Source organism: Limanda limanda, chromosome 14 (assembly GCF_963576545.1).
Source record: "Limanda limanda chromosome 14, fLimLim1.1, whole genome shotgun sequence".
Taxonomy (NCBI): Eukaryota; Metazoa; Chordata; class Actinopteri; order Pleuronectiformes; family Pleuronectidae; genus Limanda; species Limanda limanda.
The window spans coordinates 10376146-10608645 of NC_083649.1; the positions used below are offsets into that span (position 1 = coordinate 10376146).

Consider the following 232500-nt stretch of genomic DNA (forward strand, 5'->3'; position numbering starts at 1 on the left):
TTAAAAGTACATTATAGATATTTGATAGATTTGACACTGTCCCTGTTTGTACATATTGTCATGTTTAGTAGGACACTGTTTATGTAATGTTATAATCCAGGACCACTTCATATGAATTAAGGTGCACCACCAAGACCAGCATTTTAAAGGTTTATAAACTTCAACTAATTACATCACCACTGGTAATCGAATCATTTAATTACATAGTGAAATAATTCACAATTGCAACTTCAAAGACAAAGTCTGTTTGAATGCGCTGGCGGGTTTAGACGGGTCGAGCCGGGTTTGTACAGAAAGTTTGAAATGATTTTAGGGTTCGGGTCGAGTTAGGTCACGTTGGCTGGGCTGCTTGATTTATCACACTGCACATGCTTGTAATTGGAGGAAACGTTTGGCTCGGCTCGGCTCAGTTGGTTTTCTCTCTGGCTCGGATGGAAAATTGTGGCCTAGCTGGAGAGTTGGTGATTTCTTTTTTTTAACTGAAGGTTTATTTGTATTTATAACTGCTTATGTTCTGTTTATATATGTCCTATAAATCTCTAAAGGTTAACAGTGGATTTATTATCCTGAACTCTAGCCGTTAGTTGAAGCTTAACAAGTCCTTCATAAAGGAATCCTCATTAGAAAGTGGAACCAATAAAGATCAGTTATTTCTGCACGTTGCTTCGGTTTGATGTTTACTTTCGTGGCGCAACATTCACTTGTTGGGGCTTTTATTGCTACTTTGCAGAAAGTGCAGCCGCCAATCGACTGTCTCACTGGTGTATGGGTGAGCAGGCAGTTCACTTCTACATGTGGAAATGTTTTCTTTATCTGCAGCATGAGTGTGATTCAGGGTTTCTAATGTGTTTCAACAGAGAAAGACACGTCTGACACTTTAAATCCATCAACAGGAAATCAAAAAACAAACAACAACGATCATTTAAGTCACACGGGAAAAACCTGTTGCTACCATCTCATGAACTCACTTATCGTCCCCACGATAACACATATTTGACTTCATCTTTATGTACAACATGTGTTTATAAAATCCTCTCCCCTCTTCCTCCTCCTCCTCTCGGCGTGTGAAAAGAAGATACCAGGGTAGCAACAGAGGAAACATAGCAACCACATAATTGGTGGCCAGGATCAAACTTCAGTCACGCCGTCCTATCGGCAAGGATCTGGTCCGTGTTCTTTTCCCATATATCTTAATGACTACGACACAGCTCCGCTACTAGAGGCTTGGGTTGAGTTGGAATGTATGTAATTGGTTTACAGAAGTTGCATTTAAGGACAAAAAAGATCTGCAAGGTTGCAATCACTGACATGTACTCCCTGTTGTAGTGGAAGCTGAGCTCACCAGAAATCTGTTTATCTGCCTCTTAGGGTGACTTCGTAACATAAATCATCCGTTTGAATTTAGTGTTTATTGAGTTTAACGTCACAGTGAATCGATTTGTGATTTTTGAGTGGAAACATGTATTCGGTCAAAGTTTAGCCTCGTTCCCTCAAAGGCCGTGTCTGTTTTTGATATAAATAGTTAGATTATGCGAAACCGTTTGCAAACTTTAACTCTGGAGGATGTGCGGACACGGGGGTCTGGACCGCCTCTCGCATGTGAAGGACGCAGCAGGAGAATCTCCGGTCAAACATGTTCTCAATAACAGGAAAATATCCGGAGCGTTCCAGCGAGGGAAGGTGCAGTAAATTCTGAGATCACACGTTTTTTGTTTACAGTTTCAACCATTATAACCAAAAGCTCTCGAATCTCCTCCTTCAAAGTTAACCTCTTCTACGTGTATTACACCTCCTTTTCATTCTCAGATACTTACATTCTTTTATTTTTTAATTTACTTGAAATACAACCTGAAGTAATTAGGAGGTCAAATCTCATGTTTGAATTGATTATTTATTAAACTCGTAACCAGCAAACCAGTTAACACTAAAGGTTTGAAGATTTCCAAATAATAGGATTTAAAGCCCCAGCTGCAGCAGCTCGAAAAACTCAAATAGATTTAGTTTCTAAATCTGTTTGCAGGAAAAGGAGGTCAGACATTTTTTTAGGCCCTGATTTCCTTGAACTGTGCAGCTAAAAAAAAAGAAAGAATCACGGTTTGTTGATTATAAATTTTGAGTTTCCTTCCTGTTGTCAAAGACACAGACATCGAGACACAGCATGTTGTGGACTTGTTGCTGAGCTGAGTTAAAAAAAGATCTTCTTCTCTCTCTCTTTCCTTCTTACTTCCTATTTGGTAACTACAGTATTTGAGAGACGCTACCTACATTTCTTCCATGGCCGTTGAGCTGTTTCCATGGCGATGGGAGTCTCACGTTTAGCATCCGAAATTTATCCCTGAAGGAGGAGGACGGCCAACTTTAGCGGCTCATAATAAGTCAAGTTTCTATCGCTTCTTTTTTTACGTCTTGTAAACTAAATACAAACTCTGGTAAATCATGATCAATAAACTTGGAATCTTAAATCTAAAAGGAAAGAACCTGAAAGGACAAGAAGCAAGTTGATCACAAACATTTCAAGTTTAAAATGTTAAAGATTGATATAAAGACCAATATGCTCTGATTTCATAGTGGAGAAAAATGTGAAAACATTTGGGTTTGATAACTGCCCACCAGTGCGTGTGTGTGTGTGTGTGTGTGTGTGTGTGTGTGCGCGTGTGTGTGTGTGTGTGTGTGTGTGTGTGTGTGAGGGTGAGAGAGAATAGCTCCAGCTCACACTAACAGCCAGCTTGCTGTGCTGTTTGGTCGTCCCACCAGACACAGGAAGTCACAGTGTCCCGGACGTCATTGTACTGTGGGACAGAGGTGTCTTTGTCTGGGCTGCGGTCGCTGAACAGGTGCTCTGTCTTTGTTCCCTCGGTGCCTCTCAGTCACTCTCTCTTTTCTCTCCCTCCGTCTCCTTCCTACTCTCACTCACTCCTCACATCTCTCGCTGCGTTTACCCCCTCAAAGTATTAAACACCTGAAATTACCAACAATTGAAGATTATCTGTGGAACCTATTAGGTGAAACCTTAAACTACAGGAAATGGAGCATCGTCTGTGTTGTCATGTTTGTTCAGCTCCATCTTTTTTTCTAGTTTGAGATAAAAAAAAAAACAACTTTACTGACTCCGGGCATGTGAATATGAACTAGACCACCTGGCCACTCGGCCCACAAAGGAAGATGCCCTTTTGGGCCACGTAAGACCGCGAAGGCCGAACTCAAATGAGACGGTCTGGTCTTTGGAGTATTTCCATGATCTGCGTCTCCCGCTTGTCCTTGCTTTACTGTTGTTCCCTAGCAACAGAGCTGGTGTTGGACACGAGAACGGTTTAATGCCCTTTGGTTTTTTAACATGTGCACAGCTGTTTGATGAGTTGAAGCCTGATAGTTACATTTAAAAGTGTAAGCACATTGGCACCATTATCTCTTTGAATAACAGTTTGTCACCAATTGCTGATGAACCCTGGCTTAGGTTGGACAGAAAATAATCCACTTGTTGGAGTCTTTGTTGCTCCAGAATGGAAGGACACATTTCTGGGCTGTATTTAGAGGAGCCTTCGAAATGGGACAACCTAGTCATACCTCTGTGATGCAGTCGGTCTTCAAATGCAGCATCTGAAACACACTAATGAATTTAAAAGTAAATTCTGGTTTATTGGGAGCAGAATTCATAACCTCACGCTAGGATCTGTTGCATCACTCGTTCAGCAAAATATGTAACATGCTCCTTAGGTTTACTTTGCACAATCTAACACTAAACAGCGTCCACAGCAGCAGTTGCTATCAGTTGAAACCTTTAACAACAACATCGACTCTCTCATGGACGTCCCTCTTCTGTTGATGTTTAGCCATAAGCCATTAAGGGATTCTTTTTGTGTAAGCCTGCAAAAACACGCAAACATTAAAAAAAAAGAAATTATATTACATAATTTCTTTGAGAGAACAGTTACCATCCTCTTCTAGGCACATTAGGCAGAGCCACAGACTATTATTGTTAGTTATTAGCGTATAAACGTCAGTGGTTTCCTGAAAGAGGTTTTCTTACTTTTGGACGAGAATTCGGAAGTTCTGGTTTCACTTTGGCTCTTTATCACAACTTCAGTCTTATTTGTAGTTCTGGCTGAAGCTTTGGCTCTTTCCTATTGGTCATGATATAATTGTGCTCCTCAAGGTAATTGTCGGGATCTCAAACCCACTTACATCAAGTCCGATGTTGCGATAAAAACGAGGAGTTAGAAGAACGAACAGGCTTTAAACAAACCTTGAGGTGAGTCATACTTTAAAGGTCATATATTCAAGATTTTAATCATCATTAAAGCAGCCAACAACTGTTTTCCACCGAAAGATATCGTGGAGTAACGATGCCCTCAGCAAAGAACAAAGACTCGGACTGTGTGTGATCCCAGCCTTTGTTCTTTGGTTTCGTTGTTGGTCCAGCATTGCGTTCATGTTGTGTTCAGTGTGTGTTTGTGTTTGAGACTCCCTGTCTTTGATTGGGCCTCCCCATCGTGAGGTGGCTTGAGCAACAATTAGCAGTGACGTACACGTGTCACCATGGTCGTCTCTTTTCTGCACTTTGACGTATTTCGTGCTAACCATGCTAATTCACCTCTGGCCCACCATGCAGAACCATTGAGCTTGCTGCACTCTGGGCTTCAAGAGAGTGTGTAACCTCGAAATAAGTCTCAGAAACACAAATTCACTGACACTGTTGTTGTTCGGCATCCCATAGGATAGATTTAAGTTATGCTTATGGTTTTGTGTTGAGGTGCGACTTCCATCGGGCTTCACAACATCTTTCTTTGTTTTGCCCGAGATGCTGTTATCCCTGTATGTTCAGATGCCTCTAGTTTTCTAAAAAATTTAATATCGGCTTACGTGTTGAATCATTATTGTAAGACATTGTAAGATCTACCGATACATAAAAATAAAACGACTTTAGAAGTTTTTAGTTTAGATCTGTGTCATGTCTGTTGTCTTTACAAGTACAAAGCACATGTATTTGTGGCTGTTTCCTCACCTCTGAACCGTAATAAGGAGACCTCTTGTTTAACGCCAGCGTACTTAGCTTAGCTGGACCAACTCTTATTGCAGTACCACCACCGACATCAGCAACAACGCAACATCTAAGTCCCCGTACCTCAAACACATGATACCCACAAGGCCACCTTCTTAAAGGGCCAGGCTTGTGACATGTGTCTGTGAGGGGTAAAATCTTTGGCTAAAAGCCTTAAATCAGAGCAATCACTGCTTTCTTTATCGCCGGTATAAGTTATTATTTATAGTTAACAGGAATTTATAATTAAATTTAGTTATCAGTCATTACCAGGTAAGGAGGATGGACCGGGAATTTGAGGAAGGGTTAAAGTTTGCTGCAACACACACACACACACACACACACACACACACACACACACACACACACACACACACACACACACACACTGGAAAGAGGAACGTGAGAAAAGAATGAGGGGAAGATTAACACTAATCCAATATCCGATGCTCCTGGATGGAGGAGCGGCTGTTGAGCGATGCTCCTCTCTCTCTATTTCTCTCTCTCTCTCTCTCTCTCTCTCTCTCTCTCTCTCTCTCTCTCTCTCTCTCTCTCTCTCTCTCTCTCTCTCTCTCATATGTACATGGGGGGGTCTTGAGGATCTGTCCCGTAAGCATTTCAGTTTGACCACATCCTTGCCTAACCCACACACACACCCCACCGGAAAAGTATTGTGGGCCAGAGGGCTTCACAGGCCAGACCACTTCTCACAGACAACACTACAACCACAACATGTACCATACTTACAGCTAATATATGTTACACTTGTGTGTCTGTGCACAAACCTGTGTGTGTGTGTGTGTGTGTGCAGATGTGTGGTTCAGCTCAACTATAGTTCCTGAAGTTCCTAGAGATTCCTTTTCTTGGAAACCATTAACTAAATCACTTTTCACAATGGCTGGCAGGAAGTGTGTCCAGAGGGTTTATAATTCATTCCCTCTCTCCGTGTTTTCTGAGCTTCAGTCCTGTGAGGCCTATTGATTGGCAGCTGGATACAGCGCTTTGTTGAGTCACATTAAAAGAGCATTTCTCAGGTTGGGGGACTCACAATCACAAACTGGAAAACTAAGAAAGAATCTGCAAGATTAAAGCAATAGAACATCTTAGGTCTTAGATGCACTGTAGTTTAGAAACTCACAGAAGAAATATCTCATCATTTTAGCTGTCATTTTTGCAGATTCAATGTAATAATACAAGAAGCCATGTTCACACTACACCACTTTTCAAAATCGTCAGATGGTTGTTCAGTTCACACATCTTCTGTGTCATATTGCTCACAGAATCACATCAGCTGGAGGAGAGGTGAAGCAGTGCAGGGGATGGACATCATGGTTTTAGAATGACTTATCACAAGAAAGCACAAACGATGGCGTAATTCATTGTATTGTCAGTTGCTGGATATGTCATTCATGGATTTGACTGCATGATGAAGAAATCACTGCTTTTCCGACTCAGGAGTGTGAGTAACTTCAACTACACTCCAGCTTTACTGTCTTAATATTTCAAATAGTCATCTCTGTTATCTGGGTTACCTCTTTCTAAGCATCAGCACAACTAGCGCCGGGTAAGAGATCCGTGACCTTCGAGAACAGAGAACGCATGACAGGAACTTCACAGGAAGTGAAAAGGTCAGCCAACAGGAACACGACAGTGCCAGCGGAGCTAAAAGGAAACATTGAACCACAGTGAGACATGCCAAGATACCCCACCCTGAGGTCCTCAACGTGCACACGCAAACACACATACACATGGAACCACACACGTGCACCGACACACTCAAATCCCACATATCTGAGAGAACATGACTTGACCTCTTCTCTTTTTCTCTTACAGGTGAGCCAGTGTGAGAGGCGGTGAGTTGGTGGCTGTTTCTGAAGGGTTGCCGTGGTGATTTTCCTTGTTGCTCATGATATTGGCTAAACAGACGTATGTTAACAGGAAGGAAGGAGGGCATCCCGGGGTAGAGCTGTGTTAGCGAGCGACTGAAGAAGTGGATGAGACCGTGTGAAATTTACAAGAGGAACGTTTCGCAAATGTCTCCTCTTCTCTTAGATTTGTAACACAAAGCACATCACAACCCTTCAATTCTCCCAGAGTAAGTGGGATGAGAGCATTTGTATTTTTGTTGTATGCATTCACAGTTTTTCCACAGTATGATGAAGCAGTTCAGTCCAACATTTGTGCAGATCCACATGATAAAGTTCACATGACCTGCTGTGTCCAGTTTGATCTGTAAGCTGGATTCATATCCTTGTGGTTTTTGTCTCAGTCACAAAAGTAGTTTACCAAGACTAAATGTCAACTGTCCATCAGATTACCTCATGTCTTATTTCCTTATTTGCTTGCTGACTTCAATGCTGCTTTCCCCTCTAACTTTATAATATTGTATTTTACAATTAAATGTAGATAGCCTGTTATATATTTGAAGACCAATGTCATCTGTATGAATATGAGAATGAAAGAACAAGGAAATGTTTGGACAATCTGAAATGGTACATAGCTGTTAATATTGAGGTGATATAATATATAGTAATTGTTGATTTTCAATCATGAATACTGACGTCTGTAAATACTCTTAAATATATTTCCCATATTATAACACTCATTCTTGCCAGAAGTGCCTTTTGAGTACTTAATGCTTTATGTACTAATTTCTAAATTTCTGTATTGTTCAGTTGTTCTACTACTTACTATTTATTTGCTTATTTGACTGTTTACTTTTTCTTTTTACTCATTGTTGTTTTTGTTTCTTACTTTGTTGTTTTGCTCTTTCTTTTGTTCTTGTTCCGCTGTGCCTGCGCTGCTGATGTAAAACCCTCAAATTTCCCCACTGTGGGACTAATAAAGGATTCTATCTATCTATCTTGCTGTCAATTTAGTTAGACAGCGTTTTCATTCACAAGCTGATGGAAACCCTCATCCCACCATCACTGAGTAAATATCAAAAACATGCTAAAAACCAAACAACAGCATTTTCTACATATTTAGGGATTTGGACCGGAATGTTTTTCTCTTGTCCTCTCTGTGCGGTGACTCATACATGGAGCCACGTGTCAAACTGGACATTGATTTGTCCTCATGTCTCTTCTGCCGCTGAGTCCATCAACAAAGCTGCATTGTGGGAGCTGATACACACACACACACACACACACACACAAGGTCAAACTCACACATGCACACATGTTTCAGCCCTGAGCAACCTGCCCACATATGCACTCACACACAAACATGCATATACACACTATTAACATCCCATCGCATGCATATATGAACGTGTATACTCACCCACAGAGGATGTACACAAGTGGAGGAGCAAACAAACACACAACAGAGCCAACTGGCTGAGAAGTCATTCCTTTTGCATGAGTCACTCTCTCTTTTTCTCTGTGTTCGGCTGATTTTCTGTTTGTGAATGAAGCAGAGCTGAGAGAAGAAGCGTTTGATGGTGACTTTGAAACTTTTTCTCAATCTAGGAAACACTGATCTTCTGGAGCCAATCAGTCATGTTTACATTTGGCTCAACATTTGATATCAGACAGATAGAAAGAGCATGAGAATAATACAAGGTCAATATAAGCTATCATTGTAAAAAAAAGTATGTGCTAATTGAGATATTGACGATACAATATTTTAAGTATGAGGTGATTGAAAGACACAAGTAACCGAGGCAGAGTATTGAAGCCAAATGTAAATACAGATTTAAAGATATATAACTGAAGCTGTACAAAGTTGTGCCCCAGACCACCTTATATAACTCTGAAAGATGAATGCTTCATATTGCATGACCCATACTGACCTTATACATATGACATGATTTCTGTTGCATTCATTATCATTCAATCTAACATTTTTACTCATGAGAACTTTTCGAGGATTTTGTAAATTCCTCACAGTGAAAAGGTTTTCCTGAAGGTCCAAGTAAAGAGGCCCATGGGGCGGAGGAGGTTAGGATATCATCGGAGTCCCGTAGCAAGTGGAGGTCAGGTTCTTTACTGTCTGGTTAAATCGTGAGAGAGAGAAAAGGGTCAGCTCCACTTCAGACGAGAGAAAACCAGATTAGAGAAAGAACAGAGAGGAGGGGAGATATGAGAGCAAAGACGGGAGTCGAAACAGTGTTTTGCAATACTGTGTTCTGTATGTTTGTGCATGCACGTACACGCGACTTTGTGTGTGCACGCGTGTGTCTTCAGAGTTTGTGTCAGTACTGAGTGTAAGAGACTCAAGCCAAGAGATAAATGTATGAAATGTTATTGTGGTGGGGCTGGCCCTGCTCCAGAGGAAGTGCTTGGCTTTGACAATGCTCTCACCAGGAATGCACTGCAGGCCGCCGCCAAGTGGGCGTGTCGCTGCTCCGGGGTCGGAAGCCAAGTTTGGTCGGTTCAGTTTTTGGCCCCTCCGATGCCTCGGGGGACCGTCCCGCTCCGCTGTTGTTCAGAAAAGAGAGAGAGAGAGAGGGAAAAGAGGGAGAAAGAGGCGAGAGAGGGTGTACGTTTGTGTGTTCTTGTAAGCTTAGTTTGTATAGATTTGAATGAATGTGTGTGTGTTTGTGTGTGTGTGTGTTTTCCCTTTGAGAGGAGGATCTGAAAGGAATGCAACTGTTCCTTTACACATGTCCACCCCCCTTCGGCAGCCACAGGGCCTGTTGAAAACAGACACGCATCCATGACACACGCACACACACACACACACACGTACACACGTACACACACACACACACACACACACACACACACACACACACACACACACACACACACACACACACACACACACACACACACACATACACACACACACAGTGAGAGAGAGAGACTCAGAGGTTGTGGAATGGAAGGAAGTATCAAACTACACCGGCAGAATACTTATCAAGGAGCAAAAGCTGCCCATTAAGATTCCAGGCTTTCACTGCTTAACTTCTGCAATAAGAAAATAATAGGATCACAGTAGAATCGAAGAAAAAAATATGTGAAATATCCTATTTTTATATTCGAAATAAGTAAAGGAAAAAAGTTCAGCTGTAAATCCAAGAACGTAGACGTGCGGTCTCTGACCATAAAGGGGAGAACTGATAAGTGCATTCCTAAACTCTAAATGCATATTGGAGGGACATTATGTAACATCACATGCACAAAAATGTTCATATCTTATAAAAAAAACTGTTGTATGATTGGAGGTCAGATGACATCCGATTGAAAAATGCTGTTTGATTCAATTTATTTGGTCTTTTTATGCGCTGCCCCTTTTGTTGACATACAGCCCTCCCCCTGGGTACAGGCTGAGTATAATGGTGGTATAATGGGAGAGGGCTGTAAAGAGGCCGGTGTGGTGGAGGCCTCGGTGCGCTGCAGACTGGCAGTGCCTGGTGATAAGAGGCTGCGGCCTGGATGGCCTCTCTGAGGGGAAGTGATGCAAGACAGTAGCTCTTTGTTTGGTGGCATGACTTGGTCCCGTGCCAGTGGCCTTGCTGAATGAAACGGACCGGTTGGCTTGTTTGCTGGCTGGGTGACTGGCTTCATGGTGGACAGGCTGACTTACCGGTAGGCAGGCAACTGTGGCACTAGAAATCGTGGCTAATCTCTCTTTTCTCCTCTTCTTCCCGTCTTTCTTCCTCTCTCGCCTCCTTGGACTCAAAGGAACTCTTAAGCCGTGAACTGAGTAATATTTTTTCTCCAAGAAATGAAAAAAATAAAACATTACCACAGGGTCTGGTTTTCGACTGGAAATGAAAACTATTTGGATATTTTACATTAAATGATTTAAATTGAACACTTATAGCTGTCATTGACCATTTTATCACACATAGCTTTGTATAAGACCAACTTCCTCCTGAACTACCGCTCCTCCTTCGCTCCCTGTTCTCCTCCTCCTCCTCCTTCTCCTCCTCCTCCTCCTCCTCCTCCTCCTCCTCCTCCTCCTCCTCCTCCTCCTCCTCCTCCTCCTCCTCCTCCTCCTCCTCCTCCTCCTCCTCCTCCTCCTCTCTCCCGTGAGCTCCTGCTCCTCTCCTCGCTGCTTTCCCTGCCACTTCCTGAGTGTTGAAATGTGTGTTTTTCCTGCAGCTGAAGCCGTCCTGTCACACTTAGGTTCATTTTACTTTTGAATTCCACAGAGGAAAGAGGAGGAGGGGAAAGGGAGGGGGGGGGCAGAGGAGGAGATACTGTGTGTGTTTCTACATCTGTTGCCTGCATGCAGTGTGTGTGTGTGTGTGTGTGTGTGGTGAAGCATTCTGCAGGTCTAAATGTCAGGGGTTCCATTTTCAAAAACCGTGCACTTGCCATTTCTGCCTCATATACAGTGTGAGCTACATTACAGAGGAGCATTTTGATCACTCTCCAAATCAAGCGAGCACACGCACACATTCAAACATGCACATGCGCTTACATAACACACAAACTACCTTCCACAAACCTGCCCTCATCATCACCCTGATCCAGAGTCAACCATGTTTCTAAATGCATTTCCATCCACCTGCAGGAGGAAGTAAAGACATGTTGTCCATCTTCATACACAGTCTACTGCCTCTGCTTTTGTTTTCCACACAATAATAAAAAGACAAAATGTCCCGTCCGGTGCTGATCTGAGTTCCCATTGCTAAATGTCTACTGGTTTGGGTCAGTTACCTGGTCTGACATTTTGGAGTTTGATCCTAAAAAAGCCACGATTTGTCGCGTTTTGTTTTCTAATTCTATCAAAGACCAACGAACAGTGTTACACTGTGAATTAAACAAATCAAAAATGTGGTAAAAAGGAAAAGAAAGAGAGAAAAGTGTGTGTGTGAGCATATATATGTGTGTGTGTGTCTGGGGGTTGTCGCTGGTGCAAGGGGGTTCGGTTGAGCGCTACACCAGATGTGAAAATGACTTTTGCAATATGTCATCTAAACAGCAAACTGCGGGGGATTTACTTGAGCTAACTTGATGCACATAAGTGCTGGAAAGTCAAAACTACAGTTAGCTTCTCGAAAACTCTCAGATGGATTCCGAGACCAGCTGAGGGGAAACATTATTCATTGCAGGAAACGGGCATGTGGTTTTCCCCCGCGGCCGCTGAGCATTAGTCTAACACATGTTGCCTTTAACGCGAGATTCTCGCTGCAAAAAAAAAAAAAAAAAAGTGGTGGCCTGCCCCTTTAAGTGGTATCTGGGAACACATCGTTTCACAGCGATACGGTGACTGAGCAACTTCGCAAGACAAGTTCTGCCAGTTGTGAAACGTGGCAGATAAGAAACCAAACATGAGATGGGTCAAGTCAGATTGTGTCGCTCAGAGGACGCACCTGATGATCCTTCCTGTCCAAGGTTCTCACAACGCAATGCAAAGGGCACTCATATGTAGTGCACACACAAACACAAACGCACACACACACACACTCACAGACACATACACACACTTGTTACATGTGTCCTAACCGGAACAAAGTCCCATCCAGCCTGAGGGCCGCTGACACACTTTTGCCGAGCGAGATGACCTCTCTGTTGCTCTCTGCTCTTCTTTCTCTTTCTATCCCATCCCCTCTCTGCTTTACTTTTCACTTTATCAACAACCTGTTTACAGATAATTAAAGTTTTTGTTTTCTCATGTGCATTTCGCGTAAACACTTGGATTTGCAAGAAATTACCAGCAAAATGGAGACTTGTTGTTAGGCCATAACAACAGCTGATGTGTGTGTGTGTGTACTGGGTGTGACGACCTTATTTTTGACATTGCACAATAATACTGCAAATGCAACAGAGCACAACCGTCGTCCGCCTAACATCGTTTGGCATATTAAAAAAAAAAATTATAAACTATGAAATGTGTTTCTTGCTGGTGTGTGTTGCGTTGTCTCCTGTGGTGAAGTCATCTCGTTTCCAAACCACAGCACAAATATTTATTTGCATACACAGGCTTTGACCCAGCACTTGTTCCTCAGTGAATCCAGCCTGCAATAATAGCAGCTGATAATAAATGGTTTCCTCCTCACCTGCCTGAGCCGAAGCTTCCTGTGTTGATGATATACTGTATATGTGGCGGAGTGGGGTGGAGATGACAATGAAGGCGTGGAGGAAGTCTAATGCAGGTGTGTGTTTGTGTGTGTGTGTGTGTGTGTGTGTGTGTGTGTGTGTGTGTGTGTGCGCGTGTGTGTGTGTGTGTGTGTGTCCCAGGTGGGTGCTGACAGACCGGCAGGTAAACAGGCAGGTTGGTCTGTGATCTCACCTGTTGGAGCAGACACAGCAGCGCCTGCAGGGCCTCTGCAGAGGAAACATGTTCTTTATGTGATGCTGGAAAAGCCAGATCAGCTCTTCTCTTCTCTTGTCTTAACCTCTCTACTGTTCTGTTCTCTTCTTCTCTTTTTTATTTTCTTGTCTTCACTTCTTTTCTGTTCTTCCTCTATCTCGTCTCTATCTTTTCTCCATCTTGTCTCTCTATCTTGTCTAGCCTTTACCCGTTCATTTGTTCTCCTCTTCTCTCCAGGTGCAGGGAAGGGGCTGGGAATGAGGGGAGGAAGAATGCCTCAGGGCAACGGCTGCACAGGTGGGCTGGGATTTTGGGGGGGGTGGGACGACAGTGTGTGTACGTGTGTGTGTGGTCTAGGTTTTACGCATGTTGTGGGGACATAAATCCGTTTGCACACCTTGTCGTCCTTATCAATTTTAAGGTGAAGACATGATTTAGGTTAGGGTGGGGTTAGGTTTAGAATAGTTATGGTCAAAGTTACAGTAAGTCTCCAAAAAAAATGTATAAGTCAGTGTAATGTCTCAGAAATATGTCTCTCTCCTTCTGTGTGTGTGTGTGTGTGTGTGTGTGTGAGAGAGAGAGAGAGAGAGAGAGAGAGAGAGAGAGAGAGAGAGAGAGAGAGAGAGAGAGAGAGAGAGAGAGACAGCAGGGTGATTCTGTGCTTGTTCCAGTTTCACAAGAGGTACTTTGGAGAGACAGGAATGTTACACATCCAGATTAAAACAGACCACCCCTATAAAGGAGGAGGAAGTCAGTTTAACCTGCTAGTCAAACACCAACACACACACAGCAGCCGGGGGCACGGTCCCTGATATGAAGTCACCAGCATCTCACCACCTCGCGTCTCGCCTTACATCTCCAGAGGAAGTCTATGAATTATTTCCTGTTACTTATGTAATGTTTTCTTTTGGGTTTAAGGTCAGGCGGCTTTATTTGGCTGTTGCCTTGTTTTATAGAGCGCTGATCTATTCACACACACAGGAAGGAGCCGGGGGACCTCAGGAAGTGGAAGTGTTGATGTAAAACAACTAAAGCCCGGGAATGTTGATTTAGAGAGCGATTAATAGATAAATTAATCAGCATCTAGTGACTGAAGTACAGTCATGTGACATAAATTAGCAGCTTCACAGATGTTTATAGTAGCTTCACGTGCATTTTCTGTAAAAATCTAACTTTGCACAGCTGGATGTGATTTGTGCCATTTCAGGAATAAATAATGGAAATCTTGTTTAATGTAGGTGTGGGTATATTTATCATTACATAACTAATCCTATAAATGACAATTTTATTGTGCCCAGATATGCATGGTCATTCTGAAAGAAATGTGTCTTTGTGTGTGTGTGTAAAAACTCAAGAGTAATGACACGACAGCCCAATATATTTAACAATATATATTTCCATTGTCAATGTACATTCCATTTCGACATAAGCTTTCTTCACAAACAAAAAGTTGGCATCTAAATAAATACTATATAAAATAGAACTTCAAAATAAATATATCTATAAAGGGAACCTTTTATATGAGAGATTTTTTTTTTCTCTTTTTGTTATATCTAAACAAAACAAATGCACAGATCTCGTTTCTTAATCCCCAACGTTGACATTGCAAAGGCAGAAAGGAATGGAGTAGCATCACCCAGCTGTATGAGACTTTTCCTCTTGTTCAGGATGAGAAAAAAAAACAAAACATCTGTGCTCACAAATGAGCGAAACAAAGGAGTTTGAGAGTGTAAAAATCACAGCGTTGTAGCAGAGAAATAAAGAACAAAAAGTTTTTTCTATCATTGAGTTGTCGTTGTCTGTGATTCGTCCAAACCCCAAACAGGCTAGCGAGCACATGTAAAAAGTAAAAATCTAACATGAAGTGAAAAACATTACTCTTTAGCGGTGACAGATCTGAGGAGTTAAAAGAAAAAGAAAAAGCAGCGACTGTCGAGAAAAGAGGTGCACTGGTTAAAAAAAAAGAAGATGGCACTAAACACAAGAGAGTGAGAGAGAGAGAAAGAAAAAACAAGAGGCAGAAACAAGCCAGAAAGGGAGAGAGAGACAGACTTGTCTTTCTCTCCCGTCTCTGTGGTATGACAAGTTTATGCACAGCAGCTGTGTTTGTCAATCAAGGCCAGGGGTGTTTGTTGGACAATTTCTCAGGGAGGAAGGAGAGGGACCCGAGGAAAAGAGAGGGGGGGGGAGGAAGAAAAGCAAGGGAGAGAAAGAGAGGGGGAGAGAGCTGAGACACTGAGCAGTAACAGCAGGAAATGGGTTGATCCGGATAGGGGTAGATTGTGTTCCCTGTGTGGATTCAATGAGTCCACAGTCTTTGGGACTCGGAGAGGAACCAGGGAATTAGCTTAGCCTCTCGACTGCTAATGAGCCGTGGATAGCATAAACAGCAGGATTTTTTTATTTTTGTTTTTTTATTATTGCCGGGTACACTTTCCTAAATCAAGTGCTAGTGATAGAAAGACTTGTCATTTTTGTTCCCCCTCCCCGAACCATCCTCTCTCCACCCTCCCTCTTTTTCTTTTTTTCGCGACCTCGAAAAACATCTTTATCTTACCCTCAAAATATATATATCTAATATATTCTCTACATATTTTGTACTGAATTGTAGTTATAATGTACCATGCAATCTTTCAAGGACATTTAAAAGTCTCTTCTAAAGAACACAAATGTTGTGAAACTATTTACAGCAAATAACATTTCACCTGCATAGCTCTATTACTAAATATATTGTCAAAACATTTGTGATTTTTGCTGCCCACCTACAAACCGGGCCTTTGCCCAGTCACACAATCATTCTCAGATTTGGCACCTTACTCTCAGACTGAATTGCTAGGTTTTGAAAATATTGCCTCATACATTCAAGACTAAGGACAGTTTTTCTTTCCTTTTTTAAAAATCCTGTGTAATATCGACTTTGTGCAACAAGACAAATGTGGGTGTGAGCAACGTTCGGTGCCCGAATGGAAGTTTAGGGTCCAACGTGAAAGAGGGGTGTGTTACAGAGCACAAAAAGGCAGTATGCCTTTATGCCAAACAGAAAAGGCCATCCGTATTAAAGGGCAGCGTGCCTTTAAGAACCAACTGCCGTCATCTCCCATTTGGCAAGAGTGCATAACAACTGTGATCACTCAGACAGCGAAAACATGCTACTGTACGCTAGCTTTCCTTTGGCAAAGTCCTCAGACCGTCATGCAAGCCACAAAAATAGACTTTGAGAATAAAAGATAGACTATCTGACTAATGCAGCTAGGCAGCATAATGATTAGAATTGAATGAAGACACTGTGTGTGTAAGGGGAGGCTGGGGTGTGTGGGCTAAATGTAGTGCACGCCAATGTAATGTGAGATAGCTGAGGTGGTTAATACTGTGCTTTAGAACATCCTTTAAGGGGTTTGCGTCGTCCTTAAAAGGTTGTGCAAGTGGCAGGTTTGATTTTGACATAGGCTGAATAGATACAAACACAACAACAACAACTTTTGCTATGCCTTCTCTCCTCCTTGTCACTCTCTATACCTTGCATCCCACCCCCCACCCCCCCCTCTCCTCCGGAAACACAATTTTCTGGCCAGTTTGTCTCTCACTTAGCTTACTTGTTTTAAATTATTCAGTATTGCCTTTTTGCCCCTAAATGTTTCTTTGCCGTCTTGTGCAAAGAGGAAGCAGACCAGGCTCTTAGGCAGTTTAGAAATCAACATGCAGTAGGCCAAGTTCTAGAGAGGATTACCGTAACAGTCCCTGAGAAGGTTGGGTGTACTTTTTTTTCACACGTTTCTCTACGACACATCGACTTCTAGCACGGTGGGTAACCATTACACTAGAGCATGCAGGTCATGACATGCATTACCTCTGAGGTGATTGGTGAACTGCATTCAAAATCTTTTAGAATGTCTGTGCTTCATCCTCCCAAAGTAGGAACACACGCTGTAAAGTGATTATCTCTCCCTCACCTGCAGTGCGACTGCTTGCACACCAGTGAGAATTATGGGAAATTACTATTATTTTAAAGTCTCAAAAAGTTAGTTTTTACAGGCCCTCCGTGAAGATTAAGTGTTAGCAATACCAAGCTAGCATTTTTAAGGTGTCAGAGGAACAATAGTGACACTAAGAGACGGTGATCATCATAACAGCAGAGAGAGTAAGAGAGTAAGTGGTGGTTTGACTTCTGCAGTGGCCTATCATAAAGCCACGCTATAGGTAATCACTCTTCTTCCTGTTTGTTCAGACAGGGGGGGGCACAGGGCTGTGCTTTTTGGGGGTGGGAGGGGTTGCACAGATTATTTATCTCCGTCATATAACTTCTATGTTATCCAAGGATTCGCAACCAGCTTCTGGTTAGTCACCGATACAAAATTAGCTGAGAAAATACAGAGCAGCAGAGAAGTACAATGACTTTTGTGCCTTCAGCCATCTTTGCACAACAACACAAACACCAGTCCCACAATCTCGTCTTTTCTTCTTGTGTCCCTCTTTCAAACAAACAAAAAAAAATCGAACAAAACAACAATTAAAAAAAAAACATCTCAGAGGGGCTGGTTAGCCATTTCAACTAGCCAACTCTCTCAGACCAGGCCCGTTTTGTTCACCACCCTATCAAACAAAAAGCCATTTAAGTACCTTTGTTTTACATAAGTCATCTTCCAGCAGATTAATGGGGTAGTTTAAGGGGTTGGTGTTGGATTGTCCTATCCTTAGAGAGCTAGCAAGTACTGTGTGGTCCTGTCTATTTTTAGCACGGCCGATGCCAGCCAGTTAGGTCCAGTATCATGACCCCTGCTGTGGCTGCTGCTTCTCTAAAGTCCCAACTTTCGCTTCCACGCCTCCGTTTTTACACACAGGTGCGCTCACGCCACCCTGCAAGTTCTTGCAGCGGCAGCCGGGCCTACTAACATTGTCGTAACACTTCTGTCCCAGTTTGGCCAGGCCCGTGGCTGGAAGATAGCAGACCAGGCAAGGCAGGACGAGGGAAATGGCAGCCATAAAGGACCAGCGCGCGCAGCAGTTGGCCTGGGAGCACGAGCAGGGCTTGTCGGAACAGGAGCCCTCGTCATCCTCATCTTCAGTACAGTGGTAGAAGATCCCTTTGACCAGGCACATGCAGGTGGCTGTATCTACCAGGCTCTGGGCAGAGCACAGGCACTCCTGGTTGCAGACCCAGCAAGAGGGTAGGGTTCTGGGAAGCGTACACTCTGTGCAGCGGCATTTCCCACAGTGCTCGCAGAGATTGAGGTGCTTCTTCTCGGCTGGGGAGGAAGGAATCAGCGCCAACACCTGCTGGCCACCAGTGGAGCACACACCTCCTGCAGGCATCTTTGCAGGCTTGAGGTCCAGCGATTTTGAGGAGGAGGTGCAGGACGAAGCAGAGGAGGAGGAGGAGGTCAGGACCTTAGATTCAGAGGAAGAGAAGCAGCCTGGAGATCGGGCAGTGGCTGTGTTGAAGGGGCCCTGGTGGGGGTGCAGGTTTGGGTTGTGGTCCACCATTGGGGTGGGTGCAGCGTGGTCCAGCAGCCTCTGATCAGACGAGGTGCTGCTGCTGCTGCTGATGGAGCTGGGCCTCCCGCTGAAGGAAATCCACGGGTGGGTGGTGGTGTCCGGTTGAGGGTGAGGTTCGCACCTGCCCTGCTGCTGCTGCTGGTGCTGGTGATTGTGATGATGGTTGTGATTCGCCCCCAGGAAGCCCTCCTGATTCTGACCGAGCCAGGTGATTCTTCGGTTTGCGGACTTCTGGCTCGGGGGCTGCTGGGAGACAACAGCGGGGCTGTCAATGTAGTCATTCTCCACATGTGAGGACTTTATCTGGTCAATGGGGTAGATGGTGAGGGGGTGCTGAAGGCGGCCGTAGGGCACTCGACTGTCCAGCAGGGGCTGGGATATGAGGGAGGAGGACACTCCGGGGATGTGGTGGGGAACCCTGGACTCCATGTGTAGGCTGGTGCCTTGCACGTCCTCACTCTATAGCAGCATTTAGCAAAACTGCAAAGACAGATACAAAAGACACAGTTACGACCAGCAGCAACTAATATTGTTCTTTACCCTTCTGATTCTCTTTTTCCGGCTTTATCATAAGGATCAAATAACAAGTTTATCATGTGTTTGACAGTGAGAAAATAACGTGATCATTACTGAATGACAGCCAGGTTAGTGAATGAGAACAACGTGTGCAGTACATGAACACATTCTGAATTTGTCTTTTATCTAACCAGGGTAGGTCAAGGTTGAAACCCTCAGTCTTTAAATAAAGCTCGGTGGATCGTTGAATTTTAAAGTGTCCCTTTCAATTTCCTGCTACGTTGAATTACCGCTGCTGATGAATTAACATTTATCTCGTGACTAAAATTGACACATGATTGAGACTTTTCTCTGCATAAATCCTACGACTATCCCAGAACTAGAGGGGACAAATGATTTCAACACATCAGGCAGCATGTTAAACTGAATGTATTTATATTTATATGTGATTTACAACAGCCAAAAAAAATCTTAATCTTTTTTTTCCTTTTTTTTTTAACCAAAGCATTTGAGTCTCTCAACAGAAATCGTTTCTCTTTTCTTTTCCAGGCCGGATCTCGGGCAATAATCTGAGTTTCCAACCGATCTTGATTTTTAGACTGAATACCAACAGGGTTTCAGACCTCCTCCATTCTAACTTTGACATTAGAACAATAGAAGTTGGGCTCTCATCGCCTCCCTTCTAAAGTGCAGGGAGCACCAGAGAGCAGGGCTTGCATGCAAAAGACTCAAAGATGCAAAACAAGGCAGAGCAAAGAGAGGCTGCCTGAAAGGGGAGTTTGACAAAGACGAAATGAACACAAGAGGCGAGAGGAGACGAGGTCTTTGCACAGAATCACACAGGAACATGAGAATAAGTATGCACTGGATGGTATAATTTGCCTTTAACTATAGCTTTTGCACATTTTCTCCTTCAACACGCCAGGCCTGTACAGTTGAATCGCTGTAGTAACGGACCAATCTGGAAAATTGTGAATGAAGCTGATTTTATGAACTGCAGCTTTTTTTGTGAATGGACGCTTCTGGCTGCACTCGGCTTTGCAAGCATGAATCACTGCGCCCCGGTCGTGATGAGCCTCAATGAAATGGGTTTCGTGCATTTCGTCAACGAACGCTCGGCAGCCGTCACAAATACAGATCCTTCTTTACAGAATAAGAAAAAATACGATTGAAGACAAAGGACATAGAACATCTGACAGATCCGCTGGCTCCCTACAATCACCTTATTGCCAAATATACGCCACAAAACCAGGTTCGCTGGGATCATCGGATGTGATATATTCTTGGTTATTCTTTCCATTCAACGTGGGCATTTTACGCAAACATACCATACATAGTGAGGGTCTATTTCTATATTTGAGTCGGTGGTCGTCACCCCTTCCCTCTGCCTGACACCCTCTCTGCTCGTGTTCACCTCTTTCTCTTTATTCCCCCCCGATTTTCAGCAAACGCCTGATCTGGAAACCTGTTGCGACACCGAGCTGGCACCGACACAGACACTTGTGATCGTCCAAAGCGCGACCATTATGAGCGTGTGCGTCCCTCCCTTCAATGTGTGAATGAACTGAGTCATAAAAAAAACCGGAGGCGGCCGCTCGACATACTCGAATTGCGTGTTTATATAGGCTAAGGGCGCTTGGAACTCGTCGGTATATCCAGAACATGACAAACATATAACGTTGGACCTAGAACACTGTGAACCACCGACGGACACACGGGTTGTGGACTGGGTTTTAAGCGGCGGCCGGTGAAGTGCGTAATTCCATGCGTAAAGCTGGAGCCTTGCAGCGAAAAATGGGCCAATTTAAGAATAAGAAAAAACATAATAACGATTGTAATAGAAAGAGGTGAGGAGGATAGAGATAGAGTGAATAGAGAGAAACACCTGACTCAACCTATACACGCTGCAGAGCCACCAGGAGACACGCAACCACACCACCCGGGGGTGAAACAGGTTGGAGCTTCGGGGATGTGGAACCACTCGCCTGCTTCCGCTGCCTCTTTAACGTGACACTGACATTCAAATCAACCCCCCCCCCCCCTCGGCGTGTTCACATCCACATCTGCTGCCAAAAGAATCGGTTGTTTCGATCATCTCTCTCTCTCTCTCTCGCAGCCCTGCTCTGCTCCTGGTGGTTAAATATTGACTCTGTGGTGCAAACACGGTCCGAGAAGCAGCTTGTTGCAGAATAGACATTTTAACCAGCGCAGTGTTTTTTGGTGCCTGCGAATCCAGTGCATTGGGCACAAGGAGAGAGAGAGAGAGAGAGGGAGTGGGTTGAAGCGGACAGACAGAGAAGAGACGGAGCAGTCGTGTCTGTGCAGCCACACGCACACAAGTTACTGGGAGACATACAGTGAGAGAGAGGGGACAGGGGGACAGGGGGGCAGGGGGACAGGGGAGGACAACTTACAGTGCTTTCAGGATAAAAATCTCATCTCTTCGTTGCGCACGACGTCTGCGCGCAGCTTTATTATAGTCCAGTCCCAGCGAGCGACACAGAGAGAGAGAGAGAGAGGGAGAGAGAGAGTAGCTCAACAGACTCCGAAGCGAGGATTAGTCCAAATGTGGTGGTGCCGGATGATGGGAGGAAGGAGCAGGCGATGGGAGAGCGAGTCTCCGCCAGGAAGCTCCACACGCTGGTGCGTAAAAATGCGACTGCGGTTGTGGACGCGGAGCTTTGGGTCTGATGTTGCAACCACCGAGGGGGAGGGAAGTGAGTTTTTATGAATGGGAGGGTAGAGGAGAGGAAGTGAGGGACGGGAACTGCGCAGATGCCTCGGCCCCCTCCCTCCCTCTCTCCCCCTCCCTCTCTATCTCCTCCCTCTCTCTCTTTTTTTTGTGAATGGGAGGGCAGAGAGACTCGGGAGGGCCGAAATGCGGAGGTTACATTTTTATGAATGGGGAGGACTCGGGTATGGCATTTGCGCATGCGCCGTGCCGAGATTTTTATGAATGGGAAGAAATGGCGAATGTGTGTGTGTGTGTGTGTGTGTGAGAGAGAGGGAGCCATAGAGGGGGGGCTGAGGGAATGAGGAAATGGGGGCTTTTATTGGTCACAAGGGCAATGTCAGGCCTGATTTACATAAGGAGTCGGTGCCACTCTCGCTTTATTTGAGCCTGTTAATTCATCCACGCAGCTTCCTGCTCCGAGGAGACACTCTGGATGTGAGTGGGCTGAACCTGCGATTCATTCATTTATTCCTTCATCGCTGGCAAATCTCAAATATCCACTATTCTCTGATTCTGGAGTCTTTCAGCGAAGCTCATGTGGAGGAACACAGGGTCTATTTCTCATCATATAACCTAGAATCAGTGTGTTCTCATCTACATGCGCAGGGTAAATTAGATCCTTCCTGTTTCTATCTAAAGCCGTTTATTGCGAACAAGGACGTGTCCTTCCTTCCTTCCTTCCTTCTGCAACAATGTGAGGTATGACTATACAGCTTCTATGGCAATGTAAAAAAAAAAAAAAAAACACAGAGGAGGAGGAGAGAGAGGGGGGATGGAGGTGGGGGGTGTCGGGAGGGGGGGGGGCAATAACGCCTCCTCTGAAACGCAAACCAGCGTGAGGGCAGGCAGGATTCACAAAGGGACAGGATGTTGTTGATTTGTACCGAAACCACACGGAGGAAATGAGTGTGAATTTCCTTTCTCTCTGACATCCCAGTGTGCGTGTGTGCGTGTGTGCGTGTGTGTGTGTGTGTGTGTGTGTGTGTGTGTGTGTGTGTGTGTGTGTGCGTGTGTGTGTGTGTGTGTGCGTGTTTCCCAGCTACCCCCCTCCCTCAGCTCGGGGCTTTTAACCAGTCAAAGGTTAACAGTTGCCCCATTATCCATTTGCACACATCACCATGGCGACCACTACACCTCCAATTGGGATTACTGTTTTGGAGAAAGCTCCAGACAGAGAAGAGACAAAGGCGAAGAAATACATTAATTAAATTATTGACACACATAAAATATAAACCATATTAAAAATTAAATCATGTTTCATATACTGAACTGGAAATATCTCCTGATCGATAGCAGAAGATCAGTGGCCACAAGGTCATTGGTTGCATAATTGGGAGTTTTGTGTTATTTTTATGGTACTCCAATAATATTCTTTACATTATTATTATTATTATAACTGGGATATTCATCTTGGGATTTAAAGTGTGACCTTATGCAAGTGGCACTTTTCTTGTTTTTTCTCTGTCAGCCTAAGTTTTTGTATCTTATTGTTATTGTAGTAACACAACTGTGAAATAAGTTGGTGAATAAATAACCAGTAAGTAAGTGCAACTAATGGTAGAGGATGTGGTATATTGATTTTAATGGCTTTCGGGGCCGATTTGTGACCTACTTTCAATTTTATCATTTTAATAACATACAGTTTTGAACATGTAGTCAAAAATAAGTATTATATAACATAATTATAACAAAATACATAGTACAACTATATGTAGGTAAAAGTGAAGCTAGTCCTTTGAGTTGTATTCATTAATTTGACTTAATTGTATAAATATATTATATAACCCCTTTCACACAGTTAATATGAATTTAAAAACATTTAAATAAATTTGAATGACTATGTAACTGTAATGTTTTTTTATATTAATAGTCCAAATCTACCGTGGAGTGTAGGGTACGAAACAGCAGAGTAAAAAAAGAGAGACTCTGTGACTTTGGGCTTTTGCTTCATGGGATTGTCTCAGTCAAAAGTGAGTGAAAGTAGCTATTTTAAAGATATATTTTATGATATAAAAGAGTAAAATCTTTCTTTACAGACCCACAAATATATAAATCTTATATGTCAGCCACCCTTTCCTTTTTCTAACATCTCTCTCTCTCACACACACACACACACACATGCAGAGATGCACAACTGGACAGACTCGCAGATTTCTGTCTGCAGCTGCGTGGCTTTCTGGCACGGCTTACACCAAGTGCTTGTTGAATTGTAGATTTCTGGTCGGTGTGATCATCCAGGCATACATGCACGGAAGGGAAGGCCTAGATTTCTCTCCAGAGTCTCCTCTCCCGGCCTTCCTTCCTGCCACATCTGCTGGCTGCTGCTGCGAGAATGGGATCATAATGGACAGCCCCATCTGCTTCCAGAGCAGTTTCACATACTAGATGTGAAAAGTTATTTATTTTCATTCCCTCGAACAAACTTAACAAAACTTCATTATTTGTACTTTTAGAAAATTGCCTTTTCCTCTTTAGACCCAGACTAGTCATGTCAGTGAAAATCAAATTACAATGTCAACGGCCCTTTTAGTTTATCACTTAAGTCTATCACTTGATGTATTTCACTAATCTGCAATTGTTTGTCGGCCTTGTATTTCCTGACCGATCCCAAGACACAATAACTTGATAACGGTCGTAATTGTGCGTCAATGTGTGAGTGTTGGCAGAGCTTAAATGCAAATGCCTAGCGATGGCTCTGCATAGTGCTCTCAGCTTTACATCAAAAAGCTTCCTGTTGCAGGTAAACCAACCAACCAAATCCCCCCCCCCCCCCCCCCGACTCCTGACACGTCACAATACGCATCTCTCACCTATTAGCAGCTGTGTTGGCCTGTATAGATGCAGTGTGATCAGTTGAGAGTGTCTTCAGAGGGAGTTTCACACAAGGTCAACATGTTTCTCTGCTTCCTCTCCCAAAAACTGATCCTCAGAGAAACCATTGGATTCTGGTTCATTGTATTTGATGCACTTAAATAACACATCATATACACATGGTCAGATTATCCTCCTGAGGGGTCACAGAATATTTGTTGTTTGGCCCCTGAAGATGGCAGCGTCTTTACTTTATTACTTTACTTTATTTAGAAGACTGACGGAACATAAGTTACAAATTATTTTGTAACTTTTGAAGCAAAAATAAAATATTGTTTTAAAAGTATTTATTCCACTTCAGTTCCCAAGCACTGCATCACAACAACTGGATCCGGAAACAATGAAGGGGGTGACTCAGGCCTCAACCATACTGGGATTAGATAGATAGATAAAAAGATAGATAGATAGATAGATAGATAGATAGATAGATAGATAGATAGATAGATAGATAGATAGATAGATAGATAGATAGATAGATAGATAGATAGATAGATAGATAGATAGATAGATAGATAGATAGATAGATAGATATATAGATAGATAGATAGATAGATAGATAGATAGATAGATAGATAGATAAAATGATAGATAGATAGATAGATAGATAGATAGATAGATAGATAAAAAGATAGATATATAGATAGATAGATAGATAGATAGATAGATAGATAGATAGATAGATAGATAGATAGATAGATAGATAGATAGATAGATAGATAGATAGATAGATAGATAGATAGATAGATAGATAAAAAGATAGATAGATAGATAGATAGATAGATAGATAGATAGATAGATAGATAGATAGATAGATAGATAGATAGATAGATAGATAGATAGATAGATAGATAGATAGATAGATAGATAGATAGATACAATGATAGATAGATAGATAGATAGATAGATAGATAGATAGATAGATAGATAGATAGATAGATAGATAGATAGATAGATAGATAGATAGATAGATAGATAGATAGATAGATAGATAGATAGATAGATAGATAGATAGACAGACAGACAGACAGACAGACAGACAGAAAGATAGATAGATAGATAGATAGATAGATAGATAGATAGATAGATAGATAGATAGATAGATAGATAGATAGATAGATAGATAGATAGATAGATAGATAGATAGATAGATAGATAGATAGATAGATAGATAGATAGAAGACTCAAACTGAGCAGCGTGTGAGAGGTGCGTTGTAGAAACAGTTTGCCCGCAGCACGAGGCGGAGCTTGACCATGAGGCCGCAGGTAGCTGCAGCTCCTCAAATATTGACTTCCTTCCTCGCCGCCTGCCTGGTCAGGAGGTGTGCTTGTGTGCTCTGGAGCCAGGAAAGGTGTGTGGTGAGAGAGGTAGGAAGGGGTAGGCGGGGGTGCATGTACATGTGGTTGTGCGAGTCTGTGTGTCCACATCCATCAAAATAAAGAGTTTGATGACTTTGGCCTGCCCTCATTGCACCATAATAGGATACATTAGGCCTAATTCACTTAGAGCCATTAGAGAGCATGAAAATTCCTCTACAGGAGTAAAAACACAGCGGCCCAATGAGCCGCGCTGGATCTGCAGCTGCTGCCGTAGTTTCACGACAAGTAACAGGAGCCGAACTATTATATTACTTATCGTCGAATATTTCTTTTGCGTACTTTGGAAAATCCAATTTCCCTGTAAAATTCTTGTTGCTAAACCCAACACTTGGACTCTGACTTTATCTACTCACACTGTAAGTCACTTTAAATCCGCTTTAAATGCCTCCAAGTTTAGATTTCATGTTTTCAAAGATTTTAAACTCTCTCTTTGGATAATGAATTACATTTAACCAGAGTAGACACAAGGAATACATTCACACAAATTAGTGTCATCTCCAGGGTTAAAGTATTTCCCGGCCATAAGAAAGTGTTTCAGCTCTTACATGACTTTATTCCACTTCAGTCAATAATCGCTGCATGATTTTAAAAAGGAAAATCTTCTGACCAATAATTTGACATGGTTATGCAGGAGGAAATGGGTTTTGTGGCTTGAGAGTCACACCCATTGTGAGAAAGGCCCTCGTCAGTTTTCTTGTTTTTTTACTGGGCAGCCATCCCAGGAAATGTGGCCTCACCTGGTTCAGGTTGGTCAAACTTGAGACAACATCAAGTAACATGTGCCATTTAGCAGAAGCTTTTTTCCACAGTACGGCCTGTGGAGGCACGTTGAGCCCTCAAATTACTGACATCAAAATAACTGCAAATAGTCTGCAGGCCCCCATTAGGAAGAGTTTCAGAGCACGTCGACTGAAAAGGTTTAAGTGGAAAGAAAACTAAAATGTATGTGGCGAGATAAGCAACAATCGAGTGATTCATGCTTTTACACGTGAAGTCCACCAGCTTCATTTTGCTGTGACTCTCAGGGACAGCTGAGGGTCTCTCATTAGGAAAACACTAACCCCGAGGTCAGGAGGACCATATTTCCACTGGATGACCTGGGCTTGTTGTTCGTGTTGACAAGCATCTGCTCTGCCAACGTGCTCTCGAGCGAGACCCCGAATCCATGTCAGCGGCAGGGGTGCTGCTCTGTCACTGACCCTGACCTCTGAACTTCCTGAGTTTGTGGAAAAGCCATAAAAGTGTTGTGCCTGTAGTGATCAATAAAACCAGCTGGATGATACAGTTTAATATCAGAGATACCAGGGACGTAAAGATAATGAGGCCTGGACTTATTATTATCTGCTCATATATATTTATTTTTCTATTCATTCTTTCTTTGGCACCTGATGTAAGAATAAGAACACAACAATAGACAACAAAACAATTTGAATGTGAGGTCTGACTCTGCTGTTTTCACATGTGACTCCTGATTCCCATGAGTATAAACACACGTTAACAGAAAGACATCCATGAATGTACACACACACACACACACACACACACACACACACACACACACACACACACACACACTCACCCCTAACTTGGCCTTCCATCACTGTTTCCATAGTCAAGCGGCTGGCTGATATTATGTCTAATTTCAGGCATGTAATTAGTGTGTAGCCTGTCTGGTTCTGTCTGGGTCAGTGTGGAGAATGTGTGTGTGTGTGTGTGAGGATAATGTGTGTATGACTGGTGTATGTTTGTTGACGTGTGTATGAGTGATGTGTATGTGTGTTGAGTATGAAGTTAGCCAGCACCACAGGATGGGACTGCATCAGCCCAAGCCGAATGGAGGGCAAAAATGAAAATGACATTAGTGCGCTGACACACACACACACACACACACACACACACACACACACACACACACACACACACACACACACACACACACACACACACACACACACACACACACACACACACACTCTGAGTAGGTCTTTCCTCGGTAAGAGATGTGCTCATGCACAGATGCGGAATGTGGAGCAATGGGCGGCCGCAAAGCACACACACATCGGTCATATTAAGACTCATGAATGTGCCAAACTAAGCAGACGCACAGACGAGTGATAATGTTTTCACTTTCAAATTTAGATGAAACGCTAATGACCCACATCCCACTGAGTAGTAATGGAGATAATCAAAGATAAAATAGTAGCCTACATAAATGAAAACAGCATGTGTGGCCCTGAATGTTTCATGGATGAAACTAAGTCTGACACTTTTGACATAATTGAGACAAATGAAAATCTTTCAACTTCCACGTCAAGTACAGAGGAGAGGAAGACGCCCAGAGAGAAAATCTTCATCTCCTTGTTGCGTCAGTGGTGCAGAGCTGGTTTTGTGAAAGCCTTTAATTCACAGTCTTCAGTCTTTGGACTTTTACGCTCCTCTTGAAGTCTATTGTAAGTCTTCAACCGTTCAGTAACATGCAGCACTTTGTTGTGGTACAAGTATTAGGTGGCATGAAATGGAAATACGTAAGTGAGGTACATCAAATGTGAATAAAGGTACCATTGAATCAGTGTGCAGTACATGCATGTATGTAGGTTTGTGTGTGTGTGTGTGTGTGTGTGTGTGTGTGTGTGTGTGTGTATGTGTGTGTTCATCCCTGGGGTACCTGGATGATATGTGCCGCAGCGACACTTGGAATGCCCAGAATGCGAGAGGAGCCGAGGAGAAGCGAGGGTCTTCGGGGCCACACCCCTGAAGGCTGGTCACACTTCAGTGATTGGTTCGTCCCTGGAGGTCGGAGTGCAATTGGGATCCAGTCATTCCTGTGAAGAAAGGTCAAAGGTCAGCTTCCACCGGAGCTCTCCTTTCCTCTCCTTGCCCAGCGGGGTTCTTCCAGCTTAGACCGAGCAGAGCCATGAAGTTAAAAAACATTTTCTGTCAGGAATGGAAAAAGAACCCCTTAAAGGTAGAATCGTTCTATGATCAGCCAATAACATGTTGGTTAACTATGAATCATCTGTCCTTAATATCTCACCATTGTTCGGATTTATAGTTTTTAAAAGTATAATCTTGATGTTTTATCCACGGAGTCATTTAAAGCCTCTTTGTTTCAAATCTGACTTTTTACGATCAACTAATTCTATATCTGTACATCTGCTCAGTTTTAAGTGTTGTTGTGTAAAGCTTTGTATCCTGAAGGAAAAGTGAAATTACAAATAACACAAGACATGTGCTTCTTTCCAAGTCCTTTTCCTGACCTGGGTCTGCATGTGAAAATGTAAATGGAACATTTCTTGGAAGTTTTCCTACCAGCCCCTGGTAAAATGTCTGGAAAATGCACAGTGAGCTTATGGATGCGTCGATGACGTTTCTAAGTTCATAACATCATAAAATAAGCGAGAAATATTCATGTCCTTGTGTGAAACAGGCCAAAATCGAGGCAAACAGTATTGCAGGCAAGTTATCAGCGTCCCAGAAGCTGTGATGGCTGCAGCATCATCAGCAGTTTCCAACTTCAGCTCACAGTCACTCTGATGACAAGCTTAAATTAAACCTTCAGAGGAGGAAAGGGAGGACGAGGGAAGAGGAGTGGACGAAAGGAGCAAACACAAGAGGATCAGATGAGTGGAAAAAAGAAGGTAAATGAGAGGACCGTCAGATGAGAGGGGCGAGAAGATCAAAGGAAAGGAAGAAGGAGGTGAGAGGAAGACGAGGAGGAGATAAGTATAAAAGGATGATGGGGAAGGAGAGGGAAGGAGGACTGGAGGAGCAGAGGAAGGAATCGTGGGCAGTGGAAGGAAAGGAGGAGAGGAGAAGGGGAGGGATGGATGTGAGTTACAGTCACTTCCTATGAGACATGAGTCTGCAGAGGAACATGCGGAGGATTGAGGAGGTGGGTTAGGAATCTACCCGTCATTTGATTTCCTGATTAGGTCGGATGTGAACTGGCCAAATATAAAGAGAAACAAACTCATGAACCTGACCCTGAATCTGGAAACGTTAACAGCCCAGAAACAACTCCCATGATTCTCAGCTCTACAGGTTCTTGTTCATTCTTACGTTTTTCATTAGTATAATTTTATCATTGTAACAAAAGAATGTTTAAAACCAAGTAGTCATGTGATATGTTTGCTAGCATGGATCAAGTATTCAAACAGTTTGCTTATATACAAGTACAAATAAATGGTCAAATATCGCATCATACGGTGGAGAATGAAATACAAATATTTCCAGGCATATGCTGTGGAGCCAAAGTGAAATGTACCTTCAAATAAATCCACTTAAGTAAATTAAAGATACATTAAAAGTATACTTAAGTACAGTATCAAAGTAAATGTACAACTGTAGTTTTGTACACTTACTGTGCACGGCTCAAGGTTAATGATCCCAAACATTTAGATAAACTCAGATGTTTTAAACTGTAAGATTATAAGAGAAATTTATGTTTACGATCCGTGAAGGTGTATGTAAATCAGATGTATCCGATACGAGTTGGTGTGTGTTGGTGTGTGTTTGTGTCCAGATGTGAGCGCAGTGACTGGGTTTCACACGCCTCTGATTAACATCAGCAGATCTCCTCCTGAGCTGAGAGGATGTGGCTCAAGAGGGATGCTTTGACTCACCGGCTCTTTTGTTGTGATGGATGAGGAGGTGGTCAGTTTCCGAGAGCGGGCTCAGTCAATACAGGATATGAATCAGGATCCGACTCAATGGGAGAGGAGAATAAACAGCATGCTTTTCACTATGGGGTCTATTTTTACACGATGGGATTCTCACTAAAATGAATCGATGTCAGGTGGAAGTGGTGTGATCACATCCAGGCAGACTGAGACAGGTGAATGGGAAAACTAGTATGTAATTATCTACTGTACAATGATGTAGTTGTGAATATTGGGTCATGGATGAACCCATTCAATTCATTTCACTTTCTTAAACACTGCACGATATTTTCCGGATGATTGTGAATTTGAGTTCTACTGAGGATCATTCTCCTTATTAATGTATCATCTTATCCTCTGGTGTATAAACTCTCTCTGTTACTGTAGTGTTAATGTTTGAAATATCATCTGTACCATGAACAACATTTAATATATGTCTGTTCTTTGTAAACGATATTAAAGTATACTATATATGTTGTATTTAAAAAACTATATATATTTATTTTCTATGTTCTATTTCCACAATTCCTTAAAAGCTTATATATGCACACACACGCACAACTTATGAGGAATTTAATTGTACTTTTGGGCAAACAAGCGCACATATAAATTTATAGAAACATTTCTTCTTTATGACCATTATTGGAAAATAAAATTACACAAATACTGTCCTGTCACCACCAAACAACCTACTGCTTATTTATTCCTTTCTTAACCAAGCACTCCGCATGTTTCTTTAACAATCCTTAACGCAACAAAAGAAGAATCTGCATAATTAACCTGGAAATGAGACATTTCTGGGCCTCACCTTTCCTACTTCCTCCTTCTCCACCCCTCCCTCCATCACCACACCTTCATTCCCTTAATTGATCCCCACATCCTGCATATCAAGCAGATTAACCTCGGATTAGCCAGGTAAACAGAGCAGTGTGTGCGTGTGTGTGTGCGTGCGTGTGGGTGTGTGTGTGTGTGTTAAACTAGAGGGGGAAGTGGAGTCTTTGATCAGGCTAATGAGCTGCCAGTCCTTCCTCCAGGGCCTGCTGCTTGGCTGGGGGTGTGTGGACACCTGAAACAACATAGAGACTTCGCATAGCCTCCAGTGGCACACACACACACGCACACACACTCTAACACACACACGCGCACACACAGCACAGCACACCCGCATCCTGCCACCATTATTGTCTGCCTGCCACCTCCTACCACCCACTGCTAGTCTCTCTATCCATGTGTCAGTCACACCCTCACTTCACCTCCAATCTCCTCTGCAGCCCCCACCCGACTAACAGTAGCCTAACCTTTCACAGCGCTCACACCACCCACCTACTGCCGTGCCCCCCCACCTCTCCTCTGTTCTGTCCCTCACACCATCTCCCACGTCCACTCACCATCCCCCGCCCACCTTCATCCACTGTTTGTCCTCTAATGAAGCTTCGAGCCAAGTGTCAAAATATCTCAGGGGAATTTATTTTCCTTCCTCTTTCTTTTTTCTTCCTGTCGTTGCAGTGAATGCACACACACACATATAGATCCACAGATAATGTGTGTACAAACATGTACAGTCACAACCTCTAACACTTCTGCTTCCTTCCTTTCCTGCAGCCTTCACATCCACCTACAATGGGACCAAATGTCCCTTCAGATGTCATTATTTCCTGACATTTTGGCCACTGGCATGAAGCTGAAAAGAGTCTTTTGAGTGTTTTTGGAGACGACCATTTTCCTCTTTTTTAACCACTTAATTCAATGCTACTTCACATAAATCTGTATTTTGTTTATGACTTATACAAGCACAGTGGAGAAGTTTAACTTATAATTGTCATTCTCTGCTCATAAAAAATAATTTCATACAAAAAATCTGTGTTTAAACTTAGAAGAAATAACAATTTTACATTTATGGCAATAATTATCAATAATTGTCTAATACGACCATTTTGTCTTGATATTGGACATCTCACTCAGCTCTATCAGGTCATAACCAGTCATCACAGAGCAAGTTTGAGAAGTTGCAACAAACAATCAAGTGTTAAAATATAAGAGGTTTGGATTTCTTGCAAAGCTTTCATATGATTAATGATAATGTGATGCAGATACAAGCTTAAAACTGAGAGGAAAAAGCTGCTATCTCCATTATTGTAATCCCATTTTATGTGAACATTCTGAATTGTTATGGTGAATCTTTTAATGCACATCCAAGAACTTTTGAGTTCTGTCTAGTAGGTGGTCTATGTTATCTTGGCCGTAGTTTCCACCGCCCACATTAAAAACCTGCTGCTGGGATATTAAATCCTAATGGCCCAGGAAACAGAAGAAGCATTTTACACTCCCACCAAGACTTTGCTTCACTTTATAATCTTAACAGACTATAACTAGAGATGAGACGCTCCTGCTCCGTTGGGTCAAACAGGCTCAAAACCTGTCCTGCAATTACCACTTTTATTGCCCCCTGTGAGGAGGTTTACAGCTCCTCACTCACACACCCACATACATCACACTTCCTCACCCCTGCTGACCCCTCAACCCCGATGCGTGTCACTCAAGGTGATGACAGTCAGGGATGGCGCTGCCGACACGAGGGCACTCAAGCGATAAGCATTTGTCCTTTCCCTCCTGCTTTTTCCCCACTTCTGTGTCTCCCTCTCCCTCTGTGGCCCTTGCAGCCTGTTGCTGTGTGACCCGGTGACCCATGACGTGATTGGTCTCTGACAGCACTTTCCTATTTCTCCCTGACAGCTACTGGACGATATGTGACCTGGATTTGTGGAGAATACGCTTTAAAAAATACGTTTCAAACAACGAGCAGTTGGTTTTAAGGTAGAACCTTAAATGTATCTGACCATCTAAAATTGGTTGTTACTCATAATATCCTCCTTTCCATGTGTTTGTTATTTTTTCTAGCTAAGGAACTTTCGTAACCTATCATAACTCAAATTACAGGTCTGAAATGATCAGGGGAGCGACTTAATATTAAGGTAGAGCCTCCAGTACAGTGAATCACATGGCTTTCTTTAAATAAAGCCACATCTCCTGAATACACTCACCATCCTGTCTCCAAGCCATCCTTAGAATAACTGAGAAATTCAAGTTTTCACAGGCCACATCTGCGCAAAACGCTTTATCTGCATGATTTCAAAAACCTTCTCACCACAGATGTCCCGGTGTTATATTTAGCTCTCTGGTGTAGCTGCACTTTCAGCTGCGGGCCTCCGACACAGGAAACCAAAGAATAAGTTTCCGAGGTGAGGAAAACAAAACACTGATATGTCTTTGGGACAGATGATGCATTGGGGTCACGGCATCAAAGGTCCAAATTCTTGGTATTTTGTTTTGAGATCGAAACGTTAAGGTTCTAAATGATGATGTGGTTTGTTGAGATGTTCCGTCAGACTCATCCTGTCGTCATCATGTTTCCAAGAGATAAAGAAAATGTTGACGTTAACTTTAAATCTCATTCCTTCGCTGCACTTCACTCTAGAAGCTGAATTATTACTCACCTCACTCGGACAGTTCTAGTGTTTGTGCGTGTGTGTGTGTGTGTGTGTGTGTGTGTGTGTGTATGTGTGTCTCACTTTGCACTCAGGATGTTTTTACAGCGCTCACTTTTGACGGGGTGATTTACCACCTCTTAGACTTTCTTATTGAAGAGGCACACGCACACACACACACACACACACACACACACACACACACACACACACACACACACACACACACACACACACACACAAAAGAACGGAAGACATGCTCAGCGAGAAAACAGGTTGCTGATCAAACTGATTTAACAGAGGCCTTATGATGTTTGTGTAGAGATCTTGTCCTAGAAATCTGTTTCACATACTCAACCCTGACAGCGCTTCCGCTGAACTCTGAATGTGAGGGTGATGGATATTTCAGAAGTTAGCGGGGTCCTGTCACACAAACATTCTGTTTCTTTAAAGGCTGGTTTCCTGGCACAGGATTAAGACGGGTCCTGAAGCAATATTTCACTCTTGGTAGCGAAGAAATACATCATAAATGCCCACCTTGACATATCATGAGTCATAAACCTCGGAGCTTTACGCATCACCATCAAGGTTATTCACAGCTGTAAAGGTTAAAGCTGAATGTGTTATTCCACCGAGGAAGCAACATGCATTTCCTCCACCGGTTTCATAATTGTTGTAAATAAATAGTGTCTAAAACACTATGAAAGCTGTAAAGTGGTCGTATTTATTCTATTTTCAAATATGAAGAAAGTTCTAAACTTACTTTATAAAACTGTACAAAAACCTCTTTCTATTGATTTTATAGAATTAATATAAAGTATAGCTGCATCAATGTGCATGATTTCATTAGTAGTCACTGCCTTGTTTATTGGTATTCAAATGAATGAGTGTTTTTGTTAAATGCCAATGAGTTAGATTTCATGGGGGATTTGTATGGTTGTTTCCAGCTGTCAGTATTATCTAACTAAATGAGACCACCCATCTTTGTCACTTTTCCAACATTGGGGATATTTCGTCTGAAAATGTTTAAAAACTAAACCATATGAGTCGCCACAACTACATTTTCATTTCATAACAGAGATTTTTAAACACCAAAAGAATCTCTCCAATCTCTTTCCATGATGTGTCCATACGAAAATTGATTGAAAAGTTTGACGATTTATACACTGGGCATGTAAAAACCAGTTTAAACTGGGAGTATATTGTCTACACCGCAGTGGTTACTTAGTTGTAGAAAATAATATGAATGAAGGACAACAACTTTGGGAGGACCAGGGATTTCTTTTCCTGGGCTGAAGATTAATCTGACAGTAAAGGCTTGATATGATTGTACATCGCAAAGTTTCTCCATGAAAAGAGTCACATGATGAGAGTGAGACGAATCTGAGGAGGATACGTTGATGGGACCCGATCAGGAAGAGAGTGTGTGTGTGTGCGTCATTGTCCATGTCAGTGACTGCTCTTCCAGACTAAAACACAACCCTACTGTATATCTGTACCGGTGTCCATTTTATTGTGTGTGTGTGTGTGTGTGTGTGTGTGTGTGGTTTTGCACTTTATTCCTGCTTTCCGTCAGCCTCTCTGTGTCACCCCTTTGTCCCCGTGCTGTTCTCCTCCTCAGGTGAAAGGGATCCTGGGAAAAAGTCATGTTCCCAAAGGCCTCTGGTTGTAATGGAACAAAGATGGTCTCAGTGTTGGGATGCTTACAGGAAACCCAACCCAGAGTGTAATGGCCTCCGTTCTGAAGACAGGATACATCCACTGAATGAGCCTGAGAGATGAGGTGAGATTTACACCCAAGTGTTTTATACAAAAATAGAAAGTCCGGTAACCTACTCAATGTTGGGCTTTTAGGATGTAAAATTTGATACAACCAATTATTACATAATAAAGAGCAATGTGAGTCCGTTGAGAAACAAAGAAGAAAGACTTTTCAGACATGAACTTTAGGAAAAATATCTGGATCATTTTTTTCAAAATATGACTTTCACATATACAAAACCCAGCAGGAGATTTTCTGTCAGACGTGGTCATAAAAACAGGGAAATACCTGGAACATTCAGATGAGGGGTCTGGGTCGAAGGCAGGAGGCAGGAGGCAGGAGGCAGGAGGCAGGAGGCAGGAGGCAGGAGGCAGGAGGCAGGAGGCAGGAGGCAGGAGGCAGGAGGCTGGAGGCTGGAGGCTGGAGGCAGGAGGCAGGAGGCAGGAGGCAGGAGGCAGGAGGCAGGAGGCAGGAGGCAGGAGGCAGGAGGCAGGAGGCAGGAGGCAGGAGGCAGGAGGCAGGAGGCAGGAGGCAGGAGGCAGGAGGCAGGACATGACGAATAGATTCCACTTTAAAATCCTACGCTTTGTTTGTTTTGTTGACACAGACAAATACCTCTTTTACTTCCTGGGATATTTGTATTCTTTTAGTTTTGCATCCGTCACTAGTAAGATTTATAAAAATAGTTGTTGATCACCGTGAAATTTCAGGTCTGTTGTATTCTCAAATGGGCTCAATCTGACATTCTGCGGACATTCTCCTCGGGGGCTGCCAGGAAAAGTCTGAGCAACTGACAGCCTGACAGACAGCGCACAGACTTCTGACACTTTACAGTGAGTTTAATGTTACAAGATGATGGGAGAGCCAGAAGAAGAAAGAAGAAAACCACAGTGTCAAACCAGGATTTTCTTTTTAACTGAAACCCTCCGATATCAAAGATCAAGTAAATCAAGACAAACCAGATGGTAAGAGTGAACAGGAGCCATGGGTGAAAAAACCCAACAGGTGACGAAAGACAGAATGCATTATTCACAGGGTGTGACACCACAACAGAGGCTCCAATGGTAAACATGTGTGGTGGTTTGGGGGCTAGCGGCGGCCCACACTTTTAACCAGGATGTCGGATTTTAGAATATATATACTGGGCCTGTCCAGAACAAATGTACAACTTGAATTGCATTTTCAAGGATATCAATGTTCAATTATCTGCAAATCAGGTCATTAGCTATCCGGATGCCAGTATATCAATATCTGAACCCAAGCTTACTTCCCTGGTTTTAGATTTTTGCCTGTTTTCGATTACGTTTGATGAACTGATTTGTGTGTGACCTGTTGAACTGAGCCTTTTCACCCACACCTGTCTCCTGTTCAACCCTGTAAATTATATATAAACTAAAATGCAAAGCAGAGACTGTTTCATTGCTTATCTAAAAACCTGAAGTGTCCATTTATGCCATATTTCCTATTTTCTTCATTGTGTTTCATCGTTTAAGTTGAAACTGGGGCTTTTGGAATTGCATCATATTGTTGCATTGTCTTCTTCTTCAGTGGTTGTAATGGCAATTGACTTTTCTTGATCATATCCCCGATTAAATATTATAATGGGATAATGTGCTTCTTAATAAAGAGGAAAAAGCCGTTGCGTTGTAAATGGCGACATTCTGCGAGACCATTAAATACATGCTGACACGTGGACGGGGAATTCTGTGATGAAATTTCTTCCTGCCCCGAACATTGGCAATTGTGAATATGTGTACCAAGTTCATGCCAAATCTACCAATATTATTATTAACATATTTCAATCTGGACCAAATTGGTCGAACTAAGCGACATGAGCAGAGATTAAATGTTCCACTCATCACATCATCAGTCGTCAAGTCATCATCAGAGTAGAGCATCCGGAGGAAAATTAAATGCTGTGACATTATGGGTGGGTGGTTCAATAAAGTGTGAATATATCCAGTCTCCCTGTCATTTAAGATAAGATACAGTATGATGGACTTTATTGATCTCATGCTGGGAACATTTACTTTCTACAGCAGCAGATATATTAATAGATAGATAGAAAGGATACTTATAGAGATATATATGCATACACCTTTCACATAATTCATTTTATGATGTTGTTTGTCCGTCCGTTTACGTGTTTGTCCGCCTGTCCGTCTGTGTGGGTGTGGCCGTGCCCGTCTGAAGTTTCGGAGGCTCAGAATGGAGCATTGTACAAAGTGACAACCCCATCAAAGAGACCGGGCCGGCATAAAAGGACGTTTTACGACTCTGCCCTTCAAAAGAACAGTTTGAGGAGTTCAAAGCGCACACACACACGGAGAGGCCGACCGTGGATGGAAAGTTCAGAGCAAAAAACCAGGGGAGAGACGGAGGATGAAGGCAGGAGAGAGGCCGAGCGAGGTGGAGACATAAAAGACGAGAAGAGGAAAAACCCTCGGATATCTCCCATCAAAGAGAGATGCTAACCTGTCTCACTTTGCCTTTCCAGCCCTGTGCTGAATCTTCAACATGAGGTTGTCGTTCTCACCACAGCCGGCGCACATCAATCCTCAGCGTTTGATCGATCTCACCGGTTCGCACGTGTGTTTGTGGAGCACACACCTTCCAACCACATGCTGGGGATTTCTTCAGAAGACAGGAAATGTCTTTTTGTGATTTACAGTGAGGTACTGATGGATGGTTTGAATAGGAAGAATGGTCAGTACTGACGGACTGCCCTTTGGTAGACCCGCCTGTTATGGTGCAAAGATTTAGAGCCCCAGTCCAACGGTCCAGCAACAAGGCAGACACCCACTGTGTTTCTAATTAATGGGTTTAAATAAAAGCTGTCAGGCTACACCTTCATTCTGAAGTGTTTTTTGAAGCAAGATGCTCATATTCTTGCAAGTGTCTGTTTCTATATCTTCTTCTTATTGAATTTTCTTGTACCTAAGTTTTCTGTGGCTCGGATTTCGTGTTGCGTGTTTGTCAAGTAAAGTTTAGATTTAATACATGATATTTTTGTTGTTGTAATACCTAAACTTTCTATAACTCCACATGTGCTGCAGGGTGCTGGGTTTATCTGTTGCACCTGCAGCGGTGAAATGGCTCAACATCCTCCAGCAGACCATTGACTTTGGTGCAGTCAGCACTCTCGTAATCACAACACTTTGAAGACAAACTTAACTAGTTAGTGTATTGTCATTTCTCACAGATGATAGCAAGTATGAACAAATAATTTCCGTTTCCCAAACGTACCGAGCCCATAAACCAATGTACATAATACACAGGGAAGAGATCAGGACATCAAAAGACATGGAGCTGTATCCATATGTTATCAGGTATCGCCAATGTTGTGTTTAGGCTTTAAAACCTAATAAGAAGCAGAATATTCTCATAATAGAAAACAAAAATAGGAGACCGAAGCACTTGGGTTCATCCTCTGTGATAAGGATTCAGCTTGTTGCAACTTAACATCACACAGTTTAAGTTCTTTTCATGGAAAATCTTGTTTGCCATGTTTTTGTTTTTCACGAATGGAACTGTCACCTAAAAGCAAGAATGTTCTTGGTTTGAATCCAGTTTCTTCCAGGGTCTTCTGGTGAGGATCTGACATGTTCTCCTTGTGTCTGTGTAGTTTTTCTCTTGATACTTCAGCTTCCTCCCACAGTCCAAACACATGCAGATTAGACACAAAAAAATTGTCCATGTGTGTGGATATGAGCGATATGGTGACCTTTCCACACCCAGGGTGCACCTCGCCTCCAGCCCATTGTCAGCTGGGATTGGCTCCAGCCCCCGTGACCCTCAAAGGATAAAGTTTTATTTATAATGGACGGAGAAACAAGGACTTTAGTTTTGCGTATGGACTCATGGTTTTTATTAGTTGGACTATAATCCAGAGGGGAGCAGGGCCACAGAGATCAACTGTATCAGTTATCCTACATTTATTTTATTTGCACATATTGAATATATTTTTTTCTACAAATATTTTCACTCAGATAAAGATCTGAGTTCTGACTGTATTTTAATAGTCTTTTTTGAGTTTCTTTTTTGCACCTTCTGACATCTGGAGCTCTGTCACCTTAAGGTGTTCCTCCGATTTCTCCAGCTCACGACAAACACTCAGCTTCTCTGCACATGAAACAAACCGTCCTCTTTTGACATCGAGCTGGGAGGTTGTACGTCTTCCATTCATGCATTTCTTATTTTTGTTTGAACCCTCTGACTGTCGACTGTCACCTTCCACCACAGCTGCAGTGTTTGCCATTATTCTCTATTTGGTAAACTTGCTTTTCCTTCAAACGGTTGTTAAACATGTACTCAGTCATTTGGTGGTAAAATGTGGAATAACACAGAATGAATCCGGAGGAAACTGTATAATTGGAGATTGGAGACAGGCAGCAGGTAATGGCTCATTCATTATTATTCATCCACAGATGCTTACTTTTCCCAAATGACTGTAACAGTAAAAGTGACTACAGAGCCATGATGTATAACTAATGCAGACACTAATACTGATTTGCACATTAATCAGCCGGAGTGGTCGTCTTTAAACCTTTTTTCTGTTTTAAAAGCCTGGAAAACATCTTAAAGCTCACCGCTCCGGAAGTTTACTTTTTTGGGGGTTAATTTTATGTGTGTGTGTAACTGGGTGTGTTGTACCGGTGGCGGTGATTATAGCGGTGGTGGTGGCGTGGGGGGTACAGCGTAGGAGGTGGCAACCCTCACCTCCTTCCACTAATCCCCCCAATAACAAAGGCCTGCTTCTCTGCTCGGCTGGACTCTGAGCCCTGCCGGACTCGGCCTCGGCCTCCAGGCCCCAAAAACCTGCCGTTTACAATTTCCCTATTCCTGCTTTAAATGTTTCTTCACTCCAACAGAGAGAGAGAGGGAGGGAGAGAGAGAGAGAGAGAGAGAGAGAGAGAGAGAGAGAGAGAGAGGTGGGGAAGAGTGACATTAGGGGAATGGAGAGAGAGAGAGAGAGAGAGAGAGAGAGAGAGAGGGAGAGAGAGGGGCAGAGAGGCCACAAAGGTGCTGTTTTGTCCGGTGGGAACAAGGGAGCTATTACACGAGAGATGGAGGGAGGAAGGAAGGAAGGAAGGAAGGGAGATCCAGGGAGGTAGGAGGGGGGGTCGGGTGGAAGAGGAGGAGGAGGAGGAGGAGAAGGCCCCCGTCGGGGATTAGCTTGGCCAGCTGCTCCCTCAGGGACCAGACATGAGAGACACTTTTATTCTGACAGGAAGAGCGACTCCAGAGAGCAGTGAAGAAGAGACAGGAAGAATAACCGAGGAAGGACAAACATTGAAAAAAGCAGAGGGGCAGCAGAGGGACGAATGTTAAAAAAAATGAAGCAAAACAAAGGAAGTATAGTAAAAAGAAGGGATGGGATGCTATTTAAGGTGCCTGCTCCTTGAGCCAGCACATGGAACCACCACGAGAGAGGTCTCCAGTCAGATGCTGCAGGAATTCAACGTCGCTTTCTTATTTCTTTAACATATCTCTAGTTCAAATGCCTTATATCCACAATATCAGAGACTAAGAGTAGATGGATTAAGTGATTAAAGTTGAAGTTAAAAGTAAAACTCAACAACTACACCAAGTCCTTGAAAGCCCAAAGGGTGTGATGGGTAAAAGACACTGACGTTTTCTCATGCAGTTATGTTTATAGTTAAAACGTTTTTTTGACATTTATTTGCCTTTATCAACAGAACAGGTTAAGAGTGAAAGTGGGAGATAGATGGAAAGACCTGTAACTGAACCTGCGGCCGCTGCAGGACTTTAGCCACATAGGTTTTTTTCATTTTTCCTCTGGGGACAACGTTTCGTTAAAATTGGCCTGTTTGATGGCATAGTTGCATCATACCTTTTCTGAAAATGGCCACACTTTGATTGGTCACATAGAACAGTAACAATGAACACATACTGGCTTTCTTAAGCTGCTTCCAATTAAGTTACGTCCTGCCGCACCAGCCCTCACCTGTATCCTGTGGAGGATTTGTTGCTGTTCTGCAGTTTAACTTTTCTCACATTATTATTAATATTCACTCCAGTCCCAAGCAGCTATAGTGTGGGAGGTCACACTAACAACTGATCTGAGTCAGATTGCACTGAAACAGCTTGGAGTGCAAAGTCCATTTCCGACCAGACCCTGACCACAGTCCGACCTGAGCATGTGGTTCCTAGAGGATGTGACTGATTAATTAAGCATCCACATCGTTGATTCATCACAGCCGGTCGGAGGAGCTGAACATTTGTTTACATAATGACTGAATTTGCCTCATCTGATCTACACGTGTCCTGTGATGTCGGGACATTGGGAAGCACAAAAATATTTGAACAGCTCAGTGTTGACATAAGCAGTTTTTCACACATGACCTGTGGGTGAAGTCCGGAGAATCGGGTGGAGATTTTCTGCAAAAGGCGCGTTCACAACAGCAACAGATCCTCCACATTATTCAGGAGAGAGATGAGCAGCCGGGGGACAGCAGGCCGCGGCAGGAAGTGACATATTGATTAGAGTAGATCATGTGATCATGTTCACAGCACCTCGACTCCGGGGTCATCACCACGAACTCTCTTGACATCTTGGTCGATGTTTTTTTCGTGTATGTCACAGCGAGAGTTATTAGATATAAGTATTACTTGGTTAATTTTTTTTTTTTTTTGCGTCTGTCACGTGTTCAAAGCATTATCAGCCCCCCCCACTTGCAAATTGTAAAATCCAGTGGGGGGGATCCCCTGCTGAGTTCAAACATTGAATTCTCCTGACTGTCTACGGACATTATACCAGGGGGCCTGGGGGAAACTGTGGCCCCCATTTCAGCTTGAAAACCATTCTGCATGTTAGCATGAATGTGCAGAAACAGACTTCTGGAGACGTGGACACTGACAATAGACTCATCTGAGTGGATTCTTCCTACATGGCCGTTATTCCTTAAGTATTATTTCGCCTGATTTGTTATGTGTGCATTCAATGCCACTACCGATTATAATGCCACCTCATCCATAAATGATGTGTCCCTGTTGACCACGGACACGGTGTGAGTGCGGTCATGGTTTACAGCCCTCCGAAGCTGTAGATCTCTTTACAGTGAGCCAGGATTGATATCTGCATCAGCTCGATGAGACGTCAGGCAGCTCACATGTTCGTGCTGCCATCCATGTGGAGGCATCAGACAGGAAATATAACAAAAGGCCCGTGAACCGTTGTCAAAAACTGATCAAGCTTCAAAAACCCTTGAAGAAAAACTCACAGGCCAAAGAGAAATAGGATGCAGAGAGTTTTTTTTTTTTTTCTTTCCTTCCTTCTCCTCTGCCTTTCTGTCTTTCTTTCTCCATATGGCAGCCATTTGTCTGGAGGAGGTCTGTCAGACATAAATAATAGGTTATGAAAAAACAGAAGGAGGGAGGGGGACTCTTGCTTTCTTCCTGAGGGACAGGATCTCCAGAGGCCTGTTGTCCTTCATGGCAAGAAAGAAAATAAAAAAAAACAGGGGGGAAAAGCGAGACAGAGAGAGAGAGACAGATTGAAGGGGAGACTGGGAGGAAATGCAAACTGTAGTGGTCAGTGTGTTGTCTAGAGAACTTGTGGCCATTGATGAAAGAAAGCTGCAGAAAACCTAAAAGCCAGCTCTGCTTTTCCTGTCATATCTAAATCTTTCTCTCTCTGGAGCTTTGACCTCCTGCACACCAGCTATCACGGCACGAAAACAGCCGGACGAAGTGCGACTGCTCAGACCGAAACGTGTCTGCATGGACGATGGAGAAAAAAAGTGAAATGGAGACAGAGAGGAGAGGAGGAGGGAACTTTACGAGAGGGAGATGGAGTGAGAGGCAGAGAACATTAAGGCCTTCTCCAGTTCGTGCGCGCTGATTTACATCTGAAACCAATTAGTTCCAAACCACGAAGACAACACCAAGCTGAGTTTTTAAAAACATCCTCTCTTCAGCCCCCCAACACACACACACACACACACACACACACACACACACACACGCACACACTCCCGTCCACTCATGTGTCAGGCTCTGCAGCTTTCTGCTCGGGCTACACTCCTATGTGCATGCATGCAAGCGTGTGTGTGTGTGTGTGTGTGTGTGTGTTTGTGTGTGTGTGTGTGTGTGTGTGTGTGTGTGTGTGTGTGTGTGTGTGTGTGCGTGCGTGCATTTAAGGCATCGTGATTAACATTCGCCCCAATTCGCTGAGGGACACACATTCTAAGCCCTTCCTTCCTGCTCCGAGTGGAATTCTCATTAGCTGATAACTACTTTTCAAGAGACTGCTGCATTCCTCTGCTGGATACCAGGGGCCTTACAGGACTCGAGAACACACACACACACACACACACACACACACACACACACACACACACACACACACACACACACACACACACACACACACACACGCATGCATGCACGAGCAAACCACAGATACAAACAAGCATTGGCACAGTGACAGGCAGACACGCAAACGGATACACTTGTCCGGCTTGTAAATCTGATATTGAGCTTTGGCATTTCTTTCTTGTTTTTATTTCAAAGTTGAAGAGGTTTCATGGAGCTTTGCTCGTGCACGAGCGTCTCTCATAAACTCAAAAGTTTCCACACACACAGGACAGGTAGAAGGGCAATAATAACGTCCGATTACTTTCCTGCCGTAATTCTGCCGTGCAGCGCCGGAGGAAGAGCACACTTCCCTTATTAGATTCTCCCCAGAAGTTTATGGTATCTGTTAGTATTGAAACCAAATGCTCTCCAACATCTCTCACTCACTTCCCAGGAGCGTGAGGCTGCCAGAGCAGACCAGGTGGGGGGGAGAGAGAGAGAGAGAGGGGGAAAGAGGAAGGAAAAAAGAGGGAGCGAGAGGTGAGGGTTTTGAAGTCAGGGCAGACAGAGGAGAGACAGGGACACCTGGTGCTTAGTTTTCTCATCATCACCACACCTCATTGGGTTTCATCTGATTCTGAACTTTAGGGGAAGCGTTCCATACGATATTGACTACATTCGGAGGAAGCTGACATTTATAATGCCTTTGGGGGGCATGAAACCTGTTGATGGCATGAAGAAATATGGTTATATGTGCTGACATGGAGTAAAAACATCACATTAGAGGGGATGTGGGGAACCGCATATGTGCAGAAAGAGGAAGAAAAGCTAGTCGGGGTCTTTACTCGGCCACGTCTTGCCGGAGTGTAAATGTGCAAAAGGTGCTCGGTGACAAATTAGTCAACAAATGACCATCTGTCTCATATTCCCTCTTCCTCTGCATATGTAAACTCACCTCCTCCACCTCGCCATCTGCCTTTTTGCTCACAGTATAACTCCTGCAAGGGCTGTTTTTTGTTTTACAACATCCAGCTCTCCAGCAAAACCTCAAATTTCTCCCGTGCTCCGAGCGAAGCACTCGCTCAATGTTTCATGTCAACACACAGGGGCTGTTGGTTTATAACGTGGAACGCAGAGCTGCTTCCACGAGACTGGAGGAGGGGGAGCTATCTGTAATAATGGAGAATCAGATGATTATGGGAGAGAATTGGACACCAGGAGGTTCTGGGTTGTTCCACTGAAAGAAATCCTAATTGAAAGCAGAGACGACATTTATCAACATGTTAACACACATAATGCAAGTGGGCAAAGTCTACAGGAGTTCACATTCGGGACAATTTGGAAACTGATTTAGTTTCTTTAGTTTTCCTTTTCACTGATTATTGCAGAAATACAATGGAAGGGATATAAATGTGATTATTTGGTCACAATGTCCTGAAGGAAAACAAGAGTGCAAGTCAAGAAACCATTTTTACACAAGCCTCCTGGGGCTGAAGTAATTGACTCTTGTCTTTCAGCGGCAATAAATAAAAACAGTGACGTTAGTTTATAGCTAAATATCAGCATATGGAGGAGGTTGGAGAGTCAATGAAAAAAAAAAGCTTTTTAATGAAAGACAGTGGTTTGTTTTCTGTTTTCTAACCAATAGGAAGCTCTGTTTCAGCCGTGACCGTTCCCTGCAATTAATGTTGGAATTTCAAACTTTTTAACTATAGGTTGTGTCTGACAGAATTCGAAACAAATAAAGATAGCATCATTTCAAATTATATTTGTACTCTTACCAAATAAAGATATGAGTAGTTTTAGCTAGATATAAGGCCTTAGTACAAATTATTTTATAATAACCCTTTCCTCTCCTAATGTTTAATCTACAAATTATAAATGTGTGCGTCACATTGATGGTCAGTCTCACAGCTGTCTTGATAGGAGGTCACACAGAGTGACGTTGTTGACTTAATTTTGTATGTTGCTTTGGTTTCGAGGAGCCGAATGTTTACAGTCAGGATTGTGTTGATGAAGCAGAAAACATAATAATCTTTTCTCCAATTGTAAACACCTTTGGCAGATATTGCATCTGCTGGTTCAAGGTCTTTTATGAAGTAAACAGGTTGCCTAGCAACTATAGCGTCATTGGGAGTGTCTTCCTTTTCACTTCCGTATACCAAATGCCAGGAGGATGGCCTACGCGTGCGCACTTCTGAGGAGGAGGAACGAAGAACTACTGCTATAAAATAGACAGACGCCGGATGTTCAAAGCGCTCTGATACAACTACTGTACTGGAAGCCCATTGCTTTGCTGTAACCTGTTCATTGTTTCCTAAATAAATACTTTGATTGACTAAACTGAGTTTGGCTCGTCTTCTCTTAAAGAAGTAAAGATCACGGTTCAACATTAACCAAAACTTATCCAAAAGCCTTGTAAGATCATTGTTTTAATACTGAAACAGCAATGTGGTCCACTGGTATCAGATTAGAATTGATTTTCTGAAGAACACAGACCGATGATATATTAAAGTCATGTTTTCTTAAGTTTGTTTGTTTCGTCAGCAGGATTACACAAAAACTAATGAACAGATTTCCATGGAACTTAAAAGCATGGAACATTGGCCAAGCAAGAAGCCGTTACATTTTGTGTTTCATGAGTGTGAGTGCAGCCTGGGCGGCAGTTTTCTATCCGGACCTGACCGATTCCGAGAGAAAATTAGCCAAGCCTGACCCCAGCCCGATAGGAATTCTGTTCTTTGTGTCCGAGCCCGGAGTTCCCCGCAATTGCAGACATGTGCAGCGTTAAAAAAAAGAAAGAGTAGACAGCCCAGCCAACGTGAATATCCCAAATATAATTGGGGTTTGGGTCGGGTATCCGCACTCTGATACACAGATACTACAAAACACGTCATCCCATTTACTCCCAAACTCAGTTGTTTGATGGCTACAGTCAGATTTTTTTGTTGATATTTCCACTTGTAATTTGCCAGTATGTCCCAGTTCCCCTCTGTAATTCCTGTTGTCTACCTGCAGGACGGGTGGAGGCCCGTAGCTTTGTAATAGGCCTGTGTTGCCACCCACTTAGATCTCATTCAGTCATTTGTCTGGCTCCTTCCCCTCTCTAGGAACACTTCCCCTCCGCCTGTAAAATGATCACCGGATGGCTACTTGATTTCCCTCTCTTTTTCTCTGTCTACTCTCTTTTCCTCCCTTCCTCTCATCTTGTCTCCTCTTATTTTCACTCTCCCAGCCCCATCTGCTGCTCCCCGGCTCACCCACCCCTCTCCCCACACCCCGACACACAGCCTCAAACCTCTCAGTCCTCCCTCTCCTATTCTCCCCCTCCATCATTTTGCCTTTCTTCCATTGCTCTTTTCCTCCCTAAAATGGATGCTGTTCCCCCGGGAGTGGTCAGCGGAGAGCAGAGGAAGGAGGAGGCTCTTACAGTGGAGCCTCTGGTGCCTCAACACTGATGCTTCCTGGAAAAGACAGCGATTAATTCACGGAGGTATTAGATGATGGTCGTTAAAGATGATGAAGAGAGGCACTGGAATGATTTCCTGTCCTTTAATCTGAACTGATTAAAAGTTTCTTATATTAATCTGCAATGCATTTTGTCTGTAGATTTCTTTTTTTTATCGGTATAATTTTCCTGGGTACACATATTTACACAAATGTACATTGTGTAACTTTGGCCACTAGGGATCTCTCAATCAACAAAAGACCTAGTTTGATGATGTTATGAAGCAGCAGGGGATCATGGGAGTCTTCACCACCATTCCCCCGATGGAAATCTACCGGACGTGACTCAGACTCAAAAGTAGTTCACAGATGAAGTGATGCATTAAAGTTTTATTCACGTTACGCAGCAATGCATAATCGTGACTCATTACAAGTGACAACGGAACTAGACGAGCACTCAGACAGCGAAAAGCTCTGCAGGGCTCATGTCCATTTATTAAGATCCACTCCAAAATGGAATGGGTCCTTCATTGGGTCGTGTCCCACTCCTCCACAAAATGTCATGGATATTGACCTGTCCGTTTCAGAGTAATCCCGCCGACCAAAAAATAAATGGCGATGAAAACTTGACATGCTTGATTAGATTATTAACCATTTTTCAATAGGTGGTTAAAAACCTGTTACTCAAAACACAACATTTCTTCAACTTGCAAACAATTTTGGCAAATTCAGGCTACAGGGAGAAATGTTTCAGTGCAACACTATAATTAAAAAACTTTCCGAAAAATTCTCGTGTTTTATTGAATTATAGTTTAATTCTGTATTTATTGTCGAAAAAGCCACAAGAAATCTCTCTGCTGTGCCGCTCCTCAGAACATCCGACCAGTCAGCTCTGCCCCCGGCCGGACCCCCGGACCCCCGGACCCCCGTGCCCCCTGCGTGATCAGACAGGCTCAGGGGCCCCCGGTCGCACTGGCTGACTCCACTTCTTTTCAATGGGGTCTTCCGCTGTCACAGTCACAGCCATGGCCCCGAATTCCCGTACTCACGCACAGACACACATTAACACACACATGAACACACATTAACACACACACACACACACAGAGCTCCTGCCCATCCACACGTGCACACACACTCACAGAAATCAGGCACGGCAGGGGCTGGCGTTGGGTGGGGGTGGGGGTGGGGGCACATGGGGATAGCCCCGACCGGAGGCACGCTTCTAGACTTGTGGATGAGGCAGAAAAGCCATTATGGATTGTTATGGTTGGCTGATCGCCCCCTTTCAGCTGCTGAGCTGCACACAAAAGCAGCAGGCAGAAGCAAAAATAATGGATCTCTTTTCCACACACCCCCTCCGGAGCGTATCTGACTTTATGTGATCACAAATGCATGTTGGGAGGTGGAGGATGTGTGTGTTTGCGTGTGTGTGTGTTTGTGTGTGTGTGTGTGTGTGTGCCTGTTTAAGTGTGAGGAATTTTACGAATCACGCGAGCGAGTGTTTTCTGAATGGGTTCAGAAATATCACAGTTTCATTGACAAAAATGTTCATGGGCTGCCGAGGCGCTCAAGGTAGGAACATCAGATGTTACCAGGGAAACAAGGCTATATTTAGTAACACCCACACACACCCACACACACACACACACACACACTAATGCATGAATGTGGACACAAACTATTGAATGAGATGTTGTACTGCCTTGCTTGACTGTAACGCTGAATATCGTCAGCATCTGTCTGTCTGTCTGTCTGTCTGTCTGTCTGTCTGTCTGTCTGTCTGTCTGTCTGTCTGTCTGTCTGTCTGTCTGTCTGTCTGTCTGTCTGTCTGTCTGTCTGTCTGTCTGTCTGTCTGTCTGTCTGTCTGTCTGTCTGTCTGTCTGTCTGTCTGTCTGTCTGTCTGTCTGTCTGTCTGTCTGTCTGTCTGTCTGTCTGTCTGTCTGTCTGTCTGTCTGTCTGTCTATCTCTCTCTCTCTCTCTCTCTCTCTCTCTCTCTCTCTCTCTCTCTCTCTCTCTTTTTCTCTCTCTCTCTCTATCTCTCTATCCATCTATCTGAGACGTTATTGTGGTTTGCTGTGGCCCACTGGCTCCTGTTATGTCACAGGCTCTAAGTGACATTGAGGGGGTCACATCCATCCATCCATCAATCTAAAAATAGACCCGGAGCTATTTTTAGACTAATGCCACATTATGATGCTGAGCCGCTGCTTGGACGACATGTCTCGGTGAACGTGAGACAATCACGTCTCAGCGTTATGTCACAGAGCCTCACCCCGGAAAAAAATATTCACGATTCACACGTTAGCATTGAAAGTATGCATTCATTTTTATCTATTTATTTGTATGGATCAGAAACATCTCTCCACTTTTCTCTCCTTCACTGTATCTCACTGCAGGTTTTCTGTCGCTCCTGTATAAAACCACGTTGTCATGGGCAAAGATAAAAGCAGCATTTTGGGTTTGCTTTGGATTCTCTGACAGACAGTAGGAGCGCTTGTTTCGATGCAGCTGACATCCCTTATTGAAATAAAGCAGAACAATGGTGTGAAGTCAGATCACACCTCTTTGTATATGACTAACTGTGCAGCCCTGTGTATGTCCCAGTTTTTTGTACATGTTGCAATACATATCACATATTTTACCTTCACTCTTGTTGGATTTTAAAGCGTTTTTTGGCCTCTGCTGCTGCTGCTGCTCCACATCTTGAGCGACCACATGTTGTCTCTAAGAAAGGTCACATTGCTCCCCATGCTGGCCGCTGCACATCGAGATGCCTGTGTGTGCCATCTGCAGAGGTGTGGTGGTGAGGGAAGTGGGGAATACTGTAAAAGTGGAACCAGTTTTTTTTTCATAGTGCTGCATTATTGGTGAAGGTCCTCACAAAGCCTGGAATTAAACTGTATAGTGTTTATCATGACTGTTGAGATTTTTGCATTATTAATCAGCTACTTTGGCTGAATAAACATGTTAATGATCTATTTCTTGTATCTGATACAACATCGGTGTTTGTTCAGTTCTACCGGTGGAAATGAACCTCCTCTGTATACGTCACTGAGGTCTTTGCACACCATGTCCTTATTTGTCATTGTCGAATAGTTTAAAAATAAATACGTTTTGTCAAGCACGTTAACACATCAGCTCTGAAACTTTTTCCCCTTTTAAGTTTTCGGAAAACAGGTTTGATTTGCTGCTTTTTTTTTGTGCATCCGTCAAAGGCGTGACAGAGAGTTGCTTTAGATGTTCGGGATCAATCGGAACACAGAAATTTGTCTCCTTTAATGTAATGTTCTGTCTCTCTGTTGCTAGCAAACTGGACCACTGGCGTCCTGAAATAGACTTGCAAGCAATGAGATTGTCCTTGTTCCTGACGGCTTCTCAGGACTGGAATCTTATTTTAAGAAGTGAGAGTACAACAAAATCCTCCTCACTGATCCTTGCTTGTACTGTGAATATTTGGAACAAACAGAAAAATAAAACTCAATGAACTCAGTGTGCAAGGTTTCTGTGACCATTTTTATTAGATAATGGATAAAAAAAAAAGAAACATGGGAAAAATACGGACCTGGTGTGCAAAGACCTTCACTTTTATCAGTTTGAGATGGAAACCAGGTTCATTTCCTAGGTTTTCTGTTTCAATGCTCTGTTTTGCACTGTCAGTGATCGTGTATTCAGTATTCACGATGATGCTCAAGCAGTTCAACTTCTCCCTGAATGGAAACATCAGGGGTTTTATCATTGCTGACGAGGCTACTTGCAGTTTATGTCACACAGTTACTCAGCATGTTATATAAACTGCTGCCATCAAACCCACAAACCTGGGTGGAATCTGGAACTGGTTTGTGTCCGGTGAGAAGGTTCTTTCCCTGCTGTTCTTTTTAACCCCGAGTGAAGATTAAGATAAAGACAAATGACCTTTATCAGGCAGATTTGACTGTACAGGCGACTGTGTTCCAGCCACTTTCCCACCCAGTTTGATAAGAAAGCTGAACTGACTCAGTGTTCAAACAGTTGTTTCCTCTCATTGTGTTTGATTCAAACACACTCACTTGGAAACAATTGACTGGAGGTGGTGAACTTGTCTATTTGCGTCTAGTTCCACTGAAATGAGATTAATGAAAGATATTTTTAGATGATTAATATGTTGTCAGCTGAGACAGAAGTTTACAAGCCTTATTATTAACAGCAAACTTTCAGCATGTACTTTATTTATCTCTATCAAACTATATGGCCAAACAAAAAATAAATAGTTTCAAAGAATCTCCATTTCCCCCATTTTCCAGACCAAGGAAGTGGTGGCAATTAACATTTTCAGGACCGAGATCGATGGCAGCTCCAGGACTGAGAAATCTGAGTTTTCCAAAGTCATCTTTTCTGTTATTCATGACTAGAAAATTCTTGTCAATAGTTGTTGTGCAGGGGAACTGCCTATTCTAAACTATAAAGACAAACAGGGGGACAAACAAATGAACACACAAACAATATGTTGTGTGTTGCCAAAGCTGTCTTCACACATGCATTCCAGATCATTTCGGCACCCGACTTTCCAGATATAGTTTGCCTTTCACATACAGAGAGCGCTGCAGGAGATTGTCAGGGTAAGACGTATCCACGACTCTCTGGAACCTTCAGTCAAAGCATGGCGACTGGGAGGAGCATGCCATATGAGTTACGTTGCAGACATCATATGTTTTTGTTTACAGCACACCGACACATCAAAAGCTCTTGAATCTCGTCTTTCATCGACGTCTCCGCGTGTGGCGCCTCTTTCTCATCAGATATTTGTCTTGTCTCACGTCTGTCATGTGTTAGAAACGTGCCCTCTCCGGCTCTATTCCCACATTCGCTCACTCTGGACATTCTACTAGTTGAGTTCTCACATGAGGCCTTTCCGGGAAATTGTCAGGAAACTGCTCGGACTTCAGTACACGTCCGAAAGCAGCTCAGGTAACGTTACGAATGCTTTCTCATAACGTTGAAGAAATATTATTAAGTTTACAAGTGGAGGTCAAACAGTATATTTGGGTTCATACTAATGCACTGATGGATAAACAACATCCCCATATGAGTAACATTTCTTATCCGGGAGATGAGGAATGGATCCCAGGGTTCTGTCAGCCTCGATCATGAGTGATTCTTGGTCATGTGTGAGTAATAAAACCCAGCACACTGTTTATTTCCTCAGCGTGACCTCTTCTCAGAGCATGCATAACGAGGATTATTACCCCGACCGCAGTGATTGTTTTCAGAGATCTCTGTTTTTAACACGTACCATGTAACGGAAGTTCCAGTGTGTGTTTGTGTGTGTGTGTGTGTGCGTGATTGACAGAAACAGATATAATGGAGCAGTGTGTGTGTATGTATGTGTGTGTGTCTGTGTGTGTGTCTGTGTGTGTGTGTGTGTGTGTGTGTGTGTGTGTGTGTGTGTGTATGTGTGTGTGTGTGTGTTTGTGTGTGTGTGTGTGTGTGTGTGTGTAGGTGTGTGTGTGTGTGTGTGTGTGTGTGTGTGTGTGTGTATGTGTGTGTGTGTGTGTTTGTGTGTGTGTGTGTGTGTGTGTGTGTGTGCGTGTGTGTGTGTGTGTGTGTGTGTGTGTGTGTGTGTGTGTGTGCGTGCGTGCGTGATCAGATTTTTGTTCTGATGCTCTTGTCACATCTGGGAACATCTCATCTCCTTCTTTCCTCTTATCACTCTGCCTTTTCTTCTTGGACTCCATTCTGTAATTTCTCTCTCTCTCTCTCTCTCTCTCTCTCTCTCTCTCTCTCTCTCTCTCTCTCTCTCTCTCTCTCTCTCTCTCTCTCTCTCTCTCTCTCTCCCTTCCTCCTTCCCTCCCTCCCTCCGTCTCACCCCCCTCCGGTCTTCCCATGGGCCCACAGAAGATAATAAGGTGATGTCATACCTCCGTTTCCTGGGGATATGAGTAACTGTACACTCTGTGCCTTGGGCCATGGCAGGGAGTGTGTGTCTGTGTGCGTGAGTGAGTGTGTGTGTGTGTGTGAGTGTGAGTGTGGGTGCGTGAGTGTGTGTTAGAAAGAGTGTGAGGAGCGAGTACTTCGTGTTTTTTGAAGAAGAGAGAGACAAATGGAGAGAAGAAGAAGAGGAGGAGGAGAGAGAAGTGGAGGAATGGTTGCAAAAGCTGTTTGGACAAAATGTTTTTCAAAATGTTTTTTGAAAAACTAACTGCTAAATGCCTTGTAACACACACACAAACACACACACACACACACACACACACATACACACACACACACACACACACACACACACACACACACACACACACAGGATCATGTTCAACATTTACTTGATGCAAAAGATGGGATGAAAAACCACAATCTTTAACTGACTTTATAATCAAAGTAATCAATCTTAATCAATAAGTTATCGCTCTTAGTGACGCACCCACAGAGAGGATCAGCCAATAAGAGCATTTTAGAAGAAGAGGGTAAACGGACTGTATTTGCAAGCTGCTTCTCTAGTGGACAACTCGAAGCACATTTCACGACAGCATTTGTATTTTGAGCGTTTGGCCAATCCGTCATGCATCTCATCCCAAAAGCCGTCTCGGCCAAGGACACTTCAGCATGGAGGCTGGACAGAATCAAACCACCAACCCGCTTGTCCCCCTGAGCCACAGCTGCCAAATGGATTCATTAATTCACAAAGAATAAGACTTTTTAAAACATGACTTGCTTTGGTGGCTCCTTTGGCAGCATGACTTTTGGATGCAGTAAGCGGCCATTTTCAAGAAAAAGGCCCTAAAAATGTCTGTAAACAAACAGACATGAAGTTAGCGGCCAGCTCGTGAACACAGTGGATTATTGAGCAGCTAAAGAGATGCACGTTTTCCTCCAGAGCTGGTAGAGAACAAAACTGAGCTAAAAGCGAGAGGGAATATTTGATTTAGCATTCACCAGAAGGCCAGAAATATTATTCCTAATGAAAGTTTATGCTTCTCCTGGCCGACACATGTGTAAATTAGCATGTTGACTACAGCTACAACTCATGTCTGCTGCCCTTAAGTGATATTGCAGGTTTAACTAGGTTTGAGTATCCCAATGTATCACAGGCTAATGTGGAAGTAACTGGTACTAATCAGCTGAAAAGACAGGAGAAGACATGTAAATCAAACTGAAATACTTTTTTACTGTTTTAATTACATGAGTAACATTTAGCACTGGACCAACAAGGAGTACAATGTACAACAAATTATAAGAAGGCAGCAGTGTGTTCTTGACAACTTCAAATAAAGTGCTGCTCGGTCGTGTTCACTGCTTTGTTGTTGAACAGATGACAAACCCTCCCACTGTTATGTTACAGTAACCGACGTGCTATTTTTTGGGCAGGATGTTCTTGGCACTCATTTTTAGTCAAATTATACAGACAAAATCGTTGGGAGTGGAGTGAAGAGAACAGCGCCAGAACAGAGGGAGACTGAAAATAACCAAAGGGGCCGGAAGAAAGAGGAGATCCCTCCCTCCTGTTGTCCCCCTCTGATCTGCCTGTGCCCCGGGCCTTGGGCAGGTAAAGCTGGACGGCAGCATGAGGCTGTAAAACAACTCTGAGAGTGTGCTCCAAGCATTTCCCTTATAAATCAAACATAAAACCGTGCTGCCGCTGCGGTCCATCTGGGGCAGCACTTTGGACGGTGCTCACGTGGCGCTTTCGCCTCAAAGGAAAGCAGAGATGCATTCAGCTTTGACGGTGCACTTAACAGGATATGTTTTTTTTAAAAGGCTTGTGCCAATCGTCTATATTTCTGATGCTGCCTAATATCTACAGGAACGATGAGGTTACCGTTGATTTTGAGCTTCCTCTGTTTAAATATGTCAGAGTTTTTCTTCTTGTTTCTTTGTGATGTGGAACTTGTTGTAACTGTGACAAATTCAATCGGGGATCGTTGGAAAATGTCTGGATTTTTCAGGAGGGTCATTTCTGGATTTTGACTTTCACATATGAAAAACGCAGCAAACACAGCAAATTAGATGTGTTCACAACAACAGGGAAATGACTGAACCATTCAGACGAAGGTTGGCACCAGGGTATAACACACAGAACTGACATATAAATTCCATGGCGGAAATCAGATTTTTTTGTAATTAGCAGGTTGGACACATACCTACGTACTTACTTTTATTGACCTAGAATCGCATCGTCTTTCCAAGTTGGCATCTTGGTCAGTGTCTTCTAAGAGTAAGTATATGTTTTCAAACTTCCGATCTTTTTGGTTTGTTTGTTTATCTTAGTTTAGCGGCTGTCGTTAGAAACTTTATCAAGTTTTCCTGCTGGATGCTCACACGGTCTCACTCACGAGCAGCTGACTCGGATATTTGAGTTCTCACATTAGCCCTCCTGAAAGATCTCAGGAAAATGTCCAGACTTCAGACTTCAAATTTCAAATTAGCATTATTTTTCTTCTTTTAAGACAACTTTCACTCATTTATCATCAATTCTCTCTCTTCTTCACTTTACTCCCGACTCCCACCACCCCCTCCATCACCTCCTCACCTATGAGGTCAACAGACAATAGGCCACTTCAAAAGCCCGGTATGTCTGAGACATTCTTTCTGGAGAGTGAGAGAACAATTATAGCTGCTCCTTTGGTCTGGGTAGGAAGTTGCCTAAAAACAGAAAGGAGAGGATGCAGGGGCAGGATAAAATGGGGGGAGTGAGCTGGATTGAAAGAAAGAGGGAGGAAGCCACGGTATCCTGCAGTGACACGGCCGCAGCCACAACAAAACAGTATGACATATCTACAGTGTGCGGAATGCAAGGTATTCACCATAAATAGGCCTGGGTTGTTTGTTCAGATATCTATTTCCCCCTCAGTTGTACAAGTTGTTTTCTTTGTCTTTTATCATTTCATGCTCTGAATGACAGGAAGGGGAGAGGAAAGAGGAAGAGATAAGAGGTTAAACTTGGACGTTTCTTTCCCAGAGTGGAGACTGGGCAGCGACGCAGAGAAGAGTGGGTGTAATGGCTTTGCTTACGCATTGACTGCCAGAAAAAGAATTATTCCATGACAACTTCCAGGAAAATGGAAAGAGGATATTTGTAATGTCTTTTGCATCATGTCCTTGACACACATGCAGCCGTGCCTACGTTTTTCTGTGTAACAGGAACTGACTCTTTGTTTTTTACATTCATTTTAAGATTTTGTTTTTTCATTGACGTAGACGCGAATGAATGAAACGTCAGAGTTATTGTTACAAATCCAAGCAGGTGCTGAGTCATGAAGACTTTTTGAGAGCTTAAAAACAATAGTATCAAAATAATTATTTTTTGTCCTTATTTGTGGTATATATAAAGGTACAAATATTCAGAGATGAGATATTTTCCTTCTTTTACTTATTTGTAGTCATGATAACCATCACTATCATTATCAAAATGGTTATCCGTGTTTCTGTGTTTGGAATCATTCCTGATGGTGTAACTGTAGGAAGGGTAAATTGTGTTTAATAGTTTAAAAGATGAGATGAGAAGAACAAGAAGAAGAAGAAGAACCAGATTTGACTTCATCCACCAAATCTTCCAGTCAGGATATTTTTGACCATCACAGGCGTCATCGCTGCTGTGTGAGAGAGGATTTGTCTATGTGAGACATCACAGCTGAGAAAACGGGCCAGTTTCCGGTCTCAACAAGCTGAGTGTGTGTGTGTGTGTGCGTGTGTGTGTGTGTGTGTGTGTGTGTGTGTGTGTGTGTGTGTCTATTAGAACAATGGAGTCATAGAGGGATGAGGGATGAGGTGTGTGACAGAGAGAGAGAGAGAGAGAGAGAGAGAGAGAGAGAGAGAGAGAGAGAGAGAGAGAGAGGAGTGTGAATGTCTATTGGAAGTGATCATTTTTGTATGATTCTTCCAACATTTTTGAAGATACCAGTCTCTCAGCAGATCAACCATCACATTATCATAAATAACATCATTACATCTATAAATATCACTAATTGCTTAAACAGAACAGTTACTCACTGCAGGAGTAACTGTCGCCTCACAGCAGGAGGTCCAGACCCAGGTTGGGCCTTCTTGTGGGAAGTTTGAATGTTAACTCCACACCTGTGTGCGTTTTCTGTGGGTTCTTTGGATTCCACCCAAAAGTGAGTTGAATTGGAGACTCCGTCCAACCTCAGCTGAACTAGGATCTGAACTGAGAACCCTCTGATTGTGAGGGCATTGTGAGTGATTTGTTGTTTGTGTGTTACTCTTACATGCATCACACCAAAGAAACATAGACTTCTCTCTCAGGACTTTTTGTTACTGCTGTACCCCGACTTCTTCTTCTTCTCTTATTTGCTGACAAACTAGAGAGTCTACTGGTTGACAAATGCCATTCGCCCTCTCTCAGTGGGGAGAGCTGCATGTTTGGAGCCCCTTCAGAATGTGTCTATCCAGCACAAATCGCGCATTAGAAAAACAGTTGCTGCAGGGCCAACCACAAGCATCCGGGCAAAATCCCTGGGTTTGTCGAAAGGCTCCGTCTCAGGCTCTCTCTGTCCCCACCACTATCTGCCTCTCTCTTCCCCTCCGTCGTCTTGGAGAGCTGTAACAGATGGGGAGACCAATGTCAGCATATCCAGTTGGATCAGCTGACGGATATGCATCCTCTGTTTCCAGTTCCTGACTGTGCGTGTGTGTTTGTGGTGTGTGTTTGTGTGTGTGTGTGTGTGTGTGTGTGTGTGTGTGTGTGTGTGTGTGTGTGTGTGTGTGTGGAGGAGAAAACTGAAGGGAATTGCATGCATACAGTAATGTTGACAAAGCATCTCTGTTTTCATGGTGAAGCCACCTGAACAGGAAGAGAGCGACAGAGTGCTGAGGGGGGGATTTCAGTCACTTCTTCATCATGGGTGATTATTTAGTACAATTTCACCCACTGGATCTTTTAATGGAGAAGAGCCTTGTGATTAAAGAAGCATTACACTCAATAAAGTTGATTTCAGACACGAGCTCCAGAACATTTCTGGACCATTTGATTTGGAGTTTACTATCTACAGCACATTGACAGCGGTGTCGACCCAAAAGCTCTCGAATCTCGTCGTCTTTCCAAGTTACCATTTTCATCTTCTACTTGTATGGCACCTCTTTATCATTTTGAGATTCTTTTTTGTTTTCAAGTACATCAATACATCCACTCATTTGCTGTGAACATTTTACGACTGTATTCTCACTTGTGTGCCTCACTTGTTACTCACAGAGAGATCAACTTGTACAAGAATTTCTGGAAAATGATCGGACCTCATTGCCATTCTGAAAGCAGCTTGATGCCTCTTTTATTGGGATAACTAATGAAGACCTGCTTCAAAATCAAACTTCAAATTGAAACTTCCCTGAAGTTGTTGAGACCTCACATTTAACAACTTATCTCTCATGAAAGTTTAAAGCGTGGAAGAAAGATGTAGAGAAACAGAAAGTTTGGGGAAATAATAAAAGGAAATATATACATATAACACATTTGTGAATGCATAGGAAAGAGAAAATACAGAAGGATAAGAGCAGAGAGGAACAAAAAACGATAGAGGGGTGGACGTTGGGGAGAAAACGATGAGGAGAAGCAATAAGACAGAGAGGGAGGTTATAGCAGGCTGGAAACTGAGAGACGGACAGGAAGGGAGAGTAAAGAAAGACGGAATTGAGGAAAGGGAGACGAGTAACAGATGAGAGAATGTGTCCCAGTTCCTGGGTGTGTGCGTGTTGTTCTGCACGTGTGTGTGTGTGTGTGTCTGTGTGTGTGTGTGTGTCTGCTAGAGTGGTTTGTGTTGCATGGATCTTGGCTGCTGTCAGGCTAGGGGACTCCCAGAGGAAGCTAGTCCTTGTTCAGTTTACAGTGAATGATTCCCTTCCTGCCCTGCACAGCCCTGCAGGCCAACGGCCAACCAGCCTTGTGTGTGTGTGTGTGTGTGTGTGTGTGTGTGTGTGTGTGTGTGTGTGTGTGTGTGTGTGTGTGTGTGTGTGTGTGTGTCCTTGTGTTGTATTGGTTCATGTGGTCTGGTGAACAGAAGGAGAGAGAACCTCCTGTAAATGAGAGGTTGTGTAATTTTTTTGTTTGTTTGACCTTTCGAACAGACCTGTACCTTTTCGAGGAAGAACTATTTCTTTTTAACGTCTCTGAGTTTTTAACAAGCAAATATTCTAAAGATGAATTTCACAACTATTCCTTCCAATGGGTTACAATTGTTCAATACCATAGGTATCAATGCCACATTGCAAAAAAGCTTATCATGCTCTGCATTTATGCGGCGAAAAAGAATGATCAGAAAATGAAAAAAAACATTGAAAGCAAAACTCATCAAACAGAATGATTTCAATATTTTTATATCCTAGTTGTTTAAAATGATCATAATTGTTTTATGTCAGAAAAAGGAACCAGGTTTAATACAATTAAATGTTGGATCATGTGTATCGGAAGAACACAGAAGAATTGCTTAATTTGTAACAGTAATTTTTCACACTCTTCTTTCTTGGAAAATAAGATCCTCCTGCACTGGTCGCTGCCAACGCTGTTTAAAATCCCACAATAATATGAAACTTTGTTGGAGCCATGAATCAGCTCCACTCCTTCCAAACATCTCAAACCACGTTCCAGAGCTTCTTCCAGGATCTTTTTCCTGGCACAGCCGCCTCTAAAACAACGTTTCAGGCGATGTTCTGTTTCAGCCGTTTGACATTAACTTTGGATTAGAAGAAGAATGTCGCTGCTTCCAAAAATGTAGTGAAAAATGCTCGATTGGGGTGAACGGAGTTCTTTCGCTGGTATCGTCTGTCACAACTTTATGGTCACAATCATTTCAGCTGGAGCGCAGGAGGTATTCACTGAAGCTGGTGGATGGAGGATGAATGAACAGCCAGGACAAAATGAACATCTGCTCAGGGGCCAAACACACACAGGCCCCCAAATGACCCCAGTGATTTTTGCAAAATGTAAAATAACAAAACTAATGAAAACTAGATTTATTTTATTTGGATTAAAGGTTCAGTAAAAGGTCTCGATTTCTATTTCTGAAGTATTTCATGTGTCGGATTTACAGGTTGAAATTGAAGGTTGTGAAAAGAGTGTCATCAACTGTGTGTCACAAGCTATAGGCTAGAGGCTTTTTATTGGGTTTTATCAAACTCCATTTCCCATAAGCCCTAGATGTTTGTCAGGTAAACGTCACAGCTCGGCCGGACCATGAACACTTAGTTCAGATGTGTGTGTACATAAGTGATATGACCTGCTGCTGCCATGCATGTAGTTTCTTACTGTGAGTTGTAGTTTTCTCTTGACTCACAAAGTGACCACGTTTAAATCATGTCTAACATCATGAAGGTTTTTACTTTGTCATGGCGACTGCCGCAGTAGGCGATGGTGGGTCAAGAAGACAGTAAGGTGAACGTTACCCAGAAGAAGACCAAACACATGTCAAATAAGTGAGGCTAATAAATCAGCCATGCTGCACATATGTTGTTCTTAAAGGATATTAGAGTCTTCAACTTGATTTATAACTTCACAAACAGTCCTGCACAAGACTTCTGAACCCTATAATAATTTGAGTGGTTGACAAACTGTGTCTCAGTATTGAAATCTGTCATGTTCAGGAAATTGACACTTACAAATTTGTTAGCTACAGAGCCTTCTCTTTAATAAATTGTTTACATTATTTAAATTGCAAATTTTATGCTTTATTTGTATTTATTTTATTTATTTGCTGATTCCGTACTTCATGACAACCCAGTTTAAGTACTTATACATTTTTGAAGATTTAATATTATATTTTATATTTCAAAAAATAATGTCAGGTTATAAACTTAACCCTAAGAATCATGTTTTGATTATTTATGTTTGTTTATTTATCTCGTATTTTTTATTAGAATGGAATGGTATAGTATAGTATTCCACATTTAACCATCATATGTGTGTCTCTCATGTAAAGAGGGTTAAACATATACACTTGATAACACATGTGTTGTTTCTTCCTTTTTCCACGTGTGATTTATTCTGAACGGGTACTGCTCAACAGTGCCAGCTTGAGCGACAACACTAGTGAACCTAAAGCAATGCTGCCATCTAGCGGTCAAACACTATTTTCAAGTTTTTGTGTCCAAAGGAGTAAAATAAACATCTGGTACACATCTGTAAGAGTGTTAATTTACTATTAGAACCAGATGTTTATATGCTCTGTCAGAAACACACAAATACATATTAATTTAATTGTATGAATGCACAATGATCAAAAAACAATAATCACAGTCTATAGGTCGAGCAAATTAAACAGTTTATTTGTTCACAGATAATAATGCATATTTAGTTTTATTAACATTGTCTTGCATAAAGGTGATTGCATTACCTTAATATATATATATATGTAAAAATTATTCTTCAAATATTCGTGGCAATGTTCAGTGAGATTAAAACTTAAATGCATGTTGCTGCAATAGCAGCAACATGTTATATATAAATATTCACAATAGTAATTCAATCCAGTATAATGTCACAGCAACATGTGTTTCCTCCATAGACTGTAAAGATGGACACAAAGCATCTCAATTTCCACCTGATGCAGTATATAGGTCATAAACCTGCTTCTCCATATTAAAGGATGGGACTAAAGTCCAAAGTACATTATTACATATTTATTATATTTAAGAAATTGACATTCTTGAAACTGATATACATTTTTCTCAAAGATGGTTTCTGGCACATAGGAACAATATAATAATATAATGTCGTCATGGCTAATGATGTTATAAATGAGTGTGGTGATGCTTTCAGGACGGTAACAGCTTGAACCCTTTGAGTGGACACTGATAATATAAATTTAAGTCCTGTTGAAGTTTCTTATATTGAGTGAAGAATCTTTTTTTGTCTGATTTCATAAATTGAGCTCTTGGAGATGCAGACGTTCCACATAGAACAGAAGTGGTTACAGAAACAGGCTCGAGCAAATTACAAGGCCAAACTGAAATAGGCCTACTGGAACGATTCTATTACTATTCCATATGCTTTGTTTACTTGAGTTTAAAGCCAGATTGTGGATATCTATTTATTTTCTGTTTTAAAGTTTCCTCTACACCAGACCCAACCAACTGTGGAACTTAGTAGAAGTGGTGCATAGCTGTCTCCCAGCAGTGGTATTTCATACCAGGGTTCAAAGTAAACACTCATCTATTAGGACTGACATGCACTGATATCACAAACATGTTCTGTCTGCTGTGAGTGAGTGTGTATGTGCTCAGAGGAAGAAAAAATGATGCATATATAACCATGTATAAACTCTTTACATGAAGCAGAATAGTCAGATCATATGTTTCCTGCATAAATGAGTGGAGAACACTAATTTATAGGTTGTTTGTATGGAAACAAACTGTAGAAACAGTATTATGTGTTTTCCTCAGGCTTCCCCAGCCTCAAATAACATTTCACTATAAATGTGCATGTTGAGCGTGTCCTTGTTTCCTGTGACGTCGTGCTTTACATGTTTGCTGCAGCCCTTGGCAGGAAGAAGATGGCCTTCTGACCTTGGTGTGTGTCCGGTCCCGCTTTGGGTCGGCCGTTTCTCTTCAGCGCGACATACCAGTTGTACTTCTGAGAGCAATACGTGTTGTAGTGGTTTTCTTCATACTTCTCCAGGAAGTAACATTCGTCGTTCACTGCTTGCTGAGACAAGACAATGAAATGGGATTTGTTTAGAAGCAAACAAACAGCAACAGGAGAGTATAGAGTAACGAACGCTGTGAAGTGCTGGATAGAAATGAGAATTTACATTAGAACATTTAGACAATACTTATTTCATTATTTAATGCAAGACATTGATCCGAATAAAATGTGGATTAAGTGGTTCTTTTTTCAACATTTAATATTAGACCAGACCACATTTTCTGACATAATGTTGAACTAGTGACTGTTGCCATCTGGTAATTGTGATATTAACAAGATATAAACAAAGATATAGAAAAAAAAAGCCACATTTCAGATGTACTGCAATAAAAATATCATTCAGTGTCTCAGATTTTGCCGGCTGAACAAAACAAAAGAATAAAATTGTTCTGCTCTCAACAAATAAATCTTCTTTCCAGCCAATGATCTTTGAGTGTTTTCACTCTTCAATTATTGAATAATGGTCATTAATATTTAAAGTTTCTGCAATTATTTTCATGGATAATTTGTTGTTCTGATGCTTTTTCTTACAAGCTGAAGGTAGAAATACAGATTTAGCTTCAACATTTGCAGAAAGCAACAATTCTACCATGATTTCTTTTAGAAATTATTTTATGGTACTGGGACTTTCCAGTGTTTTGCAAAAATACCTGAACTGTTTTAAAACTACACGGATTTGTGAGTTTAACCCTTGACTGACGAACTACAAAAATATTATATGCCTGAAACTATTAGGCATGTCATTAATGCCATTCTTGACACTAGTCTCGGTCTTTCCATCCGAACATGAGGTTTCATTTCACAAAATGTAAAAACTCACAGATCCATAGAGGTGTCCATTTTGGTTCATAGCCAGGTACCTTTCTGTCACCTCCCCCTTGATGACCACCACTCCCACACTCACAGCCTTCAGCCTGAGGATGTCTGCAACACACACGTACCACACTGCTCAATATTTAATGACACACAACAACATTAATCCATTGTAATCATTTTGATCCTGGGATAGATAGTTCAGGTCCTGAGCACAGACAGTGAGCAGCCTACTCGAGATTAAAATCACTGAGATGCTTTACCAGAACCACTGGGCTCTAATGCCTTGCTCAAGAGTATAAACAGTTCTTTAAAGTAATTTCCTGATTCAGGAGCCTTCGCTTTCTTCCATTTTTACTACCTTCATACCACCTTCTCTTTTGTTTCTCATTATTTAAACAACAATGAACTTTAAGCATAAAGTTTTGAAAGTCAAAATAATGAACAGTAGTATGACACATTATGTGGACTTAATCCTTTCGATTCCAAAGACTTGGTTACATATCCTGAACATAAACAACAAATCACAAATCAAAAAGAAGAGGTAAAGTAGACTTCTTCCTCACCATAGGTCTCATTTTCCTGCCTCCCACCACTCACGGTGCCGTCAGGTAAAATCCTCAGGTGATAGCCTCCGTTCTGGCAGTAGAGCCTGGTCAGGGTCCGGGGCTCCTGCCGGGACCGATCCAGAGACGTGGATCTGAAGGACAGCACAGTGACGTCTCCCTCAGTCATCCTTCACGGGGTTTGAGGCCTGGACGAAGCAGAGCGATGTCCCGGTGCCTGCGAGTACAGAGATCAACGGTGTTTGTGTTACCTGGACTGTGTTTGGGACTCCAGAGAGTACAGGAAGGGGAGGATGACACTGCCTTTATGAGGAGATAACTACGGGAAATGATTCCCTCCCCGGCCTCTCTCAGATACATTCCCCTCTAACCCTCTTTCTATCCCTCTGTTTTTATTTGTCGGCCTTTTAAAGCATTCTCGTTTTTTCTAAATGAAGTGATAGGATATGGATGGAGGCCGGGCAGAGCCGACACATGCCCAAACATGTTCCCTCACAGAACATCCCTTAGATTCTTTCTTTCTGGAAATAATTGCCAGATGACTTTCACCTTAAACCGGTGCAAGGTCAGACAACAGAACAAACAAATAGTTGAACTCCCTCCCGGAAATGTTGCAAGACCTGCAACAGCCTCACAACTATATTAACAGTTTAACTCATGACATTTTAATCCACCAGTGAAACAAAAGAGCCATTTTCCGGATCGTGTTTGAAGTAAAACCACTTTGTATTAACACCCTGCGTTCAGTTGGCTTCAGCCCTGCATTTTTCTAAACAGCAGCCACGTGAAATCCAGCCAGCTCCATCTTCCTTACCCCCAAACTGAATTCTTCCTCATTGAGCCTTTTCCAAAAAAAAACAAGCCCATTTTAAAGCCACAGAATCAGTGTAATCTCTCGCCTGTATCCTGCAGGGTGGAGATCCCAGAGCAACAGTAGCTGTCATCCAATCGAAAGGGAGCAGAGAAGGACGCAGTCAGCGGTGGTAATGTAAAAATTGTCTCTATTTTATCATTAGTAGCGGGAGGTAGAGTGGAGCTGTTGTAGCCAAGCTGGCCCACATCTGGAATGTCTTGGAGAGGTACGAGAAATAGAGGCAGCGAGAGGGAGGGCGAAAAACAGAGCGCTACAAAGCCACAGGAGGAATGTGAGGCCTTCCCACTCCCAGCCGGTTCTCCTGAGATCGGGACCTGGAGGTGGTTGTCGTGTTACGGGACATGAGAGCCACACTGGTCCGCAGGGACCTTTGGACAGATGTGGTGGTGAGAGTGACATCAAATGTTCGAGCGGTGGTTCAGTCAGAGTGCAGAAGCGTGGGAGGAGAGGCTGAACCTGTTTGTTGTTATTCTAGCCAACAGCTGAAAGTGATGTTGACTTACCAGAAGCATGGCTACCTTTGACCCTTAACATGTCTTAACATACAAAAACGTTCACAAAAAGCCAGATCAACTTAAGATAGGTTCATATGAGATGAGACGAGATAGACGATGAAATAAGATGAGACGAGACGAGACAAGATAGATGATAAAATGAGAAATGGACGAAATGGATGAAAGATGATAAGATAAATTGAGATGAGACAGACGATAAACGATACACGATAGATGATTATATGAGACGGGACGGACAATAGCCGATGAGAAGTGATGAGATGAAATGAGATGGGAGGAGATGAGACAAGATAGATGAAAGGCAATACAATGAGACGAGATTGGCGATAAACAATACACGGTAGATGATGAGATATGATAGACAATAGACAATAAGATGAGACCAGATGAAATGAGATTAGACTGAAGATAAAAGAAGATGAGATGAGATGAGAGGAGATGAGACGAACGAATAGAAACAAAAGTGAGTAAAACTAATAATTGAGTCTCCATGCAATATCAACACAAGGAAATATGTTAAAAAGTATATATACATCTTTACAGGATTGCACAATTGTACAAATAGAAAAAATAGCATTAGGCAGTTAAATGAAAATCAATTCCTCAACATTAAGATTGTTATCAACTTGCTTTCCTGTCATATTTTACCATCTGTTAGTAAATAAGCCAAAGTGATATTCCCCTTTACTAGATTCTCACACAAACAACACGTACCTGTGGGAAAGTCGAGGGACAGTTGTTCAGATGAATCAGCATCTCCTCCTCTACACGTCCCTAGTAACTGAGGTTTGGGTGAAACCAGTCTGTGAGGCCTTTAGAGCCACACAAGCTCTTCCTCTTGTTGCCACTAGAGAAGTGTCTGGACTCCAGGGAGTTGAGTGTGTACTCCTATATCTGCTCTCCACCCGCCCCCCCCCCCCTCACCTCACCATCCTTCCAACAACGTCAGAGGAGCCATTGTAACGGACCAACGTCAGGACCAAAATTACCGAGCTGGAATTGAGAGAGAGAGGGAGACGGAGTGACGAGCGTGTCCACGCCATGGCAGCCTGTCTGACTGAGCACTGACACATTCTGACACCGGTGTCCTCCTGGAGACACCGGTGAGCAACGCAATACAAACATTTGTCACAGACACAACAAGAACGACTTCGGTTCCCAGAAGGAATCTTACATAACGTCCACGCTATTGAAACCCAGGCCAGGTCTCAAAGGTAGAGTGAGGTCACATCGTTGGAATTGCTTCAAGTTCCTGCAAATGTAAAAAAAACCCTGAATAAATAAACATTGGACAACAAATAATCTTTGAAAAGGCAAATGTCCTCAGTGCATAAATGCAGGTAGGAATCGTGAAGTTAGGGGAAGGTGGTGCATTGACATTTAAAACATTGACAAGTGTCTCTCTGCCTCCTAGGATTCCTGCTTTGTAACCAGGGCCCTGGCAGGAGTCAGCAAACAGCAGCAGTGACACTGGTCTCCATCTGTAAACATGTACTGCCCTGGGTTATAAACTACAGGGATGTCATCTATATCTCGGTGTGTATCTGAGTGAATGAACTGGGTTGAAAACATTCATATTTAAATATGTATTGTGACATTTCAAATGTGGTGGAAAATGGTTTCTAAGAACACAGCGAGCCCAGAATCTATTTCTGCACACTCCCACTGTCTGTGTCACACTCGCATGACAATAAACAGCAGCAGTGAGGCAGGCCGGCTGGATTATTCCGAGTGGCTGCCTTGTGTCGAGCTCCTCTCCAGGCTTTGTCCTCTAAAGGACATCTGGATTTTAAAATCCTGCAGCGCGCTCTAAGTTTTACAATCACGAGACTGTGATGTAGAACGGAAAAAAGAAGAGTGAGAGCTCGGCCAGAAAATGTAGACACTGACCTACTTCTCTCTCACCTGCACTGCACTGGTGTAGACAGTGCTGCTTTACCTCAGTTTACCAGAAGATGGTAGAATAGATCAACTATCTGAAAAAAACCTGCCTCTGTGGTGTCACCTCGTAAATTCTCACTTTCAAATGTGAAAGTGTAAAATTCTCTCTAGATGGACGAATTTCTGTCCTCTCAACATGTGAAAATTAGTTATTGAGACACCCACTAACCATGTGATGAAATACATTTAAAATGTAATTTGTGGATGATGTTTAGACCTACATTTGTAAATAATTTTTCAACAAAGCTCATTTAATATTTCCTTATAAAAAATGGCATGGCCAACAGTGTCCTATTTACACATCCATGTGTGGTGATACATAATGGTTATTTAGGTTAGAGTGTTTGAATTCACATGAATAATCAATTGTAAATGTTCAGTCTCCTTTTAGCTCATAAATTACAGTTTCAGATGACCTTCATGTTGCCAGATGAGTGCAAGAATTATGTCGTCCAACTTTGTATCTTCCTACTTTCTAAATACTGTCCTCACTAAACTTTGATGTTTCCCATCACTACTTAGTCTAAATCCATCGTCCTCAAACACGATCATATTGTCACAAAGCCTTATTAGCTAAGTACATTGGACACAATAAATCTGACTCCAGTGTCCAGTGCCTCTCAGTGTACAGGAATGACCCCCCCCCCCTCCCCTACAATGGTTGTATTCATTGCCATGAAAGGATATTGTGCTCAGAAATTAGTGTCAACCAGACAGTGGGCGACCAGTGTCCTGATTTTATCACCGCTGACCAATTCTGCTTCAGTGCTTTGTGAAGAGAGACGGCCTCTGACTCTTCATGCTGGAAAAACTGGCTGAATATGACACTATAAGGCCGAGGGCTTCCGAGGACATGACATACATCATCTACAATACATGAGCTCGTACAGGAAGGGCTGTGTGTGACGGCTAAACCTGCGTTTGAGGCCTTTTGGAGAAAAGAACAGAAGTATGCTTTCTATACCTACATGCCATGTGTTCTTAAGGCTTAAGCATTTGATTTAACCCGTCATAATGTGATGTTTTACTATTGTCAAAGAGCAGTTATCACTTTTTAACGCTCATTATTGTATTTGAAATGGCACACGATGTTAAAACACAACGTGTCTTATCCTGCAAGTGTAAATCGGTTCATCCTTTTTTCTCAGCTATCAGCTTCTTAGACTACATACACCACCAACACCAGCATACTGTGACTTCCTGTTGGTCTTTGTGCACCATATGTGTCAGACGGAGAAATGAGTAAAATGTGGTGTGGCAAAGAAAGCAACATGTCCGACCCGAGCTGTTTTCACATCATAACCACAAATGCAAACTGTGCCCATGTGTAACTCACATGCAAGCAGAGTTTAAACAAGGGTGGAGGTGTCAACTTCTTAATGGTAAGAAGCAGAGACCATAGAATTACTAAGAGTCAATACAACTTACTGTAGAGTCCAAAAATTAAGGCCTACTGAGTCTAAACATGTTATAAATTACTTTAAATCCTAACCGCTGTTGGATGAATCTCAAGAAAACTCAAAAAGGACACCATTTATTTTTATGTTGCTTGGCACCATCCTACCAGCAGAGGGCGTCTGAGAGTGTGTTAAATCTTAATCCAAGGCAGATCCAGAGCTGCAGAATTTCCCCGCTCTGTCCGAAATGACGTCAGCGTCTTCTCCCACCAATCAGGCCTGCTGCGTGCAAAGATCGTCTCTGTTCAGAAGGATACACACACACACACACACACACACACACACACACACACACACACACACACACACACACACACACACACACACACACACACACACACACACACACACACACACACACACACACACACACACACACACACACACACACACACAGACGCACACACACACAAACCCTTTAAATCATAATCATTAAGGTGACATTTAATGAAATAACAGTCTTAATCTCTGCTTGACTGACACAAGGCCTGCAGTCTAACTTTCTCTCTTGTTCCACATCAGCTCCACATGCACACACATTTATGAGCTGACTATACATAATATATGTACTCATATATATGGGTAGCTGTTGTGTTTAAGAAGCTGAATCTGTATCTCTTTGCATGTGCTTCATATCTGAGCAGCTACATCCTCCTCCTATGAAAAAGGCCCTTGAAGTCTTAAATGCCAAGCAGACGCAATCTAGCCTTTAAGTGACCCAATTCAATGGACCATGCAACAAAGTGGAAAAGTGGTAAATACAATAATGACGTTAAGCAGGAAATTGTTCTAAGATCATTAAGTTTACTGGGAGGCACAACAAAAAATTAAAGCGCAGTGACTGACAATTTAAACAGACCAAACTAACAGCCTTTAGGTTTGTAGTGGGTTTTCACAGTTTCTGGTCACAGAGGTAGAAAGCCACCTGATCCTGTTGTTAAAAATGAACTGGCATTGCATGAAAGTCCCAGGTTTGTTCACAACAGATTCCAGGATAGTGAGAGCTGCAAAGGATGGATTGTCTGGTGGCAAAACACCACATAAATAACCCTGGACCTTTGTTACGTGTCATCCCTGTTGTGGTAGTGAGGGCTCGACGAATAGCATAACAACCTAATACCAAACTTACTGGGAAAATAAAAAATCGGACATACATCAGTGTGACAGACGCCGTCTTTGAGGAAACATATACTTGACATGTACTGTAACTTTTTTGTTTTGACAATGTACCATCCACTAAAGCCGCGTTACATTACACCTCGGAGCTCTGCCCTCAGAATGACATCACAGGGTTCCACTTGCACAGTAAAAATGTTTTACGTTAGCCAGCTAGCCATAGTTAGCCAAAACAGTTCATAATAACGAAACATTTCACACAAACCAACACTTAGTTAAAACGTCAACAGGCAGCAATTGGACATTACTATGTGTACGTCGCATTTAACGACAGACGTGCTACTAAAGACTTAAAACTACAGCTTCAAATACTGTTGATATACAGAACAGCCATCTTTGTTTTCGAGGTCAGGGGTGGTGAGGTTCCTCTGAGTCAAAAATCCGACTTGAGGGGGCGTTTAAATTGAAACTTCCGACTCAAGGGTCGGTAACCCCTAGTTCCGAGGTTTGATGGAACATAGAGGAGGTGGGACTTGTGAGGTGTACTGCAGCGAGTCACTAGGTGGCGATCAAGAGGCTTTGGCTTCACTTAAGAAGAGCTGTCATGTCGTCCATCATCATATAAAGTAGCCAATGAATGAGCTGAACCCAAACTCTTTTCTCGCACCGAGTGAGACATCTTCGCTTTTTCCCCCCATCTGTGCTGTGGAGCGGCTCAGCTCACGCCCCGCCCCCCGGAGGGTTCAGCTCTCCGGTGCGGCCCCCTGATTGGCTGAGAGAGCCGTCCGTCAGCGGCTTATCCGCGTCGGGGTAGGCTGGTTACGTTGTGCGGCGGCGCCGAGCTGAGCGGGGCTTGTGGTTCGGGGACGGCAGTGCGTTTAAAAACCCGCCTAGGGGAGACACCGCGTTTACGAGTCCGGAGTCCTGTGTTTGTTTTCCGCGGACTGCCTCCCTCCCTCCCGCCCCCCCTCCTCGGCCCTGGTTCGGGATGAGCTGGTCGTGAGGAGCGCGGCAGCCCCGGGTCACCTGAAGCAAGTGGACCCTTCTCCGGACCTTCTTCCATCTCCCTGGACTGGAAGCATCGTGGAGACCGTTCCTCTGGAGGACTTTAAAAACACAGGAAAGCTGCTTCTTCTCTCGCTGGGTTGTTTACATGCTGTGAGAGGATTTCCCATCATTTCCAGCAGCAGCAGCAGCTCAGGGTTTCTTCCTCTTCCTCCTCCTCCTCCTCCTCCTCCACCTCCTCCTCTTGTTCCTCTGCCGGTGCTGGTGCAGCTGGTGCAGCCGGACTGGGAAGATGGGTCTACCTGCCCTGGAGTTCAGTGACTGCTACCTGGACAGTCCTCAGTTCCGGGAGAGACTCAAGTCCCACGAACTGGAGCTGGACAAGACCAACAAGTTCATCAAGGAGCTGATCAAAGATGGGAAAGCTCTCATCCAGGCGCTGAAATGTAAGTCTCCTCTCAGTCCCCATCCTGAGGACAGTTAGCAGCGTGGACCCTGACCTTGTGGGGACCGACATGTCATGTCTGAGGTCCTGGTTCTGGTTTGGAACGAGTTGGTTCTGGTTACACTTGGAGAGACTGTTTTGAAATGGGCTGTTTGCAATGAATGAATGGAGGTCAATGAGAAATCCCAAGGAGGATAGCTGCTGATGAAGGGTGTGACTGCCAGAGGGTCCATGCTGACTGGCTGGTAAACGACCTGGTTTGTGGCTTGGATCAAACCATTAAGAATAGAAACCTGCACAGATGTTACGTTTATAAGAGGAGACCATGGCTGTGTCTCTATTAATGGGCCACATCCTTCAGAAGCTGCATTTGTGGACTGATTGTGTCACAGCAGTGGGACTGGACTGTCCCAATTCGAATGATCCTCCAATATCCGTCTATAAATGTGTCCTTCTTCCCCCCCAAGGAGGTGAATCCTTCCCAGGTCCACCTTATCCCATGATACATTGCACTTCAGTGACGAAACTGTTTTTTAAAGAGGTGACGGCGGCAGCAAGCAGGGCGTGGAGAGAATTTATGTTTAAAGGTTCAGTGTGTAGAATTTAGTGACATCTAGGGGTGAAGTTGCGTGTTGCAGCTGAATCTCCTTCACCCCACCCTCCCCTTCTAAACAGGAGAGAGAACCTGTGGTGGTCTTCAGTTGTCATAAAAACTCAAAAGGTGTTTAGTTTGTCCAGTTTGGGCCTCGGTAGACAGGACCCGGTCCCGATGTAAATATAATGTATTCAAATATTAAAAGCCTATTCTAGAGTAAAGACTTGTACAGTTTATACACCAAAGATCTTACACACTGGACCTGTAAATGTAAGTGCTCGTTCCAACAGCTGACGTTACCCAGGTTAAAAAAACATTGTTTCAGTGTTTTCGAACAACCAAATGACTTTCTGTCAATAGCTCTGTTGCTAGGCGACGGCTGTAAGGCCCGGACAAAATGCAAAAGAGTTGATATTTTTAGCTTTTTAAAATCGTGCTTTGAAGGCAACATAGACAAGTTCACACCAGACTAACTCAGAAAACAAGTAAACTGGATGCTCCCATATCAGCAGCAATTGGATCTATTATGAGATTGTCTAAAATAAAGGTGTTGATTAGAGTTAGTCCTAATATTCAATAGTATCAGCTTGATATTTGATTTCAGCTACGTGTTTAAGTGTAAAATCTCTCTCTTGATTTTGTTCAACAATTAATAATTTAAAACATTGTCTTTTGACTTTTCAGTAACACAACTTGCAGGTGTTTAAACTCTATTTGCGTAAGTGTGTGTGTGTGTCTGCGTGCAGCACTGTACATACACACCCCTGACATTGCTGATACTGTTGTGTTATGGTAGCTAATGTGTTATTTACACAGCTCGAATCCAGATAGGAACAAACTCTGGAAAGTCCAGAGCAAACCAGTATGCCAGTTCACCTGAACGTTCCACCCTGGTGTTATTGTCTGTGCCCTTTTTAAAACAAACCATCAGGCTCCGTCCTCCCTGTCACCACAAAGCTCTGTCAGCTGACGTCCAGCGATAAAGATGAGTCTCCTCTTGTTTATTGGTCGGATCCAGAAGTCACGAGTGAGCGTTTCACCGAGGTCAGGTGGAGTCACTTGCTTGTTCTGTTTTCAACGAAAAGCAAATTTCCCCAGTTAATCTTTATTTGCCCATAATCCCAGTGTTGTATTGATCAATCAGTTACAACAGGTTTTGAAAGTCAAACGGTATTTTTAACTTCTCCATTCCACTGCACCATAAATCTTGTCTGCTGCGTCTTTCGAACAACACCTTGTCCTCCTCAGCTTTTCTGTGTCTGAGGCCCTGGCGCTGTCCTGGGACGCCCCGGGAGTTTAGGTGGTGACAAATTGCTGCTGGAGGTGGTCGCTCAAAGTCGTCTCACAGCTGCCACACGTGTGCACGTAATGACCAGGTACATGAATGGTGCCACTGGAGGATAAAGTGGAAGATTTACAGTCATAGTGCGCCATGACACCTCAGAACTGACACAATATTCTGTCAACTTACTGAAGCCTGCTGTATCGTATGAGCTGCTCTCAGATGTGCTCTGAAGTCCAGACATGTTCCCTGATGTTATGTGGAGGCGCTGTAAGTGAGGACGCAAATGTCCAAGTCGGTTTCTTTAACTTATCCTGTCAGCCCCCAAGTACAGTCTGAGCATGCCAAACTGGAAGAATGTTAATCTCAAATGTATGAAAAAGAGCTGCCATATCTAAATTAATTGTTATTTTTGAAATGGAAAAAGTAAATATAACAAAGTGTGTAATCTTTTGTAAGCAGACAACTTCTGAAGTTGGTTTTGTTGAAAATCCTCATTGTACCTAAACTGACAATCAGTGACATTCCTTTCTTTTTTTTTTAGATTTTCCTCATATTTTTGCTGAGAAATTTTTGTTACACTTTTTTCTATGAGAATATAAGAATTTTGAACACATTACTCTTTAGTTCAATGGAAGGACAACTTTTGCAAACTTGCAGTCGTGTCATCCTGTACGGCGTGTCAACAATTAAAAGCCTAGACACATTTAGACACACACACATACACACACACAGACACTGTTTCAGCATAGACTTTGAAAACCACACAATTCCTTGAATATGTAGTCGTGAGACGTGCACAGAGTTAGGTGGCAAGTGCATATGCATGCCTTTTTACACACAGACGTGTGCGTGTGTGTATGAGCCAGATGTGACCTCAGGGCTGATGTAGCTTGTTATTACGGAGCCTGTAGAAATGTTTGGTTCTCTGCTCCACCTCTAACATGACACAGCTCAATCAGCCAAACTAACCCTAATTACAAGCTGTGCAGTCACTGTAGCTGTGAGGGAAACGACACACAGTGTTGGGACAGTTCGTATGACAATGAGACGTGACGTTACCATGTTTTCAGCTGGAAGTCTGCAGCTATTCTCAGAACAGTGTGTTCATTCCAGTCTCTTGAGTGTGACCTCTTACTTTACTTACTTCTCAATTTGTAATGTTGCACAGATGTACTGAGGTAATGTGTAGTTTTGCCAACCAGGTCCGTTTTGATGCCAGAATGGGTTTAAAAAAATGAAATGCTTTAACATAATTCAGTGCAACACTTTGATTAGACTCTATAGGTATTAATAGCATGTATAGGTTTTATTTTATAACTTGTATTGTGTTATTTTTTACTAGTATTATCAGAGGGAACTTTTTGGACTTGAAAATAGTGACATTTAGAACAGTGAATATCATTTAACACACGTTTTAAGAACAGTCCAAAAATAATAGTTTAAAAGTCAAGTCAAAAAGACTAGTTGTAATCTGACAGAACATCATTATTCATTTAAATCAATCTACAATACTCTTTTATTTAGTTATAAAACTAGACTGGCACCTGGTAGAGTGGGAACAGTATTTATAAATTCTTTCACTCCTTTGCCCCGTTCATGACCCGGATCTCCGCCAAAATGTAATGAATTCTTTCTTGGCCCGTGTCCGAGCCTTCCACCAGGTTTCATGGGAATCTCTGCAGTAGTTTTTGTTGAATACCGGTGAAAAACCAACAAACAAACTCGCGTAAGGTGGAGGTAACAATGCTAGAACCAGTTCATCCAATGCATATTACACTGGTTTGAAGTCCCAGGACTCAGCTGTTATTAACTAGCTTTTCACAATGAGGTCATCGTTCGCTGCTCTGACATCGCTGCTTTCTGGAGTTAGAAATGTTTTGGTCTGAGTCATCGCTGTGCCATTAAGTTTTAATAATTACATGGTCATGCACATGTGTAACAGCGAAAGCATGACATCACTTTGTCATGCAGATCATTTTACTCCACCAGTTAACTGTAGTTTCAGGGCCTGGGAGCATGAAACATGAGAGAGAGAGCAGCTCAGCTGCAGCTGGTTCGTTAAGTGTAAATTGTGGATATCATGTTATATCATACATTCCTTTAACATGTATTTTATGTGACCTCTGTGTGCTGTGTTTGTGGAGTACTGTGTGCAAACTGAGTGTGTGTGTATTGTGACGTTGAATGAGCTGTGGAGATCAGGCCTGTGGATGGAGCATTGACATGTCAGGAAGAGAGACAGAAATACTCACAGAGAACGACAAAGAAAAGAAAGGGACTCGAGAAGATAAAGCAAATGGAGGATGACATAGGAATAAATGCGTTATCTAAATTGTCAAAATCAAAATTCAAAGCCAAGGAACCATCAGAACACTAAGCTGAAAGAAGTTAAAAGGTTACTCACACTAGATCACTACTTATATCTTGGGTACAAAATTAGCTTAAAACTTTATTCAAACAATTATAGACTCAAAAGAGGGTCCACAGAATCCTCAAGAGAGGTTATTATATATTATTATGTAGGGACTAGGGAGGTAATACTAATCAAACTATGAACTTTGCAGTTATGTGCCTTTTTAGCCCACTGGAAATACTGTTGGTTTATTGATAGCTAAGCTGTGAAGAGGAAGAGGAAGTCCGTGTCTGGTGTAGTTTGGACAGAAATGGCTTGATGCTAAAATTGAATCAACTATTTAAGCCTCATATAAGTGTCCTGATGGACAGACCATTGAAATGCTGTTTGCCAGCCCTTTCGGAGAAATAGTTGATTTCTTAAATTTGCAAAAACTAAACTTACGGAACAAGTGTAATCGCTGTTTAAAATCACTCAAGTTTTATTTGTATAGCCCACATTCACAAATAACAATTCGTCTCATAGGGCTTTAACATTGTGTGACATCCTCTGTCCTTAACCCTCAACAAGAGTAAGGAAAAACTACTAAAAAAAAGGGCACATTGAACTTGAAAGGGCCTTAAATTAAATAAAAAAAGTACAGTACAGTTTATGAAGGCCGGACATTTGACAAACATTGTTCAGGTATGTGTTCTTCAAGGTGTTCGGCCTGTTACTGGATAAAAACAGCCCTTCAGCCATTATCACCGTCTTGATAATGGCTGCGCTTACTCCGTGACTTCAAATTGAACCTTTTAACTGCCCCCTAGCAACCTCACAAATGAGCTGCTGGCGAACTTGTGTGTAGTGGGAATTCCCTGCGACGGAACCGGGCAATGTCGCAATGCATCTCTTTTTCTCTCTGTCTGTTGTATTCCCTCTTTACCGTCTGTCTTTGTTTTTCCTGCAGCCACCCTCTGTGCTGTTGGTGAGTAATAAGGAAGATAATGGCAGTCATTCAGTGGCTCAACTGTCAACCGTGCTGATAGATGAGGGTCGCACACACACACACACACACACACACACGCACGCACCAAAACTAATTCTCAATTATGTCTGATAGAGGGAGTGGACCCCCCCTTTTTCAAATAGGTGCAGAGCAAAAGGAGAGTAAGTCCTGAGGGGGGGAAAGAAGGAGAGAAAGAACGTCTGTGTGTGCAGGAAAGAAAAGAAGAGCTGGGGCTGTTGTGTCTTTCACAATTGTGTCTTAAAACCTGACATGGCCTTATTTTTCTAGCCACTGACCTATAGGAGCTTGGAGCAAAGCAATCTAGGTTGTGGAGAGAAGAGGAGGAAGATGTCGGACGAGGGAAGAAGCGAGGATGGGGTGGAGGGTGGTGGGTGCTGGGGTTGGGGGCAAGGAGGGTCTCACTGTCTGAGGGCATTCCTCTGCATTCATCACATTGGAACAAAGAGCAGAGAAGGGTGTGTGTGTTTTTAATACATGCAGAATATTGTCTGCAGTCGTGAATATTTTGGGTGTAGCCAGGCATCATGCAACATGCGTGTTTCCCGTTATGCCAATGTTTTTATACACGTACACATAAGAAGCTATGTGTGTGTGTGTGTGTGTGTGTGTCTGTGTAAGTGTTTATGTTGCCACTGGCGTACAGCACAATGGGGGTTGGGGGTCTTCCTCTCGCTGTGACGTAGTGCCGAGGAGAAGGAAATTAGGGCACGACTCAGCCCAGTTCTGGTGCTATTGTTGCTTCGCTTTTGTAAGCGCAGACTCTCTAACATACACACACTCACACACACACACACAGACACACACAAACACACACAGTCACTGACTTTTAGCACGGCACTGAATAAAAATTATGTACTTTGTCGTTTAAAAGACTCCCACAACATTTTTCTGGCTTGTGTAATGTAAATTTGTTGCAATATATATACACATTTATTTAGTTACACAGCCCTGTTATAACATAGTGACTTGGCTACTTGCTTGTGTATTTCTCCATTTGAGTCCAACACGTTGCTATAATATGGGATTTATTTTGACTGAGGGATTATTTGCCAAAAGGTTTTCATATCAAATACACACTGTGTAAATAGGAACAACATTAAGAGATGCAACATGTTCGAGGTTAACACATTTTTTATTAAAGAATGTTTCAAGAAAGAGGAAACTCAAACGAGACAGGTTGTTTTTCTAATGGTTAAAAATACACTGTAGCAACAAATGAATTCAAACCCAATGTCGACAGTTAGCAGTGCATGTCACTGTAAAGAAGGAAGTGGGATTCGCACATTAACATGTGTTTAGATATGACTGTGTGAGATATGAAACTCTTACAGTGAAATGAAAGCAGAACCGTAAGTGGCGTCTGTGGTTTGCAAATGACTCCAAGTGTACATGCAAATGCCCCTTGCTGTACATCTGCTTGGCCGTAACGATCGACTTAAACTTAATTTAATTCGATTTAAAATGATTGAATGCATGACGAAAGTGCTTCCATCAAAATGCATCTACAGTTCAATCCAATGTCAACTAAATACTGAAATCCTGTTTCAATGTGGTTATAATTTGCAGTAGGTCAATTGAGAAGATGTTATTTTGCAGCAACGTGTCAACATATCTTTAACTTCTACTTAAAGTGAGCCCATAAAAACTTTCCCCCTTCAGCAGGTGAATGTGAAAACAGCGTTCAGGTGTCAAACGCTGCAGGTAAATCACTGTCACTGTGAAGGTCAAACACCCAAGTGAAACTATAATTAGAAAAAACAAATTGTAAGTGGAGGGTGGACTTGAGTGACAAGGGAAATTAAACCCTCACTTTAGTGTTTTGACATAAATATATATGATTTTTGTTTTCCAATATGCATTCAAGATAAATTAAAAAATACACTTCCATGAATGAGTAGTTGTGGAATAATAAACAGTGTGTAACGTTAGGTTACCTGCAACTTAATCCTGACATACTTTGTGTATTTTGTGCCTTTGCTGCTGCACAAAAGTCATATTGACGTGTTCCCAAACATAGCTCTATCATAACAATCTCAAGAAATGAAGCAGTTTGCCATTAGGATGACATAGTGTCACCTGTCTTCCAATAAAAACCAATTTGATTCAAGAATGTTCTTGAATTGAGCCTTGCTTTTCCTCTTGTGATCGTAAAACACTGTGAACGGAGCAGGACGAGAGCAGGAGGAGGAGGAACGGTGTGAACTCTGCAGGAATGCACCTTCAACTTTCTGCACATGGTTACCTGATCGCTGCTGTTGGGGCATAAAAGAAACAGCTGCGCTTTGCAAAACCTGCTTTCACTGCAGGTGGTAATATGGCAAATTGTTTAATTGCCACTATTTGAACAGCAGATGAATTCTAGGGAATGACTTTGCCGGACGCCGCACCCTACTGCATGAGGGCGGGGCCGTCAGCGAGACAAAGGGTTTTAAGCTTTATGCCAAGTTTGTGTTTCAATTGAAGATTAAACTCAGAATTCACGGTTGATCAGATCCATCCTGCTACGCCCAATTAGAACATCATCATGATTCTCTCTACAAGTCTGAACTCATTAAACAGAGAGTTTAAATGAAGCAGAACCTACTAACTGGCCTTCCATTCTTGTTCTACTTGATATTGTCTGAATTTTAACGAATACATTCTTGTCATTATCACCTTTTATACAGCTTGTTCATGATGGTAACATTGTATATTCTGCCTCGCGGTTCTGTATAAAATGTTCAGGCATGGAATGGGGAATTGTCGTCGTGTTTTTCACAGAGACTATGAATAAAGATGCACTCTATCAAGAGTCTGAGGTCCAATATCAGTTTCAGCCTTAAAATTACGGAAACCAGAGAAAAATGTATTTGACATGTTTTTTGGTACATGTCGCTTCCGCTTAAATGGAGGAGGCTGGGGTTATGATCTATTCTGTGGCCAGCGAGTGATTGACTGTTACGCCCCCTGGTGGCTCGTAGCTGGACATAACATAAATGCAACAGGTCTGAATAAGTGAGGGTGCAATCACACAAAACACAAGACCAGATATAAGATAAAGACAGTATTTATTTAGACAAAGCAACACAGGGATCAACAAGGACTAACAGTGGCACCAAAGAAAAAGAACACAAAGAAATCCCCCCCCCCCTTTACAGGTGCTTAGCACCCAAAAGTACAGCGGGTGGTGCTCACTCTAACCTGAGGTATTAACAAACAGTAAACCTACGTGAGTGTGATATGTAAACCCCGGAGTATCTTACCTATCCTTGTAGTCCCTGTGCGCACAACAAACAAAGTAAACAAAGACAAAAGACAAAACAAAAGTAGGCTGCTACAACTTAAACTACTGGTAAAAACTAAAGACACCAGCAAACATCAGGACCAAACAAAACAATCAGCGCTCTGACACAGCTCACCACAAACGCCTCCTCTCGCCAACAAAACAAACACAGGACTATTTAAAGAGGAAGGGTTGACGAGAGATCTGTCACAGGTGGGGTGATTGGAAGATTGGATGCAGGGGAGATGAGCGGCCATGATGCTTCTTCTTCTGGCCACTTCACTGGCGCGTCCTGCCCGAGAGCTCCCCCTTCCAGTCACTGGAGGCATCACCAGTCTATAAGGACTTGGGAACAAAACAACAACACAAGACAGAACACAACACATGTATACATACAGGACATACAGAACACTGTCCGTAACACTCCCCCCCATAAAGAGTCAGCCCAGGGCTGACGATACCTTAAACCATCCCGTAAACCCCAAAATCAATATCAATTTCCCACAGAGGTTTTGAGGACTACTGACCAACAATATTTACACGCGAGACAGAGCGTCTGCAAACACATTCTCGGTGCCCTTTTTGTGGTGGATCACCAGGTTGTAATTCTCAATAAACAAAGACCAACGCATCAGTCGTTGGTTGTGGTTGTGCATGCGATGCAGAAACACTAGCGGATTGTGGTCCGTGTAAATCACCACAGGCTCCGCACTAGACCCAACATACACCTCAAAAAATTGAAGCGCAAGCAGCAAAGCCAACGTCTCCTGTTCTATGGTAGAGTAGTGCATTTGGCTACTATTAAACTTCTTCGAAAAGAATCCTACAGGGTGGACCAAACCCTCAGAATCCATCTGAGTTAAAACTGCACCAGCACCAATACCGCTCGCATCGACTTCCATGGAAAACGGTTTACTAAAATCAGGAGCACTGAGTACTGGCGCATTACACAAGAGTGCTTTACAACACTCAAAGGCAGTTTGACACCTGTCTGACCAGACAAACTTTACCAATGGACTGATCAAGTCAGTCATTGGGGCTGCAACAGAAGAGAAGTTCCTACAGAACCCTCGGTAGTAACCAGTCATTCCGAGGAATCGGCGTAACTCTCGCCGAGTGGTGGGCACTGGGAAAGATGTGATTGCTGCGATTTTGGCCTCCAAGGGACGCACTTGGCCTCCGCCCACCTGTTTACCCAAGTAGGTCACAGTTGCCTTCCCAAACTCACACTTTGCCAGGTTCAGTGTCAGGGATGCATCAGCCAGTCGCTGAAACACAGTTCTTAGCGAGTCCACATGAGCAGTCCACTCTGATGAGTGTATTACCACATCATCCAAATATGCAGTACAGTTAGGTACACCACTAAACACAATATTCACCAACCTTTGGAAAGTGGCCGGAGCGTTTCTCATTCCGAAAGCCATCACGGAATATTGTAAAAAATTGTCAGGAGTCACAAAAGCACTGATAGCAGAAGCACGTGGTGAAAGGGGCACTTGCCAATAACCTTTCAATAGATCTAACTTTGTGACATATCGAGCTGACCCTATGGTATCCACGCAATCATCTACTCTGGGCATAGGAAACGAGTCAGGTACAGTAACATGATTTACCTTTCGATAATCTGTACAGAATCTGACAGTAGCGTCAGGCTTTGGAACCAATAAGCACGGAGAACTCCATGGACTGGAACTGGGCTGAGCTAAATTATGTTCAAGTAAATAGTCAACCTCTTTTCTCATCAAAGCTCTCTTATGTGCATTTACCCTGTATGGGTGCTGTTTAATAGGCCGGGACTCACCCACCTCTATGTCGTGCTCTAACACCGTAGTGCGGGTAGGCACATCTCCAAACAGACAGGGGAACTCTGAGATAAGGCAGAGTAGGTCAGCTTCCTGCTCCCTGCTTAAATGATGCATCAAGGATGGAAGTTTCACCAACATCTCTGAATTGGACAACCGAGGGGTCTGTTGCTGGGCATTGCGTAAACTCAGGCCATCCTCATCACTCACTGCATTAGGGCTCACTGCTAGTGACACCGCAGCCGCAACAGTGGCTACAAGAGGTGCACTGCGTGTCTCCGGCTGGACCTCGTCTCTGTTGTAATAATTTTTCAACATATTTATATGACACACTCTGGTTTTCCGTCTTCTATCAGGGGTCCTGACCACATAGTCAGTGGCACTCAACCTCCTGTCAATAGTATAAGGTCCTGAAAACCGAGCACTCATTGAATTACTTAGAATGGGCAGTAACACTAAAACCAAGTCACCTGGCTGTAGAGAACGTGGAAGTGCTTTTTTATCAAACTGCCGCTTCATACCCTGTTGTGCAGCAGAGAGACTCTCCCTAGCGATACTACAAGCCTCGTGCAGTCGTTCTCGGAAGCGACTCACGTAGGTCAGCACGTTTCGCTGGGTGGACGAACTCTTGTCCGTTAGCTGATCCTTTAACACCTGTAAAGGGCCTCTGACGGTGTGACCAAATACCAGCTCTGCTGGACTAAAACCTAGTGACTCTTGCACTATTTCCCTAACGGCAAATAGAGCCAAAGGGACGCCTTCATCCCATTCCCTACCGGTCTCCATGATATATTTGCGCAACACTGACTTAAACGTCTGATGCCATCTTTCGAGTGCCCCCTGCGACTCAGGGTGATAAGCACTCGAGATCCGATGTGATATCGAGAGGGATGTTAACACCTGTTCAAAAATACCCGAAAGGAAGTTGGTACCTTGATCGGTTTGCACGATCTTAGGAAGGCCGAAAGTAGAAAAGAACTTGATCAGGGCCCTTACTACTGACTGAGCTGTTATACTCCTAAGAGGGATAGCCTCTGGATACCGGGTAGCTACACACATGATTGTTAACAGGAACTGGTTACCGGATTTCGTTTTTGGCAGAGGACCAACACAATCAACCAACACGTGCTCAAACGGTTCCCCTATAGCCGGGATCGGGTGAAGAGGTGCAGGCTTGATAACCTGATTAGGCTTCCCCGTAATCTGACACACGTGGCACGTACGGCAAAACGAAGACACATCTCGCTTCAAACCTGGCCAGAAGAAATGTCGCAACACTCGGTCATAGGTTTTCGTAACACCTAGATGACCAGACCAGAGATGTTCATGAGCCAGAGATAACACGGACTGTCTGTACTGTGTAGGCACAACAATCTGAAAAACATTACTCCACTCATTATCAAAATCAGCGCGAGATTTCCATCTCCGCATCAGTAGATCATTTTCCATAAAATAATCAATTTCTTTATTTTTAGCGATCTCTGGAGCAAGAGCCGCAGCAAAACACTTTGCTAAAGTAACGTCCTCCTTCTGAGCAGCAATAAGACTGCTTCGTACCATAGGCAACCTAGTTGTCTCTGTGGTGGAAGTATCGCCCTGAACCTTAAGCTGGACACTCGGCTCAGCAGTAGACTGAATAATCACAGATGGGGAAAGAGTCGGGCCAGACACCTCAGTAGCGAACAGGGTATCCGACAAATCAACTGCTTCACCCAGACTACGTGCTTGAGCACGGGTGACCACACACACAGGGAACACTTCAGGGAAGTCCTGAGCCAACACATCAGGCTGCAAAATCTCAGGTCTTTCTAGAACTTCTAAAAGTGGCATAACTTTGCCACCAGCGATGTCATTCCCTAGCAGAAATGTGACGCCTCTAACGGGCAAAGACGGGCGCACGCCCACTTTAAACACTCCATTTGCTAGGTCACAGGATAAATGTATCTTATGGAGAGGCACAGACACAAAGCCCATTTCAATGCCTTGCACAAGCACGCTGGAGCCACTTAAAGTGTCATTGCAAAAAGGTAACACATCTGACAATATAAAAGACTGTGCTGCGCCAGTATCTCTTAATATGCGCACTGGATGCTGGTTCAACGCATTCGCACTAAGGGAAACCAGGCCGTCCAACACAAATGGTGTGTAACAGGGTTCCAGAGTATTGTCCTCCATCTCCGGGACTAGTGACACTTGACCCAACAATGTTTGCACCAAACCAACCTCTTTTGGTCGTTTGCTTGGCTGTGACTGCTTGCGTTTTAACCTAAAACAGTCAGCCTTTATGTGACCTGTTTCGTGACAATAGTAACACTCCCGTTCCTCGTTAGAGCGGAGAGGCAAGGGACGTGGCGGACTAGACTGCATTCTAGCCGAGGCAGAAGGAGTAAAAGACCTACTCTCATATCGGGGAATCCCAAATGTTTGCTTGTGCGATAACACAAACTCATCAGCAAGCACCGCAGCTTGCCCTACTGTCCCAACCTTTTGCTCATTGAGATACGTCACTATTCGATCAGGCAGACAATTCTTAAACTCTTCGATGAGAACCAATTGAGATAGGGTGTCAAAATCAGTCGCGTTGCTTGCCTTGCACCAGCGATTAAACAAAGTCTCTTTCTCACGGGCGAACTCCACGAAGGTTTTACTTGACAATTTCTTAAATGTCCTGAACTTTTGTCTATATGCCTCTGGCACGAGTTCGTATGCACGAAGCACAGCTGTCTTGATAGTGTCATATGACAAACTGTCTTCTAGAGAGAGGGAAGCTAAAATCTCCTGGGCTTTACCTGTGAGTTTACATTGAAGCATTATAGACCATACCTCTTTTGGCCATTGCAGGGAGGTAGCCACTCGCTCAAAGGCAGTAAAATATGAGTCTACTTCCGCCTCACGAAACTGAGGAACTAGCACGATATTTCGGCTCACTTCAAAACCTCTCGCAGGCGCGGAGGATTCAGCAGATACGGACCGAGTTTGAGCTGAACTCGCAGCAGCAGCTTCTATTTCTAGGCGCTTTAACTTCACCTCTTTATCTGCGGTTATTTCTATTCTGCGGTAATCCGCCTCTATTTCTAATCTGCGGCTATCCGCCTCTATTTCTAATTCCATTTTACGAATAGCCAACTTGTGACTATACTCTGCTTCTTTCTCTTTCTCCTGCGCCTCCATCTGCAAGCGCGCTAAGCGTAGCCTATAGCGGGCATCATCACTTGCTCTAGGTGAGGAAAATGGAGAGAGTCGGGGCAGAGTTAGAGGAGGCTTACGCTCCAGATCAGAAGGAACTGACTCATCCTTACCCAGCCCTCCCCCATCTACCTCTTCCTCCCTGCTGTCCTTCTCTGAGTTAGAAGACAAGGATAAGGCTGGACTAGCGGGCGCACGAGTAGCGGCACTGCTGCCCGTACCAAGCACTTTGTTGTGAACCAACATACGTACGACCGCTTCTTTCAATTCAGCTTTTAGCTGATTTGGGGGGACTGAAAATTCAAAATGTGCCGCAATGGCATACAAATCTTTTTTTTTACAGCGATCAATCTGTTCCACAGAAGGATCACTAAGAAAACACGCAAGATCAAACGTGTCCATGATGTTTCAACCAGCCTTAACACAAACCTTAACTAATCTAACCAATATCAACAGCCTACTTGACGTGTGCACTGCACACCAACACTCAACAAACCTGTTGCTTAATTAGGATCAAAGATCCCGGACGAGCCCCCAATTTATGTTACGCCCCCTGGTGGCTCGTAGCTGGACATAACATAAATGCAACAGGTCTGAATAAGTGAGGGTGCAATCACACAAAACACAAGACCAGATATAAGATAAAGACAGTATTTATTTAGACAAAGCAACACAGGGATCAACAAGGACTAACAGTGGCACCAAAGAAAAAGAACACAAAGAAATCCCCCCCCCCCTTTACAGGTGCTTAGCACCCAAAAGTACAGCGGGTGGTGCTCACTCTAACCTGAGGTATTAACAAACAGTAAACCTACGTGAGTGTGATATGTAAACCCCGGAGTATCTTACCTATCCTTGTAGTCCCTGTGCGCACAACAAACAAAGTAAACAAAGACAAAAGACAAAACAAAAGTAGGCTGCTACAACTTAAACTACTGGTAAAAACTAAAGACACCAGCAAACATCAGGACCAAACAAAACAATCAGCGCTCTGACACAGCTCACCACAAACGCCTCCTCTCGCCAACAAAACAAACACAGGACTATTTAAAGAGGAAGGGTTGACGAGAGATCTGTCACAGGTGGGGTGATTGGAAGATTGGATGCAGGGGAGATGAGCGGCCATGATGCTTCTTCTTCTGGCCACTTCACTGGCGCGTCCTGCCCGAGAGCTCCCCCTTCCAGTCACTGGAGGCATCACCAGTCTATAAGGACTTGGGAACAAAACAACAACACAAGACAGAACACAACACATGTATACATACAGGACATACAGAACACTGTCCGTAACATTGACCCTTTGCTTTCATTTTTGGGGACGTGTCATATTGTCCATCTTTATGTAAAGTCTATGGTTACAAGTCATACAGGCATATATCTAAAATCATGTCTGACAGCTGCACGTTGTTATTGTTACTGTCCATGAATTGTCACAAGACCTGAATGACTTTGTTTACATTGTTGTTTGAAGCCCAGATTAGTAAAACAGGATCCTCAAGCCCAAAGTTAGTTATTAATCAAAATGATTTTTTTCCTCTCTCTTATACATCAAAGAGAAATGTCACTTAAGAACAGGGTGGTTTATTTATCCCTCCGAATCTCTTCAAAGTAAATCTGTAGCTACAGGTTATTATTCAATCCTTAACCCTCAAATTCAAGACGTGTGTGGTAATGAAGTAGAAACTCTCAGCCTGCGGTGGAAAAAAGGTGTGGCCCTCAGCTGCTTTAACAAGAAACCTTAGGCCACCAGGCAAATCGCTGCCCAGACTTGCAACAGGTGTCATATTGAGCTGAGAGGTTTTTTTTTTTAATTTTTAACTCACTGGTGTCTTGAAATGTTGCAACATTTACAGAGGACGGTGATTTAGCCTGTCAGTTGTGGCTAAAATCAAGCAGAAGTACACAAATACACCCACACACACTCAAACTCTCCCACACTCGATCACATGCTTACACATGTTGTTGATAAAATCTTGCTATTTTCTATTTTTTACATCAAAGCTGTCAAAGTGAGTCGGAACAAAAGGAGAAGAGCCAGTGTTAGAAGTCCAAAGCTGGAGCAGTGTTTGAGTCTCGCCTCCTTTCAGGGAACTGAGAGTCTGCAGGTTGTGAGGTGAAAACAGGTTGTTGTGTCCAGGAGGGACGATACTGTGTTTGACACAGGAGAGAACAGTCCCTCTGTGTTATGTTTGGAAAAAGCCAGCCTGGACTTTATTTCAGCTTCCAGAGTTTCACTACACTTTCCACTCTTTGTGGGCACAAAGGAAGTGCACCTGTTTTCCACCTGTGGCCACATTACACTGCTAGAGGTGAAACATGCACGGCTCCATTTTCTACCCCCACTATGGTTCAATAACACATGCTGTACCTTACTACAGTTATTTAACAGCTACTGGTCTTTTTATAAAATAAGACACGCTTATATGATGCATTGTTTCAAATTGTAATATCTGACAATAAATAAATATATTTCAAAATATTGCAAATATATATATATATATATATTCTAACCCAATATTTTCCTCTTACATTAATCCTATTGAAATCGTAATGGAATAAATTGTTATCATGAAACTATCGTTATCTGCGCTTTCTTCGCTGCTGTTTTGAAGGGGTCCGGTTCAGACATGTTCTTTAGAAATTGTTGAGCCATTTCAATGGAGGACATACAAATAAACTCAAGGGCTACACTAGCAAGACAAACTACAAGCAGATATCCATCGCAAGCGATATCGTCTAGAGGAGAACTTCTGGATTTTCTGTCATAGCACACAAATTAAAGAGCGAGAATGTTCGGACAGAGGTCATGAACTTAATTTGATCTCGATGAGTAGTGAGATTGCCATCAGTGCTTCCAGCCCGATGAGCTAGACACTCAAACACTGTCCTTTGTTGGATTCCTCCTCATCAAGCTCGTGGTGTTTTTCATTTTTAACCTTTTTTCCGTGAACCACGAGTCCAAAGCTTTCTTTTCTGTGTTTAGCATGAAGGCGACAAGTTTAGTTTCCGTGAAGAAAGATTGGTGTAAAGGATTATCACTCTTACAATAAACTGATTCATCCAAGACTCTGTACGACTATTATAACTCTTTGTGGTGTTTTCATGGTCTTCATTTCCATTACTGTTAAATACAATCAAGAGTTTGTTTCCAAACGGGAAATGTTACGTGGGAAAATACTGTAAAAATGTTCACAATTTATGGGGCTTTAGGAGCATGATGTATGACTTCATCCATCAGGGAACACTTCATTTAAGAGGCCAGTCCTCTGGCCAAAATCTATGACTTCAAATTTATATTCTTAATATCTTGTGTGTCCTTAACTGACTCGGAAATCACATCCTCCTGCCCCTTCACCACATAGATCTTTTTATTACACATTAATGGTTTTGCTAAGGGAAGTGACACCTACTGTGTAAAGTCTTTTACTTGTAAAACGATATGTCTTCTTTCAACTCTTGACCTTGGAAAAGGCAGTTTAAGCTTAATTTTGTAGAAGGGGGGCTTTAAACAGGTCATGACTGAAGGCTCAATACGTCCTTAGGGCTTTCATTGTCAGACCAGTATTAAAGGAGACAGATGACCTTCCAAAATTGTGATTCTCTTTTCCTTTTCCGGTTCTCTTCCTCTTTCTCTTGCTTCCCACTTCCTCTTTCCTGTTAGCTGTGGTTGTGCTTATATCTTCTCATCCGCCTTCACCTTAATTTTCTCATCTCCTGTCCCTCCTCATTTCCTTTCCGTCAATCTGACATGGCACTGCCTATTACCCTTCTTCTGTCCTCCAGTCCCGCCCATCCTGCTTCCCTATCTGAAGTCACTCTGTTTTCTGTTATTAAAATAGGAAAAGGGCTTGCAGTGAAAGCTGAATCGGATGAGTGAAGGAGTGCGTATTTAATGAAGTGCAGGACGGTCTAACTCTCTCCATCACTCCCATTGTTTCATTTGGTTCCACGGCAAGCATGGCAGCGTGCCTGACCAGTCCTTATGATACTACTTGCCAGTGGTTGTGTTATATTTATAACAATGAGAGAACCCCCACTGTGGTGAAGTAATCATACTGGACATCAATCTGAGACACTTGGTTAGTGTAATACTAGATTTCTCTCTTGATCTTTCGATTGTGTCTTTCAAAAACTAGTAAATGGTTCAAGCTGTGTTACATTTTCTATTTATGTTATAGTGATATGCTGTATTTGGGAACTGTGCTCGAGGTGAATGCAAAACAGTCTAAAAAAGGAGCAGATGTACTGAATTATTGAACACGATGCAGTGATCTGAGCTGCGGCCGGCTTTCTGTGTTACTATTGTTGTCCTGTTGAGTGAAGAATCAGCTGTCTGAGAGACGGAGCTGCTATAAAAAGGGAGTGCAAGAAAATACGGAGCATTTTCAAGACTCATTACCCATTTCATGCTGGAAGACGGAGTGTGAGGTTGACCTGTCTAGTGGCTGCAGTCTTCTCCTACTTAAAGTTGAGAGTGATGGGGGGGGGGGGGGGAGCTTGAGGTGGTGCAATTGGAAGCAGAGTCGGAAAAGAGAAAAGTTTCATGTGTCAGGTTTCAGGTTTCAAGGTTGTAAAGTGGACCCAACTGAACTCACGGTATAATGTACAGATGTGCTTACTCAAGTTTTAAATAAGTCATTGAGATCTCCTGGGGAGTTCTGGTGGCCCGTTTATTATGTATCTGCAGGGGGAATGTCTTTTAAGATTTATGGAGCAAACTAAAATATATTTTTTGTTGCTGGGATTGACGTGAGAATTCTCTAGCAAAGGGCTTATTTTTAGCCTCTTTCATACCATTCCACATCTATTGCTTGGTTTCAGTAGCACTACTCCTGTGTTCCAGCAGCAGGCATCTGTTGTATCAGACATGCTCTGATAAACTTGCTGAACATTACCTGCCCAGCACCAGATGGCAGACGGACAAATGTAGAAAGCAGCTGGAGAACATACAACCCTTTTCGAGAAAGGTGAACCTGGTGCAAGTGCTGGTTCGGAGTTGGTTCAACTTTTTAAGAACCAGCTTGCTTCTCCTCAAGCTCTGTTACATTGTTGTTTTCGGTCTTACTGGTCCTGTTAGTCACAGTAATCTTAACCCCCTGACGTAAGCCTTTTTATTCTCCTAGACCAGCAAAGTGTTGGTGCCAGAGCTGAACCAGTTTTTCTTCTGCTGTTCTTAAGAACTGGTTAGAGATTAGACACTTGCTCCAAATCGGCCCTTCAAACTGCCTTGGTTTGAAAATGAGTCATAGAGAAACCTCTAGCATCTGAGGAGACAAATATTTTTTGCAGAGAGTTGGTGGAAGCCAAGTTAGTGTTAGTTAAGTGTGTTGTTGGTCACCCATAGAGACCAGACTGCAGAGGAATGCTAACGTCTGCTAGATGTGTGCAAAGAGGCACTTATCCAAAAACACATTTGACATAGGAACATCACAAGGCCATAAGAGTGTGAAATAGAGCTTTTTCAAAGTTTTTCTGTGCCCTATTGGCCCAAAACCCCCCAAATCCCTATTGATGGATTTTTCGAACCTTTACGGGACAGGACATACTTCTATTTCGCTCGAGCACTTCAGCAGTGTTTGCTGGGGGAAGGAAGCATGCTACTGTTCAACTTCCACCACCTCGATTTCCCCAGCCGGTCTTAAGGGTTTCACCTGGCAGCCCTACAGACACAACCTATTATACAGTATTTGTAATCCAATCATTTAATACATTAAATGCACGATACAGCTTTGCCTCTTATTGATGCAGTGTTCGGTTTACTGAGAGAAACCTGCACTTGAAATTCACCCGGTATCAGTGTGTTTTGAGTGGAAGAGACGGAGCACGTGCAGGGGTGGGCTGAGGGGAGGACTCGTCTCCATCGCCGGCCGGAGCCAACCCAAACAAACCACAGTCCATTGGCAGGGAGCGCCCGGGAGTGTGTGTTTGTATTTAACAGTGTGCATGCGTGTGTGTGAGTGTGTGTGTGTGTGTGTGTGTGTGTGTGTGTGTGTGTGTGTGTTCAGCTCCCATCCGTTTTGTCCCGCCTTCTCCAAAAATAACCCCCTGCTAAGAATATTTAATCCCCCAGGTTACCGCTCTCTCTTCTCTGTATGTCTTGCTCTTTATCTCACCCTCACACATTTAATGTGCATACTGTACATGCACACACACACAGACACACACACAGACACACGCTGACAAACGCATACACACACACACACACACACTTATACACACACACATATGCAGGGGTAGTATGGGGGGTGGATCTCCGGATTTAAAGCCAGCCAAAACTCAGGGGCTTAGTGGGGGTAATCTGGTAGGTGTGTGTTTGCTTTATTCTATCTGTTTTCATGTGTCTGGAGTCATTGTCGGGGGTAAAGTGGTTTTGGCTCGGCCTGCTGTCTAGCTCTGGCTTCTGCCCATGGGCTAGAGATTACGGCAGGATGGGGGGAAACTCTCATTTCACATTTAGTGCTTCTGTCTGTCAATGGATTTGAGAACTCTACTTTTATGGCAATATTTCCAATCCTTGGTCTTTTGGTTGTAATCACATCGTGCAGGGTCAGATTGTGGCGCTGATGGGACCCGTGGTCAGGAGGGCAAGCCAGGATTAATGCTGGAACATTGGGGGTTAGGGGTGGTGCAGGTGGGATAGGATTCAATTTGAGGGGAGGGGGGCAGGGATTAACTGTGCGTCTATCCCTTCGGGAAATTACACCAAACAGCTTGTGCTTGATACTGGTGGCAGTGGGTGGGGCCCTCTTCTGGAAGAACCACTTTATATTCGTTTAGCTATTTCACTCAAATTGACTATTATTCCCATTTCAGGTCATGATTTTTTAATAATAAAAGAAACACAGTGATTGCAGTGTTCCTAATTTTCACACAATCTTCAATTTGAGCACTTCTTGATTGTTTTATATTGTTACTATTCCCACCATGACTCTCAAAACCCTCCGGACTGAATGATGTGAATCATGCAGAAAAAACCTTAAATCGAATTTTATCTCCAGTCAGAGAAAATAATTTTCCATTCTAAATTTATCCCCCGACATAACCTGACATAACCTTTTTCCAAAAGTGATTTGTTTTTTTTTGGCTTCTTTTTTGAGGAGGAAAATCAGAGCACATGCAAACCAAGGCTCTGACATAATGTAAATAAACTGAATTGACTGAGTAAACAGCAGAAATTAGAAATGAATGAATCCAGTTTTATTTACATATACATGCAATCATTTAAAAGCTGCATAATTTAAACATTCTGCTAATTTTCATTTGTAGAAGTCATGAGTGGATGTAGTATTTCTTAACCATCACTCCTGCTTTGTGCCGCTAGCAGAAACAAAAAATTCATCTAACAAATTTAAGATGTCACATGTTGAGTCGTTTGGTGAAATTCAATAGTTGACCACAGGAACGCTGCGGAGGAATCACACGGTGATAAAAACAAATTTGCTGGCTCACGACTGAAACCCATAAAAAAACCACAATAATGTAAAGCTCATTTGTCTGACTGTGCGCGGGAGGTCCCCACAAAGTTAGTTTTCCATTCGCTGTCAACAGACCATCACATGTTGGATTCATTGTGCAGCGGACTCTTTAAGCAGATATTGATTACAACCCCTTTCAACTTCTCTGAACCGGTCTTCTGTCTTATTTATTGGCTTCCCAATGTCATGTCTTGAATTGAGATGGATACCAATCAATTTAAAACACTGAATTCTCCGTGGGAGTAAAACATTTTTGGCAAACGTAAACTTCGACAACGACTCTTCTGTGAAAGGCTCATATCAGTGGATAAAATCAGCCAACAGATAAATTGGTTGGCTCCAATTTGATAAGGTCAGTAATTAGGATGCCAGCTATTTTACAGTTTATGATGATGATGATGCATGAGGAATTTTAGTTACAGTGCTTCATTTTGTACACTGTGTCTTCAGTTACAATTTTTTTTATTGACTTACTCTGTTTGAAATCTCTAACCGCATCTTTTACTGTTGTATCTCTCTTAATTTTTGCTGTGTGTGTGTGTCACACTGGCCTCGGAGGACGAACTTAAACTGACAAGCCACCGAGCAGCAGCCACTCGGCCCCACATCCCTCAGGCTGCCGTAATCCACCCTGACAGAGAGAGAGAGAGAGGGAGAGAGCGGGGGGTAGAAAGAGGGAGTAATGGCTACTCAAACAAAAGACTGTAACAGACTCAGAGGGCAGAATATGTACTCACTGTCTCCCTCGTGGACACTGTAACAGCCAGTGAACAGAAAGTGAAACTGTGTGTGTGGTTGGAAGCTAATAAAGCGTATGATGGTGCCTTCAGGCTGCTTTTATTCTCCCACTGGTCGAGGAAATGAGGGTGAGAAGGGTCAGAGCCAAGAGCGAGGTTACACTCTGTAATAAATCAATTGAATAAATGAGTTAATATGGTCAGTAATGCTCTTGCCATTATTGCAAAGTGCTATAATCCAATTTATTGTAGTTTCCGGTGCTTCCTCTAATCAGTCTTCCAAAGTCCCTGTTGGACGTTGTATGTGTTGTATTCCTTAGTGTAACATTTGTGGGTTCTTAAAGCAATTTTTTTATGTGGCCCCCTCTGATAAAGAAACATGCCTCGAAACGAATAACCTACATTTCCGGACCATTTCTGGTCACAAAAAAAGACAGAACCTCTGTGTTGTGTGTCCAAACCCAAACAGAGCAATGTATTCCCTCATTTAGAGGCTTAGGGACTTTCTTATAATCAGCTGATTTGCAATGGTTCATATTAACGTCATCAAATTAGCCATAACAACATTAAAGTTGGAATACTCTCTACTGCATCATTAAATGTGCTTTTAGAGAATTCGTTGAAATAGGAGGAAGTGAACAAGGTTTTAATCAGAATATTTTGATTGAAGGTTGGAGGATGTTTGTCTATGTGGTCACAGAATGGAAAAGGATACGTATAATCCTGCTATACGAAACGGAGGCATCCATGTGCTTCCCTTAAGCAAGGCGTTAAAGTAGGATTTAGCACCCATTTTAGCCACCTTTCAATTTCCTACAGTTCAGAGGTATTGCTTGTTGGCAGCGAGACAGAGATAGAATGACAGACAGAGAGTTGGACAGAAAATGCACGAACGCTCAATAGGGTTTGTTGCATGTGTTTCAAAATTTTCCAAAATTCAGACTGGTTTTTATTTTTGCAGAATATGAATTTGAGTTTATCCATTCAAGGTTCAAGGTTGATCATCAAGTGTAAAAGCCATTTTGTAGTTAAAAGATAAGTGAAACTTTGATGTGACAAGTATGTAACACAACAGTGGCATGTTAAGTGCAGTGCGAGTACAAGGGGAAAGCCCAGCACTGCATGTCATCTCTGCACACTCACCCCTTATCCCCCAAATCTTCTGTCCTACTTCTGACACTTAAGCTGCTTTCAGGAATGCACTGAACATTTTTCTGAAGTTTTCCATGTGAGAAAGCAAATGTCCAAATCGGCTGCTTTGGAAATTTTCAGGGTTAGGGTGAAATCTCTGTAAAATGTCCGTAGGAATAGAGCAGGGAAATGTCCTAAAATCTCAGGATGGAAAAGAGGTGTCATACACGTAGAAGACGCCAACTTGGAATAACCAATGACAATCGAGAGATGATTTGCTAAAAACTCAAACTTGTGATTTCCCCAGCGGAATTTAAACATCATGTCCTGCATCCTGTGTGCACTCCTCAGGTGCCACCCCTCGCCTTATTGTTCTGGAAGTTTTCCTCTTGTTGTGAGCACTTCTGACCGGACAATCTCCTGAAGTCAAGCTCTATAAAATAACCGGACCCAATCTGGTAAACATTTTCTGGATTTCACGTCTGAAAACAGCTTTGTGGCTCAGACTTAGTAAAGTGGACTGTAATGTGAGTCATCTGTCGTCTTTGGCAGTGAAAAAACACATTTGGGTCATGTCAGTCATCATGCATAAACACCGTTATCTTCTTTTGAAAAGGTCATTCACATCCCTTCTCCAATACATGTCTCTCACACCTGATTTACACATTTCTGCTCCATAACAAGGACCCAGCAGTAACATTACCTAGAATATCATAACATTTAATGCAACACTACCCGAGCACTATATGTCGTGACTTGGCTCTCGGCCTCTACCTCAGCGCAGCTTGCCCGGGGCTGCAGCAGGTGTTAGCGACAGCTTGCTCACACATGCATGCGTACGCACAACACCATGAGCTCATGTGTGCTGAGACACACACACAGACACACATGCACCATTAGTTTGCTTCGTACCTATGGCCACACAAAAGTCAGAACACTTACACATTTGCAAATGACACTATGAGTTTTCTTCTTGCTCAAGCAAAGATGCTTGATGTGTTGGTGATGTGTGAATGTTTGGACTGGGTAAATTAATTAGATGCCCTTATAACCTGGTAACATCTTAATGGGAAAGAAGCAAATGAAAGAACAATGGATTAATGAGGGAAGGAGAGGAGAGGGAAGAGAGATTACAGCTTGGTCTGCGTTTCTTATTTTTGTTTTGTGTGCTGAAGGTCGACGTTTCCGTGTTGGGGGTTGGGTGTTGATGTGGAATGACTTCGAGGCTCATTTGTGGAACCAAAAGAATATTCATTTAAATGCATATTTCCCTGCCTCTGGGGTTAAGGAGAAAGAGGGAGGGGAGAATGACCGAGAGCGAGGTTAATTAGGAGATGTTGAGAGCCAGAAAAGTAGGCCAGTCCCCATAGAAAGATCAAAAGTGCAATTTCTTATTCCGTCTCCCAGATTCTGTTTGAAGCTTGAATGTCTGAATCCCTGCAGCAGATAATCTGCTGCCACAGCACATAAAGGGCTGTGCAGGGCTCGGAGAGAAGGGGGCGGGGTTACCAGGCCGGCTGGCGAATGTCAGGTGGCGTTGGACACACAACGAGATGACTGCTCTGTGTCTGTCTCTGGGGTTGACTGGTCTCTGGGTTAGTTAAAGGTTGCCATGTCTTCGCCTTTCAGACTGTGTGTGCTCTCTGACCCAGAAACATTAAACGATCAAAAATGTTGTCAATTTCAAACCCATGTTGCCACAGTGGTTTTCAAACTGGGGGGGCATAGAGCTGAATATGATTTTCTGTATACGGTAAATAAACAAATGAGTTTGTGGTCACGATCTTGCTCACCTTTACTAAAATTAAACATGCGTCTTTAGTTGTTGCTTCCTCTATTACTGGTGTAAAGGTACGAGTATGCAGAGTATGAGGAAATAATTCAAACTGTTTGATTCCATCTCATAAATTCAAACTTAAAGCTTTGACCCCACAATATGTGATAATATTTCCTGTGCTGTGATATGACAGAATGTTCCCATGTCAGCCATTGGGATCAGTTATTCTGGCTGGAAAATAGTCTGGATGTAGAACCTACTTCCTCTTCCTGTTTGCCCCTTCCTGTTTCGAACGACAATGAAAGTAGGAAGGGTGGCCTGAGAAGTTTCAGTGGATGTTAAAGTGTTACCCACACACGTTGTTCCTACTGTGTTTATCTCAGGTCCCGATACTTTGACACATTGTTTATGGCTTAAGCTAATGATTATTTTCATTATTAATTTATACGCAGATTAATTTCTCAATTGATGGATCAAATACTTACATGGCAAAAAACAGTAGGGTAAACTTTTAAACAGCTAGCACCAGATGGTAAACTTTTTTTTATCAGCTTTCAACCACATCTAATGATCCTCCTTAGTAAATGAAAACTGTTTAGTTGCCATAGAAATTGCTCAGGTGTCTGTTGAAAATCGTGAGATATGAAGTTTGGTTCTTACACTGATGAATCTTTTCTCTAACGGATCTTTCCCTTCACTGGTCGTCACTTCACTTCTAATTTCCACAATTATACAAGCTATTTTATTTTGGAATTTTTTAAAAAAAAGGAGAAAAAAGTACAGTTGGAAAGGAATTTCGTTCCACTTATGACTTTCTCTCCTTTTTGGCTTCTCTTATAATCCCCTTTTCCGTCTGTCTCTCAAGACTTGATGGAATGAGGTCAGGGAGGATTTCAGCCAATCCTGTTAGAGACCGCTGGTTTATTTCCTGGTTGATGTCTCGCAGAATCCGTGCTTTAAGCTGTTGCCCTGTGTCTTCTCAGATGGGGGGGAAACTGGCATTCGTACAAACAACTTCAGTACAGTCAGCACTGGCACTTGGGCGGCACGCTGGCTGCTAATTCACTGGCGTTTGTTTTCCAAGCAATCACTTGGAATTGAAGTTGGCATCCGTGGAAGGCAAGTTGCCACGCTGTAGATCTGGCATCTAAAGGATTCTCCATTAGCCATGTAATGTGTTTAAGACTGGCATGGCAGGACTAATAGCTGTAATAGGTTTTCCTATTTCCACTTATCAAGGGGTTGTCTCCGTATCAAATAGTCGACAACCTTGTCTCCTCTGATTTAAGCGATTTTAGCCTTTTTTCAAAACATTCAGTTCTTTTTATTGACCAGTGCATGGAGAAATTGAAAGGTCAGATTGTGTGGTTGGTGGTTGTGAGGTTGAGTGAGCATTTTGAACATATTCTCATGCTCTACTGAGGAATGAATAATACAGAATCTCCAGACACTTGGTAGCCCAGCTATCCTTTAACGGCTTCCCCATTGTGCTTTACCACCATGCTACATTCAAGCTTGCAACATGATATAGATGCAAGGGAATATAGGCTTAATTGCACTTTACCCCCCAAAATCCAGAATTTTGCATGACACAGGATTCATTAGAATATATTTGAATACTTTCCCAGAAGCTTTTATGGTGCCATAATTTGCCCATTACATACATATGCTTTTCCCCCATCAAGATCCATGTAATGATCTCTTGTAAAATGGTCAACATGTTAATAATAAACCAATTTAAAGAAAGTGAAAAAGAAATTCTAAAAGTATTTTGCAAGAATGCAGTTTTTTTCAACTTTTTAAGCCATGAGTAGCTTGTCAATGTAATGGAGTAATTGTTCCTGATCTGAAAGCAATACCTTGTATTAGTAGTTAATTTACCGCTCAATACCAATGTGCAAAATTCCAGTTCTGCAGCAAGTGGAATAACCAGCATGGGAGTTAGTTACAATGACTTTGGTCTAAGTGAGTTCACAAGGTCACAGCTTGGCTCTCTGAGTGGAAGGCAGGGTTTTGTTGCATGTTTGTGTTGTTCTCCTGAACAGAGGTCAGATTTCTGCTGGGCGTAGGGAGGAAGTGGACGAAGGCTATTTGCAGAATGGCACTAATCTGGTTAGTGTGGTTTCCAGCCTTTCTCTTTCTCCTAGTCCTGACACCACTCTGTGGTCTGAGCAACATAATCTATCATATGCCCAACAGCCCTTCATACTGTTGCATGGTTCAAGGAAAAATGCTGAATCCTTTCTGTATTCACGAGAGTGTAAACTACAAGCATCTATAATTTGAGAACACAGCGTTATGAAAGGACAGAGCTGATGGAAAAAGGGTGAACAAAGTTGCTGTAATATGATTTATTTGCAACCTCTTGACGTGGTGATGAGGACTAAATGTTCTTTTTCCACAAGTTTGTCTTGCACCAGCGATGACCTCATAGGACAACGGATTCTCCCCAGCAGCTCAGAACAAGTACAACAGGCCAACAACAGGAAGGAAACTCTTCTGTCATCCTCTGGCTCCTTCTCTGCATCTTCCACCTTGTTTTTCACTCCTCTGTCAGCAGGTTGCTCGGGTGCATCTCTGTGTGTTTCCATTGTCCAGTGTTGTCGCTGTCAGCAGCGAAGGCAAGGTCATATAATTCTCTTACGTTTCCTGTTTTGTAGGAGACAGCTGGGCTTCGAGTCAGGTCCTGATTGTCCTATCAGGGAATGTTAATCGCAGAGTTGTGTTGGGGAGTATTTGTTGCTTTCAGGGCGGAAGCAATAAGCGTTATTATTAATTATTTATTATTTGACAGAAGTTTAGTCTGTGAAATGTCCAGAAGTTTCAGCCTAAAATCACATCAGAGTTGTGGTTGCTAACCTTTGAATAAATAATCAGATTTTTTCTTTTTATAATTCTGTCCTTTTCAGCATCATGACTATTCTTATAAATCAAACGATATCAGGGACACATGACTCATGAGAGCATTATAAAACTGTTTTAAAACTGGGTGCTTTCCTTCTTTATATTACAAGGTCAGTTTTTTAAGACAGAGCTGGGCATTTCTGGCCCTGTGTCCTCCCTCAGATTCCAAGTCAGCTTGTCCCACATTCCTGCTGTGGATTTTTCCAGCGGCAGCGGGCGGTCCGCAGGATGATTTCACCCCACAGACGCTCTTTTTTTTTTGTAAAGAGGGAGAGTGGAAAACCTCCCCGGTTGTCTGTGTTTGCTGTGTCAGCAACAGGCGTGGCAATGCCAAAAAGAGAGTGGGAGAGAAAGAGATGTTGAAAGAAGGTTACTGTAGAGTAAAAGAGGGGGAGAGTGATGAAGGTGAAAGAGCGTTAAAGGGAGAGAAGCCGATGACGACCAAACAGAAGCAAGAACACAGACATTACACACGAGCAGGGTGAAGAAGTAGGTAAGAGCACTGTGTGAGACCAAAACAAAAAGAGACACAGAAAGTTCACTTCCTGCTCCTCGCAGTGTCCTGGCTCCTTTGTGTCCGTTGCCAGGATACGATAGCAATGTGGCCCAGGACGAGAGGAGGGAGGACGAGCGACAGTGATGTACAGTTTCCCTCTTTTTACTCCCACAGCTGCACGGATCATGCTTCAACATTTTCAGACAGGGCCATTTTCCACATTTTCATCCTTTTCTCCCAGGGAATAATTTATGGATCTAGATTAAACAAATCAGGCGCATTTAAGAGACTTATAGTTATGGGTATTTGTAATTTGGTGCAGCTTGATTGAATGTAAGGGGACTGTTGGGCCCTGGTGGAGGTGTGAGCTCTAAGAGGAGCGATTGATGGAGCATGACGAGTGACAGATTCAATTAGTTGATAAAACACAAAAAGGGCTTGATACAATTTTGATAAACCATCATCGAGGGGATTTAACAAACAAAAATGTCAAAGACTTAGTTTTTCTAGTTTGGGAAATGTGGGAATTTGCTGCTCTTTATCAATTAAGATGATTATTTAATGTAAACACATGAAAGGAAAACTTTTTAAGGGTTTTACTGTTTAGGAAAAGTAGAACACTTCACATTAATAGATTACAGCAATTCATAAAAGTAGATATTAACCTTAAAGCAAACAGAGTATACAACCTTTAATATCTGACAGTAAAGTTGAAGTTCCACCATGTTGCACGGGAGTCCCAGTAGGGTAATTGTTAAATGATTGTTAGTGTTTCTATGCAAGTGTTTAATTTGGAAATTAAATTATATTATTGTTTTTATAATTAGTTTTTCTTTTCCCCATTGCTTCTTTTCTAATTCTTCTCCCAACCCTTAAATATTTTTCTCTTCCTCTTCCTCCCTGGTACCTGAAATCTCTCCAGAAACGGCTCATGTTTCCTCCTCTCACAGCTGTTTCTCAGCTCAGTTCCTTGTTGCCCCTTCTCTAAAACTATATGACTTTCTTCCTCTTTCCCTTCTCCCTGTTTCCGTCTCTTTCCTGCCCCCCCTCTCCACCATCTCACCCTCAGTTCATTCTAGTCGGGACTGTGAGGGTCTTTGTTGAATTCCTTTTTGTTCCCAGGCTTTATTTAGCCATTGTTAATCACTTTGTTGGCCTGTGACCACCATTCAGGCAGTTTCTGATGAGCAAAGGGCTATTACAGGGCAAAGAAAAGCCACCATCAACTCGCACAGAGCTTCATTGACTTTATAATCTCTGGGAGATATGGTGGTGGTGATGGTGGTGGTGGGGTTTGTAGGAGCTTGTTTCTCCATCATTTTCTTGTTCTTTCTTGAAATTCCTTTCGCTGGGATTCCCTCCCTGCATGGGATGGGCAGTTGGATGCTCATCAGACAGGAATGAAGATGCAAGTGGGGTGTGTGCACTGCGTGTGTGTGTGTGTTTTGTGTGTGTGTGTGTGTGTGTGTGTGTGTGCGCGTGTGTGTCATTTTTAGATTGTTAAGCTTCATTAAAGATTGGCCGTAGTGCGTTCGCGAAAATTAATGGTTTCTCTCCGTTCTTGGCTTATTACAGTCAACAATACACACTTTCACACAAACACACACTTGCCGCCCCCCCCCCCCTCGGCCACTGCACTGACACATTCAGATGTGATGAAAGCCATCTGCTGAGATAGACATTGGGAGTGTTTCCATTGTGTGTGTGTGTGTGTGTGTGTGTGTGTGTTTGTGTATGTTGGGGTCTGCTTTGTCAACCCCAGTACTGTGTCATGTGTTGGCCCATGTTTGCTTGCATAAGTGATTCCAAATGTGGGCCATTGAGTGTCCATACAGTTCCTGTGTGTGTGTGTGTGTGTCTCTGTGTCTGTGTGTACTGTCATGACTCCCACATGCTAGGGAGTTCCATCTCAGTGTAGTGGTGTTTAAGGTCCACAGAGCCGCTGTTGGCAAACACACAAAGGTTTTCACAACATTATCCCAGTAAATAGGAAAACAAATGTTCGTAATGTGTTCCCGTAGAGACTCGCATCCCGGACACACTTAAACAGACTCGTTTGTCACCACGCTACAAATGCTTCAGGATTCATGAGCGTGAACTGTTTAACTTGTACAAAATACAAATTAAAGTTATCGTGTTACCGAGAAGCACAAATAATTTTTACTTTGATCCTGATTACAATAAGACATGACACGTACAGTATATTATTTATAGCAGCTGCACTGTCAGGTTCCATGCACTGAGTTAAAGATGTGGAAAACACATTTTGAACCATTGTCAAATTCAAGCTTCGTACTGTAGCTTCAATATTACCTCATATCCTTCGTCATTACACTATGTGGTCAAACATGTGTTAAATATAAAATTGACATTGATTTGCTGACGTTCGCAGGTCGCTGGGGTTTGACTGAGGTATTAGACCCCAGGTCTGTGTGTTAGCCTGTAGTTAAGCCACCGGCAGGAATATTTTTACAAGTGGTGGCAATTAGTGTGTGATTGAGAGGTATGTAGAAACCGTGTGTGTGTATTTTTTTTGTCTGTTGAAACAGCTTGATATTGTAAGTACACTTTGGATTAACCTGGAGCTCACAGTCATCTCACTGGGGGTAATAAGTAATAAGTTATGTGGCCAATTAACATTTGTTCTGTATCTTAAATCACATTAGATGTACATAAGATGTAAGTAAAAGGTTACAATAACGTGTAATTATTTTATTATGGGTATTAGATTGCAGATATTTTCTTTTTAAACCTAATGTAAGACGTGTAGATCAGCATGAAATATAAATAATAAACTCTTGAACATTGCCGGCATCTCAAATGCTTTGAATTCCCAATGAAAATCAATTACCAACATTTATTCATTGTAATTGAAAGGAGGCATATGCTCATATTTACAATTTGAATTCTTGTTAAAAGGTTTACGTGCTCTAATGCTCTCAAAACATCCCTTTCCTCACACTGTCCCATTGCAGCAGCCTCTCTCTTCAGCCTCTGTCTGAAACACTTGTTTTTAGCTCCTGTATCTTTAAGACCACCCTCCTGATAAAGCCCTGTCTGCTCTGATTGGCTAAATTCCCAAACAATGTAATAATATGAATACTTACATCCAGAGATTAATGTAACATATTTTTTACAGACTTTCATTGTCTAAAATGCATGAAGATTGCACAGTATTAAAAGAAATCTCTTATTGGCGCTATAATATGTAGACGTCCCTGCGTGCACATAAAGTGTTTGTATGCATGTGTGCGACAATGTGTGATGAGTTGTCTGCAGCCTGGAAGTTGTCCAGGCGTCTTGGCAGCAGGTTGTCCTGATGACATATTTACAGCACGGGCAGCCAGCTTAGCCCTTGGAAGGTGATGAGATAATATATAACTCTGAGCCGCGTTCCATCTCTGAAACCCCGTTTCTCTGCCAATCTCTTATTCTTTCTCTCAATCCACCAAGTGACGTTATTTCTGTTTGAGTCCAACACAAACTTTTACGCTGAAATGACCTTGGCTATGATTTCTCTTCTGCCGTAACACAACATCAACAAACGGACTTCCTGACGTTCTCACTCAGGGGGAAAAAATGCTCTCATACACGTTCATGCCACAATATATTCAGACGATGGAAGACGCCTAATGTGATCCCACAGCGATTAGTAATCCACCTTTAACCTTCAAACATTATCCCACTTTACACAGCCCGATGGGACTGTAAAACAAGGTACTAGATGGTAATATTACTGAACAGCAGTGAGCTTTTTCTCTGCCTGTTCTCCAGCTGTGTTAGAGGATCGTATTACAGGATGATGATGGACCTGAAAAGTGGGTCTGTAATGGGATCTACATTCATGGCTGCAGCTTTGACCTTAATCACCCATATATGCTCCACTTAGTCAGTACAAGAGTGATGAGACTGTATACGTCGTCCATCAATGTGCGGCGAGGCGGTCGACTTTGCGAATAGCTGACTAAGCAGAATGGACAGACGAAGGGTGACCTTTGACTCCTGCTTCCCCCCGAACCTGCACCTACCATGGCAACGCCTGAAAGAAGCCATCTCCACTTCCTTGCACTTTCTCTCGCTCTCACACACAAACACACACTTTCCCTGATTCTGTGACGTACTGTTGCCATGAAACGAGTGTTTCCTCTGCGCTAAATGTCATTGTGACCTTGTGTTCTCTGTCCAACCGGAAACAACGTCCGTGTACTGTAGTTTCCTGCTCAGTGCTTTGCAACAATCACTCACATCGGGCATATTTTTAATTTCTTAAAAGTCCTTAACCCTGTGTTTATTGAGGAAGGAAAGGGATTTTACAGTGACTCCATTACTTTTAAACACACACAGTCTCATTTCAAACGTCACTCAGTAGAGCACATTCCTCTGCCAAGGCCCAACAGTCCCCTTAAATTCTACATCAAATCTGTCATGTTCATTTGTACAAAGTTCAATGCCACAGTTCAATGTGATGAATGAAGGCCCATATAAACTGTTGATTCCATAGCTAATCCACAGTATCTCCCTGCTACACATTGGTGGTAGTTACAGATTTGTAGCTCTATTTTTTTTTTACAATTATAAAATTACAAAACCCCTTCGATACGTGTGTAGCTCAATCCCTGGGAAATCTGTGAAAATGTCAAAAATGGCCCGATCCTGCCTGTTTGTCCGTAGCCATGCCAACATTTGGTTTTGAGTTCTTTTGTGACCTATGTGACCCGTCCAAGCAACACACACAATACTGATCATACAGCAGCAACAGCATCTGGCCAAGGAACACGGAGTGTACCATTACTGAAGAAATTTTTAAGCAACAGAAACAATATCCCACCTGTACACATGGTCACAATTCTCGAATGATATCACTTTTCTCAGTGAAGCTTTAAAAAAGGCTTTTAAATAATCAATATTCTGCCTGATGGGATAAGGTTTTGTAGGTGGAATAAGAATTTTTTTTGGTAGTTGTGTAACTTTATTATAAATTCTCCTCACCGCCATGAAACATGGTGTATAGAAGTATTTCCTGGAGTATACTGTGGTATTAATTTGATAACGATTCTATATTTTAAAGTATTAGATGAGACTGAAATCTGTCTTTGTCTCTACAGATGAATAGTGGTGTGTGTGTGTGTGTGTGTGTGTGTGTGTGTGTGTGTGTGTGTGTGTGTGTGTGTGTGTGTGTGTGTGTGTGTGTGTGTGTGTGTGTGTGTGTGTGTGTGTGTGTGTGTGTGTGTGTGTGTGTGTGTGTGTGTGTGTGTGTGTGTCGTAAATGAATAGCGTTTCTATTCACATGCTTGTGGAACAAAGCTACTGCACAGTTCGAGCTACTGCTGGATATCCTGTTGATATCACACAGCCCCATTCTTTTCACTGTGTATGTGTGTTTGTGAGTTACACATTGCAGGCGTTGTACAGTGCTACTGCATGGTTGAGGTTCATTACAGATTCCTTTTGTGTAGCCTAATCTCCGTGTGTGTGTTTGTGTGTATGTGTGTGTGTGTGTAGAATGGTTCATTCCAGCAATGTCTAAACCAGTGTCCTTCAAATGTCATTGTTGAAGTGACAGGACGTCTATACACCAGTATGGCCACAAATACAATGAAACCCTCTTAATGAAATATTCACAAGACTTAAAATCTTTGCTTAACACTAATGTAATGATGACAACTATTAGTTTTCAGTCAATTAACTGTGTAATTGTTTCATCTCAAATTTGATATTTCTGTTCTGTTACAGGGTTGAAGTATCTAATTTGTGCTGTAGTGGTGATAACATCTAACTTTTGATAATGCTACATTCATCTCCAGGTTTCGACCTGACTTGCTTTTCGAATGTATGTCATAGTCCCAAGGTCATGAGTTACTCTACTGTTTCTCTGTGTAGTTTTTTTGTGTGAGTTTTCAGTGAGTGGTGTCGTGAGCTCAGGAGGAAGTGAAAGAGGGAAGAGTACTAGAGAAGAGGGTAAGAGGACAGAGAGGCGAGCGTCTGCAGGGTCACTTATTTTTAGATGTCACTGTCCTCTGTTGACCTTCTTGCCTGGACACATGCACACGCACACTTGAACTACTGATTTGACCAGCAAGACCACACTGGGCTGCTGCTGTACGAAGCCACAGTAGCAGTAACACCACGTGTAAATCAATTCTGTTTGGTGGTCTGCTCACATGGACCATGTACTCATTTAGACATACATCTATTGATGTGCAGAATTCAATATAAATATCCATTCTCATAGCAGTCTAAGGCCATATACTGCGTTAATGCCATTGTACTTCTCCTGTATAGTAGTTTTTATATGTAGTGTGTTATTTCTACTCTGGTAAAAGATTCTTAAAAACTTTACAGAATGTATTCGGTGCATCTTCTAAGTGACTTGGCACCAAAGTCTAAACATCTGGAAACCCTCAGCATCTAACCATCTGCTAACTGACAAAAAATATTTATTACTTCTAATCTTCACATACATTGGTCCAATATATTTTAATCTCGGGCTTTAACTTGTGAATGACTCAAACAGCTTCCTTACCAGTCAAGGCATCACTTCTCCCTACATCTGCAAGTTGGCATTCAAAAGTTGCTCTGGACAGTGTACCTGTTATGAGATGTAATTCTTTCTGTGTTGTGTTTTCAAGATATACCACAATTATATGGTTCAGCAATGTGGTTTTCATTTGAAGACACAGTTTGAGTGTGTGTGTGTGTGTGTGCACATAGATATATGAAGCTACATACTATACTGTATGTGCTTGTGTGTGTCTGAGTACATCGTGGTTGCCAGCATCTACTGAGAAAACACCGATATGCCAGATACGAGTTGTGTGATTTATGTGACACAAGTGATGAATTTACATATAGAAGCCAGAAAAACATAATAAAACATGTGTTGCCTCATCACAGCGCTTGCCAAAATGTACATTGAGACATCGTCCAAGGGCGAATCGAATCAAACAGGTGAAATCCATTAAACCTGTTTTTGCTTTAACGTTTTAATGCTCTACTTGGGACGCATTTGAGTTTATTTTGAAAGAAACACATGAATTTGAACTTCATGCTAAATTAAAGATTTTTTTTCCTGTTTTGACTGAAACTTGTTTAACTATGACTCAGCCCTGTGGCTCTTCTCAAAGTAAAAAGTTTAAATATAAGATACAGCATAGGTTCCATTTACACACACATTCATACAGAGCTTCTATTAGAATACCTTTTTCTGTTACACACCATTCACACACTGTGTATGAAGCCTAATTAACTCTAATTAACCCCATATGAACCCCTCATGAACCCTAAATGAACACTACATTGCCCCCCGTCGGGATCCATTGTCTTGCTCAAGGACACTTTGGCTGAGTGGAGGATCTGGGGATCGAAGCAACATGACCAATATGGCATTTTGAAAGGCGTTTTCCAGACACGTGCAATGAGTAAAGTAAGTTATGTATTTGTCGAAATGAGGATATATTTAAAATCTTTGTCAATAGTTTTTACGTTTCAGCTTTTTACCAACACTCAGGATATTTTCTAAGCTTATCATGAAACATAACAAATCAAAGCAGTGTCATCTCATGTAGTTATTATGACTAAATGTTAAACCCATTGTTGGAGTCCCTATTTAACATGCACGTGCAGCATCGGCACAAAACCCTGGTTCCTTTACAACAGTAGTGTTTTGCACCTTCACATCACAGCATGCTTTTTCTGGATACAAGTCCTGGTTCGGCCTGGGCTTTTCTGGTTGGACTTTGCATGTTCTCCCCTCGTACGTGTGGGTTTTCTCTGGGTGCTCGGCTTCCTCCAACAGTCCAAAGAGTTTTTAAGAGTCTCCAGGGATATTGGTTTGAATGTGAGCATTAAAAGTGTTTGTTTGTCAGCCCTGTGACTTGGGATTGGCTCCAGACCCCGGCAACGTTCAAAGAGTGGCATTGATAATGGATGTCTGGAACAAGGAGTGGATGAATGAGGAACTAATACGCACAAACTTCAAGGCTGTATTTTTTTAAACGGTCTTCTGCTTTTCTACTCCTGCAGTCTGTGGTTAGTTTTTGATGTGTGAGTGACCACGTGGCGTGTGGCCGGATCCAGAGCGAAGATTTTATCCACGACTGGCAGGTTTTCGCTTACTAGGTGCCGAGAGGAACTGTCAGTGGCACGATGGAGCAGTCAGATAAGAGAGGGAAGGGGAGTCGGAGGCCCAAAAAAATAAAAAGAGCAGCGAAGTCGGAGCGAGGAGGAGAGTGCAGAGAGAGTTATCGTTTTGTGTACCTCCGTGGACACGTAGCATGACATCAGTGCTGCCAGAGCCGGACTTGATTCACTGAGGCCACCCATGCAGAGTATAACACACTCATGCTACAAACAGAAAAGATACAAACAAAAAAAGGTCATTGAATAATGTGTGATAGAAAACAAGCACTGCAGTGGCTCTGAAAATATAGATCCAGTCGGTAATGCATTTTATTATGGTTTATAACAGTGTTACAGGAAAGTATGCATCGGTTTCTTAAAGATGATACTTCATTAACAGTCAGAAATGCCTCCTCTAACTCTCCTGAATCACATTATCGCTGCACGTGTGCTTTAGAACATGCAAAATACAAAATATAAAAGATTTTATTACCAAACCACTTGTTTCCGTTGACTGTAAACATGTGAGATTCTGCTGTTTCACACCACAACACCCGGACACTGGGTCTGCAGAGCTGTCACCTGGAGCCGCTCTTGTACCTCACAGATGACTTTACCAGGTGCTGGCTGACACACACACACACACACACACACATACACCAGTGACATAGACAGGAACAAACTCTGCTCTCCGTCTTGTCTCAAGCCTAAACATGAGTTTGTTTGCTCAACAGTGAAGAGCAAAACCACAACTGAGTGTCAACTGTCACTTCCCCTTTACTGTCGTGCACGCGGATATTGAGTAATCGCTGAGATGAGTAAGAGTAGCGGCCTCTTATGTTCTTATTTGGAGGAAAAAGCTTTGAAATGCTCAGTAAACAGGAAATTGTTGCTAATTTATATTAAAGGACACATTATGCTTTCAAAGTTTTTCTTTTCTCTGGTATGTTATGTGGGTTTTTTGTGTATGTAAAAGTTAAAAAGCCCAAAGTCCTCAGTACCTCTCCACATTCTCTTCTCTCCCATAAAAGACGCTGGTACTGAAGCTCCTGAAATGCCTCGTCAGTCGTCTAGTCCACACTTCTGGGGCATCGTGATACCGCATGACATCACCATTCTCTATATTTGCATAATACACACCTAGCGGCTAGTCCTGCATTCCTTCTGCGTGCATCAGAAACAGTGAGAGCAGAGGCCAACATTTCCCTTTCAAAGATCCAGGAGCTAAAACCCAGTGTTTCAGACAGAGGCTGAAAAGAGGAGCTGCAGCATTGGACAGTATGAGGAGAATAGTGTGTTTTCTGGACAACAAATAATAACACAAATTAAATTTACAAACCTGAATAAGAGCATAATATGTCTCCTTTAATTTGTTAATGATTTGATACATTTTAATTATGCAAATGTTTTGTAGCCGAGCAGCTTGAGAGTCATGTTGTTTTTCAGTCCATTTTCCATTTCTAACACATCCCATGTTGCTTGTATATCATTTATAATACTTGCCCTCCAGCTGCTATGTATTTCATTGAATGAACGTTTCTTTTTTTCTTCAATGGACACAGGCACTGTATAACCACAGTTTATCTTCAAGGTTGGAATGTGGTCTGATCATTCTTTAGTTATTTTGATGCAGCAGAGCCACCGTGACTCATTGCTAACTGACATCCTACAATGTTTTCATGAGTCAGTCGTGCGTGCGTTCATGTGTGTGTACTTGTATTTTGAGCATAGATCGTATATTTTTGGAAAATGAGGACATCCCTGTTTCATTGGGTTTTTTGAGGGTTAAGACTTGGTTTTAGGGTTAGAATTAGGTTCAGGTTGAGTTTTGGCATTTAGTTGTGATGGTTAAGGTAAGGATAAGGGTTTGGCAAATGCAGTATGCCTATGACTGTCCTCACGGAGATAGAATTACAAGACTGTGTTTGTGTGTGTGCCGTCATGTGTATGTTACTGGCAACTCATGCAGGAGCTGGAACGCCTGTGTTTCATTTCTGCAACTGGCAAGCACAGAGCAGATCTTTCCAAATGCACATTTTGTCCACACACACAGATATGCATGGTGAACATGTGGTATTTACACGAACATGGCCTATTGCACTGCATCTGTCTGCTCTCTCAACCCCTCTCCGTCCTTTCCCTGACTCCCATCTGTCTTTTCACGTGAGACTCTTGATCTCTCGTCTTGTTTTCGGTCTCTTTCTCTTCATATTTGTCTGGATTTCATTTTGAGTTCCATCCATATTTTCAAAACACTGCTGAAATCCGTCGTGGCTGCTTGTGCACATTTGCTGTAGTTCCTGTCCCTCATCTCTCTGGAATGATTGGCATTTTCCTGCTGGGATTGACCACATCATACTTTCACCTATATTGTAAAAGGCGACAATATACATGTTCATTATTTAAAAATTCAATGTCAGGATATTGTGCAAGTGCTGTTTTATTTCTCAGTGTCTAGTTTCTAAGAAAGTTAAAGAGGTTCCTCTGTCTCCCTCAGTATCTTCTCCTGTGTCCTTCCTCTATTTCAAACTTTGTAGTGGAGGTGACCCTGCCTTGACTTAAAACGTCCAGCAAGCTTAACTCGCTGTGAGTGGCTGTCTCCTAGGAGCTGCTAGCGCCTCATGTATTATTTGAAAGACGTCCATCCATCTGTCCGGGGCCTTTCACTGCCTCACTTGGCCAACTTGAGTCAGGATTAATGGCACTTTTCACAGCCGGTGCACAAATGCACACAAACGTAGTAGCTGTCAACCTTCATCACTAACACCACTTGGGATCCACTCACAGTATCCCCAGTCTACATTTAGGCTTTTTCCACTTACTCCCACCTTCAGTAACTGCATAAAAAAGCGAATCAAAGATTGGTTTTCTGGGACATGGTGGTAGGAATGAAGTGAGAGTATTAATGTGATGTTTTACAGTGAGTGGGTGAATAAGGTTTTTTCTTCCTCCCTAGTGTCCAAGCTGGTCAACACTTCTAAACCTCTAACATCTTCTCTCTTTTCTCTCAGGTCTGTCGACGGCCAAGAGGAAGTTTGCCGGCTCTCTCAACGAGTTTAAATTCCAGTGTATTGGAGACGCGGAGACGGACGATGAGATTTGCATAGGTGAGCTCGCCGATATGGAATCTGATCCGGGCAGTTGAAAGCTCCTCAATAAATCTGGAGACAGCACATTTCCATTTATAGTCACCAAAATAGAAACAGTCGTATCAGCTGCGATATAAAGAGCAGCTTGGTTTTCTTCCGATAGAAGCTCAAATGATCCCTCTGCTGAGTCAGTTCTGGGTCTTTTTTTAGTATCAAAGATTTATGTTTGATGGAAATCGTATGAAAGTGTAATCTTCTCTGCCAGGCCTTTTTGTTGCCTGACGAGGAGCAAATAAGGAAAAGGATACAAAAAAAACAGAAAACTCACATTTATATCCTCAAAGTTTAAAGGTAGATAAATAGATTATCACATACAGATAAATAATTATACTTAGGGATGTTGGGTAGAAGGTGATGCCCATTTAAAAACTGTTAAAATTCCACATATACACTGTGAACATTGCAGTATGGTGCTAGTAGAGAGTGGGCCGAAGTCATTTGTATCTGGTAATGTTCAGTACAATATCAATAATGTAGTATTGGTCTACATGAGAACAGTCATTCCATGAACTCATCCAGGCTTTGCAGCGCTCTGCTGTGAAACATGCGGCGGCCGCCCCACCCTCTCCTGGCCCTATCTCTGCAGGCCGCGGCTCTCAAACTGACCTCACCCACCCACCACTGTTGTTTAACTTGCCTCAACTATCTTTCCTGAACAGCTTACTGCTCGACCGGGCTGCACCACGGCTGTTTGTTTTGTAGGATAGTCTTTTCATTCACGTGTCAAACTGACGTCTTCTCTGCCGTACAATGATTGTTACACCCTAAACTGAAAAGGTTTGAAAAGTAATTGGTCTTTACAAAGTTATATAAAAATGGCCAAAAACAGTTTGTTATTTTTATTGGTTCAGCGTCTCATTATATCCACTGTGATTGATTTTGTGCGATTGTGCTAAAAGGTTTGACTGCATTTATAAGCTTCATTAAAAGGTTGTGTTGCTTTTTAATGCATTCCTGCACAGATCCCTCCTTTATAGTTGGATCCAACTTCCAAGATCCAAATCCTACAGCTTAAGCTTAATTTCGAGGAGCTGTGTGTGTGTGTTTGTGTGCGTGTGTTCCCCATATTATGATTAAGGATTAAACATGCTAACTATGTGTGTGTGTGTGTGTGTTTGTGTGTGCGTGCGTTCGCCATATAATGATTAAGGATTAAACATGCTAACTGTGTGTGTGTGTGTGTGTGTGTCTAGTGCTGGACAGGGACAGAGGCAACTGAAATTGAAACTTTGGCCCAAAACAATGCAGCCGGGCTGTGCTCACTTTGAGAGCACCTTAGAAACGAACCCTCTGAATTGAGGTTTTATTTCCAGTTAATCAATCTGATGTGTCATGACTTTAGAAACGTTTCTAAAAGGTCCAAGAACAGAAACAAAGGCGCCCTCATCACGTCTGCTCATGCCAACTCGCTTCAAACACACCCTCTGTTTCTGTTTGTACTTGTGTGTCTTTCACCATCATTTTCTCTTTTCTTTCCAATTGTGTCTTGTTTTTAATTTGTCGTTCTCGTTTTTCCCCCCTGCCTGTTGATGTGTCTGCCCTCAGCCAAGTCGCTCCAGGAGTTTTCATCAGTTCTGCAGAACCTGGAGGATGAGAGGACACGGATGGTGAGTGAGATCACAAATTGTCAGGGATCTAATAGGCTTGTAATAACTGAGTTTTTCCAGAATTAAGCTTTTCATTAGTCAGTGAATCAGCTAATTTATGTATATACGTGTCAGCAACACAGTATATGTAAATAATGTCTATAATACGTTTGTTTCTCCAGATCGAGAACGCCAGCGATGTTCTGATTATGCCTCTGGAGCGGTTCAGGAAAGAACAGATCAGCGCAGCCAAGGCAAGTGAACGACATTGTACAGCCACAGTGATGATGACCGTTCACGTGTGCTATGCACCAGTATTAACACGTGTCCGGTGGCAGTGAAACACAAGTACATCAATAATATTATGTTGTAGTTCTGCAGCTGTTAACTGGTGGACACAGCGTCCACCTAAAACATAAATTGATTAATTTTAGTTGAAAATAATCTATATTTGTTCGTGAATTTTACTGCAATACAGTGACAGAGACAAAAAGCCTCAGGTGTGATTCAACTTTGTTTTATAATGACGACAGTTAGATTTCCTGTGAGACTTCAGATCTCACTGGGTGAAGCACTGCAGGTGAAACCATTTCCTGTCTCAGAAACACTCCCCACCTGGTCGACATTGTTCTGCAATTTATCAGAGTTTCATTTACAGGAGAGTGTCTTCATTGTTTTAATATCCAGTACATCTGGATACAATTACTCATTTATTTTTTGTTACTGTACTCTTATGTAATGCCCCCTGAAATAACTGGATTAATGCAGCTCCATTAAAAACGGCACATCTACTGCTCATACAGCCTTTTTCTAAACTATTGGCAAATGAGAACCTCCAAGATAATTAGAGTATTTCCTGTAGGTCCAAAGCAATGCTCATTATACAGAACAGCGATATTAAGTACATCCTCTGATGTTTCTGCATTCACAGCTTTGCAAGGATACTTTGGAATAAGTTGAATGAACATGAAAAATATCACCAACTACTGAAAACAGTTCCCTGATAGAATACTTTGTATAGTAGTGTTGATGAAACCTTACAATCCTCAGTCTAAGGTGCTAAAGTTAGTTATTTTACCAGTGCAGCCTCACAATAACTTTGCTCAGACAGAAACTCTCTTTCAAACAAGCCTGTAATGAAAGGCTACAGTAAAATATGTGTTAAATGTGTCCAGGTCTCTTCTCCTTCACTAAGTCTCCCAGTATCACAGTCTGTGCCGTCACTTCCATGACCTGGATAGGAGATTAGAGAAATACATAATCCTGCCATAAATCACTGCTTCCCACTGGGGGGTCTCTGCGGATGACAGGGCTCCCTCACGGCAAAGGCTCTGTTGTTTTAGTGTTTCAGCGAGTATGAATCTTTTCTACCTTGACTGAGGGTACAGGACGGTATGGGAACTTTGGCCAAAAAAATAAAGTAGGTAGGACAGGGAGGACCTCAAATTTACAACACCCTTAATTTACAAGATAAGAACTACACCGGTCATGTTTTGGGGGTAATCTCCTGCCCCATTTAGTGAATATGCCATGTTTCTGTAATCTCCTTACATCAGCTCATGCTTCACATGCTCTGTGCAGTCATTAGCTATAGGACATGGAGGAGTATCTTCAGGGTTTCCTCTGATACATGCAGTATTTAACATGTTATCAGTGCATATATTCTCCTAATCCATCCCAATATAGCAGTTCATTGTTTGATTGTGACACGGTGGCCCGATTAAGATGTGAACGGGTAATCTGGGCTGTTAGGTCATCTTCGCCTGCCACAGGTTCACCTCGACGCATAGCTGCCGAGCTGAGAGGAGTTTCAGGAGAGTTACAGAGAAAAATAAGATACATTTATTTGTCCCAAACACATGCACAGACATGCACAAGCACACTCATGCAAGGAGGGAAATTTTACCTCTGCTTTTAACCCATCTGGTGCAGGACACACAGAGCAGTGGGCAGCCATGTACGGCGCCCGGGGAGCAGATGTTGGTGGAGTAAGGTGCCTTGCTCAGGGGCACTAGACAGGGTAGGGAGAATCCTCTTGGATTTTTGGACAGATCAATCCAGGTTCGTCTTTTTGTTGTTTCTCCGTGGAGTCGAACCAGAGACCTTTTCTGCCCATAGTCCAAGTTTCTGCCACTAGTCCACCGCCTCTCCTTTAAGAGAGATGGATGTGTGTCCAAAACGTGCAACAGTATTATACAGTTACTCGATTCAAATAGCTGCAGACAGGAGGTTTTAGAAAACATTGCATGATGAGGTAACTCCTTTTAAATTCAACATTCAGCAGCCTTTCAACTAAAGGAAATAGTGCAGGTCATGTGTATGTTAAATCAAAAAATCTATCCTGAAGCAATGTGAGAAGATTTTCTGATGAATGAGTTTAAATAAAGAGTTGTAAATTAAACCCACTCATACAAAATGGTTTGCCTTTAATAACCTTATTAACTTTTGAATCACCTCCCAGGTATTTATTTCAGGCTCAGGCTGTTTTTTACATGATCTGACCTGTGCCCGAACTTTTACCTTGGGAGGGGGGGATAAAAAGTTTATAGGAGCATCAACTGGCGTGTAAACATTTCTTATCTTCTCCTCCTTTAATGTATACCACAGCTTACAACTTGTTAATGCTGAAACGTTAAAGTGTGATGACTCTGTGAGACCTGACGTCTCCTCGCTGCATCAGTGTTTTTCAGTTTAAGCTCCTGACAGACTCAGCAGATTCTGCTTCTGCTGCTGGAACATAGTAACTGATAAAGTGCAGTAAATTTCTCTTACTGTCTGTAAACTTTGATGCTGTGTAAAAAAAAAAGTGAATGTTCATAAAAAAGTGCCAACGTCATCTGCTGCGTGCAGAAACAGGCATGAAGAGGTGATGTGGTTGAAGTCATGCTCCTGTGGGACTCCCTTGTAATCGTTCACGTGACGGTGGAGTCAAACATTAGTCAGTCTGGTGGCAGGACATTCAAACGTTTCTTTAACTTCACTCCTCTGACAAAGAAAAGAAAATCATTGGAGAGTTAACAAAGTGTGACAACACTTCCACCTGCTGGACTACAACAGAACTGACCCTGGAAAACCAATTTGAATGCTTCTATATATTTAATATAAAATTTGGTGAAAAGTGAGCAGTGGTTTAGAGTAAACATTAACACACACATGCACACACTACATATACCTTTAATAGCAGAGTCTAATAGAAGTAGGAGTCTTTCTGTTGGTAGTTCACGGTTTGAATGTCACACAACAGCATGTTTCAGTCAATATTACAGTTGAGGTGATCACATTGTAAATATGGCATAAATAAAAGGAGCATATCAAGAAATCCACGATGAGGGAGATACAGAGTGAGCAATTTCCGGCATGAGCATGTATTTCAACGACGCAGACTTTAAACAGAGACCTTGTTGTTCAGAGGAATGTTCATCAGCTCTGATGTTTTCTGCAGCTGCTGTCGGTTCCTCCTCCAGCCTCCACAGAGCATCAGGTTGAAGGAAAATACATTTCAAGGATAAAGTCGGAATATCAAGATAATTAAGTCGTAAACGTAGGCTAAAACTTTTTTCTTGGAATATTTTAACCTTATTCTCGAAAAGATCTGAATATATTTTTCTTGAACGCGGTCCTAATTCTCCGTGGCACAATAAACTGTAACTTTCATGACATGAAATGTACACCTCAATTTACAGCTTTTTGCTACAGCCACAAATATTCAGATTCTTACAGTAAATCTTAAATCTGATCTTCGCCCTGAAGCTCTTATCCGGTCACGTCATGAGTTTTGGATAAAGAAATGCAATAGCACTAACAAGCCAGGGCAGATGTTCGGTTAATAACACCCCAGTGTCTCTCTGACAGAGGATGACCCACCCTGACCTGCCCCTCCTCTGTTTATGTCTCTGCTTTTGTTTCCCTCCTCCGTCTCTACATCCCCACATCTCTTCCTTCCATCGGCTAGAATTAGATTAAAGTATAATGAACCAAACATGACTGATAATCGCTGATAGAACATGTTCAGGGAAGAAACGACTGCCTTGTGTGCTCTTTCCTCTCTTGATCTTCTTGGACGCTTTTCAGGTTTTTTTTCTCTCTGTAGTTTTAAAGCCAGCAGTCATAAAAAAGCCACACCCTGCTCTATCTGTCCCCGGTTCATCATTCGTCCATCTGTCCGTCTCTGATGGTGGTGATCTCAGCTCTCAGTGTGAAACAGTCTGTTGTTTTATAAGCAGCTGTGCTCCCAGGAGAAACCATTTTAAACTGGACTCCCTGACAAAGGGAAAATATTATGTGAAAGCTAAACAAAATTCACTCTAAATAAAGATCACCTTAACTCTCTGTTCTACAAACATGCTCTTAAGTCAATTTTACTCAAGGGCTGTCGATGAATACAGATGGTAGTCACTAATCAAATTAGTCTATGATAATATGTTTAAAGTTAATTAATTAGATTAGATGTTTTGTCTGTTAACATGACGGAAATGTTCCCTCTGATGTCTCTGAGTCGAATTAGCTGAGATGAGGCTTGATTATATCGTCTGTCACCCAAATCTGTTACAGGAAGCCAAGAAGAAGTATGACAAAGAGACCGAGAAGTATTGTGCAGTGCTGGAGAAACATCTGAGCCTCTCAGCCCGGAAGAAAGAGTCACATCTACATGAAGTAAGAGGCCTAAGTTTACACCATAGACTTCTTAATAAGATGGACGTCATGTCTCCGCTTCCTCCCAGTATCAAGTCCAAAATATCTGAGACACAAAGGCTGCCAATCTTGCCCCGATGAGGTCATCTCAGATATCAATCATGACATTTCATCCCATGTTTTATAGCATTGAATAACTCATTAATCCAAACTTATCAGAAACATACTAAATAAACTCAAATGACACACGACATCTTTGAGGAAAAGTGAATTCACTGTGTGCCTTGACTTTTCGATTTGGTCCAAGTCCCATCTGCTAACAGGTAGGTAGTGGGATGTATGACCTCTTCTGCAGCCAGCCACCAGGGGGTGATCAAGACAGTCTTCCATCTTTATATGCAGTGCATGGTTTACACCTGTCTTTTTTTTCTTCCACCTGATTGGTCTTAATTCCCTTCCCTGTCATAGGCGGACAACCAGGTCGATACCGTACGGCAGCACTTCTACGAGGTTTCTCTGGAGTATGTCTTCAAGGTGCAGGAGGTCCAGGAGAGGAAGATGTTCGACTTTGTGGAGCCGGTAAGGAGACACTCCTTCATTTCCCTCTTGTTTCTTAACTTTTCCCTTGAGTCGCCGAGCACACTTGCTGTTTTTCCAGCACAGTCGCTGACTCTGAGATATCCACACCCAGCAGCTGCTGTCTGAAGTCAGTTATTCTGTTGCTGGCAAACAGACGTTTGGAAGTTTCAGGTGCAGAGTTGCCCGAGGGTAACTCAGCGGTTACCCCTGCGGAAATAGAGACAATTTGTCCCACATACACAAAACAAACCTCAATTTAAGTTAAGTGGGGAAAGTATTAAGAAGGTCTATTTCACTATTGTCTTTTGTTATCATTATTTTATTCTTTCCTCCTCCTCTTCTCACACATCTGCTTCCATTACCTCCTCATCTACCTTCTGGTCCTCTCTTTATCTCACCCTCCTTCGTATCAGTTTTATCACTCCCTCCTCCTCCTCCTCTTCCTTCACTGTCCTCACTTTGTTTTCATTTTGTCTCCCTCAGCTGTTGGCATTTCTCCAAGGCCTGTTCACCTACTATCACCACGGTTACGAGCTGGCAAAGGACTTCAATCACTTCAAGACTGATCTCACCATCAGCATACAGAATGTAAGACGCACACACACACACACACACACACACACACACACACACACACCAAGATCTAAAGTGTCTCCACTTTCTCCAACTGAGCTGCTGCTTTGATTTAGGTTGCAAACTTAATAAGGTTTTGTTTGTCCAGCAATGAAAAGTCAGTCTCCTCCAAATCTGTTTAAAGTTGTGAAGGGGGTTCATTTCAGTCATTAGTGCAGTGCAAGCTGTTTTAAAAAGGTGTAATTCAAGAAGATGCCTCAGAGAAAATAATAATCTAAATGTGAAGCTGTCACTAACTGAGAGGAAATCAAAGGTCACAGTTGCTCATCTGGAAATAGTATTGGAGACTCAATGAAAAAATCGATGAAAATGGGTTGGTTAGTTTTTGTGTAATTCTGCTCACAGACACACAAACAAAGAAGAGGGGCGAAAACATTTTCTCCTTGGCGGAGATAAAGAATGATAATCAGAAACCGAAAAACTTCAAATATTTAGGATTTATAGTGCAGAGAATTTCTGCTTCATTCTGCTCTTATAGAGCTTTTTCTCTGCCTCTTGTTCTGCAGAAAAATTGATAGGTGCAGCTTCTGCTGTTGTTGAAAGTTGAGCTTTATCTCAGGATCACAACATTCGATGAAAGGCCTAAGGCGTGTGCCTCCCTGTGCTTGTGTTTGCGCAGACGAGGAACCGCTTTGAGAGCACACGGTCAGAGGTGGAGTGTCTGATGAGGAAGATGAAGGAGAATCCACACGATCACAAGAGTGTCAGCCAGCACACCATGGAAGGATACCTCTTTGTACAGGAGAAGCGTATGTATCTGCGTGTGTATATAAATGTATCACATCTTACAGAAAGGATGTATTTGAGCAACAATTTGCAGTGTGTCAGTGCCATGGAAACAGGCTCCGTTCCTGAATCTTGGTACCGTACATGCGTGTTAGTGGCATGTTTTTCTCCCACACGCATCAACAGAGCAGCAGAACAAATAAAACAATGATGAAACGACAGTTGACAAAGCCATGTGACCTGATGGAGCCGTGACAGCCACTGTTTTCTACTAAGACTCTTTATTTGAAATCCTAGTCTCCTACTGCCTCTGATTTTGTTTTTCTGTCTTTTCCCCTTATTCCTGTCTTCTTGTGTGTTGTTTTTGGTTTTAACCTTTTCTCCATTTATTTCTCTCTTTCCCTCAGGCTCATTTGTATCTACCTGGGTGAAGTACTACTGTACGTACCATCGGGAGCCCAAGAGGGTGACCATGGTTCTGTTTGACCCTAAATCAGTAGGGAAAATGGTGAGTAGCTCGGGACAATCAAATGTGCAGATACATGTAAATACACTGTTCACACTTGGTATTAACAAGCGTCCTGAATGTGTCAGCTCCTGTGACAGCTTGACCACGTTATTAGATCTCAAATCTCTCAAGGCGTCTCTTCTACCTCCCATAATCCAGAATTGAAGCTAAAATATTCCGTAAATGAAAACTACCATCCTACGCCATAGAGCAAGTGGAGTAGAGCGATTCACATGCTCGACCGATCGCTTTTCAGTCTCAACTATCAATCGTGACTTTCACCCCGTTTTTATATCATCAAAAAATGAAGTAAAACCCTCAAAACAAATATTTATACAAACATTTATATCTACAACTACCAAAAAAAACCAGAAACCATCTTTGAGAAAGTTTTTTGGTTTGGTCCATGCCTAATCCACTAACATGGAGGACTCAGGGGTTATGACCACTACGGCAGCCAGCCACCAGGGGGCAATCAAATGCTTTGGCTTCACTTTTGACTAGTCATGTGGTCCACGTCTATGGTTCACACCTGTACGTAGAGCGTTCCTCACACTGACAACCAAGATATGCTTCTCTCCTGCTTTCTTTGTTTCCCTCTGTTAGAAAAGACAGTTTTTACAAAGTCAGAAACATAAACAGTCACATGCACACAGGAGTTCCACATGCTCAGACCCACAAACACACACACACATACACACACACACACACACACAAGTTTCTTTTCAGCCTATACAGACTCACCATGTTGTCTCATTTGCGGTATGTTCTCACCCTGTACCTCCCTCTGCCTGCTCTCCAGCTCTCAGTCACACTCTGCCCACTGCTGAGCACAGCTCTCACCACTGTGTGTGCTTGGGTTTATTTTTTTTTTATTATCTCCAACACATGACGTGCTGTCAAGAGATAGTTGACAGCAGGGGAGTGTAGAAGTAAGGTTTTATCTCAGTCGTTCAGTAACAAGACAAAGAGCAAATTTGACACATGATCCACACCAGTGCACCGTCACGCAGGGAGATACTAGTGTTAGGACAGAGGCCAATTTATTCCACGACAGCCGCCTTATAAGACGAGAGCGCAGCTTCATTGTCTCAAAGTGCTTCTGTGTCTCTTTTCACTCCCACCTACGTTCTGCGTAACGCAAGCTCAGGCCTGTTTCCTGCTAGTTGCCACGGAGCATTTTGCGTCATTGCAGTAACTAGGCTCAAAGTAAAAGTAGAAAACACTCAACTCCAACTCAATAACACAGGTAAGATAAACAGAGCAAGCACAGCGACATACTGATCCCAAAGAATCACACATGCATAAAATGGTTTGCATGTACTGTTTGGATTCTGGCTGTGCTTTAACACGTGGTATCTTTAAACATAAGTTAGAGAACATGAATAATATTGAATAAAGGGTGGTGTAAACACAGCATTTCCACCATGGATGTGTTGGATCAAATTCTGAGCGAGTCATTATTGTGACAAAACTGATTATAAAAATATTTATGTTCTCCGATTTGTCAGAAGAAAACCTCAGTCCTCATTCCAGACTGTCATCTGTTCTGCCGGTTCAAGATTTTGCATGTCTCACACTACTAGTACTGTGTCCCATGATGCTTTTCTCTTCCCCCCTCTTATTCTCTCAGGGAGAAGAGGAGAGCTTCATCCTCAAGTCCTGCACCAGGAGGAAGTCAGACTCCATAGAAAAGAGGTTTTGTTTTGATGTGGAGTCTGTGGACAGGTCAGTGACCGATCTTCCTTTCACCCACTTCCACCTGGTTCCTTTTCACATTTTTCCCACTCAACTTCTTATCAAGACGACGCATTACATTTCTGGTCAAGGTACAAATCGTGTCTTTATTAATCAGTGTAATGCAAAATCCAAACTTTACTGTACTTTAAAGGTCCTATTATTCATTTATTTACAGTTTTCCAAAACTGTAAAATCAGGGCTGGTACAACTTTGGCAATATGCTCTTTGATTTATAAATTAAGAATCTAATTAAATCTACTTACTCACATACCGTACCTGGGATGAAGACTTTTAGGAAGTTTTATTTCTTACCAGTAAGAAGAAGACACAAGCAGTGTTTTACAAGGTGTAATTACAGGTAGGATGCACACGGGGGTGCTGTTCAGTTGAGTTCGACCTGGGGACCGGACAGTGTGGCTGCTGGTCTTCCTCTCAAGCTTTGCCCCCTGCAGTGTTTTTCTTCCTACTCCCCTCTCCTCCCCCTCTTCCTCTTCTATCTCCTCTTTTTACTCTCCTCCCTCTCTGCCTGCTGTTCTTCAGCCCCAGACCTCCTCCATCGAAACAACCTCACCTTGTCATCCCCCCCATCCTTTTTTTCCTGTTCCCACATGCCTCTTCTTCTTTTTTATTCATTTCTTCTTGTGTTATTGTTGTTGTATAGACTAGTATAAGCACATTAAGGGATTTCAAGGTTTATACTAATTTGCATTTGTAGAATGTGGCTGTACACTCATAACTGTTTGTGTTTGGATGAATGTTCTGCAGAGGAAACATGACCGAAAGACACTGTGTAGACTGGTGTGAGTGTGCGTGTGTGTGTGTGTGTGTGCATGCTTGTGCATTTATCAGGATCATATATCATAGTTACTCTTAGTTTCTTACTCAAACAACTCCCCATTCGGTTGTTTTATTCATAAGCTGAGCTCTTGGTCCTTTTTCATCCTTTTATGGAGAAACAAAGCAGTTGATCATCTGTTTTGGTGAAAAGTGATATTGTAGTCATACGTCAGGCACCCATGCATGAATAAGCTTTGCTTTTTGAATGAGGTTTCGATACGGACACAGATCCTTTCACCGATTCTGGAGGACAAGCGTTTTATAAGAAATGCATTGTACCGATTTTTTTCAACTCGTTTGTTGGAAAAACTCCAAACGGAATTCTGAGAAGCTCTTTGTTTAAAGTGTGATCCTACGATTACAGCTGTAGTTTGTTTTACAGGCGTTGCTGCACTCTGTATACTCACTGTATTTGCATCTACTTAGTAGACAACGTTGGCCACTGACCTCAATATTCAATAAGCAATTGTTTTGGCTTGTGCGTTTGTATGTGTGTGTGTTTTTGTGTGCATGCGAAGGCCGGGAGTGATCACCATGCAGGCTCTTTCAGAAGAGGACCGGAGGCTGTGGATGGAGGCCATGGATGGGAGAGAACCGGTAGGTTACTATGGTTACCGGTCTGTTCTTATGTGGTGAAACAATACATAAAGGCAGACACAGAGGTACAATATGTTTGCTAAGTAAAGCAAGAGCTCCAATATCAACACTATTTTTTTTTCAACTGTGTGGCGTCAGCAGCGTTCCTCCCTCACAACATTTGATATATCACAAAGCCGCACTCTCTGATTAAAAGGTTCGACAGGGAGGAGAAATGCAGAAGTTTTCCAATAATCTTTTTTCCTGTGAAATACTGGATAATTTACTACCTTAAGTGTCTAACAATGAGGCAATCATATGGTTAGAAGGGGAAATTAGTTTTACGTGAAGCTGCTTACTGGGTTGATTGAAGAGTGCACAATCCAGGGTGAGAGGTCACAGGTAAAGTCAAGTGGGATCACGTGTAGGGTCACAAGCCTGAAGAGTTTGGTAACCACCGGCCCGGAGCCATTACCACAGACATAATGAATGCTATTAGTTCCTAATAGGATAGGTGACTTTAAGCCAGTCTCCCTGACACTTGGAAAATGCCTTTTAATTATACATCTCTTTCGCCCTGAGGCCGAAAATGTGAGTGTTGCTTTCCACACTATCATTTTGATCATGTCCCAACACTTGTCACGTTGGTATTCAAACGAGGTAAAGGTAAACTGCATCCGTTAACACAACACAAGCTGGAGCAGGCAGCGGTGCGCTCGGATCGTCTGTGATAATAAAGCAAAGAGATTTTGATATTTTCCTCTTAAGGACTTGCCTACGTTTTATTGTTCTCTGTTGTGTGGATGCTTCACCTTGATGTTCAAGGTACAAGGCCACACAACGGCACCAGAGGCTTTGAGCTTGAACACAGTCATCCAGAGAAATTCATCACTTCTTTATTTTCTACAGAATCTTATAAACATAGATTGTAACCCATGTAAATGTATTATGTATGTGATAATGGCTGTATGCCAGTGGATATTAGTGCGGCTGGGTCTCAAGAGGTAAAGTAGGTCTTCTTCTAACAAGAAGGTTGGTGGTTCGGTCTCTGCCTCCTCCAGTCTGTATGCGAAGTATCCTTGGGCAAGACACTGAACCCTTAATTGCCCATGTTTATATCAGTGAGTAATATACGGATGTGTGTGTAAATGGGTGAATGCAACTTGAACTGTGTGGTCAATAAGACTAGAAATGATAAACATATATACAGTCCATTTACCGTGTTCTGTTGCAGAGTTTTACAATCTTCTGTGAATCAATCTTAGTTATTGTATTGACATTTTCAGTGGAATAAGCAGCGTTAACTTTCATTCAAAGTCCTAATTGATAGATGTAGAAGAATATCTGAAACAATTCTTTGTTCTGTCATCAGGCTTCTCTGTAAATTAGCTGAAGAAGTTGTTTTTTCTTTTTGTTTGCAGGTTTACAATCTGAACAGAGACAACCAGGCTGAAGGCCGTAAGTAGCTTTAAGTGATTCATTAACTTCTCTATATAAAAAATACTCTGTTGTGCTTTTATGTGCGATCCAGAGAATAAATCTGAAGTCTAAAATGTAAATTCAGTGCAGATCATTTCAATTATTTATTCTCACCATTTAATATTAGATGATTATCCTGTTTTCGCAAAGCAAATGTAAATGAAAAGCATTTTTTCCCTCTGACCCTGACACATTTCACTGCGACGGCTCACACCTGCTCTGTTCCTCTCCCTCTTCCCGTCAGTGGCCCAGCTGGATGTCACTGGGTTTAACGTGATGAAAAAATTCATCTATGCAGTGGAGACACGAGGTACGATGTTACATCAGATTCTGTGGATTTCCTGCTTCTTATGTATGATACGCTGCACTTGAGAGATCTTTGTCTAATATAGCAACACTGTGGTGCATGTGCTGTCTGAACCATCAGCAGCTGTCGGCTAGAATTGGACACTATGATATCAGCCGACCTCTCTGAATATTTTCTTCTTACTCTATTTACTTAGTGTTTTCCTAATTACTCCCAAATACATCAAGTGAACCTGCAGGAAAATCAAACGTGAAGAAAAACGGATTCATCCTTTTTTGCGCTTTTGATTGTTTGCAAGTCAAAAGAAGTTAATTGAAAATATCGTCTCTGGATTTGAGGATATTCTAAATACATTTTGTTTTCTATTTTATTGTTCAAGTGATTAATCAAGAAAATGATTGCAGATGAATGTGTGATAACTGTCCCTAAATGCAGTAATGATTATTAACTTTCTAATAATACATTATAAAAAGGATGTCAGTATTTGCTTGGACCCAGATCTGATAAAATTGTGGCCATATCCGTTGAGCACCTCTAGAGCTGTACTAGAAGTTGCTATAGCAACTGAAACCCACTGTCGGTGGCAGAATAGTAGTTGTAATAGTATGTATGTAATAGTATGTACAGCTGATACTTATCCCTTCTCATAAAAACTAACTGTTCAAAATCTCGAGAGACTCTGAACGTGTAAATACATAGACATGTATAAAAATAATACATTTCAATACACTAAGATGTATCACAGAAGCTGTTGCTAAAGGCTGCTTTGAAATGACAGGTGTCAGAGGTCACCTGCAGGTTTTTAAACCCTTCACCTTCTGAGTATGTTGTCATCGGACGCACCAGGAAGTCCCCTCTCCAGTGTCATTCTTCTGAAATGTCACAGCAAAGGTCCACATGTGCAGGAGCATTACCTTCTCCCTTCATGTGCTGCACCAATCCATTGCTATACACGCTCTGACTCTTCCATCACTTGGCAGAAACATTTACATTTTGATGGAATATAACGATGTTCGTGTTCTTATTCAGCTGCCACGATTACTCTTTACACGAGGAGGACATGTATGGAAATAGAATGGGGACAAAATAATGGATGTTGATAAATTCAGGAAAATGCACATGTACTTAAATGCTAACATTTTCTTTATTTTACTAAAATAATATAGTATAATATAATATACCCTCATTAAATGCAAATTGTAGGTTTTGTGTAATTGGATGATTTAACTGCTTATTATAACATTTCCTTTGCAGCTGAATGCCACCTCAATCTTTAGTCATTTCAAAAACAGTGTATAGCAACCTGTATAATTAAGAAAGTAAGGAAATTGATAATCTATTCTGGTCGCTTTAAAATTTCCAAGAATAAAAACAGGAGGTTCTTTCCTTTTCTCCCTCTAGGTATCAATGATCAGGGCCTGTACAGGATCGTTGGTGTCAACTCCAGGGTACAAAAACTACTGGGCTTCGCTATGGGTAAACACAGAAACAAACACATTTAAGTCCAAACTGAAGCTAAAATCTATTTCCTCCCCCTCAATTAAATGTCTCTCTTTGTATCTTCATATTGTATGCCCATCAGATCCAAAGACGTGTGCTGACGTGGAGCTGGAAAACCAAGAGTGGGAGATAAAGACGATCACAAGTGCAATCAAGCACTACCTCAGGTTTGTGTGAAAAGGCTCAAATGAACATATGAAGAATGTTCAAGACAATTGTCAAATATAATTAGAACAGTAATGTACTACATTCTCTATAGTTATTATCATAATTTCCCCATTTATTACTCAGATGGAGGTCTTTAAATTGTATATGACTATTCAAAGAATGAGAGTACATTTTAATCCCCACGGTGAATGAAAGGACTTTGAATTATTCCTCTCATTACTGTACTTTTCTGCTCCTTTCACTCATAGTTCTTGAATACATGCATAAAGCTGCTTTCAGTCTCATGTGCAGAATAAATGCATATGGGGCCTGGATTCAGCATAATCAATTCTTGATTTTCCCCATTAATTCATACACTATTTGCTATATATGTAATTTTTAAATTGATGGTAGTTAATGGAGGGATCAGAGCTGTGGAGGGTCGGCAATGGGCAGCTAAGCGGATTGAGAAATACATGAAGGGAGAGAGAGGCGTGTCGGTGCTCAAGCTGTGCTCAATTTACTGCAACACATTTACTCCATGCACCACTCACATACACGTCGGTACACAAATGGACACACTGGCGGCTTCAGGACCTCAGGTCAGGTGTCGTTGAGGAGCAGCAGGAGCCATTACGCTCCTCAGGCAGCAGCGATAAACTGATGTCCAGCTGTGCACGTTGGAGGAAAAATTGAAAAGACACGAGGAAGAATGGTGTTCATTCACTATGTTTACTAACCTGAGACATCTCCGTCCTCTGTGTCCGCAGGGTGCTGCCCGCGCCTCTCATGACCTACCAGTACCAGAGGAGCTTCATCAAAGCTGCCAGTGAGTTTTCACCTTTTTTTAAACGTCTTATTTGCCACTATGCTGTGATTGTAGCTGGTAGGACACACGACTAACCCTCCTGCAGTTTGAGGTTTGTTTGATTCCCACTGAAGACACTGCAAGCTGTGATTCTAAAGCCACAGAGGATTCCGCTGATTAGACTGAATTAAATAGATCATAAGGTTTACATGGAGTGCAGATGTTGCTACAACAAACTGGTGGGTCGCTGAATCCTGTGGTTTGGTATTAATTTAAGCTGAAATTCTCATGGGTAAAGTCATGTTTATATATTGAGTTTATGAATTGGATTAAATATGGATTCCCTTTTTATGTAACTATGGTTTCTATTTCCTCTCTGAATGAATCTGTTTGAAGATGCCTCCTAAGCTGGAGAATGAGAACATCATATGACTCATCGTGTGATTGAGGTCACGGCTTGCTGTTAAACCAGTTGCAAGTTGTAAATAGACCTTAACCTGCTGAGATACCAGCAAACCCACTGTGCTGTGAGGATGCCTCTGTGTACTTGCTCTGGTGGAGCCCCCCCGACAGCACGGCTTTATGTTGTGTGTGACACACAGCGTGTCGCTGACCTGCTGCGTGTTGTGTTTTCATGAAATATTTATGAGATTCAAATTCCACATGAAGAGTAACAGCCTGCAGAGTAGATCTTAAAGTGATAACGTGATAAAACTAAGTGGATGGAGTTGTTGTTTTTTCAGACAGCAGCTGCATAAACGTTCCTTTATTTCATACCAACACCTGATGGGTGGGGTGTATTGATTCAGGATGAATAATCTCTTCATAATTCACATTCATCTGGCTTGAGAACAGTTTGCCAAAATCATTTCAGTGCACTGGATTCTTCACATGTGGCTCCTAGGCAACAAAATAAACTCAGGCAAGCTCGATCTGTTTTCAGCATTAGAGTAGAGACTCTTCACAGCAGAGTCCGGGTTGTTTCTGGCCTTATTCTAAAATACCAATGAAAAGTTTTATAACACCTTTCTATTACTTAAATTGTACAATTCAAGATTTCAGTGTTTGTGAAATCAAAACATATAACAAATAAACATTTGTAGATTAAAATTTTTATTTTTCTGTTGAATTTTTTTTGGGGGGGACAGAATGTAAGTGTGAAAGGTGGAGAGAGAGAGGGGAAGACATGCAATAAGAAGTAATCAACAAATGTTTGAGGACCTAAAAAAGAATAGGTTTTCTGTAAACCGGTGTCCTTTAGTTAGATTAATCTTTCTTAGCTTTACTTTTTCTACAATGTGGTAGAAATCGTTTTTTCTAACACATTCTGGTTTATTCCATCAGGCTCAGGTGCAGCTCAGTCTGCTCCTCGCTCAGTTTACTCTCGTCTGAAAGGATGTGTCGGTGACCTGCTTTCTTTGTTTGGTCGGTAGCTAAGCCTCTTTAAAGCCGAGCTGACAGGGGAAAGGAGTCCAGGAAATGACCGTGCGTCTCTGGCAACACAACCAAGAAATGGCTGCACAGTGAGGCCAACTGGACAGACTATGAGAAAGTGTGTTAATGTGTGTGTCAGGGGAGAGGAGAAGTGTGTAGCGTGGCAGTCGAGAATGCCAAGCTAGCTGGACTGATACCAGCCTGGACCACCCATGTTATAAAACATGCATTCATGGATTTCTAAAAATCATAAAACAGAGCATGTTCTTTCCAGGCGTTCGTATTTGTTAAGAAATGTATACGTTTGACCTCACCTCTGCTCTCTCCTTCTGTTAAACCTCTCTCTTTTGTCCCGAGCCATTCATCAGTTTCTGTTTACGTGGGTGTCTGCATTCAGATGTCATGAATCTGTGTGAATGCATGTCTGCAAGAGTGTGTGTGTGTCTGCATATTGAAAGTGTGCTGCTTTTGTATTTCTTCCAAGGAAGAGTTTTGCAGAAGCAGCGAGGTGTTGTAAGGACAGCGTCCTCGCTTGCACTCCCTTGTTCCGCACCTCCTTTCTCCTCCTCTCTCTTTCGCGTGTCTTTTCCAACTCCTCCCGTCACTCCTCAAATCCTCCCCCTCCTCTTGTTTCATCTCATTGTATTTGCTCCCATCCTGCGCTACTCTGGTTTTATGCATTTGGTTTTGAACAGAGAGCAGAGGTAGTAAGAAAAAGGAAGAAATGGAGTGGAAGAAAAGGAGGAGAGAAAAACGAGGCGTATAGAATGGCGGGAGATGAAGGCTGTGCCGCCTTGAATTCAGATACCTGTCTCAGGCATGTGCCAACAGGAAATAACACACACAGTAATTACTCTGTCTGTAGTCATTAGTTTTGGTTTCATGTGTCTCAAGTAGATCAATTATTAGTTTTTTATATTTCACATTTGCGTCTCTTTTTTGTCACTTGGATTTTCCTTAGAAACAAATTTCCGAGTTCTTGTCAGATGGTTAAACTTGATCTGAAACCTCATTCCTCCAAAACCTTTCCAACACTATTATATGTTTATATTTGTTTTAACTTTTCAGAATCAGGCTCATAGCTACGTTCATATTTTTGAAAATTTTTTGCTAATTTATGTCTTTGCATTTCACTTCTACTCAATCGTTTAATTGCCTTGAAAGGTTTATCCATTTTTAGCCTTTTGACCTGATGAAATTATGAGATTGACAGTCTGTCCTTTTGAACCTTACGTGTGACTCAGGGTTAATGTGTTTTAACGTTGATGCTAAGTTTCCCAAACTGACAATCCACCAAGGAATCCACTTCAGGCAGCGATTTGGCCATTGAAGCGTAAAAGGATTTTAACTCCACCCCCTAAGGCCCTCTTTTTTCATTTTTCACAAAACAATTTCCATCAGCTGTCTGCACAACCCAGTAGAATGCCGTGATTGCTTGCGAGACATCTGAAAGTATGCAGCGTTAGCTCTGTTTGTATGATTGATGTGTCGCTCTTTTGATTCTATTCAAGTTTTAAATATTTGGAACAGACGTGAGCCTTTAGACATAGTCAGTTTCAAGCGTACCTTATAGCCTTTAGCAAAGTAGAACAGACGCCCTTCTCACTAGCTACTTTCCCCAGGTCCTCATAGGGGATCCCAAGGCATTCTCAGGCCGCATGGAATATAAAACTCCTGGATATGGCCCAAAGTTGGCCTCCAACCAGTCCGATGTGCCAGGAATATCTAAACAGACGGGCTTCCAGGTGGCATCCTAATTAGGGTCCTAAACCCCCTCAGTTGACTTCCTTTAACCCAAAGATGCAGCGGTTTCACTCTGAGACTAATTAATACACCTACCTTGAGGCTTGCTGACCGCACATGTAATTTCACTCATGGTGCCAAACTCTATCCTTCACTAGAGCAATTGCACCAATCAAAATGACCAGGGATACCACTGGCTCGTGCTGAGTAATATCCATTATGTCTTAGAACATCATAGTCTTTGTCTACAGCATTGTCTCAGAACATGATGGGAGGATCCACCCATCACCACCCAACACGCAACTATACCAACGCCTGGTGCTTTTCCTGAACTGCTGAGCTGCACATGTGCACAACTCAACTGAACATAGTTTTATACCTCTTCCATGGTTACTCACATTACATGAGTGGAATCAATTGGATAGTGAGTAGCAAGTGAAGAACAATAATGTAATTTCAAACAAATTATAATAAACCTTTATAGGCCTTTTCTAGACAAGGTAACAGAGTGCTTTATAGTCTAATGTCCTTAGACAAGGAATAACAGTTCCCCGGAGCCCTGATGGCAAATGCCTGCTCACCATAACTTACCAGCCTTGATTTAGAAACCCCATTTTGCATGCGTATGCAAAGATGTTACCTTCAATAATGCAGGGAAATCTTTTTCATTGTTGTACACATTGTAATGGACTATACGAAGCTCATGATCCTCGATGTACGCTGCTCTGTTTTTTCGAAACACCCATTTTACTGACACTGCAGTTATGTACCTGTTGAGCTCCTTGAATTGATGTTTTGATGTTGAAACAAGACATTTGATGGTACATGTGAACACGTGAGATTTCGAGTAACAGCACATCCAGAGTTTAAGTTGAGTTCAAAGCTCGGCCAACGCTAACATCTTTCCACTTAACATCAAAACCTGCTGGCATCGCTCCCATCGATGGAACACTGTAGTCAATAATTTAGACTGCTTTGTGTGTGTGTGCGTGAATGGGTGCAGGCGGTGTTGTATTGCTGCCAGCCAGGTGGTGTAATTTCAGCCTTCTATTAAAACAGTGGTCAAACATTATGCTTTCTCAGTTCCACCATGATAATTATGATCATTTCTGCAGGGGCGTTCAGACAGATTCCAGCATGTCTTTCAGGTTGATGTGAAAACATGGAATAGAAATGTGGAGATTTCACATCCAGGGTTTGTTTCTGGGCAGAGACAGGAACTTAACACAAATAGAAATACACAGCAGTTACTCCTACTAAAGATTTTTAACACTCAATCTATAAGCCGTTGATGGACATTATTCAAATTGTTGTCTGGCTGACATTAAACACCCACCGCTAACACTTTAACACCAAAAAAGAACAGTTGAAAGATGTAAAAAGGGACGTCTGCAAAACTGGGTTATAATTCTCTGTGGATTTCATATTGACTTACTGTTTATATGAAAACATTGATTGGTGCTGCTTTAAACTAGGTATGTGCAGTATTTTTTATTTCTGATGACTCAGAAAGATGCAATACTTCAAATTAAACCACAGAATGAAAGACATGTTTAAATATTCTGTTCTTTTATCAATCTAGTTCAGATATACGGTTGATAATTAAAAAATAAAACAGTTTATGTTTTTGTATTCGTTCTGTTCTCTCTTGTGCACAACATCACAGTATGAATCCAGGAAACGTGCTATAGATGAAATATAGGATATATTCTTCTGGCACAGGCCAGGATTATTCATGAATTTGAATAATGAATGATAAGAAAGTAGAACAGGTGATGGTGCTGGAGTTTGTTAAGGATAAGCCGTTGGTCAGCAGATGTGGTGAGCACGCTTCATCTACCGTGCATGGTTGTGTACGTGTCTTCTTTCCTGACTTTGATTGTAAAAGTATGTACTCCATACATAATCAAAAGCCCTGCTTGCTTCAGATATGCACAAATTAAATATTGATGAAGTGAGGCCCAGACTTGTTTTCAGGCTCTTTTCCTGGCTTATTCAGATCCAGAATGAAGATGTGTTTTTTTTTAAAACACACATTCCAGATTTCCCATCTGGTTTCAAACAAATAATCACTCGAATAAGAAGCACAGTTAGGTTTGTAACACGAGTCGGCCAAAGTCAATGATGGGCCTCAACCTGGATCAGACAATTTTAGTGAAATGTGCCCCCAGACTTATTGTCCTCGGCTGGGAGATGTATGGACTAACTCCTGGTTGTCTGTCCATCTCAATCTGGAATTTCAATATCTCTTCCCTTCATTACTCCCTCCACAGCAGTTAGGGTTTTATTGCTGTCTGTGAATTACTCAAACAATTATTTAATTGATTTCCATTAAGTTTCAGAGTAGATCTGGATGAAGGTGGGAGAGGTTTGTTAGCCTCTGTGGTTATATGCACTCCCAGAGAGCCCTTCTAATTGGGCACAAGTCTGGAAAGACATGGATGTAAACTACCTGACTGGTTGGCTGGAGGCCACAAACCATGGAGCAGTAGTTTGTAATGTCATGTGGTGGAAAATATGAAAATATTCAAATTTATATCAAATTTGGAGCCTCACCAAGTTGAAATGCAACCACATGCATGTGTAAAAAGAAACAGGAACTTGCGTGGATTCTGATTGGATGTTGTGCATAAGTACGCACTTCTTTCTGTGCAGGTGTGAGCGTGTTCAGATGCCTGTGTGTGAAATTCCAAAAGATATCAAATTCAAAGAGAGCATTGTTTGTGTCGGTTTTCTGTGCAAAGGCCTGCAATTCAAAGTAAGAGAAACAAATTCTAAACGTTGTCGTCTGTTCAGTGATGGATGCGGTGGAGGCTACGATCATGATAAATGACTTGTGCTTGTTGTAATCACTTGTGACTCAGCACCACAGCAACTGACCACAGTGTTGCTCTGCTGCTCTGAATGCAGTTTGTGCAGGTGTTTGGTTTTTGCCTCCACACATTGGCCAGTGTTTTTTTTTTTTTTTACAGTATTTGCATATAAAATTGTGTCTGTTTATTTATTTGGGGAAAATGAAGCTGAATACTTAGTAATCACATGGATTGTAGGGCAGTTTGTGAGGCTTCGGTGGGTTTTAGAGCACAGAAAAATGGAAAAATTTACCAATATAAATGAAAATGAACAGAGGCAGTCTGGTTAATATTACATTTAGTTTGATTTTTAAAATATACATTAAGAAGATGTTTTACTATACTCAAAAATTAGGTTTTCTCAAAGCCTGACATGTATTCATACATTTCTCTATGCGGATGCATCCAATGTAGCAAGTCACGAGTTGTGGTTTGAAGGCAGAGTCGTGGGTTTGAGCACAGTGTTGGCAAAGTGGTGGACTGCATTGGAATATAATGTATTATACGGAACCAGAGGGAAGGACAAGTGTCGCTCTTTTCATGTGCATGCATCTATTAGGATGTGTGTGTGTGTGGGCGTTGTGGATGTGCAGGTGCATGTCAAAGATATTTGACTATGTGTGTGTGCAAGTGATGTGTTTTGTTCTTGGTGTTTGTCATGCAGGTGTGTATCCACTTAGTCTTCAATTGCAGCTTTTGATCGCTGTGTCTTCTAAGTGTTGATGAATATTTGTATATACTGTTTGAGTTGGTTAGTGTGTGTGTGTGTGTGTGTGTGTGTGTGTGTGTGTGTGTGTGTGTGTCAGATCTCGACAGCTGTGTTAGTTGGTGTGTGTGTGTGTATTGCCTGGCGCTGACAGCCAGGACCTGAGGGCTGATCTAGCGAGAGTTTCCTGTCAACTCTCTGTGGATCGTATCTGTAGCAGTGACTGATTAAAGTCATGTGTCAAAAACAGGTCTCTCTGCATTTATGTCTGGCTGTCTAACTGTCTGTACCTCTGCCTGTCTGTCTGAGTGTCTGTCTATCTGTCTGTACCTCTGTACCTCTGTACCTCTGTCTACCTGTTAACCACCAGGACGCAGCTCCTTCATCCCGCAGCACCACTCCTTTTATTCATTACTGCTCATTACTCTGCCTTTCCTGTCTGCTCTCTGCATCTCTCGCCATCTGGAAATAAATTCTCATTCAGCCATGATACTAATTGCTAAGTTATAGTCTTCACATTCAGGCATAAGGTTATATTTTCTTTCATTCAGTGAAAAGAATGAATGAATACTCTGTCTCGTCACTTTTCAAGTCCCCCATAATCAATAGTTTAAAACAAGTCTTTGAAAAACTGGACTACTTTCTTCATTGTTTAATACACTCTGGTGAAAACCTCTGGGCAGCTGGATGGTGCAGAATAATAAGGTTTATCAGGCTTTAGCTGCATATATATACTTGCATCATAAGTTGATAGAGAACAGTAGAATGTTATCCTTCACACTATGAGTTAGGACTCTTAATACATGCACCACAGCTGAGAGAGTCTGACCAGAGCTGTTGCTTGTAGTTCTGTCCCCTCTTTTTTTCACTTATTTGCTAACATACAAGTGTGTCTTATGTGTCTGATTGCACAATAAGAACTGGTGGCCTCCTTGTAACAACAGTAATGAAAACACTGTTTAGCTGTAGAGGATTTTCTTCTTATGTTTATGAATCAGTAAAAAAAAAAATGGATCTGTGATATGCTGACTGTCTCTGTCTCCCTATTTTTCTCTGTCTGATCAGAATTGGACAACCAGGAGGCCAGGGTGACAGAGATCCACGCTCTGGTGCATCGACTGCCTGAGAAGAACAGACAGATGCTTGAGCTGCTGATGAAACACCTGAACAAGTAGGTGGAGACATTACACACAAACACGTTTGTATAGCTATCTTAGTGAGGACACTCATAGGCATAAGCTAAAGCCTATTATAACCCTAACCCTAAAACCAAGTCTTAACCCATAAAAAGTCAAAAAAGAGGGGGAGTCACAAAGTGAGGGCCGGCCCAAAGGTCCTCACTTTCCCAAAATGTCCTCACTTTGTAGGTTATAGACTCAAACTGGTCCTCACAAAAATAGCTGTACAAAAGCACACACACACACACACACACACACACACACACACACACACACTGCACTGGACTCTACCCTACTGCCCTTATGCATTATGCCAATGTTTACTGAGCTACTAGTACTTTGGTGATTGGCAGGGAAAACCGTGCCAAATCTGGTTTAATAAGTAATCATTTTTCAAACATCTCATTTACCTGACTGCGGTTTCCCCACATATGACCGCATGTTTAATACCAACCTGGCCCTTTGCCTTGTGTTCCCTCATTCTATCTCCCCATTTCAAGCTTGAACTCTGGTCACAATAAGGCCAGAAAATGCTCAAAGAATCATTCAAGAAGAAATTAAATGAATAATGCTTGTGGAACAATATTTTTATATTTATATTATTATAAGATTAAAACACGTCAAAGCCTTTCAGACAAATTCATCCCAGTTTTGTCAGCCACCCGCAAATCACTGCTTATTAGCTGACAATAGGAGGCTGCTCAGCCTTTGAGCTGATTTGAATTCACTGTTCAGCTCAAGAGTGTTTCAACAGGACAGATAATGATGAGTACTCCACTCAATTATGTTCAACAAATCGGTAGTGAGGCTCCTGCAAAGATCTCTAGAGTCCGTTCCCTGACACGTGACCCGGCATCGTCTCTTTCCGACAGTTGTAAATCCAACGTTTTCGTCCAGGTGTTGGCATAGCAGAGAAAAAACACTGAGCATGACACTGCCACTTTATGTGTAAGACTTCCTCTAATGCAGCCGACTGACGTGGTGTTTTCAGTCTAAAACCACATCTAAGCCCTGTGGCTTTATCAGGCTTTTGTTCAACAGCAGCAGCAAAATATAATGTATGAAAAAGGGTCCGTCAGCGATGTCTTCACACAGCACATAGGCACATTTAATGCAGATGTTCTGAGAACCTGTACCAGGATTTAGTGGATTGTACCTTTGAATGGCTGAATCACAATAAACACACCTCGGCTCTCAGTCTCTTTCAGATCAGAAGGTTCATCGTTAGTGCTAGTTGTTCGAATAGAAACATTCACGTTATTCAAAGACCAGATCAATATAAGGGTTGGAGAAAATTTACAGTGTGAAAAATGAGAGATAAAAATACATTAAAAGATGTGTAATGGAAGAAATTAAGACTTATCGATGAATTTAAGGTTATTTATGTCAAATTTAGCAAGATGGTCTCGCTGTATATCCCTTTCTCTATAAATTGTGTGACTTTCAACTCACATTTCAGAATGTTTTCTACTCCGATAAGATTTTCTGTTTGTCAGGGCGTCTAAGTTTTAAATCTCTTAAGCTTTACTGTCATGTTTTTATCTTTAAAGCATATTTCAAAAATAAGAAACATGACATAAACAGAAACTAACCCTTGGCCTCTGTCATCTGTTGTGGTCAATGACTTCGACTTCCTCCCACTTGATGGTGTTGTTTTTGGTGGCCAGAGCTTTTATTATTTATATTTTCTCCAGTACCCATGCAGTATTGTTCATGCACAGTAGGATGCACTCTCATAAAACTCTCCACCAGAGATTTCAAAGTGTATAATCGTATGTGGACATGTGATGGCTCTTGAAAACTCTGGCTAAATGATCTGACAGATAAATCTACACAAGGAGATTATAATTAGAATATACGGCGCTCTCACAGGAAGGCATCTGTTGATTTGGCAGTGTATATTTTAGTGGGTGAATCTGCTACTTCCACCATAAGTGAGTGTTGGTTTATGATCTGTCAGAACTGGTTTCGTAGGAAACCAACAGTGTTTATACCTGATCTGCACGGCCACACACACACACACAGATGCTGTGAATTATTTCATGGTGTTTGGGCTCTTTTGTTAAAATGAGAAGTGCCAAGAGTAGTTACTAAAGAAACAGAAAAAAAGAGACTTATAGGGAGAGAAAGGTTGTCTTTTATACCACCTCTGAGCTGTCAACCAATCACAGCGTGAAGTGGCTGGACATGATCTATATGTCGGTTGTAGAAAGTTACAGAAATGGTCAGGAACACTCCAGGATCTTTAAAAAAGAACAGGTTTAAGGTTTATGACTGTGTTATCCTGTCAATTCAGCCACTTCATTAGTTCCACCGAGGAGGATTTTTCAAGAACAGACTTGCTTTTATTTCTTGTTGCTTGGCAGAACTGAACAAGCTGTAAACACAACACTGGTTTATCATTAAATCGTCCATTACATATTCTAAAGCAACATTAACATTTCTTTAGAGGCTTTATTTTGAGGAGATTCCTTTTGAATGTCCAAATTCAAAAGATATCAAGCACTTGGTCGGCCTCACTGGTGCTGGACATGGAGCATAGGGTTTCTTAATTGGATTTTCTTTCTCTAAAAACATCTCACTGCTGCTGCTGAAAACAGGTCAAAAAGAGCAGTAAGACTGAATTAAGACTTGGAACTTGGAAAGTTTAGGGGGAGATGAGATTGAATGTACTACTACCAGTGATGGAAGTACTCTAACATTGTAGTTATACTTGGGTAAAAGTACAAATGAATAGACAAAAATGTACTCAAGTAAATGAACCTCATTCGCTGTTCCACTTGAGTAACAATAAGTAAGTGATGTCTTTTAAATACTGAATGCAAAGTAACTAAGTAAATGTATTTTGTTACATCCCACCACTGATTGCCATCCACTCCCTCTCTCTCTTTCTGTCCAACCCCATCACCAGTGTGGCCAGTCACGACCAGCAGAACCTGATGACCATCGCTAACCTGGGTGTGGTCTTTGGGCCGACCCTGCTCCGCCCCCAGGAGGAGACGGTGGCGGCCATCATGGACATCAAGTTCCAGAACATTGTGGTGGAGATCCTCATAGAGCACCATGAAAAGGTGAGACGTTGTGTGAGCATGTACACACATGAATAACACAAACAGTAGTGTCTGGTGACGTGGTCCAGGCTTATATGAAACCCCTGGCTTTGTCGAGGGGATTAGGGGGATTGTGTGATTGTGCATTAAACCAACAATTAATGCACCAAACCGTTATATCTGAACACCTGCTGCACACACACATACACACACACAGATTCACACTCTCACACAAACACACACCGAATAACTGTATAGATTGTACTCATTAATTTCAAAGCCACTTTCCCCCTTGGATCCAAGCAGCTTATTGGCAGGTCAAGCTGCTTACAGATGTCGCCATGGCAACAGATAAATCAGCGTTACTGTTGGAAACTCCAGCACACACACACACACATGCATACATACATACACACACACACACACACACACACACACACAAGCAGACCCCTACACACACGTGTACATTCAGACTTCCCAGTCAACAGCTGTGTTGAGCGCATGTGATAGAGCGAACCTGCGTCCTCACAGAGATCAAGTCCTTCTACTGTACAGAGGAGAGAAATGACTATCTGCCCTAGACATATATGCACAAATAAAAGTATGAGTATAGTCCATTTTTATATTTGGAATTTAAGCTGTGTCAGAATCAATCCCACTAAAGTCTTTAATATATGCTGTTGTTAAGGTTTTGCAAATTTCCTGTTGGAAGAAGCGTTAGCGGTTAAAAGTTTGTTTGGCAGAACCCAAGCTGCAATGGTTGCAATGCATTTTAATAAATCCAGAAATTACAATGAGATTCATGCTGTATCAGCACATGTTTTAAAAGACAATATAATGTGACCCCACTATATACAATTAGTGGTTAAAAAATGTCAAGTTGCTTTATTTAGGACTGGTTTTTCGTGTGTGATAAAATCTTGACCGTTGCATGGTTTTGCATGTTTTTACAACTAAACACAACATTGTTATCACTGTTTTTGCCCAACATGCGATAAGATAATACATCTTCATTGCCCTGCAGTCACATATGAAGCCATAAATGACTTAACCTTTAAGAACATGATGTACACATTCTGTGCAACGGTTAAATGTTTTCTACCCACAATTTCTGTATTGTTGATTCATTTTAATTCAAACCTCACTGTCTTGTTGGCTCAGATATTCAGGGACGTGCCGAGTTCTGCAGCAGGTTCGACCAACCTGCAGCTCAACCTGTCCAGGAGAAAAAGCACTGACAGCAAAGCCCCGTCCTGCAGCGAGAGGCCTCTCACACTCTTTCACACCCCAACACATTCCCAGAAAGGTGAGCTGAGCAACTTAATTGGCCAATACACATAATGATGAGTAAAAATCTTTTCTCACCCTTAGTTTTCTCTGTTATTCTTACACCTGCTCTGTGTTTTAGTATCGTGGCTTAGAGAGAAAATGAGGCGTCTAAAACTACCAGTCTTTCTAACTGGGGCTATTTGGTGTTTTCAGACAGAAAAATATCTGTTTTTCTGCAAAGAGTTTGCAATTTTCTTTCTTTTCATGTAGGTGAAAAGACAAACAATGTCGTCAATGCCACAGTCAACGAGTTGCAGCAGCCGGTTTCCTCCTCGTCTGCCAACTGCAACAGCAGCAGCAGTAGCAGCAGCAGCAGCCAAGGCCGAACCCCGAGACACAGCCTGACCAGCAACGACGGCGAGCAAGACACAAGGCAGATCCGCCCCAGTTCACTGTGAGTGTGACAGAGCAATGGCATAAAACTCATGCTGATCTGTGCAGGGTCTCAGGTCTGCCTAGGAGGTTATGTTTTCAACAGTGTTTAATAGTCAGCAGAATAACAAAAAAAATATTGTGGAGGTGTGCAGTAAGATCCACAGATGATCCTATCAAATTTGGAAGTGGATCCAGATGAACGGATTGATCAAGGAATACTTAAAAAAAAAAAAAAAAACTTCCTTTACTACAGCATTTTAAGGCTTTAAACTTGCCTCTGCACTCAAAGTGCAGCACTTCCCTTTATAAAATTAGGGAATTGCTGACTGATAATTACATCAACAACAATTTAAAAGTGTTGCAAAAATTAAAATCATATTAAATATTAAGAATAGCAATAATACGAAACACGATTTCAACTGTACCTTTTCCTGTGCAGACTTGTTTATTTATTACTCAATTCTGAGATAACAATGTCCTTCTAATGGTTTCCCTCTTTACATTGTTTTCTGGAACTTGTTTTTCTTGCTCTTGTTTACTATAAGCAGAAGTGAAAAGCGCCTAACTTAACTTTTGGATTTTATAAAGCTGCAGGGAATTTTGTGCAAACATTATTAAGATAGGCATTTTTTATAAAAATGTCACAAGAAAAGAAAAGCTGTTCAGTTTGACATGTTTGTGAGTGAGGGGTGAAGGATGGAAACTTTGGATACACAAAGAGATACACTGTGTATGCACACATGTGCAAACGTTAACTGATGCACACACAAACACACGGGTTGCAAGAATGTACACACATATTCTTATTTTTCATGCATACGGAAATTCACAGGCGAAAGAATGCATGACCACATGCACACACGTCAGCACACATGTGCATATGTGGCAGCTAAGAGCTTAAGCAGAAGTACTACTGTGAGTGGCGGGTTGTCGGTTTAAATCCCAAAAGCATCTGGAAAACATTTAGGACAAGGAGCTGAACTCCCAACTGTTCCGACAATCGTATCTGTGCTCCCCCTCAACAGGACTTAAAAACAATTACACGAAACCCCATTCACATTTATACACAACGTATGAGGGAGCAGTTACATAATGTGCATGTCCTCCCACCGCTTGGCTACCTCTCAGTGTTTGATCAATAGTTTACATAACTAACAGAGAGTGAAACAGAAATAGTTCTGCAGGTCTGAGCAAGCCCCTCTCCCTGTGAGAAGTACCATACGTCTTCATATAAACACTGGCCATGCCTACACTGAGGTCTCCACACAGGGGTAACACACACGCCTTCATATGGAATTCACAGTGACATGATGCTGAGCATACACACATAATGTACAGAAACACACACACACACACACAAACTCGACCAATCGTGACTCCTTGTCAGCTGTCAATCAGGACATTTCACCGCAGTTTTAAAGCATCAAATAACAAATTAAAACCTCACTTGCCGGAAAAAAGAACAAATGATAAGAACTACCCTAGATGACAGAAACAGCCTTTGAGATAAAAAATATTTTACCTGTGCTTTGACTTTTTAGTTTGGTCCATGTCCCTTTTACTGACATGAAGGAGGTGAGGTATATAAGCTATAATGCACCATCCACTAGGGGGCGATCAAGGGGATTTGGCTTCAATTTTAGGGAGCCAACGTTTCTCCAAATTAAAAACCGCAACCACAGTAAACAGAATATACTGTTATAACTGCAGAGAATAACAATCTTACTTTATTATGTCTTTACAGCTTCAGTAAAGTCGTCTGAGCAAAGTGCTGCAATGATACCAGCTCACATAAAATGTACTGTATTTAACTGCTGTTGTGTCATAAATCTGAAAGTAAGGAAATGTCCACATAAACCTCTTGGCAAGAAGCTTCATCGTCTAAAAGTAACAAACCTGTCTCCCAAGTTTGAAATTGATGATTCTTTTCTAAATGAGGTGCATGGAACCTTGTGTACGCCTCAAGGGCAAAATCTGAACCTGATGTATAAGGACACATTTTAAATTCCAGCTATGGATTTAAGTAATAGCGTTTCACAACTGGTGCAGACACGTTCTGTCGTGAAAGGATCGCTGGACCACAGAGCAGACTAACTTACCGAAATTTCACTTTCGACCGAACGAGGTGGCCATGGCCCGGATAAATTGAACCATGGTTTGGTTCGTTTGCAGTTTGATAGTTTGGATAATTCAAAATTTTGGGAAAACTGCAGGAAAATCAGAGCACATTAAACAACACACAAAGAAATTGAAGCTTTTCTGGTCTCTCCAGAAACTGAGTTGCAGGATTGCTCGCACTCCTCTTGCTTGACGTTTTAACGGTCGAACGACAAGAATGTTTGTTTGGTGTATTCAATCATGTGTTGAGTACTGCACCAGGTGTTGCTGGTAGCACTATTATCAGCTGAGTTGACATGGCAACATGTTGATGTTGGACCAATGAATGTGAAACCAAAACTAACCAGATTAAACAAATACAGTGCAACTAGGGTTGCAAAATTCTGGGAATATTCAAAGTTGGAAACTTTCCATGGGAATTAACGGGAATTAACGGGAATATACGGGAATATACGGGAATTAACAGGAATTAACGGGAATAAACTGGAAATGTTGTGGGTAATTTATACTAACTGTGTTTACCTTGTCACATATACAGACATAAATATAAACATTTTGTTTTGTCATAGGCTGATTTGAGTCCTGAGGAAACTTTGGGCACTTGACTATATGCTTCTGCATCGTTGTGTCATTCTTAACATAGGTCTTTGCACAGTATTTGCAAATGTACACAGCCTTTCCTTCTACATTGGATGGGGTGAAATGTCTCCACACATGAGATAGTGCACGTGGCATTGTTCTGTAGAATAAGATGAGAAAAAAGTTTGTAAAAAAACACTAATGCAATGCCAGAGATATAAATAGTTAGCCATCAATTCGGAATCGTCTGTACTCATATTTTACAATTGATGGATAAATGAATGGAAATAGGCTAGATGAACAGATGAACAATCCTCAATCAGGATGCTAATATATTTTCCCAAGTAATACCATCGAATCTTACCTGACTAGTCCTGCACATTACAGTAGGCCTCAATAGCCCTGCTGTAGTGTGCAGGATGCTGGGAATTATCCCAGCAGTTGATAGAAGAATGCACAGTGGAGGGTTGAAATTCAACGTGCAGCGTGTGCTGCATTCCATCCATCATTAAAATAGAATTTGCGTAGTTTTTTTTTTTCAAAATTCCCAAAATTCCCGAGCTTAACTTCCCATGGAAAGTTTCCGGAAAGTTTCCGGAAATTTACCGGAAACTTTCCGCCCCTTTGCAACCCTAAGTGCAACAAACCTTGGTTCGGACTTTCAGGTGTGAAAATGCCCTCGTAGTTAATTTGTTTGGGTATGTTTATATGATTATACCCAAACTTATTTTATTTTCTCGCTTTTCTCGACCCAAAAGGTTGAACGTGTCGTCCATAGCGACTTGCTGGTGATGGAGATGGCTAAAGGTGAACAAGTGACGGAGATAAAGAGTCTAAAGAGACGTTCAAGAGCACAGAGAGCAAAGAGGAAATAAAAAAGCTTTTCAGATGATATTTAATGAACAACCTGTTGGTCATGACATGGCACTTAATGGTGTGTGAAATTGTATGTTTACAAGCTTTTACCTTTTATTCTTTTCTCCTCTTAAGGTCATGCTTGTACCTAACAGAGTGCTGTCAAGTGTTTCATACACATTGCTCTTTATATTTGTATAATGTGTACACATGCGGCATCAAAGAGTAACGAGTTTCCCGTCATTATCTCAGCAACGTCTGATGCCGTCGAGCAGCTTCTGAGATGAAACCGTTTTGCTTCTTGCACTTGGAGAATGACAGCAAAGTTTTATTTTCATGCCTGAGAAAAGAGCAGCGTGTGTGTGTGTTTAAGACTCTAGCAGCTCAACGGAGGGTTTTATCTGAATAACGTCACAACAGATGTGTTGAATGGTTCCCAGCTCCTCAACAACTAAACACAACTAGACACAGTACACAAATGTTGATCCGAAGGCAAATCTGGTTCCATCGATGAATGAATGAACAAACAGGCTGATTTGTTTCTTCTGTAAATAAAAAATGAGTTTTTAATTAAATAAAATCAGTAATCTAGAGGAAATGATGACATATTGTATTATAAAGTTTAGCTTTCTAAAAGGAAAAATATGTAAATAAACACACAATGATTCAAGAGATGCAATATTCAATACTTTGCCACATAAACAGAGTTGATTGGATTTTGTCTTGGTAAACTCACCTAAACATGAGTTAAATAAACACACACACTCCGAACACATCGTGTTTGAGTATGAGGATCGAAACCTGCTGGTCACAGTTTACTGCAGAGTCCACCACATGTTTCCAGGAGCTTTGAAGACACACAGACATTCACGTAACACCCATGAACACAATGATTCCTTTTAACATTTGTATACAAACATATTAGCATTCATTATAGCAGGTGGAAACCAATTGACCAACTAAAGAGACACTGCACAGATGTTTGCAGTCCTCATTGTCAAAAGTGAAATGTGTGATTTTTGAATGGCATTGATTTTATCAGTAAGGGAGGGTTTACCAAGGAGGCACTATTGAGTGGCATTGTGGGTAGTGTTAGAATATTTGAGTATCTCAGCCTCTGCTGCTTCAATCATGATTGTTCTCTCAAATTTCCCATATTTGATGTAAGTGGACACTAAGTTGTGGGTGAAGCTCTTTGTAGATCCCAAAAAGATCTGTTAGGGCCTGTTACAGCTTCAAATGCCGCCTGTATTCCAGGAAATGCCAGTGTGTGTCCTCATCACGGGGACGAGGGGTACAAAGGTCAGAGGTCAACAACTGTCTCTTCAGAAACTCCTCATTCATTAGAGGCAGATGTTATTTTCAGCTTTGGCACCTTTTGTTGTCCTCTTTTTAAATAGTTTGTTTTTAGCTGGGAAATGCCTGGAGGTCTTTTTACAGCTTCTAAGTTTTTTCACATACAGATGATACAATACAGGAAAAAATAAGAGATAAAGTATTTTAAAAAACAGTATTTGATGTTGTAATAGGCTCCAGAGAAGCATACGTGATCAATCTAACCCGGCAGACTTGACCTGCGACCTGATGTACTAACGCAGCACTTTGAGTGTAAATGGCAAAACGTCACTTTCTATCTTCTTTTACTGTCTGTCGGGCAAAGTCAGTGTCTTTTTATTTGTTCCTGCAGCCTGTTTGGCATTTGAAAGGGGAAAAAAAGAAAATCATGAATACAGAGAGATTAGAGGTAAAGAGACAGAAAGTCTTAATTTACCACCACAGGGAGAAAAAATAGAAAAGCTGTAAAAATCTCCATGGCGACTCTAACATTTAGGAAACCTGTCATAGAAATATTTCCTCCCCACAGCAACACACACACACACACACACACGCACACATACACACACACACACACCAGACTAAATGTGTCTGCTTCTGCTACTTTCACTGATGAGCTGCCTCTTGAAAATGGGTTTTAAAAGGTTTTAAATTATTGAGCAGAGTTCTGTGTACAGGGACATTTTCTCTCCTTTGCCTTCTTCAGCGATTTGAGCTCAACAATAGGGAACACAATCTCATGCTGCATCATGATGCGGCTGCATGTTACAACTCGATCTGTTTGGATATTGATAAAAGAATGCCACACAAATCAGAATAATGAATCAACAAGTGAGCAAGCCTCGTTACTGCGACTGAATTTGTGTAAACCAGCTGCTTATTACTTCTTTGCTGTTTTTGCTGTTAATTTTCATACACAAGCCAGGTTTCAAACTGTGGAATGGATAATTGCACAAACAAATAAAGGTAAATTACAGGAAGATAGTAAACGAAGACACTCCGTAGACACTCCGTATACCTCCGCTAAGGCCCAACAGCCCCCTTCTGAAACCACAAATTCACTTCATCTGGATGTTTATTTACATTTGCACCAACTTCACACGCTATCGTACATCAGATATTAATGCCCTAAATGTGCCTGAGTATTTTCAACCAGATTCATGAATTATATCCTGAGAAATCAGAGAAAATGTCAAAATTATAAAGAAAGTAAGAAAAAGCAAATACTGGATCCATTAGTTGTGAAGATCTGCAGCAGATCTGCACCAAAATGTATCGGATTCTTTCTTGGCTCATGTTCCATCCGTCCATTTAGGTTTTTTGAAGATCAGTCCAGTAGTTTTTGGAAAATCCTGCTGACAAACAAATCCATAAACAAACAAATAGGAAGTGGTAAAAGCACAGTGCAAAATAATAAATATAATAATAGAAATAGAAAATAATAGAATCATTAGAAAATTAAATATAAGATAGTACGATAAGATATATATATATATAAATATATAGACAACTGCCATGTCTACTTGAAAAAAACTACATATATATAAATATATTTTTTTTCAAGTAGACATGGCAGTTTAATCCACATCACACTATACAAGCAGAGCAACAACAGGAAGTCTGACAGACTGAAAAATCTGTTGGAAGTGTTGTGTAGGAAAAAGGAAAGAGGAAATGTCGGGATTTAATTTGTGAATCAAAATGAGGAGAAAGTGAGAGCAGCAGACTGTTGAGTGTGATATGAAATGAAGGACTTAGTGTCATGGAAATGAAAATTATACTGAAAAGTAAATATGCAGGAAATTTGCACTAAAAGGCAGAAAGTGAAAAAAAGCCCCAGTTTTCTGCCACTGAGGTAAAACATTTTCCAGAAAAGTAAAAGCTTAAAAAACAAAACCGATATGGCTCAGCAATTTCTTTGTTTGTATAGACAAGTTTCTCAACCAACATAACTCATCTCATCTGTTCAATCAGCAGTTGTCCACCTGACAACAAAGATAATTAAGGGCACGCTGACATGAGCCCTCATGTGTTACATCAGCATGACCCATAATTTATGATGCTCATTACTGAAATATTCCTGAGATCTTTTTGCACCCTCCTGTGTTTTTTTCCCGGTGCCTAAACTTGACATTTGCAGGTCACTGGGTTCATGCAGGTTTAGCGTGCGCTGCAGCCTTTAGGCAGTAGACGATACATTCCTTCTTGAGGAATCTTTCCCAGGCGCTAAACTGTAATTTGTCACTTGACAAAACAGATGTGATCCACACAAATGGCAACAAGGGAGCAGCGAGTGTGTTGTTGCCGTGCAGCGGAATTTACTTAATATTCAGAAACATCGGTCACAGCAGTAATAAGCATTGTCTGTTAATTTGAGTCACACCTTGTTGTTGTGGGCAGCCCTCAAGTGTGCCTCTGTCTTCACTGTTAATGAGTGTGGAAGTATGTGCCTCTGCCTCAGTGTTACGTGGGGGTGCGTGGGTGTGTTATGAGAAAGTCAATAAATGTCCCGTGAGGGGGAGAAGGGAGAGGCTGCGGATATATTTATTAAATTGAGCTGTCAAATGTGCTGTGGGGGTGATGAGGAGGCTGCGTTCACCCGAAACCTGTTGATTCACTTTGTAACCTGTTATCTTTGGGAATTTTCCCTGTGACGTCCTGTCCGGGAAAGAGAACAAAAAAAAAAACACAAATACGAAATATCCTGAGTTTTGCTGGAAATCCATCAGCTGGGGGGGCAGGGCGTGAAGATGAATGGGCTAGAAGAGGTTATTGACAAACACTGAGTTATTGAGGATCATTGAGACACTCAGTCAAATGATAATTTAAAAGATAGATTACTTATAATCACAGCTTTAAGCTCTATGTTCCTTGGATTGGATGAGAATGGAAGAAAATGCAACCATTAAGAGGAAACACAAACAAGACGAAGAAGGCTAAATAAGCCGATACGACATTACGTGGCCGAAATATCAGTTATTGCAGGTTTAACATTTATGGAAGGAAAAATTCCACATCATTACAGTGTTACTCTGAATCTGCCTGTTCAAACTGTTCATTGAGGCCGTATATTTAAATATTCATACGGACACCATGTTCTTTTTCCGGGATTTTTCCAACAGAGGTGTTTCAGATGTCTTCTCATGATTTTACACGTGGTTTGAGCTTCTCTGTATCAATGCAGGGCGGAATATTGTGCTCTCATACTGTAACTAACAGTGTGGTGTGGTTACATGCTGCTGTTTCAGTCCTTCACTTAAACCCCTTCGTGACTCCTATAGCAACAAAATGCCAGTAGTGCACACAAGCTATGTTTGGTATGTGTTCCACAATCTACAGAGCAAAATCCTCAGTGCAAATGACTCAGCGCAAATATTTGCTTGTTCCCTCTTTGACCAAAATGTAAGTTTCAAATCAATGAAAGGGACTTTGGTTGACTTGGTGCCTTCCGGCAGTGCATTCTGTGCAGTGGCCCCCCCCCCGCACTCGTTCCTGAGGCAGACAGCCACAGTAGTGCTGCTTTTTTAAAAGTTTTTAATTATTAATTTCCACAATAAAATGTAATTTGTCTGTTTTTACAATTCATTTGATAAGAGTGAATAAAGGAGCTTTTAAAAATATAAGTTCCTCCTTGCCGATGAATCATTTATTTCAACTTTTATTTCCTTTTGCCCAACAAGCTGCGAGCTCCATTCAATGGACTTGCAATCTAATGCATCAGACCTCAGTGACAGTAGAAAACCATTCAGTGTCCTGATTTCCCTTGTGTCTTAATGACTTAATTAAAATCCAGTTGGTTTTCACTTGTCCAGAAATCTCAGTCTTCAACTTGTTTTTAATTTTCTGTTTTTAGGCTGAACCCAAAAAGTCGCGGCAGCATCCCAGCCAAAAGGTACAAAACCATGTCTTTATTTTGAGATATTGATAATGTCCTGAGCTGTATTTGATACCTTTTAGTCTTTATTTCGGTATGATTTCATATTTTGTGTGTATGTCTCCATCAGTGCGAAGTCTCCCAGCCCCACGTCACCACGTTCGCCCTCCTGGCCGATGTTCTCTGCCCCGTCGAGTCCTCAGCCAACCTCCTCCGCCTCCAGTGACTCCTCTCCCATCAGGTTGGTCCACATTGTTTGTGTAATGATTTTTATCACATCTGTTCAGTCAAGCGATAAAGGGAACTCTTGAGGTGAAAACGTGTGCGCCTGTTTGCAGATGACACCACGGTATGAGTGGAGAGGAAAGAAAACCTAAAGCGGAATATTTATCTTCTTTAATGAGAAGTGTTTTGGTGCTGGGATATTTGATTCAAGCACTCACTACACTGATGTTAGCAATTTGCTAATGTGTAATTATTTACTTAGGTAGCTCTTCAACAGCTTGAACAGCTTTAATCTGATAAATATATGTATTTTTTTTAATTGTTGCCATATTTCTACAAGTGTCTTCCCAGCTGCAGTGTTGTTTAACAATACGCCTCCACTCTACAAAGTTCAGGAATTATAAATATTAAAAAGTTATCGCGTTTAGGGCTGCCGCGATTCGTCGACGTCATCGATTACGTCGACGCTGAAAATGCGTCGACGCGTATAAAATGCGTCGACGCATTTTTTTTTTTAAACCGCTGGGCACCAGCCGCGATAGACTATGCATGCCGCGGCTGGGGCAGCAGTCGCCCCGGGGCCCCCTCCCCTCCACGCAGCCGGAGGCTCGGTGTGCGGCCCGCCTCAAGTTGTTTTTTTTTTGGGGGGGGGGGGGGGTCCTCGTCCACGGCGCTTCACGGCGTCGCTGGTAAGGGGGCTTCCTTTCTCTTGGACCGCGGGGCGGTGTCCGTCGCAGGTGCGGACGGCGGCCCTGGACGCGAGTCGGGTCCTTCTCGCGTCACCTCAGCTACGGCGCCCGCGTGGGGGGAGGGGGGGCCGCTAGACTGAGTCCAGAATATGTGGACATGCTGACATTCTTACATTACAACACGCATGTCTAACTAACGTTTGAGTTTGATTTTGAGCTGGACACCATTGTTTCTTATACTTTAAACTTGTTGCACTTTGTTTAATATGCACACCTAACTTTTTTATTTTGATAAGGGGTTAAATAGAAACTTTGATATCTTTTTGAGTTGCACTGCTGACTTAACTTATATGCCCTCTTTTTTATTTATTTTTATCACGTTGGAGTTGCTAGTTTAAACCTACAGTTTTGCACTTTAATATTTGAGCCTTTGTTTACATTTTGTTTTGTGCTGCATTATACGATGACATACAGTTTGTTGTTGTCAAAATAAAATTAACTGAAATGAAATGGTCAATTTGATTTTTTTGGAGGAAAATTAGTCGTTTAGATTAATCGACTAATCGATAAAATAGTCGTCCGATTAATCGATACAAAAATAGTCGTTAGTGGCAGCCCTAATCGCGTTACTTCTAACCTTCCTCGCAAAAGGATGGAATTTAAAGCATGATTTTCTTTCTTGGGGAATAGCATCTTAATGGGCCCTTTCCTTATTTTAACACAAATTTTATTGCAGTAGTTTTATATGAGCTTCTCTATATACATTTTAATCCAGAATGTACCTTATTTCCATGCAGTTCTCTAACTCAAACTTGACGTCATGTTTCAAGCTGGTCCATCTTCCCACTGCCCCCTCCCCCCGTCCTCCAATCACAAACACAAACTGTAAAAGGAATTATGTGTCCAATAAAATCCTAAAGAGTTCAGGAGGATCTCATCATTTAAATCGGACTTGAAAATGTGCGAATGAAGCCTGTTGGCATTTGATACTTATATAAAGTAACGACCTGTCTGGGGCTCGAGCAGCTGAGAGCAGAACGTTCACTTTAGTTTGAGGCGTCCAAGTGAAGCATTGTAAACGCTTTCTTCCTAACTTCCTTAATGTCTCCAGTCTTGCGGGCAGGAAGGCTCGGGCGCTGTACGCCTGCAAGGCGGAGCACGACTCCGAGCTGTCCTTCATTGCTGGAACCATCTTTGAAAACGGTGAGTCAGCCTCTGGACCTGCCAGCAGAAAAAGGAAAGAATGTGGGTTGGTGTTTCTGTAAAAACAAATAATTACCATTGAAACAATAAGTCATCCCCGGGAATTTGCTGGACTTAATTTATTGAGCCCAGGTCCTGGATCTCACCGCTGGTGTTGGAATTATGTTATCCAAAGATCTCTAAACAGTCAAAAGTTCTTGCTCCAAAAAGTCACAACTGAAAGGTTTTTGAACACATTTTCTCTCAGTTACCATTTTAATTCTCACATTTTTTGGCAACTGTAATTTCTCCCTGGAGGAAACAGGAAGGTGTGCTGGGGTCGCATGATACTTGTTAATTACATTTTATTATGGGAGTGAAGGGTGTGATATGCACTTTTCATTTATTACCTATTTACTACCAAGATTATCATAAGTTGGCAAACAGACAAAACTGTAAAAGATGCAGTCAAGTGCAACACAGCCAAGAACCTAATATCGTTCAACGGAGGAGTAGTTTGCTTTCTTTTTGGAAAAATAAATAAATAATTATTTAATAATTAAATGAGTTATAATATAAAGTATAGAAAAGCACATGTCTATTATTCAATGGCTTCCTTGCTTGCTTAGTGTTATTCCTTAGGTTTATTTTCCTTTTCACCTCCCCTCTGTCGGAATCTCGTGAGACAGACCTCTCTCTCGCTCTCTCTCTCTCTCTCTCTCTCTCTCTCTCTCTCTCTCGCTCTCCTCTCGTGCCTCTTTTCATTCCTCTCCAGCCCTGAGCTCCCAAAACTTGTCATGTTTGTCTCTCCACAGTTTTCTTTCAGCTCAAATGAAAACCAGACTTACACAAACGTAAGGAAAGTTAAAACTACTTTGAGCTGCTTAGGCTTATGATCACGCAGATAAGGCGCATGAACTGGTTATTAGGGATTTACTTTTTGGTCACGCCAGTTGACACATGTCCTGTCACACACACACCCCTGTCCAGACCTAAATAGAGTTTGCAGCAGGAAGACTGTTTAGCTATGCAATGCAGAGCAGTGTCACCGGAGCCCCTTTTGGGCAAAATGTGACCTTGTGAACATGTAATCCTCCCGGTGGCATCTCAACACCCCTGTCTGCTCCTGGCGAGGGAGCATCCCAGCTGTCCCCAGAGCTTACACTGCAGCCACACACTCTTAAGAACACTGTTACAGTACAACAGCCATATAAGTGAAGATCAAAACAGCTGTCCCGTCGGGTTTCTCTCTGTGTCAGCACGGATTGTGAGTCAGGAGAGTTCACCCAAAAATAAAAAACTAGGGGTGGGTGAAGTGTTTAAGTCCACAAAACACTTTAGGAGTTTCAGGGGTTTCATTTTTTGTGTGAACTATCCCTTTCAGTGCCTCTTATTTATGGAAAGGTTTGAGTTTATCTTGGGATGTTTAAACAAATTGAATGTTTCTCCTTTTTCTCTCTCTCTGCAGTTCATGGCTCCAGGGAGCCGGGTTGGCTTGAAGGGACCCTGGATGGCCGAACAGGACTGATACCAGAAAACTATGTGGAGTTTTTAAAGTCCACGTAGTTTGTGGCATCAGTCCTGACTCGTAAGATACTGGACCGGAAACCAGAACCGGAGGAGGGGACTGGATTTGACTGCACAAGACCGGACAGACTATATTAGCTTGTATACTATAGTGGAGAACTGAAACTGGACCAAGAAAAACAATATCAAATGGATGTGATGAAGAAGTGAAGCAGAGCGGACTGGGGAGAGACCCGTGAATTGCACTGGAAAAAAGAGGAAAAAAAAAGGTTTTTAATCCCTGTGTGGTTTGGATGTTATTGGTGTGGATGACTCCCCAAGTCCTTATGATGATGTAATATGTGTGGAGAGAAAAGTGTATACGTGTGTGTGTGTGTGTGTGTGTGTGTGTGTGTGTGTGTGTTTGTGTGATATATCTGGGGTTGATATTTCTGAGCTGTGAGGCTTGTGATTTTTATTTTTCAGCCCTTGCTTTATTATTTGGAGCTGCACTGCCCCACCGCTTCAGCATCTCCTCTTTTGCATCGCCTACGAATGGAAACGCTTTCTGGAGGTGATTGATATGAAAACAGCCGACTAACTCCGTGGTTTATCCGACTGGGGGAGTGGAGCGTTTAAAAGCAGATTTCAAATGATCAGGTTTGTGCTGAACGGCTTCGACGTGTGTTTGCGAGCACTTTTCCACAGCAGGCGGGTTTTTCCCCAAGAACAAGACTCGACCTGACTAATGTTTCAGAGCAGGAACCCCAAGGCAGATCAGCCACAGGATGAGGTCACCTGGAAAACAGTCTGGCCAAAGGTCAGCATTGGGTTTCAGCTTTATTTTTATAAATCGGGCCTTTTCTCCCTCCAGAGCCCTCGGGAAAAATGTGAAAAATGTCAAACCAGCTCCAGGAGCTTATCAGCGGTTTACGACGCAGCGTGGGAGAAAACAACCGATTCCTGTTGGTTAAAAGCTGGGAGGCCTCACCTCAGGCTCCGGCTCAAAGTTTTTGGATTCTTGGAAATAACTGAATCCTGTGTCACATATAGTTTGGAGTCATGTTTTCACTATTTCATCAAACAGGATGTTGTCTTTCTCCACATCAAAGAGCACTGGCATTCCAAAACACCACTGTGCTGTTTCCAATTCACTTCAGAAATACACGTGATTTATCACGTTTATTTATAGCTCGGGTTGTTTTCTTCATGACGGAGCCATCGTATGGATTCTGTAAGATCCTTTTTTTTGTTGCTCCGGATGCTTTAATTTCAGCTTGGAGAAACAAACAAGTGAAGTTTGAAAGTAGGGATGTGACTCGGTTATCTTGTGTACGTTATCTCACACCACAGCCCCCCCATGTTTTTCTTTCTTCATACACAATCACGACAAAGCTAATAGTGTCATTGTGTGACTGAAGAGGACTGACATTTTGATTGGGTCTGATGTTTACAGACAAGACGTTCATACTCAAGAAAATGAAATGCAGATGTGTCTTTTTAGAGACACTGAAAACAAAAACAAAAACCCTCAAATTGTTCAGATACATGTGTGAAAGCTGATCTGCGTTGGGGCTCCAATGAAGCTCCTCCCCTCATGAGTCAAAGCGAAACCTTTTCCTTTAACCACTTGATGAACATCTGCATCGACTCTTCTGAAAAATAAAGAAAAAGATTTTTATTAAACTTCCAGGACAAAATATTGTAAAATTATTGTTGCATTTTAACAGAAAAATCAAACGGGAGAGTAAAACAAATGTGAAAAAATGAGACTACTTTGTTCATATCTAAACTTCTTATTTATGAGACTTTCCTGGACTGTATTCTTTTTGAGGTGTTTTATTGACCTTGTAAATAAATACACAAACATTTGATAAGGTATAATTTTTTAAGTCTGAAATTTTATATTTTGTATTCTTAGCCTACTAACTTAATTCCTTCTTCGTTGCCCGACATTTTGTATCATTTAAGTCTTTCTACAGCCTTAAATATTCCTTCAGATGTTTTGGTGAATTGATGAGCATGAGCAGAATTAAAGACAAATGTTGAACAGCTGCAGCTTTGATCGTTATTTGTGATTCAGCGTCTGATGAGGATATTTATACTGTGGCACTGTTCACACATGTTGCACTGCTTCCTCTGGGTTTTGTTATTTAAAGTCATTTCAGTAGAATTGCTGCAATAAATGGATTAGCTCACTGCTACATGCCATTGACCAGACTTCATCTGGATCATGTTGGCTTCAGCATCAATCATTCATGTCCCAAAATAATCATCACGCCACCAAGCGTTGGACAAAACCTTTCTTGTTAAGATGCACAGTTGAATTTAATCTGAACCATTTTTGGTATAAGCAGCACTTTGTGTAGATAAATGAGGTATTTAAGACCTCTGGTACATTTGTTCCCCTTAACTGTGATTTTAAAATGCAAGAAGCATATTAACTTAACTTGCTGCATGATCACAAATTGTTCTTTTGTGCACAAACTAAAATAATACACAAGATAACATTTACTGATCTTTTAAGGTGTGTTGTTCAGTTGGTTCGTTAAACAGTCCCCCTGTTTAGATTTTAAATACTTAGCTGAGCCAATTATAGAGGTGGAATGTAACAAAGTACATTTACTCTGTTACTATCGTTAGGCACATTTTTATTATTATAATTTTATAAATTATATTATAAAATACATTATAAAATAGTCATTTTTAGGTACCTTCAACTTACTCTGCTACATTTTAAAAATGCATTCATGTTCACATTGTTTTTAAGATATAAGTAATCAATAACGAGAGGGAAATTGGTCACTGATCCAATCGGAGCAGGGGGGGAACATTAGACCCCGCCCCTTTCAACTCAGCCATAATGATTGCATTAGCGACACTTGTTAAGTACTTTTACTTTTAAAACTTTATCTAAATTAAGTACTTGGCTACATTAACCCAAGTAGAAAAGTAGATGTAATACTTTTACTTTGGAACACTTTTATGTATTTAAGTGTACTTTCACTTGAGTAAATTGTTTGCTCTACCTCAAAACTTCACAACGACACAGGTGATGTCAGTCCTGAGTTCATGTTGAGATAAAATGTGTGATGATCAGTTTTCCAGGTTCGTCGAATGTTTACTCTTCATAATATCAATGTTAAATTAAAGCATTTGAAATCGTAAAAACAAAGACTGGAGCGGAGCGTTGGAAAACAGAAAACTTTATTGTGTAAGATGTTGGAACTGAAGAGAAATCAGTTCTTCCGAATTTCCGCTTTTAACCAGTGATGACAGAAAACATCGAGATGTTACCGACAGGATGTCAAATGTCAAAGAACAACACAGATAACTTAATTCAACATTTAATCAAATAGGTGAAAATATCGACACTGACTACAGAAGAGGTGTAATACAGAAGTTATACAAACTATTGTTTTTTTCAAACAAACATTTTATACTTTGTGTTGTTTTTTTTGTGTCTTTTTTACATTGGATTACATTTACATAACTGAAATACGAACAGAACAGACTTCGATGAAAGCCATAGCCATATATAACAATGAAACATGATCTGCCCTTAAACTTTAAAGATAACATTTGCATGTATTTTATACAAAATAGACTTTTATCAACCAGTTGGAGGGTAGTGCAATTCCATCAGGCTCTGGCAGATTTACTTTCATGTGGAGATTCAACAGGTTTTTGTATTATTTTTAATTTTTTTCCTACTTTAAAGTGACCAGTAAATCCTCACAGCAATATACACGAGATCCAAAGCCTTGACCTTTACAAAAGATACCTTTCGAATAAAGTAAGAAGTACTACAAGTTGGATAATAAGTGCTACTTAAAATGTAACTACTTGAATACTTCTTTTTGTTTGTTAAAATCTTTTTTATTTATAATTTTAAATCCTCTGCTTTGGTCACTCTATTACACTTAACCTCCCCCCCACGTTTTCCTCATAACATTTAAAACAGTGAGCGTTCGTGTAGACTTTCCCATTGACTCGTAAAATTTACATTTACTTCACAAGACAAAAAAAAAGGTTTACACTTCCTAATGTATTCAACACGTCTACCTCTTTTTTTAATTTATATTTATTTTTTAAATCAAACACAAACCAACAAACAGAAAAAAAAAAATATTTACTCTCTTGACTCGTTCAATGTACAAAAAGGATTTGAGTAAAACTATTATATCAAAGAGGATCAAGCTGATGTACTCAAAGTTGCAGAAAATATTGTCATATTTTTGTTTTCTTCTTTACAACAGATCAATCTCCACAAACATCGATATTTCTTAAGGGTTTAATCTGTTTCCTGATTTTGAAATCTTATTTCTATGGCTCGCTGTCTCCCTTTCTCAAGGCCTTTATTCAAACATGAAGCTAAAAGGCAAAAAGAGAAAATGTGTAGGAATATAGAGGTTATGTCTATGTAAAAATATTTTGTAGTAATAGACACTTTATGTTTAGAGGATATGTCTGCGCTGCTATATACACCTATGGCCGTTTAGAAGTGAGCGGGGATATGGTTACGTCTACGTGTTAAAGCTGGTTTTCTGAAGCACTGTGGTTTGGAAACGACTAATACTGTACGCAAAGTTACCCCAACAGATAGGACAACGCTTTAGTCGAATCGTCCCCCCCCCCCGGGAATCATCGACAAGGACGTGAGCAGCATCAAACCCATGCTCTTAAAAGCCCCAAGGCCACATGAGCGAGTTCGCAGGTGAGGCTGAGAGCCGGCTCTGTACATGAAAACATCCCTGGTGCGAATGGCCGTCCTTTGGCTGAATGGCTGATTAAAAACATGATGGCTTCTTAATAAATAGTGGCTCGTGTGTGTCCAGAGCCCGCTGTGCTGTTAGCTGTGAGTAACACACAAATGGCCGGTCTCCATGACAACCCGCTACCTGGTCTGTTCATCGCCATTCAGACTTGAGCGCCGCGGAAAGGACGAGTACCATTCAGAGTAAACAGCTGAAAATCTATATGGTCAACGTTTCAGGGCGGAGGGACGTTACAAACAACGTTAAGGAAAATAGAACACCGTCTATTATGAGGTGTGTGGGGGGGGGGGGGAGCATTGTGTTCACGCTGAAGCCTGGTACAACTGTTCATGTATTTTTGCTTTGGCTGTCGCATTAAGAAGGTACAATCATATTTTCATGTTACAAATGTACCAAAATGCTGATCACCACCTGCCCGACAACAAATAGAAAGTACTGCTTGTTTTGCAAAAAAAAAAAAAAAAACTGACAAGAGAACATCTCGTGCATCTGCTGGGGAAAACAATTAATTGATCATACACTAACTTGAATGATAACAATCAGTAAGTTTAAGCTGGTGTAGGTGCGACGCTGAGCCGAAGATCCCTCTCATGCACGAGGAACCTTCGGCCACGTGTCGTCAAATCACAACTGAATCATCACTCCATCACAACTCCAAGAAAGAAAGAACAAAAAACAAATCAGAACACAAAGCTTGCACATTGCATTTGGCACTAGTGGGAAATCATCCAGGTGATGTAGTCACTCAGGGCCTGAGCTCAGATCGAAAAATATTATTTGGACCAAACTGCATCTTCTTCCAAAAATATTTCAACTTTAGAGGTGAAATCTTGTGCCGAGAACAGAGGCTTCATTGATTATGTCTGTCTACAGCCCATATACAAAATATATAGAGATATATATATATATACGTATTTACCTTTTCATTCATGTTGAGGTCTACAGCTTAATAATCACTGCAGGTCGGGTTTGTGCAAACACACTGAGATGAAGCTGATTAAAGGGTCGAATTTAAAATGGTATTTTATGGTAATGTCCCCCCCCTCAGGAGAACTACACAGTGAAGTTAATCATAAACTTTAAGTATGTTGAAGTTTGAGAATTATTAAACCTTATCTCTTAAAATGGAACAAGTTTAGTAACCTTATGAGGAGGCAACACACACACCAGGAAACATGCTCGTCCGTACTTTACCTCTCTGTGATTTCTGAGATAGCAACAGGCGGCCTGACCAGGTGTGACAGTTCCATGACAGTGTATTTAAAAAAGAAGTGAATAAAACTGGATCCTCAGTGTTAAAGCGGCTGGCGATGACAGGACGGTTTTCACTTATGGCTTTTCATCAACTCACACTCATGGGATCTGTTTAAAAAAAAAAAAAGTTTTGCTCTCAAAGACAAAAAAGATCCATTTGAGCAATAATTTGCAAAAGTTAGCGAATAAAAACTTTATTAGTCAAAGCATTGGAATATTTAAGTCAGTCTGTTTCTAAATATAACAAAACATCCAATTTTTCCAGTGGTTTCAGTTTAGCACAAAGCAGCTTTTGCTTCTTTTTTTTTACCTCCGCTTTGAGATATATCTTTTCGCCCCTGTCCATTTATCTGATTGTTGGTTTTTACGCAAAAGCTACAGAACAGTTTTCAACAAAACTTTCAATCACTTTCTTTACCAGATTTTTCCTGGGAATAACTGATGAATTCGTATGAAAAAACAGTCAGCCAGGTTAAGATGACTGTTTTCTATGAGGGTGTGAAATTTGCTGCAGCTTGTTTGACTTTAATGAGAATGTTTGGCCCTGGCGGAAGCATGTGCTCCACTGAGTGCTAATCTGGAGAAGAGGGGGAAATATCTGGACGTGTATTCAACATTATATCTGTTGAAATAATCAACGTTCTGTAACTTTCAACACAATGAGATCTGAAATTTGGGAGATCCGGTATTTATCCAATATACGTCACACCTGGGAAAAAGACACATGAAGCAACATTTTCTGAGATTTGTGAACCTGAAGTTCTTTTAGCTGAAACTGTTTGCTATGTAAAATATGAAGATCCTAACACGTCCTGCTGCTCGAAGCATTTCCTATCTGCGTCTAATTGTATCGTCCTTGTGTGCACGTCTGGGGATCCGAACAGAGAGAGCCGCCCACTTCCAAAACACTGAAATGGCAACAATTTGGAAAGAAAACAGAAAATTGCCAGCATGAAAAAAAAAAAATAGAAAAACTTGAAACAGACAAAATATGTGGAAGGATGTCGAGGTTACATTCTTATGCAAAGAAACAACGGTTTAGAGGGGATGGCTATGAAGAGCTTTAGAAAGCTAAAAGGCACTGGTTTTCCCTTCTCGGATACATCCTGTGTAAACATTTCTCTGAGTGACTGCATGTCTGCGTGTGACTTTCGCATGTGAGGTAAGAAAGAAAAAAAAAAAAAGGGGGCAACAATCCTCTGGCGGTTTGTTTTGTTTTTTCTTCCCGTGGTCAGGTGAACAGCTGAAAACAGTTTGTCCTCACTGTCCTTGGGTCCAGAGAGGGGGAGAGAAAACAAAAACGATTGTATTGTGTTGTATGTTTCTAATTTTGTCTGCGTGCGGCTTTTTGTTGTTTTGTTTGTCCCCCCTTCGTCGCCAGCAGCTCTCTGTGAAGAGCCACAGCAAGCGAGTGGCTCACTACATTCTCCGCACACTGGAATCTGGGACGAGGCCGGAGCAGGTGAGCAGAGGAACAGCAGGTCGCTGATCCAAGGAGCAGGAAACGCTGGTTGTAAAGAGTTGGCAGGTCACTAAGAAAAGAAGTAGAACAATGGAGGCAGGAAAGACGTGGGAGGAGAAGGTGAGCAGGGGGGGGGTGGGGCGTGGGGGTGGGTAGATCACCAGAATGAAGCCTGCCCACAAGACAATCAGAGCCAGAAACATTTCCTCCTGGTTTCGTCCTGGTTGGCCGAGAGGAAGGGCCACAGGTCGGTAGTCCGGCCTCCTGCACTGTAGTCCGGCCAATCGGGGAGCGGATCAGGAGGCGGGAGGCTCCAGGTATTGTGCTCTTGGAGGAGGATTTGAGTCATTGCTTCACAGTTTTTTAAGGCAGTCATTTCTGATGAAACAGCAGAGGCTTGACGCTCCCGTCTTTGAATTTTGGTATCTGGTTGGTGATGATCTCCGCCAGCATCTCCGGGAATTCCACGCTGAGGGTTTTATTCACAAAGGTGTAGAAACAGATCTGGAGGAGGCCCTCGACCATCTGGAGGACAAGGGGACACAGACAGGTTAATGAGACGCGTTGTCAAGCTTTTCATTTTGCAAGATAGTCTTTAAATCAATCGAGGTCGATACACTGTGGATCTTTACAGAGGAGCGAGCGGCTGAAGCACATCGACTGGAGCATGATGCACTAATGTTTCAACACACACTGTGCGCTGAACTAGTAGAGCATCAGGATATTGATAAACTTGATCCACAAGATATGAAAAAAAAATCCTGGCTTATATAAAAGAGATAGAAAGAAAGCCACTGGTAAACTTCAAGGACATGATTTCTCTCAAATCTGTGATGTGTAAAGAATTCCATATAAAACAAAGAAGAGGAAAGACATGAATCATAATAGGTACATACTGTATCAGTACGGGTGTGTGTGTGTGCGTGCGTGCGTGGGTGCGTGCGCGTGTGCGCGTGTGCGCGTGTGCGCGTGTGTGTGCCTGACCTCCTGCATGGAGTCCAGTAGCTTAGTTAGCTGGTAGAAGCGCTGCCAGTTCTGACTGGCGTTCTCCTCTCTCTTGACGATGGCTTTGCCGAGCTCCTTGATATACGTCATCCGGATCTCGTCAAACACCGCCTGGCTCTTCAGGCCGTCTTTTGGTACTACACACAAACAAACACACACACACACAAAAAAACGTTGTCAATGAAGGATTCTCTGAACTCAAACTGTATTTGTAGCGTCAGTCCCATCAACAAGATCAGAACCAGGTCCCTGTGACGTCACATGTTATTTATATTTACACTCAAAACTGTGTAATTTACAAACACACCCATTCATAAACATATACATCCCAACAGTTGGGGATGTGAACAGCTGCTTATGCAATTTCAAACATCCGCCTGAAACTGAAAATCCATCCACAATGTTTCTATCTGTGCGAGTCTGTTCTTCATCCTGTTCCCCCCCGCTGCACCAAACAGCACGAGGCATTAAAACTTCATTAAACCTGACTGTGTGGGACCCGACTCCGACCCTCGGGAGAGGCTGGGTAAACACACACAGATGCACACACGCACCCCCCCGCACCAGCACGCTGGAGGCAGTGGAAAATATGCAAAAGCCTAAAAGTAACATCAAATGCTACCGTGCAGCGTCGGTGTGACCGGACGAGCGGCTGAGAGGAGACGCTACTGTTTGGAAATGCACTTAAAAAAAAAAACATCACTCCCTCTGCATGTGCATCGTGATTCAAAGACCACGAGCTGAGGATTCACTCTAAAATACCAAGAAGGGATGACAAAACATCAATGTACAGTTGTCATAACAACCACGTCAACACATTATGGATTCCTCGTCAGCCCGCTGCCTGGCAATGAGCCCAGGCAGAGCCCGAGTCACTGACCTAGAGATTATGAGAAGCCGAAGAGGCCGGGATCAGAATGAAATACCGTCCGATTTACATAATCAGACCGGTGCAATCTGGCCTCTACATTATGCATTTGCAGGTTTGGCAGAGAGACAAATCTTACAGGAGAGAAAATGGGTTTTTTTTCAGGCTTTTCTGCACTAAAATGTTTTTTTTTTTAATTCATCACTGTTACTTTCATTTAATGCAAGTTTGACAGTAATTTATATCGCGTTGGGCAGAAAGTGAAGTCGGCCCTCTGAACCTAGTCCACAGGTCATAACAAGTTGACCTTTAATTTTCAGTACTGTGCACATGGGACTGACTCCAACAGCTGAAACCAAAGTTGTTCTAACCTGATAGTATTTCCATCCCTGAGGGGAACAGATGGAAATAGCTCTCAGGTAAGAACATGCAACCAGTGCTCCCTATGGAAATGTCATTTCCTCCGCGTAACGAGCAAATCGCCTCTTAAGTGCATCCTTTCCCCTGCTCCTCTCTGAGAGTGGCGGAACAGTCACCTCTCCGGAAAAGGAGAAATGTACATAATTGGGACAGTCATACATAGTAATAACTTCTTTATGATGTGTAATGTTACTCTGCTGAATTTAATGGTGATAATTGCATTGCTGGAACGGTCGCTCACTACTTTCATATGCCTAATGATAGAGACTGATTTGTACATTTTAAAGCAACTCAAGCGAAGGATAGATTTAGAATGAGGAAGACGATGACAAATCTGTTCTGTGTCCAATTTCCACTCGTCAAACCTGAAATTATCAAAATAGGGAAAAAAGGTTTTTCTGTAAAAAACAGTTTTTCATAAAGTGTTTTAATTCAAGCAATTTGCAACCATGTTGACTACAAAGCTCGGTTTACCCTCCGAGATAATCTGTATTCATTGAACTGTGAGTTGTAATTTACAAGCTAACTTTGGGAGCAAACAAGCGGTTTCAAAACAAAGCAACGCCACTGTTTCTGTCACTGGGCAGAAAAAAAAAAACACCTGCTGAAACTCAAAGAGGCAGTGATGAAGAAACCAGACTAAAAACAGAAAAATTTCCACATTCGAGACGCTGGAAGTACAGAAACAATTAATTTCCTGTTAGTCGGCTAATCAATGCAACTCGAGTCACTGAATTACAGGAACGCGTTTTAAATATCAGATTGAGTGATATTAGGAACCTTCATTTGCAGTAAAGTGGTGCAATGGATAAACTTCTGTGCCACATATAGTGAAAGGGTTTTCAAAGCAGATAAAGGCTTTGACGCACTCTTTGCTTCTGTTCGCTTTAAAGCTTCTCCACAGACCCAGAGCTGCAGCCTGCACTCGCAATTATCAGATGTGGAGGTGAAGATGCACTCTGGTCGCTTTTATGATAATGTTTACCCTCCATCCACAACACAAACCACTACCCTGTGACACACTGAGCCAGCGAGGGTTTCAGCAGTATTACCAGCTCGATACAGTGGATTTAAAATTTCGGCGTGTGTTTCTCTAAAGCAGAGTGTGTTCTGTTACCTGTACTCAGCAGTAATAGGACCTTCATGCACAGGTACTCGTCGTAGGACACCTGCAGTCGGACAAACTCGTTGCAGATCTTCAGCATTTGCTCGCACTGGTCGTTCATGAAGGGCAGCTTCATTCGCTCTCTGAAAGGAGGGGAGTAGGAAAAGGGAATGGAGAGAGAAGAGACAAACAAGGAGGAAAGGGAGGAAAACAGGGAGAAGAGACACATACAAATTAGATTTAGGCTCTTTCACTCATCCTGTTATTCTCATCCTCAATAAACAGCCCCAGCAGGGAAGAGCTTCAGCGCTGCAAGAGGAAACCGGACTGTGAAATCAGTGCTGATGGATTTTCACACCTCGCTCCCACCAGCAAACAGTCCACATTACTTTCTACCTTCGAAATCAATATCGATGCACATTCTCTAGATTTGTGGCCTTGGGTTTATCGCCCTTTTATTCATTCTGACCAGCTTCAGCGCTACCAGCTGTCATATACGGTAGTTTAATGCGCCTGCGCGTTAACCGTAGTTATACGGGAGTTACGGGCGCATGTAAGTGACGTATATAAGTGACGCTTGTTTGTGAGACACGGGCATTCAATAAAGCGAGCTAAGCAACTAAGAAGCCTCTATAGCATTGCTTTACACCAGCCGTGGCCTCTTCACCTTTCACTTCTATTTTCAGATCTCTTTGAGTATGCAGGTCACAGCTCAGATCTCTCTTTCTAGGTATTTAAGAGAGAAGTGAGCTATTTGCGGGTTTTCAGGAACAAGAACGAGTTCAGCAGGTTTGTTGGGTCGTTGTCGTTTAGCGTAAAGTAAAGAACATTTACATACATGTATGAGACAAAAATTAAAAGGGTCTGCACTTTGAGACAACTTCCAAATGGCTGCACGAGAGTCAGTGGTTATATAAACTCAAGAGCCATGAACAGAACCTCATCGAGTGTTCAGCAAACTGAAGAATCCAAGATGTGTTTCAGTGGTAAAATATATTGAAACTTATTGCTGATTACATTGATAAACTCTAGATGTTGAACTTAGTGATAATTGACAGTTCTTGTTTTAAATCATAATTTTGATTACTTCCATGAATGTGTATTTGGTTTTGCAAATGGAACACTGATGCATATAAACACTTTATTATTACTTATTAATTTCCTATATTGGACATTGAATGGTAATTACAATATTTCCATCAAGCATCAATATACATCATTTCATGGGAAACTGTCCGGTTTCGTATAATCATCGATATAAGATATACGATACCCAGGCCTAGTTATTGTAGTTCTTGTATTTGTTGAATGATGATTTCTTCCGATCACCAGTAACTTATTTGTCTTGAACTACTTTTTAGAAAAATGCTGAAACAGAAGCTAGCAGAACACAGGCTAGCTATAGCCCCAGAGATTCCCCTCGGTTAGCAGTTATGGTTAAATATAATAACGGTGTTTTGGAGAAAAACAGTAAAAGTAAAAGTGCATAAGGGCGTGGGGAGTTTTCAAGGATTGAGATGATGTTGTTTCACCTCTTTATAAGTGTTTGAATTCTGACCCTTCAAATCACAAGCAGATCCTGATTCCTCCAGAGACTGGAGTCTGTGACCGACACAATCATTTTCTCACTGTTGAAGAACTGAGGTCATGGCTGCATGAGGAATGTGCTAATGCAATAAGCAAATAAGAGCTGATTCAACCACAGGGCTTTAAAAACACTTTACACCTTTCTACGTGAGAAGTAGATACAAAGATCAATTCCACTTATGTCTGCGGGTTAGGCAGCAAGCAAGGAGGTTCGGCTTCAGCACAGTTTGAATTAAAGTTACCAGGAAATTCCTCTATGTTTCACTTTAATGTCCTCATGAAATCATCTCTGTCTCAGTATCATTTTCCCTATACAAATTCCTCTTTGTCTTAATCTAATTTCCTCATAAATTCATCTCTGTTTCTGTTGTATCTCCTCAGAAATTCCTCTCAGGTTCAGTTGAATTTGGTCATAAACTAATCTCAGTTTCAGTCTAATTTACTCATAAATTCCTCTCAGTTTCAGTCTAAATTGAGAGGCGGTGGACTAGAGGAGAGGCGGTGGACTAGTGGCAGAAACTTGGACTGTGGGCAGAAAAGGTCTCTGGTTCGTCTCTGGTTCGACTCCACGGAAAAACAACAAAAAGATGAACCTGGATTGATCTGTCCAAAAATCCAAGAGGATTCTCCCTACCCTGTCTAGTGCCCCTGAGCAAGGCACCTTACTCCCCCAACATCTGCTCCCCGGGCGCCGTACATGACTGCTTTCTGCTCTGTGTGTCCTGCACCAGATTGGTCAAAAGCAGAGGTTACATTTCCCTCATTGCATGAGTGTGCATGTCTGTGCATGTGTTTGGGATAAATAAATGTATCTTTATCTTAAATTGATCATAAATGAATCTGTTTCAGTTAAATTTCCTAATAAATTCCTCTCAGTATCAGTTAAATTTGCTCATAAACTAATCTCAGTTTCGAAATTTCCCCATACCTACGACTTGCCCTCTCCTCTATTCAATCTGAGTCATTGACAGAAACGTGTGACTCGAGCCCGACACCCCGAAATGAGCGAACGCGAATAAGCAACCAGCCAACAGAATGTGGCGCTGGAGAGCGGCCTGCAGAAACACACAACAGCTGGCGGTGGTACGCACTGGTTGATGACGAGGTCGGGGGCGAAGCAGAGCATGTTGCCGTTGCACTGCTCATACGATCTCCAGCCCAGGCTGAAGGACATGAGAAAGAGCCAGGAGCACTGCAGCAGAGTCATCTGGTCGTCCAGGTGCAGGTTGCGGAAACCTAGGAAGGTCAGAAGAAATTATTATTATTACGATTACAAAGAAAATCTAGACACGGTGGACAGGGAGAGAAAGACACAAACACATATTAACAACAAATTATAAGGGATCATTTATTTTGGGTGTTTAGTTGTTGGGCAACAAAATAATTCTAAGGTGATGATGATATTTGTCATGTTATCTTAAGTTGTATGATGCATCTATTCATGATGCTTTTTTTAAACACACAATATTTTTAAATCTAAATTTCAGGGGAAATACACAGAAGAGCAGGAAATGTAATCGTTAAAACACAATTACACAAAACAGAAAAGGACAATGTAGTTAAGTCGATGTTCACATTGGATTCAAACCACAGTTGTGTTGTTTCCCCACTGTCGAAACTTTCAAAAGTGGAACTGCACACGAAAAAGTCCTTTCACATTGCATTTGTTTGAAACCTGCGCTGTTATGTAAGAGCCTCCCCTCCCCCCCCCCCCTCGGAGCTTTTCCTCACTATCACCTTGGCCGGCCGCCAGCAGCCGACAACGCACACACACACACACAACAAGACCGGAGCCAGATTTGTCGCTCAACACACTGTCACACAAGAAAATCTACCGCAGCAAAAAAGGGAAAAAAGGTTACGGCTTCTCGGAGAAATCTGATCTTAAATCTTCGCCGTGACCAACAGCAGCAATTACAGCGGGAAGGGAAAATCTCCGAGCGAATACTTGCAGCGATTACAGGGTCATGTGACTCCTTTCTCATGAGCAGGGACCAGCATGGGTGGTAAACATGTCCAAACCCTGGTGTTTCCTTTTTTTGTGGCATGGAAACGAGAGGCCTTCAAATACCCGGCCGTTATCTTTAGCAATGTTTACAACATGAACTGACAAAAAATGTAAATATAACTTATTACAACTTGGAGTTAATGTTCAATCCCATACTGATGAGGTATGATCTGCTAATATCCTCAGTTGCTGCACCTCATTCATCAGCACGACTCCGAAGAGCCTTAATCTAATGGATCCAAACCTTCGTGGGATACGTAACATATTTTGCATTTTCTCACGAACTGAACTCGCGGCTTCTCCTGTTCTTCACGTCTTCAGATGAACGGTAACAAGCTGACAAACAGATGCTCGTCAGACCAGAGGGTGAAAGTGAACGCACTGCCGTAGTCTGCAAAGGGTTGCCGTGCACAACCAAATGAAATGTTCCCAGTTTGATCTCTAAGTGATGTAACTTCCTTGACCAGCTGCTTGTGATAAAAATAACAAATGGCTGAACGTGTGTGTCTCCCCCCCCCCCCAAACCACTGGTTTATCTCGCCTCGCTGCACATTAGACTCGATTTCAGCCTGTTAATAATGTCAGGGACACACTTGGCCTGAGCAGCGTTCTGCATCGAAAGCACACCCCAGGCAACACAGGGGGGGGGGGGGGATTTTTTTTTATTACCTGGCAGTGACTTGGCCCACTTGACTGCAGAGATGACCTGCTGCCCCCCCAGCCTGTTGAGGGTGGTCATGAGCCGCGTGGAGGTGTCGGGCAGAGTGCTGTCGTAGCCCGAGTAGATGACCTCCGGCTCGATGGCTTTGAGCACCGACAGCATGGTGGGCACCAGCTGGGGCATCCTGGGGATGACGGACACCGGCATGCTGCTGGTGGGCTCCGGCGCTCCGGGGGGCCGCTGCACTTTCATCTTGATCAGCTTCTTGTTTTTCCTCGCTGGAGGGAGAGGTGGAGCAGAGGAAATGAAAGGGAGGAAGGGGACAAGGGAAGCAGGGACAGTCGCTTTGTTGTGAATTTGTTTAGTTTTTGTACTTTTTAGGAAACAAACAACTCAGAAAGAGCTAAATGGATCTTCAACCTTAGTGACTGCCTGAAGGTAGTAAACTAAATTCAATAGGGTTTTGGCAAATTTATATTTAGTAATAAAACCTTGCTTTTCTTATTTCCCACAGCCCAAGGCAATGCCTCAGAATTAGAGCTCAATGGATTTATCGATAAAAAATCAGTTGATTTGAGGGTTTAACAACATCAAAACTATTATTTTACAGAATAAACAACACAGCAAAGATGTGCATCTACGTTTACATTTCATGTCTAAAAATGTTTTGTTTATTTTCTTAATATAAGTTCTTTATATTTAATATCAAGCTTCTACTTTATTCCTTCGTCATGAGGGTTTCATCTTAGGAATCGAATTATTACCAATTTTCTTTTAAAGAGGTTTATCAGCCGATGTATCCATATCTAGAATGTTTTGAATCGGCATCGCCCCCAAAAATCCATATCAGTCTCCTGCAGATGCTGACACCCCAATATGCTTTCAACCATATTATTCTCATGCCCATTTCCACTGAGACTTCACTAGAAGTAAATGTACCAGGTATGTATCGTATGATGCATCGAGAAATGAGTCACAGTATCTATGGGAGAAAAAAAAAAAATTCCCTCCCTAGTCTAAACACGACCACCAATCACATCAGGAAATATCCTCACCTGGTCTTAGTCCCCAGCTCTTTAAACACACTCTGCCCCTTTGGCCTGAGCCCACCTCATACTTTAACCCTGATGTAAAACTGAAACAAGTGCAGCAGTCATTGGAACTAATTGGCTGGATTGTTGGAGATCGACAAGAATAACAACAATAAAAGGAACCCGTGTTCTCTGAGGAGAAGGAAAGAAGAATTCAAGGAGGTGGTTGGTGTCCAGTAATTTACCTGCGAAGTCCTCAAAACCTTTTCCGTTTCTCAGAGGAGCCATTTCCCCCCCCCCACATGTACATGTAGTTTCTCTTGAGCGCAACAACAGCGGTGGCAAATAGCTGTGTTTTTCCTCACCATATGTAGATTATCTAAGAGTCATTTTGACATTTTCTCCCACTAAATGTGCAAAACATGTCAGGGGGTGAGAGGTTATCATGAAAGAGCGTGTTTTTCCTACGCTCTACCTTTTTTAATTTCCTCTCCTGGTGTTTCTATGGCAACTAAGAGCCTTTCCGGTGGGAGTTTGTCTGCTGAATCACCGACGTCCATCAAATCCCTCTCTCTGTCTTTCTCCCCCCGCCCCCCCCATGTGAAACTACCTTCACCTCCGCCTGACAAACAAACACAGCACGGCTTGAATGCAATCTCACTCAACACTAATTTGTACAAGCGATTGACAACAGTTTACTGGCCCGAGGGAGCTTCAGCTGGGAACAACAGGAGCACCAGGTTCCAGGCACTTGAGGCAGATGTGTTACCCGACCTGTTGCTTCCCGTGTTCCTCCACCTCAACCCCGATGGTCCCTCGTTGCTGGATTGTGTCCCTTAACATTCATCCTCTGAAGCAGCATCAGGTGAAAAGATCATCAGGTGATCCAAGGCCTGGACTTAACACTGGATGCATTATGCATTGATCATTCAGCCATTTACATAAGCAAGCGTGTGCAGAACCACTTCCATAGACCCTCGTGCAGACGATACTGAACGACCACAGTGCAGCCGTGAAACACTCGGGAGAACTTGCACATGAGGTTTCGACAATCGTCAGTCATTTCCACGGCACGATGAAAGAGATCGTTTATTTCAAAATTGTAGCTCTATTTTTGTGTAATAGAGATGTGTTCACATTCTACGCTTCCCTTCGACACACGTTTTCCAAAGAGCTGCGGCAGATTGCAGAGTCGTGACACTACTGTCGCCTGGAGGCCATTCATTCACATATCTCAAGGTCTGACTTTATCGCTCTTAAATCGGCCGACCTTGAAAGCATCGAAACCACTAATTAAAAACAGATCTTCAAGGCATGCAGGTAATCTGCTTTCCTTTCTGTCACTGTTTTTTTTTTTACTGTATTTCAACCGAAAGTTAAAATCCCAGATAATCATACGGGAGCGGAGACATTAGATCTGACGTAAGAGTCCGACCTGTGAGAGAGAGAATGTATTCAGTGATGTTTTTCTCATGGAATGGTGAAAGCAGAAGCTCTTTCAGTAAAAACGAGCAGCTCTGCTCATCACTGCCTTCCCCTGTCATTACCCAGGCTTTGATGCTGTAAAGAACATTCACAGTGATGTAACGGGTTAGGTTTAATGTTGGAATGCATGTTATTTTTCTCTCTCTTCCTTTCCTACCAACGTGTTTCCATTAAATCTCGCCGGTAAAACAATGAAATCAAAATAAAATCCTTATTTTACAATTTTAACCCACAAACGCTGGCGTTTTGGAAAAACAAACTTTTAGCAAAAACAAACAAACAGAGCATATGTTTGCTAAGATGTTGTCCTGGTTGACCCCTGGTTTAGGAATTCATTAAATTCTACAGTAAATTAAATATAGTTTTGTATAATTTTAAAATATGAAAAGGCTGTACAATATTGAATGTTTGTTTTGATTGAAGTTTTTTTTTGGATTTACTGTTGTAATTGAATCTTCCCAGATTCAATATTTTTTTAAATAAGTTAGTTAAAGTCTTATTTGAAAGCTGGTTAGCAAAGTTTGATTAAGTTCTTCTTCTTGGTCTTGACAAAAGACAATAAAAGAGTTAAATGTGATAAATAGTTATCCCTATCATAACTGTTCTGTAATATATATGCGCATATATGTATATGTATATTGTCGATCGTTTCGTAAAATTACTGTTTTCATAAACTACTTCTATTACTTCTGAGGAGTGTCTACACCCAAAGTAATTTGTGGTGACTGGCTAATCCAGCCCAACATGTATAACTGCAGGGTTTACATAGAATGTGGCTGCGCTGCACTTGATCCATTTTACCCTGTAGCTGATAAGCCATGCAAACCTTTTAAGTGTCCAATCAAATCCCCCCCTCATGTCAAATAAAACCCACTCACATGTTCCATTTCACCCAGAATTCACGTGATTTCACGCTAAAGTAGAAAAACTGAATCCACTTGAACTTCCATTTCTCTGGGACTCTAAAGCCGGTATGTGAGCGCTCGCTGCCTTTTGAATGCAGCCGGGCCTGTTTACCTTCCAAGTTCATTCCGGCTTGAAGACATTTCCTGAAGCGGCAGGCTGGACAGTTCTTCCTGCGGATCTTATCTATGATGCAGTCGTTCCTTCCTGCACAGAGGTAGTTGTGTTGGCCTGTGAAGGGGAGAGGAAGAGGAAGAGGAAGAAGGGAGACGTTAGCAGGCTAAGTGGGTTTAAGCGGGATTAGGCTGAGCAGTTTGTATTTTGACCACACTAACCACCTTTTGATTCTACAGTAAGTCTGAGAAACCTGTGGTGTCCCACTGGTGTTGGCAGCTTTACTTAAAACACACGGCACGATCTACAACTATGACTTCTTGTTGCCGAACAATCAGATATTGTTAACGTGGCCAACTTCCCCATTGTGGCACATGACCTAGAATCTAAAATGTTCCACAATGCTTTCTTTTCTCATAATAATTATTTTACCAACTGAGAATCACTACCCTATGGAATCAGGATGCGGGCAAATAAACCCGGGACAAAAATGTGATTAAATTAAGTGAATTCTAATAAGAGACAGCAGGAGATATTTGACCAGAGGCGAGAATTTACTGTGCGTTTGTTAACGTCATGAAACGTTTTGTATGTCAATGATGCACAAGCGCCACTATTCACAGAAACTAATTTAATGAAATCTGATAAAAAAGATCAACCCCAACAGTGAATTAGTCCCCCCACTCAATAGTCTCTCTCTCCCCCCCGAGCTCATTATTTCCTGCTCCATCCAACTATCCATCTTCTTCACTCACATGGTGTCAGGTCATGGAGGCAGCAGGTAAACAAAGGCCGTCTTCTCCCTAACCACCGTTTGCAGCTCCTCCAGGCTCGAGTCCGAGGCCCCTGCTGATCTGGGACTTACCTACCCTCATCCTTTCTCTAAGGCTGAGCTCAGCCACCCTGTGGAGTTAATCAATTCCATCCACTCGTATCTACTATTTCATTCTTCCAGTCAATACTCAACGCTCATCACCATGAGGCGATGGTTTAATCATGGACTGACTTGAAAATCGAAAGTCGATGCCTTCGAACTCAGCTCTGTCATGTGACAACTCATCAATCCCTCTGTCAATCTACGGCTACTTCCTACCCTCACTCCTGAGCAAGACCCCTAAACCCTTCACTTGGGGCAGAATATCAATCTCCACTAGAAGGGAAAGGAATCTCTCATTTTACAGCAGAGAACAATGACCTAAGACTTAGAGGTGGACACTCCACACTTGGCTGCAAACCAATCCAGAACATGCTGAAGGTCACGGCCACAAAACAACATCATCTGCAAATAGCAGAGCCACTCTCCTCCCTCCCAGCCGCAGCATTAGATTTCGTCCATGAAGATCAGAAATAGGATTAGGGACAAGGGGACAGCCTGACAGAGGTCAATACCCACGAATACATGTGTGAGATCCAAGAACACAATATCACTCAGGTTATAGGGGCTGAATGACTCATATCATGGCCCCAGGAGGACCTCTGTATTCACGCAGTACCAGTCTGAATCCCCTTAAGAATGTCATGGAAAATCCCACGCATTCTTCATTAACTTGATATGATCTATTTCTATTTACTAGTACTTTTCTGTTCTTAAGCATGTCATTGTTGGACATTTGTTACCCGTGCTGTCTCCTGAGCCTTTCAAATGTCAAAAGCTCCCGGAACAATAACACACATGTGATGATTCTAACGTGGCTTTAAGATATTTGTCCACCAACGTGGCACAAATATTGAAATACATTTTTATGGAAAAACCCTACGAGATCAAAGTGTGTTTTGCTAGGCCCTCCTAACTCACATTGCAGGATGATCTATTTTACATCATGTTACAATGTCAGTTTGGCAGAAGGAGCCTGGGCCTCATGCAGCAGGGTATTTGCTTCGAGTACATACAGTACTTGTCTGACGGAGCCCGAGGAGAGTCACATGAATCTTATTTTTCAAGCATCAACACATTCTCTTGAGTTCAGACTGAGACATAATCAATCTAATGGAGAAAATTAATGAAGGGACGTTGCATCACGAGAGCTATTTTCTAGGTTTCACAAAAAGACAGAAGTTGTTCTGAAATCAAACTGTCCTAATTAACTACGATCACAACTTAGTTGCCTCTTATGTCTGACCATCCTCCATATTTAGCTCTATACGGCTGCTGGGGTCTCTAGTTAAGTATCTTCAGCTACTTGATTCCTAAAAAAGATGGATAGAAATGAAAGTTGTGCATTGAAGCTGCTGTAGAATTTGGAAATTTAGAGAAAAAAACAACAAAACATTGGCAGTGTTTTTCCACACTTGGTTATCGAACTGAAAGGATCCACGCTGCATCTCACATCAGGTCTAATTACCTTGAACTGTTTCAGCTCAAGCTCTGCGGGAGAAACCCACGATCGTATCACAGCCTTCATCTGAGCAGCATTCTTGCTTTGAAAATAGTAAAGTAAAAAGACCATGTGCCCCTTCCGGTTGACTGCGTGACTAAACTACAAGATACTCCCCAATGACTGCAGCTATGGAGAGGTCAGGTAAAGCCCACGCATTAGTCACTTCTTTAATAATAGCAATACTTATTATAGAACAGATAAACACAGCGATTAGTCTGTGAGCTGTGGCAAAAGCAGAGGATATGTTAAATAAAAATAGCAGCATGGAAACCTTGTAATGTTCTCAAAACTTTGTGTGATATTCTCACATGATTCAGAGATCATCACACTGGACGATACAATAGAAACTTCACTTGTCATGCCTCTGTATGTGTCCACTTACCGTTCACACATACTGCTTTGACGAAAGCCTGGTATGTAATAAAAACAAAATGTATTTGTTGGCAGGATTAAGTAATAACCAGATAACTGATTTTCCTCAAAACTTTTCCGACGGATGCAGTTTGGGCCAAGAAAGAACACATGAACTTTTGAGCAGAATTGATTAAGGGTGCAGAACCAGGATCTGTTCCCCTTATTCAACATTGGGAGATGAGGGGACTTTTTGTGAGTCTATCCGGCACATCAATGACATGCTGTGGTAATAACTATGACCAGAAATTAAATGTGGTGAAGTTCTGGAGAACGATCGAGATTTTGTGGATACAAATATGTATTATAAGGGGGAAGATAGTATTCAGTTGCTTGAACTGTACAATTTAAAACCTGCAACAACTACCAATATGTGAGGTACAAGCTCTTTTGACAGATCTCTAATAGTAACACAGATATGTCAAGACTTTGACTTCAACATTTTGAACTGTGGCAAATCGAGTGGCAGAGGTGAGCTCTCCAAGTGCTCTTCTAGTTTGAGTCTGTCTTCATGTCTGAGCTGCGACAGGCAAACTTTGACAGGTTTATCTTTGACAGGCTGTCAGCGCATTTCAAGGCTTTCAGACCTCTGTCAAACCGCACTAACAGTTAGTCGCTTCAGGTACAACTTCCTTTACCATGCAGGCCTTTACATCACCCCCCCCTCTTCTACGCCCACAGTAAGTGACTATACTTAACATACTATAGCCGCTGACATACATGTACATGAGTACCTGCAAACAATGAATGTGGGACATCAAGCAAATGATTAGCTGAGCTTAATGATACTTCAGAGAAGCAGGGTCCTGTATTTATTGTAGTCACATTCCCATTATATTTAAATCTCAAATACTTCTTCTGCACACGTTCACAGTATTACACTTACACGTCAGTGTTTGAGTTGATTTTTGCAAAATTCTATAAACTTATAATAATTAAGTTAATATTATAGTAGTGGCATTAAAATTATATTATATTATATTATTTATATTATATTATATTATAGAGACATTTGTCAAAATCACAGAGGGATCCAGCTTTGAAACTCAAGAATAATCATAGTCCACAGAGACTGGGAATTAATCTGCAGGACTGGTGGTGTGACAACAAGATAGCAGCCTCGGGGGTGCCAGTTGCAGCCATCACTGATATCACAGGAAGACATTGCAAACAACGGCGTAAACAGCCATCTGTGGTGTCAAAAGTGCCAGCTGATTCCCACTGATATCCTCTCTCCCTTATCCTGCCCTGATCTGCTAACAAGGACCTGGCAGCCCCCTCAGTGCGGGCTGGTCTCTGTAGCTCCCACTCATGGTGGGGGTCGAACAATGAGGGGTTTGCACTGTAAGAGTGAGGAGGTACCAAGTTTCTTACAGTTCAACTTTCACGAACAACGACTGGACAGATTACGATGAAACTTTAGGAAAGGATGCAGTATGAGTCAGGGAAGAACCTATTCAATTTTGGTCTGAATCTGGATTACGGGGCATGCCCAGGAATTTCTTTCCCTAAAGTTGCGAGATTTAAAAGCTTAAAATTTTCTCCAGAGAATAATTCCTGGATCTTGATGAAAACAAAATTTGGCGTATTAAGGGGACTGATTACTTTAAGTGTGTGCAATTCGTTGCAGCTTGAATGAATTAAAGGAGACTATAAGAACTTGGCAGAGGTATGCAGCTCCAACCGGGGCCGTTAATTAATCTGATAGGCTTCTAATTAAGAAGCAAGCTATGGCTTGTATATGTGAACTTGTAACAGGCAAGGACGGCAACATCTTTCTGCTACTGAAATACTGATACGAGTTGATTAATATGAAAATGATTGTTTTAACATGTCTGTCACTGCCTTGACAGGAACCAAGACACGGGCTCAATACAACGATCATCAGAAGCAGGGAAACACAGATAGTCAATGAAACACACAAACACAAAAAACTGAAGAAAAAAGAAAACAGGAGATTTCTGACATCAGAACTGAGGAGGTTAATGTGGGTCAAGTGCAAAGATATGGGGATAATTCGTAACAGGCTGTGATTGCAATTATTTGCTCGGCCACCTGCGAGGATGATGAGGTGGAGCGGTCCAAGCAGAAACTCGAGAGAAAAAAAGAAATAAAAATCCCTCACAGGCAATTTACTCGGATTTGAATTACCAAATCATTACATTTGCATGCATCAACAGAGAGTTGGCAGAGGAGACTGCCCATTATATGTGTCGAGACAGACTGGTCTTATTTAAGTGCTGAAGGAAGATACAGGGAAATTGGCAAATCAGAGGCCATAGTTTTATCAGCATTATCATCATTATTATCATCATCATCTTCACATTATTATTATTATTATTATTAATAAAAGTGCGTTATTTACCATCTGTGTTTTGTCGTGCTCTCCATCCTTCACCATAAAGACAAGGACCAGAGAATGGAGTGTTGTGGGGGGGGGAGAAAAACAAGAATATCATATATCAGTGCTTCTTTCGGCAGCTCTTTTCAAAATAAAAGTCACACTTCCAGTTGAGTGCCTGGAGAAACACTGCACAACAAAACAGCTGATTTACAGGATAATATTTAGCAATCATACAACTCTAAACATTCACTGTAGCGGCTCATTTCAAGTGCTTGCTTATATACTTGTACACGTTTCTACATATCTTCTGTAGCCTAAAATAATATTTCATTGCAGAGAGGAAACAAAAAAATGCAGACATTATTAACCACCGGTCACATTTGAGTCCAGAGCTGTTATATCCATGTTCACAACATCAACTTACATTCAGAGAACTGATTTCCCTGCAGCAAGTCTGGTCACTAATTCTATTATTCCACTAGGCAGATAGTGAGTGTGGCAAGAAAACAGGCTGTAGGTCTTCTAACTGTAGCAGAGCAGGGTCAATAAAATAAACAGAGTGGTTTGGTAACTGTTCCCCAGTGCATTGTTTATGAATGTGTATGCAATAATCCGTTTATGGAAGAGGAGCGGAGCTGGGGCGGTGGAATGCACGGCAGAAAGCATTTAGCACAAACGTAACCTGACACGTAAACGTCTTGCCTGAGACATGATCTGAGTCCTGTAGTTGAATGACTGTATTAAGATTAACATATAAAGATACGAGGCGAACCTGTGCTAATGGGAAATTGTTATGGTAGTTGTAATATTTCAAAATTAATAACTTTTTGCCTGTAATTTTGATCCTGGTTGTTTTCGGGACAAAGAGGAAATTATAAGAGAAGGTGAGGCGGTGACATGCGAGAACCAAGATTCAAACTTGCACAGCGACTACGTGATGTGTGTCCACAAAAGCACAACTACTCCACTCTGACATCGGACTGTGAGACGGGATTAGATTTGTATTCCTGCGTCAGAGAAGAGCCTCAAGAGATGACCTTGTGTAATTGAAATGAAAGAGTCTTTGGAACAAAGTGTAACTGATGTTAACTGCTAGTAGGGGCACATGTACAAGGTTGTGAATGTATAAATAAAGAATGTATGCAAATGTGATTAAACCTTGTGTTAATGTGGCCAGGAATACTTGGTACAAAATGAAAAAAAGAGACATTTCTGCCACGTGCTTCTTGAAGCCTCTGCACATTTATACACCGCCCATGCACGTGCTTTTTGATTAGACCTCTTCTAAAGACTGTGTGGGTGTGGACAAACTGGATTTGAGTTTTATGACATCATGAATTCCCCCCATATTTCCAATTATTTCAACCTGACCAGGTCCAGTCAGTCGGGGTAATTAAGGAGACGTCTGGTGGTTGTGTGCAGAGGCTTTGAAACACCGGTGTGAACCCTATCATTTGTCATCATGCCGGTTGTCAGGATGTGGTGAATGATGGAGTGATTGATTGAGGGAGTGGAAGCAGGAAAGTGGAACCAACCTTCGACGGCCCTCTTGAAGAACACCTTGCAGCTGCCGCAGGTCACGACACCGTAGTGGCATCCCGACGCCTCGTCCGAACACACCAAGCAGATCTTATGGGTCTGACCGCCGGGCTTGGACTGGCCTGCCGCTGCAGAGCTGCTGGTCTCTCCTGTTCTGGGAGATGAGCTGGAAAATGAGCAGAAGGAGAAAGAGAGAAATGTGAAGACGGGTGACTTACAGATGTTTGTGGCAAATTCAAGAAAGTGTGCATAGGCTTGGTTTGTGAGTATAGAAAGCCTCTATGGAATATTGTGAGGATGATAGGAGACATGACAGATGCAGTCTACTAAGGAAAACCTTAACTAACAAGTATCAGAAAACTGATAAACATGATAGTTCTGTTCCATCTTTTTTCCTGTATTTCACTTGTGATATTCATTGAGTTATAAATATAGAAAATAATACAAGAATATTTGCAGACTGAAGGAAGGATTTTGTATGAATTCCATGTAAGAAAAGTTTAATAAAGAAAACTGATAAACATTTCCATTGTGATGCTGCTTCTCTGAAAGACAGGTTTTCAATGTTACTGCTGATATAAAGTACAGAATTGAACAAAATGAAATGAACAATATTATATTTGACAACGTGCAGTCTGGATATAGAAATGATAGATTCCAAAAAATGGAAATTGTAAATATAATTAATTGATTATCGATGTTGGCAACAATTTTTTAAAATGAATGTTTTTGTGTCCTCAGAATAGAAGTTGTTATTTTTTCTCATAATGGATTTTTATAACATGAAACACGGAGAATCCAACTTTCATTTCTACAAATGACAATAAAGAAGCTGATTAAGTCACCATTGTAACCCATTAGCGTTTTACAGGGAGACTGGATCCTGGATATGTGCTGTTGTAAACCGCATGAAAAAAAACATTAAATATGAGAGATCATTGTTGAGTTTTTGTGCACAAAGTAAACTACAAAGTTATAAACTGTCAAAACTGTGAAAGGTCAAGTGTGACTCAGACTAAACTTTGACTGAGAATATGGGACACACTCATACCTTTTCACACCCATAAAATAAATTTAGATTGATACTGTGATGAGTTACTGAAGCTGAAGTAGCAGAGGCTCGTCCCTTCACGAATGCAGCTCAGTAGAAGTGAAACCCAGTGAATCACCACCGCTGGTGACGGATCCTCTGCAGTTCCAAACAAGGCTTCAGAGTGTGAACATTTCGGTCAATCATGTGACCAGAAATCTGTCAAGTGCGACTAAACATTTTCCCTGGTCACACCAGTGCACTTGACATTGAGCAGGTCTGTTTCTGCGTGTGTAAATGTTTATGAGTTATACCTTATTCCCACCCACATTCTGCAAAAACCCTACTCCTGCTCTGACCGGCTCTGACCAGCTCTGACCTGATGCTCCTCACCTCTGAATGCAGGTGGGGGGGGGGGGGGGGCATTGTGCAACTCTGCCCTGTATATCTCCTGGAGTGGTATCACAATCTTAAAACCATACCAGCAATTCAAAGTGACGATAACAACTGATTGTTTCAAGAATATTGCTGCAGTGCCTGGTATCACCTGTCCCCAGCCCTGATAGACACAGTCCCGTCCTCCCACCCCCCCGACAGCTGCCTCCCCTGCCGCCTCTCAACACACGCAACACTGACCCCACATCTTCGGCGGCGATGACCTCACTTGACTCAGAGCCAGAGGCAACAACATTAAAAAAAGATACATTCCTTCCTCGAAGAATGGGTTGTCTCATTTCCTGGGCTCCTCACACATCATAAAACTGCCAGCGATATGCATTACATGTGTCGCAGAGAGTGCTGCTAACGCTGGGGACGCTCGACTTCCCCAACTCAAAAACGTTAAAAAACGTACGTTGCCTCCCGGAATCACATCCTGAACCATGACAGGTGTTTCAACAGTGCAACCACAGCAGCAAACCTAGTCCTAATCTCACCCCCGAGCCTACACTTGTGTTGCAATGCAAATGAAAGCCTGGTTTAAATAACTTGTTTGAGAGATTAACATGCGCACACAAAGCCGTCATTATCCCCGGCCGTCTATAATTAGACTTAAAGCAACTGAGACACCTGAGCAGCAGCGTGAAGCTTAACCAGGCAACTGAGACCAATTTGTCAGAGGTATCGCAGGCAAATTGTCAGCATGTCAGATGAGAGTATGTGAGGTTATAGGGGCGCGTGGAGGCCAGACTCCAGACTAGTGTTAGACTGACACTGCTCCACGATCCACGCCAGGAATTTGACAGCATTAGAGGGTCTTAAATTTCCCTCTGTTTTCCCCCTTGATTGTTTTTACAGCGCCCTAGTCGGAATGTATATGGGAATTATGTAACAGAGCTGGCTGGCTAAGCTCGATAATGACTTGACATTCAGACCTATAGCTATTTCGATGTTGTAATCGACTAATGCTGCCAAGTGTTGTTTCTGCCTTTCTTTTTGCTGTGCCGGGCCTCAAAGCTACAGAACCCTGTAGTAGCGCGTGAAAGGAAATTTAGCGTCCAGACACGCAGACCAGGAGCAACCCCCCCCCCCCCCACTCGTAACCGCAAAACAAGCACGACCCAACTTCACCGTGGCTGGTGCCTCATGGTCATTGGAAAGACAACACTCGCTTGTGCAAACTGGACGGCGACCAAGGGGAGTAGAGGTGCTGTATGTTGGAAGGCGTCCAGCTATGTTTATATCACCCGGCTTCACAGTGAACGGGCCCAGATCATTCCAGACACATGAAGACAGGTTTGGCAGAGGTCTGGACAAAATATACAATCGCTCTGTTTTGAAGATGGCATAAACACAGTGGGAAAAGGGAGAGCAGGGAGCTCGTTCCCAGAGTCTGGAAGAGAGAGAAGCTAAATCCAGAAATACCATCCCCTGTATATTCAAAGAATCCATGCATTATTTTGGCTCTAAACAAAAGTACAGTATGGCACCGCAATGACAATTTAAAGAGGACTAGCTTTTGTGGTCCAAACTCCACCAGTGCACTAGGTTTCTTCAAACATCCAATATACACAAGTCAACCTCAGACCATGAAGGTTGCATGACTTGCACCTAAATGACTGTGTGCGCTTCATTCAGAAACTCTTCCAAGCCACAACCTCTGACTGTTTTTAACTCCCTTCCTCATTTTTAGACGAACACATTCATATAGGCGCCCGGATGGCCACATGTGAATTTGCTGTAACATAAGGCTCTATTCAGTGCAAAGCTATTTATAAGATTCAGAGAAATACTAACATGAATTCCCACAGTGATCACATTGCCTACCATGACCTGCACAGGCTGTGACGAGACTGTATGCCTAATATGTACCACACTTCACTCAGGATGGTCAGTCAGGTAATAATGGGGGTGTGTATGGAAGCTGTCCTCCGTTGAGTTAAGGACGAGGATTGCGGTGTCCGGTGATTTGCTCATCTCCCCGGCTCTCTCATTACTTGAAGCAGCTACGGTCGGACTGGATGCTGTGAACACTAATTACTGGGGCAGTGCTTGACCTGTGATGGCTCTATCAACAGACTCCCCAGACACTGAAGCCAGACACGGCCGCCAACCACCCAACTGCGGCAATTTCAGGCAATTACTGTACACTGCATTTGTTTCATCAGTCAGAGCTACACTTCAATACTTGAACTAACTTGTGTTTTCACCTGCCCGTTTGTTTGCGAGACAACGCAAAAACTACTGGACAGATTAACACACCACTTGGGGGAACGCTGCCATGTTGGCCCTATAAGAACCAATTACACTTTGGTGCAGATCCATGGTTTCATTTTCTTTAACATTGCGAAAAATGGGCATTCTCAAAAAATTTTATAGATTTGTCAGTGAACAATTTCAAGGATCTTGTTCTTGAAAAACATCAGGGATGTTGTGTGAATTCATATTCATGGTTGTGTCCATTATGGTGCAGCTCCAAATAAAGATTGTGATCTAAGGAATTTAAATGGGGTTTAGTGAGAGGACTGCTGGGCCTTGGCAGAAGTATGTTCTCTCATGAGTACCACTCTAATGTTTAATGTTTTCATTTTAATGACTATTTGGGTATTTTAATGTTCATTCCAGAGCTAAAAAAACCTGTCACATGATACATAATTCAATAAGCTTTTATTCTGGTAGTGTAAAATGACCACAGGGTGGAGTATGAATTGAAACAGCACCCACCCACTGACTCCTGCTCTAACTTCCACGCTCGTCCTTTCACTCAGTCAACAAGCATGGCTCTGAGCCACGCAGCACAGTTTCAGGCCTTATTAGTTTTGTCTTCATACTGGATGATTCACTGTAATAAATAACTGCACTTTTGTTTGGTCACACACACACACTCAGCAAAAGTAATTTGTGTGTGCTGATGGGCAAGAGCAAATCCGAAACTAACTCACACTGCAGACAGTGACAGACACACACACACAAACTCTAATCTAGCAAAGACGCCCACACACGCTATCACCAATTCTATCAGGGGAAACTTAAGCAACACACGTGAATACACAGGAAAAAGTAGGTTGCACTTTTTTGCTGCGCTATCTCTGCCCACATTTCCCCCAAACGTGTGTGAACACATTTTTTCAAAATGCAAATGAAAAGAAAGTCTGAGCAAGCGAGTCTGTGCTGAGGGTTTCGAGGCATGCTGCCAGTCACGTCTGCCTACAAACAGGATCCTCTGTGCGAACACATGAAAACAATATGCGTCAAAACCAAGAGGCTGTTCAGAAATATTGGAGGGCCTTGGCAGCGAGACTTAAAAATAAGACAATAAATCAAACGAAACCCTGCCGCTACAGACAGTGTGTGCCTGCAGGTCTTTGTTAAGAATGCACAAATATTTCTAGAGTGCGTAATACATAACTGAAAGTCAGAAATAAACTTCTCTCTCCAGTTCTATCCAAATGCTAATAAATATTCACAATAATGTACATGAAAAAAACAACTGCCAACATATTATGGTCACATTCAGGATCATATTTTTAATTTGGATTATTACTTCAAAAGGGTTCTTATGTGCCAATGTTCAGACATTTCGCATTTACTCATATTGTCCGAATGCTGCAGCTCCTCTTTTCAGCCTGGGTCTGAAACACTTGGTTGGAGCTCCTGTCTCTTTAAGCCCCCCCCCCCCACCCCCACCCCCTTTGCTCTGATTGGCCAGCTGGCTCACTCTGTTGGGATTGGTCAACCACTTCCAGTACAGGTAGGAAATGTTGGCCACTGCTATCAATTTACCTGGCTCTGTTACACTAACCGCTATTAACTGTGTTTATTATGCAAATGAAGAGGAAGTCAGTGTTTCCTATGGGGCGGAGGAGCTCCCTCTATCGCAGACTTTGGGTTTTTAAATGCACAAAACACAACAACACACTGACAAAGCAAATAGCTCTAGTTTAAATTTAACCAGATAATATAATTATATCTATAAATAAATAACTTTGATCGGCGCTAATGACACTCCACAACAAACGGTCTCCAAAGGACGACTCTGTGAACTGGGCTGACCTGCTGTGTCACTGGGGAACTGCAAACCAGAAAATACAGTGGGAACCAATTATGAGCTAAACTTTTCCATCAAGATCAAAGCTTGATGGGACTGGCGTGAGGGAGCAGGAGGTATGAGACGGAGAGTGGGAGAAAGAGCTGGAGAGAAACCGTCCCAGTGCTGAGGCTCGGCACAAATATAGAAACTGATCGACTGGGTCAAGCACATTATGGTAAACATCTGAGAGAACTGCAGGGAATGAAGGGAATAGATTTGTTTCGTCTTCAATTAAAGTCACGTGTCACTAAATGTCTTGTATCTGTACCCTTTGATAAAAAAAAATATTTTCTCTCATGGGAACTATGTCTGAGGCACTTAAATGATTTTCCTTCATTGGGGTTTGTGACACTGGATGTTACACACAGTCTATTGTTCGGTTTGTGGTTACCCTCAAAAAAAGACCACATGAATTTCACATGCTCGAACATGTTAAAATCACATGTGAAATGTGTGACACACATGTGCCTGTGCATGTGAGTTGAGATTAAGGGACGTCACATGTTGCTGTCATAAGTTTAACACAGGGACCTGTGTGGGTTTCAAACGAACACCACATCTCTCACGTGGGAGTTTCTTCTCTCATGTGAAATACATTTTGATTTGTTTTTCTCATTTCTTTTAATTCTGGAAAGCTCTGACAAAGCCTGAGAGGCAGAAATGTATATTTCATTGCATATTGAATGCGATATTTATGCACCTTAGCAAATAATGAACCATATGAATCCATATTGAATGCTCAGTCTCCTCCAATAGAGAGTGGGTTCTTAGAAAGGTTTTCCATTGGTTTACAAGGTTGGCTGTTGGCACTGATCTACCAATTTGATTTAATTTGATTTGTGATAACTCAGTTACATTAGATATGAATGCATCTTTACATCTCAGAATTTATCGTGGAAACTTGGATTTCTGATCACTCAACAAGTGAGCAACTATTGTTTCCTTGAAAAAAAAACTGTGTCAAGTGAAAACATCTTATGATGACTACCACAAGACACATTTGTATTTTTATTTTTGACCTGCATATCCAACACAGCCGAGCCACTAGGACACTTACAAAGGTGCCATCATTATTCATATTCAAAACGAATGAATGCGATCCATGCACTCGGACTGTCAGTAGCAGATGCTCCGACTATCACAGACGGAGCAGGAAAGTCTGCTCACTAATTCATCTGCACTGTTTGTGTTGGCAAGGCCTGCGCCTGATATCTGCACACAGCTGGTTAGCTAGCATCAGCTCCCAAGCAGGGACAGACTGAATAATAGTCCACTTGTCGAGCTTTACAAATCGAAGCCACAGATAATATGTCACGGACAAAAGAGACAAACCCTGAGCTCAGATCTCACCATCCTCTCTCTCAACCAACTTCCCTGAGTCACGACAACTTAAAGTTACTTTTTAACTTTAAGTAGCATTTCCCTGTTTGTTGTAAAAAGCACAGTTTGAGCAAAGTAGATGTTTTACAAAACGTGCAGTCTTAACTAAACTACTCACTAAATAACCACTGCCTACATTTCACACAGATCTTGGCTTTCTCCAATTAATTTGAACCAGCATGTTGTATCAGAGGAATCAATATTGTAGCATTCATAGTAAATTAATAAAAGTTGGAGAATTGGAAAAAACTTTTACAATAAAATGAACTTTTCTTCTAGTCTATCTGAAGGGCATCCCTCGATACACTGCAACTAAAATAATCAATATCACATATTTGAATAGAAGAAAAACAAAGTTAATGTAGAAGGCATCATGAACACTTGCACTGCAAATACACACAAGCCCACCACATAGACAAAGACTCTGTTGTAACTGTGGTTCAGCTGAAACACTGCTATTACACATGGGGTGACGTCGTGCATTGTCGAACTGCATTGTCGTTCTGTTGTGTTGTTTTCCTGCTGCGTGTGGCAGAACTTAGGCAGACTTCAACTTTTCATGATGCAACGGAGGCATCAGCCAATCAGATCGGGTTGAAACAAACTGTCAGTGCCGCCGCTAGCCAATCGAAAAAGAGAAGGCGGGAGACGGCTGGCTAACCTGGTGTGTGTGGATTTTTAACACACTTCTCTTCAGCAGTTTACTGATAGTGAGCACGGGGCATAAGCTTCGGTCCCAGCTACGTTGTGTGTCCCAAGCAGGACAATTTGTTGTTGTTATGACGATCACGTCGACAGCGAGCCATTGTTCAGCATTAACACACCGCATGTATGCAAGTCCATCATAACTGACAGATAAATGAAATGCTGTATCAGAAATAGTTGGTGACAGGTGGTAGGCGTGATGCAGATATGTTCAAATATGTTCATTATTCTTTGAGCACTTTCTTCACAAAAAACTCATTTGGTAATTCTGTGCAGCCCTGAATGCATCCACGGCCATTCCCCTATTTCTCTTTTTGCCTTTCTAAATCATCATTGTGCAATTTTAACTCCTCTAATGTAGGTTTTGTCTTCCTGCCTTTCCCTGCTCTCACTTCCTCTTTCCATCACATTTGTCTTTCTCTCATTGCTTATTCCCCCCCCCCTCCCCCTTCCCTCTGCCCTCCTCTTCCTCTTCCCCTCACCCCGCCTCATCTGCCTGTTATATAATATGTGTGTTGCCGCTGCTGCTCGGGCCGACTACACCCCCACTCACCACCAGGCCCCCCCCCCTCTCGCTCGACCTCTCAGCCAATCCGGTGTCACTACTGGCTGGGAGTATGGAGTAGGTCAGGCGAGTCATGGGATTATCCAACTCACCTACCCGGAGACAAGCGTACACAGCGTACAGTGTGTGTGTGTGTGTGTGTGAATGTGTGTGTGTGTGTGTGTATGTTGATTTGGTCTTTGAATTACTGAGCGGTGCCGTTGGTTGCTACAGAGGAGCACAGTTATAAAGCTGCCCTTGTTTCAGAAATCATCATGTGATTGTGTGATGGCTCCCTCTTTTCTTCTCTCTCTCTCTTTTTCTGTCTCTCCCTCTCTCACACATGATAAACTCCCACCCCTCCTCACATCTGAGTCTCTACATCTCCTACACACTGCTGTCACTTCAATCGTCATTTCACTGCATTAGCCTATTTTTAATCTCTTGTTTTGCCTTGATCTGGTTCAGTTGTTTAGTTTATTTTATTTGATGTAGATTCACTGTTAACAAGGCAACGCTGGCTTCATGTTTAAATCCCACGTTCACCTAAGTCATTGCGGCCACACGATTTATGACTGTTCCGTGTCAGAGGCGGAGCGAGTAATGTTACAGAGCTGAAAAACCTGTTGGTGCTGACGTTGGTTTTTATGGATGAGTCAACAACTTCTACGACCTGGGCGGTTCACATCCATTTCCTCCCAATGGTTTCTATTGAACTTGATCTTTGTCTAACCTGAAGTTGTTTTTTTTTAGGAAACATATTCAAAACCGAAACCATAGTAATAGTTAGCAGATCAGGAAGTAAAAGATAAATTGACAAAAGGAAGGCAGGAACAGGAACACTAGCTTCGAATATACTCATACCTGTCAAATTGCAAGCCGATGACAAACTACGCATTTTTTGCTGTAACATTCCGTTTATTGGCATCTTTCACGTCTTGTTTGATTGAGACTAGCTGGAGCCTCAGATGACCAATGGACGAAAATGTAATCCTAACAAAAGAGGTGGTTTCAGACTTCCAGAGCAATTGCAGGAAAGGGAGATAGCATTAGATGATAGAAGAAGAAGGATAGATGACTTTCCTGCGAGCCTACTTCTTGAAATCAAAGCTATTTGTACAAAAAGAGCAGGAGAACTGAAAGCTAATATTGGAGAAAAACAGGTTTATAATCCAACCAGGCTTTTTGACTTCCTCTCACACACAGAGTGACAGTTGTTTGTGCTATTTCTCCCACATGTTGCATTGTGTTACTTTCTCTCTCTCTGGTCTATGGACTCAGATGCTCATAAACAATCATAAGCAACGGAGCCAGGATGACGTCTCATTAACAGTTATTTCCACTGTGACTGGCAGTGGACCAGGGGACTTTTAATTCAGATACTGAAACAAATGACTGGTCTGCTCCGCCGCCTTCTTTTCACCTGATTGCATATTTTCTCTCTAACCTTAAGATGCATCGTGTTCCCACAGAGCTCGCTAACACTGCGCTATTAGAGACACAACACAATGCAAAACACTGCATTTAATTGACATCAGGAAAATGTGAAACATATAAAACACATTCAGAAGTGACGAGGGATCAAATTTGGGCTCCGGGCCGCAGCCATGAACAAGAAAGATTGGAGCTAGAGAGAGACCTTTCCTCTGGGCCACAAAATAATTCAATATCACTGTTTATATTCCTCTTACTGGAATCATGTTGTGATGATCTGCGGATGTCAAAGATATTGAGGATATTGTGTTGTCAAAAACGGATGATAACAAGTGGCTAAAAACTGATAAATCAAGGTTACTAAATAAGATTTAACAACATGATTAATGCTATCTCGTTAATAGGATGAACGTCGATGTGAATACTTAGCATAAGAGGGCAAATGAGAGCAGCCGACCGGGGGACAAAACGTCCACTGTGTCTTTCTGAGAAGGTTACGGTTTAGGCTAGATGAGGTCACATGTTAAATCTCTGGAGTGTAGCTATATCGTTGGAATGTGGAGCTTTACAGGAAATTGGGCCACATGGTGTCGACCACAGGGAATACAATGAAGGGCAATGACATAATCTTTCAACTTTATCCCTGTTAGACTCAATGTGAGTTATACAACAAGAGCATGTTTATTGTCCAGTTGAGCAAACTGTCAAAACTGATATTGCTGATAGGACTCAGTGCTTTTTGTGTTTATATGTGCGGGATATAATGATGTGCGCTATGTTTACATTTGACCTGATTCGACTGCATCATTCTTATCAGCAAAATACCACAAAATTGTGGTTATGAATATTAAAATACTTTTTTGTTGCTTATAAACCTAACCTACCTGAAGAATATTGCAATATGAAAATAATTGTTTTCATTAGTTAAATCATTACAAAATCAAATTTAAACAGTTAAACAATAAACTTTATCATAAATAGAGACAAATAAAAAGAAAAGACACTCAATACCCAATGTATAGAGCTTGAATTAAGTAAAACGGAAACATAAATTCACTTTTTTTTATGCATTTTTTACTCTGTGAAACCGTACTCTCACCTCACAATCTAACGTTTGATGAATTCTACTTGGCTGCTAGTGCTACAAACTAACTCCTGTAACGAATGCTTCAGTCCATGCAGCTCATCTTTGAACAATATTATATTAATGAGATGTGGAGAGTCTCTGGCTTGCAGAGTAAGGGGACCCTTGAGGAACCTGAAGGGGGGATTCTAACACTGCTGCGCTAAAGCCTGTAAGTGTGTGTTGTACAGCCTAACCTCAGCACAAGGAAGGTGGACGGTGTGTGTCTGTGTGCGTGTGTGTGTGTCTGTGTGTGTGTTGCAGGGAACCTTCAATTGCTCCCTGTAGATTCAATTTGCTGCTGACACATTGTGTGTCTTAAATCAGATAGATGGCCAGGGCCTGGGGTCACACAGCACCCATTTCCCCTGGTGCCCTCATGTAATTAGCTTTCATTTAGCACCTTAATGCCTCGCCTCCCCCACAACGTAGTCTGTCTTTCTCTCTCTCTCTCGCTCTCTCTCTCTCTCTTACAACAGCCAATTGACAGAGAAGCCCACTTTACTCTCTCACCACTCGAAAATAATATCATAATAATATGCAAGAGTGCAATTGTGCCAATGTAACTGTCGGATTGAATTGTCACTTTCCTTTTGCGCTGCTGTGTGAACAAGCAGCGTTAACTTGCAGAAATTGGTTACATAACAACAGGTTTAACCAGAGCGACGTAAATATTTGTCTGGACCATAAACATGTTGTATAATGACCTAAACATCCTACTGCTGCACAGAAGAGCTCTGACTCTCCAAAGTTAGTTGGATGAAGTTCAGATTCACTTTCTAAAAAGGACAAATTATAATTTTTGCAATGTGCCGCATTGTTTTGTGAGATTTCACATTACCTCACTTGGTTAAAAAAGACAAAGAAGTCACAAGATATTTTCAAATGCATTCGATCACGTGAAACGAGAGATTAAGTAGATAAGTAGATGCTGCGCTTCGGTGCCGTGAAAGGAATGACAAAGAAAATTTCACTCATTCATTCCAGTGAATTTACTGGACTTGAAACAAATAAAAAAGGCTTCTTCATACGATACAGTAGAGAAAGAGGGAGCCGGGGTTAGCCTCGCCATTCGAATGACAGCAAACTTCACACAAAATACAGTAGGCGCTGAAATTCGATACGTGCACCTCGAGGTCTGGCTTGACACAACTCATGAAAATAAGTCTTTGTGTCACATGAAGCGGAGGGAGAGATTACAACTCGCCAACATGACTGACTGCTACCACATGCCATTGATTCCTATCATTGAATTGGCATTATATTACTGCCCGCTAGCAACCAGTGCAGAGAATTGGCTCTGACCTCAACTAAAGTGGAGCAGTTTTGAATTGATTTCTCTTTTTTTTTTTCTTTCCCCTGCACTGTATCACTGATAAGATTATGTCCTCTCACATCCTGGGATTTCAGCCGGGGTCAGTGTGTGGGCAGGTCTACACCCCAAAGCCCTTTTGTTGAATAAATTCAATATCATCTTTTATTGCCGTCCTTTAAACACTGAGTGAGCAACTTCACATGCAGACCCAGAGGTTTGTGCTATTAAGGATGTTAGGTTGACCATGGGGGTCGGTGGGGGGGTCCCAGCTGCCAACAGGCTGCGTGATGTCGGAGAACAGGTGACTCGGAGACGTGAATGAGAGAACATGTTCCCGGCTGCCACTGCTGCTGCTGCTGCTGGTGGTGGAGGCTTAGGCTGACTAATGAAGGGTTAAATTTGCATACGCCCACCATCTCTGTCAGCAAAAAAAGATGAATGAAGTTGAAGATGCAAAATGAACGCTGCTTAGAGTGAGAAAGCCTTGAGAGTAGAGAGGCAGGCAGGTGCAGACATAACACAGACATTTATGGAAATTTGAAATATTCAGTTTAAAGCTAGACAGAGATTCAGGTAATTCACAGACATGCATCTACATAATCAAAAGAAATTTGTATATTTTCAAAGCTCAATCATTTTGTTTATGCAGCAGGAGGCCTTTGAATGCAGCTTTTCCCCAATCGAATGTTAACTAGAACTACAGCTTGCCTTATGTTGATATGTCCTGTGACCTGCCATCGAAAGTGCTGTTTGGATTTAAATGTAACCGCATTGGTGAGTCAATGGTGAGAAAGTATCACCTGTGATGAATGGCAGCACACTAGTCAACAGGCTTCAAGGTGGAAGTAGAATATGCACTATCACCATGATCAAGCGATGACAAAAATTGCACAACACATGGCACAGGGTTTTTTCCACTGGCAGTAGAGGATATGATTTGATTCGAGACAAAAACTCCGGTTGTTACTTTCAGTTTGTTTGATGGTTAGATGTGATTCCTCAGCCTACTGTGTAATCATCATGAAACCAACCTCAGTGGAACAGGTGCCAAATGTAAAAAATAAGCTTTTCAATTATGGTTATTCTACATTGCTGCATTACACAGGCATCACTGCACATATAATGTGGTCGACCCGTGTGTTTATGTGTGTGTGTTTCCTTTATACAATGTGTCTGTGAAATGTTATCACTTTGGCAAACTAGTTTCTTGCCACAGAGAGGCTTAAAATGACAAAGCACTTAACTGCAGCATGGGATATGAAGTGTCAGATGTGTCAACGCACTGTCATCCGAAGTCAAACATCCCAGAGGCAACTTCACATTGCAAGCTGAAGAAGCAGTTGTGCAGGAAATGAGAGACAATTTACATTTTGTGTGTTTTCTTCTACCTATAAACCAATTAGAATGATAATATACACTTTCGATAACGATGACTGATTATGGTCAGTATTCTTTATGTGCTTAAGAACCAAGAATTTTGCTTTTCAGCGCCTACAATGGAGCTGTTTGGAAACCAAGCTGGCCCTGACTGAATTTGGAAACTCTATGGCTGAGTTTTAGAGTTGATGGACAGAAACTGTGATGTTTGGAAACGATGACGCCCGAAGTTTCCTTCTGGTTGGTTCTTATCCGTCACGACCCGACCGGCAGCGGTGACACAAAGAGCTGTTGACGGTTCAACCTCTTCATTGAATACATCGAGAAATCCCTTCCTCCTACTTTTAACCATAGCTGTTACTCGTTCATGGAACTAAGGAACCATTTGCTTCCTGTTGACACCAGCATATTTTGCACATCAATAATCGTGATACAAAATACAAAGGATTCAAACAGGATATCAAAAATCTCAACTATTTACAGTCCTTTACCCTTTTTGTGATATCTCCAAGAAAAAGATCCATCTCTTATGAACAGCAGCTGGTCGTCAGCTTCATCAGAAAACAGAGATGAGAAGTGGCACAGTTGTATCTTCGGACAACAGCACAACACAGACGGTATGCAAAACAGCCTATTTCCCATCAAGGTCTGCGGCCTCACATGTATTTAAAAGTGCCGACTGATTTCAGAGGGTCCAAGAGAATTGTGCATTGGACAAAAAAATGACTTCCTTCCCACAGCTCTTCCTCCATAATTGATTATCAGATGTCGACATGAAAAATGCGTGTTCTGTTTTTGCAGCAATCTCTCAAATCCCGGGTTATTGTATTTATAAGCAAATTCGTATACAACGCAGCGCACAGTGCATAGTTGGCTTGTTAATTCATGCGAGCAGCTGCTCCGTGGCCAAATATAGCACATGGCAGATTAAACTATACATGGAAGCAATGCTTTCCATACATTCAGCTCCATCAGATAAGTCAGTGGGCTCTGTGAGCACTTGAGTCCATGTGCATGTTTTGTGCATCCAAGTGCCCGAGCATGGTTATCTCTACCCAGTTACATTTTATAACCCAAGCTTTGGCACAAAAAGGCAACATGACACTGAATTTGAGATATTGAGTAAACATGAGCATTAGATCCTCCTGAGATGCAACACATTAACTCACTCGTTGGTTTTGCACAAATTGTGAGCAAGCAGGAGACTGGAAGGAGCTTGACAATGATCCCTGAACTCCCAACTTCTGCAGTCGTCCAAAGGGGAAAAAAAACCCTTTCTGCTCTGCTGCAGTGTGTTCGCTTTTCAAATGTGCACTCAAGTGTTGCAGGAACACTTCCAATCTATGGAGCTGCCTGCTGACACAGTGTTTCCAGTGAGCTGTAGCGACAGAGGTGGTGGTGGTCCGTCCTGTGGTCCCTGAAAATGTCACCGTCAGTCCGGCAGCCATGTATTCACACATGTGTGGGATCAATGGCTGTGCAGCTATCTGAATCGTTTTTTAAAAGAGTCTGATAGCCTCCTTCATCTGATTTCGCCATTGGCCACTTGATCAGGGTGCGACACATTCTCAAATATGATTCATGAATTGATCGTTACTTTTCCACCACCAATCAATCAGACAGCAACTACGGAAGACGGCTTAATAGATGGTTAGACAGTTCACTGATTTGTTTTTAACTCCACTCCACAACACTGGATAGTTCTCTGTCAAAATCATTCCTGTCCATCAGCATAACCACTATATCAGTGATGAATAATTTTCAACGTTATATTGGAACACAGTGTGACCTGTAGCTGTAGCCCACTGCTGCTATCTGATTCATTGACGTTACATATGTAACAGAACAACTGCCATGTTTTAACTCACAAATCCAGTAAATGTGAAGATCGGGGTCAGACTCCTACGTGGAGAGCAAAATGCAAAATCTGAATTGAGTCTCTGCTTTCATTCCAGGAGCTGCTTACTAATCTGTATTTGCTTGAAGAAAGATGTGCAGTAAAGTCGTACAGCATTGCTCAGTTGGCAACTCATTAATATAATCTTGACTTAGGGGTACTGATGATCACATGGACGTTTGTCGATCACCAAGATCATTGTCAACCAACACAACACATCTTACTCTGCAGTAACAGTTGGTAAGACATCAGTGATGTTCCAGTCCCTGCAAGGAAGCCAAGAACTGTCATAGGGATGAAGACATGACAGCTGGTAGTAAATACAGGATCATGTCCATACATTCTATGCAGATATTTGATATGTAATATTACTGATAAAGTCTTCACTATAAAGGGTAATCAGGAGCAAATAAGAAACTTCAGAGACAAAAGCCAAAAGTCATAATTCAGTTTACCTTCCTGGGCAGCTTTACGTCTTAATGACTAATCTAATGCTTTTTAACCAGTGTCTCTTCTTTAACAGACGTATAGGGGACAGTAATATAGGCACAGCTGCATTGTAAAAAATAACAGCACAAACAAATGGCCGTGGTTACTAAAAATATAAAATGGTCCTGCACGAAAAAAGGCAAATGAATGTATGGATGTTTATTCAATCCGATTCCACCACAGCCCAGGACACGCAAACAGCCAACAGTTCAGTGTGGTGCATTACAACCGAGCTCAGTTAAATATTTATCAGTTATTAGAAAACTGAAGCAATGTTTGTTTTGAGCAGTTGTCAAAGCGCCTGTGAAGAAGAGGAACGAAACAGCGAGTCAAGTTTTGGCCTGAATTCCACTTATTGAGAAACAATATTCCTTTCGATAGTAAAACAACAACAGTGTCTTAATATTTTTGCGGAAAATGTGTTAATTTTAATATCATAAGCTCCTGGTAAAACTCAACTCTTCAGTCATGTGGGTGGAGCAGACTTTTACCCCGAGTCCATGAGCAACGCTTTTATTTGGCTACCCTGGTTTTAATGCACGTAAGGTTGCCCTCTCTCCCTTCACATACAGTGGAAGATGCCAATCATTAACCCAGAGAAATAGGCCAACTATCTCTTCATAAAACATATCATCTGTTCCTCCCCCAGGTGAAATTATACGAGGGGAGAGATGTGTGGTGAAAAATCAGATAGGAGATAAGAGGGGAGCGTAAAGAGAGAAAGTGAAAAGACACAAAGATAAGAGAAGATAAATAAATTAGGGAGAGAAGCACTACATGGAGCACAGATTTCACAACTCACATTTAGCAAACAGCACCCACTCATATGACCTTACTCAAAGACAGCAAGTGATAGAGTGAGCAGAGAGGAGATGGAGTAGACGAGAAGAAAAACAAAATGAAGATCTCTAAAGAGGCCAGTCTCAGTGAACAGCCCGTGATAGAAAGGGAGTTTGGTGGATTCTGGCTTTGAGTCTGCATCAATAAAGAGAAAAATGTGTGATCAGGGGCCATGACGGCCAGTTCACCACCTTCCATCCACAATCATTTCAATTTGATTCTCATTCTGCTTATTAGGTTTGGTTTTAATCGAACAAATTAAAGGTGACATATTATGATTTTTAAGTCATTCCCTTAGCGTGTTGTGTAAGTTTTATGTGAAGTGTTTCCGAAAGAGGTTGAAAAAAGGGGCTGCAGCTACAGACAGTGTGAGGAAAGTGATGTGTTACTAGAAATTAAAAGTAAAACCCCAAATTACAGTCATGAACCTAAAGGTGAATATGAGCATAATGTGTGTCATTCAAACTAAAATATAAAATAATAATAAATAATATAAAAGGTTAAATTCCAGTGATGACCTGCACATGCTGCATTAGTTCTCATTACACGATTTTTGGCCCAGTTTGCCAGTTTCTGACGAGTTTTGCGAGTCTCTGACAAAACCCCTTGTCCGGCACTCGACCGCCAATCGCTATGCGTGAACTCATCAAAGACGCAATTAGAGAGAGTTGCGTTGGGTTGCAGTGGCGTCAAGGTCGAGGCGCAGACTCCAATCAGATTTCCAATCTGGAGTCTGTCAACTTCAGCCAATCAGAGCACAGGACAAGTTGAAGGTGGTGAAGGTACTTACGTTGTTCTCTTGATGTACTCGGTAACAACTGAGGTGACATCGGGTCTGTGAACCAGATCTTGGCAGATACCCACAAAGTTTATGGAGCGGAAAATATTCACTGCATCACTCGGGAGCACAACAGAGATATGCAAACACCAAGATGCACGTGTCCATGGCTCTTAAACCGGTTCCAAGGTGGTTTTTGATACCCGACCCTCCAGGCTGAGGGAGGGAGGGATCCTCCAGGGGTTAGCTTTCACTCAGGTGAATTCATTGCCTGACATAAGGAAGTGCAGGGGGGGGATAAAGAGCTTAATAAGAGCTCTGGAGAGACAGTGATTCAGTTGGCCCTGCTGCTATTTTTATAATCCAAACAACCACAAATAGCGCCAACAACAAGTACACAGCATGAACTGGGGGAAATAACCTCAATCTCAATCAGCGCTGCACAAAACAGTGCATGTTTGCAGGAACAGAATAAACACAATTAGATTTATATAAGACGTCCAGAGTTGGTGCTTTCTCAAAAAGGATAAGGGCTTTTTTGAGTTTTTGTTAGAGACAGGAAAGCTACAATAAATCAAGCATTAAGGTTTGAATTTGATCAGAATGAGGAGAAATATCAGCTACGTGTGATCCTCACTAAATCTCTATCAATTTCCCTCTGCCGGCCGAGTAAACAAAAAAACAGCCTAGGCGGCATTGATATAATGGAGGTAAACAAATCCATTAGTGGAGAAAGTAGCGGTTTTCACCATGGGCCTGCATTAATGGACCGACCACAACAAAGCACAGACTCCACATAGTAGTGCCTGAGAGGTGTGTTCGAGGGAGCATGTTTGTCCTATCTCGGGTCTCATATACTCACATAACTCGTTCCTCGAAGCTTTCCATGCTAATCTCCCCACGAGATCCAGCTACAGTTACGGTCGCTGCTCGTCTTGGCCGCCCAGCCAACAGCCAAGCCAAGATCATCTGAGGACAGATCTCCCACTCCCCTGCTCCACAACCACATCCTACTGTACCGGAGAAATGTTTGGAGTACGGAGAAGCTCTGCGTCTTTTATTATTTTAATTTTTTTTCTGACTGTCCTCTTTAATGGATAACAGGTGGGATGAAGAGCTTATTTTTCTTGCCTTTTTTTGTTTTCCAAACAGCACTTTAGTTTCTGATGTGAGACGACCTCAGTGAGTGCTGGTGGGTGTTGTGTCAGACTGATTTCGTGCCTCATGGGTGGAAAATACCGAAAAAAGAGATCACAAAGAAGGCGAGGAGCAGTTTAAAGGACACGTGACGAATGTAACCCATATGCTGAAGCCTTGAAAGGGAAAAGATCCTTAATTGAAAACTGAGACTAGGCCGCCGTCTCCCACCTTTATAAAGCATGTTGAGGTAATTTGATAGACAGAGGAAACATGGCAGACAAATCATTTAAAGCAAACCAGACCTAATATCGAACATTCACCACAACCAGACAGCATTGGATTAAAAATCACCTCACTCTTCACCTCATAACAAAAAAAGGGTTATGGGACATACAGGCAGAAGGGAATTCTTAGTTATCTTCATATATTATTAGTATTCCAACAGGTTGCCCGAGTCCAGTGAGTAACCTCAGATGTTCCGTCTTTCCTGCAGCAATGAAAGTAAACGAAAACCTTCAAAGCCATAATGCAAACATTACAGGTTCCCCAACTTTGGCTGATTGCTCAAACCCTCTGTTCAAACAGTGTTAAAACAAAATTGTGTTACTAAACTTCCTGCTGCATCATTCTAACAACACAGTAATGCAGGAAGTAGCTCTCTTTATTGCTATTAGAATGTTGAGAAAATGGCGAAGTGATTGTAACTAAGGTTTTGGTTTGTAAAGGGGGGGGGGGGGGTCTTTAGATAAGGATCCAGAACACTAGAAGAACTTGGCTTCAAATGATGGAAGAGCAGGACAGAAACCCAGTGAACTGGTTTGGGATAAACTTCTTCTCTCCAATTGTTTCTTTGTTACATACCTTTTCATTTTATTTATGGTCTTGAAATCTGAATATCGAGATGTGTTTTACTTTGTGTTGCCGTTTCACTCCACATGTGGAGGTGATCACATCTCATTACCGTCAATGTCAAGCGTCTGTTTCTTCTCCAGGTACAATTCAACAGCCAACGACTTCTTCTCATATCAGCCCAACTCCAGATAAGAGACCTCTCTTTGTGCCTGGCAGACTAATCCTCCAAATAACAATCTTGCTCAAAAAGGGAAATCAAAGCCAGGTTGATTTCACTCACACAGGCACAGAGCCTCCAAGCACCGCTCCAACACTAACAGAGAGCATTAAAAGTTGTTGGTTTTCCAAATTACAAGGAACAGAAACAACTGCACTTCACTTTTAATGACGAAAAACAGACCACATGGTTTAAAGATGCTAATCCAATAGCTTTATTTCGGATAATGTAACAGGAAGCAATAAATGTGGACGACTTCCAGTGATTACGTGGACTCGAAACAATGCAGAGGAATCGTCAGTGTAAGAGACAGGGTTCATACACATTTTGACCAATGGATTTCCATGACTTTTCCATGACTTTAAACCAAATTTCCATGACCGAACATTGCGTGAAATCTCGGTGTATACGCGAAAAAGTGACAAAATGTAGTATTCAAACTAACAATGAGAATTCCAAGGCATACAGTGTACCTTAAATGAAACAAACCAAAGTATGCCTGCTTATATTTTGAGCATATTTCTTTAAAAATGTATGAATTATTTAAAACTCAGCGTAAATGAACTAGGGATGGGCATTCGATTAAATTGTCTTAATCGATCGTCGGAAGAATTAACGATCGATTTTTCGATTAATCATTCATATTTTTATAATAAAATTCACTATTTATAGCCTATATTAAAATGCAGTGAAAATAGAAAAAACAGCGTGTTTCTTCATTGAGATCTTTATTACAAGATTAACAACTCTTGTTGCAGTTAAACAGGATCCGCTCAATGTTACACTTGTAAATAAGCGCTGCTGTAATCTTGAGCCCCGAGAGAGAGCAGCTAGCCGCTGAGAGCTAGCTCGATCTGACGGCTCTCGACCTCTCAGTCCGGTCGTTGTAACGCCCTCACTCCCGGAACCCCTCACCCAGACCCGGGTCTGTCCGGGTTACCCTCCGCGTGGACTGAGGGTCCGTGTGCGGATATGAAGCCGAGCAGCAGAGGCTTAGCTCCGGGCTGCTTCCTCCAGCTGCTAACAGAAGAAAAATGTATTTGGAGGTCTGGTCATTTTGTGAGGTCACTTATTCCCAGTGCTACACCACAGTATGATCTATGTATAACTTAAACTCTACTTATTGTAGTGTGATTCGACCCATCTATGTCCAGCTAAGACAGTAGATTATGTATGATAGGTTTGATTAATACTCAAGTTCTCCTGGTTCTGGAAAGTTAACATGTTGTCCTCATGAACAAATTATTTTTCAAGTTGAATAATTCATTAAAGAAAAATGTGAATCAATGTGAGAAATTGCTTTTTTTAGTTTTATTTAGAAATTGAGTATCTATGGATTTTTTACTGTTCATTGGACCAAACAAGCAATTCAAATGTGTGATGCCTATTTGCCCCATTCTCGGTCAACATTTTTTGGACCAATGGATTAATCGTTTCACTCAAAAACTAATTAGATTAAAATAACTGAAAAAAAAATTTCAAGCAAACACAGTAAGTGTGAAGTATACGTCAGCCCAGAACTGAGCTGCATCTTCAATCAACATATTTTTCTCTGTTCTCTTTTGCTATTGTTTTGACTTCTGTTTTTTCTTACTGTTTGTTATTTGCCCAAGAATGTACACCATGTGTCCTCAGTGTTCGAAAGTTCTCAGAAGAAGTAGGTGACCTAAATGTGGCAAACAGGAGGCTTGTCAGGATTTCCAGCGATAGGTTCCCTGGTTCGAGGCTTCAGAAAAACAACAACAAAGTTGGAGCAGCTTCTCAAACTAAGTGAGAGCACAGCAAACCACCAAAGTCGAGTCTTGCACAGACGGGTTCTAACAGTCAGCCGTGGCAGAGGACATGAAAGTAGAGTAAGGATACAGTAGTGGTGCAGTGGTTTCAGAAGACGGCAAACCAACTGAAATGAGAGTCTGCAAGGTTTACAGGAGCTGGAGACTGAAAATAACCAGTGAGAAGGAGAAGACACAAATTTATCTTTCACACAGCCAGCGGGGTCGGGGGAATTTTGTGTTCTGCGTCTCCCTCAAGGCCCGAACATGGGTATTAGAGGAACTGAGGCTCTAACCATCGACCATCTGATCAGTGGACAGGCCGCTCTATCTCCTGAGCCACAGCCGCACATGAAGTGAAAATAATTGAAAGCGTGAGAAATGGGGAGAGTGAAAGAAAGCAGAACAACCAGTCACAGAGATAAAGGTGGATTATGGGTCATTTTCAGTCAAGCAGGTCTGCCTCCTCTTTCTTCTTTTGTTCCTCTCCCACATATTTCCACCGGGAACAATAATGAACACTAATTATTATTATCACTATGAATCATGAATTACTATTATTAGATCTTACAAAACAGTTTGGCGACTGTTGAGGTCGCCAAACTGCCAAATAATTCATCATGAAAGCTTTTGGACAAACAACTAGTCTCCTCTAGTTACCGCAATAAACTCCACACCAGTGTTCAAGTAAAAAAAGTTATCATTCATCTCAAGAGCTGATGGTCTCATGATCCGCCTCTCAGGAGAAAAAAAAAAGCCAGATTCACATGAGCTACACCAGTGCTTCTCAAACATATTTCAATCACACACACCACCACCACCACCACACAAGACTTTCACATCAACAGTGAGACAACCAATGAAAAAGGTCAAAAAAAGATAAACATGAAAGCGTCAGTAGACCGTTGTTTTTCCCCCCCACCTGAATCATATTAGTTTCACTCCATATATGGTCCCCCAGGTCATTATATAATCTTAACGCATTGCTGCACTGTGCATGTGATCAATAGCAAATTATATACCCTGACATTGTTTAATTTGCCACAGAGGGGCTTCAGGCAGCTGACCATACATTTGCCGTAACTGTTGTTCAAGCCACATTAGAGAGGAAATGGAGACTACACGCTTTAAACAAGAGACTGACGGCTTAGTTAGTTGTTCTATTCACTTTCAAGGAACAACATTAATCATTCAGGGGTTAAATTTGACAAAAATTCCATTAAATGATTGAAACTAATACACCTATGTTTGTGAAATATTTTTTACCTCAGCCAGGGAGGTTATGTTCTTACCAGTTTGTGTTTTTCGTTAGCAGCAAAACTTCTTGACCGATTTTCATCTTTCTTGGTGGAGGGACAATGCCCAGGAAGAACTCAAACACCCAATGTGGATTATTTAAACTTAAAAATATTTTTTTTAAAAGTCAGATAAACAGCTGTAGGCTCTGCTATGGATTTACACACACACATAAGCATATCAGTGTGAAAGACATGAGGAGCAGTGAGTATGATTGGACACGGTGTGCATGACAACTTGGGAAAGTTTTTGGTCTCATCATTTTGAGGAAATTTCAAGTACAGATGACACAACTTTTATTGGATCAAATCACTACACAAACTCGCTTTATCGTGATCAGGAGTTTTGCGGTACATGATCTTTAATCAGAAAAAAAATTGTCTGGTCTCCAAATTGTATAGTGCCTTCAGCCAGTCCTGCAATCTAGTTGCAATTGTCGCTGATCCATCTAGGTCTTTAGCCTGATAGAAATCTGCTGTTGCAGAGCCTAACAAATTGTGTCTTTGAAGAGTTCACCCATCGCAATTGGCGACTGCTGATCAAATTGCAATTTGGCTCCACTGTCTGGCTTTTGTCCAGGAGTTCCAACATTTGTTGCGAACAGAAAATCTGACTCAAAATCATGTGGAATGAACCAGGTATTAGCTACGTTAGCTACAATTGTTCTATAAATTTGTGATTTTACAGACAAGTAACATCGTATCATACTGAGGGAGCCTCTATAAATTACCTGTCTTTTAAACAAGCTAAGTACCACTTAGCAGTCTGTCTGCTAATTCTTGACAAGCATGGGGTACATGATGGATGCTTAAAGAAAGCATGTTTACTTGTGACTCATGTACGCTTTGGTGCTATACTGTGCTCCAGGCAGCTAAATAATGTAATCGCATGGAGCATTGAAGTTATGCATGACAGGCTGTCACCACTTCTCTCAAAAGAAATGTTATTTTTGCTTAAATACAGCTTTTAAAGTTGTGACATAATTATGTCAAGCCAAAGCAAAAGAACAGGAAAAACTAATATGTAAAGCTGTAAAAATCCCCCACGAAAGTTTTTGCAAATAGATCCAAAACAAGCTGTAAATTAGGAAAGATGCCCAAATTTTCAATATTCACAAACAAGCTACCCATTGTGAGTACTCCCAGAAGCTTTCTGTTAATATTTCGGAGGCATGACATATGAACGGATACAGATTTCAAATACCGTTATATCCGTATGAGTTCCAGTTGCTGCTTTCCGTTACAACAGTCCACAAGGAAACTTATGAGGGACGTAAGATGAGATGATCTCAGACCTAAGCCTTTAACTTCAGCTGCTAAATCAGTAAGCTTGGCTCCCACTGTTAGCAGACATGCTACATGCTCTGACTTACTAGAGGCATGCACGTATCAGCATGCAAGATACAACAGCAAAATCCTTCTGACAATTCAAGTTCAAGCACGACAATACCCTTGTTAACACAGTGGAAGCTGATTCTGCAAGGTAGTATGACCAGACAGGCGGCTGCCAAAATAGCCACTGCTAAATTGCCACTCGAAGATGAAAAACCTCAAACAGAACTTGCAGCCTTACAAATAACTATGGGAATAGTCATTACTCCAGACGTTTGCTTTGTGCTAAAACAAGTTCAGGTCAAGTCTGCCGGATGCCTAAAATGTGCCAGGGTTTAACACTGCAAGGCAGTGCCGGGCTGCAGTCCAAACCAGGACACTCTTCCCAAAAGTCAGAAGGAGAAAGAAAAGGGTGAGGTCGCTGTCCTGTTGTTTTATATTCAAATACTTTAAATGTCTCTGAGTCTGAGATCACTACTCGAGGAGGAGACTGAGTTTACTACTGGTGACTCATATTTAGCCAGAGGAGCGCTGACCTAAATGATGCATGTTTTGATTCCTGCAGGTTGAATGGCTGTGGTGTGCCTGAGCAATGAGAACACATCTATAATAAAATAGTTCTTCTTATTCTGAAACAACAAAGGATGTCTGCTCAATGCATATCCATATATCACCTGGCCCAGCAACTTTCCTGGCCTGCTCAGCTATTGGTCTACAAAAAGGACCGCCCGGATACGTGGGCACTGGATATTTCAACGGACAACTTTGGTTTGGTGCAGTAGCCCCCTCATGGCCATCGTTGTGTTGTCCATGATTTTATTTTGAAGGAAATCAAAGGAAATAGAGTTGGCTTAGGCCGAACTTTTAACTTGCACACATGCCACTAAATGCATTTTATAGTTTGCAGGCATCTACTTTCATTTGCAGATAAAAGTAAAACGCTCACACCATCGAGCACTGCAGACCCAAAAATCTATTTTTTTTTCTCACACAGACCTGCTCTCATCTAGTTACGAAAATAAAATGAAAGCAAATAAACAATTAGGGTGGGGACGGTAAATTGTCCGTGCCTTCCTGTTGCAGTAAATGTCAAGTGACCGATTTATTACAAGCAATTAGTGGGCCAATTCCGCATGTTTCACGTACATAAAGTATGTGCAGTCGGATGAAATAGCCCCCACACCGCTACTATATGGATAATGGCAAAGTAATAGGGAACATTCTATTGTGCGAACTGTGAGCAATGAAAGATTTACAGCACAATGTCTGAGAAGAAAATGAACTGATGCAGAGAGATGCTGTACCGTGAGAAACAAAAGAGAAATGCATGAGGAGAGATAGAGACAACAAGAAGGAAGAGCAAGAGCAAGAGGGTAAGGTGTGTAGGCGGGTGTTGGTTATACAGCTCAACACTGTTAATCATTCTGTGTTTCTAGCAGGCAAACAGTTCAAATACATGGTCTTTAGTCCAGGGTAGGAAAGGTGAATGTGTGGGGTAGTGACTGTTACACAAGGGGCCCGAATCCAAAACTAATGTGTCTACAACTTAGAGCAGAAGCAGAGTACTGGGTTTTCTCACCTTCACGCTGTGGAAAAACACCAGAATAACATAATCATCCTCAATTAATAAAGTAATTATTCTTTTTCAATTTACAGATTAAATGTTCGTATTTTGAAATGTCAAAAGTAATGACGAAAACACACCACACCTTAATAGAGCTGTATCAAAATAAATGCATTCTTTTGTTTTGACAATACGGTAATACCCATTGTGCACCTTTCCACAAAGTTTTTGTGGTAATCTTTCAGCAGTTTTTGAATAATATCACAATAAAAACCAACCAACAAATGGGGGAAAGTGGGGAAAACGTCACCTCAACCAAGGAAGTTATTAATTATTTCATAAATTGTCTAATTGAGTACTTTTATTTAATTGCTTCGAAAGTGTAAACCTCACAATGTCAGAAGGAATATGAACAATACTCTCAGACAGCAACGATCTGTGGCAGACGATTTAATAAGACGACATGGACATTTAGGTTTTCAGCATTAAGTTATAATGAAAATGCATTAAGTGTTTTTCTTGTTGTTAATTAATTAAAAGCAGAAAATATTATATTTAAATGACAATAACACCTTTGACCTCTGCACCTCTGCACTGTGACCTATAGCAGGAGTAACCCTAACCCAAACAACAACTTAAAAAGAGGCACAGGCTTCAAAAGCCTTTGGCTTAATCCCCACCTTTGACATACTTACAGTATGTCAGTAAATAAGCTATAAATATAATGAGACCGGCACCTTGCTGCTTCCATCACATAAGGTCTATTTCCAACACTGTTTTGGCGAGGCAAAAATTGGCCCACTAAAACTCGCAGTAGCGCATTATCATCAGAAGCTAAAGCGCCTTTAAAAATAGCTGTTTGGCCTTAGCACTAGCTTGTGCTAAAAATAAACAGGCTCCAGACCCAGAGGGGCTTCTATTTTAAAGAATGACAGAATGGTGGCTGAGAGGTGGGTCAGTATTCCCACGCAAATGAATGGATCCAAGTAGCAAGAGGGAACAGGCCCAATTTACTTCCACGTCAGAGACGGAAAGTTCTAAAATGAAAGAAAATGTATTTGGTAGTTACAACATTAGTTTATAAAACTTTGCAGAATAAAAACAGGATTATAAAAAGACACAGACAGATCTACCACACTATCATCCCGTCGCTAACCCCATGTCCTGAACAGACACCAGTCAGTGATAAACTCACTCACCGACCGGCCTGTCGCAGGCAGCTTGCTTAGTCAGTCTACGTCTTGAACACCGTCTACGCCCTTTCTACTGTGGCCTGTTCCACCCACCCAGACTGACAGAGTATCTTTTCTTTCACACCAACACTGCTGCCTCATCCTTGGTCTGTGTTCTCTTAAAACTCCCTATTTTGCAAAGGAATTTCTGGTATTTTATTTCTAGACTATCTGTTAAAATTCACTCTATTTAATGTATCATTTCTTTCTTTGCCATTTAGTCGTAGGATCAAGTGGACACTGAAGAAAACGAGAACATGCTTTTACACCAAACCACAGAATCTCAGGTGCTTCCCAGTGTTGACTTTGGAGAAACGTAAAATGTAGCCTAATTTGAATCAGGTGGTCACGGGGGGCACAGCAAAGGTCAGGTCACGGCCATTTTCTTCAATATATAAACTCCTAACCCTAGTGTGGTGTTTGCGTCTGTTGGACCCGTTTTCAATGTTTGCTAAAAGAAAAAGTATGCGATTTATAATTTGTTCAACCTAAAATCTGCGATGAACATATAAAAGAATATATTTTAGATGACTGTACACGGTACACCCCCCCTACACATTTCCATTACATATGTTACATATTTATTTTCATCCTTTGGGTTTCTTATCCTTGCTGGAGTTTTCAAATCCACCGGGGAATCCCCAGAATCCCCGCAAAATATGGAATCAAGATCTGGGCTGCCTGTGGTGCTGCTTCATCATATGCATGGAGCCTGCTAGTGTTGCTTGTGTTGTGTGAGCGTTAGAGTGTGTTCAATTTATAATTGAGTTCTAAGAAATAAACATCAATACTGATAGTAATTTTTTGCACCTATATCTTGATTGTACTAGATTTTTCTTGTTTAATTGCTTTTTATCAAAAAAAAAAAAAAAACCCCTTTTATTCATAAATGTGATTTAAGTTAACAGGGGCAAATGACAAATATTAACCATATATACTGTCTATATTCCTTGTTATTAGGATAAAAATAACATCTGTTAAGTATTTTTACATAAATTGTTATAGCTGTATTGATTTAAGACCCAATAATGCAGTGGGTCCACCAGACCCACAAACATTGGCTGAGCGACAAAGACACGAACACCACACAAGGGTTAAGACGAGTTTCCAGATGTTGAAGTTATCTACTGGAAAAATAATAAATAAGGGTAAATAGTAATGTACATTTTTCCTGCCTTTCAACTTAGATTGGGCGCAACACTATGTAAATTCTTGTATAGGTGTGAATGTTTAAAAGAAATAAAAAGGTCCACTAAAGTCATATAATAATATTTACTGTCAATACTGAGTGCACTTTGATAAAATAGTAAAAAAAACCAGGTCCTTCTATTAGCTTGCAACAACAGTCAATTTAAAATATCTGGAAAAAAAGGTTTATTTAAGTGCACAGCATTAGCTCAGCAAACACAACAACAACAAGTGGGTCGCCTCCGAGTATAAAGGCGAGACCTGTGCTGAATCTCATTACTGGTGTTTTCACTGAGGCCATGTTCAAGTTTCCCTTTAGACGGGCTGCAAAGGATCTTAAGATTACACAAGGTGCAGGTCTGAACAGCAGCTTGGGGGGGGGGGGACAATTGTTTGCCTCCACATGTACAGTATCCTTGGTCAGGTAAATCATTGATCGGCCTCTGGCACAAGGTCCTCTGCGTTGTCTGGTGACAACCTCTGACATTGCCAGCTGAACACATGCGGCCTTCAGTGCTGCAAATAGGTGTGTACATAGGTGCGTATCTACACATTCACAGGTTTATCACTAGTTCAGATGCAATAAAAAAAAATGCAATTCATCGCAACATAAAAATTGCAGTTAAAACTAGTAATTCTTCCCCGATCATTTTTTTTCTTCTGCGTAACGTGCCAGGGTGACAATCCATCCACTCTCACATCATTAGCAGTCAAACTGGAAAACACAGTCTGCACTTTCTTAGTCTCTTAATCAGTTAATAATTAAACAATTTGTTGGGAAAACCTGTAATTGTTAATAATTCCCTGATTTCTAACCCTGTGTTTGATAAAGATGAAATTGAGGACATATTTATTCTATTTCACATTGAAGGCAAATCTGCTCTAACTTTACATAGTGTCTATGATCTCCAGGGTCCTAAATCTGGCAGGTATGTGATATCTTAAATTAGCTTTAAATAAATGATCTGAATTAAAGGAACGCATGCAGCTCTGGGACTGGAGGGATTCATCAAGTTGCTCACACGTCAACAGGTTGAATGCTTACTACCAGAGGGGTCTGTACTGTTGGCCTCCTGCTGACAGTCTCCACGGTTACCCTGCCTCCTTAGCAACACTGAGAGTGTCAGGTGCAGGAAATCGCCTCTTATTTCTTGAACAGTCATCCAGTAGAGGAGTGAAAGGAAGAAGAACTTCAGAAACTCACCGACACTTCTCTTCTGAACCTTATTTGTGCACATTGGTAGTAAAGTAAGACTTAGTCAAATAAGTACAATGCAGCAAGTCCTCCAACCTATACAGCCATGCACAGGTTGATATGACCCATAGTACATCTAGTGCAGGGGTGAGGAATGTCCAACATCAGAGCTACAAGACAGTTTGACCTGCCTATCAAGGTCATTGAGAAATGATTACTTTCTGCTATTCAAAAAAATAACATTAAACGGCGGTTGAAGAGTTGTGTAGTGCTTCAGAGTCGAGTGCCTGTAATGTCACGGTCAGAGTGAACATATGTTGTGTGTCATCGTTGACAACTTTCATAGTGAGCACGAAAAGGAAAAGACATGTGTAATGTAGCAATTTCCAAGAGGAACTGAAGGGACAAGTGCACACTGAGGAAAAAGGCTCGAACTTTAATAGAGGAAGAAACATGCATTTCGGATGAATGTGCTGCAAAAACACAAACACACTTGGATCAAGTTATTGCTCGTCAGCAGAGTTTGGGAGCCGAACAAGCAGCTTTCTGAAGACCGCACCCTGACAGACACATGCATGTGAGGATTGTAGTGAGTTAGCTGATAGCTGGAAAGCTGAAACCGTGTTCACAAGGAGAATGTCTGCAGTAGAGTCCTGCTGCCACTGCAGAGCTGCGAGCAAAGTCTGCCGTTGCAAAAAGCAAACAAAAAATAGTTTTCGCCATTTATAGTTTTTCACTCTGGTAAAAACCACATGATGCAACCGTTGAAAAAAAACTTAACTGGGCATTTGTGTGTGTGGAATCATTGCCAAGTTTGATATGAAGAGGGAATTTGTCTCTTTGCAATGAGGTTGCAAAGGTTAGTATGCAGTTTGAGCATGTTGTTTTGGTGAAAACCAGCTGTGAGCAGCATCATCACTACCATCTTACATCAGATACCTCGTCAACGAGAAGCAGCTCCAGTTATCACAGTGGAGAGGTTAGTGTTATAGGTTAGAATTAATAATGGGCCTGGAAGGATCTTTTAAAAAGTGAAATAGCCCCTGATAGGAAAAACACTGATCCACCCTTGAACTTGTTAGATTCCACAACTGTCATCGCTGTGGGTATAATCACAAACACCCATTGTGTCCTGGTAGCTGGTTTAGTCAAATAAGTTTCTTGCTTAATTGATCATTACTTGGATAATAGCAAGTACTCATATTTAGTGTTGGAGGACATTTTGGAATGGATGATGGTTAAAACAAGAACTTGACATGGGATCAAAGTCCTGTGTGTTGTCAACCCATCCATTCACTCCGGCCTTCTACTAACGTGGACTTTGTCCTTCTACGTCACCCGATTTCTTTCATTGCTGCTTATATAATTCTGTTAGTAATTACACTAGAGGTCTCCTAACAATAAACCTAACTATGGGTTGTAATAAGCTGACGGCGACAATCTATGGGCTCGTTTTTTTACAGGACAGTCTCATAAAATGAAAGGTATCATCAGATATAACTGAAATTCTTACTATGCAATCAGACAAATAATTTAAGCATGATTTAAATTACTTGATGTTTACAGACTACATTAGTTCACACTAAAGAGATCTAACAAAAACCAAGTATAAATCGAACTTGGTCTAAAATCTGTCCTACTTCTGTTTAAGGGGAAGATAAACAGTTGAACTAACAGTGATCCTTGAACCTTGGCAGTCAACCCCAGGCTCACACTGCCTACTTTTCATTTTGTCCAATCAGGAACGTGCAGAAGGCCAGTGACATGCGCATTCCTCCTGCAGATTAAGGTCATTCGTCTCCTTGCTGACTCGGGGAGGAGGGATTTAACATCTGTGCTGGAGCTGAGAGACAGACGGAGAGAGGAAGTGATCGACAGCCCACACTCAGGCAGAACGGCTGCACAACGCAAACAGAGCAACAGAATCCCTCGCAGAAAATCCAACCAATAGCGAAGAGCAGAGAAAACACAGCGACACGGTGTCCAACTGCCGTCAGGGTTTGTACACGGACCGGCTCAGAAAGCTGGACGGCTGCAAAGACAGGAAATTCCACCGAAATGATTTCGTCAATCAGAAAACACGTCTTGACACGTCAGAGAATTTACAGGACACACAGTGAAACACAGCTAATAAAATGAACTGTTAGAAACCCATTTGTCTCAGAAGAGAGGAACGAGAGAAGTAATAATGCACATGAATAAAGCAGATATGTCTAGATCTAGTAACCGAGTAGGATCTCTCCTGTTTTAGGATCTCTCCTGTTTTAGGATCTAAAATAAACCTAGTTCTGTGGACTTTTACCTTTGATTAAGCTCAATCGCATGTCAACAGGTGACATATTAAAGGGAATACAAAAATAAATGAGAAGAGAAACAAGCTCACAGATGTTAGCATGAAGAGATCAGTGGCTCTCTGGACGTATGAGGACAATATAAAGATGGGGATCGTATTTTATAGCTTTTGCAGTCACCAGATCTCAACCAATATACACACATGGGAGAATATGCAGTGATATCAGCGTTTCCCACAGAAGTTTATCTGTGGCAATGAAGCGTGCTTCGTTCTGCGTGCCTTCCCCAGCCACTACTATCACACAGGGAAACACTGGCTGCGTAGCCAATCGGTCTCAACTTCTGAGCAAGGTACCTCCATGATGATAAACGACAGCAATAATAATAATAATAAAATGTCTTTGTTTTAATCCAGAGCAGCGCAAAGAGCAAAAAGAGCAGCAGTCGGAGCCACTATAGCCTCCAGACTCCACACTTCCTGTTTCCTGGCCGAGTTGTTGCCAAACATAATAACATCAGTCCTCTGTTTATGAAGCAGAGAGAGTCAGATTAGTTGGAGCTCTATTTACGCTCACTCCTGTCGTATCCGAGCACAGTTTGCTTGCAGAACTTTCGTTTTGTAATGCAGCTGAGAAAGAAACAAACTTTTGCCAATTTACAAACGCACACCAATTATCATGTTTGCGTTTCTGGCCCCGGTTGCAAGCCGAGCTAGGTTACGCTGGTAAAGTGCCATCAGAAGCAGGAGGCTTACGACATATGGACAAATACTCATAGGAACGTTCAAGCATAGTATTGTAAGGCCATCCCATTCAAATACATTTTGAGTTTTGATTGTTTGATTTATTGATTGATTGATTGATTGAAAAATGTCCCATTTGGCTCAGGCAACCTGTAAGGGATATCTGTGACAGTTGTTCTGATGTTTTTCAGAATAAGTAAACACAAAAACAGTTTACATACTATCAATAATGAATAGCTGTAGTTATAAGTACTAAACGCTTAATCCCGATGGTTCCCCTTTTACCTTGTTGTTATTTTCTCCTGCAAAAAGAGGTTAAATCCATCATGTGGCCTGTTACACAGGCCTGGGATAAATCCAACACCTAAGACCGAACGTAAACAAGCCCTCAGCCACCAGACAAGTCTTAAAAACAGCTTGGCTGCTAAGAGGCCTAGACCTGCTTTGGCTCCTTGCACTACAGTGACCCTAAAGTTGCTTTCAGACATGATCTTCGGGTGAAATCTGGAGAATTGGCTACTGAGTTAACCCGCAGTTTGCCTTCCACACATGCACAGAGCAGCGGGAGGGTCTCTGCGTAACTTGGTGCTGCAGACAGAGGCAGGAAGTGACGTATTAAATCTGCTACACACACAAACCCGTGTCAGCTGTTATCAACAAAAACTCTTGTGACATTTTCGTCTGTGCCTTTGACCTGTGTGTCACCTCTTCTTCACTGGAAGATTTTTAGTAGTTTTCCACTTTTGTGTCTGTCGCAACAATAGCATTGCGTCATTTACCCCACCACTCGCTGGCAGTGAATCCAGCGTGGGATCCCCTGCTGTGTTCACACATCGGATTCTCCTGGATTTGTACGGACATAATACTAGGAGGCCAGGCAGAGAAAGCCAGCAGAAACTGCGAAGCATCTCACTCGGATATTTGCGTTAACACATGCACCTCCTGTGGAGAAAATACAGAGGAGCTGCAGAGTTGAGTGCATGTCTGAAAGCAGCTCGAGTGAGGCCTGCTTCAAAGACGCCGTACAGTAGGCTCCACAGGGGGCGGCGAGGAGGGGGCAGCTAAGAGGGAGGAAGAGTTACAACAAGACAGAGTGAGAGAAAGAAAGATTTCTTATTCAGAATTTATATATGTTATATATTGTGGCCGATGATCAGAGACATCCACTAACAGCATTATGATGCATCTCCAACGGTAATGTAACACAAGGCAGCAGAACATTTCCAACAAACCGCCAACCTTTTTGCACCCCACGAACCTTTGAGGCCCCGTGTGGCTCATCAGTCAGAGAACAGAAACTGCATCAGCGTTAACAAATGATGAAGGATGGTGGAAACACGCTGCAGAAAGTGGTAATTACACCACAAGTCGCAGCGAAAGGAAAAGAGGAGGGAAACGTAGACTTGCATGCATCAGAGGTTATCAGTAAGCCTATTAAGCAACAGGAACTCAAGCAAACAATGTGGATTGAGGTTGGCATAATCTCAGAGATTACAAATCCAGGAAACTGTCAACAGACATGAGTCTGACCTAGTTTGGCTTTAGGTTTTGTGTCAGCGACCTCGTACAGTATCTGAGGTAGCTGCTGTGAAAGGAATAGAAGACACTTGCGGTAAGACATGAGATGTCCTGAGTATCCAGTTTATAAAATGGATGTAAATGCTATATTTCATATTCGTTTTATGTCCAATAAATAGAAAGAACAAAACTCCAGCAAAAGAAAATACTGAAGGATTTGTTCAAATCAATGTAACAATATTGATGTGAATTTATTGAGACTGTTTTTTCATAATTAAAAAAGTGGATCACAAGAGAAGTTAAATACGATCCAAAACTTTTATCCTTTAAATCAAAGATAACATTCAGTTTGATATATTTTGGTTATGACCATTGATTGATTTACTTTGAATCGGCAGAGTTGTGTAAATTAAGTACAAGGTACTGTGTGATCTAACCGATGCAATCCGTCAAAGCTGTTGCGTTACATTAAATGTGTGTCCGTTAACTAACTTCAGGGTTTTCCCCCTTCAGTAAATTTGTGACCACAACTGGAAACAAAATGGTACAATGCAGTTGCAACTTCCAGTAAAAACAAAGCTGATATGCCTGTTACCTATAGTTTGCACAAGGGACAACATGTGAAATAATTGCAATAACTGTAATTCATGAAGGTGGCCAGACAACCAGGACACCGCACTCATACCAAGCTCTGACTGAAGCTAAGGGGCAATTATATCATAATTATCAACCTATGCATCCTCGTAATCGTCTACATCATTAGCGTTTTTCTTTACATTAGGGAACATTCATGGGACACGCCCCACAAGTTCAACAACTCGTGTTTACGTTTCTGCCGCTGCACAACTCCTCCCTTCTATCGGCCCCTCGGATCAGTCTCTCAAACTGTGAGCAGACTGTGCACTTTGTTCACGGGCCCTTAGCCTCTATCCCAGGAAAGAGGCCAGATTGCCAGTCGCAGCTAAAGATTTAAGCCGGGAGCTCCGTTTTATTGTTTTTCACTCAAACTGTAAATGTTTCACGCCACAAACAGATCTGCATCTGATATGCTCATAGCCTTAAGAATATTCCATACAGAGAAGGCATTGTTGTGGAACCTGTTTCAGTGGTTGTATGGTGTTAGGTTAGACTCAGAATTAAGTCCATTGCCCCCAAGGCTGAAGGTCATCTAATCACAGACAAGCCTAAAGCCAACGTGTCAAACTGACATATAAGTAGAGCCTGAAGCCTCGTGCCCCACCACAGCTTCACCACGGTGCATCTGCAAACTCAGGTCTGGCAGAAAACCCGTCTTCCCTATTTTCAGAAGCAGCTGCAAAAATATAATTTGGCAATAAACAGTGATTTTAAGATTTACAAACGTCGAGCAAAACCACAGTCCAGTCTTCATGTACAAAAAAATAAAAAAGGATGTGTTTGAGAGCCTGCTTTGACTTCTACATTCTGAAGCACACTTCTAACATAAGAGTGTGCGCGTGTGTGTGTGTGTGTGTGTGTGTGTGTGTGTGTGTCTGTGTGTTTGCCTGACATCCTTGTGTGCTCAGCTCTCTCGCGCCTCTGTGAACTGCAGAAAGCTCGGAGAGGCCTATCAGGGGTGAGTAGGTGAGAGGAAAAAAAAGTGACTGAGTAGCACTCTAAGGAGAGAGAGACACAACAGCACGCCAGAGCAGATATGTACACGTGGCCTCCCAGCCTCCTCTGTGTGTACAAACATACACACACACACAGAAACACACACACAGACTGTCTGTCTTGCTGTCCACAGCTGGTACACACTGACACGCTCAGCACGGCAACCGAGATGAGTTCACATCAGCTTTTCGTCCCGTTATTACAGTCAGCGTGGCTCAGGACGTCTTATGGCGAGGTTTAAAACTTAAACTCGCATAACATACATGTTGCATGTTAACAATATATATATATAGTGATTCCCAATCACAATAACTGAATATGTAACTAATAAAAGTAGCATAATGCTGTTTGAAAGAACATTCATGGGCCCCATTTCACCCTGAGCTCAAAAGCATCATTTGTCTATTTAATTATCAGTTATATAACAGGAGGCCGGAGCCAAGCAACGTGTTTAAGCCAAATTGTGTTCCATCTGGGCAGAGAAATTCCCATAGTACAGCGGGCTCCATGATATATAGCGTGGTACAGTAAATGGAGTCGGCTGCTATGCTAACACCTGTTGGAAGCCAGTCATTTAATATCACGGTTGGGATATCAAATGACTGGCTTCCAGGGGAACATTATGACACAGAGTGAGCCCGTGAATCAGAGTGTAGAGACTCCAGTCCTCTTGGTGGCGATACTGCTCCTCTTAGCTTGTTTACGAACCGCCAATGCATACTAAAGGAGAAGGAAATACCCGAGTGTAGTGGCAACCATAGATATATATAAAGACTAGATGTCTCGTCTGCGTTGCCGGCCAACACAGACGAACGTCCCCACATGGCGGCCATCTTGCCAGAGGCAGCTCGCTCACCCATAACATTGTTCTGGTAGTGGTAAATAACCATAACTTGCTCAATTTTCAACCGATTTTTAAACATTTTGGTTTGTTATTAACGTCAGAGATGTAGATATGACACTGCATACTTATGAATAATTATGTTATTTTCTAAAAAATTGAATAATTTATGCAGTGTCATAACTACATCTCTGACGTTTAGAACAAACCAGACCGTTGAAAATTTAGCAAGTTATGGTTATTTACCACTACCAACACAATGTTATGGGTGAGCAAGCTGCCTCTGGCAAGATGGCCGTCATGTGGGGACGTCCGGCTCCGTCGAACGAGACATCTAGTCTTTATATATATATCTATGGTGGCAACGATCAGCACAACAACTGAGCGACCAGGGTTGGAGCGGTATCCCAGTACACCAATTAATGATAGAATACTGTGTGCTTTTGCTCATGGGAAAAACATGTGAATCAGCTGAGAGTCTAACCGGGATGACACATGCACGTGTCCCCTCCAGACTGACTTCCTCCACACACACACACACACACACATTTACAGAGAAAATTGAAGAAGCAAGAAAAAAGTGTTGTGCAATAGGAGTAGACTTGACGTTGGCTAATTATTAATAATCATGAAATATGATTATAAAAAAAATAAAAGATTATTTATTAAAAATAATTAAAAAAATGATAAGGCCATAACTTATCGTAGAGGGGCACCACCCTGGTAACAGGGACCAACGATATCAAGCTATAAATATCAGTCTCATAATGATAAATGTCAAATTAATAATGTCAATATTTTAATATTAACGATTACTTAACAGTGAAGGCTTCTAAGTTCGAGCACAGGCAATCATAATCCAGCTGTATTCACACACTTATGCACAAATAATCACAGACTACAGATACTTTAATTACAAAAGTATTTATTAAAAAGGGGAAATAAAGTTATAATGTTATTCAATGATTCATCATTTTAACAAGCTCCAATATTTCAAAGATAAACACAGCCGCAGCACTTATCACAATTCAGAAAATACATGTAAAACCTGCGGTCTACCTATGTATGTCTGTCTCGGTGTGTGTGTGTCTGTGTCAAAGTGTCTCTCTGTGTTTGTGTGTGTCTATCTGTGTGCATGTGAAATAAAGTTAGTGTTATTTAATGATTCATCATCTTAACAAACTCCCATATTTCAAAGATCACAACAGCAGCAGCATTTATCACCATTTAGAAAACACATGTATTCATCTATGTGTATCTGTGTGTGTGTGCATCTGTCTGTGTCTATCAAAGTGTGTGTGTGGGCGTGTGTGTGTGGGTGTGTGTGTGTGTGTGAGAGAGCGAGAGAGAGAGAGAGAGAAAAAGAAGGGGGCGTGGCGATGACGCAGTCACGTAGTGACGTCACATTTAAGATGGAGGCCGACAATGTTAGGCTTAAAACTACAAAACAAAATGGCGGGTTCGTTATGAATTTAGAGCCAGAATTGAGGGCGGGTCTAGAGATGAAAAACCTCCCATGGCCGCCGGACCACGTGTGAGACACAAGGAGGAGGCAGAACAAAAGGGTTCTTTGTTCTGGCTTAGTTTCGGCTTCAAAATGGCGGCCAGATGCGTTCAGGCCCTTTAAATATAGATTTAACTATGTTACATGAACTGTATTCTAAATACAGATCGGAACGGGTGTATAGGTCGGTTTAGAAGGAGAGAGAGAGAGAAACATGCAAGGAGAGTTCAAAGAAGCTCTTTAAACACGCCAGAGATAGATTAACAGTGATTTAACCACTCAGCCCCAAGCGGACTTTGTGGGCTGAGTTTCTGATCGGTAAACTCACTGCAGGCTAACACAGACGTTAACAGCGTGGCTGGAGGCTTTCCTCGCGGCGCTCAAACACTAACACAAAACCCGGAAATGAACCGGAAGTAGCGGCTCGTAGTAGCCGGTTAAACAATGAGACTCAGCGGTCTCGCAACAAATACAATCAAATATTAAACAATATGCTACGTATCTGCCCAGATAATCAAGTCTCTTACTGTACAACCCTCGCGATGTGCCTGCGCGTCTGCGCGAATGTGTCGGGGGCCAGTGAATCACGTGGTCTCTCTCACGAGCGGAGCTCCGGGCTCGGCCGATGGACCGGAAAAGGAAGCGAATTATTCGTGCTGCCTTGACGGAATGAAACTTCGCCTTTCTTCTGTAACAGCGGAGACCGTGCTGGTTTACAGGAACGGAGTGAATTGTCTCTTACTCCTCAGCGGGATGAACGTCGCGCTTCTGCAGGGAACGGCTTTGTGGAAGCCGTTTGTGGATCGTGAAAAAGAAAAAGTCTGTGGAAGTGCCGTCCCGCGGGTGCTTCCTGTTTCGGTCTTTCAAGTTAAAACAGCAAAAGTCCTATCAAAAATAAAACTTCGACTAAAATAAAAGAAGAAAATGAAACGACTTCAAATAAATTGAATTAAACAAACGTCTAATCGCCTCCTTAGTTACTGAGTCGCGTGGTCGGCCTCGGAAGGTCTGTTGCAACTTGAGTAGGGTGGAAAAAAGAGAGTGTTAGCCGCCTCCTTTAGCAACTGGAACCTTGGGTCAGACCGGAGGAGGCCTAACTGGAACGTCAGTGCTGGAGTGAAAAAGAGAATGATTTCTGGGTTTCAGATCACTGGGCCTTCCCCAACAAAAGAAATGGAATTCTTTAGATTTCATTGGGTGAACATCTCAGATGGTTGCAGCCCTAAACCCAAATGTTGTCATAATGACACAGATTGAGTTTTTCTTTCAGGCTACCACTTTGAGTTTGCCATGACTCCTCTTGTCATCACGCCAAAAGAAATCTCTCGTAAACAGACACTACATGTGTCGCTCCGTTGACTTGAACTTGACTTCATTCACATGTCTTCTCGGATCGGCAGTAAATTGCGAAAGGTTAAAGGTTAATCACGTTGTCATGTTACCTAATTGTGGCGTCAGCACTGGTTGCTGCTGTAGGCTACTTTCAAAATGAGCAGGAATGTGTCGTAATGAACAATATTGGATCAGAGAGTTTAGATAAAATCAAATCATGTTCTTGTTCCAATTGAAAGGAGTCCTACTTTTCAAAGTTGGTAAAATAAACATATCAATACAAGATGGCACTTTAGAAATCATGAGTTGGATAGAAGACGAATAACAACTATGTAGTAAAGAATAAACTACTAATAAAAAACGAGCTTTAGTTGCAGCTTTACTGTCATAATAGCCTGGAGATTTTATTTTGAAATCAATCTTCTACCTCTAACATAAATAAATATCTAATATAAAGTCTTCTAACTTGGTGTATCATGGTCATGTCAAAGAACAGGACAAACAAGAATAATACCTCATTATTGCTAATCTATGCTTTTCTGTAGCACACTTTTTAATTTGTTGTGTTTCTTCTCGTTTTTGGATGTAAATCTGTCCGCATGTTACATAATTGTGCACTGACCTTGCAGAGCTGTAGTGCTGAGCATCTGAGGCACAGATTCTTGGCAAACTGAGTTCTCTCAAACACCTTTAACCTTTAATTAGTTACTAATATTAGCAAATGATCAAATGATAAAACACTTAAGAAGAGAAAATAAAGACATTTCATGAAGCATTTCATTTTTACAAAGCCTTGACATGAGTGTTTATAATGAAATCTGCAGTGTTTTATATGTATATAAAAGACCTTAAATAAACAGTGACTAAAGGAGAGTATAGATAACACGTATAAACCATCAGTGAAGAGGCTTTAAGCACAGTTCAAACTGGGTCGAAGCACAGCAACCCAGGAGCAAAACCGTGTGACAGCAGGGAGATAACAGTAGCTGCTGACACCCATGTTCATCTCTAACTTGTTTACGGAGCCAAACACCTCAACGCTCGCTCAGAAGGGACGAGGTTGACTCATGACGTTTCCCCCCCAACCCATTTGTAAAGCAACATCCTAGGATGTGCCCGTTCAGGCTGCGTTCACAAAGACGCTCGTATAGCAGCGAGTTCATATCTCTCTTTTAACAGTGCACTTGCACCCAGTGCAGTTATCAGATAGCACTGCTGAGCTGAAGTGAAGCGCGCCCACCGGACACTTCTCTCTCTCTCGTCCCCCCGCATGTGCACGACATTCTCACAGGGTTCGTTTACCTCTCACTGAACGGGACCGTGCTGCTTCCACTGAAATGCACATATCGTGTTTTCACAATGAATCATTTCCTGTGAGATTACAGTATTAGGTAACTCTGTGATATCTTTGTGGCGAGAGCCTTCTTACAACACATTTTTGGAAAAAACGCAAGAACGCGGAGGCAGGAAAGTTTCATAGTTCCACTAGAAAAGGACAGATTCGCTATATCTGACTCGTGAGCAACCAAAATATCACCACAGCTGCAACGTTTTTCCTTGTGACCTGTCAGCTCCTAAACTAGCTCTGACAATAATAAAAGATTTGCCATTTGCCATGGCATTCCTAAAATATGATGCGATGTGAACGAATTGGAGCAGGGCGTGACCCGATTGGAGGCGATAAGCACCAGATGCCCTCCACCCCAGGGAGGCCAGTGCTCCATCCCAAAAAGAAAAATAACAATAACTGTCACAGGCAAACATACAACACCACCTGAGCTCCCTTCTTTCTAGCTTCTCAGCTAGAATCACACTCTCTGACTCACTGGCTTAAATACTTTCATTCCCCAAATGCACACTCAAGGTGTCCTGCGGAGATGCGAAGTGTCCTGACACAACACTCTGAACCTGATCTGATTTCAGGAGCAGTGCAAAAGAAAATAATCTTTTTTTGCTTCATTGTTTTAGGGTCGGGTTTACATATTACAGTGGATATAAGCAATTTTATAAATTACGAGGTTATACTTTTAAAATGTTCATGACTTTTATTATGATTTTAAAGATGACCAGAGCAGGACACTGAGTCTGGAGAACACCTGATAGAGACAAAGCTGTTACAGCTCAGACTGGAAGACAGTAGGAATCACTTTCCTCTTCGCCTGCAGTCAACAGAGCAGGATAAAGTTTTAATTTCAAGCGACCTACCTGGAGAAGTTGACGGAGAAGGCTGCCATGGCTGCGGAGGTGAGCCCCTCGTTGCCCCTCTGTATCCCGGAGGGCTCTCCAAACCTGCCTCCCCTCGTCCAGCTCTCCCCGAGCGGAGGCAGATTCGCGAACATGCCAAAAGGCTTCTGGTCTTGTAGGCCCACGGTGGAGGACGGGCTGGCTTTGTAGTGGTAGCCGGGTCCGGTGCCGACACCTGTGGTGGAGGACATGGGGCCTCCTCCCTGCAGAGAGCTCATGGTGCCCTGGAGGCACTGCGACTGGCAGAAGCTGCCGTTCTCCTGCTTCTCCTGCTTGACCACGCCGGGTGTGCGGATGTGAATGAAAGAGTTGTCGAGGTCTTTCTCCTCCTTGATGATGATGCTGGAGAGAAGCGACGGAGGCTGCTGATGTTGATGCTGTAGCTGATGTTGCTGGTGCTGGAGCAGCTGGCGATGCTGCTGCTGCTGGTGTTGATGTTGCTGTAATTGGTGCTGCCTGTCCGTGCCATTCACGTTGGTACAGTTTCCTCCGTTACCCACCAGAGCCTTTGCTTCCTTGAGCAAGCCGCCGGCAGGACTGCCCCTGCCGCTGCTGTCGTGTAGGATGTTATCCAAGTGTGCCACTTCTGAATCCAGCTCAAAATCACTGATTTCTGGCAATGAATTGGGAAGGTCCAGGTCTTGCCAAATCTCTGTATCCTCAATATGGGGACCGTTGATGCCATCCAAATCACACGGGCCGCCACCTGTGTGTCCGCCGTAAGTTCCCAGGTCCTTTTCCAGAGAAAAGACTCCCTCCTGCTTGATGTGCTGGGGGAAAAGGTTGGGCAAAGGCAGTTTTCCCAGGACGGAGGTGTGTGAGATGCTGATGACAGAGTTGGACGTCCGTTCAAGATCAGAAAGACTCTGGTTCAGCAACGGCAAATTGTCCTCCATGTTGAACATAGCAATATCCGGCCGGTGTTGTCGTTTCTGCAATCGGATGATTTTACCCTCCTTCATGTCGGACCCCTCACACTGGCCACGAGGGTTGTCAAAGAGGTCCCCGAACTCGCCCTGGTCTTTGGTTGCGGCCCGTCCGTTCGGGGTCACTGTGAGCTGGGCCAGGGACCCCGGGCTGGGCAGGTGCATCGCAGCGGGCTGGAGCAGCGAACCAGCCGCGTCACTTGTGTCACTGTGTACTGCGGTCTCCCCAAATGTCAGGCTGTCGTCTCGATTACCGTTGCGCTTCAGTCCACCCTGATCCATTTCTTTATCCTGTCCGGACACTGATGGGGGGGGTTAAGGGGAACACAACACACAGTGAGAGAGAGATAAGACATGGTTAGCCTATGAAAACAGGGTTGATGGATAGGATGACACACATGAGGTTATTCCAGAAGGAAAAGCTAAAAACAGCCTAACGAAACATAGATCTTTGACGGGATTAGGTGTCTTGAAACATTTGTATCACATCTACGAGAGGCGGTGGACTAGTGGCAGAAACTTGGACTATGGGCAGAAAAGGTCTCTGGTTCGACTCCACGGAGAAACAACAAAAAGACGAACCTGGATTGATCTGTCCGAAACTCCAAGAGGATTCTCCCTACCCTGTCTAGTGCCCCTGAGCTAGGCACCTTACTCCCCCAACATCTGCTCCCCGGGCGCCGTACATGGCTGCTCACTGCTCTGTGTGTCCTGCACCAGATGGGTTAAAAGCAGAGGTTACATTTCCCTCCTTGCATGAGTGTGCTTGTGCATGTCTGTGCATGTGTGTGGGACAAATAAATGTATCTTAATCTTACGGCCTCTTCCACTAAGTCTCTACCCACACTGTCCTATGTCTTTTAATTTTTAACGAAATTCCAACGATCTGCTCCTTTTCACTCCCATACTGGAACAATATGGAACAAACCAGGCCGGTTGAAGTCGGTATAAAAAAAGGGAAAACACAGAGAAGACCATAGCCATCACAATTAGATAAACGACTACATTGTTCACGTTATTTCTTTGAACCGTGGCCTGAACTCAAAGAGTCAAGAGGCACATGACAGCCAGTGCTACTGAGCAGCGAGCACGTGTGCAGCAACATACACCTATGTGGACGAGATGAACCCACTCTGGGCCTCCCAGGCACTTGTCCTTTCTATTTACATGAAAGGGGGGAAGATTGGAAATTTTATTCAAAGCTCCATTCAAGAGCTTAAATTAAATGACCTGGAGGTGAAAAAAGAACTGGATTCAAGTGGAAATTAAAAAAAATGCAAAGAGAAGCGCTTTGCATGTCAGGGTTCTGCAGCATGTGTCTGTTGATCATTAACAGTGATAAGTGGCAGTTCAGCATTGGGCAGCAATGGACCCACGAAAGCGAGCTGTGGTTTCAAAGTCAGTGCCACTGGATTCAGATGAACTAAAATCACATTCTGCGATGTTGAGATTTCTCTTTTCGTATTTCGCTCATAGCCTTCTACCACTTTCCCCCCGCCCACATATGTAATGTAGTATGACTCCGCACTGGCATAGGGCTGTGCTGCATATAGATTATAAATGTTCGTCAATCTGACCATATTTAGATGGCTAATGTAATGCATGTAATGGGAAGTGACAGTTACAGTAAAGTTTGGGGATGTTCTGGGGGGTTCGGATCCGGTTCTTTACACCGAGAACAGCCACTGAACACAGCATGACAGCGCTAGTGCAACCTGTTGGCGCCGAGGGGAAACTGCCCCCCCACCCCCACCCCACCCCACCCCACCCACCCTGTCTCAATATTTCTGCAGAAATGTAACAAACTAACAACGTGACAAGCTGGATCGTACCTGTGGTGAAAAGGCAGGGGGGGGGGAGATGCAAGCCCCGCCGCTCAGGTCATGTCCCGTTATAGGTCCCGAGTTTGGAAGGAACAATATTCGGAGATATTACGCAGCGTCCGCGGATCCAGTCAAGCCCTCGGACCGAGCCCCTTCCTCGCTGGAGCGTTTTGCATTGAAGTGTCAGCCGGGTCTGGGTTCGGGTTCGGGTTCGGGTTCGGGTTCGGGTTAGTCATCGTGTTGAACTGTTCCGACCCCGAGTCAAGAGGAGCTGACCCCGCGGGAGTTTTAGCGATCCATCGTGAGCGCGCCCCAGCCTGGACTCGATGTGTCGGGAACTTTTTATCACACGTCGTCGGTTGCAGGAGGAGACAGAAAAATAATAATAATAATAATAAGGAAGGTGATGATCGCTCACTTTGGTGCGCCAAGGAAAAAATAATTCAGGAGAAATCCGCGATGGAGCGACGGGTCTGAGGCGCTGTCCTCCGCCGCTGCGCCATGAAACCCCGGGAGGACATTAAAGTTATATAATCAGCCGTACTGCCCCTGGTGCTCCACACTGCAAACCCGAGCAGGGCAGGGCGGACAGATAGGGAGGCGGCGTCAAGGCTGGAGCAGCCAGGGGACTGCTTCCACCCGGCCCTTTCACAGTAAGAGCTCTGGGTTTTCGTTCGCAGCCAGACACATTACATAACAATCAGTTAATCAATCAACTAATCAAGCAAGAACTCAATCAAGTAATCAGGCTTTATTTATATGGCACGTTACACACCAGCATAATATATAACACAAAGTGCTTCACTTAAAAAGAACACACACACACACACTCACGCACACACACACACACACACACACACACACACACACACTCAAACACAAATACACACACACACACACAAAGTTATGTCTCCATAGTTAATACTTGCCTAACACTGATCCTTGACCTAAACCTAACCTGACTTGTCTTTCGTCCCCATAAGGAAGACAACCCCCCCAAAGATGTGACGGAGTAAACAAACGTAGGTCCCCACAACATGGGTAATACCTGGACCTCACATACACACGTACACACACACACACACACACACACACACACACACACACACACACACACACACACACACACACACACACACACACACACAGCAAGGGTTTAATGGGGAACTGAGATTAAAAAAAATTGAAAAAAAACAAAACAGGAACTGATGAAACATATGGAAACGTGCATGTGTACATACAGGAAATAAAAATGCATATTGTGTGCGCAATGGCCACAATATATGGAAATACATTTGTTTTTGTTCTTCTTCTTCTTCTTCTTCTTCTTCTTCTTCTGCTTTTACTCGGAAGCAGCCCAGCACAGCTTCCTGCCCCCCTGTGTGCGCATGGGGCAGCTTGACGCAGCTGTGAGTTTGACACTTACTGGGGAACGCCCCTTTCCCCTCCACCGAAACTCTCCCTGCTGGGGAATCTGTCAAAACGGGTCTTCCTCTGCGCATGGTGGCACCGAGGAGACCGTTACAGGTCCCAACTCCCATGCTCCACTGCAGCCACCACTCCAAGCGTGCTTAATGTGAATACCCCCATAGTTCTGACGTCCCCAAAGTTCAGGTCTCCTCCTCTGGGGTCTCCTTTTAGAGAAGAGGATCCTCGTAATTTCAACCATAGCTGTCTGACACCATGTTATCAGGACTGGACAGTCAGGAGAAACCTTTCTTCTGGGAACGAGCTCTAAAAATGTATCACTGCAAGTCCTCATCTGACCCAGTCCACACACAAGAAATATGAAATGTAGTTTGTTTTGTCGCCTTTTATGGCATTCGTGCAGACACTCTCAGATACATGAGAAGTGTTTAGGTAGTTGCTGGAGAAAAGATGGCGCCAGATATGATAAATAAAAAAGAAGAAAGCCAGTCAGACGCGGTAAACAAAACACGTCCTTTTATGCAAAATTCAGACACGAGCTGCAGCCTCCAAACAAAATCGCCTTCAGCAGTTTCACAGCCAGGACATTAATCATTCCTCCTCAGGGCCGGGACTTTCTCCCCTCTCAACAGAGCAGGAGTTGAAACCTGTGCTGTTTGGAGAGTGAGGGGTCAAAGGTCAAGCTGGCAGTCAGGAGCACGCCCGGGAAGCTGAAGCCTGAGCCGGACTCCTGATCGTCTACATGTGAACCTCCCTATAGAGGAGATCTCTGCTCCGACAACATGGGCCGCCTGCAGGCCTCCACTGTGCAGGCCCCTCTCTGAAGGCAGCTCCGCCCAGGACAGGAAATGAACACGAGGAGCAACAAAATAAAAGCATGTTGACGCTTGTCAGAGAAATGTTTTCGTCAACATTGTATCATGACAAATATCATTCCATTAAATGTGGTAGTTTAATATTGTTTTCCTATTGTTTTCCTATGTAACGTGATTATCTAGGCCAGTGCAGCAGCAAATTTTATAATTATAGGAGAATGGTGTCAACAGACATGCTGTGTTTATTCTGTCCAAATAGGAAATAACCTCTGTTCGTAAAACCTCGCGACATGAATACATATTTGAACCATGCGAGCAATTTCTGCTTGAGGACTGGAACAGCGAGTCAAACATTTTATTTATCTTCTTAAACAATTAGTCTCTTATTTATATCACAAGACATCCTACTCCCACTTTGGATTAAATAGAACACAGTATGTTGCAGTAATAGCTGTGTACTACTCCTCAAAGCCATTATTGTCCATATTTTCTGTATTGAGCATGTATCACATTTATTTAATTTGACCAATTTTGGCAATAAATATTTGTAAGACTTGTGCATTCAGTCTTCAGAAAAATCTCTTTGGTAGTTGCTGTCCTGACTGATCTGTTAGTCTCTGCCTGAGGATGTATGTCACATCAGGTCACATCAGGGGAAGTAGACAACCACTCGACTTCCAAATGTTAAACTTGTGAATCTTACTCTTCCTTATTTTGCTGGTGACCCTATGGATCATCCCTCCGCCCACTTGAGCTTCCTTGTTTTCAGATGCGAGAAGGTGGCTCACACAGAGCAGACCGGTCATCATCCAGCTCACCGAGAGTTTATCTGACCGCGGTGTTATAATGAACAGAAAATATGGTTTCATGTGCATTCTTATAGGAGAACTGCTGATTTTCCCTGTGGCTACGACGCAGACTGTCTCTGCACACCTGAATTCTGACAGGGCCAGGAGAGAAGAAGTGATGACTCAAAGTCGCAAAACCTGTGTCCTGCTGCACACTGTCAGCGCTAATGGGAAATATAACGAATGGCTCCATTCGTTACTTTATCAAGCAAAGCAGAGTGAGCAGGGAAATCAATCATCAATAATAACAAACACAAAACATTTCTAAGGCCCATTTCGAAAGAAAATTGCAAAATGAAGATTATGGACTTTGGGTAATGCAATAGCAGAAATATGGCAATTCTGTAAATGTATTTAAAAGGATTGCTTGAGTCCTTCCTGAAATTACAAGTGACTTCTCTGCGACTATAAAGCCGGAATGCCGGTCAGTCACTTCCACTAGAATAAGGTCATTAGTTATAAATTCCTTTTCCTGATGGCACTTCAGTGGAGCACAATAAGGACCAATTTGAGATATGAGTCAAGCAGAGTCAGATCAGGATGAAGAGGGAGACGGAGGCAGGGGAGGAAGGAGAAATGGACGGTGCGGGCCGTGCAGACAGACGCCCATTCTGTTCTATCAGCAGGAAAAGAAAAGCGGACGGGCAGACGCAAACCAACAGCCAGAAGAAGAAGACGGGCGGGAAAGGGGCGGGGAAAAAGGCGGTGGGGGGAGGCAGGTGTGGCCCTCCATGCAAATCATTCGATTAGATGGAGCATGGTGTGTCCTGTGCATGTGGATGTCTCATTAAACGCTTGTGTGGCTGGAGAGAGGCAGGAGCTCCCCAGGGCCTGAGAAAACCACACTGTTCTCAAAACATCACAGGGAACACGGTGAGTTTTTAATGCAGCTGGGTAACAACGGGTGTATCCTATTTACTGATAAATAATAAACACACTGGACATGTGGTGCTCTATGTGCATGTATTTGCAATTGGGAATTCACGGAAAAATATGTTATGTGGTTGTGTGCTCTATGCATTTTGGGTTACACTAGTGTCAGCGCTTCAGAGAGTGACACTTAGAATACATTTAGATCTGCTGGTGCCTGATGGAGGCCGAGGTTTGGTTTCAAATGTTCTTATTTGAATTCAGTGGATTCTTTTTTTTTCATAAGGAATCATGGGAGCCAAGGTACACGTTGTACACATGCACACACACACATGCATATTAACCCTTTCAGAAATGTCTGCGCAAGGGCGAAAATTCGGTTTTTCACAAAACGTTCCCCCTCCCCTTTTACCAATATTTACTAATATTTGGGCAGCAGTAGTGGTACTGACACACAATAAAATAAAAAAATCAACAGATTTAAATATATGTTATTCATTTTTCTTCAAGTTATAGTGTGCAAGACAGCATGTAAAATATGATGCAAGCCTACTGGACAGTCAGCATGGCAACTAGAAATTATTTAATAAGTCAAGAATTATGGAGATGTCCAGATGGAATCTTTAACCGCTTTAATGTTTAAAGTTTTTTTGAGGATGCTCATTGGAGCCAGCATATTAATTTCTTGCATTATAACTAAAATAACAATAGCAAACTGAAATCTATCTCATAAGTACGATTTAAACTAGCTCGTACAGTTCCTTAATCCCTACATGTTCCAGTGACTGTAGTATATGCAGCACAGAGATGAGTCTGAGGCCATGAAACATTTGTCAGTGACTTTCTCAACTGCTATGAAGTGTTTTAAATCACACAATCAGTATGCAACAGCTGTATCAAAGAATTAGAAAAGGTTTCTTAGGCTTTAAGTTGACAAAGAATCTACAACGAATATCTCAATCAAAACAAACTATCTGCAAGGTTAGAAGTCTCGTGGAGTAAGAAGGAAATATGTAGATTTTTGGTTCCATTGGCGCTGATCTGTTAAATGAACATGTTTGGGGTTATAATTTAATTAAAATTTCATGTATGGTTTAGAGATTTTACGCCTTTATAAGAGAGTTGAAAATAAGGCCAGGACGTGAAAGGAGGACGCTGCAGTTTGTCATTGACGCCAATTACCACCTGTGCACCCTGTTCTCAGTCTAATCGAAACAAACCCTCTGATTAACTGGTGTTAATGCCAATGAGGGTAAATTGAGTGACAGGGTGCAGACAGGCCTCTTGTTAGAAGCTGGACTGGAGTCAGATTTGTTTTTACTTTTCTCTCTGCCAGACGTCTCTTCCCTTGTTTGCCGATCACTCACCGAAATCTGTCCCATGAGCAAAGCCCTGAGGTCAGAGGCCTTTTCTCCCATCTCTGATTTGTTAACGGGAGCATGCAGTGATGTGCTAAATATAGATTTTTCAAGCTCTCTTCATCTCTTCTTACATGAGTTGTAAAGTTTCAGCAATGTAAGTTACAAAGATACATTACAGTAATTCAATATAAGGGGCCACAATCTGTTTTACACAAACTGTTGTGTGAACTTTGACCGACTTTCTGATACAATTATTGAAATTCTTTTTTACTCCCATTAGTTAAGGGCTGTGGTCAAATAGTCCAACCAATTAAGTCCTGTGTCCTTTTTCTTGACGTCAAAGAAAAACCTAATTTTGAATTCATAAGAAGGTAGAAAAGACAACTGCGATGTCATGACAACCTGACTGCACAACACGTCATTATACTATTGCAGATGTTATTGATGTGTATCAAAAAATTTGGCTGCTGCAAGGAATTGTGGGATGCCATTTCCCAAAGCATTTCGAGAATTTGACGAGTACTGATCATTGCTGCGACTTGGAAGCTTCCTGGTCATTTCAGGAACCATCACTAAGTCGTTAATAAGACGTATTCAAAGAACCAGAACAAAGAATCATTTGTCAGAGTTGAAGAGGGGAGAGCACAGTGCAGGCGGTGACAGGCACAGATCTAATCAATCTGCCATAAGAGCAACAAAAGATTGAAAGACAACGTAAACCAACGGCCAGAAGAAGAAGGACAGAGGAGGGGAAAGGGGCGGGGGTAAGGGGTGGAAGGGGAGGGACAGGTGCCCGCCCACCGTGCAAGTCGTTCGATTAGATGGAGCATGGTGTGTCCTGTGCATGTGGATGTCTCATTAAACGCGAGTGTGGCTGGAGAGAGGCAGGAGCTCCCCAGGGCCTGAGAAAACCACACTGTTCTCAAAACATCACAGGGAACACTGTGAGTTTTTAATGCAGCCGGGTAACAACGGGTGTATCCTATTTACCGAGAAATGATAAACACACTGGACATGTGGTGCTCTATGTGCATGTATTTGCAACTGGGAGTTCACGTGAAGATGCGTGACGTGGTTGTGGGATGCACGTCGCTCTGTATGCGAAGCAGGTTACTCTAGAATCAGAGCTGCAGCTACAAACATTTGGATGTACTGGTGTCTGATGGAGGCCAAAGTTTGTGTTTCAAATGTTCTCGATCGTTGAAAACAAAAATAAGCCCGCAACATCCCTGGTTTCACCTTTTGCTTCAGGATAATTCTCATATCTCATTTTGTTGTTATTCATTTTAACACCAAGCAAAAGTCTCTTTACACGCATCTTCAGCATCTCTCTGAACCGAACATACCCATAGCACCAACCCTAATGGTTCCCATGAGGTGCTTCGAGAGCTCTGTCCAGCAGCACATTAATCCAGCGCCCGCATCACATCTGAGCCCCCCCCCCCTCTAGTTGGCTTACCACTCCAACTCCAGTGCGGATGCGCTAACAGCTTCCCAGCAGCTGCTACCTCCGGTTTTCTGAGAATAAAACCAAAAGTATCATTAATAGATAAGAGAACAATGCGGGAAAATATGTTTTTCTGATGTTCAGCTCTTTAAAGGGAACATTGAATTCCATTCTTTCGAGGTTTTATGAGAGAATTTACAGTTGAAATGAGGAAAGGACTTCAACCAATGATTCTGCAGTTCATGGTTGATGCATTAGCTATCTATCAACTGTCAGATAGATAGCTAGATAGATAGATGGCTAGATAGATAGATAGATAGATAGATAGATAGATAGATAGATAGATAGATAGATAGATAGATAGATAGATAGATAGATAGATAGATAGATAGATAGATAGATAGATAGATAGATAGATAGATAGATAGATAGATAGATAGATAGATAGATAGATAGATAGATAGATAGATAGATAGATAGATAGATAGATAGATAGATAGATAGATAGATAGATAGATAGATAGATAGATAGATAGATAGATAGATAGATAGATAGATAGATAGATAGATAGATAGATAGATAGATAGATAGATAGATAGATAGATAGATAGATAGATAGATAGATAGATAGATAGATAGATAGATAGATAGATAGATAGATAGATAGATAGATAGATAGATAGATAGATAGATAGATAGATAGATAGATAGATAGATAGATAGATAGATAGATAGATAGATAGATAGATAGATAGATAGAAGAAAGCATGTCTGGCTTCTGCTGAAAGACCAATGATGTCGTCTACACGGTCTGTGACCGAGTTCGATTTCCCGCTCAGCATCATTTTTCTTTTCTTCAGAAAGGAACACATTGCTGCTGATTCACTTGCTCTTCACCGTATTTGATCTTCAAGGAATTTGTTCAAAAATGACCCTTCCGCTGGTAATCGTCAGTCACTTAATGAGCTCGGAGAGAACGGCACGGCTCGTTTGGTCTGTTAGTCGGTGTCTCGTACCTATTGATCTTCAGTGTTTGTAATGTCTTTTCTAGAGCACTTTTAATTGGGAGGAACTAATTGCAAAAGACAAGTCAGCTGCACGTAGCTTCATATTGGGTCTGGCACATTGTGTGGAGTGCTCTCCGAGGACAGGCATCGGTTTTGAATTGAACCACTGCTCCGTAAAATGTCAGAGCATGAACCTGTAAACATCCAAACCTGACACAAAAGAAAGAAAGAAGGAAAGAAAGACGGAAAGAAACAAAGGGATACTATTCCTGTGAGTTATGTCAGACGTTGAGGAGAAAGCGCTGAGGGGAAGTAAGACTGTCTTTGAAGAAGGAAGCAGAGAAAGGAAGGAGGGATTTCTTTTTAAAGACAAACAGGCAGTTCACACCCTTCTGTATTTCTTCTTCGAGTCTTCGAGTCGGGAGGCCGAGTTGAACAATGAGTAGGAAACGTCTGATGGAGGAAGGAAAGATTATGACACCGCGAGGAAGGATTTCTCGACAGACTACGAACAACTTATCGCTGCGTGTGTGACGTGTGCGTCTCTGCCGCCCAGCAGCTCTGAGGCTGGAGCCGCACTGAGCGGATGTCGTCTCATGTACCAGAACATGCTGTGATTCCTTCATAGTCAAACTGTGCCACACCCCTTTCAGACACGAGGTATTTAAGGCAAATCCTGCATGGCGCAAGGTACACTCCGTCATGCCACAGAATCCAGTGCTTGAGTGCTTTACATTACATACACTTTACAGCAGGTTTCCCCAGAACTTTTGTTGGGGAAATACAATAGATGTCAAAATGTTCAGGCAGTCACACAAAATCTCTTTCAAATAAAGCCAGAGTCATGTAAGTACCTTGACTCAAGAACTGCACTCAAGCACAGTTATGAAACACAGGTTTACTCCTCAAAAGGGTGATATTTCTACTCCACTCCACATATATCACAACTACTAGAACTTGTCAGATCAATATACAAAGAACATGATCAGTTTATAAAAGATGCAGTAATATAGGCAAGTGCACCAGCAAAATTGAGTAACTGCATTAGTTCATGCTTAAATGGAGCAACAATAACATAAATAGGGAAAAAAAAAAACTGGCTCAGACACGACAGTTATGCAAGGAAGGTTCTAAGAGAAAAACCCTGAGAGCACTCAAATGACCAAGGATGCCTTTTATTATTCATGTATTATTTAATTTAGAGGAAGATGACATATTTTGTTCTAAAATCCAAGGTTCCACATCAGTTTGTTAGAAGTCACCTCTAACCCTCATGCTGCGTCAATACTTTTAAACCTTTATAAAAACAGTACAATAAAAGCAAAGATAAATTAACAAAAATCCAACTTGATTTTTTGTTTTGTCGTTCAGACCCTTCACAGTTTCCCTGTCTCTCCAGCAGTAACATTAATATCAAACCACAAACCGCACGATGTCTGTAAAATAGATCATCTCGATATATATATATATATATGATCGCTTCACCCCTCACAAGAGAAGTGAGGGCAGCATATTTTTGATCTTCAGTATCAGTATCTGCTTTGCATCGAGAGCAAGGCGCAGACCTTCAAGCCACTGACCACGGTGACCTTTGGATTGAATAGTTCAAAAGGGAATATGATCTTTGGGCGGCCGAGGAGGGTTTTAGAAGAGATCAGGCTCACAGAACACCCATTAGCGGACAAACAAAGTGGCTGCAGAGGCGACAGGTTTTCATTTAATTTAGATTTTTCTCTCCTGGGACATCAGTCTATAAAACATTTATTCAGTGCCTACTGCTTACCTTAAAATAAATCCTTGTCTCACTGCGTGGGAGACATGTGTTGACACTGACTTGGCGCTTTTGAATTAATTCAGTTTGACGGTTGCCTTGTGTGACGCATCTCCCGCCAAAAACAGAGTCAGAAAGGAGCTGTAAACCTGCTCGTCAACTCAGGGATCAATGCAGCCGCCGCTGGAGGTATACAGTGAAAGAGAGAGAGAGAGAGAGAGAGAGAGAGAGAGAGAGAGAGAGAGAGAGAGAGAGAGAGAGAGAGAGAGAGAGAGAGAGAGGTCATAAGAGGACGTGCAGCAGCAAAATGAGCGGGAAGAAAAGTTGGCTCGCCCCAGCCTGTCACGTCTGCACGATGCCATTAACAGTCAGCGGCAGAGTAGATAAATATATTGAACCTGGCGTTGTGTTTCCTCAACACAGCAAAAGACATCAGCTTTTCAAGGGTCGTAGTAAATTCAGGATCAGAACAGACTGTCCCCCTCATTCTGCTCCTCAACCAGGAAACTCAATTTTAGATTTCTGATGTTAGATTCGGAAAGGGCTGTTGTTGCAAATTCGTTGTGCACTTGGATTGCACTTGGACCCAAATCCAAATGGAAAAATAAAAAAGATCAAGTCAACAACTGGCTCTCACGCAAACGGGACTCGGGGGATTACAAGCGAACACCTACAGTGGGATGAGACAGAAAAGCACATGTTGGAGCAGGTAAAACACCCAAATGATAAGAATGAGTCAGATAATGTCCTAAAGGAAAAAAGGTAACATCGGAATTTTTTTTTTTTCAATAAGTTAATAGGTAAATTAATTCACATTTCCATCAACAGAGACACAGAGAGTTCATGCAGGGCCATGCCCCACACAGTCGAAACAGGCAAA

The 232500-nt window shown here is 42.1% G+C and overlaps 4 protein-coding genes across 7 annotated transcripts; 1 reads left to right on the top strand and 3 right to left on the bottom strand.

The window, feature by feature from the left end:
- Positions 1 to 16795: 16795 nt before the first annotated feature.
- Positions 16796 to 21947, bottom strand: spry4 (sprouty homolog 4 (Drosophila)). Its single transcript, XM_061085418.1, has 2 exons — positions 21676 to 21947; positions 16796 to 19225 (listed from the first exon to the last, which is right to left on the bottom strand). The coding sequence occupies exon 2, from the start codon at positions 19172 to 19174 to the stop codon at positions 18017 to 18019; it is 1158 nt and encodes a 385-aa protein (XP_060941401.1). The 5' UTR covers positions 19175 to 19225; positions 21676 to 21947; the 3' UTR covers positions 16796 to 18016.
- Positions 21948 to 62319: 40372 nt separating this feature from the next.
- LOC133019110 (putative fibroblast growth factor 1) lies at positions 62320 to 66159 on the bottom strand. Of its 3 annotated transcripts, none has more exons than XM_061085470.1 (4): positions 65818 to 66159; positions 64919 to 65135; positions 64360 to 64463; positions 62320 to 63539 (listed from the first exon to the last, which is right to left on the bottom strand). In XM_061085470.1, the coding sequence occupies exons 2-4, from the start codon at positions 65085 to 65087 to the stop codon at positions 63354 to 63356; spliced, it is 459 nt and encodes a 152-aa protein (XP_060941453.1). In that variant the 5' UTR covers positions 65088 to 65135; positions 65818 to 66159; the 3' UTR covers positions 62320 to 63353. The 3 variants fall into 3 exon arrangements, with proteins under 3 accessions (XP_060941453.1, XP_060941454.1, XP_060941452.1); XM_061085471.1 differs by lacking the exon at positions 65818 to 66159 and adding an exon at positions 65733 to 65791; XM_061085469.1 differs by lacking the exon at positions 65818 to 66159 and having other exon boundaries at positions 64919 to 65686.
- Positions 66160 to 71820: 5661 nt separating this feature from the next.
- On the top strand, positions 71821 to 154690 carry LOC133019869 (rho GTPase-activating protein 26-like). The gene is made up of 24 exons (XM_061086453.1): positions 71821 to 72272; positions 111413 to 111508; positions 113096 to 113157; positions 113319 to 113390; positions 117688 to 117789; positions 118237 to 118347; positions 118831 to 118935; positions 119600 to 119729; positions 120114 to 120214; positions 121848 to 121942; positions 123310 to 123388; positions 124789 to 124825; positions 125091 to 125156; positions 126555 to 126629; positions 126736 to 126820; positions 127571 to 127629; positions 135409 to 135514; positions 138433 to 138592; positions 139733 to 139877; positions 140111 to 140294; positions 149016 to 149054; positions 149167 to 149277; positions 151062 to 151153; positions 152601 to 154690. The coding sequence occupies exons 1-24, from the start codon at positions 72119 to 72121 to the stop codon at positions 152696 to 152698; spliced, it is 2364 nt and encodes a 787-aa protein (XP_060942436.1). The 5' UTR covers positions 71821 to 72118; the 3' UTR covers positions 152699 to 154690.
- A 5602-nt stretch (positions 154691 to 160292) lies between these two features.
- Positions 160293 to 222618, bottom strand: LOC133019988 (glucocorticoid receptor). Of its 2 annotated transcripts, none has more exons than XM_061086586.1 (10): positions 222082 to 222618; positions 219285 to 220551; positions 177988 to 178157; positions 176474 to 176500; positions 171320 to 171436; positions 167795 to 168064; positions 166209 to 166353; positions 163543 to 163673; positions 161117 to 161274; positions 160293 to 160657 (listed from the first exon to the last, which is right to left on the bottom strand). In XM_061086586.1, the coding sequence occupies exons 2-10, from the start codon at positions 220529 to 220531 to the stop codon at positions 160505 to 160507; spliced, it is 2418 nt and encodes an 805-aa protein (XP_060942569.1). In that variant the 5' UTR covers positions 220532 to 220551; positions 222082 to 222618; the 3' UTR covers positions 160293 to 160504. The 2 variants fall into 2 exon arrangements, with proteins under 2 accessions (XP_060942569.1, XP_060942570.1); XM_061086587.1 differs by lacking the exon at positions 222082 to 222618 and adding an exon at positions 220832 to 220874.
- Between the last annotated feature and the right edge of the window lie 9882 nt (positions 222619 to 232500).

Bases quoted from the DNA above. Each gene is read 5' to 3' on its own strand.
- spry4 (XM_061085418.1), bottom strand. From the start codon at position 19,174: ATGGAGTCCAGGGTTCCCCACCACATCCCCGGAGTGTCCTCCTCCCTC.
- LOC133019110 (XM_061085470.1), bottom strand. From the start codon at position 65,087: ATGACTGAGGGAGACGTCACTGTGCTGTCCTTCAGATCCACGTCTCTG. The intron at 64,464-64,918 runs GTGAGGAAGAAG...TGTGTGTTGCAG, and splicing joins GCAGGAAAATGAGACCTATG to ACATCCTCAGGCTGAAGGCT. The intron at 63,540-64,359 runs GTGAGTTTTTAC...GTCTTGTCTCAG, and splicing joins ATGGACACCTCTATGGATCT to CAAGCAGTGAACGACGAATG.
- LOC133019988 (XM_061086586.1), bottom strand. From the start codon at position 220,531: ATGGATCAGGGTGGACTGAAGCGCAACGGTAATCGAGACGACAGCCTG. The intron at 166,354-167,794 runs GTAATAAAAAAA...TGACCTTCCTAG, and splicing joins GTGGGCCAAGTCACTGCCAG to GTTTCCGCAACCTGCACCTG. The intron at 163,674-166,208 runs GTGCGTACCACC...CCCTCCTTTCAG, and splicing joins CCCGACCTCGTCATCAACCA to AGAGCGAATGAAGCTGCCCT.
- LOC133019869 (XM_061086453.1), top strand. From the start codon at position 72,119: ATGGGTCTACCTGCCCTGGAGTTCAGTGACTGCTACCTGGACAGTCCT. The intron at 125,157-126,554 runs GTACGATGTTAC...TTCTCCCTCTAG, and splicing joins CTATGCAGTGGAGACACGAG to GTATCAATGATCAGGGCCTG. The intron at 149,055-149,166 runs GTACAAAACCAT...TGTCTCCATCAG, and splicing joins GGCAGCATCCCAGCCAAAAG to TGCGAAGTCTCCCAGCCCCA.